We start from the raw sequence: 279,511 nt of genomic DNA on the forward strand, positions 1-279,511 counted from the left end.
ACATGATCAGTAATGTAGAATTAATGCACTGGGTTGTTATCCACTCTCGGGCCTAGCAGGGTACGATAGCACAGCTTTGATATAAATATAACTACCACATGCGGCCCCTGTATATACACGCAACCTGACTGATATCTCGTATGCATTGGCACTATATATTGGACATTACTTGCTAAAGCTGCCGAGTTGTCCACGCAGGCTGTGTTATGACTAGCTGTAATGTACGTAATACCTGTTTGATCGACGGCGTTGCTCTTTGTACAAAGGCCAAGGCTGATTATGTGCACTTGATTCCTCTTGGATTTACAGACCGTTAGAACAGCGTGGAACACCCGGCTTACGTAAATACATACACAGCCTCATTTTACATTCAAGTGCACGGCATTTTGAAAGATTCGGCGCGGTAAACAAATGCATGTTTCTAATGAAAATGTTCCAGTGGTGTTCTTATCAGAGGTTGTGTTGACGAGGTGTGGACTTGTGGCCGGAACATAATAGATGCACGCATGATATGACAAGGCGTTGCTTAAGTATCGCTGTCATTAATTACCCAGCTAGTCTTCATGCACTAGAAGGTGTCTCATCTGCCCTTTCTTATGCCTCCTGACACGGGTATCTCGGAGGTGACAGATGTAACCTCCCCAAACCCCATGCGTCAAAGATAACCTCGTGTGTGCTCCAAATCATCAGCATTCTTCCTCGGTATAGCAACAACGACAGCCGTAGTCTTCACCCAAACTCCGGATAAGATCGTGTTCTTTCATCGTTTTTTCTCTCTACAAATTGCCCTGTGGATTATTTTGGGAGTGTTTTTACCGTGGCGGCACCCGGTCGGGAGTCCCTAGCGTCTAGGCAAGCCGTCCGCTATGGGAGACGCTGGCTTTATTGCGGGCGTGGTGTTCGGTTCTGCAGCTGCGTTTGGATTCGTTGCTGCTTGTCTATACTCGGCCTACAAGGCTATCAGGCAAGTCTTATTACTTCAATTGTTATCTCCTTCCTATAAATCACAAATTATCAATATAATTTAATTATTTGTTTCAGGACAGGGTTATAGTGCTTTACAGTCATGTCTCACTCCATCCATTAGTGTATGGTACCCCTGTTTTAGATTTAAGGTATCACTTTTCTTTTTTGGTGAAAAATACAAAATATAATATTCGTTACAAATGTTTTCCCACCTTAACCTCTGGAGCGATCACCCCCATCACTCCATTGCGGTACCCCCTTAAAAATAAACTACTTGAAAAATTCAAACGAAAGGTCCCGCTCGAAAACCTGCCTCTCAGAACAGGAAGTGAAGGGCCCTGCCTTCAGACACTCAAACCATCGATGCGTGTACATTCATATACTCACACAGGCAACCTGTATGATTTCAAAGAGAAGGAAACCAGACTAAGTTCCTTGATTAATATTGATCCATGAGATTCCACGAGCTGGGGTCTAAAAGGAATGTGAAATGGTTGATTAAAGGAACACGCTGCCTTGGATCGGTCGAGTTGGTCTTTGAAAAGCGTTTGTTATAAAATGTATATGGGTAGAAAGATGTTTTAAAAGTAGAATACAATGATCCGCACAAACATGCCTCTAAATTGCACGGGTTTCCTTTTACCTCGTCGACTAACTCAGTAAAAGGAAACCACGCAGTTTCGATGCAAACTTGTGTGGATCATTGTATTCTACTTTTAAAACATCTTTCCAAGCATATGCATTTTATAACAAACGGTTACAAACGCTTTTTTATAGACCAACTCGTCCGATCCAAGGCAACGTGTTCCTTTAAAGGGGAGTTTTACAACCATAAGGTCTGGCTGGTTGTTAGTTTATCCATGCAGTGCTTGTTTGTTTGTTTGTTTGTTTGTTTGTTTGTTTGTTTGTTTGTTTGTTTGTTTGTTTGTTTGTTTGTTTGTTTGTTTGTTTGTTTGTTTGTTTGTTTGTTTGTTTGTTTGTTTGTTTGTTTGTTTGTTTGTTTGTTTGTTTGTTTGTTTGTTTGTTTGTTTGTTTGTTTGTTTGTTTGTTCAGATGATCTTCCCATCAAGGGAACTCAGCAAACTCCCACATGAGGATATAAACGCCAAACTGGCAACAGCCAATCTCTCCCTTACAAACATCGGTTTAACATCTATGATTATGAATTGCAGAAATCAATAACTTGTGATTCAGTTACTAGACGACAATACTTATTCTAGTCATTGTGAAACTGTGGTTAGACGGGGAATTGTTTAAATAGATTTTAAATTGTTTAAATAGATGTTAAATTTTGTCTGAGATAAAGAATGTTAGTTTTGGTTTCAACCACATCGGTGTATACGGTTAAAACCAGAATAAATATGCAGTATTGTGTTGGTACAATTTTTTTAATTTTTAACCAAGATGATCTCAACAGGGTAATTTATTATTGGCAATATAAACACTTTACGGCCATGTATATTGGTAACCACAATGTAATTGAATTTCATAGATGGAAATTTACATACGGGGATAACGAATATTAATTTTTGTTTTACATACACCGATATGTGTTAGCACTGTATAATCAGTACTTTCCCGAGCTCTGTGAAAACAATATAACACCTTTTTTGAAAAGATGGATTTCGTTGCTTTGAGTCATTCAAAAGAGTCTATAATTACCTATTCAAGCATGAGTTATAGGGTATAACGCAGGCAGTTTTACCAAGAGTCGTCGCGCTCATTCACAATTTCACTTCAAAGATCATCATGCCCCTTTAGTATCTTTTATATTTTAAATTCACAACAATAGCAAGATACAACCGCTGATAAAGCTACATATAGACCAAGTCAATGTCTCGCACGTCACCAATACAACTCTCATTGTGTGTAGGCATAGGCCTCCGTACCGGAGACACATGCTATATCCTTTCATTTCATTCCCGCCATAACCGACTTTCTTGTACCGAAAGGTTACGTCGGCCAATATTATCGTCTGCGAGCGAACAGTCTCCTGGGACTCCTTAAAAACACGAACGCACAAAAGCTACTCCCCAAACCCCTGCCGTTTCATTGTCGAGACGTTACGGCTATTATATGGCAAAGGCTATTGATAGTTCTCTGCTGGCTTTCAAAACGATACCAGAATATTGTCTGTTCAGTTTATTTAAGAAAATGTGTCTTCCGGTAGATACATTCCAATTTCAAGAGTCGCATTACCGACTATGACGCATTTCCTATACATTTGAGAGTAAATCAATTCAATTCAATTATACAAAAACGTTTATTTTTACACTCTTATACAAGATGAAATAATGTAACGAATCATAAAAGTCAAAGAACCAAAATTAAATTTCAAAGTAGATACAAAGAGTAGAACAGATCTGGAGAGGAGTTTGGAGGTTGGTTACGGAAATCTAAACTTGTGATACCAGCCCTAAAGGCCAAGACGGGCGGTCAAAGAGGCAAAAGATTAAGACAGACATTGGACTGGACAGACAAGCATGCTTACACGAAGAAAACTTTAATTATTTAGACATATATAACATTAAACATTGTTAAAATAAACAAACATTATTTTAAGAAAAACTAATACTAGAAATGTCATTGAAGTATAGACAATGGTAATCGATCAAAAGCAATCCACAGTCAATCGATTGGTTTATTTTGGCATCCTAAAGTTGCATGATTTTATTTCCCAATGGCGCTTCTTCTCTCCGCACAACAACATCTCGATATGATTCTTCAAACAATATTGAGTAAATTAAGCATAATAAATTACTCATGGTTATGTTAGTAATTAACTTACCATAAAGGGTCATACCACTACTCAATTCTAGCCTCGTTATTAATTTGTGTCTGAGATCATTAAGATGGCTAAAACTGTTGAGACAATGTGATATTCTCGCGGAGACGAGCAGATTATACTGTTCGAAACGCCAATACACCAAACCGAATCCTTCTTATAGGGTCAACACTTCTCCCAAAAGAAGTTGGTTATCATAAATTAAACAACGGGACTGGAGCAATGTGCATGGGATTTTATAAACGGCGCACAAAATTCAAGTCCATCACAACACAACTCCATTGACAAAAGACGGCAGCAAATCTTATACAAGCAATCGGTGTTGATGTTTAGATATCCTAACCTATACATTTTGTCTACGCGAGCGAAATCACATCTGTTACGGTTTACATTAATTTCAAGAGGAACAACGACATTGAAAACATATGAAATGGGCCACTGCGTGCCTTGCTGCTGATTGTGCCAAAATAATAAATGAAAGTTTGCATCTCGAAAAATAGGGAATTTAAATTAAAAATCAGGTTATTGTGCAAGCATTGTTCTCCTACTTAGGTTCGCCACAAATAAATTAATTGAATGGTTCCATTCTAAAGATTGCACAACAATATACAACTCCCCAATAACTTTTAATAACTGTTAATAGTGTCATTTACACAATAATTAATGAATTAATTTTTATTATTTTTTATATTATTTTTATATATATATATATATTTGATTAAACCTAGAGTGATGACGTATCGCAAGCACAGCTGGTCATTTGGAACCGTCACATTACATACAAGTATTCAATAAGACTTGGCAGAGAGGGCACAAACAAGTAACTAATTACATGAATAACAACCAGACAGATTGGACAAAACCTGAATAAATTGATGAAATAGCACACCCTACCATACAATCACCTAATTACAAAAGCGAGAGAGAAAGATAGATAAGAAAAAAACAGAAAAAAAGCTATACACGTGCACCGATCTACCACGGTATGTGTAAACCTTTTTTACAAAAAGAGCGAGCTTTGACATTTCGTGACATGAGTCAAGATACTTCATGCGTAATAATTTTTTTGACAAATTTAATTATATGTTGTATCATAGTATCATATTGAAACATCGTGGTATTCATAGAAACCACAATGAGTCAAAATGTTTTTAGAAAAATAACAACAGCTGAACTTTATTTTGAAATTTGTCCCCTTTCTTGGCCTAAAGAGTGGACACAAACCGTAAGCTGCTAATTCCACACAAAATCTAAGCTTTGATGTTTTCTTCCGTTGTTGAACCATGCACAATCGTGCCTTCAGGAAATTCAACCTCTCTGGCTCTTTTGTAAACATGGGATTGTGATGTCATGGGTTGCTCGTTCCGTTCATCAACACACTGGATATTATTATTAAGCGGTGCATTTTAAAGGCACTGGACACATTTGGTAAATGTCAAAGACCAGTCTTCTCACGTGGTGTATCTCAACACAAGCATAAAATAAACCTGTAATCTTTTTAGCTCAATTGGTCGTCAAAGTTGCGAGAGAATAATGGAAGAAAAAACACCATTGTCGCACAAATTGTGTGCTTTCAGATGCTTGAATTCGAGACCTCCAAATCAAATATTATTTTACTGAGAAATTACTTCTTTCTCAAAAATTATACGCTACTTCAAAGGAAGCCGTTTCTCACAATGTTTTATATTATCAACAGCTCTCCATTGCTCGTTACCAAGTAACAATTATTTTGAGTAATTACCAATAGTGTCATGAAATCGAATATAGTAACGACGGATCTGACAAATTGCTTCCACCATAGTCCATAATATTATTTACACAAAATGGGGGGGTCTACACATTTCCAAGGTACAGAAATCCACTTTGAAGCCAAGCATATTATTGTTTGCCGACAAGTAATGGACTTAATTTATCACGAGCAATCCAGTGATCCTGCAATAGACACACGAGCATGAGATGAGGCTAGTCCTATTGGATAATAAAGACTTGACATTCTCTCAAACAGGATTAAACGACTGCGCAAAGACACACTATAATATGCAGCCAGTCCTGTCGATAATTAATTTAGATGATATCTTTGCCAAATAGTCAGGCAATTTGCTCTCTCTCCGCAAACAGGACGTACGGGCACTGCGTATTATACTGAAAGACGGCTTAATTATCATCATTATTAAACAAGTGCTTAATCTGCGGTGGATTCCATTAATATAATGGTTAATAAGAGCATCTTGGATAAGGCATGGTCGGTCTTGAAGATAATGATAGTAGAAAGATTCCCGTAGAATATTACTTGCTGGGGTGCTGTAGTTTTTACGAAATTAGTAAAACAATCACACACAAATAACTGTCTTCTCGGTTTTAGCATGTGACACGTATTTACCAGTTATGGTGTTTTACCATGATGCTAAAATAACTTTCGTCTTACTGAGATGAACATTATTTTTGTGACTCTTTTTACTCATTTCTAAAAAACTACAGCACCCCAGCTAGCAAGTTATATTTTAAGTGATGCTTTCTACTATCATTATCTTCAAACCGTGTAAGCTTAAAGGCAGTGGACACTATTGGCTTAATTACTCAAAATAATTATTATCATAAAACCTTACTTGATTACTAGTAATGGGGAGAGGTTGATAGTATAAAACATTGTGAGAAACAGCTCCCTCTGAAGTGGAGTAGTTTTCAAAAAAGAAGTAATTTTCCACAAATTTGATTTCCAGACCTCATGTTTAGAATTTGAGTTCTCGAAATCAAGCATCTGAAAGCACACAACTTCGTGTGACCATGGTGCGACAAGGGTGATTTTTCTTTCATTAATATCCCACAACTTCAACGGCCGATTAAGCTCAAATTTTCAGAGGTTGGTTATTTTATGCATATGTTGAGATACACCAACTGTAAAGACTAGTTTTTGACAATTACCAATAGTGTACAATGTCTTTAATGTAAATCTGTGGACATTGTGCTTTGTGTCCTACAAAAAGTACCCAAATCCTTTAAGGTAAGGTCACGCCATGTGAGAATCTTAATCATGTTTGCCGCCATTTTGTCTACTCCACGTCTGTTTATATTAGCCAAACGAATGATCCAGACTATATAGTCCAGCAGCTATTTGAATCCATCGATAAAGAACATAGATCATCCATGGTCGCTCAAGTTATCCCTTAAATACACCAAATCAATAGTCAATTCCCTTGCTTAGTATTCCATCGATAAACTAAAGCGTTTATGCAGAGAAAAACCGTACAGAAAAACGTGTGCACTGTAATGGTTTAATTAAACAACACATCTAAAAATAAAGTCAACAGTATATGTGAAATCAGCTGAATTGAGCCCGATGTTGGGCATTGATACTGTGTTTCACTGTTTGGATGGAATCTTGGGAATTTTTTAATCAGTTGAAGTTTGCGGTAGCACCAATAATGTAAATCTATTTTGAGTAGTGTTGGTTCTGAAAAGAACCGTTGGTTGACAACTCCAAATAACTCTTTAGATTTTTATCGAGGGGGCGACTTCTGTATACAAGAGGAAGAGTGCACTATTTCAAATGTCCACAGATTTACAATAAACTTACAGGGTTTGAAGATAGTGATAGTGGGAAGCTTCCCTTCAAATATTACTAACTGAGGTTCTGTGGTTTTTGAGAAATGAGTAAAACAAGTCACACAATAATTTTCGTCTCAGGAAGGTTGAAAATTATTTTAGCATGTAAAATCCCATTAACCAGTTATGATATTATACCAAAACCATAGCATAACTGGTTAATACGTTTTTACACGCTAAAACTGAGACGAAAATTATTTGTTTTACCAATTTCTCAAAAACAACAGCACCTCAGTAAGTAAAATTTCAAGGGACGCTTTCTACATATCATAATCTTTGAACTGTGTTTCTAAGTTTAATATAAATCTGTGGACAATGTGTTTTGTGTTAGGAAAAAGTACATAGACCCTTTAAAGTATGGGCACATATGGGACCCTCTGCCTCATATCTGACATGGTTTGAATAATCTGCATAACTAGAAATAAACAGGACTTTATTGAAATTAAAAACTGCATTCAGGGAAGATGGTTGGGTATACAGAGCATGCGCGGACTTTTTTAGTCATGGTTATTCATGATTGTAATGTGACGTAGGAGCGAGGATGGTTGAAGTAGGAACGGATGTCTAACGTTACGTTGGGGGAGAGCGTGTAGTGTCTTCATTCATCTGTTTTCCCCGTATGATATTATTGTTTGGGTTCAGTTTAATGAAACGTGTCCAGATAATATATTTTTTATTAGGCCTAACACAGTTAATTTAGAATTTCGGGATGAAATGTTATCAGATTGATAGCGATTATTTTCATTTCTAAAGCAATGCCGCGGGGGGGGGGGGGGGGGGTGAGGGACAGCGCCTACCATTCCATGCATTAGGGCCGGATAAGTCAATGTTCTCGTGTTACTTTAATTTGCCACCTTTGGTAATTGTCAAAAATCGGTATTCTCTTTTGGTGTATCCCAGCATATGTAGAACATGGCAAACCCATGAAAATTTGGCTCAAATTGGTCATCGAATTTGCAATAGAACACCCTTGTTGCCTTATTTTGTGTGCTTTCAAATACATAATAAAAGGCTTCAGCTGAAGCCTTTTATTATTAAATTGATCGAGAAATATTCAAATTACCACTTTCTCAAAAACACTACTTCAGATGAAGCCGTTCCTCAACAATGTTTTATATCATTAACATCTCGTCATTACTCGTTCGGCTACCAAGTAAGTTTTTATGATGACATTTATTCAACAACAACTCTGTTTTGAGAATATTATGATTCTAAAAATCGTTTGGGTTCAGGATTTTTCTGTTCTCATTTTGATCTTCACTTTCAAATAATGACAACGTCCTGACTGCCTATATTCTCTCTTACCCATCAGTTTGGAGACAGTCGTTCGCGTTATCTCTTCAAACGAAATTGATGATCCAGAGATTTATTGTGTCCTTATGCTCTACAGAGAATAGCAGAGTCACATTGGTGATGAAATGATAAAATTTTGATGACTAGGAAAAGGCTTTTTATTGCAACCAATGATCGAGGTGACTTAGTACACGTTAATGATTAAAAGACACGTCTACACGTCCCAAAAGCTTATCGTCTGGGCAAGGCCCAAGTGTGTTCATACGAACCTTTTTGCATTATACCCACTGCGCAAGCGCTAACCGTTGAATGAGATGCATTCTGGTCTAGCTAGCGATCAAACTTGATCGCTATGTAGCTAGACCAGCATGCATCTCATTTCATCTCTAAATGCTCGCGTACCGATTACTTGCGATAGGGTTTTTCCAAAAATATAGTTTACAGAATGCAAGTTATTTATTAATTCAGTACTCCATTTTTACGGATGCAATTTCAAGAAATCAAAATCACATGACGATTAAATGCTATCTCTTCTTATCAATTTTATTATTGTTTACATGATGTTTTACGCTCTTGACTAAACCAAATCCCAGAGAGAAACAGACAATCATGTAAATGATGGTCACTGCGTCACTTTTTACATTTAGTAGACATTCAATGACTTTAAAGAAAGATTTCATTTTCATTTTTACATTTAAAAAAAACCCCACCTTGATACGAGGACCGTAAACTTTCTTTTTTTGGTTTTAAATTTTAATATTTGTTGATGATCTTTCAGTACAGTATGAGCATACTCGTGAATAGACGAAGCCTATGATGTAAGTAAAATCATTTTAAAATAGACATGTCCTGTTTGTTTGCTTATATGCCATTCTATTTATTAATTTTATTTATTTATTGTTATTTATTTATTGATAGGCCTAATTGTTCTTTGAATTAAGTTTGATAGAAGTTTTTTATGTATCTACTTCTACTTCGACTTTACTACTCGGCAAAGTCCCATGAAGGGATATCGCGCCAAGATTACAGTTTCCGTATTTTTATATATTATTTGGGCCTTATTATTTTTTGTATAATATATGTAAAGTTTATATTTTTTGGATGTTACATGTTAAAATATAATATCTACTTGTTCCCTTTTTCATGCACTCACCTGTAACCGATTAATTCTTGCATACTAATATTTCTAACATTTCCTCCATCTTTGTTTTGATTTATTTATAACAAAACAGGTCCACTATTTTATTCTAAAACATTTTGAAATATCCCTGAATGTCTCAACTTTTGCTTAGAACTATTTTTATTACATAGCATGTACACACAACAAATACAGATATGTCTTAATACTATCGTTGAGTGAGGTCTTGATTTTATGTTATCTTTTTTATTGTATAATAAATGAGAGTACATTAGCAGGCGGAAGCAGAATGCAATCTCGCTGCACGATCGCGCATAATAGACGCTGAGCATGACATTCAATTCTGAATCAAGTAAGAATCATTCGAAGAGAAATTGACGATCAAAGATTGCGTCCAAACCTTCCATTAGGAAGGGTCGCCTCGCCCGAGTTCCCCCAAAGAGAATCGCAGATTCGAGGAAATTGGATATTGAAGATCGACTCATGTTCCCGATGTCCAGATAACGGTGTTGATATTGTCGACTCATGGATGGGTTGGGTACAAGGTACAACTGGGCAACATAAAACATGAAGGGCTTTTGCCGATCAAAGATTGCGTCCAAACCTTCCATTAATAAGGGTTGACTCGCCCGAGTACCCGAAAAGAGAAGCACAGATTCGAGGAATTCGGATATTGATGAACGACTCATGTTGCCCATGTCTGGATCGTGGTGTTGATGTTTTTCGACACATGTGTGGGTTGGGTACAATCATAGAGCAAGGGTACAATTAGGTACAACTGGGTAACATACAACATGAAAGGCTTTAGACGATCAACGATTGCGTCCAAATCCTCCATTTGGAAAGGGCCGCCTCGCCCGAGTTCCCCAAAGAGAATCACAGATTCGAGGAAATCGGATATTGGTGAACGACTCATGTTGCCCAGGTGTTCGGATAATGGTGTTGGTATTGTTGACTCATCAATTTGCACTGTGGGTGGGTTTGGGTCCAAGGCAGCCTACAACTGTGAAACAAATAAAACATTCATGAAGGGCCTTGGAAAGCTCATTTTAAAAACATTAATAAATCATTCATAATTAAATAGCTTAACATAATGAAGGACCTTGGAAAACTCGTTTGATGCATTTCATTCATTCATTCATTCAATGGTTTATTAAAATTCTATTCAATTCGCTGCCAGCAGCAGAATTAGATGAACAGTTACATAGTTAAAAATGTTGAGTAAAACATAGTTAATGCATAGTTAATTAGCCAAACATTTATTAAGCTTAAAGTTTGGAAAACTTATTTAAATACATTAGTACAAAGTGGTAGCTAAACATTGAAGGGCTTTGGAAAGCTGATTCAATTTTTTGTTGCTGGTATAATAAATCTCAAAGGAAACTGACTGGGTAGAAATTAACGGGAAAATAAAGGTTTGAATGCAGAGTAATGTGCCGGTGTCGCATGCAATTATGTCCTCTATGCAATACTATCCGGAGGACATTATTGCGTATGCAATAATGTCCGCCGGACGGTTTTGCATATGCAATCGTGTCCGCCCGGACGCTGCTGCCTAATGCAGTTGTGTCCGCCCCCGTGCAAAAACCGTCCTTGCGGTAAGTTAATCGCCCTTGGTCGAGGGAACACTTTCGCCCTTTTTTTTCACATGCTAAGTGCATGTCATGAATGACATGGGAAATGTTCGGCCGTTGGGGTATTCACTGCAATCATAAAATACGTGAATATTCATGCTGCATATCCGCTTACGCGCCATAGAGCTATTTTATATAAAAAATACGCGCGCACATACATGTACAGTCATGATGTCCGCCGGACGGTTTTTGCATAGCCCCGGACACGATTGCATATGCAAAAGTCTCCGGAGCGGACAGTATTGCATGGCGGACACAATTACACACATGTAATTTTCGTACAGTCACAGTATATCATGGGAAAGATTTTTCCCTACAGGGCCATCCATCCCAGATATTTTTGTTCTTTGAAAATATTCTACGAAATGGCAGCCATTCTCCTTTTTTTTCCAAGTTCAAATCTGCGATGTTCATCATAGCTTAATATCTTTCCAGTGACATACCTGAATGTGTGCGAAATTCCATGCACGTATAATAATCAAAAAGCACATTCCCCCTAATATTCCCCTGTCTGCCCACTAGACAATGTTTCTGTTGACGAATGAACATTCATGTACTTATGCTACATTTTATTTGCGATATTTATGGCCACCTTTTTTTGTTTACACACTACGACACCATATTACATTTGGCAGTTTTTCGTATCAGAAAAAAACGACAACATGCTTGGCATTATAATTTACCCGTTCTAATTTCCTTTTTGTAAAGATGTTTTTTGTTTTGTTGGCTTGCACATTTGCTTTATATAAATATAAACATCATCTGTATTGAACGATAATTAGTTTCTTTTGTATGCAGTGAGTAGGTCTTGACGACTCTTCTTAAAAATGCACTGGTTCAACAGTTGAGGGCGCTATGATATGAAATCACAATCGGAGATTCAGCCATTAAAGAGAAGGCGTATAACTCAATTAATGGCAATATATAACTTTTGATTAGAAGCCTACATCAGCTTTATGTCTTCTGGTGGACATACCTAATGTCATTTGGAGTTGTAGATTTTCTTGCATGAAGGCCACGTAACCGAGATATACTAACAAACAAAATACAGTGGTGTAGGAAGATACACCGGGGGTCGATTTCACAAAGAGTTAGGACTAGTCCTAAGAGATATCAAAAACGTACAGCTAGTCCTAAGTTAGGACTAGTACTCGTCCTAACTCAAGATAAGACTAGTCCTAACTCTTTGTGAAATCCACCCCGGGGTCGATTTCACAAAGAGTTAGGACTAGTCCTAAGAGATATCAAAAACGTACAGCTAGTCCTAAGTTAGGACTAGTACTCGTCCTAACTCAAGATAAGACTAGTCCTAACTCTTTGTGAAATCCACCCCGGGGTCGATTTCACAAAGAGTTAGGACTAGTCCTAAGAGATATCAAAAACGTACAGCTAGTCCTAAGTTAGGACTAGTACTCGTCCTAACTCAAGATAAGACTAGTCCTAACTCTTTGTGAAATCCACCCCGGTCATATTGGAACACAAGTACAAGCGTTATAAAAGTAACAACTGAACAAGTTTTGAGATTCGTCCTTTTTTATAACATGATAACAACAGTTGATTAAATGTAAGCTTATGTTTTTTTTCCACTAAGGCGGTATGGAAGTCGTGCTTGCAGAAAGTCCAAGCTATGTGACTCTTCGTCTCTGTTATTAAGACTTTGTCACAGGTCACCCTTGCATAATCTCAGAACGCCAACAAAAGTATGCACCAAAAAGGGATCCGTCAGTAATACTCTCAGATATAACATTTGTTTTTTGTGTTTTGTTTTTTTAATTACCATTCACTAATTATAACACATTAAATATGTTTGATTGCAAGAACAACTCTTAATAAGTATAAGGAACACCCTCAAACGTGAGATTTCGTGAAATCTGAAGGCAACGTGTTCCTTTAGAGGAACACGTTGCCTTGGATCGGACGAGTTGGTCTTTGAAAAGTGTTTGAAACCGTTTGTTATGAAATGCATATGGTTAGAAAGATATTTTAAAAGTTGAATATAATGATCCACACAAGTATCACTCGAAATTGCGTGGTTTTCCCTTACCTCGTCGACTTACATGGTCGGTCATTTATGGGAGTCAAATTTATGGTCGACCGTGTTAGTTCGTAAAGTAAAAGGAAAACCACGCAATTTCGAGGCAAGTTTGTGTGGATCATTGTATTCTACTTTTAAAACATCTTTCTAACCATATGCATTTTATAACAAACGGTTACGAACGCTTTTTAACGACCAACTCGACCGATCCAAGGCAACGTGTTCCTTTAAGGCATCTCATGTAAACTCAAATATTTACCGCAAACATTAAGTCCATGTCTGCGTCACGCGTGGTGCTCAAAAAGTTATTATAGGAGTCATATAATGATAAATGTAGAACGATTGGACACTTATTTGCTGAAGCGTCGTTTCCAAACTGAACGTTCCCGCCCGTTCGTCCCAACGAAACAAGGTCGTGTCACGGAGGGCAAGGTTGTGTCTAAGCCTACATGGATTCGTCCATGTTGTTTCGAAGGGAGTTTTAGACTTCACAGTGCGGGGGTGGATGAGTTTTCATGTTAGAATCTAAGGTGTGAGCAATGGTTAATATAACATTTCAAAGAAGTTCGTTCGTGCATTGCCTCAAGTTTTCTATGAAATGAGAATGACAAATTTAACTGAGTGATTATATTTTGTGACACTCATTAACATTCAATATGTTTAATGTTCGCATTAATTACAATCAGCTATGAACTAACATTAAAGATGCACCGTAAGTGACTGTTCCCACATGTCTTGAGCTATTAGGATGGCCAGCATGATAGTAGGTTGGATGGAACAAAAATCCGCAGCCTTTTGTTTCTCAAGGGTGCATTGTTAAAGACACTGGACACTATTGGTAATTGTCAAAGACCAGTCTTCTCACTTGGTGTATCTCAACATATACATACAATAACAAACCTGTGAAAGTTTGAGCTCAATTGGTCGTCGAAGTTGAAAAAGAAAAAACACCATTGTCACACGAAGTTGTGTACGTTTAGATGGTTGATTTCCAGACCTCAAATTCTAAATCTGAGGTCTCGAAATCAAATTCTTGGAAAATTTACTTCACTTCGAAAACTACGTTACTTCAGAGGGAGCCGTTTCACACAATGTTTTATACTATCAACCTCTCCCCATTACTCGTTACCAAGTAAGGTTTTATGCCAATAATTATTTTGAGTAATTACCAGTAGTGTCCACTGCCTTTAAAGACATGAGGTTACTAAGTTGTTCACATACACACCCTAACTAAAACGCCACTCCAACCTATAAGTATTCAATTAATGGGAACCACAATGAGCCTGCTGGGCAAAATTCTGTTCCGACCTTCAAGAGACAGCGTGCAGTTCCCATGTTGATACAGGGGGAAGGTGTTTGAAAAAAAACCACATAGTTCTTCGTTTACCATTCACCGAGGCAGCAGAATTTCTTTAGTATTAGTGTGTGCATAAGGCAGTGATGTAGTCTTAGAAACTTAAATGTCAAACGTATACGATTAGCATATCGTACAGCACGGGTCTGTTACCCGCCGGATCGCAGTGCACTATGCAAACCATTTCCAGGGAGTCGTGAACCAGACTGTGGAAGCTGCGCTGTGGAAACAGCAATTTACAGCGTTGATAGTTTCACAATGAAACCAAAGACCAAAATTGCAAAAACAAAAACAAAACAAAACACAAAAACCAAAAACATAACCACAACCACAAACACACGACAACGGCAACGACAACCACAGCGACATCAACAATGACAGCGACAAAATACATCTATCACCACAATATACAGCAACAGCAACAACAACAGCACAACAACAACAACCACAACCACACCACTATTTTATGATTCGAATTTGACAAAGTTAAACGATACAAAACAAATATTATTTGTCGTTTTCCAACATATACTCACACACAATAATTATTTACAACTGTTGTTTGGGTATACAAGCTTGTAGGGCGAAGAAAATAAACAAATAATTGTAAAATGTTAGTAGTTGTCATTGTGTGAGCATCCTGAACCAGGAGAAATACAGTCCTTCTCTATTAAGTGAACATTGCGTGAATAACAGATTGGGTTAAAACAATTAATTCGTTCACACAAAATAGATACCATGTTGGCAATCGTGCTTTCATCATGTGTGCATATGGGTCTCTCGACCCCCCCCCCCCCCCTTTGCGCATTATGACGTGTGTGCGGCACCATAATGTAGCCCGAGCCCTAAATGTAGCCTGACATGTTTGGGGCTACATTTAGGTCCGGGCAACGTTTAGGGCTCGGGCTACATTTAGGTCCGGGCTACATTTAGGTCCGGGCAACATTTAGGGCTCGGGCTACATTTAGGTCCGGGCTACATTTAGTGCTCGGGCTACATTTAGGTCCGGGCTACATTTAGTGCTCGGGCTACATTTAGTGCTCGGGCTACATTATGGTGCCGCACAGACGTGTGTCATACGGTGTTTTATAATGTAAGTGTTAACAGACATTTTAATGGTTTATTGTATCCAGTTTATTATTAATTTTTAAGAGGTAACATTGCTTTCCAATAATGCTTATCTTTTACTTAAACGGCATAGCTGTTTCTGCGGCTTCCTTTTTTTAATGAAATTGTATCTTTTATCAAGTTTTTTCTTTTTTTAAACCACGGCTCCGGACTTCGGCTACGGTTGGCACTTTCTGCCTGTTTAAAGTCCCGTAACCGAAGTGTTTTCAAAATGACTTACGGAGCCAAAGTCGGAGCCAAGTCACAAACACCTTTACTTTCTCATTTCGAGCCACGCCTGTGACGGACCTCTATCTACGAATCAAATACGGCGAATCAACAGTAGAAGACTCACTTGCCATACCCGAGTTACTGTCCAACAATCCCAAAACGGTATTTATAAGATCTGACATCAAAATGACAATCCTTTTGTGGCATTTTTATGGTGCCAGTTAAACTCTACAAAATATTGCCAGTGTAACGAATGCGTCTGTATTATTAACATTTATTACGTGGAAATAATGACATAGAGAATTCCTTTATAAGAAAGTATTTATAATGGAAGTCTGAAAGATTAGGCTTTGGATACATGGAGTAGGCCTATACAAGTTTGGTAATTTGCATATTCAATTTTAAGATGCTGTAAATAATATTGAATTTGTCACTCTTCCCTTTCGAGCGCCCGAAATCACACCTGGATACACAGAAATTATGTCCACGTTCTGTATTTAGCTTTTTGGAAAACGCATACAAATATTTTCCTTCTTAATTTTATGTCAGGAGTTTTAATTAACACGCGTTTCCCCCTTGTACCATATACAGCAACCATCTATCCGTTAGTTCTGCTTGTCGACTATGATGCACAAAATAAAAAACATAAAAAAAATTGCTGTATAAAGGGAGAAATTGTGCTCCAGTTACAAGGTGTGAAGTTTAATTAAATATTTATGATAAAAGCACAACCCGAGGGGCGGGTTTCGCGTTGTGTCTCGCAAGAAACAAGTTGCGTACCACGAAGAGGCTAAGGCCTACTGTGTTAAAACAATGTAATATCCTTTTTTGATAAACTAAAGTTAAGAAATCTTGTTTTTCGTTCATTATATCGAAAAAAAATGTAAGCTGTTTATTGTCTTATGTATAGTTGGGACATAGCTCAATTTGTCATAGAGATTTAACAAAATTAATTTGTGAAATGGAGATTATATAAATTCTTGCTTAGTTTAAAAAGGGATGGCTTCATCCGATGAATCACGAGAGTGAACAAAAATTATAAATAATAAGTCTCACTATGCCCAGTCTTGATTCATATTGTTTCACAGATATCTTTATTTTTGTTTACACAGATTTTTGCTATTTTTTTTACACTTCACTGTTACACTTTGACCCATAACAGTTTTTATCTTCTCAAAATACACCAACAAACAAGAACACACAATTTTATTGAATTAAAGGCTGCCCTTTGTCAAACTGAGCTATTGTGATGCATATCATTTTCCAAACATACTTATACTCACGCAAGTGAAGAAAAATACAAATCCCTAACTCAATTACAGTTATGTGAAATATAATTTTATTTCGTACTCTTTCAGAGCGAAATTTGAAACATGATGTCATCGGAAATAAACAACAATGTGACTGTACATTCCAAAGGGGAATTTCTTTGCCAGTCATAAAGTCAAATTCAATGCCATTTTGATTGAAGATACATTAAAATTCAGGAGTGAACTAAAATTTCTTTGTACAGACCATTCTAATTTGAAATGCGACGACATCGGACATACACTGAAGGGTATCACACACAGTGACATTTTACAGCATTTAAAGGAACACGTTGCCTTGGATCGGGCGAGTTGGTCTATAAAAAGCATTTGTAACCGTTTGTTATAAAATGCATATGGGTAGAAAGATGTGGTAAAAGTAGAATACAATGATCTACACAAATATGCCTCGAAATTGCGTGGTTTTCTTTTTATCTCGTCGACTAACACGGTCGGCCATTTATGGGAGTCAAAATTTTGACTCCCATATATGGCCGACCGTGTTAGTTCGCAAAGTAAAAGGAAAACCACGCAATTTCGAGGCAAATTTGTGTAGATCGTTGTATTCTACTTTTAAAACATCTTTCTATCCATATTTATTTTGTAACAAACGGTTACAAATGCTTTTTATAGACCAACTCGCCCGATCCAAGGCAACGTGTTCCTTTAACGTGAGGCTAGAGACTTTTCTTTTATTCCCATTTCATGAGGACTCTATCCATTGAAACATGACGGGATCGCAAAACTAAATTTGACCCTTGGAACACCTCTTTAATACTAAAGGTCACGCCTTACAGTTGTTCATGCACCAAGCTCTTTAAACAAATGCATGCCACTGCAGCTGTGTATGTTCCTCACCGGAACTCAGTGATGTTCGCAGTCGGTTTTTGCAGAGCAGAGAAAACGCCCCCAGCGGTCACACATTATCTCTATTTATCAACTACAGTTGCAAGGAGTCCAGCCAATATCATACCTCACATTGCTCCAAGCACATTCTCGCAAAGCTGTGGCTAGAAATCGTTATTTTCTTTGACAGGTCCCCGCTAGTAAGACGAAGTGCTGACTAAAGTCTGGGCATTGAACCATTGAGATATGAAACATGGAACATTTAAATGTACAAAAATTAGGGTTTGATTTCGAATAATTGAAATAAAAAGAGCTGTAAATTGAGTGTTGGGGCGACAATGGAGTTCGGTTACTCACTTTTCTTTGGTTTTCCTCGGGTTGAACGCTAGTGGGCTGAGGCTGTTAAAGATCGAAATATGACCCAGCCAATATAAATAGAAATTGCTTGTGAGACATGTGTTGTTGGATGTATTGATTTACTTTTGTCTGGAGACGTGCAGCCACGAGTTATACAATACCACATTTATCGAACTTTTTATTCCCATCTCATTTTAAACCGTATGGATCTCAATTGTAATTGAAGCGGGGGCCCCTAATGTTTATGACCATTAAATATGTAAAGAAACTGTGAAAATGTCAGGAAATTTAAAAAGGTGTTTGTGGAGGTGCAGTTGTTCTGATGGTGGGTGTGGCTTCACGCTAGGGGTTATTGTTCATGCAATAAGTGATCGATTTAGACCATCAATCATCTACCAGTTTCCAGTGAAAGCTATACATGAATAGAATAGAGAAATAGTATCCTGAATTCTTAAAGGCGCTGGACACCTTTGGTAATTGTCAAAGACCAGTATTCTGACTGGGTGTATCCTAACATATAGGCAATGCAAAAAATATTCTGACTTGGTGTGTCCTAACATAATTATAGGCCATGCAAAAAATAACCAATTAATCTGTGCAAATTTGGACCGAACTGGTCATCCAAGTTGCAAGAGAAATGAAAGGGAAACCTTGTTGCACACATTATTATTGTGCTTCCAGTTGGCCTAACAAATATATTAAAAGACTTCAGACCTGAAGCCTTTTATTATTGCTTTAGTAAGAGGGAGCCGTTTCTCACATTGTTGTTTACTATATCAACATCTCTCAAATGCTTATTACCAAGTAAGTGTTTATGTCTACAATTAAAATACATTAAATACAAGGTATACTTTCGCTTTAAAGGAACACGTTGCCTTGGATCGGTCGAGTTGGTCTTTGAAAAGCGTTTGTAACCGTTTTTATAAAATGCGAATGGGTAGAAAGATGTTGTAAAAGTAGAATACAATGATCCACACAAACATGCCTCGAAATTGCGTGGTTTTCCTTTTACCTCGTCGACTAACACGTCGGCCATTTATGGGGGTCAAAATTTTAACTCCCATAAATGGCCGACCATGTTAGTTCGCACAGTAGAAGGAAAACCACGCAATTTCGAGGCAAACTTGTGTGGATCATTGTATTCTACTTTTAAAACATCTTTCCAACCATATGCATTTTATAAAAACGGTTACAAACGCTTTTGTTTTGACCAACTCGTCCGATCCAAGGCAACGTGTTCCTTTAAGTAATTGGTTCGAATTGAACTATTCAATTTGTATTTTAGCGGATGAACACATACTCTTGGGTTGTAATTTAGTTTTGTTCACTGTTCGATGAATGTAATTACTCGATTAACATTTAACAATTTCACACGCAGAGTTTGACGGGGCTTCGGGCCATTGAGGTAATCTCCATAAGTGACTAAGTTGAAGTGAAGATTTTAGGCTTATTAGTACCCGGTATTTAAAGGTACTGGACACTATTTTTTAACTAGCATAAAAACTTACTTGGTGACGAGCAATAGAGAGCCGTTGATAGTATAACACAGTGTGAGAAACGGCTTCCTCTGAAGTAACTTAGTTTTTGAGAAAGTCACTCAGATTAAAATACTTCAGACCTGTAACATTTTCAGGCATCTGGTGTTTTTTCTTTCATTATTTTCTTGCAATGACCAAAATGACCAAATGAGCCTAAATGTTCTCAGATTTTATTTTATGCATAATGTTGCGATAAACCAAGAGAAAACACTGGCCTTTAGAAAATTTAACAAACGCGTTCAGTGCCTTTTAAGAGTTATAGTAAGAAAACAAAACATTAAATAGTATCCGAACTGAGCGAAAACCGAGACAGGGGTATGTAGCAGCAACGTCATGGCTACCATGGCAATTTTTATTCAATTTGAAGAATTCCAATTGAATTTTCCACACTGTGATAAAAATAGAAAAAGGTACATTTTCAGTCTTTATTGGTGCCTTGAAATGACTTGTCAATTGGTCGAACGAAATTCGAGTCAAGTGAAACGCTGCGAGGCATTTTTGACAATCTTCAATTGCTTTCAAAATGAAGAAAACAAATCCAAACTTCTCCATGGTTATTTATGAGCATTGAATCATCTCTTGCCTCTGTAGTCATTAATCGGCATCAATGTTTTCGTGACTAGAGATAAGTATTACATTAAAGTGCTGTTTCTGTATTGAATGTTAGCAACAACTACCACAATAATGTAAACCCCTCTATAGCGGAAGAATAAGGAGTTGCTTATCATAACTGAAGTAATACACAGGACAGCACAAATGTAAGGTTTAAATCCAAAAGGCAAACGATGGCAAACAAAGACCCTTAATCCATAGCGGCGCCTTAACCCTGACAGCGAATGTGATGTAGTCTTATCGCTTGATTGGTGATGTCACGCAGGGGTCGATTTACGGCCCACTGCATTCATACCCTGTTCAAATTTTAAACAGTTATATATGGATGTTTATTTTTCAATTAAATCAGCGTACACAGTCGAGAATCATTTTTTTAAGGCAGTGGACACTATTGGTAATTACTCAAAATAATTATTAGCATAAAAACTTACTTGGTAACAAGTATTATGGGTAGCTGTTGATAGTATGAAACATTGTGAGAAACCGCTCCCTCTGAAGTGACGTATCTTTCAAGAAAGAAGTAATTTTCTACGAATTTGATTTCGAGACTTCAGAATTAGAATTGGAGGTATCGAATTCAAGCATATGCAAGCACACAACATCGTGTGACAAGGGCGTTTTTTTTCTCTTCATTATTCTCGCAACTTCGACGACCAGTTGAGCTCAAATTTTCTCAGGTTTGTTATTTTATGCATAATGTTGAGATACACCAAGTGAGAAGACTGGTCTTTGACAATTACCACTAATGTCCAGTGTCTTTAAAATAAAAATATAAGGCTATCTCCTGTTAAAATATACTGAAGATTATGAGTTTCGGCGTTTGTTCGTTCTATCATGAGCGTGAGTTCAATAACATGCACACTACACCAGCCAGCCTAGACATGGAAATGTATGAATTATTCACCATGAAGACCTGAAATTATTCACATTCTAACCTTTGGAAATATTCTTCTTGGAGTCAAGACGATTTGAAATAAAAAAATACCCCGCTAAACACTGATGTTGTACCTTTCATGACGTGTTGAAGTCTACGTGACATGGACATGTACTAGATGTTACTGAATGTTGTGTTAACGGAAATTCATCTGACAATACAGTTCCTTTGAAAAGTCACGGCCGTTCCAAGTGAGAGAAGCTGTTTAAGAAAACGGAATTCATGAGCATTGACTTGCAAATTTAAAAGACGAAACTGTCTCTAAAATGGGTTTGAATCGACATCGGAAAGTGCTTAACACACAAACTCAATTCAGGAGCGAGATATACTCACTGCTGGGAACTCTATGGTTAGCTTCTTACCTCGAATATTGACTGGTGAATTGGGCCCAGAAACACACGGCTGTATTGTAAATCTAACTAAAATTTACCGACTTTTAGCGTGATTGCTACCCTTTTTGTCACCTTTTTATGTGTATTAAAACTCTCTATAGAATGCACGTCAGTGAATAAATGTCACTTACAATACAAACGTTGAAGGTCAAAGACGTTAAGGCAAATTCTGAATCACAATATTTCCTGATCTTTATAATGTTAGAGGCAGTGGACACTATTGGTAGTTACTCAAAATAATTATTGGCATAAAACCTTTCTTGGTGACGAGTAATAGGGAGAGGTTGATGGTATAAAACATTGTGAGAAACGGCTCCCTTTGAAGTGCCGTAGTTTTCGAGAAAGAGGTAAATTTCCACGAATTTGATTTCGAGACCTCAGATTTAGAACTTGAGGTCTCGAAATCAACCATCTAAACGCACACAACTTCGTGTGACAAGGGTGTTTTTTCTTTCATTATTATCTCGCAAGTTTGATGACCGATTGAGCTTAAATTTTCACAGGTTTGTTATTTTATGCTTATGTTGAGATACACCAACTGTGAAGGCTAGTCTTTGACAATTACCAATAGTGTCCAGAGTCTTTAAAACTCTCTTAGAATGCACGTCACTGAATAAATGTCACTCATAATACAAACGTAGAAGGTCAAAGACGTTTAGGGCAAATTCTGAATTACAGTATTTTCTGATCTTTATAATGTTAAAGACATTTCTTGTAAAAGGGAATTCAAAATTCTCAACACATATTCATTATTGACACGGTATTGGGTGAATTGTATGTATAAATCGATCATAAATACATTGATAACAAAAATTACAAAATACAGGATTTGAAACTTTGCATGGCGGAAAAACAATATGGAAAGGTTTGCGGTAGCACCATGTAATGACTATCTTTGTGTTCTGAAAAGAACCGTTGGTTTCAACTCGACGTTCTGATCTTTATAATGTTAAAGATTGACAAATTATGGATTACCTCCAGATCTCTTTATTTGTTTTAATGTGTCAATCGAATGGATTATATTTAAAGATTTTACTTTGATTAAACCCCTAACATATTATAACCTTCTTTCCCCTAACACGCCAGAAAGAAATCCGAACTGAAAATAATCATGAGGCCCCATTAAGCCGCGCATTTACATTTCTCCGCTCTGCCGTGGGCTTACTATGCCCATCTAGATTATTCACGCATATTAACACGTCTGCTTGATTAATGCCTTCAACCAGTGCCTCTTTAATTTAGATCGCGCGGTTTCGTATTTCAAAAAATGTTTTCTGCATTTCATTTGATTATGCATGTCCATTATGTCCAAATTGGAAATAGTGGCCCCATGATCTTATTTGCTTTTTGGCGTGAATTATCATAGCCTGGGTTTACTGCTGCGTATACGGCGTTAATGTACGCTACTAGAAAAAAGTAAGAAACTACCAGGCTATGTAGTACGGGCTTTGAACCGAGCGGATTGGCAGACTCCGCGCACTAAAAAAGCAAAATTGCAGACGGAGGTAAAATGCTGAAAAGATTTGATGAATTGTGAAATGGCCGACTGAAGATAAGGCTCCAGGGCGCAGACGACATCTTCGCTCAGCCCCTTCGTCATGAAAAAAATAATGCCGGCTAGAATATTTGTTTAAAACCCCGACAATATTTGGTTTAAATATGCGGGATGTGTTAAAACGGAACTGACTTTATGAGTAATGTATTATTGCATTCATTGACAGTGAGTGTGGAGAGCGGGGGTACACAGTCTACCGCAGCGGTCGGCCTTGCCTCGTGGGTCGCGCATTCAAAATGAGCCAGCATTCAATGTAGACATTCTCGTGCATCATGTGCAGGTGTTACTAGTCTGTCTGACGTGCGCGTCGCCTCAAAACAAAAAGTGCTGTTATGATTCATTCTACTGATTGTCTTCGCTCGAGAAGGATCAGGATGTTTTATGTTGCCGTGGTGTGCTTGAAATGACTCATCCGTTTCTACTGTCTTTCTCTCTTGTTCACGACAGGGACCATAAACGCATTGCCGAGAAACAAGCGGAGAAGAGGGAGCAGCAGCTGCTGGCCATTAGCGAGCAGACAGCCACGGCACTGTCGGATACAGAGGAACCCCCGACCAGGACATCTCGCTCCCTTAGCACACCAGGTCTCCTGCTTGAACAGAGGCGACCGTCTGCCTTCGCTCCTCCTCCACAAGCTATGGAGAGGCGCTGGACACGCGCCGGGCTCGAGTACCGCCATGAAGGAGGCGTGGTACACATACATAAATCGGAGGACAATGCTCCGGACTCTGGAGACTCCGACTCCAATATTGCGTACAAGCGTCATCATGATAGCGGTGAGCCACCGGCATCACCAAGGGGCAAATCAACCCCTGGAACAAAACCAAAAAAGCTTCCATGCGTACCGCCTCCGCAGGTCCAAATTCAGGTGTCTTTGACCCCACAGAGCGACTCCAACGGTGACACGACGTCAGTGGAAGAAGTGACCGTTACACCGAAACCCGTAAATGTATGCACATCGGGTGACGGGTCCCGAACTCAGACTGTAACGGAGATATCAAGTAACGAAGGAAGTAGTAACGTCACTAAGACCACTAAGGTGGCTGCGGACTGGGTTTAATGATAGTATTGGTCACAGCAATTCTATCAGATCAGACTATGAAACTGACAAAATCTTCGATGGGTTATCTATGGAAGTTCATTCAAAGTACGCCAGCTAACAACCAAGTTGGATTATGTTAAACGTAACCTACTGTCTTCACTTCATTATGCATTATGACCATTCGGACTCAAACCAGTTTTACATAATAATGCAAAATAAACGCTTCAGACTTCAATCTGTGAATAACAAAAGTCCAAAACGAAAATGTAACAGACTGTTAAAGGTCGAATCTACTTCCCCTGACAATGAGTCAAGAAGAATCATCGGTTTTTACTTAAAGCTTCGCATGGAATTGAATGTAATTATCATCGATCCAGTATTGGGCACGTCTGGCTATTCCGCCGCAATCGAGCAATCGTCATGGACAAAGGAAAGATGCACGAACTACACTCCATGGTTACATCGTACATCACGGTCAGGGATGCGTCTGTAAGATGATGCCTCTATATTTACGAGCTGAGCATCATTATGGATGAAAGACTGCATGTTATGGAGATGAGGGTTAGACCATGGAGGAAGAAACCTCCATGGTTAGAGCTTGTCGTATTTAAATTAACTCAACCTTTATAATGATTTATACAGTGATCAGTGGGGACTGAAGTGACTTAGGGCTGTGTGCCACGTGGGTTGCGTCAGCCATTTTGAACGAATTCGTAGTCTCGTTGACTCTGCCTGGCAATGGCGACTTGATGGCTTCGGCTGTGGCTGTAGACAGAATGGGCCGTCCAAGCGCATTGTCATAGCCAAAGCCACCCAAAGTCGGCCATAATTTTACACGTTAAATTAGCGAATTGATGTGGAAAGCTATGGCTGTGATGCGATGATTTGGTTCAAAGTATCAGTAGACCAAAAGATCTTACAACTTTGCGTCCCCGCAAAAATTCATAATGATAATGTGTGTCTATTACTTTGTCCGTCTCCATCAGCGTAGCGTGTTAATATGCTAAAGGTGCATTTCCGCATACACAATTAATGAATGCAACTTCAAAACGTGCTTTAAATAATGGTATGAGTGCACTCTTTAACCCAGCCGGTTGTTTCTTCTTGTAGAATGAGATTACGTTTTGCTCTATCGACAAAACATTAAAGGCACTGGACACTATTTGTAACTACTCAAAATCATTGGGTTTTTTTGTTAGCATGAAAACTTACACGAGCAATGAGAGCTGTATAAAACATTGTGAGAAACGGCTCCCTCTGAAATAGGAAATTTTTCACTCAAATAATAAGACTTCAGGCCTGAAGAATGATTTTAAAAGGCATCTGAAAGCACACACGTTTTGTGCAACAAGGGTGTTTACCAGTTGAGTCCAATTGAGTCCACAGATTTGTTAGGCCTATGTTTTACATGTGTTGGGATACACCAAGTGAGAACACTGGTCTTTGACAATATTGTCAAACGTGTCCAGTGCCTTTAAAGATGTAGCAAGTTTATATTACAATTGAATCCATTTATCTAATCAAACAAATCTAATCAAACAGTGTAGTTTTGATTGAGTAGATGAATATTGCTTTATAATTACAGGTTCTGTTTCACAGGGTTCGCATTTCTAACCTAAACTAAACTGCAAACGACACGTCGAGAGACCAGTTTAGGCCCTTTTCACTGTTAAAGCTTTTGTTCTAATGCATGAATAACTAAAACATCATACATTTATTGCTGGCATGGTTTGTTGGCAAAAGTAAATGCTTTGAGAAATAAAGCCAAAGTTAAAACATTCACCGATATCTCCAAAATGATATCTTTTTACTTTGCTAGCAACCTTATGAGTGCTTTAATAGTATGCACATCGGTGGTATTTGATAAGATCAAAGGGCTAATTTTTCCCACTATAACTTGCTGATATCCTTATAATATAATGTGCAAATGCTATCGTTGGTATCTCAAAAATCATGATTTGAATCCTATTATAATCCTGTATTAACCCTAGGAACAAGTTCGTAGAATTCTATAGGATAATGTATAGGATTCTATGGAAAGGTTTTTTGTCACTTCCTATAATAGGATTTATCTATAATTCGATTATTTTTTGTAGATTCCTGAGTGATTTGTATTTTTTTTTTTATATAAAAGGGATCATTAACATTACTGTAAGAGTACTATCCCAGCCTTGTGTAGGCCTCGTATTTTATATTGTGTAGACAGTTTACAAAAAAATTAACATTCCATTATATAGCCAAACATAAACTACTTGGGAGCCATTTTGTTCCTTCAAAGCAAACACTTCTAGCTCTAGACAGTTACAATACAAGCTTTGTACAGTATGGCACTTTTGCTGGTTACTATTATGGCTTCCATGCTAATAAATGAAGATAGATTTGTGAGTTACACTCTGGGGAAAAAAAACCCTGGCTGATTTCGAAACACCAATTATCATGACTCCGGATTTCCAACATTGTTTTGAAAAGGTCACCAAGCGTGTGTTGAACGCACGTATTGATGTGTCCGTCGGTGTTTTGGACACTTTCTCTCTGCGGTCGCAGAAGTCAGACATGTTGATTTAGCGTTTATTTCTTCGGCTGGGTGACATAACTTACATGCACTCCGGACGTTTGACATTTCTCCATCCTCTAAGAGGTTGAAAACAACAGCACTAAATCGCCCACGCTTTCTTAAGACACAGGTACCGAGCCTCTACACATTGACAGATTTAACGGGAGTGTATTAACCGAAGGCATATTTTGTGCAAAACTGCTTCTTGAAGCTTTAGGCATACCGCTACTTCTCTTTGAAGTAAAGTCGATACCGCAAAATAGTATTTTCTGAGAGCCTGTCGGTATCGTAACAAGCAGGCATATGGATGTTTTCAAACTCCTGTATTACGTCATAAATAATATTAAGCTCCATAGTGGCGGTAGTTAATGCTAAATGTCTCTAACCCATTTCTGAAATAAAAAGGAAAACATTATTGACGATACTTCCCTTTTTGTTAAGTTATGCATGAGCACGATGAACAAATTTGTTCATTCGAAACAATGTACTGCTTTTGTTACACACATTGTTTAACAGGATCATCTGTCTTCTCAGTGTCTTAAATATTTTGTACCTTCTAATTTATCTAGTATGGTTTGATGATAACGCGTATAATAATGTCATCAAAATGGATAGATTGAAATGTTGATAACTATACAAGATTGACTCGTAAGATTCGCAGTATGTTTTTGCAGATCTGCTTTGATTAGAAATAGCAAATTTCATCATAAATTTTGCTTTATAAAAAACAACACATCAGAAAAACTTGCCGAGGTGTTTTTCTTTGACAGCGAAATAACATTGAAATTTGCCTTAATTAAATTTGTATTTGTGTTTTCTACGGGATGACCTATTTTAAATTTAGATGCCAGTCGTTTCTTAAAAAAACACCTCACAATTTCCTTTACACCAAACAATAACCTTTTTTAATCAACGCACGTGGGACTCAAATTCTATTTTATTTCGGAAGTTCAAAATGACTGATTGTTTTTCACCTGAATAACTTGATCAAGTCTTCTCGATCAAACCAAGGAATGACCAATGGCACAATCAAGTTAACCATCAAAACAAGAGCCACTCTCGCTTGAGTGGTTCCTAGGAAAATTTAATAAAAGGTGGGCTGAGCTAGTAATGGTCTTGGCGGTCAACACCTCTGGGCCGATTTGTTTATTTATATATTTTGTTCGAGCTACTATGCAGAATATTTCACTGATTGCAAGTTAAAGTTCTGATCAAATTATAAACTGGTTAAACCGGTTACGTTAAAGGTTGGTCTTTAGTAACGTTCAGTTGTTTAAATACAGGTGGACACTGTTGGTATTTGCCAAAGGCCAGTCTTCTCACTTGGTGTATCTCAACATATGCATACAACCACAAACCTGTGAAAAATTTGAAGAAAAAACACCCTTGTCACACGAAGATGTGTAATTTCAGATGCTTGATTTCGGGACCTATAATTCCGAGGTCTCGAAATAAAATTCGTGCAAAATTACTTCTTTCTCGAAAACTACGTTACTTCAGAGGAAGCCGTTTCCCACAATGTTTTATAACATCAACAGCTTTCCATTGCTCGTTACAAGTTAATTGTTATGCTAACAATTATTTTGAGTAATTACAAATAGTGTTCACTGCCTTTAATCCTGTAATATAGATACAATAAAAGTAACATGTGAATTCATTTCAAAGGGTGTAGTATTTTTGAGATGTTCTTGCTCAATTTCTGTAGCGGTTATTGTTCATGCAGGAAGAATAATTCGTGATTGGAGTACACAATCTGATAAACATTTCATGCAAAAACATTTTTTCAGATCGAAATATTTTTGGAATCCCACTCTCTAATACCACATTCTTTGTTTCTCATAATGCCATACATTATCAACAGCTGCAGTGCTTCTTATACCAGAAGTAATTTTTAATAGTCAATATTTTTGGAGTAATTACCAAAGAACAAAGATTCACATTGTGGCAAACATTGAAAGGAATCACGTGATTCTAAAACTGGCAAAATACTGTCAGCAGCTTGCTTAGCACAATGCTTAGCACCAATACTCACCCCTGGGGGAGCGTTTTCTTATTCCACTGAACCAGAGTGAAATGTGATATGAAATTGACCCTGTGTAGCTTAAGGGGATTATCTGCTGGGGGTCAATATGAGATTAAGGACTTAACCAGAGGATTATTCCTGAATGCATTTCCCCAAACGGATTAAAATTAAATCTTGAAGAAACTTGTTGGGTTACGGAAGGTAAGGGGTGCATAAATCAAAACAATCAATGGAAAATAGAAAAAACCCAAAATGCAGTTTTCGACTTCAGTAAAATCTGTATGCTTTTCAGAAAGTGTGTTCAACGATTTCTGGATTCAAAACACATCACTGGGTAATTTCCTTTCATCAACAACCTGCTCTTTAATTGTCAATACACCCTCGGTGTCGTCAAACCAATGTGTTCAATTACACCGCAAAAACACAGAGGCTTCAAGACGGTAAATTAATAATATCCCGACTACAACCGAGTTTGAGATTTGACTTGGGGCTATGAAATCATCCGTGTTATTTACAAACGAAATAGAGTACACAGCGTTTTATTACTTTTGTTAGGTGAGAACACTTTCGGTTTTTTCCCGCCCTCAGCGTGAAATCGTCCGTGAATACCGTACTCCTTGTGAAGTGTATACCTGAAACAGTTGATATGTCCTTTACGCAGACATAATAGGGCCTACAAAATTTCTAATTTTTCTGAACCTTTATTTTATTAAAACATAATGAAGCAGTCATTTTTACTAGACCTATGGTGGGACTCGAGGGTTAATGTCACACATGCAGGGATCCCTTCATATACACTATAATAACTGTGTTTAAAGTTTAAACAAATATGTTGCACCCACTTTTTAGACATGTTTAAATGATAAACATGTTTATTATTCTGAAAGTTCCGAATGTGGAAGTTGTAGCAATCAAACACACACAAGAATCTAAACATGTTTTAGAAATGTGTTGAAGATCTGACATTGTTTCTATAGAGTGTAGTTATTATTCGTTACTCGCTGAAAGTGTTGAGTTCTCTAATGTTTGATCCACCATTTCCAGAACCAACCACTTCGGTATGGATATGGCATGGTCTATTCGAAAGATGTATTAGTTGTTGCATTAATTGACATGCAATACTTATTGGAATGCAAACTGTTAAATTCTGGATATGGCTTCACTGTGGGCCCATTGGATGTATAATCACACATGATGTTATGACGTCTTATGCTTTTATGTCTGGCTCCCTGACTCCTTTTAAGGGACACGTTGCCTTGGATCGGGCGAGTTGGTCTATGAAAAGTGTTTGAAACCGTTTGTTATAAATTGCGTGGTTAGACAGACGTTTTAAAAGTATAGAATAAAATGAGAAATTGCATGTTTTTTTCTTTGCGAACTAACACGGTCGGCCATTTTGCGGTCTGAAAAGTTTGACTTGTAAATTTCGAGGCATTTTTGTGTGGATCATTATATTCTACTTTTAAAACACCTTTCTAATCATGCATTTTATAACGGTAGGCTAACAAACGCTTTTCATAGACCAACTCACCCGATCCAAGGCAACGTGCCTATACACCTTTTTCATATAGACGCTATAAATATAATATGAACAACAAAGTAATCTATAATTATTTGACGGTCTGATGCATTATTTCCTTGTGATGACAAAGGCTGTTAGATGATTTGTAGATAATGTGCAATTCGGCCTCACTTAAATGCTTATTGAAAGAATGGGCGCACAATTTCCATTTAAGCGTACCGCTAAAAACCATTATATTAAATATATATATGTACATGTTGTAAATGTAAATATTTGTTGTTAAAGTAAATTAAGTCATTCTTTTCTAAAATGGTTTTGTTACTGAATTATTGAAAAAAGGTGCAATATTGTGTAATGTGTTTATTTATAGACTTTAAAAAATGTAATGAAAGGCCTAGCCTACAGTGTAAATAATCGGAACGTGTTGGTACCTATTACAGCCCTGTTGGGAAACACAAGTTGCAACGAGCCATTTATAACAAAGCCTAACGTCCACCTTGGTACCCTGAAACTAAAAGCGGTCTAAAGCTACTGTGTAATGGTGGTTTTTATGTGTCCCCCTCAGTTTGGGGGTGGGGCGGTAGGGGGCACATGTACACACCGAAACACATGACGCATGCAATTATATCCTCTATGCAACGGACAGTATTGCATATGCAATCATGTCCGCCGGACTGTTTTACATATGCAATTGTGTCCGCCCGGACGCTGCTGCATAATGCAATTGTGTCCGCCCGGACACATTTGCATATGCAGTTGTGTCCGTCCCCGTGCAAAACCGCCATTGCAGGTAATTACACGCCCTTAGTCGACGGAACACGTTCGCAATTTTTTTTACAAGCTGAGTCGATGTCATGAATGACATGGGAAATGTTCGGCCGATGGGTATTCGCTGCAATCATAAAGTATGTGAATATTCATGATGCATATATGTAGGTTCAGTAGATGTACAGTCATGTACAAGTCCGCCGGACTTTTTTGCATAGCCCCGGACACGATTGCATATGCAACAGTGTCCGGAGCGGACACTATTGCATGGCGGACACAATTGCATCTGACACCGGCCGCATTAGGATTGGTACCTAACCATTGTCTGAAGCACATCACTGCTCAGCTCAGCTGATGTCTTAAGCAACAGGGGTCCGTGGTTTGGTTCAGGAGGGTCAGGCGAAAAACTCTGTCAAAATCGGTAAGGCCTACGTCTGACTGTTTCACTTATCAATGGTGGATAAGTACAGAAAGAAAAAATACTAAAATTATTCCATGCAATACACAGACAATGTAAATAGTACACTCGAATAAAAAAAATGTGTTTTTTGGGGGAAGTGCAAAACAACACTCTAAATAAACTATGGGCAACTTAGAAGCATTTATAGGCCTACTGGAGTTTCAACAGCGACATTGATGGGCTGGTGTCTATAGGTTAACTCGTGAAGCTCACTGCCTCAAGTTCCAGTGAAACATTTATAATTTGTTCAAAAACAGTTGCTGATTATTTTCATTATCGTAACCTGTAATTATAATGTAATGCCTTTGGTGAGAATTTAAAATTGTTGTTAATCCTGTATAAACGACCCAAGAATTAAAAACAAATTTATCCACAATTTACTAAGTGTGGTTTCGTATTTGTCACTGCTTCTCACTCTTTCTCTCCAGCTGTGTTTCTCCAAATTCCTTCGTCCCTGCTCAGTTGACTCGGTGGTAAACATGGAGCAATGGTGATCGAGATCAATACCCCAGTAGTAGTACTTATAAACCGTACTAGTTGCTGGAGTTCACAGTTTGATTTAGAAACAAAGTAACTCAAATATTCAACCTTCTCTTAATCCCATTGCTCCCTAAATCCCTACAAAATGTTAGTCTCAAAACCAAAATCGAGTTTATGACATTTTTTTAAATGGAAACTTTCTGTGCGGGATATCACTCAAAAACCCCCAAACTGAGGCCCATGTGCATTATACACTGCAACGTTTACGCTACGTTTAAAAGTGTGCCATGATTATTCAAACGAGCGTGCGCAAAATGTGAGGAAAACAAATCGAAAATGGCGGACCGTGAGAGTTTTTGCTCAAGATGTCCCACTTTGGGTGCGCCGTTTTACTGCATTATGGACACTGTTATTCATCCTAGAAAGAATGAACATCTACCACAACCACTGTGGCTCAGGTAAGTTATGATTTATGGTATGTAGAAAACTTGGAACATCTAAGAAAATCCAAAACCAAGTCAAAAGTAATTTGAAATTGTATCATCCACACACACCCGAGCCATGTTTCGCTGGTAGTTCGTATAGTGATGTTATTTTTGGGCGCCTTTTGTTGATTGGTTCACATGATTATAAACAGACGTTACGTAATGAGATGGGCTGTCAAAATCACTGCTTGAAATATTTCTGAAAAAATGAGATCCAGTTACTGGGATGCTTTACCATTTTTCTTCGGTCGTACGACCAATATAAAAAGACAAATTTCGAAAAAGGAGTAAGACCCTTACAGCGCCCCAGTAACTGGGTCCAGGGAGGGAACAATTACTGTAGCAATTTCTGCAAGTTTTTAAATTAAATTTTGAACTTAAGTTGAAAGTTGCTTTTTATATAAAGGCGCTGTATACGCGTTTGGTATAATTTCCCCCAAACCAGTGTTCTCACTAACTTGGTGTATCCCATCATAAGCATAAAATAACAAGCCCGTGAAAATTGAGGCTCAATCGGTCATCAAAGTTGCGAGAAAATGATGAAAGAAAAAACACCCTTGTCGGACGAATTTGTGTGCTTTCAGATAGGAATAAAAGACATCTAGCTAGATGTCTTTTAATATTTTAGTGAGAATTTACCTCTTTCTCAAAAACTGTTACTTCAGCGGGAGTTGTTTCCCACAATGTTTTATACTGCCAACAGCTCTCCAATGCTAGTTACCAAGTCAGTTTTTTTTTAAGTTAACATTTGTTCTGAGTAATTACCAAATGTGTGCTAATATCAGATCAAAATTTAAATAATGATGGTTAAATGAATAATAATGATATCTGGGGAAAATGGAGAATTGAAATCTGTCAACATTTTCATTCAAGGATTCAAAATCACTGGAGTCTGTTAAACATGGAACTGTATGACTAAACACAGTATAACTTGACCCAATATGACTAGATCAGAGTTCAAATTTTTAGTTGAAAGGGTTGGAGCAGACCATTCAAGTGAAAAGAAGAACAACATCATTCATCATTGAATGGGGGTAGAATCCCCCAAATTAGGGGCTTTGTGGTTGATGTGCCTTGAAAAAACATTATGACAGTTGAACAAAATGAGAATAGAAGTAGTTAAACTATACAACAATAAACAGCGGACTGACAAAACAACATATTAGAGTATGCTTTAAGTGAAATCCCAATAACAAACTGGGAAGGACTAGGCCTAAATCATGTCAGTTGAGCTACACAATAAATAAAAAACAAGAACCAAATTCCCCCACCATTCTGTATTTCTGGTCTGCACCTGCACGTTTCAACAACACATTGAATCAATTTTAGGGCAACCATAGGTCATCTGTCTGGGTGCATAGACAACGACTGTTCTATGAACAGCATTCACTACTTATTACATTTTGAATACCTTAATACAAATAGTTCCAATCCATAACACTTTTTCTCTCGAATTGAAACCATGATCTAACTGGGGTGTTTGAGTTGCTCTTTTATTAGCTCTGTCTTGTCATTTTGTTTTATTTTTAATTTTTCGCTATTCAAATTGCTGTTAATTCAGGGGGCTTAAACAGGCCTGCAGGAACAAGGGTTGATGTGGGTGCAATCATCATCAGCCCCAACATATTGGAGAGGCTGCTGCAATATAATACAGTACCCCCCCCCACCCCCCCCCCTATTTTTTGAACATTCTAGCAATTTAGGACTAGTGTTTCAATTACCCCCTCTTGAAATTTTTGAAACAAAATTATATACATTTATAAGGAAGTCTTATATAGCGTAGGTATCTACCAACAAGGTACTATATACACTTATTCAGAAAGAGAGGTTATCAAAAGTTATGAATTCTGAGACCCAAATATGTAGCACCTTATAAGGGTTTACAAGGTGCTACGGCGCATTCAGCAGCCACAGCCAGGAACATCGGGGCGAACCCCTTCTCTTTTCGATAAATCCTTCAACATCATTTAGCTTACAGTGCACCAGTGCACAAGTAGGTAAATTGGATCAGTGGATGAGACTGGACTTCATAAATCCCTGAATACCTGACCTCGAATCAACTGGAGAATCAGGGCATGATGGTTTAGGGATTTGGTTGAATTCTTTTTTTAAATAAGCTTCAATGATGGGAAAACTTATTTTTATTTGCGTGAAATATCTTGCACCAGTAATATTTTAAATACCTTAAAATTTGAAAAGACCTAAAATCCTCCAGAATCCTTCAAAATTTAACAAGGGCATTGTAATGTTGGTTTTATTTTAAGGTATAAATTGGACTTTTTAATAACCCATAATCCTAGATGCATAAATTTGTCGGTAATCTATAATGATATGATATAGACATTATGAGCGTGGGTATCATAAATAAAATTGCAATTGCTTCATGCTTATTGAGTCCTAGTGATGCATGAAATCAAATGTCAATTTCAGAAAAAATGCGAGGCTTAAAGGTTGACGTACTTTAAAGAGCAGATTTGTGTGCACTGTGCAGTATGATGTATTCACACTAACCAGCAGTGGCCCCATACTTGATTTACTTTTAACATTATTTTATTCAAATGGAGGGTATACACTCATGGAAGTTGCTCAAAAAATAATGTTAAAAGCTTTGGAATTGAGAGAAAAAGAAAACATTTTTCACAAATAAATTTGAATCTGAGAAAGGCTTCTTCAGGCATCTGGAAGCACACACTTTTATGCAACAAAAAGGGGCTTTTTTCTTTCAATAATTTCTTGCAACTTCAACAATCGGGCCCAAATTTTCACTTGATTGTTATTTCTTGCACATGTTGGGGCACATCAAGTGAAGACCCTGCCTTTAAATTGGATTTCACAAAAAAAAAAAAGGATTTGCAGAAACAATTATTAAAATAAAACTTTAATTTTTTATTAGTAATTAACATTATTTTATATAAATTAAAAAATATTTTGATTAATTATTACAACGTTGTACTACAACAAAGGTTTCATTTTAAAAACACAGCACAAGGCCGTGCATTCAATTGCAATCAATCAACAGTGTCTACAGCTTGCTGTGTTATTTATCACATGCACACTGTTTTACCAGTGTATCATCCTTTATATTATTCAGATGATGTGAGATTCTAACCTACTTAGTCTTCTGGCTGCAGCTGAGACATTTTGGTCATCTTTAAAGGGTCTGTACAACATCGGTAAGATAGAAAATTGAGATGTTTACAGATTAGCACATATGGTGTAAAACTTTCCTTAAAATAATTGTGCTTGTGTGCTATTATTTGAGGTAAGAGTAAAACAAGTTAATAAATTGATGTTCGAAAACAGAGAAATAAGAGTTTGTTTGAATCGATGGAGGGTTAACATCTACTAGGGTTGCTGTTTGATGTTGGGTCACATAATGTGCAGGAACTGGCTTGAAAAGGATAAAAAAATAAGACATTCAAATGCAACTCCTGAAACTACTTCCAAGAGGGCAAGGCCATTTTCATTTTCAAAAGAGCACTTCCATTAGAAACCAAGGCCAAGACCAGGACCAAGTGTATTTCCAGGCCCGCTGTGTCTATTTTGGAAGGTCTGTCCAAACAATCTTTAGGAGTTTAACCTTACTATGAAAATCACATTTAACAAGGACAAAAAGAGCCAGGACTTCCTGCAAGCTCCATGCACACCCTACACTGCTGGGGTTTCAGTTGAAAAAGCAGCATATCATTTTTATCAACTTTGATAGTGAAGAAAGCGGCGTGTCTAATAACCAGCTGTTATAACAATTCTTGAATTTATGTTGAAAGTACATCATTTCAAAGTTCCTATACAAACAGTGTAGTGTTTTGCCTGCAAAGTAAAGTGCCAAAATTGCAAAAAGTCTGTATTTTTTGTGTGGACAAGGTTAGATGGACTAAAGCTTTCACTGAGTGGTTTATCATAATAATACATGTATCCTGCCCTCTCTATTCTCTTACTGATTAGATCTCAGATGAACTCTAACTTAAGGAGGGCATTCTGGAGTTTTCCCCTACAATCAGCAAGCCTAGTTTGGTTGGATTTGGTGGAATGTTCCAAGTTTATTGTCATTGTGTCAAAGTGAGTAACATTAATGTCAACACAAAGCCTAAGCATATCTAAACAAGCCTTATTATCTTAAAGGCAGTGGACACTATTGGTAATTACTCAAAATAATTAATAGCATAAAACCTTACTTGGTAATGAGGAATGAGGAGAGGTTGATTGTATAAAACATTGTGAGAAACGGCTCCAGCTGAAGTGACGTAGTTTTCGAGAAAGAAGTAATTTTCCACGAATTTGATTTCAAGACATCAAGTTTAGAATTCGAAATAAAGCATCTGAAAGCACGCAAACTTTGTGTGACAAGGGTGTTTTTTTCTCTTTCATAGTTATCTCGCAACTCCGATGACCAATTGAGCTCAATTTTTCACAGGTTTGTTATTTTATGCATATGTTGAGATACACCAAGTGAGAAGACTGGTCTTTGACAATTACCAATAGTGTCCAGTGTCTTTAAGCATAGACCTTATGTGTATACCTTATACTCAGTACGCACAAGTTCGACAGGGAATGAGGTGCATGCTGGTCTAGAGTGATCAAGTTTGATAGCTGGCTAGTTGATCGCTAGCTAGACCATCATGCACCTCATTTAACAGTTAGCGCTTGCGCAATGGGTATTTGCCTAAATGTCTATAGACAAAAAGGTCTATATATAGACCTTTTCGCAAATACCATTGCGCAAGCGCAAACAGTCGAATGAGGTGCTTGCTGGTCTAGCTAGTGATCAAATTTGATAGCTAGCTAGACCAGCATGCACCTGATTCCACGTCTATTATGCGCATACCGAGTATTTGCGATAAGGTCTATGGTAAGGTAAAGAAGATGCATGGTACAAATCTGTGCGTTTCCATTGTTTAGTCACCGGTTTACCTCTAACATGGTGGCTTGATGAGATCGTTGATGACATCAATGCTTAAGGTTTATTGGTGCAGGGAGGGGAGGGGGGTCCTCAGACAAATTAAGTAAAAATTGCCATTTTCAATTATTTTTTTTGAACCTAGCACCCGTAGGTCAGAAAAAAACAAGTTACGTTGTGCTTGGAGACCTTTAAACATTAAGTAAACTGTGCACAGCTAATTTTGTCAGAGTTAGTTTATTTCACAATTTGTTCAAAATTTCATATAATTTTTTTTTTAAACTGGCTTCTTTTTCAAAATAGGAAACAAATTAAACAAAAATGTTAAGCAAGATTTACAATTCATAAAGTAATTAACAGTGCTTGAATAGTTACAGTGATCCAACTTGACACTGGACTGCTGGCTTAAGGCCAGTGATTTTTGCTTTGCGCCAGCAAACTCATGACTGTACAAGTTCGGCAGGAACATTTTTTTTCTTCAAATGTTGACTTTCAGTTTTATAATAAAATTGTTCAATTCTATTGAGCATTGATGCATAAATGCCCACAATACAAATGAGTGAGGTATTTTTCTCATTTCAATTCAGCCTTGTTTAACCAATTTAAACCAGTGGTTTTTGGAATTTCCCCAAAAGTCCAGCTGTCGATTTCACAAAGAGTTGGGACTCGTCTTATCTCGAGTTAGGATGAGTTACTCATCCTAACTTAGGGTTAATCTTAAAGTCTGCATGCTACAGTGCAGGGTTGGCACTTGTCCTAATTCATAAGATTAATCCCAAGTTAGGAAGAGTTTTGTGAAATTGACAGCTGGGTTACCAATAACTGCTCGGTTAAGTTTCCAAATAATTAATTATAATAAGAAGCGGGTAAACATAAACCCTTTTATTAATGGGGAACATAACCCAAACTAAATACCACCTCAATCTGAAAAATCAAATATTAATCCATTAAAACTTAATACATTTGTAAGGAACCAATAGATATGGTGATTTATATTCTGTAGTGTAAAATTTCAACTGCGTAGTTCAACCCAAGATGAATAAATTACAAAATTTGTATAAAGTAATAATGCTAACCAATCTCCTCTTGAACATGAGATTATTAGGCTGTGTCAGAAATGGCGACTTTGGCTACAGCTTTGGCTAGATCGCACGTGTCTGCCTATTCTACAACACTGGGAGATGCACTGATCTAGCCAGAGCTGTAGCCGAAGTCAACGTTTCGGAACTGATCTAGCCAGAGCTGTAGCCGAAGTCAACGTTTCGGACTCGGCCTAAGATTGTTGACTGTAGATCATGATGCAATTATCTTCATTTTCTTTCCTGAGTACAGCAAATTATATGAATACTTTAGTGAATAAAAAAAAAAAAATAGCCATGTTAGTCTGACAGATAAAACGTGGAAGGAAGATAGTAGCACTAACTAATTACATGATAAAAAAATGATCTTTTATGAAATTAGTTACTTAAAGTACTACCACTGCATTCCTTATATTATTTATAAGTGAGTCAGACTTTTTGACCTGTAAGCCTCATTTTGGTTATCATTGTTTTAAATAGGAGGAAGATCCAAGATGGCCGCAACTTGATATGGGTTCAACCTTTCCTTACTGTAACCCAAGTCCAAGTGAGGTGAAGACTTGTTCACTTTGAACAAAAAGACTTGAGAGGAGGACCATATCACTGTACAGTAAACAGGTTAAAGAATCCTGAGTCTTCAAAGGCAGTGGACACTATTGGTAATTACTCAAAATAATTATTAGCATAAAACCTCACTTGGTAAGAAGTAGTGGGAAGAGGTTGATAATATAAAACATTGTGAGAAACGACTCTCTCTGAAGTGACGTAGTTTTAGAGAAATAAGTTATTCTCCACGAACTTGATTTCAAGACCTCAGAGTTAAAATTTGAGGTCTCGAAACCAAGCATCTGAAAGCGCACAACTTCATGGTCCGACGACCAATCGAGCTCACATTTTCACAGGTTTGTTATTTTATGCATATATTGAGATACACCAAGTGAGACAACTGGTCTTTGACAATTACCAATAGTGTCCAGTGTCTTTAACCTGTCATAAGTAATCAATGTAAATGTTGTCATTCTAGATGAGAGGTAGTTTCTTCTTTCAACTGTTCACACACTGAGCCAAGATTGTGCTGGTCCTCCAGGTAAATGAACCTCTCATGAAAGAGTTCAGTCACAGAACCTACTTTCTATTAACTAGGACTCTGTTTACTTTTCAAGGCGTTTGCTTTGTGCCTAATATCGGAATATAATTTTGTTTACCCTCACACTAATGTTTTTGGAATCCCTCTCTCCAACTCTCTCCTTTCAAGGGAATTGTTTCTCAAAATGTTATATATTATCAATAACTGCAGTACATCTTACTAAGTTCTCATGGTCATCAATTTTTACCAAAGGTATATACTTCCTTTAAAAGTGTTTTGTTGTGTACAAAACAAGGGACATTTTAATTTGTAGTTTTATCAATTAACAAACTCATGGCTGTTTCTTTACAGAAGCTCATAATTGTTTCCTTAAATATGAAATTGCATCAAAGGAAAGCGGTTTCACTTCACACTAGGTGAGCTTTACACAAAAATGATTTATTTCATTTTAATTTCTGCCAAAACCATCAATTTCATTTCTCTACACTTCCACAAAGATCTGCCAAAAGTTAAAACAGGTCAGTCATGCCCTTAACATCTGACTCCCATATTGCATTTAACTTTAACAGTGACATGATTTTGTTTGGTTAACATAAAATGAAACTTTCCATTGTTAAATCTTGGTGGTTATATTTACATGTAATCAAGAATGATTGAAATAAAATGGTCGAAAAGAAAACATTTAATTTTAAATCAGAAAGAACATAGTATATCTCCACTTTAAGAACCATATGCACTCAATAAATGGTTTAATTGAATAATATTTAAAAAAAATAGTTAATGGCCTGACGTTTCAACCCTGCTAGACCAACTTGGGTAATAACCAAACCTATAGTGGTTCAGGGGCCAAACTTCATGGAGCATAACAAGTAACTATGCAAAAAAACAATTTTGCTTACCAGAATAAAGTTACCAGCCAAAATACTAAGCCACATGTACTTGTGTCCCGCTAATATTTGCTTAGCGGAAAATTATAGATCAATGTCATATTGTGTTACTGTCTGCTACCCTCTCCATTTTTGGAGTCAAATTGCACTTACTGTAAAAGTTAAAGTATGCGTGCCATGCCTAAAATATGAACTACACTGTACAACAAACTGGTATGTCGACTCCCAAAATGGTGCAAGCAATATTATAGTAATGGGGACACCAGGTGAATTGGGTCAAAAGAAATTTTGCTTGAACCTTGAAGGTTTGAATGCAGTAAAAAATCTCGTCATTTAAGCACCAGTGTGCACACACCTACCCGATCCTCTCTGATCGACTTTTAAGATTGCAATCCTTGATCTTTGCAAGTACAGGGTCAGTGCCACATGTCCATGATGGTGCTGAAAGAATCCAATAGTCAGCCCTTCAAAGCATAGTCTCACTTTAGTCAAGCTCATATTCATCTGGAACTATCAGCTGTTTGACCCAAGGATCCTCCATTTCTTGTAGAGAGCAGAATATACATCCTGCACCCTCCCATGATCTTCAACGACACAAGAACTCACTTTCATAGGATTGGAACTGCCTCTAGCTACCGGGCAATGGAGTCAGTCTAGCTGGTAAGACACTGCTCTAGAACTGCAAGGGTCGTGGGTTTGAATCCCACCCAAGTAAATATGCCTGTGATATTTTTTCACAGGACTCGGGGAAAGTACTGAGGGCTAACACATCTGTGTATAGGTAATAACCAAAAATTAATAACTCTAATTCTTGTAAATGGATAAGTTGTTTAAATTGGACAATTATTCCTGATTATTATTTGTCAAGTCAAAGCTAAACTCCATAGTTTGTACATTTGGTGGCAGCGTGACTGGATCATCCAGTTGATGTATTTTCCCGATTTACAATTGACAGGGTGGCATTAGCAAGTATTAAATGAACTATACAAATTTATTGACTACTTGTATAATACACAGTGGGTCTATGTACCTAGCTCTACTAATACATTGGTGAACCCATTGCGTAGCATATCTGATGTCGAACTCAAAGGCTCATGAATAAAGCTAGGTTTCACAGATTTGTCATTTTATGCATATGTTGGGATACACCAAGTGAAGATACTGGTCTATGGAGCCCTGAAACCATTTAAAGGCAGTGAACACTATTGGTAATTGTCAAACACTAGCCTTAACAATTCGTGTATCTCAACATAAGCATAAAATAAACCTGTGAAAATGTGAGCTCAATCGGTCATCGAACTTGCGAGATAATAATTAAAGAAAAATAACCATTGTCACATGAAGTTGTGTGCGTTTAGACAGTTGATTTCGAGACCTCAAGTTCTAAACTTGAGGTCTCGAAATCAAATTCGTGGAAAATTACTTCTTTCTCGAAAACTACGCAAATTCAGAGGGAACCGTTTCTCACAATGTTTTATACCATCAATCTCTCCCCATTACTCGTTACCAAGTAAGGTTTTATACTAACAACTATTTTGAGTAATTACCAATAGTGTCCACTGCCTTTAAGCCTATAACCTAAACCTAGTATATACATTGTAGTCTATGCATAGTAACAAGGAGACACTAATAGATTGGTTAAGACTACTAGTTGATCATCGGTAAACTGTTGTTTATGTTCATGCCAGTTGTCATGATGCGTCCTTCTGAAGTCGGATAGAGTCTTTCGTACAGTCATCTGTGTAAGAGAGAGCAAATATCAACAAATAATAACTGAAATATCAGGCATTTCTTTCAGGTTATTAGGTAATGTGTCATAGTTTTTAATGTCTGCAAGCATTTCAATTACCCGTGTTGGGATAAAATAAAGATTAATTGAATTAAATTGAAAGGAGCTGCCGCCTGCGTATTCCTGATTCTGCAGAAAGTTCCCTAACAATAAACCCATTTGAAAAGTTCGAAATCTCCCTTTTCCAACATGTTATATTAAATATGAATCTCAATATCTCCCTTTGTGCACAAAATCTCCCATGACTGTAAGCTGCAAAATGTTGGCACCCCGGGGTTATGCAGATTACCCTTCCAGCCCCCCTCCCCCAAGGTAATTAAAGAAGAGGGAGTTTGGGCAAGAGCAGATCATAATTGCAACATTCAGGAAGAGACAACCATGTGAATTATGAATGACTTATTAAAGACCCTCTTTTGAACAACATGTAGCAAGGTACGAGAACGATAGATGTACATGACATGTCATTTGGGGAGTTGTGGACATTATTTGGTGTGTAAGTCGTACTGTGAAAAAATAGAATTAGCTGTTGCAAACTACTTAACAACCAAAAGAACCAATGCTATGATTTATGATAGCAATAAATTGTTTAATGGCATGGCATTTCAACTCTAGCAGGGTCTTTCTGCTCAGGTCAACATTTCAGGCCATTAACTCATTTGCACAATGTAGGACAAACTCACCTCTATGGGTTGAGGGTCGTGTAAATGACCTGTAAGATCCATGAGTATTGCCGGCATCCACTCAGGTACATCATAGGGGTAGGCCTGCACACAGGCACTCAGACCAATGATACCTGCATGACGCTGAACCACTGATGCTGAAAACTCTGTTATTAAGAGATGATCAAGTCCACTTGTTATAGTAACTCGGGCATGATATTTGGCCTTAAGCCTGGTTCACACTTCCTACGAATGAGTTACCATCTTTGCAACACAAATTTGCATTAAATAATTCGCATCAGTTGGCTTATGCTCAAATCCTGCCAAACAATCACTGTGAAAACAGCCCTGTGATATCCTAATTTGTGTGACATTCGCATAAAGTATGAACCGAGCTTAACACAGGTGCAGGAACATTTTGTTGAATACATAGGCATTTATAGACTTTTTAACAGCCGTTTAGGGAGAAGCTTAAAAATTGGGCACCACATGGGCCCAAAATAATGCCACTGTGGGCACTACCCACATCCATTTGACCACCAGATTGTCCAGCTATACTGCATCATCGTGCCCAAGCACAGGAGTAGTCCTGCATTAGTACTCTGAGCATTTCACTAGAACATGCACTGGAACACTTTTCCGATCCAATTATAGCATACCACTTTAAGATGTTCCCAGAATAAGTATGTGGTGTACTAGTTTGAGTAGGTTTGGACAAGAAACCGATGGTGGACTAACAGTTGATGGCTGAACTTGCTCACTGACAATCTTGTCCCTCTGTTCAAGTCAAGATACTGGGATTGTCTGGGATTTTTTCCACAAAAGTCTAAATTATTCTCACAGTGTCTTATCAATCCTCACCACACTACCAGCAGAGCCAAAGATTTTGCCATTTTTAAATTATGACTCCTGTACATCACAGTTCCAGTATCATAGTGAAGAATAATAATAGCCTACGGTAACCTGCGAAGCAACCAAGTTTAGCAAGCTGGGTCCAAATAGCTGACTAGAAGAAGACTAACTACAGGCAACTGGACATACATGTAGTTAAGTAGACACTGGACACTATTGGCAATTGTCAAAGACCAGTCTTCTCACTTGGTGTATCTCACCATATGCATAAAATAAACCGGTGAAAATTTGAGCTCAATTGGTCGTCGAAGTTGCGAGATAATAATGAAAGAAAAAACGCCCCTGTCACACGAAGTTGTGTGCTTTCAGACGCTTGGGTCTCAAAATAAAAGTCATGCAAAATTACTTCTTTCTTGAAAACAACGTTACTTCAGAGGGAGCCGTTTCTCACAATGTTTTTATACTATCACCAGCCCTCCATTACTTGTTACCAAGTTAGTAGTTTTTATGCTAAATATTATTTTGAGTAATTACCAATAGTGTCCACTGCCTTTAAGTCAAGTTAGTACAACAAATGTAAAAAACTAACCTTCATTATTGAAGTTACTCTGAAGACGTACCCTCTTGGCTGGTAGTCTCGTCTTACACAAACTCTCAAAGTGATTTTGTAGTTTAGGCTCAATGGAGAAGACTCCACAGTGAAAGAGTCCACTTAGGGTGGTACCTGCCATTTCTCTCACCTATGAGCATTGGAAAAAAACAATGGTAAACCAGACAGAGGGAAAGGGATCATGACTGCTTTAAACGGTTGCCATGTAACCGATATTGGTATTTAGGAACCAAGAACCAATGGGAGAACACCCCCTGAGTCATTGTCGAGTGGTTCATGTATGGAGCATCAAACCCGAGTTCTGACAGCTGAGTGAGGTCTACACTTGACCGAATGGGTGCTGAAACAGTGTATTTACCCCTTTACAGTCTGTAATGATGAAGGCATGGTTAGAATCCTCTAGGAGCTGGTAGAGCATAATGCACTACCTTTTCACCTTTTTATAAAGCAAATGCGTTGCTCAAGGACACAAGTGTCATGGGTGGGTATTGAACCCTAACTCTGCTGCTGACATCACTAGAACTAGAACAAAACTCTGGCTCTGGTGAACTAGACTGCTCGGCCACGACACGCTAAGACTTTCAAAGTGGCCTAAGCCCAAATTCATGGATAACAGATTTGTGCTAACAAAACCAAGCTCTGATCAACTAGACCACTTCGCCACGACATGCCACAATTTGCAACACAGCTCAAGCAGATGTTAGAGTCCAAGCTCAAGGTCATGGATAACGGATTGCGCATTATTCACACTTGTTTTCTTACCTCTAGTCGGTCATCCTTGAGCAGGTCTAGCACTAATTGATGTATCGTTGCTACTGACTGCGACTGGTTACTCACAGTGAAGAGGTTATAGTACACCATCACTTGAAGATAACCTAGGAGTGTCACTTTGGCTCTCCAAGATGTACCAAGGGCAATCTGAAAACAACAACAAAAACAACATTCAGGGGGGTTCACGTTGGCTCAGTGGTTTCTTTCCCTGCTTTTCACCACTATGGATCCCAGTTCGAATCCCAGCTGAGACCGAAGCCTGTCTAGGTTTTCCCAGTATTTTTCCTTTTTAGTATCCTAGCGCTTTAGTAATTAATAACACTTGGTACAAGCTGCAATCACCAAACTGTGCTCCGTGTAAGAAAACTCGTTTATAAAAATGAAAATGTCATGCAAACATTGGACCCTTGTATCAAAGTTACACTCGGCTACTGAACTCAATGCTCATGTCAACAAAGATAGAGCTTATGTAGTTAAAAAAAAAAAAATCTTGGGAAGGGGTGAATCACCCCTGCCGTGGTTAATGGAAATAGTGTTGTCAAGATTTTAAAACAGATTAGCACCAAAACTCTGATTGGGCGGGATTGTAGATGAAACATGCACGTGTGAAAGGCTTTTATTGGCCGAGAGTTGTGTGTAGTCCGTACACATGTGAACTTTTCCATTGTTTATCATCAAAGATGTTGGTTATTGACACCGTGTGCAGTCTGTCTATTGCCTGTTAGGAACACTCAGTCCATTAACCCTTTATGTTGCCACTGAGAAAGGTACTTGCTGAACTGAGAAGAATGTTTCATGCCACCTGTTCGGACATATAATCTCTTGTCCCCTTGTCAATATGCACATGTCACAATTATGGGTAGACTTTTTATTACAAAGACATCAAACGAACTTTGCAGATCTTGGATTCAACAAACTCAAGCACTTTTTATTCATCATTGACACAGCGGTTGTTAATTGATTGAGAAAAAAAAACCCATTGAGATAACTACTACATCGCAGTTTTCACACTGTTGCTCATAAAATGGATAAAAGAAGAAATTGTGTACGCATTATTGTGGCTGCGCACCAATGTAACTCATTAATAACTACACCCCCTTACCTGTTGTAGTGAGCCAAGCACTATTGGGATAGTCTCAGGTTGAAGGAGAGCCTGGGCCATGTAAGCCATTAAGACTTTAGCTAGTAGACTCAACTCCTCATCACTCTCAAAACCCTCCAGAGGAGCAAGCTGAAGAAAATAAATAGACAAAGCAACGTTCTTAGTTTTCATCCAAAGAATATTATGTAAAAATTGACGTAATATGATTGTTCTTTTCTTCTTGGAGCTTGCCTGGAACTGGTTGCCTGTAAATTGCCCTGTGTGACACGACCCTACGATGCCCTATTTAAATAAGGTGTGGCAAAGTCTCTTGATTTAATTTTCAGAAAACCCATACCATAAATAGCAGGATTTACCCCTCTATCATGAAAAGTGTGCTACGTTCTTTAATGAACATCAATACACAAAACGCCTAAGAAGCCTACTATCTGGTTTGACCTGTACACTGATGTGTGTTAAGCACTGTAAACTCAGTGCACCCCCACCCAGCTCTGTCAAAACACAAAACAACTTTTAACTGTCTAAATCCTGTGTACAACAAACTAAAGCATTAGCTGACCCTACATTCAGAAGAAAACCCCAGAAAATTGAGAAAAGTTTCGACTTACTAGTGGAAGAAATTGGAATATCACAGACGGAGTAGATGGGAACATTCCTCCTAGGGTACTCACGAGCCACTTCATTACTAGAAAGAAAAAAATATATTAGTTTCAAAAACTTTGTAAGAGCAGAAAAATAGAAAGGAGACAGTCTGACACTCGAACCTTTTTACAGTGTTTTTGTGGGCCACTTCACAACAAATGATTTTCTTTTCAGAATTTTGGGGGGACAGACTTGTTTATATCCATTCAGAAGTTTTGCAGGTTCTGCGAATCACAGTGAGTGTCTACTCAATGGTCTCTCATGACAACATCAAATCCCGCTGCTAATTATGAAAACCTTTGTAAACTTTCCTTTGTTAAGTCAGGGCAACGATATTTGGAAAGTGATTACTCAAGAAGCTCCAACCAGTTAAAAATAAGTGCTGCGGGTGGACACGGAAGTTGTTCTTACAAAACTGTCATGAGGTGGTTCAGTTGTGGATGGCACAATTGAATTGCGCATTATGAATTTTCTTTATTTATGCTTTCACTTTTTTATAAATGATAAGAAACACATATAAGTGAACCACTTGGTACCCATCACATCAGCAGTTTTTCCAACGGTTGCCAAATGGTCAACAACAGGTAGGCAAACCAGGGTAAACTCACCTGTTTTACATAATCTAATCGCAGCCTCTTTTTCTGCAGACACTTTATCATTCAGCGCTGCTGTTCCATGATTCAGGCCCTCTGTTGACGGTGAAGAGTCCAGGTTCTGAATCGGAGCCAATAGGGGGATCACACGGTCCACAAAATTCTTTGCGTGAGGTGATGAAGGTTTTCCATTGGGCAAAGCGAAGTCATACAAGAATATGGTCGCTAAGGTACTGAATATACACACAAAAAACATCCGTTATCATTTAATTGAAAAAAACGCTTCTCTTTTTGTCACAACTTTTGAAAGGAAAGTTTACATTCCCTCAATGTTTCACTATTTATGAAAAAGGAATTCTTCAGAGCAGCTAAGTAAGTCCAGGCTTGAAAACATGAATTTGCCAACAGAGTAAGTAATTGTACCACATTATTTAGCCTTTGAGAAATACTCTGCTAAAGTCGAAACGTCAGGCCATAATTTTTTTTTTTTGCATTTCTACCATCGGTTCTTTTGGTTGGTAATTTGTTTGCAACAGCTAATTCTATTTTCTCAAAATTGTTTAAATCTAAATCGCAAATATTGTCAAGCTGTCTGGCTGCACCAATGCATGACCTGTGCTTAACTTTTGGTAATCTGTGATGAAATCACAACGTACTTGACGTTCCCGTTCAGAAGAACAGTGCTTTGAGCATAACCCAAAACAAAGAATTGATTCCCTCAACAACGAAGTAGCGTTGTTAATCATACCTGCCGATATGGTCTCTAACATTCTTATAGCTGTGTGCCAAGTTCTGCTCCAAGTACTCCAACAACCCTCGGAGTAGTTCAGGTATCCTCCATTCCTGCTGAGCGAAGCCACCTTGGAGTATGTACAACCAACTGATGAAGATACAAGGAAGTAATAACGGGAAGACAATATTAGGATATTATTTCAGAAATAAATACTAAACATGTTCATTGACTACAGTAAATATAGACAGGAACCTGATAAAAACATTATATCACATGACATGTTACTCATTTTCAGTTTCTGCTGTGTGTCTATGCCGAGTCAATTTGTACATCTATACAATTGTCCCAAGGAAATGTCAGGTGACTCTGCGGCAGAACAGTTAATTACAATCCTATAAGCTAAAGTAGCAGTCCAAGTCTATTTTCTATACCATCCACCCTGGTAATAGTTAAAAAGCAGGACAGTTCTTTTCAGAACTGAGAAGTCTCCCGAACCCCTGATTATCTACTCCGCCTCAATAGAATAAAGCAAGACAGTTCTCTAAGAACAAACTCTACCTGGCAAGTAGATATACACATGGTGTTACCGCAAACCAAATAAACATAAATGTCAGGTACTTTGTAAGAATTTGTGGTGATAAAACCCCATGCAAAATATTTCAGAATTAAAAAACAACTGAAATCAGATGCACGACTATTTAATGAAGTAATAAAACCATCTCTACAAAGTAGCTACATGTACATACCGTACACAACTTTCAAAAATTCTTGACAAGATTCAGATCCACTAAACTCCCATTTGGGACAAAAACTGAACCAAATTATTACCACTACACAACCTTGAAAACAGTAGGCATTGAAATCTTACCTGGCTTCAAGGAATGATCCTCCTTCCACATACGTTGGGAACTCCATCAGCGTCTCAAAGAGCCAGTGTAGCTTACGTGGATCTCTGCTTTCACTCATTGTAGAGACGGCTGTACCCCAATCAAAGAGAGTCTCCACCGTCACCTGGGAGAGGGCGCTCTTCAGAATGGGACTCAGGAACTCCCACAATTGGGATGTCTGGAGGAGGAGAAGAGAAATAAGTTCAGGAGGGTAAAACAAATTATTTGATCGGGTTTTTTTTCAGACCATCTTTTCTGATCAGGAAGGGTACGGGTAGATTTTTCCCCCATAAAATGTTAATTATCTCACTAATAGAAATATGGTATGGGTCTCTTAAGCCCGGTTCACACTTCCTTGGTATGCGATGCCAATATAGCGTGAATTTGACGTCACAACTCTGTTTTCGCTGCGATATTCCCAGAAGAGTTGAGGACAACTCAACCCCTGTGAATTATTCGTTGACGTCAACATTTGTATCGCATTCGCAGGAAGTATGAACTGGGCTTTATTTGTGTCGTGGGTAGTGCATCAGACTGAAGTTCTAGTGGTTACGTCGTCAGGGTGTTAGTTCAGGATATTATTAATATAATTAAGGATGAAGACACCTTGAACCTCCTGGGAGTTGAGGGGAGTGTCATTACAGCAAATTCATAGACTTTCCTACTTTCCTACCAAATAAGAAACAAAAACAAATCAAACAAATCTGGGAATTCCAAAGGAACCTCTCAAAAAATGAGAGAAAATCTCAGGAAAGACTGTTTGGAACGTGTAGGACATTGAAATATAAATCTTTCAAAAAAACTTTAAAACTTCAAAATTAGTAAGGCTCAATTCATAATTAAACACTGTGTGGATGTAACCCTTTAAGCATAGGTTGAATTGCAATCTGCCAGTGTTTGCTAAATTTCGCCCATTCCGTGTACTTTATTCAAATAAACTGTCAGCTTACCCTATATTATACCTTGATGAAGGACAGTACGACACATAACTATGTTTACACAACTCAAGTGTATACTCAGCACTTCTATTTGTATATATGTAATACAAATAGAAATGCTGAGTACACATATGTAAGACAAATAGATATACACCTGTGTAATATTAAAGGAAACGTTGCCTTGGATCGGTCGAGTTGGTCTATAAAAAGCGTTTGTAACCGTTTGTTATAAAATGCATGTGGGTAGAAAGATGTTGTAAAAGTAGAATACAATGATCCACGCAAACATGCCTTGAAATTGCACGATTTTCCTTTTACCTCGTCGACTAACACGGTCGTCCATTTATGGGAGTCAAATTTTAGACTCCCATAAATGGCCAACCGTGTTAGTTCGCAAAGTAAAAAGGAGAACCACACAATTTCGAGGCAAACTTGTGTGGATGATTGTATTCTACTGTTAAATTATCTTTCTAACCATATGCATTTTATAACAAACGGTTACAAATGCTTTTCAAAGACCAACTCGACCGATCCAGGGCAACGTGTTCCTTTAAGCATTGAGTGTCACCATAACAACCATCAACACTACTCTAATTCAACCACTTAAGGCTTCATCTACTCTTTGCTTTGTACAAATAAAAGATCTGGGCTCGATTTCACAAAGCAATAACATTCATTGTAAGACAAATTGTCAGTATAACCAGACTGATTTGTATTGTGACATATCACTTTACATAGTAACTACGATTGACTTGCAGTTACGATCAATCTTAGATCTTTGTGAAATCGGTCCCTGTATAATTAACCCCAAAGCTTAATGATCTCAAACTACTCCACTCGTCTGCAGAGAGCTATTGCTGGCAGTAAAAAGGAATAGGCGCTTTTAAGCAAAAACATTTGTTTACACCTTCCTGAGGTTTTTATCAGAGGTTATAGTGTCCAGTGTCTTTAAACACAAAAATGTATTGTTAACAAATTAATTAGTCTTCTCACTGGGTGTGTCCCAACACAGTGCATAAAATAACAATGAGCTCAATTGGTCATCGAAGTTGCAAGAGAATAATGAAAGAAAAAACACCGTTGTTGCATAATGCGTTCATGGATACATAATAAAAGACTTCAGGTCTGAAGGCTTTTATTATTTGATTGAGAAATGACCTCTTTCTCAAAAACTATGTTACTGCAGAGGGAGCCATGTTTTATACTATCGACAGCAGCTCTCAATTGCTCGTTACCAAGTAAGTTTTTATGCTAGCCATTATTTTGAGTAATTACCAATAGCGTCCAGTGCCTTTAGGTATGATCTAATAAGTGATTTGATGTGGTAAGCTCCAGCTGGGCTGCGTTCTTACCTTGGTGAATCCCCAGTGTTTGCTGCCTCGTACCAGACCAGTCATGATCTCAGCCAGACACCGCTGGTCACTCTCCTGGGAGCTTTGAGCTAGTCGACTCAGATGAGGCTTGAAAACTGGCAAGAACGCATCTCCAAAGTTCCGGAACAGACCCTGTGTGCCAAACGCAAAATGAACATGTCATCGTCAAGATTATCCCCAGCGCTCGCCTCTCACCAAGGTGACCCCGGTTCGATTCCCGGCCAGGGCCATAAGTGAGTTGAGTTGTGCGTTGGTTCTCTGCTGTGCCACAAGGGTTTTCCAGACTATCCGGTTTTCCTCCCTCGGGAAAAATCAAACACTTTCGATCTTGGCTGTGCTCCCAGGTCATAATGGGTTGATGTGGCCCTGGCAGCCAAAGGCGCCCCTGCATGCCTGCTTCTCAAACACGTTGCAGCCGCGTTCTTCGCAATTCAGCTCTTAGCTGCGAGTAAGGATGATTAGCCCCCAAAATTATTATTTTTTATTATTGAAAGTGTCCACTTTGAAACCTGAGCCTAATTTAATACAACTGCTTAAGCAGACAACATTGCTCAACAATTTTCTAAGCATTTTAGAATGTGCATGATAAACGTTATAAATGGTACATATGAAATGGTAGTTTGTGGGGTGACCATATTCTGCTAAGAAAATTGTCTGGCGCAAGTTAACTTTTGTGCTGAAGCAACTTCATAAAATTGGGCCCTAAAAATCTGTGACTAGACTGAAAGGTCTGAATTGAGCCTGACTTAGAGACCCCCCCCCCCAAAAAAAAAAAAATTAGACATCTACTTGGAAAACAAAGTGAAGTATTTTGATTGGACCTGTACTTCCTGCAGGACGTTGGGTGTGGGGGTAGGGGTCAGAAATTGGGCACACAGGGCTTCATAACGGCTTCAACAAATGGAACACCAAAATTAATTGTTTAAACATTTTAACTAATGCTACATTGTAAATAGATCGTTAAACTTTTCTTAAAACTGGTCAATCATTATTTCTCATTATTATCAATCTAACCACTGATTATAGAATGACTACAGTTAGTATTCTCATCTAGTTACTGAATCACAATTTTCGTGATTTGTGCAATGCTGTTGCCAGCTTGGTGTTAATATCCCCTTTTGGGAGTTTGCCGGGAGGATTATCTCAACAAACAAAACTGTTTCCAATAAATAAATAAATATGAAAAAAAACAGTGAGATTTATCATGTACCTTGAAAAGGATGAATCTCTTGGTGTTAAATTTGTCTCTGCCTTTACGATCCTCTAATGATAGAAACTCAATCAATTTCTTGACAAACTCTTCGCTGGAGAAACAATCATGTACTGCTCTCTCACTCTATAATGAAAGGGGGACAAGAAAATGAATGGATTAAATTACCACAAAATGATCAGATGTTTGTTTTGGGTTATAAACAACAAAGGAAACTGATGGGTTATCAGTTTCCCCTGTGGTTGATTACTTGATATTTATTACTAAAAAAACAAATCCTCTTTGGTGATCCTCTGGCAGGTTGTATCGTAAGCTTGAGTGTTATCGCTGGTAATGTGGTAGCTAACACTTGGCTTCTGACTGCCATGTCCGAACAAAGATATCGACTTAAAGGGAGACCGCCAACATAAGGCTGGATAGCTCAGTTGGTTCAAGTCCCACTCCAGTCGATTATTAAGGGAATCAATGTGTGGTGAAGAGGATTTCAACTAGTGGTTTAATCCCAGCGAGGCCTGGTTCTTGATAATTTTACCGAGACGAATTCGAGGTAAATTATCAAGAACCAGGCCTCGGCAGGTTTAAACCACTAGTTGAAAATCGATTCAACACACTTTGATTCACTTTCATAAATACCTTTTCGGTCAAAAAACATCAACGTTTTTTGGTCAAAACGTAAAATAAATGCAAAAATAATAATTTTAAAATGATTTCTTTCAACACAACACCCCTCCAGCTATGAACTGGTAAAGCCCTCTGCCGCCCTTTGGTAAACTACTCCTTATAAGGGAATGCTGTGCGCGTCGCGTGATGTGGCACAACTGTTTTAGCCGTTGCTCTCGACCAATAGGAATGAAGAAACTGTCTTATAAGAACAGGTGCAAGGTCGCGTGTCACGCCCATGAATTAACACTTTTTACCGGTCATAAACAAAGGTTTATACACATGACCCACATGACGCACTCTCCACCAATAGGAATAGCGAAACTGTCTGAGGTATTAATGAATCATGGTTCAAACCCAAAATGTTTGTATACGATTATAAGCAGAAATGCAAGTAAAGAATGAAAAAGAAACATAGAAAAGTGTGTTTTTTTCTAAATGGATAAAAATGGATTAAGAGAAGCACAGAAAATACCACTACTAATGGAACTGTTGTAGGACTTGGGACTAGGTGAGGTATTTTTAGAACTTTTCTTGCTATTTATTCTACTGCTAGTCAGCAGATTGAGAATTCATTTATAATAATAAATGAATATGCTGTGAAAAGCAAAAGTGCACACCAAGTACCTCAGATAACTCATCCACGGTCCTGTCTAATTTAGGTTGCTCACTTTCACCTGCATACACCTTCATGTCCCTTCAGATACAAAAAAGAAGAAAAGGAGTTATTCTCAAATTCTTAAACATCCTTTCTCAAGTTTATGATGGTCTTTTTGGATTTTGTGCATTGAGAGTTTAAAATAATGAAATTCAGTCACAGCTCAGTGGAATCATGTATACAATATAGCAACTGAATTAATTCATAAACTTAACTTGTGCCCAAACATCTTTACAAGTTTTAAACGGTTCAACAAATCCTGTTAACCCCTGTAAGTTTCATTAGGAATTGTCAGGCTGTTAAATTGGCCAAATGGTTTAGGTCTGATTAATTGTCTGATTTTCATGAGGCCAACCGATTGTGTCCACTTATTTTTACAAAATGATACGTCAACTCTTCCTCTGGAATGAAGAATGCACCCGAGGTCAGACAAAAAATGCATGCCTTTATCATACAAGTAAAATATAACGATTTCACTCATACAAACAAGGATAAGAAAGTAAATTTTGATTTGTAATCGACTATATCTGTGCTCAAATTACTCAGTCAAGCGTGAGCAGATAAAATAAATAATCTGAGATCAGTGTTATCAAGGTTTATTTGGGCCATATAAAAAGGGCTTAGAATGCGTAACATAAAGTCTGTGAGCTTTACTTACTTTGGCCAGGTATAAAAGCTCCAATGTGTCTTCTCCACAAAGACACATGCGTCCCACTCTTCCTGCGTTTTGGGTAACGTAGAGGAGTTGAAATGATGCCAGGCGTTGTCTGGTCTGACCCCTGGGGTTATCGTTGCCGGTGGGGTGCTACCAGATACCTTGTAGGGGTCTAATGGGATCATCTTGTGAGGGCGCTTTAGGACTTTTAAGATGGCACCAACTGCTGCAATAGCCATCTATGGAGAGATAAGAAAACACTGCATCAAATTTAACTAACACGGTGGCAGCCCCCCTTAAAATAGTACTTGCTGAGGTGCTCTATTTTTTGGGTAAAGTTATTTTAGCATGTTAGACAGATTTCCACGACTCTCCTAAAAACATTGCTCTGTGATTTTCACTTTTTTTCTCTCAACAACTTGATGACTGCCAGTAATCAAACTGAAACTTCTAAAGGTAAATTATATCTACATCTTCATATCTTCATTCAGTTAGTAGGGACTCATGTCATGGCCAAAAACTTGATCTACAAACGGTATCAAAACCCTTTAAGGATTCGTCTGCTTGTTTGTTGATCATACCTTGCGTACATGTAGAGTCTCATCAACCAGGAAGTTGACAAACAATCGGACTACTGGTGTAGGGGGTGGGGTGTCATGTCTCAGAAGCAGCTTCAACATGCCCGTCGCCATCTGAGAAAACTTCCAACGTCTGAAACACAAAGAACAAATATTCAATAATATATCCTTTCCCAATATGTAGCAAGTGGACACTTTCTGTAAATTGTTTGTTAAGTCTACTTCTTTACACTTTCTGTAAATTGTTTGTAAAGTCTACTTCTTTACACTTTCTGTAAATTGTTTGTAAAGTCAACTTCTTGGCCCAATTTCAAAGAGCTGCTGCAGCACAAAAACTGCCTGGGCACAACAAATTTATGCTTACCAGAATACAGCTATCAACCATAAAGTATTTCACATGTAGTGGTATCGTGCTTATTTTATTCCGCTTAGCAGACAGTTGTTAAGCACTATTTTTCTGCGAAATTGAACCCAGGCTACACCCCAAAGAATTTGGATAAACAAGACATACGTGAATTTCCAGCTTCCCAAAATGTTCTTCATCAGATTTGACACCGTTGAAATAAATAATTAAGACTATGTAAACTCTTATTCTTATAAGGTTAGGAAATGGAATATACTTACAAATTGCCGCGTTCTACCAGCTCCACTAACGTCGTGCACATGTTGGTGTAGATACTGCAATGAACCAAAAAACAACTTCCAAATGAATACACAAGAAGTACAACCCATGTTAGCAACCCACATGGGTTCGAATCCCACATGAGTGATATGCTTATGACTTATTTCCTGCAGGACTCTGGAAAGACTCTTAAAAACATCAAAGTATGCAGTACTGATCGCACTTGGGTGAAACCAACAATAATATTACAGAGAACTTGTTTTGTCAAAAAAGGGGTCTATCCAAGAGAAGTCATTGCAAATCTGACAAACCAATAAGTTAGCAATGACAGATTTGCAGTGATCCGTTATGACAATTTTTGTTGTCACTATAACATTGAAGACTAACTTGCCTTTATATCTTATACATCTCCTATATACCTTAGATTTTTCTCATTCAGCGCATTCAACCTGACGACTGCCTGTTCCATTTCTTCAGCAGTTGGTGCTGCAATATCTGTGGAGGGGCAACCAGACATCAGAAGCTGGCCAGCCACATCTACACATCCTTGTGACACCTGTTCACAAAAAGTTGAATACTCGTCAAATCAAGATATTGACCAATGGAACTAAAAATGGAAATTGTTCTTGTTTGTTAGGAATCCAGTGGTTTCCCCAAACAAAAAATATTTCTACGCATTGTTTGCTAAGTTCAATAACCAGAAAAAAGCGATTTTCTTTTCGAACAGACTTATGGCAGACATTTTTCAACACCTGAAACAATTCAGGATTTTTCTCAATTGTTTTGCTGCCAGCTTGACGGTACATGTAGGTGTTTATATCAATCTAGACTTTCCAGTGTGTAAGGAGGCACCTAACGTGATAAGCTTATAGATGCACACATACAAAGAGTGACACAGCGTCTTGAAAACACCCCCTTCTAGCCACACCCCTCTTACCTTATGAGTAATAGCCACCGTGTCATACACCCTGTGAATCTTCATGACAATCCCATCAATCACTTTCATGATTGACAGCTTCTCGGAGTGACCAGCTTGCACCAACGCAGTCCAGCATTTCTGCAATAGTTCCCAGTCGTGTACGCATGCCAAGGTCCCCATACTCTGAGCATGTAGTATATGCAGAGCACCCTACATGGATAGATGAAAACAAAGTAAGAGGAGCAGTCTTGACAATGATCTTGATGTGATGCCATCTCACTGATCAAATCTCTGGTGAGCTGTGGTCATTCTATTATTAATATTTAACAAAAATTATTTTACCAAGATTTCAAAAACCATACAATACAAGAAACTAAAATAATTTACTCTTAAAGTCTTAGGATAACTTGGAAAACTGTCAACCAAAATGCATTACTGATGTTGGAATGGAACAGTAGCACTGACAGATCAAGGCAAGAACTATTGGAATCAGATTACAATACAAGCCCATTCAAAGTTGGCCAAGATTAATCAAACCTAACCACTGTGACTCAAGCCTACTACAATTCAATCTTAAAATGGTACTCCATTGTGGATTGCAATTGATGAAGTAATCACATGCCAGTTGTCAACAGACCGTCTTAACCACTCGCATCGGATGATTTTAATCAAACTATTTGGAACAGACTTATGGCCAATGTTTTTTTAACGCCCGGAACAACTTACTGCCTGTTTTGTTTATGGATTTCCATTGTGTAGCATGCATAGGGCTGCACCTACTGTGGTACACAGAAAACAGGTTCTGAAAAACACCCCTTCCAACCGAGGAATGAGGAACTTCAAAACTTGCCCTCTTGGAGCCCCTTATTGAGTTGGAGAAATGGTAGACTTGGGACTTGTTACTACAAGCTGGAGATGACAGAGTGAAATCCAGATCATGACTTACCTTGAAGGTGTGATGTGAGATGTTTTCATCTTCCTTCAGCTGATCAAGCACTATAGGGATGATGTCATAGCGACTATACATCAAACGATCTATGCTGGAGAAAAGGACATTCTGGGCAGCCTTACGAACCTAAACAATAAAGATCATGGCATTTAGTGTCAGTACAGCAATGTTGTAAAAACAAAATGCTGCCTATTAATAACTAAAGATAATAAGATGACTGGGTTAAAATTGATCTGGTTCAACATTTAAAACAATAAAATTAAAAATATGTGACCCGCTCTGACGAAATGAGGATTGTCTAGTGAATTTCACTTTTGCATTTTTCATAATAATCCAATTAAGCAAGTCTTAATATTTTAAATGAACTAAAAATCAAGACCATACGACCTTCCTGTCTGAAATAATGTGGAATTTTCGACGACCTTGACGCTTAATGTTATGACGCGTTTTGGAAAAACACAAACTTCAGAAAAATTAATTTGAAAAAACGCGACGTCTCACACACACTCATTAAAATAATAATTTTTATTTGTTTACGATAATGAAAACATCAATTTTTAACCCCCCGTGGTCAGGCAAACAAAATTACCAAAATGAACAAACAACTCAACGAGAAGTAAGATTATGATGAGTAGACAATTTCAACAATAAGTTTGACAATGTTTACCTGAAATTTTAGAGCCATTTGCGTTGATATTTCCAACTTGAAATGCGAGTTTTGTTTGCGTCAAGTCAAAACATAGTAAAGACAGCTGTCACTCAGCGCACAGCATCAACCCCCACGGGTATACTCGGCTTGAAGACGAGGGAACATTCGCAATTTCCCCGTGCATGTTTCTCATGATTTTAGCGAAATTTCTCACCCAGCATGAAGTTTAACTGAAAGATTATTCCTTTAACATTCAGAATTATTTGGGTTTGGAACAATTCAACCTTGAAAAACCACGAAACAATGATGGAAATTAGACACTGTTTTCCCAACGTTTGATAAACATTCCACTGTCCACACGTCGTACGTGTAGCAAAGTTTGTGCATGGTACCCGCGCAGTGTCCGTGTGTACATTGCGTATTACCAGCGCTGCAACTGCATGGTACCCGCGCAGTGTCCGTGTGAACATTGTCGTATTACCAGCGCTGCAACGAGCTATGGCAACAAGACCGGGTCGGGTGACGGACTCTCACGCTGAATGGATAAACATACGCCTCGGTCTGTAAGCCATACTAATCTCGCGACGCGGATTTATGAATGAGAGATGTCATCGCTGATAAAACAGGGGTTGCCTTTGGTGACCTTTGAACCCCTTTCAGTGTTGACACGTGTTTTTGGTGGCTATATTTAGACAGCTCGGATCTTTGGCTTTCCAATGGTACTCTTGGTGGCGCTATGCAAGTTGTGTGAAAGGTTTTGCGACAGCGCCAAATTTGGTGTTTTCAATGAATGTTCGCTGTCTGTCCCGTGGGATTTGGAACATTTTTGGATAATTACGTCAAGAACATGGCTCAGAAATCGTCTGTTTTTACATCTTTAGTAATCTTTTGACGAAAAGGTAAGACCATAGTAAGTTTCATCAAGATTTAGGCAACCCAAAAGTGTAGAAATAAAAAAATTAAAAATTTCAATAATTTTCAATAATTTTTTTGTTATGATTATGTTCGGTGTCAAATTACACGAAATGAAATTTTACTAGACATTCCTCATTTCGTCAGAGCGGGTCACATATATAAAAACAAAACTTGACAATATTCATTCATAATTTCCTCAAATATCTCCTGCAACCACCTTTGCATAGTGAGACTTGCTTAACATTATCTGACATAGGATTTTGTATGGGCACTGAACTTTATCAAAAATAAAAAATGCAAGCTTCAATCTAGATCTCTACAGAACAAATGTGACTTTTAAGGTTTGAATGGACTGCTTTGAAACTATCAGGCCTGGAATTTCATCTTTGAGATGGCAAACATTTTACAAAGAGTATTTCCTTCGGAGAATCTTAAAGTAAATGGGAATCGCTTGACGGGGCACCAAGGCAAAGTCCAGGGGCAAAAGAGGCTATTGGTCTTTGTGGCCTCCATGTAATTCCAAGCCTGCACTCAGCCTACACGTCAGGTTGGCGTAGTGGTGTCTTTCCTTTTCTTACACCTCTAGGACCCAGGTTCGAATCATGCTGTGGCACTATGTGGATTGGGTTTTAAGTCCATAAATGACTAGGTGGGTTTTCCCTGGACTAATTCTTTGGTGTTTTTTCTCTCCCATATCTAAAATCTAAAACTAAAACTTCCTTCTCTCCATTTGGTTCTTGGCTAGTATAGTGAATAAGTTCGCTTTTCAGAGAGTCCTTGGCTTCACAACCAGAATAAATCAAATGAATAAGAGAAACAAACGAGGCCAACTCACCATACTATATCTACTCATTGACAAGTTTGTCAAGTCATGAGCAACGATCTGGTCCATCTCTGTGTACACCACTTGTCTTAGTTGTTGCTGGAGTCTTTGCTCATGTTGGAGATGTACCCGGTCAACTAGCAATGCTCGCATCAGGCTTTTATTGCCATGTAACTATCACAATCAAAACAACATTACGTTAATCATAACTAGAACTGTATAAAATGATATGTCAGCTCGGTCTGCTGATGACAGACAGAGCATACCGTTCCAAGACGTTTTGAGTCCACCAGTACAAACCACACATTATACCTGTAAAACTTTAACTTGCTTTCATATTTGTGTAAAGCAAAAGGGTAATAAATCAGATAGCAACAATAAAACACTACGGTAAAGTATATTCCTAAATTTAAAAAAATGCATGTTTTCCTTTGCCTAAGAAATATATTGTAAGAAAGCTGTATCACCAATAGACCTAAACGAGACATGTAATTGATAAAAGATGAGTTAGCTGAAAACATACCTAAAATATTGCAATTCGGGAATCCCAACCAAAGAGTTTACAAAGGTTTTATGAAAGGTTCTAAAAAGCCACTCTCTTAAAACAGTCTAGATTGTAGGATAGAAGCATGCACTAGGAAAGGAGTTCAGCCTATGTGGAACGAGGTGTTGGAATGGTGTACCATTTTTAGTTACCTTATCTCCCATGGCTTTCTTAATCATCTTGAAGTTCTTCCAGCGACTATCAAAGTTGTTCTTGAATGTGCCAGTGTACCACAACAATGTGTTGTGAATCTGTTTGAAGGACAAAAAGAACATAACTTAAATCACACTGACAAAAGTGAATAAATCTCTTGGCCGGTGACCAATTGACAACTTGCGACACTCAACCGCATCCATCCAGCTATTACCAGCCTCTGATCCAGAGGTGATATACAAAAAAACAAGATAAAAATAAAGGAAGTATGTTTCTATTAGAAAAATAAAGGACAAAGATGACAATATATCTATTGTGAGACAATTGCTGCAGAATGATCGGTCCCAGACCTTAGTCCCCTTGTAACACAGATTTCATAGCATGCAAGAATGGACAAGCTGCCACCGTTGTGGCATTGTATTTGGCTCAATGAGAGTTAAGTCCGAGTTTTCTGAAAATCAAGTTTACCATGTCAGATTATCAGCCAAGGCTTAAGTCTGGGGTCTTGCAATTCACGGCAAGTGCCTACTGATATTTACTCATAAGAGAACAAATCTTGGTGCTTCTTATGAGAACCTTTGTCATCTTATATAAGCATCTGAAAGCACACAACTGCGTGTGACAAGAGTATTTTTTCTTTCATTATTATCCAGCAACTTATTCTATGCAAATGTTGAGCTACACCAAGTGAGAAGACTGATCTTTGACAATTACCAATAGTGTCCACTGTCTTTAACTAACCACACCAATCCCATATCATCACCAACCCTGGAGTGTATCTTACCTTACAGATAAGCTGAAGTGCTTTAGTATCATCCTCGCCTGTTGCCAACATGTGTTCCAATAGATTGTGATTCATATGAATAACCTCTTCCCTAATGCCGGTGAAAGCCTTGCTAAACTCGGCCGTTCCCAACTGAAGCTGGGCTGACACCTTTTGCTCCATCACGCTCTCAACTCTGTATGGATCAAAATAAAATTATTATAAGGTGTCCTTTGCCCTCAGAGGGTGTGCAAAACCGATAGATTCCATCTGCAACAATTGTTTTGGTTATACTATGGTAATGGATTTTTTTTCTTTGGAGTCCATCTTCCACCATTATTGTGAGGAAATTGGCAATGTTAAAGCCATTGGACACTTTTGGTAAACAGTATTGTCCAAGGCCAACACGTTGTGTATCACAACTTCTAAATCCGTAATTCTCAATATCGAGAATTGATATTGTTTTAATGTTTTCTCAAAAAGTAAAGCATTTCATGGAATAATATTTCAAGAGAAGTCTTTCACCATTACCTTCTGTAAACCCTGTAAGTTATTTGTAAATTATTTTTGTATGTACCGAAAGTGTCCAATGGCTTTAAGAAAGCAGACCAACAGACGCTAACAAATTGAAAACCACAAAGTGGATCGATGACGGAAATACTGGTTAACCGCTCTCTGTGGCACATCGCACAGGATGGAAATCGCTTTACCTAGTACCAGCCTAATAAAAACCTCAAACCCAAGGCTATTTCTATCACTCTTGTTCCCCTGAGCTATGTACATGAACATGTAAATTTGTAGAAAATCACTTGATTGGTTCTCCACCATTACAAATTCACAATCTAACCGACAAACATTTCTCTTGCAGTTTGGATGACATGGCATGCAGTTTGGGTGCTAGCTGCATACTGCAGTAACAACTGAACAAACTTGAAATCCTTATGTGAAAATTGTTATCATAATAGAAGTTGCACTTACAAATTGGGTACAACGGGCTTGTTCCATCTGGGGATGATTGAGCCAGCTCCCGTAATAGCTTCATGTATTATGGTTAAACTTTGGAGAAGATGCTCTCTATGAAAGAAAAGAATAACATAAGAGAACATAAACAATTACTAAATGGACCTCAGTGGTGAGTTTGTAACTTTACTTTTAATTCCAGAAACACAAGAGTTTTACACACATTTCTGTTGGTGCGCAGGGCTTAAATATTTACAAGCACAAGTTTGTGATTTAATCAATGTCGAGTAATAAACTACATGTACAAGGAAAACTGACTACGTGAACAAAGAAGAGTTAAGAATGGAATTTGAACTTGCGACCTCCGCTAAGACTTCTCAAAAGTGTAAACCAAACAATGATATTGACAAAATGTGGAGACCACCATAAAAAGACTACAATATAGATAAGTTGGTAGATTGGCACATAAACCAGGAGGTTGAAAAATCAGATCCTGTTCTTGTAAATTTGTTCGTGTATAACCACAAACCTAACCATTTTAAGAATGACCAACATGTCGGTTGGAAATTAAGTGTTAATCGTTTGAAACTAACTGTGGAAACCTACAGGTTTACAACTCATCTCACGGACACAAATGGCCCGTGCTTTTAACTTCTGGTGGCAGTTGCACTGCTACCACTCATTACCTTGACATCTCAGCACCCTTGATGAAGTTTTGTATCTTTGTAATCTCTGGATAGTAGAACAGCTTCATTAGATCCTTGATTGCTGCTATACTGTACTCTGTTGGAAGGTGCCACTTAATATCCAGGTTGTCTATATCACCAGATGTACCCCAATCCTAGAAAGAATAAAAAGTTTGACATGCCGATTGTTAAACACTGCTTATGGTGGAAGAACACAAGAGATATATTAAGACACTTCAGGATAAGCATTAAGTCTGCATTCATAAATACGCCAGCCAGTTTTGCTATTCTTATTGGTGGAGAGCGCGTCACGTGGGGGTGTTTAAATGGTTGATAATGACCAACCAGAGCTGTTGAAAGGGTCTGGGTACTTTTTGTAGGACACGAAACACAATGTCCACATATTTACATTTAACTCACACAGTTAGAAGATACTTGATGACGTGCTGTAGTTTGTGACAAATTAGTAGAACAAGTCATGAAAATAATTTTCTATAACAAATGTTAAATTTGCATTGAGATAAAGAATATTAGTTTTTGGTTTTTAATAAAATGGTTTTCGTCTCATGCAGTAGACAAAAATTGTTTTAGCATGTAAGATTGTATTTTCTTGACATTGTTTTACTCATTTCTCAAAAACTACAGCACCTCAGCAGGTAATACTTGATGGCTTTGTAGGATGGTTAGAGTTGTTTCTTTGTTTCTACCTTTTTGTCAGACAAAGCGACTAGTATACACTATCAACAAATATTCCAACACTGTTTGCGACTCTAGCTAAAACCAAAAATCATACCCCGTCTTACCCTAATTGGTAGATACTCCGTAAATGGTCGGTCTAGTTTCCCAGGTACACTGCAATGTTCCAGTGGGTATGTAGTGCAACAAGCCTTCATTATGTGCCTCAGCAGTACACAGCCTAACTGGTAACCCTCCTTGCAGGTTAGATGTAGCGTTGAGCGTAGGACGTCTTCAAGAATTGACCGGTACTCTAGAAGTTCCTGACTTGGGCACCGAACAATCTGTAAGGAAATCAAGGTCAGGGTTTAGAGATTTTGGATCATGCCAAACCGATGTGAATTATTAGCATCCTGAGCGCGCATTTGGATCCTGGTGCTGCATACTCCAAAGCAGTTGGGGTGGTTTCAGAACAGGGGTACTATAGTGTAAAGACTGATTCTATTTCCTAGGAGAGTGAATGCGATACAAATTGTCGATGCCACAGGGCCGTTTTCACAGCAAATATTTTACAGGAGTTTAAATTATAGATTTTGGATCTTGCCAATGATATTGGAAAAGTTTGATAATGCAGCTTTTATCTTCAAGAAGGGAAAATGTCGAAACAAATTTTGCTCACAGTAAGGACAAAACAAACACAGAAACTTTCCAACCAACATTCTGAAAACTATAAAAACCACTTCTAAACATTGGCGATTCCAAGAAGACAGCAACTTTGTCCAGTGTGCGCTTGTCTCGTTTGGACACACAGGCTGTGACCAACTTTTACGCTGCCAAGTACTTACTAATAGTTATCCACATAGGACGCGGGTGCCTGACCAACATAAACTATTGGAGTAACTCAAGTAAATGGCAAAATAATGGATGACACATGACGCGTTTTCCACAAATAAAATAAGAATGTGGTAAATAAGAATAAGTATTTTGGTTGCTACCTCTGATAGAATTTGAAGATTGAACAGAAGCTGGCCGTCTAAATCCTCCTCTAGTTGAACGTCTTCAGATGAAGTAAGATTCAAGACAATGCCACTACAATGAGGGATAAACTTCCGTAATGCCATCTTCGCATTGGTCTGGAAATCAATCAAGTTAGGATTATTATTTAAGTATCTAAGAGATAAGTGCACTGGGATATTTGACAATAAACGGCTGTACATCTCATCTGAAAGACAAGGCAAAAAACTGAAACAAATCCTTAAAGGCAGTGGACACTATTAGTAAGTACTCAAAATAATTATTGGCATAAAACCTTACTTCGTAATGAGTAATGGGGAGCTGTCGTTGGTATAAAACATTGTGAGAGACGGCACCCTCTGAAGTAACGTAGTTTTCAAGAAAGAAGTAATTTTCCACGAGCTTGATTTCGAGACCTCAGAATTAGATTCTCGTAAGCATCTGAAAGCACACAACTCACACGTGTGAGAAGGGTGTTTTTTCTTTCATTATTATCTCACAACTTCGACGACCAATTGAGCTCAAATTTTCAAAGGTTTGTTATTTTATGCATGTTGAGATACACCACGTGAGAAGACTGGTCTTTGACAATTACCAATAGTGTGCAGTGTCTTTAAGGACACAAATGAATAGCTAAATATTTGAAGACATGACTAGGTGCAAAAAGAAGAGAGGGATACGACTTAAGAAGTATGAAAAATGTAAGTTGTTACCTTAGTTGCCGATCTACACATATGAGCAACCATCTTCCCGGCTATTTTAGTCTCAAGAACTTTGTTAGCGACAAAGGAGAACAACTTATCAAGAGCAACCTGTATCCAAAGAATACACAAGATAAAACGTTATCAAAGATGAACATTGGTAACAAGGTGGCTCTGTTACCAACTCTTTATCCTAATTCAGAATTGTTAAGAAAGAAACATAATAGATGTGGAAATAAAGAAACAAGCATTTTTAATAGTATGATATCCTGATAGCTTTACTGGTTTTTGATAACACCATGAGAAAACTTTTCACATAAAGAAACAAAATCAATCCACATTTAGCACTCAAAAATCAACCACAAATCCTAAGAATGCTCAGATTCAAATGGTTTAGGGTGAACAAGTATCCAAACCAGATGACTTCAAAGGGAACCCGTCTCCTTCTCATGGAGTACAGTTGTTATAGTCATTCATTCTTGGAGTATTTACCAATCTACGACTCTACAGAGATATGGTCTGCAGTATTGTTTTAAGCTTTGCATGGTGTAGAGAAATAAGAAGAAACCAGAAATAAATAGTAACTTTTGCTACATGGTTGTACCTGCAAGTTTACTATTTATTTATAGTTTTTGCTTATGGTCTGCAGTGTTGTAGCCGCGGTGGGCGGAACTAGACAGTTTTGCTGAGCCCTCTAAAGCAAAATACCCTGTGTGCAAACCAGATAAGCAATGATGGCCCCCTATCTTAACATGACGGACTAAATTGGATTTAGAGCCCACCACTGAAACTGGTCTAGCTACAACACTGATCGCCTGTTGTTGCAAGTTCACAAAGATTTACACAGCATCTCACACATCATCGAACAGCCCTTATTGATCAAGCTACCCCCTACAGTGATTATACAAACCTTAAACAGTTGAGGTGAACATTGTGATAGGACTGTATTGAAGGTGGATGTGAGACCGACGTCCACTAATTTCTCTTGGTTGTTGGCTCTGTTGGGGTTACTGTCTTGGGAGCGGATTTGCTCCATGCAACTATTCTCAATCAGACTGAAGCATCTGTAACAAATCAAAGGTTTATTGAGATGTTATCCAAGACAAAAAAGGAGAACAGTAATTCAGGTTTTGAACTTTGCTTTTGAATGGGCACGGCAACTTCTCCTGGTAGAGGGCACTACTGTTATGGGGAAAATGCATAGAGTTATATATCCTCTGCTTACCAGTTATCACGCTATTATGCCTTTTTCTTTGAATTGGGAAAAAAATAATGATGCAATATATCAACCGATGCCCTAATTATCTTCATTTGTTAATACGAAGTATGCAAACATATATTAAAACTTGATGGACATTGAAATGTTCACACCACACACCGATCTTGGATGACTTCAACTGGCCCCATTTGCATTGAATTTTTCCTATTTTCACGGCAAACAAGAAAGTATGGTTTCCCGGTGAAGCCATACATGGAAGAAACATCTGCAGTGACTACAAGTGTCCTTTGAGACTCTGTGTATGACTGTATAGCCAGCAGTTGCCTTCATTTTATTCAAAATATTTTTTTATTAAATTTTTAAAATTACCATGCAAAAAATTAAAAAAAAAAAAAAAAAATAAAAAGTGTGAATAATTACTGGCTTCAAAATCTGATTTCTATTTATTTTTTTTCTACTTTTTTTCTTAATATTTATAATAAAGCGTATTAATAAACAGTAATAATTGAATCAACAAGCTGATGTTTAAATTTTAATATAAATAATAGTATTGATACGAGGGTTACAAAATAAAAATCTCAAAAAATATTAGAAAATGATATAAGGCACATGGCTTCTTTAAGCCTCTGTATTTTTCTTTAAGAATGCTCAGCAAAACATTCAGTCACATGATTTTGATCATCATGAATTGTGAATTGAAATAGCGTTTGATGAAACTTTTTCGGTGGGCAAATATTTTTTTATGGCCTCAACATTATGACATATTTTTGTACCTTGTAGAAATACCTAAAATACCAAATGCAAATGACCAGTGGAGCATTACGTGTTTCTAAGTTTTGGTCAAAGAAGAGGAGACTCTTTGCTTGGCAAATAAAACCACACAATTTTTATCTAGGGACTGTTTACATCGCGCACAGAGAGGTAAAAGATTTGCCACGATATTAGGGACACCTCGAAAACAGGACCTCCTACGATATAAGAACTAGAGGGCACACTGGTGATGCTGCTTGCACAAACGCAACGGGACCGCAAGATGACAAGCGCGCCATTCTGTACGCACGTTGAAAGTGAAATACACGTTTGAGTTTTTTTTATTGAACGCTCACGCGGCGCTGCTTGTTCAACTTACAAAATGGCCGCACAAACACACGCTGTGAGATGGCTGTTTTGTCAACTTAGAAAATGGCCGCCTGCGCGCATGCCGGGGCGCGTATATAGGCCAGTGCGCCCTCTAGTTCTTATATATAACTCTATGGGAAAATGTAATATGTATAGGAACGTTGCAGAAGGCACAAAGTGCTTGGAGTTTATCCCTCAGTGAGTGTTTTATTTATTTAAACAAAATTGAGGTTTTCGTGACCCAGATGGCAGATCGATCTTAAACCTCAGTTTATGTATATGGTGGATTACCTTAAGTGCTTACACTGCCAGCAACTGTTTTCCTAGCTAAAACCAATTCTGAAATGTTCCTCTAAGTGTCTTGCTCTGGGACACAAGTGTCATGACTGGGATTCAAACCCACACCTTGATGACTTAACTTGAATTTGATGCACTAAACCGACCTTCCAGGACACACCATATTAGGAGAATGATTGTCTGATGTCAAATAATATGGTCCGTACTTTTCAAGCACCCTTTTCAGAGTACATAACCCATCTCTTACCGATCCATAAACATGAGTATAAAGTCTTCAAATCCTGCCGTTGCTGAGCACAGATCTCTCTCCTGCTCAGTGAGATCATTCCTCACTAAGGGAGCTTCAGAACAATCCACCAACGGCACCAAAGAGACAAATGTTGAGATGGTCTGAAACGTTATCTATAGTACACAGACAACAAGTTAAATAGGAATAATCAGATTGTCTTCAAGTGTTAGGCTAAAGAAAAGTGCACAAACAATATCCGAGTCATACTTCTGATTGATATGAAATGGATCTATTTAATAGGACTTGGGAAAGTGCTGAGTGTACATTGGTATATGTGTAAAACTAAATAATATTCTTTGCAAACTTCAAGGGTCCTGTAATTTTTGTAACACAAAAAACACAATGTCCACAGATTTACATTAAATTTACATATTTTGAAGACAATAGTAGTAGAAAGCTTCCCTTAAAGTATTACTGGCTGGGGTGCAGTATTTTTTAAGAAATAGAGTCAAATAAATAATTTTCGTCTCAGTTTAAAATGTATTTACCAGTTAGTTTACCATACATGTAACTCATGAGACGGAAACTATTTTTGTGACTTGTTCTACAAATTTCTCAACAACTACAACACCTCAACACAATGTCCACAGATTTACATTAAACTTACACAGTTTGAAGATAACGATAGTGGAAAGCTTTCGTGAAAATATTACTTGCTGAAGTACCGTAGCTTTTAAAAAATGAGTAAAACAATGGAATGAAAATAATTTTCGTCTCAGTGATCATGAGACGAAAATGATTTTATCAAGTAAAAACGTATTTTCATGACATTATTTTACTCATTTCTCAAAAACTACAGCACCTCAGCAACTAGTATTTAAGGTACGCTTTCTACTATCATTATCTTCAAATGGTGTAGTTTAATGTTAATCTGTGGACATTGTGTTTTGTGTTACAAAAAGTACCCAAATCCTTTCAGGGAAGCTTTCTACCATCATTTACTTCAACTTGTGTAAGTTAAAAAAAAGTACCCAAATCCTTTAACATCTTTCACAATTTCTGTGACCACCTACCCATGTTTATGGCAATTGATAATAAAGCAAAGGTCCCACAACACAAAGATAACAAAAGGTGTAACTATATATTATACAACATGTGGAGCACTTCACCAAAGAAATGAGCAACACTTACTGGGACTTCATACAATTGTCTTAAAATTGAGAAACTCAAAGCTCAAAAACTCACCATACACTTTGAGAAATCATTAGGGTCGATACCAGGTAGCATGGCACTAAGGATGGGAAGGAGATGACTGGGTCCCTCAGGGTAGAGCTTGCTACTAGTGAGTAGACTCTTGGAGACAGAGACCATACAGCTGACTGTAGCTACCAGCTGGTGAGGCTCAATTAGTGTATCAAGAGCTGTGTACGTCCTGAAAGTAGCCAATTGAGAATACATGAAAAAAAAATTGTCAAAATGGACTGACGTTTCGACCCTAGCAGAGTCATTTTTTAGTCAAGTTGACTGCTTCCATCACACTATGTGTGTTGTGTTGTCTTTTTGCCTTCAAGAAAGACTCTGCTAGGGTCGAAAGGTGAGGAAGTAAAATATGTTTGCATTTATACCATAGGTCATTTTGGTTGGTAAGTAGTTTGCAACAACTAACTTTATTTTCAAGAATACAACAATTCTCAAATGAATAAATTTGAGGGGAAAATTTCAGATTTAATTTGAAAGAACCCATTTGACATTCAATCAACATTCAATTTCATATTGGTCAAAAAAGGAGATAATACACCAATTAAGTACTTTTATTTAAGTCAAAGTCAATCAAGAACGGCTCAAGAAAATAATTAATGACCACTGGGTCAAAAGAAAACTTGTCATTCATACTAACTTCTCTAATAGCTGCGGGAGGACCAGCTCTGGTCTGACCTGTGCCATTTGTTGCAGAGCTATCGCAGCATCCATGCTTCCCATCTTGCTGTACATTGAGAGAAACACGGCCGCTTTGAGACACTCGACGAACGATGTGATGTCATCCTCGCTTAATTTATGAGAATCTGGGATGGGATGCTTCCACGATGGTTTCTTGAATCGCTCTCTATAATGTGTGAAAAAAAAAATAGACTGAATGGGCCTAATTTCTTAAAGGGTGTCAGCGGGTCACATATGCATGAAATAAAAAACCTGTGAAAATTTGAGCTTAATCGGTCGTTGAAGTTGCGAGTAGTAATAAAAGAAAAAAACACCCTTGTCACACTGAGTTGTGTGCTTTAAGATGCTTGATTTCGAACCCTCAAATTCTAAATCAGAGGTATCAAAATCAAAATCATGCAAAATTACCCCTCTCGAAAACTACGTCACTTCAGAGGGCACTGTTTCTCACAATGACTTATACTACCAACCTCTCCCTATTACTCGTAATCACGAAAGGTTTTATGATAATAATTATTTTGAGTAATTACCAATAGTGTCCACTGTCTTTAAAACACCCATAAAGTAAAGGTATTATTTGAAATTTCTACCCGTATGTCAGTAAGACATATTCTTAAGGCAATACCTTCGTAATCTTCTTGTGAATGCATTAGGAAGAGCCGACAGAAGCCGCTGTAACTTCATCTAAAAAAGAGAGTAAAAAATTGTCAAAGTTATCTCCAAATCATGCAGGACCTTTAGTTCGAAATGACAACAAAATGTATTGCTGTTACTATGGATATAGGTCTGCTACATGTGAACACACAAACACAGACATTCCAAGTGAAGAAAGTAACTCGTCCGTCTTAACTCTTTGTGAAATCCAACCAAGGAGGCATGAAGAAACACAACTAAACCAGGCCAACATGACCATGTATCCAACCCTCGACTCTGTGGATGAAGCGACATTAAACAGTGTTGCAGTAGGAAATGTATGGCTTTCTTACCGTGTACTTGCCAATATTTGATGGATGGAAATAGGACTCCACAGCATTGAAGAAGTTTGTAAGGTGCTCCTGACATAGCTTGGTGTTCCCCTGATTTAAATAGCAACGCAAAAAGGGGTTGTGTTAATGTATGTACCATCATTCCTCCTCATTAAACACAGGAGTACATTCAGGCATGATATTTGGTCCTTAGAACTATAGGGAAATTATATATAGTACAAGGGCTGACCTTTAATGTACATGTGGTGTATGATGTAATAGACTATTTAATCACAGTTTTTTTTCCAGATTTTTCCCAAGGGCAAAAAATCATAAATCATACTCAAGTAGGAACAATATAATGCCTGACTTTCCATTGGCATGCCTCATATGTATCTAGGCACTAAGACCATGTTGAACACCTTCATATTCTGCTACACCTTTTTTCAAATTCATAGATTCCAGGAAATGTTGAATGAAATTTTGTTTCCTTTGTATTCCCACTGTACAACCGCAATGTTTCATGCCAAGTCCATCAGTCACAATATTGTTAGTGTTAAGTCTGCTGCACTCATAGAAATAGAACCTTGTGAACGTTGTGTGTAGATATCTGTGTGTCTGTTTGAGGCAAATCGTGCAAGCCACTTTTTTTTTATGTTTGACAAACTGCAGACTTCACATCGGTTGATCAGGGCATTATTTCACAGAGCTGCTTAAGCACAAAAATTAGCTAAGCTAACCAAAACTATGCTTACCAGAGTAAGGTTACCAGCCAAACTACCATGTCACTTATGTACAATTTGTGACTGGTATCCTGCTCATTTTGGCTAGGCAGAAATTGTTAAGCAATATTTTTTTGCTTACGCAGCTCAATGAAAATGGGCCCTGGTCAGATGCCTAAAACATATCATTGTATAAAATGCATTGTATACACCAGGGGGCTCCATTCAAAGCAGCCACAAATCTTAAGAAATTATACCAAAATCCTTGGCCTACCATCATTGATACGATCCAACAAGAGGCAACCTGGATGTCATACCCTTTGCTTGCACTACCAACGATGCGCTTCTTGGATCCAACTGGCAAATTAAAGCCACGCATGAAACGCGTGAAAATCTGAAGATGAAAAAGTATAAACAAAAATATCAAAAACATCAAAAAATACGAAGTCACCGAGGAATCCTTATCGAGAGAGTTGATAGTTTGTTATTTTTGTTTACACATAATTTATTAAATCTTAACTTTAAAGAAAACTTAAATGTAATTTTTAATCCAAATGTTCATTTAGTATAGCTGCAGTCAATCATTTTTAAAAATAGTTTCCTATGACGGCCTGCTCTGAAAAAGTGAGTTTGAATCCGCTTATTTTAAAACCCCTTTTAAGACCAAGGCTTTTTGAAAAAAAAACATTGCTAATTGTGCTGATTTGGGAAAATTGTCTCTCAAGTGAACATGCTCGAGAATAAAAACAATTTCATTTTACAAAATATGTAATGAAATGTTCATTACGCGACCAAGGTATTGGACTAGACCTCTATGGGTGTAATGGTGTAAAGTGTAAAAACCATGTCACACAGGCCAACCTTTTTTCAGGCAACTGCTTATAAAGAGGACACTGCAGAAACACAAGAGACGCTCTGCTAGCAGTTGTTTATCCATAGTAAAAATTATGAGGAAACTTAAATATGAATACATTTTCTTATTGGAGATTGCCTGGAGCTGTTTGCCTGTTAATTGCCTCATTTGACAAGGCCTTAATGGAAACTGTAACAACTGACCAACTCCATACAGACCCTGGAGTTTCCGTGTTTTTCTTGCTCTTGCCATTTCAGGCAGTATGTTAGTCATCATTTCTCAAGCCTTTTAATCAAATTTGACAAAACTGACCGAAGACATTGGACCAGGAGTTCAACCCCCAAAGACTTTGTTGAAGAACAGAGAGTACGTACCTTTGCCATGAAGGGTCCCCAGTCAATGTATCCAATGTTGTCATTAGCAACCCTTGCGAAGAGCTCGACCAGTGTCTATTAGAAACACGATATTACATTCAAGGATAAAAACAACATTACATTTAAAGGCAGTGGACACTATTGGTAATTACTCAAAATAATTATTAGCATAAAACTTTACATGGTAATGACTAATCGGGAGCTGTTCATAGTATAAAACATTATCAGAAACGGCTCCCTCTGAAGTACTGAGTTTTCGAGAAAGAAGTAATTTTCCATGAATTTGATTTTGAGGTCTCGAAATCAAGCATCTGAAAGCACACAACTTCACGTGACAAAGGTGTTTTTTCTTTAATTACTATCCCGCACCTTCAACGACCAATTGAGCTCAGATTTTCACAGGTTTGTTATTTTGTGCATATGTTGAGATACACCAAGTGAGAAGACTGATCTTTGACAATTACCAATAGTGTCCAGGGTCTTTTATAGAGTCAAAATAGAAAGATAAAGCTTCTTTAATAAAATACTTAATTTTCTATGTTGATTATTGTCTTCTAAATCAAAGGATTCAGGTTCAGTTATAATTCTGACCTTCTGACCTTCAAGCCCTGCAGTCCTGTAAACCCCGGACCCCCAAACTCAAGTCTTTGTATACCTGCACAGAATCTCAAAACAACCGACTTTTTGGGGTAAGATTGACGTTGGTTGATTTGGGATACCTCCAGGCTGACTGCCTCATAACTATTATTATTAGTATTATTTCTTATTATTATTCGGCATAACAAAAGAACGAACAAAATAAAGGAATAACAAAACAAAACATTACGGACAATAAGCCAATAAGCATTTTTGAGGTATGGCGGCTGTGATACGCGCGCGTCACACGCCGCAACTGATGCCACGCTCAACCCGCGCTCACCATGTTGGTGGTCATTAGGTTTACGTGTAAACGCCACGTCGCCTAAAATGCTCACTTCACTGAATAACATACATTCTATTTCTATGGTCATTACGTACAAATTTACCACAACTTTACAGTGTTGTAGCATTGTGTCCGCCATACCTCAAAAAGGCTTATGGCACATGCCTGGAATATAAAAAGTTAACTAAATAACTATGACTTGGAAGCCTTCAAGTCCAATGCCACTGGCATTCAAGTATTGAATGAAATACTAGTCTATGATCAAGAATCAGACATCATTACTTACTTCTTCCCATGAAAAACAATTGTGTTGAGAATCCCATATACCAATCATCTCATCAAGCCACAACCTGGTAAAAAAAAAAGAACATTCTTACAATCAACCAACATGGAAACTGCTTTGACAAGAGAAAACATCTGATAACCAGTCAAGTGGGTTATTTATCACATGCTTTTGGAAGAGACGCATTTAAAAAAAAAATAAATGACTGCTACAAAAAAGAGAGCAAATGGCCACCACACTCAACTTAAATGTAAAATGTTTTCCCGTTTTTTGTATGCCAATATTGTTACCATTGCTTTTATATATTTTAATATTTATTTGGTGATAAGCACTGTATACTTTGTGCTTACCCCAGAGGCTTGTAGGAGAAAAAAACCCAGACATACTACTTGGTTGGGATTCAAACCAATGACCCCCCTAAAAATATATTAAACACTGAGCATGCCCAGTCTCGATTTCGCACGACACTAAGATTCATCTGAAGACGAGTTGCCATTGTTACCATAGTGATTTGCATCGCAACATCACACTTTACTTCTCGTCTAAGATGGCTCCGCACTTCCAGATCAATCTGAACGCTCTGTGAAATATAGCCAAGGATATTTAACATTTTCAGACTTACTTGAAACCAAACTGGTGATGTTCAGGGGGTAGGAGTGTAGGGAGGAACAGCTCCAAGCAACTTATTCCTTTACTCATCATCTCATCAAAGGGACAAAGAAGAGGCCTCCATTCATCCAGCATCTCTTGAGTACTTTCAACTGAGAAATATCTGATGGACCCAAAAAAAAGCCATACATTAAAAAAAAACTCTTCAAGGGAAAAACTAAAAAGAAGCAAGACACATTGACTCATGTGCGCATGGAATCAGCAAGATCTGATGTGTTACGTAGGTAACAGAACTGCGTTGTTTTGCAATGCTGGTTTCCCTGCTTTAGAAACAGGACACAAATTGTGAGAGGGCAAGGGCTTTACAGAAAACTTCCATTGGAAAATATTAAAGTCTATGGGAAAAAATGAAGAGGCTTCAAAGGACCAAAGGCTGAGCAATTGAGGCTGTGGCCACAGTGGCCTGTGTAAATCCAGGCCTGGTTAAGTGACACAAATGCAAGACCACTTTGAAAATGCAAAGGTGCCTTCCATACTTCTTGATCTTTTGGGAAAATTCACTGCTGATTTAACACTTTTTGTCATATAGTAAGCACACAAATTTGCTTTATGGTAAACAATTTTATACAAATCCACCTTCAGCAAAATGCTTTATAAGTTAAACCAACCAGATCAACATTTACACAGCAGAAATAATAACATTCCACTTTCACATCAGCATTAGAAAAACCTTCATTTATGACCAACCAGGAACTATATTTTAAATTGGCACATCCTGTATGCGAACTCATTTCAGTGATGAGGCATTAAGGAGGGCAATGTGGTAGCAAGGCAAACTCCCTCAAGTTTAGAAAACTATGTTGTGGAAAGTGACAAACTTGGAAACAATAGTTAAAAATGATAGGCTTCTGATGTATTTATTGTTGATACTTACGGTCTGGAAAGCTTGACCACACTCTTTAAGCTTCCTTCCAAGGTCCTAATATAATATATAAAAAAAATAAAAGATCTTGGTAAGATAGTTAAACATAACAATTGGAGTGGCTTTAACCAAGTTAGCCTGATCAGTAAAATATAGGGGAAAATATGATAAAATTAGTTTTAAAACCTACATTTTGATAGTACTTTTTATTCGTGGTCTATTTTAAATATACAGTATCTCAACCACAGACCTTGTAGATAGTAATGAGATTGATTTGACTAAACCATACTAAGCATGCTTGATGTCACATTTTGTTTTAAAATTTCACTAAATTTCAGTGAAAACAGAGATTGGAAGAGGGTACTTCTTTAATTCACAGCAGGGGAGTTCAATAGATATTATGCAATAATGCAAGGTTTAGATAAACTTACATTGTATTACTTTAATTACCACAAAACATATTCAAGTTACAATGAGATAGCTCCTAATAAACCCCATCTTTAGAGATGTTTTCTTTGGCTTTGAGCTACGTCAACTTTTTAATGTTTTTGCTTTTTAGCCAAGTGGTTCATCAATCATGCAACGAATTTGACAAAACTCAAGCAGTTACAGATGGTCTGCCTACAGGTACATTTTGAGGCAATGTGACAAAGTGGAGCGGTAGAAGTGTAGGAGAGCTGAGAAGAGCAGCGATTAAAAGAGAACAGGTGATGACAGCGACTCCAAGAGAGCGCCCCCATTACAATTTGAGGACGAGGCAGCCATGGACGTACATGTTAAGTGTTTGCCGAGTGATGACGAAGCATGCTGCACAAGGTATTTACACATAGCTGTACAATACAATCAATAACAAAGTGCAGATAGTTGACATTACACAACACTGTGTGGAGTCAAATGGGATCTATGTATTATCAATTCTTTATCAATAGTATACCCTTTACCTTGGGGTCCACTCCAGACCCAAAATCTCATACTGTGAACACAAGATTCGCTCCAACAATTGGTATAAAGGTTTCCATGGCAACACCAGATCATCTCTTGAAAGCAGCTTACTCTTTCTAAATTGAAATAAAGAAATGTATTTTTTGTGATAATAGGCCAGCTCATATGCTAAGTAAAAATGAGAGGGAAAATTATATCCAATAAAATCATGTTTTCCTACTCTGGTTATTGGAGGTTAATTTGTTAAGTTAATGAGTGTGTTCAGTGAGAGTCAGTGAGAGTTAGTTAGACCTTGTGAAACTGTACGTCATAACTTAAAATGTATTTTTGACAACTTTTTTAAGTCATCTAATAACATCCCAAAAAATGCACAAAAAGCTCAGAAAGTTTGTTTACTTTTTCATTGGCAGTTTCTCTATCTGTATTCTTCATAAACTCTGAAAGAAGTTTTTATTTTTTACCATTTAACAATTGTACTCTTCACAAAAGTATGAGATTATCTTTTGATTTAAAACATTGTAAATCCAATTTTTGTTTTTTAACCCAAATATGTATCGAGTTCAGCAAAACGATCCCCTACAATGGCAAAACCTTTTACATTTCCAGTTGAGTATAGACCACATGGGTTTCATTTTGTGTTCAGATTTTTTTTAAACCAAGTATCGAGTATGAACTCTGAGTACGGATTTTTAGTATGAGTACGTTACGTCCAGTACACGTACAAACACCATCAATCCAGTACTCCAGTACGAGTACTGAGTACTTCTACTTCAAAACCAATACTTCCTTTTTGTAATTGAACTTACTTCAGAAGCCAAGTCAGGGAGCGAGCGAATTTGTCGAGAAGTGCAAGCTCCAAATCTGGCATAATAATGAGCTCAAAGAGCAGCTTGATCAGTATCACATGATCTTCCTTGGAGAATTTATGTCCATACAAATTGATGTACCTGCAGAAATGTAAGTTTCAAAGAAAAAAAGTTAAACAAATAACCAATGCACCTACACAATAATCATATTTATGTACATTCAGGTCTGGCAAATTGTAATGAGGTTGATTGCTGCAGCTGATTCGCAAACAAATTCCAGTGACAGCCCCAGGTAGTAGTAGGGTAGACCCAGTATTATCTGTGGCTCTGTACGAATAAAAAAAAAATTGCCATTTGCATTTTTGAAAAAATATTATAAAAAAGGTATGGAAATGCAAATGTCAATTTGTCAATTTTTTTAAAAACAAGTTCAGAGCCCCCATTTCTGGGTGTAAGTAGTATTCTTTATTCGGTTACTAAGGCGCTGCACTGTCTGTACCCTTTTTATTAAAATTTGACATCTGTCTGTGTTTGACCGCATACTTAACTAACTACCGATGTCAAAATGTTTTTAATTTAAATCCTTAAGTTCAGTCTCACATAAGATATTACTATAATGCAGCTGAATTTTCAATTACATAACATCGTCATCGACGCCAAGGCCCCGCCCACACCCCTTCCATATGATGATAGGCGCTAACTCTTGTTCTTTTTAAGACTTCTGCTGTTCTGGTTCTGTTCTTCCCCTTGTCTAGTTGCGATAACCTAACCCTCCTGCCGACGGCGTAGCCGGAGGGTTACGAGCCGCTTCAATGGATTCAGGGCGAAATGGTCAAACACGTACAATTTTGACAGCTAGTCAGCAGATTCGCTCCATTTTTACCACTTTTAAAAATCATGACAGAAATTCTAGAAACACGAACTTGATCCTCAATGTCTAACAATATCACTCAAAACACCATTGAGGAAATAAAAGTCACAAAAACTTACCAGATTCCTGAGCGAAAGACCCAGGTTGAAAATTCGAACCTGAGGGGGGCAGAGCTTCGGCTGTTTGTGCGCGTCATGGACTCGCTGCGTGTGTGGGGTGCATTCTGTATCCCTGCAAATGTGCAGCAGTAGTCTTGTACACGCGGTGAGATGCGGAAATCAGAGAAACAGAGCGCCCGCTAACGTTCGGTTATAACAAGCGTGTACAGTTTTCGCCGTGCATAGATCGGAACGTTGGTTGTGTGTGACCGCGCAACATCAATGGTCTTGGATCAAGACTACGGCTACACAGTTACCGGGATACACAATGCACCACACGCAGCGCTGAGTCGTTGACCCCCCCGGTGACGTGCACACACGGTCGAAGCTCCGCCCCCCTCAGGTTCGAATTTTCAACCTGGGTCTTTTGTGCCTTTTCTTCAAATTAGATCCTCAATGGTGTTTTGTGTGTTATTGTAGGATTCATTAGACATTGAGGATCAAGTTTGTGTTTCTAGAATTTGTGTCATGATTTTCAAAAGTGGTAAAAATGGAGCAAATCTGCTGACTAGCTGTCGAAATTGTACGTGTTTGACCATTTCGCCCTGAATCCATTGAAGCGGCTCGTAACCCTCCGGCTCCGCCGTCGGCAGGAGGGTTACGTTATCGCAACTACCCCTTGTCATGCTTGTTTTTGGGCCGACTAGACATGCTAGACTTTAGCCCCCTTGTTGAGCTGTTAATGGCTCCGCTTTTAACATCAGTCTCATCACTGTCACCATTCCGCTTTTAACATCGGTCTCATCACTGTCACCATTCCGCTTTTAACATCGGTCTCATTAACAGCTCAACGAACAAGGTAAAGGTCAAGGTGGGCTAGCTAGACTTGATTGATCAATCAAACAAAATCTGTAAAATGTTAAAATGTGATCACATTTTTGTGCTAGCCAGGCATTAAATAACATCAAATCATCCCTTTGTTTTAGTATTAAAACTGGTGTTACGTATGATAATTGATTCCCAAGGCCAGGGTCTTACGAGTTGAGCCTTGAAGTCCAATACAGCGCACCAGGCCGGAGTTCCCTCAACCGGACAGCACGGCCCAGGTTCCCCTTGATTTCCGCCAACTGCTTAGTGGACTCCTCGTCCAAATCCTCGGCATACGGAAGAAGTTTATTATACACAATTTCTTTCTGAGGCTTGAAACCAAGCTGTCGTGTTCTGTCCTCCTCTGCATCCATCGTTCTTAATGATTAGAATTCAACCAGCACTTAAATTCCACCTTTCCAGAAAACCACTCAAAATAAAAATATCACCGTGAAGAGGCAGATTCTACTTCTCGATAGAAAGCCGCCATGTTGGACTGTTCAATGTGCTCTTCTCATGTTATTAAACAGGGTGCAAGGGAAACATCATATTTTAGTATTTAAGAAACGAGCATTTGAAGACATGCCAAAGAAGCAATTGTGAAATTTACTAAATAATATTTACTTTTCAGGTAAATCTACTTTATATAGACTATATTATTATTTATTTATTTCTACTGATCCCCCTCCCATTTGAATAGTTTAGCCCGATATATAATACACGACAGGTACCGGACTCGCGGTGTAATGCCCTCAACATTCTCACATACACATCTAGAGCCGGCCGTGTACCAGGCTTTAAAACAAAATGGCTGCTAATGTGGTGAAAGCTGCGTCGTCTGCGTTGGTTTCAGTTGAGTTTGAGGTTTTTGGTATAGTTCAAGGTAAATATTAAATGTCCAAAACGAGTAACCTTATTAAGATCATTGTGGATAACTTTCCGTATGGCGCCACCACTTTTTCACTCATTTTTACAAAAAGGGATATATCAATCAGGTAAATTAGATACTATATCGATATGAAATAATATAGTACAGTCGTTTGACCAGTTCTGGATCACTTTTTGAATTCACATTGTTTTTTGTTACAATCTCTTTGATATTTTAAACAAAAAAGTTTATCAGTTTACCTAAACATGACATAAAACTCACCAAGTATTCACTGACACAAAAAGATTAGTTCTTTTGAAGAGGCTTTAAGAAAAGTATTGTCACCTGTTTGACCAGTTCAGGATCAGTTGAATCTATTCTGAATCAGTAGAGTGCCCTTTGTTGCAAACCCATACTCCCATTCATAAAACTGTCTCTCAAGGACACGAAACTTCAGAGGTGTGTTGGCATGGACTTGGACTTCATTTGTTTAGTGAATGTCATGCAAGTGTCTTCAATAGCAGCGCAAAAAACCCAGTGACAAAACCACAAAACAACAGCAAAGGCAAATGAAAAAGTGAAGCGAACCTAAAAAGCATTATCGACCCCTCCAAGTTTAAATTTCTCAAAAAAAAAAAATCTAAAAGAATTTGTTGAAGTAATGTTTCTCAAAATCATCTGAATAAACATTCTACTGCAGTAGTATGATTTTACCATACTTAGTAAGTTAGTGCGGCACCATTTGACGCAATGAGATGTTGAGTGATCTCGAACTGGTCAAGGGTAAGTTGCCCCCCTAAAGAAGATTTTGGTAACTTCGTCTCCTCAAAAAAACAAGATGTCTGCACAGTACTTACAGGAATGTTTTTTTACACATTTTTATCATTTTACATAAATATTTTTTGCCCCGGCACTCCAATTCTAAAGGTAAGAAGTTTTAACAGTGTTTTTCAACCAACATTTTTAAACAAAAAAATGATAAATTTCGCAGACAACCTTCAGGAAAACAGCCATAATTTATTTGCTGATGATGTTTGGCACCTTATTTTGGGTTTGTTGGTTTAATGGGTGTTAATCTTCACATTTATCAACAGAAATTGGTAATAATGAGAAGTGATATAACTATTTGGTTATTGCAAAGTTGAAGTGATCCCGAACTGGTCAATGATCCCGAACTGGTCAAATGACTGTATCTAATTCTAACTAATTTACCTGATTGATATATCCCTTTTTGTAAAAATGAGTGAAAAAGTGGTGGCGCCATACGGAAAGTTATCCACAATGATCTCCCATTGACACATAAAATTATTATGCAATAAATAGTCAATACTTTTTTAGTTTTTAAAGGAACACGTTGCCTTGGATCGGTCGAGTTGGTCTCTGAAAAGCGTTTGTAACCGTTTTTTATAAAATGCATATGGGTAGAAAGATGTTGTAAAAGTAGAATACAATGATCCACACAAACATGCCTCGAAATTGCGTGGTTTTCCTTTTACCTCGTCGACTAACACGTCGGCCATTTATGGGGGTCAAAATTTTGACTCCCATAAATGGCCGACCATGTTAGTTCGCAAAGTAAAAGGAAAACCACGCAATTTCGAGGCAAACTTGTGTGGTTCATTGTATTCTACTTTTAAAACATCTTTCCAACCATATGCATTTTATAAAAAACGGTTACAAACGCTTTTGTTTTGACCAACTCGTCCGATCCAAGGCAACGTGTTCCTTTAATGAATGAGATCATGATGAGATGTATGATTATCATTATAACTGCTGTGGTGGATATCGTGCAGATAGATGATGTAGTGTTTTAAAACATTGTGTTTTGGGGCTATCAACACTCAATCAATAAATCAATCAACTAGTATTCCTCACTTATTTGTGTTTTGTGTTGTATATTTACAGGTGTGTTCTTCCGAAAGGTAAGTTTATACATTATTATTTAAATATTATTATTATTTTAATATCACTATTTTAAACATTATTTTAAACAAATGTTTTTGAAGGTTTGTTTACCTTTTTTTGTGTATATTTTGTTTACATATCGATACTAAGTAAGAGCCTCATTAATTGATATAGTTTTCTTTGGATTTAATTTTGGTTAGAGTCCCTTAAATTGTTTTAGAATAGATGTGTCAAAATCCGAGAAGAATTTTGTTTTGCTTGACCATCAAATATTGTCAATTTATGGACCTAAATTCATCCAGTTTAAAACAAGTTGCCTTCTTTTGTGTAATTAAGTACACAAACTATCCGCCCACAAACCATCAGTCACATCATTCATGACTGCCCTGACTTCAGACTACTCCTAGAACTGTGAGGTTTCATTCCCCTATCACCTCCCTGATAGTTTTAGGAGTATTTTCAGACCATCAAAAGGAGAGCAGGGACTCAGATGGACCCGGATCAGAGAGCTCGACGAGGATACAGTGATTGAGTGAATCAAGTGGCTTGAAGTCATCAAACTACCATTTTAATTTTGTTCAATGTTCACCTTTGTGCAGAGAACAATCGAAAGAAGAAGTTCAAATCAATTTTTGTTTCTTATTTTAGTATACTAAAAAGAAAGCTATCGAGCATGGCCTTGTAGGCTGGGTCAAGAACACAAAGACAAACACCGTAGTTGGACAAGCTCAAGGATCAAAAGACAAGATAAGCCTGCTGTGAGTATATTTTCTGTTGACCCTCCTAGTGTCACCACGTCAAGTTGAGAGCTGTCCTTTACTAGTTTCAAAGAGCTGCAAATGTCATAACCTTCCAACCTTCCAATTGTCGTAGGGAGGATGGAGGGTTTTGATTGTCTCAGCTCTTTTTTATAAAGCGTTTGTGTCAAACAAACGATATTTGTTAAGATGTGCCTTTCTGATTGTGAAGCTTGAATTAATTGAGAGTATAATTTTTTAATAAAACGCAAAAAAAAGAACATATAAATTTATAGTCTGAAGAGCCAAATTTTAAGAAGCCTAGTTTACTATTAAATGAATGTTGGTTTAACAAAAATGGCTATGGAAGAGTTTTTATGGTGTGGCAAGTTTTGTATTTTCTTCAATCATCTTGTAGACTAGCCAACCTTGTTGGGCTGTAATGGCTCTCTTTTAACATCAGTCTAATCACAGCCCAAGACTGATGCTAAAGACAGTGGACACTATTGGTAATTACTCAAAATGATTACTATCATAAAACCTTTCTTTATTACGAGTAATGGGGAGAGGTTGATAGTATACAACATTGTGAGAAACAGCTCCCTCTGAAGTGACAGAGTTTTCGAGAAGAAGTTGTTTTCCACGAATTTGATTTTGAGACCTTGGATTTGAGGTATCAAAATCAAGCATCTGAAAGCAAACAACTTTGTGTGACCGTGGTGCGACAAGGATGTTCTTTGTTTCCATTAAAGGAACACGTTGCCTTGAATCGGACGAGTTGGTCAAAACAAAAGCGTTTGTAACCGTTTTTTATAAAATGCATATGGTTGGAAAGATGTTTTAAAAGTAGAATACAATGATCCACACAAGTTTGCCTCGAAATTGCGTGGTTTTCCTTCTACCATGGTCGGCCATTTATGGGAGTCAAAATTTTGACCCCCATAAATGGCCGACGTGTTAGTCAACAAGGTTAAAGGAAAACCACGCAATTTCGAGGCATGTTTGTGTGGATCATTTTACTCTACTTTTACAACATCTTTCTACCCATATGCATTTTATAAAAAAACGGTTACAAACGCTTTTCAAAGACCAACTCGACCGATCCAAGGCAACGTGTTCCTTTAATATCTCTCAACTTAGACGACTAGTTGGGCTAAAATTTTCACAGGTTTGTTATTTTATGCATATGTTGAGATACACCAACTGTAAAGACTAATCTTTGACAATTACCAAGTGTCCAGGTCTTTATAAGAGAGCCATAACAGCCCAACAAGGTGAGCTACCTGTAGGCCTATGACGCCTATTTCATATCATGGAGGTACAACATTTGTACACAGCGCATTTACTAACTTTCTTTTCCAAGGGTTTAGGTTTACATCTGATGTCCTTCATTAGACCAGCGTTGTTAACCCTTCTTTCTTTCAAAACCTTTTCTAGGAAGACTTGGCTTCGCACAAAAGGCAGTCCACGCTCGGTTGTCAAACGGGCAGTGTTCAAGAATGAGAAACCAATTGATCAACTCGTCTACACACAATTTGACATCATATGATGAAAAGAGATTACTGTTTTTTCCTACATTTGTAAATGAAAGTGTAAATATTATTTTTAATATGAATATGGATGCTGGTTACTGTGTGTTGGTGTTGTGTGGCTGCAGTGAACAATTCTGTGTAAACTACATGTATGTTTTATCCCAACTACAATTTAATACTATTTATTTCATATTTTAATAATATGAGGCACACACAATGCTGTATATTGTGTCTGCAGAGGGCGCTATTGAAACTTCCTTAGAAATGCAAGAAAGTATGACTAAGGTGTTTTTCTATAAATGGTTCAGATTTTGTGTCGTAGACACCATTTATACATCAGGTCAACTGACAAGCGATCACTTTTTAGCCTCGTTGACAAATCACACTTTGAATACTTGACATCGTTGGGTTTCAATCAGTTGTGCAAATTGGCATACACCATAGATAGAACTAAATGGAAGTGCCTGTGGGATTTGTAAACAAAGGCATCTGGGTTTTGTATTCACACCGAATGAAGTATTCCAGACAAGCAACATTTTTCATTTGCGTGCGATGCTCGAAGATAGATTATAAAAAAATTATATTTGGTAAAAAAATTAAGTTTAAGTGTCAGTACTATTTGGATCAAGGTCAGTTTTAATGTCCACATTGTGTGATAAAACAAAGTTTAATTCTTATTTGTAATTCTAATTTTGTGGGGTCAACTACAGCCTTGGCTTCCGACCTGCAGTAGCTATTATAGATCTTATGCATATGATGTCATGTAAGTTAGGCAACCTTGGCTAGAGGTTAAAAGAAGGCTGCTAATGGGAGACTTTGGAATGCTAGTTGGCAGCAGATTAACCAGTAAAATTTCAACAATTATTAATTTTAACATAGTTTTGAGCTTGCACACATAACCTGAAGTCTGCTACCATCTAGTGTCCCAAAAGTCCCACATTGGCTCATCTTGTTTACCTTGCATACATAAACGTACGGTTTCCATTGTTTCATTCTACATTGTTTTACCCTATGACAGTGGCATGATTACTTCAACAAAAAGGTCTTTTGTGCTTTCATGAGAGTCATGGAAATAAACGAGCAATCCAGACAGAAGTCCATGTTGTTTTGTGTTTTATTTTCCTTGTTTACAGTCTGATACATAAATGATAACATAAATCTTCAAAAAGAAACACATTGAATGTTAACTATTACAGGCACCGTGATAGTCCATGTAGTTTAGTTTTTTTGAAACTTGCTCGGCAGAATTTTTTACTTGACAGCTTTATGAAATTGGGCCCTGTTGAACAGGGTGAATAGACTTTTCTCACTGATGCCACATATCTGTAGCAATCTGGGATGATGGCTGGAGTACTACAGGAATGATACATACATGTAGTGTCATCAACCGATGGGTTTCAAGCACATGTTCATAGATTTACATGTATACTAAAAAGAAATGTGCATGACTTGCCTGTGTAATTACTCCAGCATGACCGGAAGTCATCTGAGAAGGATCAACATAAATGTATCCTTGGCTTAAAATGATTCAGATCTACAACTAGTGGTTATTCTAGCTTAGCTACATGTACTTCACATCAATATTAACTCTCTTTAAACACTGGTTAGCTGGCCCACTGAATGTATTAAACTCGTGTACCATATGCTCCAACACTGCCCTCTATAGACCTTTATCACGCTGTCACCATTGTTGGTCATGTTCCTTGTTTCTGATAACAGTAATAAATGAATGCTGACATTCATTTTTAAAAAAGGGCCCAGACTATTTGCCCTTCAAGCCTCGGTTTGGTTACATTGATTTGAATAGGGGAAAATCAAGATGACCACACCATGACAAAGGTATATTGGTGATCTCAACACGGTGGTACTTGAACTACATGTAAAAGTTATGTTGCAGTATTAACATGTAAAAGGCCATGTACAGGCTGGCCATGTACAGGCTGGTCATGTAGGGCCACTTTAAGTTGACATCAATTACAACATGCATACAGAACATAATAAGAGGATAGGGACAAGTGAAAATGCTAAAAGTGGGGATAAAAAAAATGATAAGGCTAACTACCTCAGAAAATCTGTTGAGGCTAACTACTTCAGCCAACTTTTGTTGGGAGAGACAGAGGGTGGTTGGAATATTAAAAAAATAGATGCAAGGACATCAAAATAGTGGAGTTGTAAAAACCACAAGTTCAATGAAATTCAGACAAGATCTGAATATCACAGAGGTTCCATTACTGCTCCAGGATGTACAATAATAAACAGGTACTAATCTTTCCACTTGGAGTTAGCGATGTAGTTGTTTGGGTTCAGTTCCAACTGTACTATGTAAATGGCTAAAATCCGTGAGGTTGCCTGCAGATCATGTGTAGTTCTCATCTGCATCCTGTTCTTGGCTGGTTTCACTGGGACAATTTCATTACTGAAGCAACACCTGCAGCAAAGAAGCATAGAATACAAACACTTTTAACAGACTATTTTGTTTCCCCTCCAGTATTTTCAAAAGGTACTGAAAAATGCCCCAGAGATTAAAAACAATGAATAGTCAAATATCTGAGACTTGTAGCCATGGTGGGAGGTGCTTGGCGGGCCTGCCCAGAACTAAAAAAATTCACCCAGCACTCATATATTGTCCTGCTCAGCACAGATTTCCCCCCCATTGCACAACAGCAACGATGGCCCCTTATCTAAACATGAATAATTTTGTTGATCTGCTCACCCCTGGTAGATTTAGAGCCCACCCCTAAAATTAGTCTAGCTTCAACAATGCTGAGCAGTCCCGTTTTTTTGATTTAAGTTTGGGAGGCCAAGTTATCAGAGTATGGGATAGAATCCTTGTCATTTGCTTTATGCAACTTGTTCCACTGAGTATCATTACTACGGGTGCGTTGGATAAGCTTCCCTGGTGGACCCCGCAGTGCTCACTCGGGTGAGCCCCTGACAAGAGCTAAACGAACGATCACACTCGCCCTCTCGTGGTGACAGCATGCACCTCAGGTCAGCCCCAAGTGTCCCACTCCACAAGCAGGGCACTTGGGGCTGACCCGGGTGAGCCCCTGGAATGACACCAAAGCTATCCGAATGTACCGGGGGCAGACCGGGGTCGACCCAGGAAAGTTAAACGAACGCACCCATTGTTCATCACTTGCTTTCGTTCACCCAGACATAGGGATGGCCAGTAGTCCTACAAAAGTCAAGCCAATGTCTGCGCAGTGGTAGAATATTAGCTACACAAATTCTTACGAGAACAACTGACAGACCAAAGTAGACACAATCACATGGCTTTACTGCAAAACCAAATATTAACATGTACTTACTTTCAAAGCTAATCTTCTCTGTGATGTTCTTAGTTTTAATACTCTCTTCTTGTTGGCTGATAAAGACTCGGTTTCCATCTAACGGCTTCCAGCCATACTTGTTCATCCATTGGTTCAGCTCCTGGTCGCTCAGGTAACCTAGTAAATCTCCCAACTGCTGCCTATCAATTGTTTGGTATGTGATTCGTAAAATGTGACAAATATCTGCAAGAGGGGAAGACAAAAACCAGTAAATATTATACTACAGGGTGAGCCAAAGTTGACTGGGATTGGTGATGTTTTTCAAAACAAACATGACACTCAAAAGTTCAGTAAAGCATCAATCACTCTTTCCTGCTTATTACAAAGAAAAAAAGAAGAAAATTTATCATTCCTAAGAAAGAGAAGTTATGTCAATTTTAAAAAAAGGTACTCATTTTGCAAGCTGAACACAGTATATGTATTGGTTGCATTGCGACAACCTGCAGGCGATCAAGAATTCTGGTTGATTTGCCGGCGGGCGATAGAAAAACCAAGTTTTGGGAAACCCATGCAAAAAAAATAAAAGTGATTGGGTTAGCATAAACAAATCAAGCCTTCACTCACATTTTCTAATGGAATCTTTAAATCCTGTTATTCCTGCAAACAGTGTACTCGTTGCTCCATCACACTCGCTCTGAAAATAAATAAAAAATAAAAAAACAGTAAGTATTTCAAAACCATAAACAAACGTAAATTCACGCACAATTGATACAAAAAACCTGAAACATTGACACCATCACACAAGTCAAGATGTATTAACGATGAAGAAACAATGCAAAAACGCAACACTGTGTAAGAATCAGCCGATGAAACCTATTTTGACCTCTACTCCAAGGCACCCTACTCTAATGAGGTCAGGTGTATAAGGTTTATAGCTAACATTCTTGACTTACCCAGAAGCTCTTGAATTCACAGGTTTCCAAAAGGTTCGCAAGATACATGATGGTAACCAGAGGAGGTTCTTGTTGCTGAAGGAATTCAAGATTGTCAAGGAAAGTCATCAAATTCATTAGACGACAGAAGGAATTTTATTAGAATAAATAAATTATTTTAACTTCATGAGGTGGGTATCATATCTGACTGATCAAACCAAACAAATTGATGAGTTAGGATTAGGAATGATGTAAAAAATAACAACTGGTCTGTGAGACTCAGTGAGTCTCAGTACTTAAAGACATTAACTGACTTTTCTTGTGCGTAATGTACAATTCGAATTTAGATTTCTTGACTCGATAGTTCTTGTCTGTATTGTAGCATGCAAAGTAGCGACACAACAAAGACTACCATCACATTTATGCAGTCACACTACACACAGAGACACAGCCAAACAAAATTGGACACTTGAATCTTGAGACCAAATCAAACAGTACCAATTTAAAATTGGCTAGGTCAATGAAAAAGCGAATATCATCAAAGATTTTGCCGGCTTGAGTAAAGGATACATGAATCTCATCTATGAGACATTTGCAGAGGATGAAGTCTGTGTGGGGAAGGTTCGTCAGTGCCTTTAGGAGGACTGTGGCTGCTGTGCTGACCTTGAATGTGCCTGGATTCAACTGGTATCTGGTAAACAAAACCCACAAAATTAGTTGTGTTAGTCGCGTAACTTTTTCCTAATTCAGCTTTGATGTGAAATGTAAGCTTTAGAAATTGAACTTTAAATAGTGTCTTGCTTAAAATAACCCAGCTATACAAAACAAAGTCAAAAGGCCATTTGAGATATGGTTGACCCACTCATGTGATACCATTAGGTTTGAGGTACACTTGTTTGTATACACCCAAACCAAACAATGCACTCCTATAGTGTCCAACATAACTCAAAAGGCTAATGGATACATACAATGTTTGCATGAGAAAGGACTTTTCCCAAAATTAAAGGTGCTTATTTTTGAAAGCATGCATTATCATGTGACCCTCAGGTACGAAAGAGCACACTGAAAAAGAGTGATCTCTGATTTTGCATGAGCATCTCACTAAGGAAAACATAACTAACTTTCAAGACGCAGAAAGGTTTCTTACAATTTCAAAACAGCTAAGTTGGCTTCAAGATCGTATCTGTTCTCTGTTGCCTGAATCTCGACGTATCTTTCCAACTTTCCAAGATTTTCAGGGTTGTATCTGTTAGGAGAAGGCAAACAGAGAAAAGTGTAGAGGCACAACATATTTATTATGATCAGGCCTGACAGAGCGTAATCCTGAAATTTTGTAACCGGCAAATGCAATGTTTATATTAAAGGTTAAATAGGATTCCTCTATGGTGGAATTAAAAATTATTTAAATTGGTTTATAGAACTCCAGGTGCGCACCGTGCGTGTGAAAAAATTTCTCCTTTTCCTCTCTCAGCTATCAGACCCACATTTTTTACAACAAATGAAATTAAATGAAATAAGTTATGATGTTCATAATCGTTCTGTCTTTGGCAGAACAAAAAAGATACAAAATCTGGCCCCAAATTTTTCATTAAACAAATTGGTTAGTACTAAGACATTTTTGGTCATTCTTGATTCTTGGTCATGACTGAAATATTGATGTTTCAAAAGACCATCTTTCATGGATTCTAAAATTTTAAGTTGAACACCGTGGATAGAGTAAAACACAACTTCCAAGTAAACATGGTAAGTAAAAGTGGTGCCGCCATAAATATTAAATATGGAAATCCTTTATTGCGTTTATCACTCATGACTCAGGATGTGTACTGTACTAATAACTATATTATATAGGGCCTTGAATAACACATTACTTTATTTAACCACATTTTACTCGCTTCCAACAAACATCTTTGCTGACCGGTGCTGAAATGGGAAAAATTTTCGTATGGCGCCACCACTTTTTTATTATAATAATAATATTAATAATAATAACTTGGGGGGATAATCGTCCTTACTCGCAGCTAGAGCTGAATTGCGAAGGACGCAGCTACAACATGTACGAGAAGCAGGCATGCAAGGGTGCATTCAGCTGCCAGCCACATCAACCCATTATGCCACGGAGCACAGCCAAGATCGAAAGTGTTTGATTTTTTCCTGAGGGAGGAAAACCGGATGATCTGGAAAACCCTTGTGGCACAGCAGAGAACCATCGCACAACTCAACTCACATATGGCCCTGGCCGGGAATCGAACCGGGGTCACCTTGCCTTGGTGAGAGGCGAGCGCTTTACGCACAAGCCAACCATTCATTCAAAATGAAATAATATAGTATCTCATTAAACCTCAATGAGATATCCTTTTTTCAGGCATGTGAGTATCAAAAAAAAAGGGGAAAAGAGAGAACCGGGAAAGAAAAAGAGGAAAAGATAATATTCCTATAATATACTTTTGTACACAGAAAGTGAAGAAAAAAAGAGAACAATCAAAACCCCAAAAGAGGAAATCAGCTGAAAAGAGGAAGTCTCACATGCCTGCTTTTTATAAAAATCGGTGAAAAAGTGGTGTGCCATATGGAAAGTTATCCCTGAAATGTCCAGCGTATTCGGTAATAAATGCTGGTCACATCATGTTTATCATCTCGCCAATAAAACACAACTCCCATAAATGGCCGACTGTGTTAGTCAACGAGGTAGAAGGAAAACCGTGCAGTTTTGAGGCATGTTTGCGTGGATCATTGTATTCTACTTTTAAAACATCTTTCTACCCATATGCCTTTTATAACAAACGGTTACAAATGCTTTTCAAAGACCAACTCGACCGATCCAAGGCAACGTGTTCCTTTAAGTTTGTACCCTCAGAATTTGTGTCATGATTTTTGAAAGTGGTAAAAATGGGGCAAATCTGGTGACTAGCTGTCGAAATTGTACGTGTTGGACTAGATTAACCGTTGCCGCTCGAACCTATCTCGTAACCCTCCGGCCTGGGGGTCGTCGGGAGGATGGTAACGTTATCGCAACTAACCACCAACGCCCCGGGTTGTTGCATGGAATTTCTACCTCCATCCATGGTTGTTGCAAAGTCGCCCCAGTCTGACATTCCTATTCTTTCCTCCATGGTCACCCTAAACAATGTCGCCCCCAACCAAATGTCGCCCCAACCAAATGTCGCCCCCAACCATGCCAAATGTCGCCCCCGCTGTCTGTAGCAAAGTCGCCCCATTCGTTTACACACAACAAAACCGCCCCATTCGTTTACACACAACAAAACACCACACAGCTGGATCCAGCTCGTCGGCAAAAGCAGTTGAAATAAATGAACAGAGTTAATGAATTCAATAATCTTTAGGCACACTGGCGATTTGTAACAGTAGTGTGAAATACGCGGAATCCCACGGAAAATAAATACTTCTGCATAAACCAAAGAACAGCATGTTTACCTATCAATTCCCTTCAGCATGGAAGTCACTGTCGCACGAGCCTCGTCAAACGCCATCTTGAAATTTGAACTGGTACTACTCCCGAACACAACCTGCCAACACACAGGGATTTGGAAACCAGCTAACTTTTCCCCTGCAATGCACTACACGTGTGTGTCGCCGCGAACTCAGCAGTAGTACGACGTGTGGGGCCGGTGTCAGATGCAATTGTGTCCGCCATGCAATACGGACACAACTGCATGTGCAAATGTGTCCGGGCGGACACAATTGCATTATGCAGCAGCGTCCGGGCGGACACGATTGCATGCAAAACTGTCCGGAGGACATAATTGCATGCGACCACGGCCGTGTAAATCAACCTCATTCCTAATCCTCTCGCACTCGCTCGGCGTAAAGTGGACAACGTACATGTCCAATTTTTTGACTGAGTAGAAAAAAAGAATTTACTTTCAAGTAAAAACATTTTTTCAAAATCTTCATTTTCTGCTAGCAGAAATTTTGAATTTATTTTTTGCCAGTGACTGGCGGTCGAAAAGTAGAAAACCCAAATTTCCAAACTTGTACTGCTGTCTTACTGAGCAGAAATTTGAATTTTACTTTTTGGACCAAACCAATTTTCCAAATTTGTACTAGCAGAATTATTGATTTTACTTTTTGGACCAAACCATTATTTCAAAATTTCTGCTAGTAGAATTTTGGATTTTACTATTTGGATTTCACTTCGGTCCTCGACCTTAGCCTACACGTTTTCTCATTGTTTCTGCAAAATGTCTTGCCCAATTAAAAATTTCGCCATAAGGGGATCACACAACAATGTCACACACAAATGATGGTTGGCTGGACCTTAATTTCAAGATCACGGTTATCTTGTCCCCAAATTTGGAAATTCGGTTTGTCTACTTTTCGAACGCCAGTCACTGGCAAAAAGTAAATTCCAAATTTCTGCTAGCAGAAAATGAAGATTTTGAAAAAAAGGTTTTACTTGAAAGTAAATTCTCATTTTCTACCATCAAAAATTTGAAAATTGCGTTGTCCAGTTTCCTCCATTCTCGGCGGCACAGCAGGTCGCTATCACTACTGGTTTCTCGTGTTTTACTACTGAGGAATCAGTTGATAGGGGTTGTGGATGGGAGTGCCCTCCCTCCCCCCCCCCCAAATTTAACCCCGTGACGTGCTTGGACCCGCCCCATAGGCCCTATAGTGATTCCTTCAAAGTTGTTTGCATAAAATGTAGATGTATAGGCGCATAGGCCTATAGGCGCCTTTTGCCTTATGCGCCTTGATAGGCGATCTATTTGGGAAGCCCTATTCTTACCTGCACATCATATAACAATATTAGAGACAGTTTAACAAGGGCGCTGAATATAAAGGAGATTTGTATGAAAATACATTAATTTTGTTCGGAAGATTGGCAAGCAGTAGACCTACGTTCGGCTTTACTCAATCTGGTGCTTTCTCGCCAGGCCCCCACTCGCCTCTGGCGTTCCATTGCGAGGTTAGTGGCAGTGATTATACTGCATTGGGCGGAGTCGGTGGGGGGGGGTGGGGGTGAACAGAACAACGTCATAAAGTCATTGCCCGATACCCCCCCCCCCCCCCCCGCTGTTGAATTGAACCGCACTCTCACGATCTAACAACCATGACTTGAGTAGTGCCACATTGCTTGAGCAGGCACACGGACAAAGCATCCGAACACCTGATGTAATGTTCGTCCCTTTTGTAATTTACAGATCTTAAACTATGGGTCACGCATCCCTAAGTTTTCGCTATGTTTCGTATTGTATACTTTAGCCGTGAACCCTTTCACATCGCTAAATAGTGTCGTATATCCAACAGCGCTGTTTTGTCTAAAATATCGAATAACAATACCCATAACACAATACCAGTGAATTAACACATATTCCAGACTTCCGTTTGCAATAATATCGACTACGATCAACACCTCTTCCTACAAAATTGCGTGCTCATGAGAGTTGAACGAACTTGGATAAAAACACTAAAACAAAGGCATCTGCAAAATTTATAACAAGGTGGGAGGTTTTGCACTTCGCAAGCCCAATTGTTTCTCTTTCACGTGGAAATGTTGAAATGTTGCCCTGTCACACCCCCATGCCCCCGCCCCCTCCGTGGTAGAGTTTCTCTTTCGCATGGTTAACTTTGCTTTGAAAAAAACAACCTTGTCACACATGTGAGGTGTGTGAATCTAATTCTGAGGTCTCGAATTCAAGCTCGTGGAAAATTACTTCTTTCTCGAAAACAATATACGTTACTTCAGAGGGAGCCGTCTCTCACAATGTTTTATAATATCATCCTCTCCCCATTTTACTCGTTACCAAATAAGGTTTTATGCTATAATTATTTTGAGTAATTACCAAAAGTGTCCACTGCCTTCAAACGCCACTTAAAGCCAGACTAGCCTTCACTGTTGGTGTATCTCAACATATGCATAAAATAACAAACCTGTGAAAATTTGAGCTCAATCGGTCATCGAACTTGCGAGATAATAATGAAAGAAAAAAACCATCTTGTCACACGAAGTTGTGTGCGTTTAGATGTTGACAAAACACTATATTTTTATACGTCATGTTTCGCCGGGCACTGAGTTGCGTAGTCATAGTAAGATTGCGTACACTTTCTTGCTGGCTGCCAAAACACAAAGGTTTTGCCCGATCATGTTATGGTTTTCGTGTGACGTCAGAGGTTCGTTTCTCGTTACCAACAAAAGGCTTACGGATTCATGTGTGGTGAAGAGGTTTTAAACGTATCCGCTCGGCCACGTCACCCTACTGTATACCATTACCACCAAGAGACCCTTAAAAGGTGTGGTACTTTTGTGGCAGTCTGTGTTGTATGTTCACTGCCTCAAGCTCATCCCAACCTCAAACCAATGTATTACTTCATATAAACTGCTCACAAAAAGTAAGGACACTTTTTTCAATCCAGTATATTTGTTATTATTTAATACTCTCTTTGTATATGGTATATATCAATGCAAAGCTGAACTGTTCCTCTTTAAAATGATACCACATTTGCAATGGTTACATGTTGCTGAACTTGGCTACACGAATAACAATGAGGCAAAGTCACAAATCAAATGTGCCAAAATTACCGTTGTCTGTGAATGGTCAATAGGTAATGATCAATAATCAAACCGATGCAAGCTTTTCAGAACCATTACGCAAAGATTTGCACCAGTGGACACAATTAACCCTCATCCTGCAAAAACACCTTTTTTGATGGGTATTTGCAAGACGATATTCTTCAGCCAAATGCAGTCCCATACTTGCAGACTCTTGGACCAAATGCCATCTTTCACGATGAAAACGCTCGCCCCCATCGACCCCGACTGGTGACTGACTACCTGAAAAATGTTGGGGTGCACCGGATGGATTGGCCCGCTAACAGTCCAGACCTGAATCCCATGGAACATCTGTGGGACCAGCTTGGCCTCGCTGTCCGCGCCAGAACCACCAATACATCAACTGTGGCTGACCTAACCAGGTTCCTTAGTGAAGAATGGAACGCCATCCCTCATCATCAGCGCATCACAAGACTTGTGTGCAACATGAGGAGAAGGTGCCAGGCTGTCATCAACGCCTTCGGATCGTCCACTCGTTACTGAACTTTTGTATCAATAAAGTATATTATAAGATCAGTAAGTTGTCTTGCTCTATTACAAACTTCTTGTCTCAATAAAGTGGATTAAGATCAGTAAGTTGTCTTGCTTGTTTGAATTACGGTGTCAATTTGATTGTTCACACAGTAACACAAAATTGCTAATTTTGGCACATTTGATTTGCGACCTTGTCTCGTTCTCATTAGCGTGGTCAAGTCCAGCAACATGTAATCATTGCAATTGTGGTATCATTTTAAAGAGGAACAGTTCAGCTTTGCAATGATATATACAATATACAAAGAGAGTATTAAATAATAACAAATATACAGGATTGAAAAAAGTTTCCTTACTTTTTGTGAGCAGTTTACAACATGTTGAGAATAGGTTCACTTTGGGGTAGGCCTAATGTGCTAATGGAAACCTTTTGGAGTAAAGTGGTTATGCAAAAAGATACCATTTTTTATCCCCCCCCAAAAAAAAAAATGAATCTGAAAAGCGTTTCCGTCAGAAACGTTTTTCAGATTGTGTATTGAAATTTCGGGTTAATCTTCCATGCGTGGCGAAACTGCTCCGAATTTTCGGCTGTGTGTAAACAAAAACGCCACACCATATGAAATTAAATTTGCACAGGTAAGTGCTGTTGTATTTTATGATTGATGACACTGGACACTATTGGTAATAATTGTTAAAGAAAAGTCTTCTCACATGCATACAATAACAAGCCGGTGACGTTTGAGCTCAATTGGTCGTCGAAATTGTGAGAAAATAATGGAAGAAAAAAACACCCTTGTTGCACAAGTTGTGTGCTTTCAGATGCTTGATTTCGATACCTCAAAATCTAATTCTGAGGTATCGTAATCAAATTCAAATTAGCAAGAAATTGCTTCTTTCTCAAAAACTACGTTACTTCAGAGGGAGCCGCGCTTCTCGCAATGTTTTATGTTTTATATTGATCGTTGACAAGTAATTTTTATGCTAACAATTATTTTGAGTAATTACCAATAGTGCCAAGTGCCTTTAAAACAATCGAACGAATCAAAAAAACTACTGGTTGATGTCTATTTCATTTCAAGTTGTTTTTCTCCATTTTGCTCAGTTTGGTCGACCCAGACAGCAATGGTATTATTTTTTTCCCACGATAGAATTCAATTCACATGCGTCACACAAGTCATCAAAACAAACGAGTTGTGATCGTTATCCAAACGAGGCAATTATGAACATCTGTGTACATTCATGCAGACAAGGTTAACACCTGTGCACATACAGGTGTTCAAAATTGCATATTAATTTTAGACTTTCATGTGAACAAATTTAAATGCATTAATGAAAGAAAAACACAAATGCTGATTACATAAACACTGCCCTGTAATAGAGGCAGAGTTGATTTCCATTGTCGTCTCAAGGTGCTAACTCCGACTTTCTGTTATTCGTAAGTTGCCCCGAAAATTTGCATTAAAACCATAATTATCTCTTTCCTAGACGGGCTAATAAAACTAAAAAATGATAAGTGGCAGATAATTAAAAAACGAAGAACGGATCTCACGTCCATAAAACCAGATGGATAATTTTTACAACGCGCCCATTGCCAGCTACAACTATAGTCGTACACATTTAATTGCCCCTTCTCCTGATGATTTTCGATTAAAAACAGCATCACCTGTCAAAGCTCTTTTAAAATTGTCAAGTGCAATGGACAAAAGTGTTTTATATGTCTAACACATTTCTAAGCATAACTTTTGGACCCACTTTTTCACATGTTTAACCTAAAACATGTTTATATTTGTGTGTGTGTTTAAACCAAAATAAGCAGGTGCCAGAATGATACACATTTAAATGTTATTATGTTTCAAAGTGGCCACAACAAATATGTTTAAACTCTTAACGTGCACCGTTTTTACACTGGAGTATTTCTGATCAACAGAGTGAGAGTTCGGGTGTCAATTAGACACTCATTGCTTTAGTCCTTTGGAAAGGCGGATGTCATGTTTGGTCTGTAATACACGTAAGGAACTTTAGAAAAAATAAAATATTACACTAGTCGCGGCAAGAGAATGGGTTTGCCCCCCTTGCTTCTGGCAGTGGCTGATAGGCGGACCCCAGCACACTTTAACTCTTTGCTATTATAAATCGGTACAATAGTTCAAAGACTTGCCTTTGAAATGTTTCTCTTTCCTGTGCCTTGTCCACATTGGTAGATCCGTGAGTTATTTCATCCTTTAAACAATCTCAGCTCATGTGGAGTATACAGCCGGTGCTGCAAGTTACTGCACTCCAAGCTAATTATTCACATAAACCATCTCTGCCCTCACAGGTACCCATTTTACCCCTGTGTGAAGGGAAGCAATGGTTAAGTGTCTTGCTCAAGGACACAAAAGACACAAGTGTCAGGACCGGGATCGAACCCACATCCCGTTGACTTTACTATCAGAACTTGAGTCCGATGATATCGGCATTATTTTATTTATAAAACATAAAAATTATTTCGGTGGAAATCAGGCATTGAAACTTTACGAACCAATTGAAATAAAACAAAGGTTGTACATGCACATTTAAAAAAGAAAGGGAAAAAAAGGCCTATATGGATTGTTAAATAAGTTTAATTACAAGCCATGGGTGAAGATAATGCCGATCGACAGCTTTAAGATTCCATATTATGGCAAACACAAAACGTCAGTTTTCGGGTGCATTTCACAAGCTTCGGATCCTCGGCCTCTAATTGGCCCTTATGGGCAACTGCGCAATCAATGGGCGTGGTTTGTGTGGGTGTCATGAAGAATGAAACCTTTACTGCGACGGTTCAGCTTTTCATATCATCGGTGTGTTCTGTCAACTCAACAGGTAAGTGAACAACTCAGCTTGTAATGCTTTTATCGTCATAGAGTGATAGCAGACAATTGATACAATCGATCGGGTCTGAATTGTACATTATTCGGGGTCAGGAAAGCGGGGAGTGGGGAGGGGGAGTGGTGGTCAATTTGTCTGGCGTTCCAGAATGACTCGAAATACGAGTAGAAATTACACGACCTTGTGGATTCCTTTATCCCAGTACGCTATCTTCTGCCTGTAAAGGTTTACACATTTGGGATCTGAATCCTGGATCTGTATGTTCTGGTAATATCCCCGCGTCTCTATACCGCACGTCTGTTTCTTGTGTAATTTTACAAACAAATCAAATCTTCAAAATTTTAGTATTGGTTGAGAACATTTTGAGTTTTTTTCAGCTGAAGTATTTTTAGCACACAAATTTCTGCAAACAAGGGTGTTTTTCTCTCTCATTGTTAATTGCAACTTCGATGACCAATTGCGCCCAATTTTTAACAGGTTTGTTATTTTGTGCATATTATGTTGGGGGTAGCCCTACACCAAGTGAGAATACTGGTCTTTGGCAATTGCTAAAGGTGGTGTCCAGTGACTTCAGATTGGAAGTAAAAGGTTTCAACTGACAAGATGCTTCTTTACAATTTATTCCGGGCTTCCCTTACTTATAAACATGTATAACTGTTGTTTTAGGTTTTACTGGTAACACGGCTGGGCAAGATGATTGAACTAACGCGTATCCTGGTTGGGTCTTTGGTACTCCTAGTCATGATCAACGAATCCTATGGTAAGACAGTGTAAACTGTAATCCCCCGGTCAGAACTTCGACCCGGATCCCCGTGGGACCTGATCCGTTTCCGAGTCAGTATGACCCGGATTGTCAAAATGACACAGAAACGTGTCAAGTTGACGCAGAATCCGAACTGAAGTCCAATTTTTAAAGGCACCGGACTAGTCACACGTTTGGTAATTGGGACCGGAACCCGGATCAGGAGTTTTAGAGTGTGTTCAAAATAATTACTGTACACAAACTCTGAGTGTAATTTTGTTATTATATAGGCTAATAATAATCTCTGAAATTTAATTAAATGTCGTTTATGATGGGCCGAGTCAATTAAATGGAAAAGTGGTATATAATATGCATTGTGTCTGCATAAAACCATACATAAACCTAATTTAACAAGCTTGAATGTACAAACGCGCGGCATACACATTATTCTTTATTAAAGGAACACGTTGCCTTGGATCGGACGAGTTGGTCAAAACAAAAGCGTTTGTAACCGTTTTGTATTAAATGCATATGGTTGGAAAGATGTTGTAAAAGTTGAATACAATGATCCACACAAAGTTTGCCTCCAAATTGCGTGGTTTTCCTTCTACTGTGCGAACTAACATGGTCGGCCATTTATGTGAGTCAAAATTTTGACCCCCATAAATGGCCGACGTGTTAGTCGACGAGGTAAAAGGAAAACCACGCAATTTCGAGGCATGTCTGTGTGTATCATTGTATTCTACTTTTACAACATCTTTCTACCCATATGCATTTTATAAAAAACGGTTACAAACGCTTTTCAAAGACCAACTCGACCGATCCGAGGCAACGTGTTCCTTTAATAAAGGCAGTAGACGCTATCGGTAAATACACAAAATAATTGTGAGCATAAAATCATACTTTGTAACAAGCAATGGGCTGTTGATAGTTATATAACACATTGTTAATGTTAGAAACGGCTCCCTCCGAAGAAGTAATTTTTTACGAATTTGATTTCGAGACCTCAGAATTAGATTCAGATGTCCTTAAATCAAGCATCTGGAAGCACACACAACTTTGCATTCGCAGGAAGTACAGACCGGGCTTTTATATGCGGGCTTGGAATAAATAAAGAAACAATGCTTCATTTTCAGCCGAGTGTTATGACCGTGATGGCACCGTAAACCCCGATGGCCTCTTCTGCTTTAATAGCGACGAACCATGTTGGTCCAGTTTGGACCCATCTCGTCTGGCAACCATGGACAACCAGTTCTACCTGTTCACTCGTGAACTGACGGGTGAAAACAAGTGCTCGGGCGGCGGGAATGAGCTTTCCTGGGACGATCCCAACACTTTCGGCGATATCTCCAACTCTAGAGAAACAGTTGTGATAATCCACGGTTGGACGAGCAGCAGTGGAAACGAATACGAATCTGCGATGTGCGATGCGTTCATGGAATTGGTATGTAGCCTATATAGGGTGCGTTCGATTAGCTTCCCCGGGTCGACCCCGGTGTGTGGCGTTTTATTTTTCTAGGACGAACATGTGCAGATAATTACCCACATTCGTCCTGGAAAAAAACGCCACACACCGGGGTCGACCCAGGGAAGCTAAACGAACGCACCCTTATTATGTTGTACATAGACTTGTTCCAATAAGTCTTTTGCGTATTAGATTTGAATGTTGTTTGGTAATGGCGTGTGGATCAAAAGTCACCACCTAAGTTTGAATTCCTCAGATTATAGAGACAGTTGCTAAGTCACATGATTAGGACAAGCTTTTGCGTAGACGTATAAGAGTGGCATGGTGATACCCTGGATGTTGTCCCGCAAGGATTGTTTTATGGCTGTTAACCTATAACACAGTTCTGTCTGAAAGGATGTGTATGGCACAATATGGGTCTGCTCATCTGATGGAGGTTAACCTTGTTTGGAGCGGAATTGGATAAAAAAATAATAATGAAACAATCATCTGGTATATTTGCGAGTATAGTTTGGCGAGCACATGGCTATATGAACGTGAGATAGGTAGGCCTATCACATGAGACTACAACCTCTCTCTAAGATTGATCGTAATTAGCTGCAAATCAATCGTAGTTGCTAAGAAAAGTGTGATGTCACAATACGAATCACTATGGTGATACCTCAAAATTTGTCTTGCGCTGGATTTTATTGCTTGGTGAAATCGGCCCCTGGTCACACAGGCCCCAATAACAAGAACGAAAACGAGAAAGAAAACGAGAACGATAAAAATGCACGCCCTTTAATGGTTGAATGAGCGTGGGTTCTGCATTCAACCAATCGATGGCGTGCATTTTTATCGTTCTCGTTTTCGTTCTCGTTTTCGTTCCCGTTATTGGGGCCTGTGTGACCGGGTCTTTATGTCAAATTAATAAGTACACTGTTAAAAAAAATGTTGTTAATTTACAGTAGTTTGTTTTGTCAATTGGCATTACGGAGGCTACTTTTGTCTACAGAAGATTCAACTGTGATTTTCCACTGTGCATCAACATCAGAATCTCCTGTGATGTGTACTGTACCTTCACAGCACAATCCACTGTAATTGATGTTGGCTAAAATGTAGAAGCTCTGTGGCACAACAGTAGATTTATTTGAAGGATTTTGTTCATCAACATAGTGTTTTGTACACGAACAACTCTCTGTGACAGAACATACACTGCTTTCTGCGCGTTTACGTTGAATCTCTGTTATGTCACATAGGATGACCAATCTTCTGTGTATACACAATGCTTTGTTTTGCTACCTTGACCACCCTCTCATTAATATAATTCAAACAAGAAAATAAAAGACATATCACACACGTTTTATCTCAGTTTCACAAAACATTAACAGTTTTTTCAACTTTAATTGAAATTCACTCAAAATAATGCAACTGTCGTCATAATGTACACAAGGAATAATACTTTTAAATACTTTTTTTTTACATTATAATTTATTGTTTAAAATGACTTAAAGGAAGGGAAATGACCAATTCAATTTTGGTAGAGTCCCCGTGTGATTGGGGGAAAGTTACAAGTCTCTACTCTTGTAAAATGGTGTAAATTGCCATTGTATTCGATAACCATTGCCCCGGAAAGTTATCGAATACAAGGGCCATTTACATCATTTTAAAGTGAGGTTAGAGATATTTTTCCCCACTGATCACATAAGGACTCTATCTATTGAAAAGAAGGAGTACATCACAAAAATGAATTGCTCATTTCCCTTCCTCTTTAAATAAGTGAACAACTCTGCATGTTTTAACTATTACACATTACCGACTTCAACCAGTCTCTATTGTCCATAAATATTGCATCAATAACAAAAACACGATTCGTACTACGTTTGTGTTCAATTCATAATGGAAATTGTTTCAAGAGAAACTATTAATTAGGGGTAGGTTCATACACTGGTGATGACCTTGATAACAAATGGTGTAACATTTTCAACCTAAAGACTACTGTTACAAAGATGATCATGGTTGTAAGCATCCTGCGAAATGTTTTGGTCTGAAGTGCCCCTTTATCGAAAATCAATCAAAGTTTGCCAAAAATTTGAACCCCCAAAGGTCGGCTTGAGGCAACTTACATACAGTTTCAAATGATCGGACAATGGAAACACTGGCTCAGTATTTCCAACTTCATAAGTATAGGCCTTTTGTCTAAATTTCTGCCAGTGTGCAAATGTGTACTGTAGGTGATGTTTTTGAATAAAATTGTGTTTTTCACATTGTTTAAAATTACTTAAAAGGGAAGATTTTTTCAGTCTTTAATGATTATACAATTTCAATCTGTCTATTATAAGCATTGCAGCAATAATACTTATAAAAACATTAAATACAGTACATACTTGAACTGGTTCCAAGAGAAAATGTTCATGTTAATTTTGCATCGGTGATAAAGAATTATAATTGTGTGTTTTTATCCATACACTGATGTAGATTATAAGCACTGTATACCCAGTACTGAGTATGCAGTGCTGAACACATCAGTGCATGGAGAAAAACACAGATATTAAGCCCAACAGGGTAACAGCGAACATCTGTAAAAAAAAAATTCCCCCAGTTAATGTTTTTTTTTTACATGTTTGTCACACCAAGTAAATTTTATGAAATTTCAAAGCTTATTTTTATTTTATTTATTTATTATTATTATTTTTTTTTTTTTTTGGGGGGGGGTCATGAACTGAGACAAACCTATCCTACTTTATTGCTTGTTAATTCAAGAGTGAAACATTTAAAAACAGTTAAAGCGTTCACTCTAACAAGAAAACTAGCTAAAACACTCAGGAATTTTGTTACATACACCATGTAGTGCTGTTTAAAAAAAAAACATTCAACTTTAGTGCTATCTGAACTGTTTTACTTCTACACCACCCACATTTCTTCAAAGTCTTTCAGCTTGGTACAAAGTTGTACAACTTTGTTATTGGGCCCTCCTTTGGTGTTGGAGGACCTCTTGCTGCCTCTTTCCGGTCTAATCTTGAACAGCAGTCTGCACATAAAAAAGATACAAAACTGTACATTATACACATCAATCTAATTCTGTATGCCAGTATCCACTTTAAAGTTGATTTGTATGATTATGCTTATTTGTCATACTCGTTGATGGGCATTGTTCTAAACAGATTGTAGTCTTAAAGGAAGTTAACAGTAGTAAATACTCTTGAGGGAAAATGTTTGTTAAAAAATGTTTGTTTTCTTTTTTGACTATTGCTCTTAACCCTGCGCTGCACCATGCCAGTCAAAAGCGTCTATCCCCCCCCCCCATCGTACAGTCAGCTGCAGTACGGTGTGAAATTGCGTGTAAAACTAATTTGGCTGCTCACAAACTCTTCTACCATGGTACCATTAGACTCAAAAACGTTCACTGAATCCACAGAACAGAAAAAAAAAATGCAAACAAAATGTTCATGGGGGGTAAGCACACTCAGAAAAAAAACAACAACTAATTTTTGCAAAAATCCAACTTTTATGCTCCATTACACTATTGCACTGTTTGCTGCAGTACCGTGTAAAACAAGTATTCATTTCGGTTTACACTTGCATGTCTTAAGTCACACAAGTTTGGCAGGTAAACTAACTGGAACAAAAGCGGTTGTATCTTTGTTGGCATTTATGAACAAAATAATTGTGGTTGATTTATTCCAATAGTTTTACTGAATTTATTGGATTGTGCACTGTAGACTTAATCACACAGTTAAAGAGGGTCTTTAATGTCAAATTCAATTTTGTGATATACTTATTTTCCAAAAAATGCCTCCTTTGATGGAAAAGACTCATTAGTTGTTGATAATCCAATGACGTCATGTTTCAAATTGAAGTCACGAATGAACCAAAACAACCGGTACAAAAATGAACCCATTTTTCTCTTGAATGATGTCATGTAGGATGTTTTGAACGTTGACAAATTTTGCACTGGAGGGTATCGAATAGAATGGCAATTACACCACTTTAACATGAGGTAAGAGACTTGTAATTTTTTCACCACTCACATGAGGACTATATCTATTGGAAAATGAGTACGTCACATTAAAGCCGCTCTTTAAGTGCAGTTGAACTGCAGTTGTTTCCACTTGGCCAAAATGAAGAATAATACAAGTGCTTCAAAATAATTACCTTTGCATGAACTCAGGAGTAGCTGCAATATTAGGTGGGTATTGTAGATTGAAAACATAGAACACCACGAACCACATCTGAAGACCCTTGAGAAGATCACTGCAATGGAGTAGTGGATTCCTTTCGATGCAGACTGCACATTTTGCGCTCAGGAAGGGGTTGTCACCTGCAGCAGAAACAAGCATTTAAACAAACATCAACTTATTTGCAAATGCAAATAACAAAAGGACCAGTTTAGGTTATAAAATGAGGTATTTTTTTTTACCAAATCTTTATTTACATCTACCCACAGTTAATATTTTTAAGACACACGGGGTAAGTCTAATGAGCATAGGAAATCTGTGGGCTTAAAATGTTGAATCGGTGACATTTTTTGTTGACCACAAAATATTGCAGTATTTTTCAGATGATCCAGGGTGTGGGAGTTTAAGTTTTTAAGAAAAATGTTGGCAAGTTCACTTTACAATTTCAAATATGAGCACAAAGCTGTAGACAAAATGTCTTATTGGAAACAATAAACCATCTGATTTAAGATTGATTTTATTAAGTATGGGAAACACCATAGTTCCATCAGTAATACTATACTTATCCTTGTAAGCATATGCACAAAAATTTAAGTATGATTGATTTTCAACTCAAATGTACTTCAGGTGAGAAAATTATCATTCAATGTTCAAGTTATTATTAATGGGGAAACTAAATTGGGGAACTAAAATGTCAGTTATTTTCGAAGGTATTTTTTACCTGCATAGGCCAGTACAGGGCTATCCGTGTCACAGTCAAAGTCAGAGCTTCTTGCAGTTTCCTTTATACAGAAAGAAAAAGAAAACAAATCACAAACATGTATATTATTCAAAATATATAAATACCAGAGGCCATTTACAACATTGGTAATTACCATGACACTGCTATACTTTGTGTCCCTTTAAGCTGTTGTCAGCATTTCTCATAACAAGAGCTTATAAAACGCGATGAATTTTTCACTGGTTATTTCATGATATTGAAAAGTAAGGGTTTAATATTGATGTTGTACTTGTACCTTTTGTCTATAAACAAATGCCGAATATATCTGGTTAAGTCAGAACTGGAAGATGTTCCCACTTGAAAAGTATTTAAAGAAAACTTTCAACTGATCCATTAGTTATTAAATAATTGGCGCACTACTTGAGATCGCGGCACAGTTTTCATTAACGGAAATTGGTCCAGCGCGCGCAGCGCCCTCTAGCGGTTGTGAACAAACCTACTACTACAGAACAGTACTACACAGTACTACTACTAGCAGTAGCACTCAATCGACAAAAAGATACATACAAAATGGATCGTCACTTACTATACCATTACCAGACCAGAGGCCGATTTCACAAAGATCTCAAATTGATCGTAACTTCAAGTCAATCGTAGTTGCTCAGTAAAGTGTGATGTCACAATACAAATCTCTATGGTGATACTGAAAATTTGTCATGCGATGAATTTTATTGCTTTGTGAAATCGGCCCCTGGCAGGCCAGGCTAAAAAATGTGTTTTAATGCATCCTCATCTGCTCATATATGTTCACCATGAGTGAGTTTAGTATAAATCAGCTTGCCAACCAAGTAAAAAAACAGTAGTAAGGTTAATAGGTAGGCCTAGGCCTAGTGTAGGAATTTTTAGTAAAAAAAATTGTGACTGAAATAATCACATTCATTTTCATTTTACTGAATTAATTTGCTGATTTTTAGTTGTATTGTAATGTTACTAAGAGTAAGACATCTATGTATTGTCAGTCAGATGATCGACTAGACATGTTGTAAAATACTACTAGTAAACTAGAGCCAGAGGGTAGGCTAATTTTAATTAACTGAAATTGGAAAGCTAGTAAAGCAAAAGACAAGACATTTCCAGAACCAGAAAAACAACTTTATAATTCATGTCCATGGACCATGGCAAACAACAAATCATCCCAAATCCACATGCAGCCTGTCTGTGTGTTGTGTTGACGTTATGCATGCACACACACAAACACACACAATCTGTCATCTATCACGTCTATCATCGATCTGACGATCGTCTGTCGCTAAACATGATAAATTTTCCAATTGTCATATTTTATGTTCAAGCCTAACGAGCGTTAGGCTTATGTTAACCATGTGACTTACAATAATAGTAATAATATTCATATTAATAACACAGAATAGTGTTCTTTATCTTACCTGTAATTTTTTTGTCGTGGAAACTGATCAGCAAAGGTCAAGTACAAACTCTTCCAAAAGTTAAGTGAGCGCACAATGTGACGTGATGGTGGAGAGAGCGCACGCGCACAAACGACGGCGGAAGATCCAGCCGGTCTGAACCAGTTCCTGCTGATCACTTTTTCCCCTTTTTGCCGCGCACACGCACAGAAGACGACAAGAACTTCGTAATGGTACCCGTCTTCTCTTTGTTTAATGCAAAAATTTGAGGGCCACCAGGGAAAAATCACTGTAGTGTGATACGCTAGGGGGGACGATCTCTGTTAAATGAATTTTTTATCAATGAACCAAGGAAAGTTCAGAGCTTTCTAGTCCGACACCACAATGTTCCTATGATAGTAAATGCAATGCTTTTTTACATGAGTAGGGGCATATCCTGTAATCTTCGGACGAAAATTAGCTCTAGGCTACTAGGGCCTACGAGTCTTCATTGCAATTTTTACTTTACTGAGTAGCCTACACCACACATGCCCGCCCGCGCCACACCGATGATGAGGGCCGTAGTTTTCCCTTTCCAGCACTGATATTAAAGCCTAAATCCGCAGTTTATTATAGTGGCTAAGAATGGAAGGCAATTAGCTGCTATATCAGAGTGCAGTTAGTTCTGTTAGAGGACAACCCGGCTGTTCAGAAACAGCAGAATGTGTCAAATCCTCAAGGGTTCACTGTACCGTCACAAAATGTTCCTACAACAGCAGACTTACTTTAAATTTACAGAGAATAGGAGCACACTGTTTAGAGACTGCATATGTTTTGTATATTCACAGAGAAATAGGAAAACGGCAACTTCTGCTGTTCATTTTTGATTCTTTCCAACAAAAAAGCTACTGTGAATTCACACAAATTTTTTACAGTGTAGTCTTTACAGGCTGGTCCAGGTAAGTTTGCCATGATTGCTTCTCCGCTCACTGGAGTTGTTGTTCCCCCTAGGTTTAACACAGTATGTCATTTACAGGGCGACTATAACATCATCATGGTAAATTGGGAGTTGGCGGCCGATAATATAAACTACTTTCGGAGTAAGATGGATTCCAGACTAGTTGCAAGGGAACTTGCAGTACTACTGAAGAAGTTGCACGAGCATCCAGGATTAGACCTAGATTACGCAAACGTTCACTTGGTGGGGCACAGCCTTGGTGCCCATTTGGCGGGCTACACTGGCGATTTCTTACAAGGACAGATCGGTCATATCACAGGTAAGGATATATAGACATATAGACTTGACTTCAGTTCTGAGGTTGCATTTTTTTTATCTACATCAGCCACACCCCCTGCGTTCATGCATACGAATTTCAGGAAGATTTTCTTTTTATGCTAAAGAATGAATTTTATTTCACAGACGCAGTTTCCCAGATCCACTTGCTCCTAATAATTGTTGTACAAGTAAAAAGTATACTGAAATATGTATGATGAAGTACAGTAAAAACAAATAGAACATGTTTATTTTCGGGTGAATTCGATATTACTATACCTCATACATATTCATGACCGAGAGTCGAGTTCTCAGCATCAACATCACATGACCCGATTTATGCCAAAAGACATTTCCTAAAGATTTGTTTCTCGAACGACGAAAGTGACAATGAATGCTGATTCAAAACATTTGTACATGTCTGGTGGACGTGAGATAATGTCATAGCAATAATTCATTGTTTATAACACCGTTAACAATTGGCCACTTGTTTTGTTTTTAATGCAAAATAAACCTTAAGCGAATGCTTTCATCCAAATAATTTGAAAACAAAATAGCTTTTCAAAAATTTAAATCTCAATTTTCAGGTAAAATCGGCCACCCAATATAGTTGGACCTTGCGTATGAAATCAGAAGGAAGACTTTGTTTGTTTTTTAACTGTTCGATTGTTTAAGTCATACAATGAAGATAATATAATTTACTACATTGAAAGCTGCTGCACTTCTAACCAAGTCAGTTTTTGTTGCCGTTATTTCACGAGTGATAACCAAACAGTTGCATTTTTGACGTGAATTATAATCTTGTCTTTTTGTTGGTTAATTTAACAAATTCTCATGTACAATCTAATACTGCTGGACTATGAATTATTACAGTGGACACTCGGTAACTGTCAAAATATTAATCTTCTCACCTTGTGTATCTCAACATACGCATAAAATAACAAACCTGTGAAAATTTGAGCTCAATCGGTCGTCGAAGTTGCAAGATAATAATGAAAGAAGAAACACCATTGTCACACGAAGTTGTGTGCTTCAGATGCTTGATTTCGAGACCACAAAATATTTCAAAATCCGAGGTCTCGAAATCAATGTTGTCGAAAATTAATTTGTTTTATCGATAACTACGCTACTTCAGTGGGTAAGCCGTTTCTCGCAATGTTTTGTTATCGCCAACAGCTCCCCATTACTCGTTACCAAGTTCGGTTTTATGCTAATAATTATTTTAAGTTATTACCGATAGTGCCTTTAAATGTGTGCAGTTCTAATGTTTTTGATTTTTTTTGTGTTAGTGTGTATGTGTGCGTGTTTATTTGATATATTTATATATTTGATATTATTGTTGTTGAGAGACGACGTCGTCTTATATCCAGCTTTGGATTTAACAATGTTATATCTATCTAATCTTTCAAATCTACAGGCCTTGACCCTGCGAGACCAGATTTCAAAGATTATGTGGGAAAGCCGGAGTGCGTTTTGGATAAAACTGATGCCGACTTCGTTGACGTCATCCATTCGGATGGAAGCCTCCAAGCGTATGGACTTGAGGAACCGGTAAATCTTGTTTAAACCGCCCAACCCTTTCATAATAATAATAATAATAATAATAATAATAATAATAATATGTATTCGGGCAAACACATTTACAAGTACGTGAAGTATACTTGTAAACAAATATTTAAAACAAAGTAAAACAACAGCGGGATACCAAGAAGAGCTTTTAAAAACTAAAAAAAGTAACAACAAAATAACTATCGCCGAAAGGCGTATGTCTCCTAAATCCGAGAAATAAAACAAAAAACACATAAAAAGCACATAAAAAAATACAAAACCAATTAACAACTAGAATACGAAAGGCCCAACAAGCATAAAAAGGAAGCGCGTCTACCAGTATTGAAAAATAGCAGACGCGCGCGATCTAGCCGTAGCTGTAGCCGAAGTCGCCGTTTCGGACACGGCCTAAGTTAAAACTGTGTACAAACTTCTCCTGATAGCGCCCTCTTTTGAATCCTCCTCCTACACCTACGTTAATCCGACCCCTACGTTAATTTCCAATGAGGAGGACTGAATTTCCGGCAGACAGAATTCCCTGGTACCCGGCACTGATCTCCAGGGGGACAGATGTCCCGCCACAACCCCACTCAACGAGAACGAAACCGATAAAAATGCAAGCATTCGATTGGTTGAAATGCTCCACGCAGAATACGTCCACGCTCATTCAACCAATCGAGGGCGTGCATTTTTATCGTTCTCGTTTTCGTTCTTGTTGTCGGGGCTTGTGTGACCGAACCTCTAATCAATGTTCCTTCTTTTTACAGTTGGGTCACCAAGACTTTTATCCGAACAAAGGAACCTTTATGCAACCAAAGTGTTTGTGGAAGGTCGCTTGCAGTCACATGCGGGCATATGACTTCTACTTATCCAGCATAAAGAACTTCGACATTCAGCCCGGCCAAACCTGTTCCTTCGTCACTGAAGCGTGCAGCGGGACGACATGCAGCGGTACATGTCCCCGGATGGGCATCCATGCTGAGAAAGGAGACGGCTCTGGAAGTTTTCGCATCACGATGACATCAAGCAACTGCGGGTGTGCATACATTGTCTAGGAGACGTTTGGATGGGTTATTAACAACAACAAAAAGAGGAAGAAAAACCCAAGTATGCCTACACTTTGCCTCTGCCCTTACTACCAAATTTAATTATCCTCTAAAGTACATTGAGCTTATTTTGGTGATGGTATTTTACTGAGAATTTAATTATATTAGAGGATTGAAATAAAGTTTGTTAGGACGCACACTTATTACATTAATGTGGGTGAATTTTTTGGGGTTAAATAAAGTTCAGCAATTAAGTGAAAATTGAGAAATAGGCAATGATGGGCAAATTCATCAAAAAACAAATACATTGCCCTATTTGCTTCTGGTAAACGGTGGATGAGTCAGTTTAAATAAAGGGGGTGGGCGTGACCTATAGTGGGATTGCGTCTTTACCATCTCTCTCAATGTAAAAGTGAAAACTACTCGTTTTGTCCGCCATACCACCGTTGCAAAAAGCCATAATGACATACAAATATTTTGAGAGTGAACAACGGGTACTTTTAACACCATTTAGAGAGCAATTCATACCACTTCATCGAAGAGGAGTGGTGCAGATTTCACTCTCAAAAAAGCGAAACTGACACAACTCGGAAGAGAGTGAAATTGTTCACTCTTTTACCTACGGACATAATACTAGTTTACATTAAAACAGAAACTACAGGTGCGAATGAATCTGCATGCCATTATACACAAGTAAATGTTATCAGTAAAGGAAACGTTATCATTATTATAGATCTGTCCATGACATTTTGAAAAGATCAAGCATAGCGAAAATTATGTCAAATTTTTGACCGTGATACACTTTATAATCGACTTGGAAATCGAAAATTCAACAAGTCAACAATTTTACGATCTGTCTGTTCAACGCTAGGTGGCAGCAGACCAAAATAATTGTCATAGACCCGTCGAAATACCCATTGCGCAATGAGGTACATGCTGGTCTAGATAGGGACCAAGCTTGATAGCTAGCTAGACCAGCATGCACCTTATTTCACGGCTAAGACGCGTGTACAGAGAATTTGCGAAACGTTCTATGTTTACGTCGCTGGACATGTTCACATTTCCGCTGGTAAGTCTGCTGCCATCAAGTCCCCCCCACCCCCATTGAAATTATTCTTCTTAGAACACGACTTTTAAGAAGGATGAAATTATTTTACTACGTGGTTTTATTTGGCACTAACAGTGATTAAAAAAAGGAATGCGAAATAGTAACAACTACAATTGTACGAGTCAGTTATTGAGCAATCCTGTCTAGAATCCTAAATTGTACGCCTTTTAGCAAAAATAGGGTTTAAGCCAAAGTGCAAAGGATAAGATTTAACAAATTGTGAGTGTTGACTTATAAAAAAAAACTAACCTAAACAAACTGATTTATTTCTTTATGAGCCAACTTTCACAGTTTGCAATTTTGTTAAGGTTTATTTTATTCAAAAACCACAAATCGGGTCCAAAATGCCAAATTAAAAGACACCTTACATCAGAACACCTGATATTGCCCTACGCAAAGCAAAGCAAACGCCAACTTCGCTTGAAATTCCTTTAAAAATATATTCAGCCCGTTGTAATATACAATGACGTAGTTGTTCAGACTAATCACACTCTCGTACTTTGGTGTCCATTCGACAATTTTGTAGTTCCATTCAAAGTTTGATTATTCTATTTTACCCTGGTTTTAGCTAGTATATAGTCACTAAACTACAATTAAAGAAATACTTGTTGCCTACATGTAATTATATTTAGCTCCACTCCTAAGATCAACAAAACAAACTATTTTTTTGTTTAGTCTTGCGCATTATTTTCGGTATATGAGGTGTTGTGACGTATGGAACTATAATATGAGAACAGAGTGCGTTCCTTCTAGGCCTATTTCTGATAACAGTGCGGAGTAGTATCCATTGAGTTTGGTTGCAGTTTGCTCACAGGGGGCCTTCATTTCCCACTGGTACTTCGTGCAACTTGGTAAGGTTGTGGAGTTGGTTGTGGATCTGGTGAGTTTATTGCTTTATTAGCTAAATCATAAATGGAGTTATTTCACTTGTCATTGTCTTAAAATAAATTGGCTTGCCTTTACCATACTTTGTAATGTTAACATCCATATGTTCCAATTACAGCTTGGCGTAGTGAACATAGTAATTGCTTGCCACTTTGGTGTTAGGCAAGATAGTTGACTTTCTTAGACGCAGTTTCTCATAAACATATAATGAGCTTTCATAAAAGATTATGGGACTCTGTTTTACAACTTGGATTGTAATTGATTAAATTTGTGTAGCTTTACTTAATTTAAATGAGTATACTGTCTAAAATATGGTTGTTCTGATTTTCGTTAACAAAATTGTCTGTGTTTGCTTTTTGTTCATCATAACTCGTCCGAATGATATGAAATTGTAATAACCGAGAGTCGAACAAATTAATTAAATAAATTAAATCAACAATCAAGAATTTTTGTAAGTTTCATCGATCCCTTCTGAATGAATACTCCAACCCTTGACATGGTGAGGAACACTAGCTCGACTCACAAGCGAACCCTGCCTCTTTTCGATAAGTGTATTGGTTTTTTTTATATGCGTTACGCAACACACGGGACCAACGGCTTTACGTCCCATCCGAAGGACGAAGCAATAGTTGAGTGTCTTGCCTAAGCAAACAAGTGTCCAGACTGGGGATTCGAACCCATACTCTGCTGATCAGAAACACCAGAGTTTGAACTCGGTGCTCTTATTCGCTCGGCCACGACACTTCCACGCATGCAAAAATACTAAGAGAGGCGTATAGAAGTACCCTGTCCTTCTTCTGTCATTTTTCTTTAGAAATCCCTTGTGGGGTATTGTCCACTTTCGATTTACTTGTGGGATACCAATGTTCGCTTTGTTGAGGTACCCCACAAATAGGCATTATGTGAGTAGGGTATGGAGTGTAAATATGCCTCCAATGTCCTTCTTTTGCTAGACTTGACTCAAGTCCCAAGCCCGTGCCATCCCCAGAAAACTACTGCTTTGTGATGCTCTGCATTCCAAAACCTGTTCCGCTTGCGGGACAGGGACTTGACGATGTCGCAGTCGCCTGATATGTAAATGTATTCACTTATGAATATGTAACATTGTTACGTGTTACGTTTTGACCAATCAAACGCACCCAAAAAGAAGACTAGTTCATTTGTCACTTGTGGGTTAAGTACTTAGTTGATGATTGAATTACATTTTTTAATAACAAATTAATTATAAAAAAGAAAGCACTTAATGTTCATTTGAATTTTAAGTAATACGTTGTAACATACATTGGGGTCGGTTTTGTTTGCAAAATTTGAATTTTGGGAAGTGCAATTAAACGACTTATGACACCGACACCCCCTTGCCTGCTAATGAGTTTACCCGCCCCACGTGCGTGCCGCGTATAGACGCGTGCCTTACAACGTCTTCTACTGTGATGTCACAGAGTATAATGAATATTTTACCGGCAGGTCAGCGCTTCCACGCTCCCATTGGTTTTGTACATCTCCCCATTTGGGGAGATTTTCCAATAACAACGTGCAGAGTAAGAAACGACTTCGTCAAGTCCCATTCTCGGGACCACATTTTGACGGCGAGCGCGCACTGTAATGTACGACACGGGGTTGTTTCATAGTAAGTTGAGGTAATAGCTAGGGACCTCTCACACGAGAATGGGACTTGAATCAAGTCTATTCTTTTGCTAGTCCTAACATTTTGTTAACAGCTCCCATGGGATTTGCTCACATTTTCCAACCTGAACCCTTTAATTGTTCGGCCATTGTCCTCTTTTGTTTTATGGATTAGTTTGAACTATAACCACCGATCTGGGGACCTCTTCTTTTTCCTCTTTCGTATTTTCAGTATGGTGTTTGTTTTTGCACATGAAGAGATTTCCCCCATCATCTTCCTGAGGAAGTTACAAACAGAACTTGGCCTTGTATTTTCAAACAAACACTTCCTGTACGCGAGACTGGTACCGAGTAGTAGAAGGTTGAAGTATTACACCCCCCCTCTTTATGATGGGTTGACTCTTTGAATAACCAATATTGTAGGAAGGGATGGTGGGGAAATGCAAAAAGTACAAGTATGCAGTGGTACCAGACTTGATGGCAGGAAACAGGGTTGGATGACAACTCCAACCCTTGGCATTGTGAGGAACACTAGCTAGACTCACAAGCAGCCTTAGCCAGGAACCGGGGCGAACCCTTTCTCTTTTCGATAAGTGTACTGGTTTTTTTTTATGCGTTACGCAACACACGGGACCAACGGCTTTACGTCCCATCCGAAGGACGAAGCAATGGTTAAGTGTCTTGCTTAAGCAAACAAGTGTCACGACTGGGGATTCGAACCCATACTCTGCTGATCAGAAACACCAGAGTTTGAACTCGGTGCTCTTATTCGCTCGGCCACGACACTTCCACGCATGCAAAAATACTAAGAGAGGCGTATAGAAGTACCCTGTCCTTCTTCTGTCATTTTTCTTTAGAAATCCCTTGTGGGGTATTGTCCACTTTCAATTTACTTGTGGGATACCAATGTTCGCTTTGTTGAGGTACCCCACAAATAGGCATTATGTGAGTAGGGTATGGAGTGTAAATATGCCTCCAATGTCCTTCTTTTGCTAGTCCTAACATTTTGTTAACAGCTCCCATGGGATTTGCTCACATTTTCCAACCTGAACCCTTTAATTGTTCGGCCATTGTCCTCTTTTGTTTTATGGATTAGTTTGAACTATAACCACCGATCTGGGGACCTCTTCTTTTTCCTCTTTTGTTTTTTCAGTATGGTGTTTGTTGTTGCACATGAAGAGATTTCCCCCATCATCTTCCTGAGGAAGTTACAAACAGAACTTGGCCTTGTATTTTCAAACAAACACTTCCTGGACGCGAGACTGGTACCGAGTAGAAGGTTGAAGTATTACACCCCCCCCCCCCCTCTTTATGATGGGTTGACTCTTTGAATAACCAATTTTGTAGGAAGGGATGGTGGGGAAATGCAAAAAGTACAAGTATGCAGTACTACCAGACTTGATGACAGGAAACAGGGTTGGACTACTGATGTTTTTTAAAATATTTTTTTTTCATTCTACACAAGACATGGTCTGTGTTAACGTCATTACTTTGAAAGCCTTGAACCCTTGCTCTATATTTGAACAAATACGATACTTCATAAGCAATAACAACCCTTCCACCAAAAGACGCCGTAAAAGGACGCCCTCTTTCGGTGCTTCGACAATGCCGACATTCTCGTCAAGTTTCTGTCGTAACAAAATGGTGCCCAAAATCACAGCCATTAAACAAATGCAATAGAAAAGGACCACGAAAATATCAAGACGATCAGAAACATAGTACGAAAATTAGCACCAAGATCCGTTTTTTTCGCGGGCCGTTATAGGCATGGCAGTGGTGAGGTCTGTCTATTTGAAGACCATTAAAGATCTTTACTTGAACTTATTTGCACTGTTTTCGAACTTTTGGGGTGAGTGCAGATTTTATACCAAGATATATGTAGTGTTAATTTTGTCCAAATTTTATTTTTCTCTCTCACCCTTGGAGCACACTGATGAGCGTCTCATGCGCCTATCTCTTTTTCCTCTTTTAAACTCACAGGAGGCGCTGGTTTGGTTTATTTTTGGTTCCCCTTTTCCCCACTATTTTTGTCTGTTGTTGTCTCAGACTTTTTCCCAAATGACGAGCGTGAGTTTTGTCTGTTTCGTGTCTAGGAGCTTTGGGGTCGGGTTTGTTTGCTGCAAAACCCCGGGGTAGCATGTCGTGCGGAAAGAGGAAGACCAAAATCCAGATTGACCCTATCTAGGCCCTATGGTGTTTCCTTTACAAAAGTCTTCTTCACAAAACAGAAAGCGTATTGTTCGTATAGTGATAACACGTACTTTTTGTCCCTCCGTTGTTATTGACGTTCTGTTTCACCATGCAATCTTTCGATACCCTCGATAAATTTCCAACCAGGCAAAATGTGTATTTTTATTATTTTCCTCAAGTCAAAGAACTTTTCTGTGTAGAGTTCGCTTAAGAAGATATTTGTTAAGGAAACACCATAAGCACACAAACATGCTCGTTCCGGCCGGGGCAACATGCCAATATGGCAAGATGTATAGGACTACTTTTAATTTCTGATTGCGCCAAAACCATAACCATATAACTTCCTTCATCGAAACACTATTTATGATGTAATGTTTTCTTATTCTCCCTGAAACTTTTGAAATGTTGTGAAACAGATTTGAAGTTTTACGTGTTCTTAGACCTTATAATGAAAATGCTACTTTTTCTGGTAATGATGAGGTCATCGAAGACGTCATAACATAAAGTTTAAAGGCAGTGGACACTATTGGTATTTACTCATTATAGTTATTAATATAAAACCTTAATTGGTAACAAGTAATGGGGAGCTGTTGATAGTTTAAAACATTGTCAGAAACGGCTCCATCTGCATTAACATAGTTTCGAGAAAGAAGTAATTTTCCACGAATTTGATTTCGAGACCCCAGATTTAGAAATTGAGGTGTCTGAATTAAGCATCTGAAAGCACACAACTTCGTGTGACAAGGGTGTTTTTTCTTTCATTAATATCTCGCAACTTCGACGATCGATTGAGCTCAAACTTGTACAGGTTTGTTATTTTATGCATATGTTGAGATACACCAAGTGAGAAGACTGATCTTAGACAATTACCAAAGTGTCCAATGTCTTTAACAAATATGTATATATATTTATATCTAGAGAACAATAAACGATAGACCTACAAAGTATTTGCACCATGAAAGCTCTTGATGCATGCATAGTACAAACTTTACAATCACCTCTACTTTCGGCCGAAACCGGACGTTGAAATACATGTATGCATGGATGTATGTATAAATTGAAACACCTATACTAAATATCCGTAACCTACGCCATCTTGGATAAAAAGTGCGCATCGAAAAGTTCCCGGCCTTTAGACTTGCCATTTTTTCTATGATGTCTTAGATCAGATTGTATTTTTCCTTTGAATGTTAATACTTATCACATCCTCATGTTAAAGCCGTTTTGCATAAATCACCAAGCTAGATGCAACTCCTATGGCCGTCTGGTAATCAGTGGAGCCATCTTGCGTAAAGTGGCGCGGCTTACAGTGAATGGAAAGAAGCAGACCTTTGAAGACCCCTTACTTTCCCCCAAAAATGTTTCTATGAAGCAAAGAGCACATCACCAGTCTTCATTTGTTGTTTGTTAATGGACAGAAATACTTGGTTCTTAATGTGCACTTAGTTCTTCAGCCTGTGTAAGTAATAGTAATAATAGTAATAACTATATAGCGCATTTCATAATAATGCACTTTACTTGTGCCCTGGTCACTTGGCCAGTAACTTCCCTTTAATTCTTCTCAGCTCCCTGAAAGCCCTGAGCTGCCGTGTTGCCCCAGGGGCTTTTTCGTACACAATATCAACATCTACCTTATCAGGTACCCATTTATACCCCTGATGGGTGAAGAATAATAAATCATTTTGCTCAAGGACAAAAGTTCACGACCATCACGACCGGGATGTGAACCGTCACTCCGATGATCCTAACCACCAGAACTTTAAGGCGAAGTTCTAAATCATTCGTCCATGCCACTCTACAGTAGGGCTGAACCTTCAATATTATGCTTCGTTACTAAGCTTCAATAATCCAATTTATTGTTTAATTAATTACCTGCAATCATCGACATATCGGTATCATTACTGAGTCAGTATGACATAAATGTTGTTGTTGTTGTTGTTGTTGTTGTTGTTGTTGTTGTTGTTGTTGTTGTTGTTGTTGTTGTTGTTGTTGTTGTTGTTGTTGTTGTTGTTGTTGTTGTTGTTGTTGTTGTTGTTGTTGTTGTTGTTGTTGTTTTAGTTGTTTGTGTTGTTTTTGTTGTGGTTTTTGTTGTTTTTGTTGTTGTTTTTGTTGCTGTTGTTGTTGTTTTTGTTGTTTAGGCTAATGTGATGTCGTGATTTTGAGGCACTTCACTGCTTCAATTATGCAGGCATATCAAACTATATTGTCATGTGTTGTTCCAGGTTTTACTGGTATCAAGGCTGGACAAGATGATTGAACTAACACGTATCCTGATTGGGTCGCTGGTACTCCTGCTCATGGTCAACGAATCCTACCAGAGTAAGACAGTGAACTGTATTTCCAAATAATTACTCATATAATAACTGTGAGGAATTTTGCTAATTTGAAATTCTAATTCCACAATCCTGTAATCCGGGATAGAGCTCGCCATGTGTTCTGAGAAGGGCGTTCTTCATGTATGCAAGGATGTGGAAGATCTATACTAAATAAATCTGTAACCTACGCCATATTGGATAAGAAGCACGCCATCAAAAAGCGCTCGGACTTAGACTTATTTATTTTTATTTTTTTGTGATTCTTATTTGTTTTTCTTCGATCAGTTATACGATTTTCATTTTGCCCATTTCTCATTATGCCCCTCATAATGAAGACATTGCGTTATATCATGCCCCTCATCATACCTGACTCCTTTGATTCAATAGTGAGGTCGTTCACACGCCGTACTAAAGTTGGTCTAAGTCCACTTAGACCGGTTCGGGTTCAACTTTTGTGCGTGTGAACGCAAATAAAGTTAGACCGGATCGGGTTTAAACCCCAAAACTTAAACCGTCCAGCGAGGCGGTCTAAGTCTAAACCGGTTCGGGTTTATCTTTTAACACTGCGTGTGGACAGAATGACATCCGGTTTTAACTCACAACGGACGACCCATTGTGTGGTTCAATGCACACGCCCGGGACCCGGAGTGCTTGTATACGGTTTCTGTTGCCTCTGATGCTGAAAAGCACCGAGTATTTATATTACTTTCTTGCCGCTTACCGAGTTGGCGAAACCCTCTCGATCGGTGTATGCAGTTTAACACAGGCCCACGCCCATGATTTATTAAATTCTGAAACAAAATTATATTTTCCAAGCTTTTTTTGTTGAGTGTCCTATAATAAATTGAAACTGTTTTTCATGCGTATACTACGAGCGCAGCGAAGAAGCATATTTTTTAATGCTTCTCACATGTACAGCGCTGCCATCCCATAGTGATCACTCTTTGATATCCCATAGTTATCCATCACCGATCCCGTGGATGTGCCTTTCTATTGCCGTCACCGTTACTAGCGTGCTGTACTTTCAATCTAGGAGAATGAACTGCAGTGGGCGCGAGGCTGTGTGTAGGGGAAATTCCCTACGCCAGCAATATCACCACGTTGTTGTTGGGAAGTTGGGAAAATACTGCGAAGTACATGTATTTACGTAACTTGCACGTGTATAGTTGTGTTTATGAACGAATCGGAATAAAAATCGCGGCACCAGCTTTTGAGAGATCACAGCTTCCAATCGAACAAACTAAAAGTATTTATTAAATCGGAAACAGTAGTATAAAACAAAACGCACAAATGAAACGTGTGCTGTTTCATGGAATATGGACAATATTTTGGTGAGTTTTCTCGGCGGTTTGTATCAATATTTTGTTTGTTTAAAAAAAAAAATTCGAGTCGTGTTCATGTTTGTTTTAGGTGCCCATATCATCCCAACGGTAAAACTGTTACCGCGTTCGATTTGGCCATTTGTATCCAATAATTATGCCCTGATGATCATCCAGGGCATGGGGCACTCAGTATCTCGGCATACTTGGTGCATGAATCTGATGAATAAAACCGGATGTTAGAGCAACGGGGTCGCGTCTACTTTGACCTCTTAAAACCGAAGATAAACCGGATCGGGTTTAACTCTGTGCTGTCTGAACGCAAGGGGTTTTTATTTTTACGACCACCCCCCGCTGCTCGTAAAAGTTAGACCGGTTCGGGTCTAAGTTAGTACACTGTCTGAACATACCCTGAGTCATGTTTCATTAGAAGAAATAACATTGTGATTCGCACTACTTAATGTTCTTTCTTTATTATGATACATTTCTAGCCAGATGTTATAACAGTCGGGGCGTCCGCGATACCGATGGCCGCTTTTGCTTTGATACCAGCCTGTCTTGTTGGTCCAATAAGTTGGAGCCAGCTCACCTGTCAGACATAAACAACGAGTTCCACCTGTTCACCCGTCAGGGTAACAGTGACAGACGCTGCTATTACCGACGACACTTATACTGGGACGACCCCGACACATTCGATAGTTTCCACAGCTACAAGAAAACAATTGTTATAATCCATGGCTGGCGAACAGGGTTTGAGGACAGATACATCATGCCACTCTGTCATTCGTTCATGAAATTGGTATGTATAACTTTTGTGTCTAGATACCTTCCGCAGCGTTCTCATTGGTTGTTCGAGTGATGTATGAAGTGCGTTTTGGCGACCCCAACCAAGCCCAACCGAGAAACGAGTCGGTTACCGTTTGGTTTGAACAGCCTCTCTATCGCGGTTTAAACGCGAAAACGCTCAACCGATGACTAAACAGTTTCTGGTTTTGGGTCGCCAATACGCACTATATACAAATACCCTTTCGCACTCCATTGCTCAAGCGCTTACTGTTGATTGGGGTGCATGCTGGCCTAGCTAGCGATCAAACTTGATCATTTATAGCTTAACCACAGTGCATCTCATTCCACGTCTAACGTGCTCGTAACGAGTATTGACGATAATATGTGCGTAAATCCGGGGTGGGGATATTGAGGATTGCATCAGTCACACTTCGTATTACATACGGCAGGCCGCGTATTTTTTGCCCAGGACAGATGAGGCCACTTACCATTTAATGGGCGCATGCTAAGTGGCCTCATCTCATCTGGGGAAAAAATACGCCAGCAGGCCAAATCTTATAACACTTATAAAACAATACTGTCACATTATACAGGGCAACTACAACATCATCATGGTGAGTTGGCCATCGTACGATAATTATGAACGGAGTGTGATGGATATCGTACTGGTTGCAAAGGAACTTGCCTTACTGCTGGAGGAGTTGCACGAGCATCGAGGTTTACAGTACGAAGACGTCCACATGTTGGGGCACAGCCTTGGTGCCCATCTGGCAGGGTACACTGGCATGTTCTTAAACGGACAGATCGGGCGTATTTCAGGTATACAGCTAGACTTGAGTTAAAATCTAGCTGAGATCGCGATTGTTTTAGCTGAATCGGACAGGCAACCCCAGCCCGGCACCTCGCGCGTTTTGCGTACTAACACATTATGGATTGACGATAAAAACTATTTAAACATTCAATATATTTCGATACTTTCAAATCACACTTCCAGTGGGTTCTGGGAAAGAAAAAAACATGGCCAGGCAAGGTTATACACCGATGGGAACGAAGTTGATATAATTATCTATGGTGAGAACTATTATGTGCCTTTTTTTAAATTTATTTAAATTTCGGGTCAAATTGATCGGCCAACCCAAAATTTTACACATAGCAATTATTATTTGGCTTTTATAATTGTGAGTTTACCCTATACAGGCCTCGACCCTGCGAGACCTGAATTCAGGGAGTACCTCGGCACTTCAGATTGCCATTTGGATAGAACTGACGCTGACTTTGTTGATGTCATCCATACGGATGGACCACTCCATCTGTTCGGACTTTATGAACCGGTAAGTTTTTGTTTAGCCCGAAAATAAGCCCCAAAAGAAGATGTGTTCGGCTGAAGCTAGAGCCCCTAATTAAAAAGTAATTGGCATATTGTGCACCCAATCTTTTTGTTAAATTAATGATATGAATGAATATCTCTGACACAGGTGGGTCACCAAGACTTTTATCCTAACCATGGCGACCTCGACCAACCAGGCTGTTTTTTGAAAATCCACTGCAGTCACATGCGAGCAATTGACTACTACTTATCCAGCATGAAGAACTTCCACATTCGGCCCGGTCGAACCTGTTCCTTCGACACCCTGACTCGGATGTGGCCGCCCCGTTGCAGCGGGACATGCCCTCGGATGGGCATCCATGCAGAGAAAGGAGACGGCTCTGGAAGATTCTTCATCAGGATGAATTCCAACAACTGCGGATACCGCTTCATTATGTAGACGTTTGGATAGGTTATGTTTTGATATATTAGTTGTCTTTTTTTCTCGTATAGAGACCTACTCAGAACTCGGTTGAGTATCTTTGTTTGATCAGCAATCGTAAACGTTTCTATTATTCTGCAAGTTTGATACACAGATATTGTTTAAAGGCAGTGGACACTATTGATAACTATTCAAAATAATTATTAGCATAAAACTTGTTAACGAGTAATGGGGAGAGGTTGATGGTATCAAACATTATGAGAAACGGCTCCCTCTGAAGTGACGTAATTTTGGAGAAAGACGTAATTTTCCACGAAATGGTTTCGAGACCTCAGATTCTGAAATTGAGGTCTCGAAATTAATCAAGCATCTGAATGCACACAACTTCGTGTGACAAGTGTGTTTTTTTCTTTCATTGTTATTTTGCAACTTTGACCACCGATTGAGATCAAATTTTCACAGGTTTGTTATTTTATGCATGTGTTGAGATACAGCAAGTCAGAAGACTGGTCTTTGACAATTACCCACAGTGTCCAGTGTCTTTAAAGGTTTTGTGTACTTTTTGTACGACACAAAACATAATGTCCGCAGGTTTACATTTTGTTTACACAGTTTGAAGATAATGATGGTCAAAATATACCCGCTTAAAATAATTCTTGCTGAGGTGCTGTAGTTTCTGAGAAATGAGTAAAACAATGTCACAAAAGTAATGTTCGTCTCGGGAGACGAACATCATTCTAATTTGTACAACGTATTTACCAGTAGTGTCATAACGATAGTCTCCTGAAAACATCACTCCCTGATGTTCACCTTTTTTCTCTAAAGAACTTGACGAGACAAGAAGCTGAAACATCTACAGGTAAGTTATATTACATACATCTACCATGAGTTTAGGGATTCCTGTCATGTTCAAAAACCTACAAAAGGAACCGACACCCTTTCAAACTCTTAGCCTATATTATTTACTCTAATATAATATAACTTTGACAATATTTAGCGGCATGTTAATTGGCTTGTTACTTTACATATTTAGTCTTAAGCGCATTTGTCCTATAAAAGGGGGTGTGGGTGTCTGGTATAGTTTAAATAAATAAACGATAAGGGTGAAATAGTGTGTTTAACAACGCAAACATAATTGCATTAATATGAGTAGATGGTCTTGGGTTCAATTACATTTCGATCATCGGGGGAATATGTGTTTAAATGGAGGGCAAATTTGGTTGTAAACGGAGGACTCAAACGGCAAACTATGCACACACTTCTTCTGTAAGCGCCCTCTTTTTAATTGTCTACCTCCGTTAAGCCCGGTTCATACTTCCTGCGAATGCGATACGAATGTTGACGTCACAAATTCGCAACGAATAATTCGCAGCAGTTCAACTTTGTTCAACTCACTTGCGAATATCGCTGCGAAAGGAGGGTTGTGACGTCAAAGTTACGTAAAAGTCGCTTCGCATTCGCATTCGCATTCGCAGGAAGTATGAACCGGGCTTTAGTGTACGGTGGGGGAACTATCCCCGGCGTACAGATTTCCATAAGACACCATCACGTTACAGGCACAGGACACAATTAGTAACTACTCAAAATAATTGTTAACAACAAAACTTACTCGCGGTAACGAGCAATGGAGAGCTGTTGATTCTTTTAGAAACGGCTCCCTTCTGAAGATACAGTTTTAAGGAAAGAAGTTATTTCTCACTCAAAAATAGAGGAGTTCAGGCCTGAAGCATTTAAATAAGCATTTTAAAGCACACAAATTTTTGCAACAATGGCATTTGTTCTTTCACTATTCTCTTGCAACTTCGATGATCAATATGGAGTCAAATTTTGGCAGATTTGTTTTAATGCATGTGTTTGGATACACCAAGTGAGAATACTGGTCTTTGACAATAATTAAACGCCAGTGCCTATAAACCGGAGATTTTTGATTCAAATTACACTCTGTCAATTTGTTTTTGTTAACTTTGAAGTTATTTAAAAACAAAAGTTGTAATGCATGAATTTGTCTCCCCCTGACAGTTGTTATCATGGCACCTTCAAGAGTATGACGCAAGAAAACATTAAACAAAAGAAAAGACAATAATAGGCAGTATTGAATTGAGTTTTAAAGGTTTCTATTAAGCTTGTATTATAATGATGCAAAATGTATAATGAATTCCACAAACAAGTAGCATACGCCCTCTAACACCAACTTTCTTTAGTGCGAACGAGGCTCAAGGACGTTTTGAGAATCTCGATGATCGTAAACCAGGTAGAGGGGAATGAATGAAGAACAAGTATATCCAGGGGCTAAACCATTGAGGGCCCGAAAAGTAAAAACTAAAATTTTCAAAGAAATTCAATCTCGAATTATAGGAATCAGGTTAACAGATTTTACTAAGCAACACGTTGCCTTGCAACGGTCGAGTTGGTCTTTGAAGAGCGTTCTGTAATCGTTTGTTATAAAATGCATATTCTCCAGAAGACGATCAGAGCATACTGATCGAAACGTCGAGTTAAACCAACGGTTCTTTTCAGAACCACCCCAACTCATTAAGAGATTATTACATGGTGTTACCGCAAACTCTTCTATATCTTATCTCCACCATGCAAAGTTTCATATTGTTAGAAAGATATTGTAAAAGTAGGTTACAATGATCTACACAAATATGCCTCGAAATTGCGTGGATTTCTTTTTACCTTGTCGACTGACACGGTCGGTCATTTATGGGAGTCAACATTTTGACTCCCATAAATGGCCGACCGTGATAGTTCGCGACGTAAAAGGATCAGTGGATCAGTATAATATTTTACTTTTAAAACATCTTTCCAACCGTATGCATTTCATAACAAACGGTTTTAAACGCTTTTAATATACCAACTCGTCCGATCCAAGGCAATGTGTTCCTCTAGTTTGTCACAAGAAGTATCACATCGTTTTGTACCCAGTAACACTCGATTTTAAAAATAAATCACACATGTTTTAACAAGCTGTATACCAAGGACTGCTCTTTGAGTTCCGATTCTTGTTTAAGAGTGTTGTTTGATCATCTTATGAAGCGACGTCCTAATTTGTACACGAAAGCGCAGCAAGGACCCAATCCGTAAGATAAACCGGATCCATGTTGGTTAAATTCCCCACTCGGTTTCACTAGACAGTATAGACACTCACGGTCTAAATGCATCCCGAGGAAATGTCTTTGAACCTTCCTATTGTCCATGTACTTAACATTTTCTCATATACATGTGTGTACTTTGTACACAAATTTCCCTTTGGATCATCCAATGTAGGCTTCAGATTTGTCCACTTGGAGACCTTTTATTTTAGGTTTTCTTGTGACCTGATTGTACCGAATAGAGCACACAAACACACATGTTTTAAGACATACGAAGTGACAAGTGCGTGAAATAGCTGTGCTGTATTCAATTTATACGAGTAGTGCAGAGGTACATGCAGCTGGCCAAATTAACACAGTAGGCAATAAAGTGGTAGCTCAAAGACATTGTTGAGTTGAAAGTTGCCTGATTTTAAGCTTGATCGGCCAGGGATAGACCAAGGTACAGGCAAAAAGGAATGAATAGTTCTGCTGAGTTTTGTTTGTATCCTCATTTATAATAGAAGGTATGTGATGGGATCATGCCTCAAATTGAAGTTGGCACACGGTTAGTGTTGCGACTTTGCGTCTCGGGCGGCAGAGGGCGTGCTTCGTGTGCGCAATAAAAAAACGAATACTGCGCTTTAGGAAGCCGTTGTTTAAAAGCACGAAACAAATCTGATGTAGTCGATAACTTTCACGCTGCACAGAATTGCAGGTTTTTAGGGTTCAGAATCAATCATTATTGGCCTAAAGTCCAACTGCAGCCAGGGAGGGTCGCTCAAAGGGAGGGACTGCTATTAATATTGATACAGATTAAACATCCTGCACTTGTCATAAACCAGGCAACGAGAGAACAGATTAAAACAGAAGTACAGTAGGCCTACTACTCTGGTGTGCGACGGTGTTTTGCTTGGTGTATGTATCACTATAAATAAGTTGGGCAACTTAAGGTCTCTGATTAACAGTTCTATAGTTAGAGTGCCATGAGAAAGATATTTGAGTACAGGTCCATTGCAGATTTGTATTGAAAGAAAACATTAGGATAATAACAAGAAACAATAATTCAACTTACATCAAATGTATATCAAACATTTCCCCTTATTTGCTTCACTTTTTGAGTTTCATAATACAACTTGGTGTTGTTCCACGGCCAAACGCAGAAAAAAATACTTTAGTGATGATGGGAGTAAGTAATTTCCCATGAGTCATTTAAACGCCCCCACCCCCCCCCCCCCCATTTAAACCAACCTCTGGTAAAGGAGAAAAATGAGTTTTATACTATGATAACTTTTGTGACTTTTTTTCTGTTTTATTTCTATTTGAATTGCTCCCCGAATAGAAGCCATTAGGCCCAACAGTATATGACAAAAGGGAAGAAGAAGGTGGAAAAAAGAAAGAAAAAAAAAGACCGAAATGGTGAAACTTAAGTTAAAATCAGAAGTCTTTGTGTGAATCTGTTTGGGGGTATACCCCGTTGTAGTGCTTGTGAGTAGGTATACATTATTCAAACCGGGAGGCGTTATAGATACTAACTTGTGTGCGTGTGAAAAGAATTGTTGATTTGCCTCGCTAATTATCACAATTAGATAAAACCATGCGAGTAAACCGATGGAAACAGAATGATAAGGAGGGGGCCTGGGACTCGCTAAAAGAAGATTGTGGTTCAATGGAGAAAGTACTTCGGAATCCACAAAATGTAGCTAGTTTTACAAGCACATATTAATTTTACATAAAATTTGACGAGGGGAAACGTACTCTGTTTTAGCAAAAAGCACATAAGCCTAATGTAGATTGGAGATCTATCTATGCACCATGTTTTGATCATTCTATCAACAACAAACTTCACACAAAAGTCTCTTGAATTGTCTTTATATCAAACAAATAGCGGGCTATATATCTGGCACGACCTAAAATGGTTAGGAAACCTTCGTAGAAATAATGATGAAAGCCAGTATGTGACATAGTATAACTATTTTGTCCTGATTGTCTAGGGCATGAGTAGACCATAGATTAAAGGGACAATCGGACGAGTTGGTCTTTAAAAAGCGTTTGTAACCGTTTGTTATAAAATGCAATGTTAGGAAAACCATACAATTTCGAGGCATGTTTGTGTGAATCGTTGTATTCTATACTTTGAGAACATCTTTCTAACCATATGCATTTTATAACAAACGGTTACAAACGCTTTTCAAAGAACAACTCGACCGATCCAAGGCAACGTATTCCTATAACATGAAAGAAAACAAGCACCCTCCCCGCACCCCCCCAAAAAAAAAACATTTCAAAAGAAAATTAGATAAACCTCCCCTATATGGATGATGAAAGGGTGAATGGGTATATACAGTTCTTCAAGATGTATATTTCATCCATTGTGTTCGCTCCATATTTCAAGGTCAGTATGATTATTGTTATGGTTGATATAATTACTTTAGTATTATTATGTCAATGTCTAAGGATGCGGCCGTTGTCGGTGCTCCTTACTTGGGTGCGGACGCGTTGTGGCCCAATGTTGCTTGGCGACGCAATCCTCAGTATCATGATCAGTATTAGTATATCCCTTGGGTGTGTAATGCAAATAATCTTCCTAGTTATATTTTGTGCGCGTGCCATATCCAAAGCTTGTTTCATCAAATGCAAACCCCCATAAAAAAAATACATATAATAATATTAAATCCCATATGTGCCCGGCAACCTCTAAAACAACGACTTCATCAACAAAATCATAATAATAATATGGAACACCCGCGTCTGTTGGAGCAATATTACAATGCAGAAAACTCAAATATTCGTTGGTTCGAATTAAACTATGGAAGCCTCGGAACGTCATATTGTTTTAAACAACAAGTATTTTTAAAATATACTGATCAGGCTATATTTCGGCGTGCCTAAATGTCAAATGAAACACAGTGTGAACTCTTGTTATGAAATGATTTCGGGGAAACGAAATTATATTTCGAGGTTACGAAACAATATTTTGAAGGAACACGTTGCCTTGGATCGGTCGAGTTGGTCTTTGAAAAGCGTTTGTAACCGTTTGTAACAAAATGCATATGGGTAGAAAGATGTTGTAAAAGTAGAATACAAAGATCTACACAAACATGCCTCGAAATCGACTGTTTTCCTTCAGCCTCGTCGACAAACACGGTCGGCCATTTATGGGAGTCAAAGTTTTGACTCCCATAAATGGCCGACCGTGTTAGTTTGCACAGTAAAATGAAAACCGTGCAATTTTGAGTGATACTTGTGTGGATCATTATATTCTACTTTTAAAACATCTTCCTAACCATATATATTTCATGACAACAATCTAAACTGTACAATTCCAAATATTTTGTGTCCTCAAAGGAAGACGTTGCCTTGGATCGGACGAGTTGGTCTATGAAAATCGAACTACATAGTCAATATAAGTCATCAGAACGCTTTTCATAGACCAACTCGTCCGATCCAAGGCAACGTCTTCCTTTGTGGACACAAAATATTTTGAATTGTACAGTTTAGATTGTTGTTAATCTTTCTCAGAGGGGCTCCATAATACCTTAGCTATATTATGTAAACATCTCTGAACATATTTTCGAATTTACCTTTTAACCACAAAATTTCGATTGTGCTGCGACATCCTTTAAGTTAAATTAAAAACATATTACGGAACGTCTTTTGGCAACAATGTCATGTTAAACATAGTGGTGCGTGTCAGTTGGTGAGTATTATTGGTTCTGATCAAATAATTACAATGTGAACGTTACTCTCGTTGTTTTAAGCTTTCAATGCGATTATTCATGTGCAACCATACTATATTTCAACAGTTTGTTATAATATTATGACTATATCTAGATAATATGTTTCGAACTACATAGTCAATATAAGTCATCAGAACTTGAGTTTAAAATAGCATAATTTTCGAGAGTTTCCAAAAAAGACTCTAAGAACGTATTAGGCATACGAAGAATTGTGTCATTAGTTTTAAATCAAATTGTATGCGCATATTGTACGAAGAATGGGTTAAGTTGTACCTTTCGTCAAATTTGAAAACACCTGTGTCTGATGACTTTATAAATCGGGAGTCCTTCATTTACCCCCCCCACCCCTCTAAAAGTATGTTTTAAATACCCGTATCAAATAAGCACGGTCATTAAGAACCAATCGATCGGTATACCTGCTATAGCCAATCCACGAATGATAATCAACATTTCAATATCATTACTTCACTCAATTAAAGAGTAATTCTCACTACTGATGTACCTGTTTATCGTTAATGGCAATTAACATAAGCAAGGTGTAATCACGGAGCAATGTATAACTAGAGGTCCTGACTCTTTGAAGGTGCTTCAGCACAAACAAGCAGCTAAAGCACAACATTAGGCTCACCACAATAAAGTTACCAACCAAAGTGCCATGCCATGCCATATTTGTATTGACTGCAAACATTCATGCAAACTAAAGTTTGGAAACGTACACCAGGTATAAGTCACTCAAATTAAACGTGCCAACGACTATCGAATTACAAATTTTACACTCGGCACCATTATGAAACATTGTGTGATAAGCCCACGGTATCCAATTTTACGGTCCACAATTACCTCAAGCATTACGTAATGACGTCGAATCGGGTAGGCGTCCCTGATTTTGACCCCTCCCCACACAAACCCCACAGCCAACCATACAATATCGTTGCACGTTTTTCTATATTATTTGGTGTATTAATTTGTATATTTTGTTGTTCCTATATGTGCCAGTTTTACTTGTAATGTGTTCGTGTTGGACTGCCTGACCGCCATTGTCAGTTTATTCAAGCTTTAAAAAAAAAAATAACAAAAATCTTGCAATTAATATTAAAACAATAACATTTTTTATGTTAATTTTTTGTATTACTATATGAACTATTTTTAACTTGTAAATGTACTTTTTCGCCTTGTTACGATTGTTTAGTATGGATGATTATTGAGCCACGACTTTGGACACTTAAAAAGCTTCATTTATGTAACATTTATATATTTAAATCTTGTTTTCAGATTATTATACATGTTTTAATTCTATTAGTAAGAACTTGAGTCCGATGATATCGGCATTATTTTATTTATAAAACATAAAAATTATTTCGGTGGAAATCAGGCATTGAAACTTTACGAACCAATTGAAATAAAACAAAGGTTGTACATGCACATTTAAAAAAGAAAGGATAAAAAAGGCCTATATGGATAGTAAATAAGTTTCATTACAAGCCATGGGTGAAGATAATGCCGATCGACAGCTTTAAGATTCCATATATGGCAAACACAAAACGTCAGTTTTCGGGTGCATTTCACAAGCTTTGGATCCTCGGCCTCTAATTGGCCCTTTAATGGGCAACTGCGCAATCAATGGGCGTGGTTTGTGTGGGTGTCATGAAGAATGAAACCTTTACTGCGACGGTTCAGCTTTTCATATCATCGAAGTGTTCTGTCAACTCAACAGGTAAGTGAACAACTCAGCTTGTATTGCTTTTATCGTCATAGAGTGATAGCAGACAACTGATACAATCGATCGGGTCTCAATTGTACATTATTCGGGGTCAGGAAAGCGGGGAGTGGGGAGGGGGAGTGGTGGTCAATTTGTCTGGCGTTCCAGAATGACTCGAAATACGAGTAGAATTTACACGATCTTGTGGATTCCTTTGTCCCGGTACGCTATCTTCTGCCTGTAAAGGTTTACACATTTGGGATCTGAATCCTGGATCTATGTTCTGGTAATATCCCCGCGTCTCTATACCGTACGTCTGTTTGTTGTGTAATCTTCAAAACTTTAATATTGGTTGAGAAGATTTTGAGTTTTTTTCAGCTGAAGTATTTTTAGCACACAAATTTGTGCAACAAGGGTGTTTTTTTTCTCTCATTGTTCTCTTGCAACTTCGATGACCAATTGCGCCCAATTTTTAACAGGTTTGTTATTTTGTGCATATGTTGGGGTAGCCCTACACCAAGTGAGAATACTGGTCTTTGGCAATTGCTAAAGGTGGTGTCCAGTGACTTCAGATTGGAAGTAAAAGGTTTCAAGTGACAAGATGCTTCTTTACAATTTATTCCGGGCTTCCCTTACTTATAAACATGTATAACTGTTGTTTTAGGTTTTACTGGGAACACGGCTGGGCAAGATGATTGAACTAACGCGTATCCTGGTTGGGTCTTTGGTACTCCTAGTCATGATCAACAAATCCTATGGTAAGACAGTGTAAACTGTAATCCCCCGGTCAGAACTTCGACCCGGATCCCCGTGGGACCTGATCCGTTTCCGAGTCAGTATGACCCGGATTGTCAAAATGACACAGAAACGTGTCAAGTTGACGCAGAATCCGAGCTGAAGTCCAATTTTTAAAGGCACCGGACTAGTCACACGTTTGGTAATTGGGGGCGGAACCCGGATCAGGAGTTTTATAGTGTGTTCAAAATAATTACTGTACACAAACTCTGAGTGTAATTTTGTTATAGGCTAATAATAATCTCTGAAATTTAATTAAATGTCGTTTACGATGGGCCGAGTCAATTAAATGGAAAAGTGGTATATAATATGCATTGTGTCTGCATAAAACCATACATAAACCTAATTTAACAAGCTTGAATGTACAAACGCGCGGCATACACATTATTCTTTATTAATAAAGGCAGTAGACGCTATCGGTAATTACACAAAATAATTGTGAGCATAAAATCTTACTTTGTAACAAGCAATGAGCTGTTGATAGTTATATAACACATTGTTAGAAACGGCTCCCTCCGAAGTAACGTAGTTTTCGAAAAGAAGTAATTTTTTACGAATTTGATTTCGAGACCTCAGAATTAGATTTTGATGTCCTTAAATCAAGCATCTGGAAGCACACACAACTTAAGTGTGTTTTTTCTTCCATTATTATCTAGCAACTCCGACGACCAATTGAGTTCAAATTTTCAAATTTTTACAGGTTTGTTATTTTGTGTATAATTTATGTTGAGATACACCAAGTGAGAAGACTGGTCTCTGACAATAACCAAATGTGTCCAGTGTCTAATTTATATTCATCAATACACACAATAATTTATGCAACAACATGCAGATAACATCTATTTCGGTGGACACCTTTTTGCCTCTTAAACAAGAAGGATTACAACATTCGTATTGCATTCGCATTCGCAGGAAGTATAGACCGGGCTTTTATATGCGGGCTTGGAATAAATAAAGAAACAATGCTTCATTTTCAGCCGAGTGTTATGACCGTGATGGCACCGTAAACCCCGATGGCCTCTTCTGCTTTAATAGCGACGAACCATGTTGGTCCAGTTTGGACCCATCTCGTCTGGCAACCATGGACAACCAGTTCTACCTGTTCACTCGTGAACTGACGGGTGAAAACAAGTGCTCGGGTGGCGGGAATGAGCTTTCCTGGGACGATCCCAACACTTTCGGCGATATCTCCAACTCTAGAGAAACAGTTGTGATAATCCACGGTTGGACGAGCAGCAGTGGAAACGAATACGAATCTGCAATGTGCGATGCGTTCATGGAATTGGTATGTAGCCTATGGGTGCGTTCGTTTAGCTTCCCTGGGTCGACCCCGATGTTGCGTATTATATTTTTTTCCAGGACGAACGTGGGCACACAATTACCCCAGAACCAGACAAAAAACCCCGAGGTGCACTGACGTCACCACGGGAAGGCTCACGTGGTGACGTGCCTGGTTTTTTTTTCTGGTTCGAGGACGAACGTGGGGTAATTGTGTGCCCACGTTCGTCCTGGAAAAAAATATAATACGCAACATCGGGGTCGACCCAGGGAAGCTAAACGAACGCACCCTATATAGGGTGCGTTCGATTAGCTTCCCCGGGTCGACCCCGGTGTGTGGCGTTTTTCTTTTTCTAGGAGGAACATGTGCAGATAATTACCCACATTCGTCCTGGAAAAAAACCGCCACACACCGGGGTCGACCCAGGGAAGCTAAACGAACGCACCCATATTATGTTGTACATAGACGTATTAGATTTGAATGTTGTTTGGTAATGGCGTGTGGATCAAAAGTCACCACCTAAGTTTGAATTCCTCAGATTATAGAGACAGTTGCTAAGTCACATGATTAGGATAAGCTTTTGCGTAGAAGTATAAGAGTGGCATGGTGATACCCTGGATGTTGTCCCGCAAGAATTGTTTTATGGGTGTTAACCTATAACACAGTTCTGTCTGAAAGGATGTGTATGGCACAATATGGGTCTGCTCATCTGATGGAGGTTAACCTTGTTTGTAGCGAACTTGGATAAAACAATATTAATGAAACAATCATCTGGTATATTTGCGAGTATAGTTTGGCGAGCACATGGCTATATGAACGTGAGATAGGTAGGCCTATCACATGAGACTACAACCTCTCTCTAAGATTGATCGTAATTAGCTGCAAATCAATCGTAGTTGCTAAGAAAAGTGTGATGTCACAATACGAATCACTATGGTGATACCTCAAAATTTGTCTTGCGCTGGATTTTATTGCTTGGTGAAATCGGCCCCTGGTCACACAGGCCCCAATAACAAGAACGAAAACGAGAAAGAAAACGAGAACGATAAAAATGCACGCCCTTTAATGGTTGAATGAGCGTGGGTTCTGCATTCAACCAATCGATGGCGTGCATTTTTAACGTTCTCGTTTTCGTTCTCGTTTTCGTTCCCGTTATTGGGGCCTGTGTGACCGGGTCTTTATGTCAAATTAATAAGTAGTCTTTACAGGCTGGTCCAGGTAAGTTTACCATGATTGCTTCTCCGCTCACTGGAGTTGTTGTTCCCCCTAGGTTTAACACAGTATGTCATTTACAGGGCGACTATAACATCATCATGGTAAATTGGGCGTTGGCGGCCGATAATATAAACTACTTTCGGAGTAAGATGGATTCCAGACTAGTTGCAAGGGAACTTGCAGTACTGCTGAAGAAGTTGCACGAGCATCCAGGATTAGACCTAGATTACGCAAACGTTCACTTGGTGGGGCACAGCCTTGGTGCCCATTTGGCGGGCTACACTGGCGATTTCTTACAAGGACAGATCGGGCATATTACAGGTAAGGACATATAGACTTGACTTCAGTTCTGAGGTTGCGTTTTTTTACATCTACATCAGCCACACCCCCTGCGTTCATGCATACGAATTTCAGGAAGATTTTTTTTTATCCTATAGGATGAATTTTATTTCACAGACGCAGTTTCCCAGATCCACTTGCTCCTAATAATTGTTGTACAAGTAAAAAGTATACTGAAATATGTATGATGAAGTACAGTAAAAACAAATAGAACATGTTTATTTTCGGGTGAATTCGATATTACTATACCTCATACATATTCATGACCGAGAGTCGAGTTCTCAGTATCAACATCACATGACCCGATTTATGCCAAAAGACATTTCTTAAAGATTTGTTTCTCGAAAGACGAATGTTGAAAAATGATGCTGATTCAAAACATTTGTACATGTCTGGTGGACGTGAGATAATGTCATAGCAATAATTCATTGTTTATAACACCGTTAACAATTGGCCACTTGTTTTGTTTTTAATGCAAAATAAACCTTAAACGAATGCTTTCATCAAAATAATTTGAAAACAAAATAGCTTTTCAAAAATTTAAATCTCAATTTTCAGGTAAAATCGGCCACCCAATATAGTTGGACCTTGCGTATGAAATCAGAAGGAAGACTTTGTTTGTTTTTTAACTGTTCGATTGTTTAAGTCATACAATGAAGATAATATAATTTACTACATCGAAAGCTGCTGCACTTCTAACCAAGTCAGTTTTTGTTGCCGTTATTTCACGAGTGATAACCAAACAGTTGCATTTTTGACGTGAACTATAATCTTGTCTTTTTGTTGGTTAATTCAACAAATTCTCATGTACAATCTTATACTGCTGGACTATGAATTATTACAGTGGACACTCGGTAACTGTCAAAATATTAATCTTCTCACCTTGTGTATCTCAACATACGCATAAAATAACAAACCTGTGAAAAATTGAGCTCAATCGGTCGTCGAAGTTGCAAGATAATAATGAAAGAAGAAAACACCATTGTCACACGAAGTTGTGTGCTTCAGATGCTTGATTTCGAGACATCAAAATAATTCAAAATCCGAGGTCTCGAAATCAATTTCGTCGAAAATTACTTTTTTTATCGATAACTACTCTACTTCAGTGGGTGAGCCGTTTCTCGCAATGTTTGGTTATCGTCAACAGCTCCCCATAACTCGTTACCAAGTTCGGTTTTATGCTAATAATTATTTTAAGTTATTACCGATAGTGCCTTTAAATGTGTGCAGTTCTAATGTTTTTGAATTTTATTGTGTTAGTGTGTATGTGTGCGTGTTTATTCGATATATTTATATATTTGATATTATTGTTGTTGAGAGACGACGTCGTCTTGTATCCAGCTTTGGATTTAACAATGTTATATCTATCTAATCTATCAAATCTACAGGCCTTGACCCTGCGAGACCCCTTTACAGATAGGAAAAAACAATGCATTCTGGGATAGGAAGCGATGTTTTGGGATGTTCGTCACGCATAAAACGTGCATAGCTTACTCGTAAACTCCCCCAAAATGCATCATAAACACCACTTCCGGCCTATCTGTAAAGGGGTCTATTACTCGTTACCAAGTTCGGTTTTATGCTATTATTTTAAGTAATTACCAATAGTGCCTTTAAATGTGTGCAGTTCTAATGTTTTTGAATTTTATTGTGTTAGTGTGTATGTGTGTTTATTATATTTGATAAAAATGCTGAGAGATGACGTCGTGTTATATCCAGCTTCGGATTTAACAATGTTATACCTAGCCCTGGCGGCCTTTCGTTTTGTACTACAGTGACGTCCTGGACATCGGGGTACATTTCTGGGGCGGAAAATTTTTACAGCTTCATAACTCAAATCTTACCTGCAAGAAAGAACCAATTTCAACAGATTCACATTCCATGGCAGCATATATTTTTCTGCGGTGGGTTTTGATCGTCATATATTCTTCAAAAATCCGACATTCTCATGAAATAATGCAGCTCCCAACGTTAAGGAATTGCCATTTTTGTTCGTACTCTCACAATCTGCCGTGTGTGCGCAAGACGCACGACGCGCAAATTTAAAGAGTCCTATAAAAATAGGGCTATGTTATACCTATCTAATCTATCAAATCTACAGGTCTTGACCCTGCGAGACCAGATTTCAAAGATTATGTGGGAAAGCCGGAGTGCGTTTTGGATAAAACTGATGCCGACTTCGTTGACGTCATCCATTCGGATGGAAGCCTCCAAGCGTATGGACTTGAGGAACCGGTAAATCTTGTTTAAACCGCCCAACCCTTTCATAATAATAATATGTATTCGGGCAAACACATTTACAAGTACGTGAAGTATACTTGTAAACAAATATTTAAAACAAAGTAAAACAACAGCGGGATACCAAGAAGAGCTTTTAAAAACTAAAAAAAGTAACAACAAAATAACTATCGCCGAAAGGCGTATGTCTCCTGAATCCGAGAAATTAAAAAAAAAGCACATAAAAAAGCACATAAAAAAATACAAAACCAGTTAACAACTAGAATATGAAAGGCCCAACAAGCATAAAAAGGAACACAGATGAACATAGGAGATACTTAAAAAGCCAGAATTGACATCAAAATGAGTCTTGAGCTTTCAACTTCCCCCCCCAAACCCCCCAATCAAAAACAACAAGATGAGGAATTCGGTTGATGCCCGTGTCCCATGGGAATTCTGTCCGCCGGAGATTCGGTCCCCCATTTACATTGGAGGAGGAGGATTCAAAAGAGGGCGCTGTAGAAGAAGTTTGTACTGAGGCCGTGTCCGAAACGACGACTTCGGCTACAGCTACGTCTAGATCAGCGCGTCTACCAGTGTTGAAAAATAGCAGACGCGCGCGATCTAGCCGTAGCTGTAGCCGAAGTCGCCGTTTCGGACACGGCCTAAGTTAAAACTGTGTACAAACGTCTCCTGATAGCGCCCTCTTTTGAATCCTCCTCCTACACCTACGTTAATCCGACCCCTACGTTAATTTCCAATGAGGAGGACTGAATTTCCGGCAGACAGAATTCCCTGGTACCCGGCACTGATCTCCAGTGGGACAGAATTATGTTAATGGAATGAAATAAAGTTTGTTATAGGACGCACACTTATTACATTTGTGGGTGAATTTTTTGGGGTTAAATAAAGTTCAGAAATTAAGTGAAAATTGAGAAATAGGCAATGATGGGCAAATTTGTCAACAAACAAATACATTTCCCTATTTGCTTCTGGTGGTAAGCGGTGGATGAGTCAGTTTAAATAAAGGGGCTGGGCGTGACCTATAGTGGGATTGCGTCCTTTTACCATCTCTCTCAATGAGATAATGACATATAAATATGTTTAGAGTGAACAACGGGTACTTTTATCTCAATTTAGAGAGAAAGTTCATACCACTTTCACGAAGAGGAGTGGTGCAGATTTCACTCTCAAAAAAGCAAAACTGACACAACTCGGAAGAGAGTGAAATTGTTCACTCTTTTACCTAAAACAATACTAGTTTACATTAAAACAGAAACTACAGGTGCGGATGAATCTGCATGCCATTATACACAAGTAAATGTTATCAGTAAAGGAAACGTTATCTTTATTATAGATCTGTCCATGACATTTTGAAAAGATCAAGCATAGCGAAAATTGTGTCAAATTTTTGACCGTGATACACTTAATGATCGACTTGGAAATCAAAAACCCAACAAGTCAACACTTTTACGATCAGGAATTATATTATGTAGGCCTGACGCAATGGGAGTCTGTTCAACGCTAGGTGGCAGAAGACCACAATAATTGTCATAGACCCGTCGAAATACCCATTCCGCAATGAGGTACATGCTGGTCTAGATAGGGACCAAGCTTGCTAGCTAGCTAGACCAGCATGCACCTTATTTCACGGCTAAGACGCGTGTACAGAGAATTTGCGAAACGTTCTATGTTTACGTCGCTGGACATGTTCACATTTCCACTGGTAGGTCTGCTGCCATCTAGCCACCCCCCCCCCAACCCCCAATTGAAATTATTCTGTTAGTGCTGCATGTCATTGGGAGAGAACGACTTTTAAGAAGGGTGAAATAATTTCACTACGTGGTTTTATTTGGCAACAATCGTGAATAAAAAAAGGAATGCGAAATAGTAACAACTACAATTGTACGAGGCAGTTATTGAGTAATCCTGTCTAGAATCCTAAATTGTACACCATTTAGCAAAAGTGCAAAGGATAAGATTTAACAAATTTCTGAGTGTTGACTTATAAAAAAACCAAAACAAAACAAATTGTCTTATTTCTTTATTAGCCAACTCTCACAGTTTGCAATTTTGCTAAGTTTTATTTTATTCAAAAACCACAAATCGGGTCCAAAATCCCAAATAGAAAGACACCTTACATCAGAACACCTGATATTGCCCTACGCAAAGCAAAGCAAACGCCAACTTCGCTTGAAATTCCTTTAAAAATATATTCAGCCCGTTATAATATACAATGACGTAGTTGTTCAGACTAATCACACTCTCGTACTTTGGTGTCCATTCGACAATTTTGTAGTTCCATTCAAAGTTTGATTATTCTATTTTACCCTGGTTTTAGCTAGTATATAGTCACTAAACTACAATTAAAGAAATACTTGTTGCCTACATGTAATTATATTTAGCTCCACTCCTATGATCAACAAAACAAACTATTTTTTTGTTTAGTCTTGCGCATTATTTTCGGTATATGATGTGTTGTGACGTATGGAACTATGTATGCGAACAGAGTGTGTTTCTTCTATGCATATTTCTAAAAACAGTGCGGAGTGGTATCCATTGAGCTTGGTTGCAGTTTGCTCACAGGGGGCCTTCATTTCCCACTGGTACTTGGTAAGGTTGAAGGAGTTGGTTGTGGATCTGGTGAGTTTATTGCTTTATTATTTAAATCATAAATGGAGTTATTTCACTTGTCATTGTCTTAAAATAAATTGGCTTGCCTTTACAATACTTTGTAATGTTAACATCCATATGTTCCAATTACAGCTTGGCGTAGTGAACATAGTAATTGCTTGCCACTTTTGTGTTAGGCAAGATAGTTGACTTTCTTTGACGCAGTTTCTCATAAACATATAATGAGCTTTCATAAAAGATTATGGGACTCTGTTTTACAACCTGGATTGTAATTGATTAAATTGTTGTAGCTTTACTTAATTTAAATTGAGTATACTGTCTAAAATATGGTTGTTCTGATTTTCGTTAACAAAATTGTCTGTGTTTGCTTTTTGTTCATCATAACTCGTCCGAATGATATGACATTATAATAACCGAGAGTCGAACAAATTAATTAAATAAATTAAATCAACAATCAAGAATTTTTGTAAGTTTCATCGATCCCTTCTGAATGAATACTCCAACCCTTGGCATGGTGAGGAACACTAGCTCGACTCACAAGCGAACCCTGCCTCTTTTCGATAAGTGTATTGGGTTCTTTTATATGCGTTACGCAACACACGGGACCAACGGCTTTACGTCCCATCCGAAAGACGAAGCAATGGTTAGGTGTCTTGCTTAAGCAAACAAGTGTCACGACTGCGGATTCGAACCCATATTCTGCTGATCAGAAACACCAGAGTCTGAACTCGGTGCTCTTATTCGCTCGGCCACGACACTTCCACGCATGCAAAAATATTAAGAGAGGTGTATAGAGGTACCCTGTCCTTAAACTGTCCTTTTTCTTTAGAAATCCCTTGTGGGGTATTGTCCACTTTCAATTTACTAGGGTTTAATGCGTAACGCAGTAAACCGATTTAACACCAGGAAATATGCATAATTATAGTCAGGTTGCACAGTCGGGGCTATAAGCGATTGGGATTGTCTGGTTCCATTGTTCTTTTCAACCAACCAAAGCAATGCATTTGGGGAAAGGGTGCTTGTCTTTCTGGGAACCGTCATTGAATATTCTGCCACCGAGGAGTTAAGATAGATTGTATAGTTTCTCAAAATTCGGTACCTTCTTGGCAACTCGCTGGAAGTGGGAACCGCATTGAAGAAATCCAAGTGATACCTGATGAGGAGGACGAAGATGGGCGGCTACAGAGAGTGGTGAAGCCGATGGCTTACTAGCCGGGCCAATCGGGTGAGTCGCTACATTTTCAGACCTAATGCTGGGGCAAGTACAGCCCCAACAGTAACGCTAGTAGGTAACACGAGTACCGTGAATACGGAAAGGTTTCAAACATCTAATATGTATAAAGGGCCAATAATTGCGAACATCCCACAGATTAATAGTCAGGATATTTCACGGCCTTTACACGTAACTCGGGGTATAACGGGCCAACATTCTCAAAGCATGAGTATACAGGTACACAAGGACAAGAAAGGGCGGACAATCATAATTTTTCTGGCAGCTTGCCGTTTAATATGAAAGTTAGTCAGAGCTTGTGTCAGTCAGGCCAATCAGGAATAAGTAAGCCTAGTAGTTTAGTGTACAACTTGGCAAACTCTAGTCAATATTCAGGGTATTCCATACATAACAGGGATGGGGCATGTAGTAGGTTAGGAGGGACATCATCTTCAATAGAACTGGGTGGTGCCCAACTTTCAAATGCAGGGTGCAAAATAAGTACAGTAGGGAGCAGTAGCATGTTGGGGTCCATTGATTGCACAGCGGGCTCTTGAAGCATACCGATGGCAAATAACATGCAGCATATGAATTAACCATCAACCCCCTTTAATCCATTGATATCGGTTTGTAGCGAATTGGGCGAGGGCCTTACGCTAACCTTGAAATTTTTAAGATTATTCTTAGCGAGTTTGTGGATTTCGCTGTGATCTTATAAAGCAGAGTGACCCTATAGTAGTACAAATAGCGGTCAAGACACAATAATTCTTGCTGGCTGTAAACGAGGGGTGTTTTATAATATGGAAAGATAATAAACACAGGCATGGACCTCTGCATTTTTTGACTTATGTAGCAGTGTATTTGCGAGCTCATCTCCATAGAACACATAGAATTATTGAAATATTGTCAGATCGTACGCACAGAGAGCAGCAGCTCGTCCAATAAGGGGGGATGGCGTACTTTTAGAATGAGACAGCAATTAACACCAGTTAGATCATGGGCATAATTGACGATGAATTATGGGCATTGCACGTCACAGCACCATGTGTTAATCAACCTCTAGAACAAAGTGTACATAAAGAATAGAAGGGCAATACCAAGTTTCATTATGACCTTTCGGAATGATTGATCATTATTAGGCACTAAATGGCCAGCTTCCATAAATCAAGGGGTAGCCTATTGCATAATATTAAAATTAAAGACCTTTGCATCTCCTTCCATTGGTACATACGTATCTGATATTTCATATGTTTTATGAATAGGGTATAGATGGCCTTAGCTTTCGATCCAAACCGGACCTAGTTCAGAGGCATAAAACAAGTACAACCAAATACATATCCATTCATAGAAAAAGAGAGGGGAAATGGATTAAATGAAGAAAGAAGCGGGAAAGAAAGAAGCGGGAAAATAACAGTCAATCAAAGTTTTTTTTCAGAAACAATTGGTGGCTATGAACCAATACGAGTAAAGTGGCGAGGACAAAGGAGGTTTCATATGAAAGGATGGATTACTGGACCATAAAAGTGGTAAATGCATTGTTTGTTAACAATGCAGGGAAACATGAAAGGGTAGAATTAGAGAACAAGTTGCATCATGATGCAATTAACAATGGTCAGTTAATAGAGAAAAGCAAGATCAAAGGTACGATGGTGTTAAAAATAGGTATGAGGGACCTGTGGAAAAAAGAAAGGGGGTTACTTACATGAGATAGTTATAGTAACAAATATATAGGACAACTTTAAAAAATTAATTTATACTTGAGTTACAGAATATAACAACATTATAGTTCTCACGCAGAAGTGAAGTGGGGGTAACGGGAAGTTATTTAACACCAGTGTTTATGTTTAGTCCAAAGGGTTTGTCTGTCTTGAGTTGGTGAATCCAGTGTGATTCTCTATGCTTGCAGTTATATTTCATATGTTCATAAATTGCACAATTGGGAGGATCCCACGGGTAGTTTCATTGTTTCTAAGATGAAAGAGGATTGTAGACGCTTGGACCCTCGGCAAGATTCAAGATGTTCCATTACATGTCCAGTGCTGAGCAGTCTGGTTAGTATTTTACCGCCAGTCTGCAAAATATTGAATTATTCGGTTGGGTCCTGGGGCGAATTAGAATAAGTCTGCTTTATACTTGTTATGTATAAAGAGTTACACGGTTCAATGGTTTGGCGGGAACATTGAATAGGACTGGGTGTGGTACCCAGGGTAAGGCTTATCTGGCTATGCTATCAATATACACGTTAAAGCTTTGTTAATTTAGTCTTTTCTTAGTCGTTATATAGTTTAAACATATGAAATACCAGATACGTATGTACCAATGGAAGAAGATGCAAAGGTCTTTAATTTTAATATTATGCAATAGGCTACCCCTTGATTTATGGAAGCTGGCCATTTAGTGTCTAATAATGATCAATCATTCCGAAAGGTCATAATGAAACTTGGTATTGCCCTTCTATTCTTTATGTACACTTTGTTCTAGAGCTTGATTAACACATGGTGCTGTTACGTGCAATGCCCATAATTATTCATCGTCAATTATGCCCATGATCTAACTGGTGTTAATTGCTGCCTCATTCTAAAAGTGCGCCATCCCCCCTTATTGGACGAGCTGCTGCTCTCTGTGCGTACGATCTGACAATATTTCAATAATTATATGTGTTCTATGGAGATGAGCTCGCAAATACACTGCTACATAAGTCAAAACATGCAGAGGTCCATGTATGTTATTTACATAGTTTTTAACGATTCCTGTAAGTGGCGGCTTTCCGCTGTTGGATGTCAAAAAATAAATAAAATGTATAGAAGTAATTGGACGCCTATTATCTTTCCATATTATAAAACCCCCCTCGTTTACAGCCAGCAAGAGTTATTGTGTCTTGACCGCTATTTGTACTACTATAAGATCACAGCGAAATCCACAAACTCGCTATGAATATTCTTAAAAATTTTAAGGTTAGCGGTAGGCTATTTGTACTACTATAGGGTCACTCTTTTTTATAAGATCACAGCGAAATCCACAAACTCGCTATGAATAATCTTAAACATTTTAAGGTTAGCGGTAGGCCCTCGCCCAATTCGCTACAAACCGATATCAATGGATTAAAGGGAGTTGATGGTTAATTCATATGCTGCATGTTATTCGCCATTGGTATGCTTCAAGAGCCCGCTGTGCAATCAATGGACCCCAACATGCTACTGCTCCCTACTGTACTTATTTTGCACCCTGCATTTGAAAGTTGGGCACCACCCAGTTCTATTGAAGATGATGTCCCTCCTAACCTACTACATGCCCCAGCCCTGTTATGTATGGAATACCCTGAATATTGACTAGAGTTTGCCAAGTTGTACACTAAACTACTAGGCTTACTTATTCCTGATTGGCCTGACTGACACAAGCTCTGACTAACTTTCATATTAAACGGCAAGCTGCCAGAAAAATTATGATTGTCCGCCCTTTCTTGTCCTTGTGTACCTGTACTCATGCTTTGAGAATGTTGGCCCGTTATATCCCGAGTTACGTCTAAAGGCCGTGAAATATCCTGACTATTAATCTGTGGGATGTTCGCAATTATTGGGCCTTTATACATACTAGATGTTTGAAACCTTTCCGTATTCACGGTACTCGTGTTACCTATTAGCGTTACTGTTGGGGCTGTACTTGCCCCAGCATTAGGTCTGAAAATGTAGCGACTCACCCGATTGGCCCGGCTAGTAAGCCATCGGCTTCACCACTCTCTGTAGCCGCCCATCTTCGCCCTCCTCATCAGGTATCACTTGGATTTCTTCAATGCGGTTCCCACTTCCAGCGAGTTGCCAAGAAGGTACCGAATTTTGCGAAACTATACAATCTATCTTAACTCCTCGGTGGCAGAATATTCAATGACGGTTCCCAGAAAGACAAGCACCCTTTCCCCAAATGCATTGCTTTGGTTGGTTGAAAAGAACAATAGAACCACGTCTGAATGCGCCCTGACAACCCCAATCGCTTATAGGCCCGACTGTGCAACCTGACTATAATTATGCATATTTCCTGGTGTTAAATCGGTTTACTGCGTTGCGCATTAAACCCTATTATGAGCTAGCAACTATACGTGCAACTTTTGACATTGCAACAATGTTAGCTCACCATTTAACTGTTTACATCTGTTTTCATAAATATAAAAGTCATAAAAAAACTTATTAAAAAACTTATTGAAAACAGATGTAAACAGTATAATGGGGAGCTAACATTGTTTGTTATGTTAAAAGTTGCACTAATAGTTGCTAGCTCATAAATGACAAAAAAAACAACTTCCACACCGGTTGTTGGAACCCTTAATAATGCTCCAAACATGAATAATTCACAAATACAAACTAAAAGGTGAACATTTTAGCATGTGAACTTTTAGTGCACCCCAGTTAAAATCTAGGGACGAAGGCTTGAATCGTGTGGATCGATTGTTCAGACCCTACGTGATTGTTTGGGGTTTCCCTCTTTAATGGTTGCCTATACCACATCTAAAACTGAAATTTCTTAACCACTACACGAGTATCTTCAGGTATATGGTTCTTTCGAAAAAGAATTATAAAGAAAAACTTTACATGTAGTGGTTATATATTTACAAACACTAATTGTTCGGTGTACACATCTAATTTTTCAAATCAGAACTTAACCCCTTTAATCCTAACCCAATGTGTTTTATAAAATGGGTGGGATTCGAACCTACAAGGTTTGCACTGCTGGAGCAGATCTCTTACCGCTGCTAGAGCAGGCCCCATAGAGCTGCTTAACGGTGGATTTTGTGTTTATTGGGCGCAACTAGCAAACTTTTCATTTCATAACCTCGCTTAAGACATGTCAAAAGGTCACCAACATTTCCATTTTTATGAAGTACGTAAAGCTCTTTCATATGATGTAAAGATTGTCAAAATAGCTTATGTGGTTGAGGAAAACATGAACTTATTAAATACTGATGACTGTAGAAGAGACTAACTTATTGAAAGGGGAAAAGTATTTTGAAAACGCCTTGAACGCAGACTATACACGAAGCTGGGGCGCTTTATGGATGAGCACTGGAGTGTGGCAAGCCATATGCCCAATAATTCGATAAACACTGTTTATCGCCGAATAACATTGTTTATCTCCGATAAACTATGATTTTCGACCGATTAACATTGTTTTTCGAGATAAACATTGTTTATCTCGATAAACACTGTTTATCGAAAAACTATGGAGGAAGAAAAGAAAGAAAAAAAATAGGTTTTAGTGTTTGTAGAAACAAACACTAGGTGTTTGGCTATTGTTGGATCAGTGTTTGAATCAATAAAAAAGTGTTGTTAATAGCTCGTCAAAGTTCAAAAAAATCAAACGAAAATGTTTTCTCGATGTGTCATATGGTAAAGCATCAATGTCTGGTTTAGAAAGGTTAAAAGGGCAAGCGAAGGTCACCAACATACCCATTTTTGTGAAGTACGTAAGGCACTTTCATATGATGTACAGATTGTCAAAATTGCTTTAGTGGTTGAGGAAATGTGAACTGATGAATACTGACGACTGGAGTAGAGACTAACTAAACGGAAGGGAAATGTTTTTTGAAACGCCTTGAGAACAGACTACGTACGTAAAGCCCTTTCATATGATGTACGGTATAGATTGTCAAAATAGCTTGTGTGGTTGAGGATATAGGAGCTTATGCATAATGACGACTGGAGAAGAGACTAACTAACCGGGAGGGAAATCTTTGTTAAAATCGCCCTGAAAACAGACTAAAACGAAGCTATTAATGAAAGAAAAAAAAAACTAAATACAAAAGTAAACAATTCAAATTTTGGTCGCCAAGTGATCTCCCATCCAAATACTGACTGGATCCGATGTTGCTAAATTTCAATGACCGGACGAGAACCGGTGTTATCAATGCAGTATGGTCGTAGATAAAACTAATTAATTACTTTTGAAGAAAACTGACATGATGTTGAGAACGCCTCGAACGCAGACTAAATCGATCAACACGTGGTGCAGAGCGTGACTATGCTCCTTTATAACACCCCTTACAAGTATTCTGCCTGCTCATTGGTTTAGAGCGCGTCACATGACATGTCTTAGTTTTGCTAGACGACGGCCGTGTGATAGTGCGTCGGTTTGCCATGCGCTAGTCCGAAGACTAGCACACGGCGCCGTGCGCTAGTCCTACAGACTAGCACACGGCGTGCAGTACCCAGACGTCCGTTGCGTGCACGAGGATGATAAATTAATAGTCTGTAACCATTTCGGATTGCACGACACTACATGCAACACAGTCAGTAAAAGTGTTTGCAATCTGTATTCGCGTCGTCCGTGGATTGTAGCATTCAGGTCTGTAACTTAATGATAATAGTACAGTATTTAGAAATGTTTGGGGTGTTATAAAACAAATATTGACTGCTTACTCGTGCAATGGTTAAAAACTATGACTCCCTCAGTGATCCCCGGAGCGTTCTATTTTCCCTCGGCTTCGCCTCGGGAAAATAGAACGCTCCGGGGATCACCTCGGGAGTCATAGTTTTAATCATAGCACTCGAAGCAGTCAATATTTGTATACAATGCATCGCATACTTACACCTGGTGACCGCAATGCACCGCATGCTTACACGTGGTGACAAAGTACGTGTACATGTAATCGTAAAATCTTTACGCGCAATCATTGGGGAATTTTGTAGTTCTTTATACATGAATTTTGAAATTTTCAACCTCTCCTTTGAGCCGGAAGACAAAATCAAAATGGGGTTATGTCTGTGAGGCGTTTACGGAGATTTTAATGCCCTTTCCGATGATGTATTGATTGTAAAAATCCCTCATGTAGATCTAAAGTTATGATTTTTTAAAATAATAAACTTTGAATTAGTGTATCTCGTCAACTGATAACGTCATCGTGACTTAACAACTTTTGCATCATCTACTGGTTATTGTCTACCTGTGTGCAAAGTTTCAACTTAATGCAAGCTTCGCATCTATGCTTTTTCTTGCAGACAATCGACAGCGAGAGGAAGAAGAAAAACCAAAAAAAAGAAAAAACCGAACAATAACAAAGAGTTGTTCGGGCTGTTACCCGAACACCTAAAAAAAACGAACAAAATCAAAGAGTTGTTCGGGCTGTTGCCCGAACACCTAAAAACCGAACAAAAATAAGAGGTGTTCCGGGCTGTTGGCCCGAACACCTAAAAAAACGAACAAAAATAAGAGGTGTTCCGGGCTGTTGGCCCGAACACCTAAAAAGAAAAAAAAAAACGAACAAAAATAAGAGGTGTTTCGGGCTGTTGGCCCGAACACCTAAATATTGTTTTAGTTTTAAACAAACAGGCTTTTTCCGTTGATTTTTTCTGGGGGATGGGGTGTTCATAAAATCAGCAGCTTTAACGGTGTTATGAGTAATATATCCATTTAGCCACTGGACCGCCCAGCCACCTAATGCGATACACTGTATTATGCGGTAGGAGGAAACCTCGCTATAGCTTTTGTTTGTAGAAAATAAGAAACATCAAAATAAAACTAGGTAGTCAATAGTATGCCTACGCATTTGGTGAATCCACCTAGTTGTTTATAGATCATTATTCATTTTTCTGTTCACAGGTGACTTGACGAAGCTAATGATGATGAAATAATTTAGCACTTACCCAACCAAACGCTTATTAGTAAACACAAAGGAAACTGTATTTATCATTCATGGTGATATTGTCGAAAACTTATGCCTTCGCTAATAATCAGCATTGAGCCAGATAAAAGCCTTGAAAAGCTATTGTATCCATTTTATCATTATACAAAAATAATCGCCATAAATAATACCGTAGGGGTTTTTATTGTTCCCCAATGAGGACTTGTACAAATATTACCGAAAGGGTCAAAAATTGTGCGTTTAATTATAAATAATAAGCCTTGGCTATCTTTAAAAAATTTGAACTACGATTTCAGTAAAGTTACTGCAAGAATCTTGAAAAGAATAAACAAAACGATTTCGGCAAACTCGGGCGGTGCAGGGACTAGAGGGATAAAGCCTATGTATGTATTTGTTTGTGCAAAAACGTTGTTTCATTGCTTGTTTGATGTTCACAAATATAAAGGAAAAGCAAAGAAATACTTTCTGAAGTATTTCATTAATGTTTGTGCTAATTACTCAACTGTTGGATTAATAATTTGGTTCAGTCTAGTCTCAACAACTGAGCTTTAGTAATGGATTTGTGCCCAACAATTTACAAAAACGAACGGAAATTTACCAACAAGTGGTCATTATCATGATACACGGTTGCCCATCTATTGCATAGTCATATTCCAACTACTAAGCAGTTATTCTAAAAGGTTGACCAATATATGAGGAAACATGGTTATACAACGTTTGTGTAACTGTTACTACCCAAGAATTGGGAGACTTATTATTACAAACCCTTGGACATACTTAAAAAACCAAAGGTTGGGCAGAAGTAAATTCCCAACTTGTGTGTAGGTCGTTTGCTCAATCATTAAGCAATGACATTGACCAATGACCGTTGGGCTATAACTGCCCAATAGATGTTGAAGCTGACTATTGTACCAACGTTGGGCAATAAGTTGGGAAATTTTTTGCCCAAAGTTCTAACAGTGCACCATGTACCCAATCGCAAATACTCAGTAGGCCCCTAGGTACGTAAGCAATAGGCGAAGGATTAGAGTGCGTGCTGGTCTAGCTAGCGATCAAGTTTGATCGCTAGCTAGACCAGCATGCATCTCATCCAACAGTTAGCGCTTGCGCAATGGGTATTTGCGAATAGGTCTATGCATGTCGGATACCCTATAGTGTTGGTACGTAGGCATACGCACGTGAGTGTACACACATCATTTTTAAAGGTTTATTTGTAGTCACCCTCCATGAGCACAGAACCTCATAAAATAGTTCGTCTTTTAAAAGATGTGTTTCTAATCAAGTGCCTTCTTCGAGGACGTTCAAGATTCGTGTATCAAAAGTGTGTTACTGAAACCATGACGCAGGATTGTTGTCATGGACGATTGGAAATACTTCATTGTTTAACACGTTGCCAATGGTAACAATGCGCGATGACGCGTTTCGTCATCAAGCAATCAGGGTCAATTATTCTTTTAACCCACCAGCTTAAAGTCTCGTCCGGTTTAACACTCAACAAGAATTAAAAAGACAAACTTTGATAAATCCCCCCAAAATAAAAACTCTGTGTCATGAACCCTCGTATCTTAATTCTGGCACGGACGCCTTCGGTAATTGTCACTTGATGTACTCCGATATTGAGAATAGTGACCGAGAACACACCCTTGTTGTACAAAGTTGTGTACTTTAAGTGCATAATTCAACCTATTGCTTGCCATCATCCCTATAGGTTGTTTGAACTAAACCAATAACAATAGTGTTGTTTTTATAGCGATTGGGTATAACCCTAATGTCACGATCCATTCTGAGATATATTTTGTTTATTGATGCTCTTTTTATTATTTATTCACATGCTTTTGTATTGTCTTGTATATTCTTCCAATGAGCCTTTTTTACAACCATCATATCACTTCGAAAATGGAACAAGATCCATATGTACCCTTTAAAGGTAGGGTCTTATTCCAACCGCTCCCTAAGCCCACTCGCGAACGGACACCTGCCCTTAATTAAATTCTCTGATTCACATGGTTTTCGGGGGTGAACAATATAAAAACCATTAAACTCGACGGGAATACTTTCTCGAAATTGTTAACAAACCATTACTAGCTGCAATGATTCTAAGTACAATTTTCTTTTTTCTTTTTTGGCAGTTACAATATGTTACGCTCATAATATTCATTTTCCCAGTTGCAAAGCACACAGTGAGTCAGACTATACAATTGTTACATACAAGAGGTTGCACTCTGTGACAGCTGGAGAAATAATGATGCATGAGGGACAGGGAGATCTGGGGACAACTCAGCCGTAACATTGACCCAGGACACCACTCGAAATAGAAGTAGTTACTGGGATAGGGCATTTAGGGGTGTTCATCAGCAAAATTCTAAACGGCTCACCCGCCAAAAATTGAAAGGAAATCGTAAGTTAAATGCATTTGAAGTATTCAAGAGGCTGACTTATACTTTGTTTAATGAGTATGTGAATTTAGCCTTATTGACATTGGTCTCCATTGGAGTTTACGTACTGTCTAATAGAAATAGCGCTGGCGAGGACTTTGCAGAATAAAGGAAAGCACACACGATTAATTAAGGAAAATGGGAGTTAGCGTAGCCAAACGTCCTTGATGACCATGAATCGTGGTACAGATAATTAATGATGCCAGTTATTAGGCCTACTCAAGGGGCTAACAACAATTGACGAGTATAATTTTCCATCCTCTTCAGTTCGTTTTTGGATACCTTTTTTGGTTTATTTCATAGTGATCCCGATACACACAAAACAATTGTTTTCATAGGCTGAAAAGGTTTTTTGGTCAAATGATATTAATGGGGGTATACTTTTGTTTGTAAACAAATTGCCTGTATGTGTAAACAAATCGTGCGCGCTCTGCACTGCTCCAGAAATGTTTTAAAAGTCTTTCAGAAGAAGAAAAGAACATTAATATGGGAGAAAGGAGGGGGGTATTGGTGTTCCCAATAGACTGAGTGTACATATCTCGCGGGTATTCAAATTTCCACGCGTTAACATACAACCTCGTTCCCGGTGGTGTATGATCTCACCGCGCGATGTTTTTTCTTTATTAAAGGCACGGACTCCTTCGGGAGTCGGTAATTGTCCAGGATTAGTATCACACGATGTATTCCAATACTGAGTTTTAATATGCAAAAATTCAGAAAATCTGAGAACTTCTGGACTTAATCACTAGGTCACTCTGAGAAAAAGAAAAAAAGGGGGGGAAATCTGTATTTTACACGAACGTCAGATATATAACTTATGTTTAAGGAAATAGCGAGTAGAGTGTAACAACCGCAGCATCCTAAGCCCATTCGCGACCGGACACTAGCCCTCCCTGAGAAATCTGAAGTTCTCTGTATTCAATGGTTTTCGGAGACGATATTAAAACCATTAAACTCGAAGAGTATCCTTTGTCAAAAATGTTAACCAACCAGCCGCACTAATTCTCAGCAAAACAAAGTGTTTATTGTAATTGATTGTTTGAGTAGTTTAAATCATGGATCCTAATACGGGGCGAGCACCCCAGTTAACACGTGACCAACGAGTACAGCGCCCACTGGTTGACGGAGTCGAAGTATCGTAGCAGGTTGTATATGAAACACGCCCATTCTAAATCTCTACTATCATATTATTATTTCAGATACCAGAGTGAAGTGTAGTGCGGTGCAATGATGGCTCACTGCGAGGGAATATCGGTGGAGAAAAACCTGTTGATATTTCTCTTTGGAATCCTCGTGTGGTTTTACCCGCTATCCTGCTGGTGCCTCAATCTCACAGGTAAGTATTTAATTAACGAGGAAACTAATGTGGGAACGCAGCATAAGGCAAAGTATACCTTCGTTGTTTGGAACCGTTCAACCAAGTTTTAAAATGTACGTGAACATACACCCACCATTTTATTTAAAAAGGTCGCGTTTTTATAGATGTCGCCGAAAATCCGGAGCGATTTATGTCCTCGCAGAATTAAGGAATCAATAATATTGTAGAATACAAAGTCTTGAAAGCGTTATTCTGAGATTCAAACTTTGTGAACAAAAACTTAAATCTTGTAACTAATCACACCACTTGGAATTGAAATGTCTTTCGAAGTGCTTAAGACTGGGTTGCTGTAAAAATCAAAGATATTTTTAAAATGTTGGCAGACTTCAAAAAATGGATTTTGGCAAAACTCCATGTATGAGTAGGTATGGGTACACAATACAAAAAAAAAAAAAAAGTTATATCAGACATTGGTTGGCATGGTTACGGCCAAAATAAGATTTTCAGCAAATTTTCTAAGTTTTTACCTTTTTAAAGAGTTAAAATATAGGTAAATTGAAAGCACTGGTACGTCCAAAGAGGAAAACGTTGAAGTTTTTCTTTCACACATGTTGCACAACCATGTTTACTCTTTCAGAAAATGTTTTTAAAAATTAAGTGTGCGATCAACTTTGGATCAAACCACTATTTCAAATAGGGGTGTTTTTGTCATATTTTCTTATAGCGAAAAATAGGGGTATCGAATTGAGCCATAAGTCCGAAAGTGGCACTTTGTGGATTATGACACTTTTATAGTTGGAAGATAAGGTACCAACCTACATAAAATTCCTTTTTTTGTTTTGTTTTTTGTTTTGGTATTTTAAGTGCGCGAACACAGTTTTGCCGGAAAGTTATATCAGACAATGGTTGGCATGGTTACGGCCAAAATAAGATTTTCAGCAAATTTTCCAAGTTTTTACCCTTTTTAAGAGTTAAAATATAGGTAAATTGAAAGCACTGGTACGTCTAAATGGGAAAACGTTGAAGTTTTTCTTTCACACATATTGCACAACCATGTTTACTCTTTCAGAAAATATTTCTAAAAATTAAATGTGCGATAAACTTTGGATCAAACCACTATTTCAAAAAGGGGTGTTTTTGTCATATTTTCTTGTAGGGAAAAATAGGGGTATCGAATGGGGCCATAAGTCCGAAAGTGGCACTTTGTTGATTATGACACTTTTATAGTTGGAAGATAAGGTACCAACCTACATGAAAATGCAATAAAATTAAGTGTATTAAGTGCGACAACACAGTTTTGCCGGAAAGTTAGCACTTTGGCAGGGCAAAAACTCAACAAATGGCAAAAAATCATACATTATTATTAGGTTAAAATATCAGGATTTTACTTTTTTTTTATTAACCTAAGTGGAAGGGACTTGAGGTGCATTCAAACAAACTAAACTTTTGAAATCACTATATAGCCCGTTGCCATGGTAACAGCTCAATTGTGTTTTGGCTATTTTTTGCCAATTTTGGGGTCAAAATAACTGTATTTTAGCATATATTTGCAACTCCACCCAGCCAATGTGCATTCTTTTTTTCATAAAACCTTTCACATCAATACATTGAGTCGTCCTATGCTTAACCTGAGACAACAAATTTATTGCTTTAACTTTTACCCTAATGCTATTTTTAGAACATCATTAGCGCATGTTTTTAGAAATTTGCAAAATAAACATTTTTACCCTTATTTGGCCCTCAAAGTGACAATTTTCCAGGGGTCTCAGAATATTCTCCTTTCGGTTGTATTTCGAGCCAACATTGGTCCTTCCATTTTGAGAAAAACTTGGGCAATTGTATCCTGTTGTAACAGTACTGTCTACAAAAATGCATTTTTAACTTGTTTTCTTTAGATTGAATAAATCACTAATAAAATAATACTTATAGTCTCCCATCAATCCGGCACCTTTCATGAGCACCCTGTAGCCTTGTGGACTACCCAACATTGATCAAGAATATTTTTAATGACCTCTAAGTTTGGGATTTTATACTACCCCCCCCCCCCCTCCCGTGCATGTCCAGCCCCCAAGCATATCAAGTTTTGTTGACAATGCATTACAAAGCGCCTCCTTTGTTAAATGTCCCTGTTTAAAATGTCCATTGCACATCATTAATAGTAGGAAAGTTTGTGCTGTCTTCAGTCACCTTTAGGGAATATTTGCCATTTCGGTTGTGATTGGGCGATTATTTGTGTTTTCATGTCAGGGGAGCACAAATAGGCAACTGTATCATGTAGTGACACTGCCTCAACATGGTAAAATTTGAATTTGTTCTCTTTATTGGCGTTTCTTACATGCTGAACAATGATGTTGAATGAAAAAAATATAACTGTATACAATGCATAGTTCGAAGACTCACCCGAAGCTAATTTGGCTGGTAATAGTGTTATCCGGCCATGTTCCATTAGGGAACTTGGAAATTAATTGATTTACGTAACCATTAATCGTACACGCAGTCACTGATTATGTGATGCCTCTGTGCAGTGTTAATGACGTGTAAGACATTGTTGATGTTCAAACGAAGAACTGAACGTCCATTTTGTCAAGAAAATTGAACATTTTGTTTAAAGTCACCTGGAAATAGAATGTTTTTTCCTTCAAACATAAGAGTATATGCTTACGAACAATAAAACAATTTTTTTAGTAATTGTTTGTCACGATTTATATGTTTACAAAATATATAAAGTTGTTTGGGGGCTGACTACGCTTACCCCTTTTGTGACGTCAATCGAGGCAGACTTTGCTTGCAATGTGTATAGTAAACACACGTGCAAAGTACATGTACGTCCAAGTCGTGAGTTGGTACATTTCAAAAAGTGTTTTTCTGCATTCAGCCGCAATACACCTAGTTTTTCCTGGCATTGCCGAAAAAACAAACACGTACAAATTCACGACTTGGTCCGCACATGTACTTTGCAATTGTGTTTACTCTACGCATTACAGGCAAAGTCTGCCTGTCACGAACAGCGCACTTGCCGGGTCGGGGTCTACTCTTAAATTTGTAAATAACATAAGAACTGATTTTTTAAAACCTTAGTTAACTGTTTATTCACATTCCACTCATCAAAACACATGTATTAGTGACAAAAGCTTTGTTTTTAAAAAACTACCACTTCCAGGTGACTTTAAGATTGTATAGGCAAACGTAAATGACCACAAACATACCACAGAATCTCTTTGTGATGCATGTTTATACCATTGAGCGCTATAGTTTTATACTTGGAAGTTGCTTTGCTCTATTGTGTGCCTGGTTTTTTTTTTTTTCAATCAACATCATTGTTCAGCGTTTAAAAAGTAATAAGAGAGCATTATTTTTTCATATGATTATGAAATTTACAAAATACACCCTTTTCTTAAAGGCATGAAGTTTCTAGCAACACTGCTCAACAGTTCAAAAAATACAAAAACTTTCTTTTTTAATTATGTGATGGCTGTTTATACAATTGGGAGTTATGTTGTCATAAAATGCTGTATTATTTTTTGTCCTGGTATTTTGTCAGTCTTCATCATTGTTAAGCATGTAGAAAGTCATAAAATACATTATTTTACAACTTTAAATCTATACAATCCAATCGCCAAAAAGCATGAAGCTTCGGACAACACTGCTCCCCAGTTCAACAAATACCAAAACATTTTTTTTGAAATTCCTACAGACCAGTATCTTATCTTTCAAGCCTAGTAGCCCAACTTTCCTAAATATGCGTCTTTCGGACTTCTGACAAACTTAGCAACCCCCTCTATTTCCCAAATTGAACCTTTGTAAAAACACCCCTTTTTGAAATAATGGATTATTCCATTCACAATTGACTGTACCTGGGTCAGGTGCACTTTTGGAAAGACCAAGGGTGTATATTTACCATATTCAGTTGATAATATATTTGGTCTTTACACAGTGAAGCCTTCAACTTTGGGTAATTTTCAGAAAAGAGCTAAATTAGGTGAATTATGGCAATTTGTTTTATTTTTAACCGTTGGCATGGCAACCAAAGTGTAATGCAAAAACTATGCTTTCTTTTTACACTTTGGTTGAAGGAATTAACATGTGCAAAGAGTAAACAAAATCCATGAAAACAAAAATTCATAATTTTTTGTTATACAATTTGAAAATAAACACGTTTTTCCGAAAAAGGACGAAGTTAATGGCAGCACTGCTCCCCAGTCCAACAAATACCCCCAAATTTTTTTTGAAATTCTTACAGACCAGTATCTTATCTTTCATGCCTGGAAGCAAAACTTTCCTAAATATGCCACTTTGGGACTTCTGACAATTTTAGCAACCCCATGTATTTCCCAAATTGACTTTTCCTCAAAACACCCCTTTTTGAAATAATGGAATCTTCCATTCACAATTAACTGTACTTTTGTCAAACGCATTTTTAGAAAGATTAAGGATGCATATTTATCATACCCAGCTGAGAGGTCGGTCCACTATTTGGTTTTTACACAGTGGAGCCCTCAATTTTTGGTAATTTTTACTCATGAAAAGAGCTAAATTAGGTGAAATATGGTAATTTTCTACTTTTGACCGTTGCCATGGCAACGAAGGTATAAATGCAAAACTTATGCTTTATTTTTACATTTTGGTTGATGTCCTTCACTTGTGCAAAGTTGAAACAAAATCCATTTTTGAAAGTCTGCCACCACTTCTTTGATTTTTAGAGCAACCCAGTCTTAACACTATCGAAAGCTGCACAAATTAGGCTTCTACATACTACAACTTTGTATTTTACATTAATTTCAAGAGTGATTTCCCAACGTATTATGCATTCCCTTTTAAACATACAATTCACTAAAAACTTAGATCAAAAGGATTGCGTCTCAGATCTATAACGAATGCATTTTCAAAATTGAGTCAATGTTCATTTCAGCATTGGATCTCCGTGGGATGCATGCCAGCCAAAGCTCGCTCTATGGAGGGTATTCAGCAGATCTAGTAATTGACGGCAACTCAAACACTTACCTCAGTGGTGGGTCTTGCTCTCACACCGGTAAGTGTAAAATTTGAATAAAAAAATGTTTGCAAGATGCAAAGTACATAAAAGTGTTTAGGAGAGAGTGTAACTCGGGGCAACGAACATAAGAGCCTCGCATTGACCTTACTCACTGACGTCATCCAGCGGCCATCTTAGTGAGAAAACGGTGACGAAACAATCGAAACGCACAGATTTGTACGCGCGGCGCACAGGATTGGCCAATGAACAACCTCCTTTTGACCTCTAGGTGAGGGCGCCCTACTGAAATGACGTCATGTGCATAAGGTCTTTTGTAAATTTTTGTTTGATTTGTTGGTACCTGCCACTCATATCCAATGAGTCCCATTACAATGATATCATTGGGTAAACGTGCAATGGTTCGGAGGAGGAGGAATTAGATGAAAACGAAAGTGATGAATCAATATAATATGACAGTGATTGTGATGATTGTATTGCCGTGAAAAGATTGAACCATTGAACAAACGGATAATATGGTCCACTAAAACAATTAACGAAGGCATTGCACCACATCTCGTAATTTCATATTCTTTAAACCTACATGCCTCTGAAGAAGGTCCGGTTTGGATCGAAAGCTTAGGCCATCTACCCTACTCATAATACTTTAAACCTATTTCTGATACATTTTGATCTCTCTGAAGGAAAGTCAAAGTGTTCAATATTGTTACCCTTCTTCTGGCACAGTTTGACCTTTCATTAAGGTTTTAGCCAATTATTTGTCCGAATTTCATGTAATTCATGCCTCACCTATTATGTCCCTGTTGCAGGTAATGATGTTCATTCCTGGTGGAAGGTGGACCTGGGAGCAAACCACTGCCTGGGTAGTATCACCCTTGTCAACAGAAAAGATTGTTGTAGTAAGTCCTAAAAAGTTAATTGATCCAACTCACTAGACGTCATCAACATTAATATTGGATGCGCCATACTGGTTGGCAATGTCACTCTGTGCGCTATTCAGTGAAGTGCGCATTTTAGGCGACGCGGCGTTTACACATAAACCTTTTGACCACCAAAATTGTGAGTTTGGAACAGTCACCGCGTGTGACGTGCCTGCAAGGGGTCAATACTTGACGTTTGAAGGTAACAAGATTGACCTGATCTGGATGAATATAAAGAAGTGTCTGTAACCAGCGAGAACAATCATAACCATATTACTCGAGCTGGTTATATTTTAATGTTTTAGCAATAATTGTTGTACGGGACTTATTAATTGAACAAAGAGGGCGCTGTTCGTAAGGTCGAACAGAAAATTGTATATTGTTTGGTTGATAACTGGGTGAGCAGAACGAACAGTACTCAGATGTGGTATCTATCACTCCCTCGTTCGCAGAGTAATACCGTAATGCTACTCTCACACTAGGGAGAATATGCTAGCGAAAGTGCTTACGAACGGAAATATTTAACAATGGCTCAAACTTCGCAACATTCACCACAAATTCACTACGTTCACAAGTCATTCTCCACCTCCTTACGAAGATCGGTCACTTTATGCTGCTCTCACACAGCGAATATGCTAGCGAATATGCTATAGGAAGGACATATTTGACAATCGCTCAAACTTCGCAGCATTATTCGCCGTGTCTTCGTAAGCGTTGGTAATAAATTTGGAACGTTCACAAATTATTTCCCACCTCCTTTCGAAGATCGCTCAATTTACAAACCGGTTTGTTAATTTCAGCGAACGTTGCGAAGACGGTCATTCGGCGTGATTTTCGTTAGCATTGGTAACGTTGGTAAAGCGTGCGTAAGCGTTTGCAACGTTCGTAAAGGCATTAGCAAGCGTTGGTAAGCATTCGTAATATATTCGTAAGATATTGGTCAGGAGAGGGCCGACCGAGGACGATCAAGGGGTGAGACCGAGATGAAAATATTCACTATCCAACCGCCATTTTGGACGAATTCAACGCGAAATTCAAATATTCATGTTCGCCACTCTGTGAGAGGGGCAATACGAAGCGCTTTCGTACATTCAGCGAATGTTGTGAAGACGGTAATTCGCCATCGATTTGCGTAAGCATTTGGTAAGCCATTGGTACTGTTGGTAAAGCGTGCGTTATGCGTAAGATACTGGTAGGGAGAGGTTAAGGGCGACAGAGAACATCAAATCGCAACTTTTGGGCGAATTCATCGCGAATTTAAACATTCGTATTCGCAAGATATTCGCCCAAGTGTGAGAGTAGCATTTACGGGGGAAAAGGGGGTTTACAAAATTGATTAAACGCTGGCAAGAGCCATGCCGACGGACTAAACTTAAACTCAAGTTAGTTATTATGACAAAGAAAAGTCATGCATGGATGTATAGATTATCACAGTGTTTTTCCTGGATTTCTTGTTGACAAGAGTTGTTATCTATGGTTTGTCCGCTGACAGAATGAAGTAAAGAACATTCAGATTGGATGTGGTAGATCTTATCACAAATATAACAAGGGTTCTTCTGCAAAGAATATTGGTGTTGACCAACGAGTATGTCCGCGAGTATTTTAATGCAACAAGATTATGTAGTAAATGCCAAAACCGTTAACATGGGTTGTCCTAATATAACTGCACAAAACATCAAGCATAGTAAGACTCATTTTCAAATATTGTGCATCCTGGGTTGAATCAAGTTGAATAAAGAGTTTTACTTTCATTGACAGGCGAACGATTGATTGGCGCCGTCGTAAGGGCAGGCATGGAGAGCGACATTTTCAACAATGCCGCGTGTGGGTTACCAGTGACGTCAGACCAAGCATCGATCCCCGGGGGACACATACGAGTTGTATGTGACCCGCCCGTGATTGCGCAATACATCAGTGTGGACGACGATGTCTCTTATTTACAAGAAAATTGGCTAACACTGTGCGAAGTGATGGTTGAAGAGTACTCCATGGAGGAATGCCTTCAAACAACAAGTAAGAAAATAAGAAAATGAATTATGACAAAGACAGTTTTTTTAATAGTTGAATGGGGACAACTACAAACAAGGAATTTCTTTATTCAGTAGAGATCGTCTTGAATGGTAAACTCACTCTGTGACAGTATTTGCCAGAAATGGTTCTTGGAATGTTACATCTATTGCGTGATTGCGTATTTTGGTTTTTGTCGGCTGTTTGTCTGACTGACAGTTTTTATCAACTGCTGTCAGTTTTACTTGTTTTTCTGCGTTCTTATGGGATTAACCGCCTTTTGATTTAAAGGCAGTGGACACTTGGTATTTGTCAAAGACTAGCCTTCACAGTTGGTGTATAGATCTCAACATATACCGAAAAAAAAACCTGTGAAAATTTGAGCTCAATCGGTCATCAAACTTGCGAGATAATAATGAAAGAAAAAATACCCTTGTCACACGAAGTTGTGTGCGTTTAGATAGTCGATTTCGAGACCTCAAGTTCTAAACTTGAGGTCTCGAAAACACATTTGTGGAAAATGACTTCTTTCTCGAAAACTATGGCACTACAGAGGGAGCCGTTTCTCACAATGTTTTATACCATGAACCTCTCCCCATTACTCGTCACCAAGAAAGGTTTTACGCTAATAATTATTTTGAGTAATTGCCAATAGTGTCCACTGCCTTTAATATTTTGTTATATTTTGTTAAAGATGCAAATATCTCGGTGAAGAGATTTTCTTTTTGCGAAGACCTCGACCTGCTCTACTAGTACTACTTTATTTTCTGATTTTATTCAACAGCTACTGATATGTCGACAGCTGCAATGATCGGGGACCCGTCGTTCTCCATCTCCTGCATGTTCAAATTGATGTTTGTGGACAAACAAATCACCAACGCACGCCCTCTGTCGGTCCTTGACATGAAGTCGATGTTGCGCTGTTTCCAGCGGTGTTTGAGGATGGAGAACGAGTGTTGGTCTTTCGACTACGTCATGACTTCTGGTCAGTGCAGACTCTACGATGTAAAGGCTGGAGACTTGAAGGCAGATGATCAGCCAGGCTGCTTGGTGTATGCAGTAGTCCGTGGCTAGACAAGTATTGCAATATTATATAAAAAAGTAACTCCTTTAATTATGTAACAATACGGACGCATCTACCAATAAATGATTCGAGTTATTCGGAATTAATTCATGTTCTTGTTTGTTCGTTCGTTCGAATCAATGTCGTGCTTACAAAATCATTTCAAGTACACGAATGGGAGACTTTGAGACGCTAGGTGGCAGCAGACTTACCAGGTAAACTTCCATTGTTTACGTAGTTCTAAGCGTGCACACATGACCGAGAACAATGGGTTTTACCTGGTAAGTCTGCTGCCACCAAGCGTCCCAAAAGTCTCCCATTAAATACTTCGAATTGTCTTTGTTTCGAGTGAACGAAAGAACGCAATTAACTAGTTCTTGGCAGTCATGGATTTGTTTTTATCTTTTGTTTTCTCTTTATAGGCACTGGACACTATTGGTAAAATTATGTCAAAGACCAGTCTTCTCACTTGGTGTGTCTCAACATACGCACAAAATAACAAAATAATTTGAACTCAATTGGTCGTCGAAGTTGCGAGATAAAAATGGAAGAAAAAACACCCTTGTCACACAAAGTTGTGTGCTTTCAGATGCTTGATTTCGGGACCTCAAAATATTATTTTGAGGTCTCGAAATCAAATTCGTGGAAAATAATTTCTTTCTCGAAATCTATGTTACTTCAGAGGGAGCCGTTTCTCACAATGTTGTCACCAAGTAAGTTTTCATTTTGAGTAACTACCAACAGTGTCCACTGCCTTTAATCATTGTAAACCTAAAGACTGTATTTGAGTTCATCATATATACAGAATGGAATGTCGGGGTTTTAAAAGTTGGGAACTTGGTAAACAACATTTCCAAACGAACAGTTGAAAGGGGGCAGATGGCATCATTGAGTGCTAATTCATTATCAGATGAGCTGGATAAAGAGGCCATGGGTAAATTTCACAAAGGTGTATATAAGACTAGTAGTGTCTCGAGTTAGGACGAGTTACTCGTCTCCTAGGATCAGGTCCCAACTCTGGTTATAAAAGTGTTTGGTTTTCTTCTTTGTTTATCAATTGATGTCTGTAAGTCCAGCAAACAAGAGGATAATGCAACTTAGGGTCGAGAAAGGCACTCATGATACACACTCATCATGGAAGTAAAATAACTAGAAAGATAGTTGGTATTTTTTTGGAAGGGTTTCCGATTGGAAGAACTTTTGGGTCATTTTCAGGTCTAACTTTTGGGTAACATTATTATTATTATTGTTTACTGGATGCCACAAAACAGTGTCATGCCTAGCTAGGCGTATTAGGGTTAATGTTCTGTATAAGGAGGATATTCATCTTTGTTTTCAGTAATTAATTTATAAAAATGGGTTGTTATGTAAAATGAGAACTTACAAGAATTACTGAGCTGATTAAAGGCACTGGACACTTTTGTTGGTAATTTGTCAAAGATCATTTTTGTTCACCTGGTTTATCTCAACATTATGCATGAATTTGTGAAAATCTTTGCTCATTTGGTCTTTGATGAAACAAAAAAACCTTATTGCACAAAAAATATGTGTGCTTTCAGATGCACGAGAAAGGGTTCATATTATGTATAATGTTGGATAATAACCAAACGTGTCCAGTTTACAGTGTTATTTGGAGTGAGAAGTATGAGGATATGTATCGATGTTTTCTGTAATTTATAAAAATGGGTTGTAATGTGACATGAGAACTTACTCGAATTAGTGAGCTGTTTAAAGATAGTGGATATGTTAAGTTGTCAAAGACACGTCTTGGCACTTGGTGTTATCACAATTAGTCTGTATCCCAGACCCAAAAATCTCCGACTAGGCTCTGTCGAATTTTTAACAAGAGACGTCAAGGAATCTTTGGTCAGGGGACCAGACTATATCACAATGGGTAACTTTGGAACGCTAGGTGGCAGCAGACTAACCAGGTAAAATGTCCATTGTTTACGTAGTTCTGAGCACGCGCACACTACCTAGAACAAAGGATTTTACCTGGTAAGTCTGCTGCCACCAAGCGTCCCAAAAGTCTCCCATTACATACGCGCAAAATAACAAATCTTTGAAAGTTTGGGCTTGAGTGATCATAGATTTAGTGATAAAATGAAGAAAAAAAAAATCTTTGTAGCACACATCTGTGTGCTTTCAGATGCCTGAAAGAAAACCCTCAAGCACGATTGAAGTATTTTAGTGAGAAACAACCGCTTTTTGAAAAACCATGTTAGAGGAAGTCATTTTTTCACAATGTTTTATAATATTAATGGATCTCCGTTGCTCGTTACCGAGTAAACAATTAGATGCAAATATATTTTAGCAATAACCAAACGTGGCCAGGGCCTTTAGGGTTTCATTTTGAGCGAAAATGAAAAAACTAACTACAGAGCAACCCGAAACAAGACTCACGTCTCAAATGTCTTTTGATCCCAAATTAAATCATTGGAGCGATGTGGCATGTAAAAAGCCACTGTACCACTACGCTTCTTGCGTATAAAGGCACACATAGTATTTTCAAAATTGATTTCTCACATTGAAAATGGCAGCCAAATTTCACTCTTTCAGCATAGGAATCTCAGATCACAACGAAAATTGAATAGGTCAAGTGAATCATAAGCCTTGGTTACCTGGACCCATATGGTGTTAGGGAAACACCACCGAGCCGAATTTAGTGTCCATGTAGCCTCAGCGTACACCATGTTACTAAAAAACCAGGGTGAATTAAGAGTTGTAGAACATGCTGAACATCGCTGGTTGAAGGTAGAATGGAGAGTGGGGTAACCACCAGAGCGTGCTCTGCAGTTTATAGTTACTGCGTTCCGCACCAATATTTATGATGAATAGGATAGTCTAATATTGATGTGCACCTGGCCACATCTTTGGACCATTATTAACAAAATAAAGGGAAGAATTCGCTTCAGTATGTCAAGTGAACCGGGTCAAATGTCGTTCATGTGAAACATGTGTCTCAATCATCTTTAAAACCCCGTTTTGAACCACGTATACGTATAGACTCTGCAATTGTTACATACAAGAGGTTGCACTCTGTGACAGCTGGAGAAATAATGATGCATGAGGGATAGGGAGATCTGGGGACAACTCAGCCGTAACATTGACCCAGGACACCACTCGAAATAGAAGTAGTTACTTGGGATAGGGCATTTAGGGGTGTTCATCAGCAAAATTCTAAACGGCTCACCCGCCAAAAATTGAAAGGAAATCGTAAGTTAAATGCATTTGAAGTATTCAAGAGGCTGACTTATACTTTGTTTGATGAGTATGTGAATTTAGCCTTATTGATATTGGTCTCCATTGGAGTTTACGTACTGTCGTGCACCGTAGGCATAATTATAGCTGTTTTGTCAAAAAATATTGATAATAGAAATAGCGCTGGCGAGGACTTTGCAGAATAAAGGAAAGCACACACGATTAATTAAGGCAAATGGGAGTTAGCGTAGCCAAATGTCCTTGATGACAAAGAATCGTGGTACAGATAATTAATGATACCAGTTATTAGGCCTACTCACTTTTCCATCCTCTTCAGTTCGTTTTTGGACACCACAATTTGCCATAGCATTTTTTTTGGTTTATTTCATAGTGATCCCGATCCACACAAAACAATTTTTTCATAGGCTGAAAAGGTTTTTTGGTCAAATGATATTACTGGGGTATACTTTTGTTTGTAAACAAATTGCCTGTATGTGTAAACAAATCGTGTGCGCTCTGCACTGCTCTAGAAATGTTTTAAAAGTCTTTCAGAAAAAGAAAAGATCGTTAATATAGGATAAAGGAGGGGAGGGAGTTTACAATACATTCAACAAAATAACAATTTAATTCAGCAAATATTTCACTCCTGAAAACGAGAAAAACTAATAACTAAAAAATTATTGAGAGATTGCTCAACGTCTACAGACTACATAATATGATTGGGACAAAACTAAAGTGTATTATATTGAATTATTCTACAACAATGGAAATTAAAATGTTATTTTCGTGCCTGGCGCATGACACAAGTCTAATGGTGTTCCCAATAGACTGAGTGTACATATCTCGCGGGTATTCAAATTTCCACGCGTTAACATACAACCTCGTTCCCAGTGGTGTATGATCTCACCGCGCGATGTTTTTCCGAAATGTTCCTGCTCGATCAAGCCCTTACCATAGAGCTATATATTATTGTCAATATATATAACTCTCTGGCCCTAACCGATTATTTGTCTTTAAAAAACGTGTTTATAATCAAGTGCCTTCCTCGAGGACGTTCAAGGTTCGTGTATCAAAAGTGTGTTACCGAAACCAATCGGGGGATTGTTGTCATGGACGATTGGAAATACTTCAATGTTAGCCAAGTTGCCAAGGGTAACGATGCGCGATGATGCTTTTCGTCAGCAAGCAAACCGACTCAGGATCGATTATATTTTACCCACCAGTTGATGCTCTCGTCAGGTTTAACACTCAACGAGAAATAAAAAGACAAACTTGGATAAATCCCCCAAAAGATAAAAACTCTGTAACCCTCATATCTTTATCACAGGCACGGACACCTTCGATAATTGTCCAGGATTAGTATCACACGATGTATCCCAATATTGAGTTTTAATATGCAAAAATTCAGAAAATCTGAGAACATCTGGACTTAATCACTAGGTCACTCTGAGAAAAAGAAAAAAAAGGGGGAATCTGTATTTTACACGAACGTCATGATATAATTTTTGTATAACTTATGGTTAGGGAAATAGCGAGTAGAGTGTAACAACCGCATCCTAAGCCCATTCGCGACCGGACACTAGCCCTCCCTGAGAAATCTGAAGTTCTCTGTATTCAATGGTTTTCGGAGAACGATATTAAAACCATTAAACTCGAAGGGAATCCTTTGTCAAAAATGTTAACCAACCAGCCGCACTAATTCTCAGCAAAACAAAGTGTTTATTGTAATTGATTGTTTGAGTAGTTTAAAGGCACCTGGAAATAGGATTTTTTTTTCTTTTAAACATAAGAGTATATGTTTATTAACAATAAAACAATTTTTTGAGTAATTGTTTGTCACGATTTATATGTTAAAAAAATTAATTAAGTGACTGGGGGGTTTGACTCCGCCTACCCCTTTTGTGACGTAGAAAAAGGAAGACTTTGCCTCGATCAAACATAGACCCCCCTCGATGCGTAGATAACACACGTGCAAAAGTACATGTAATTCTAAGACGTGAGTTTGTACGCTGCGAAAAAGTTTTTTTCTGGCATTTTTCCGGCAATGCCGACCAGGGTTATTGCTGCTGGATGCAGCAAAACAACTAAAGATGGGGTCAGTCTTCATCTGTTTCCTGCAAATCCCAAGTATAGGCGGTTGTTGGCTGCGAAAGTCAGATTAACTAGAGCAAAGTGGTCCGGTCCGACGTCTTTTTCAGCGCTGCAGCGAACACTTAGAGCCGTCGTACTTCGAATCCTGGATACACAACTCATTTGACATGACGCCGTCCAAACAATTTTTCTAGCTAGTGGGAAGTCGAAGAAGGTATCTGAAAGACGTGGCGAACTCAGAGGAGCATTTGCTAAACGTGAACAAATTCGGGTAAGTTTGAACTTTGAGGGTATGTTTTTAGCTTTTGCCAAGTGACACGATTTTTGTTGGTACCGCATGCGATTCACCGTGCGTGCAGGTCCTATGTGACCGTCCGCCCATTATACAGCAGCCATAGTGCGTGCGTGCAGTCTGATCTGTGGCCATTTTCTATAATAATACATCTTACAACCCATTTGGTCACTAAAAAGTCGCATAGTTAAATAAAAATAGCAGCAATAGCTTTTGTAAAAACCACTAGGCGTTCAACATGTTCAAGTTTCAATGTACGTATGTGTGTAAAATCGTGTCTAAATTTGTTTTGATGTGCCATGTTCCCAGACGTAATGTACGGGGGCCCGACTACAAATTTTCTCTCCAAATATCGCGCCTTGAAATACGTCACGAACAGCGCCCTCTCGGGTCGGGGCCTACTCGTAAATTTGTAAATACAATCAAAACTAAGATTTTTAAACCTTAGTTAATTTTTTTTTTTAGTGACAAAAGCTTTATTTAAAAAAAATACCACTTCCAGGTGACTTTAAATCATGGATCCTAATACGGGGCGAGCACCCCAGTTAACACGTGACCAACGAGTACAGCGCCCATTGGTTGACGGAGTCGATTGTATCGTGGTTGTATATGAAACACGTCGCATTCTAAATCTCTACTTTCGTATTATTATTTCAGATACCATAGTGAAGTGTAGTGCGGTGCAATGATGGCTCACTGCGAGGGAATATCGGTGGAGAAAAAACTGTTGATATTTCTCTTTGGAATCCTCGTGTGGTTTTACCCGCTATCCTGCTGGTGCCTCAATCTCACAGGTAAGTATTTAATTAACGAGGAAACTAATGTGGGAACGCAGCACCAGGCAAAGTATACCTTCGTTTTTTGGAATCGTTCAACCGAGTTTTAAAATGTATGTGAACATACACCCACCATTTCATTTAAAAAGTCGCGTTTTTATAGATGTCGCCGAAAATCCGGAACGATTTGTGTCCTCGCAGAAGGAATCAATAATATTGTAGAATACACAGTCTTGAAAGCGTTATTCTGAGATTCAAACTTTGTGAACAAAAACTTATATCTTGTAACTAATCACACCACTTCGAATTGAAATGTCTTTCGAAGTGCTTAAGACTATCGAAAGCTGCATAAATTAGGCTTCTACTAAAACTTTGTATTTACATTAATTTCAAGAGTGATTACCCAACGTATTATGCATTCCCTTTTAAACATACAATTCACTAAAAACTTAGATCAAAAGGATTGCGTCTCAGATCTATAACGAATGCATTTTCAAAATTGAGTCAATGTCCATTTCAGCATTGGATCTCTGTGGGATGCAAGCCAGCCAGCCAGAGCTCGGACTTTAAAGGGTATTCAGCAGATCTAGCAATTGACGGCAACTCAAACACTTACTTCTTCATTGGTGGGTCTTGCTCTCACACCGGTTAGTGTAAAATTTGAATAAAAAAATGTTTGCAAGATGCAAATTACATAAAAGTGTTTAGGAGAGAGTGTAACTCGGGGCAACGAATATACGAGCCTCGCATAGACCTTACTCATTGACGTCATCCAGCGGCCATCTTAGTGGAAAAACGGTGACGAAACAATCGAAACGCACAGATTTGTACGCGCGGCGCACAGGATTGGCCAATGAACAACCTCCTTTTGACCTCTAGGTGAGGGCGCCCTACTGAAATGACGTCATGTGCATAAGGTCTTTTGTAAATTTTTGTTTGATTTGTTGGTACATGCCACTCATATCCAATGAGTCCCACCCATTGGATACAATGATATCATTGGATAAACGTGCAATGGTTCAGAGGAGGAGGAGGAGTTAGATGAAAACAAAAGTGATGAATCAACATAATATGACAGTGATTGTGATGATTGTATTGCCGTGAAAAGATTGAGCCATTGAACAAACGGATATGTCCACTAAACGATTAACGAAGCCAATGCACCACATCTCATAGTTTCATATTCTTTATCCTATATGCCTCTGAAGAAGGTCCGATTTGGATCGAAAGCTTAGGCCATCTACCCTACTCATAATACTTTAAACCTATTTCTGATACATTTTGATCTCTCTGAAGGAATGTCAAAGTGTTCAATATTGTTACTTTTCTTCTGGCACAGTTTGACCTTTCATTAAGGTTTCAGCCAATTATTTGTCCGAATTTCATGTAATTCATGCCTCACCTATTATGTCCCTGTTGCAGGTAATGATGTTCATCCGTGGTGGAAGGTGGACCTGGGAACAAACCACTGCATTGGTCGTATCACCCTTGTCAACAAAAACACATGTTGTAGTAAGTCCTAAAAAGTTAATTGACCCAATTCACTAGACGTCATTAACATTAATATTTTTGGATGCGCCATAATGGTTGGCAATGTCACTCTGTGCGCTATTCAGTGAAGTGCGCATTTTAGGCGACGCGGCGTTTACACATAAACCTTTTGACCACATAGATATAGAATAATATATTTTAATTCTATATCTATGTTCGTCCACCAAAATGGTCAGCATGGAACAGTCACCGCGTTTGACTTGCGTGCAAGGGGTCAATACTCTAAAATTTGAAGATGAGAAGATTGACCTGATCTGGATGAATGTAACGAAGAAGTATCTGGTAACCAGCGAGAATAATTATAACCATATTATTCCAGCTGGTTACATTTTAATGTTTTAGCAATAATATTTTTGTACGTATACGGGCCTTATAATTGACCAAAGAGGGCGCTGTTTACAAGGTCGAACAGAAAAGTGTATTGTTTGGTTGATGGCCTGGGTGAGCAGAACGAACAGTACTCAGTTCGCAGAGTAATACCGGAAAAGGGGGTTTACAAAAAGCTGGCAAGAGCCATGCCGACGGGCTAAACTTAAAGGCAGTGGACACTATTGGTATTTACTCTAAATAATTATTACTAGCATAAAACCTCACTTGGTAACGAGTAATGATGGTATAAAACATTGTGAGAAACGGCTCCCTCTGAAGTGCCATAGTTTTCGAGTAATGAAGTAATTTTCCACGAATTTGATTTCGAGACCTCAGATTTAGAACTTGAGATCTCGAAATCAACCATCTGAAAGCACACAACTGCGTGTGACAAGGGTGTTTTTTCTTTCATTCATATCTCCCAAGTTAGATGACCGATTGAGCTCAAATTTTCACAGGTTTGTTATTTTATGCATGATGAGATACAGCAAATGAGAAGACTGGTCTTTGACAATTACCAAAAGTGTCCACTGTCTTTAAACTCAAGTTAGTTATTATGACAAAGAAAAGTCATGCATGGATGTATAGATTATCACAGTGTTTTTCCTGGATTTCTTGTTGACAAGAGTTGTTATCAATGGTTTGTTCGCTGACAGAATCAAATAAAGATAATTCAGATTGGATGAGGTAGATCTTATCGTAAACAACGACAACATATAATCAAGGGTTCTTCTGCAAAGAATATTGGTGTTGACCAACGAGTATGTCCGCGAGTATTTTAATGCAACAAGATTAAGTAAGTATGGGTTGTCCTAATAATATAACTGCACAAAACATCAAGCATAGTAAGACTCGTTTTCAAATGTTGTGCATCCTGGGTTGAATCAAATTTAATAAAGAGTTTTACTTTCATTGACAGGCGAACGATTGATTGGCGCCGTGGTAAGGGCAGGCATAAAGAGCGACATTTTCAACAATGCCGCGTGTGGGTTACCAGTGACGTCAGACCAAGCATCGATCCTTGGGGGACACATACAACTTGTATGTGACCCGCCCGTGATTGCGCCATACATCAGTGTGGACGACGATGTCCCTAATTTACCAAAAAATGAACCCTACCTAACGCTGTGCGAAGTGATGGTTGAAGAGTACTCCATGGAGGAATGCCTTCAAACAACAAGTAAGAAAATAAGAGAATGAATTATGACAAAGACATTTTTTTTTTTTTTTTTTTTACAATTTTAATAGTTGAATGGGGACAACTACAAACAACGAATTTCTTTATTCAGTAGAGATCGTCTTGAATGGTAAACTCACTCTGTGACAGTATTTGCCAGAAATGGTTCTTGGAATGTAACATCTACTGCGTGATTGCGTATTTTGGTTTTTGTCGGCTGTCTGTCTGACTGACAGTTTTTATCAACTGCTGTCAGTTTTACTTGTTTTTCTGCGTTCTTATGGGATTAACCGCCTTTTGATTTAAAGGCAGTGGACACTATTGGTAATTGTCAAAGACTAGCCTTCACAGTTGGTGTATAGATCTCAACATATGCCAAAAGTAACAAACCTGTGAAAATTTAAACTCAATCGGTCATCGAACTTGCGAGATAATAATTAAAGAAAAATACCCTTGTCACACGAAGTTGTGTGCGTTTAGATAGTCGATTTCGAGACCTCAAGTTCTAAACTTGAGGTCTCGAAAACAAATGTTTGTGGAAAATAACTTCTTTCTCGAAACTATGGGACTACAGAGGGAGCCGTTTCTCACAATGTTTTATACCATCAACCTCTCCCCATTACTCGTCACCAAGAAAGGTTTTACGCTCATAATTATTTTGAGTAATTACCAATAGTGTCCACTGCCTTTAATATTTTGTTATATTTTGTTAAAGATGCAAACATCTCGGTGAAGAGATTTTCTTTTTGCGAAGACCTCGACCTGCTCTACTAGTACTACTTTATTTTCTGATTTTATTCAACAGCTACTGATATGTCGACAGCTGCAATGATCGGGGACCCGTCGTTCTCCATCACCTGCATGTCCACATTGATGTTTGTGGACAAACAAATCACCAGCGCACGCCCTCTGTTGGTCGCTAACAAGAAGTCACCCATGCAATGTTTCATGCGTTGCAAGATGAATTACGAGTGTTGGTCTTTCGACTACGTCATGACTTCTGGTCAGTGCAGGCTCTACGAGGTAAAGGCTGGAGACGTGAAGGCAGATGATCAGCCAGGCTGCTTGGTGTATGCAGTAGTCCGTGGCTAGACCAATATTGCAATATTATATAAAAAAGTAACTCCTTTAATTATGTAACCATACGGACGCAAATGCCAATAAAGGATTCGAGTTATTCGGAATTAATTCATGTTCTTGTTTGTACGTTCGAATCAATGTCGTGCTTACAAAATCATTTCAAGTACACGAATGGGAGACTTTGGGACGCTAGGTGGCAGCAGACTTACCAGGTAAACTTCCATTGTTTACGTAGTTCTGAGCGTGCGCACATGACCGAGAACAATGGGTTTTACCTGGTAAGTCTGCTGCCACCAAGCGTCCCAAAAGTCTCCCATTAAATACTTCGAATTGTCTTTGTTTCGAGTGAACGAAAGAACGCAATTAACTAGTTCTTGGCATGTGGATTTATTTGTTTTCTTTTGTTTTCCCTTTATAGGCACTGGACACTATTGGTAAAATTATGTCAAATACCAGTCTACTCACTTGGTGTGTCTCAACATACGCACAAATTAACAAACCTGTGAAAATTTGAACTCAATTGATCGTCAAAGTTGCGAGATAAAAATGAAAGAAAAAAACACCCTTGTCACACAAAATTGTATGCTTTCAGATGCTTGAATTCGGGACCTCAAAATATTATTCTGAGGTCTCGAAATCAAATTCGTGGAAAAAAATTCTTGCTCGGATACTATGTTACTTCAGAGGGAGCCGTTTCTCACAATGTTTTATACTATCTACAGCTCTCCTGCTTGTTGCCAAGTAAGTTTTTAAGCTACCAATTATTTTAAGTAGTTACCAATAGTGTCCACTGCCTTTAATCATTGTAGGAAACCTAAAGCCTGTTTTTGTGTTCAGCTGAATATTTTTGTTTAGAGGGCGCTCTTTTACTAGGTAGTCGCATCGCAAATTTCAAGGCTTAAGGTTTTTAAAAGGCATGACTTTGCTTAAAGCTATTGTGGTGAATCTAATGTTTGTAGGCATATGTACATGTCTCACATTGCGTTGAGAGTTTAGTTGAACGCTTTTGTTAAAGCCATTATACACTTTCGGAACAGAACACAAAATAAAAGTTCACAGATTTACAAATAACTTTACATGGTTTACAGAAGGTAATGGTAAAAGACTTCTCTTGAAATATTATTCCATGAAATGCTTTACTGTTTGAGAAAACATTAAAACAATTATCAATTATCGACAACGAGAATTACGGATTATAGTAAACACATGTCATGACACGGCGAAACGTGCGGAAACAAGGGTGGGTTTTCCCGTTATTTTCTCCCGACTCCGATGACCGATTGAGCCTAAATTTTCACAGGTTTGTTATTTTATATAAAAGTTGTGATACACCACGAAGTGTGGGACTTTGGACAATACTGTTTAGGCGCCGAATCAAAATAGGCCAACGCGTTGCAACGCGTTGCAACGGCAGAGGCGTTGGCAGGCGTTGTAAAAAATTAGTTGGGTAATTTATTTCCACAACGCGTTTTTGGCCGTTGCAACGCGTTGTATACTGAGCTCATTAACTCTGCCTGTTACTGTTAGTTTAAATGACAAAAGGAAGAGATGTGTTGATATTTAAAGTAGGCCCGTGCGGTACATCGTACGGGTGACTGACTCTGAAAGGAATCACACTCTACACACGCTGCCGTGAGGTGTAGGCTGACAACAAAAGAATAACATGCCACTCATTAACATTACCGTAGACAACAGACCAGTGATAGTGAAATAATGATTCATTCGTTGTACCTGCAATTTAAGGACCAAACTTTGGGTCTTTGAGTGACTGTATAAATACCACTTTGTCTAATCTAATTACTGATGTTACATTAAGAAGACACTGGTTCTGTACACAAACAATTCAAAACAAATACCTTCCAAACTTTTGGTTCCGGCACCACTTCGCCCACCTTACATTGTTTGTTGTTCGAAATACATTTAGCAATAAGAAACTGAAATAGTCATCACACTCTCTCTAATAATCATGATGCATATTATTTTATTAACATTGAATAATAGATACTTAAAAGACGGACCAAAACTTTGCTCTCTGTTATAATGTATTTATTGAATAAAGAGACATCCGGCTTGAGACTGGCACACACTACTGATCTCCGTCTTAGAAAACAACATGAATATATATCTCAAGAGGGCGCACTTAAGCATGGCCCCTTATAAAATAAAGAGTATTACGCATGCAAAGTGATCAATGCGTCAGGGAACACGACCTTTGGTGCAATGGTGCGCTGTTGTGTGTGAAATCTTTACGCCACAACATAATTATTTTTCATCTTTGTACAGGAGTGAAGATTTGTTTACTGAATGATTTATTCTAAAAAAGGAGGTGGGAAAAAGATGGTCTTAAATTTGTAGATGTATCAAGCCTGACATTTCCGAATCAATAAGTTTAAAAGATGCAGTTTGACACTGTACTGTTTGATTTTGAAATCAAAAACCCCAAATCAATATTTCATTTTCAAACTTCACATTAAATTAGCCGTAAGAGACTGAAATGTACTTCTGAAATTGTCAATATCAATAGATGAAATCAAACCCAAAATACGAGGATAATTGTATAAAAATTCAGCGTGAGCTCGACACAACACTAGCCGGTCAACCGTGCCTGACGGACGGCGTTGCTCAAGGCCGGATGATGCTCTGCAATGCTGGTAGTGATTACAACGGCAATCTTTTGCTAATATTGTTGGTCAACAAAAAGGAGAAATTATAAAGGGACTTAATTTGTAAATAATATTGTCCGATGAAGTTGAACGAATGTTTTGTAGTTGTAGATGTATCATGCCCGACATTTCAAATCATTCTGACATTTTAATAAAATATTGCTGTTAACCATTTAGCCACTGTACCGCCCAGCCGCCTCTATGCGGTACGAGGAAACCTCGCTAGCTTGTGTTTGTAGAAAAAACGGAACATCAAAATAAAACTCGATAGTCATTAGTAGGTCTACGCATTTGTTAATATATCTAGTTGTTATAGATCGTTATTAATTCTCCCTTTATAGTTGACTTGTCGAAGCTAATGATGATGAAATAATTTAGCTCTTACGAAAAAAAAAACGCTCATTAGTAAACAGGAAATTGTTCATCATTTATGATGATATTGTCGAAAGTTAACGCCTTCGCATTTAATCAGTATGAGCATTGAGCCAGATAAAAGCCTTGAAAAGCTATTGTGTCCATTTCATCCGTGCACAAAAATATTCGCCATAAAAATTACCGTAGCCGTTTAACGAGAGGCATTTATTGTTCCCATGAGAACTTGTACTTTTATACAAATATTACCGAAAGGGTAAAAATTTTTGCATACATATTAAGCCATGGCTATCTTTTAAAATGCGAACTACGATTCCAGTAATTTACTGCAAGAATCTTGAGAAATTGGTTTTGCAACACACTCGGGCGGTGCAGGGACTAAAGGGTTAAGGCAAATGGGAGCGTATTTCCAAATGTCCTTGATGACAAAGAATCGTGGTACAGATAAACTGATGCCAGCTAATAGGCCCTACTCAAGGGGCTAACAACAATTGACGAGTTATAGTTGTCCATCCTCTTCAGTTCAATTGGATACCAAAATTCGAAAATGCCATAGCATTTTTTTGTTTTTCATAGTGATCCCGATCCACATAAAACAAGTGTTTTTATATTTATGATGTGAACTTTAAAAAGGTTTTTTGGTCGAGTGATATTAATGGGGGTGTACTTTTGTTTGTAAACAAATTGCCTGTGGAGTGTGTGTAAACAAATCGTGTGCGCTCTGCACTGCTCCAGCAATGTTTTAAAGTCTTTTAGAAAAGGAAAGGAACATTAATATGGGAGAAAGGAGGGGGAGGGAGTTTACAATACATTCAACAAAATAACAATTTAATTCAGCAAATATTCCACACCTGAAACCGAGAAAAACTAATAACTAAACAATATTGAGAGATTGCTCAACGTCTACAGACTACATAATATGATTGGGACAAAACTAAAGTGTATTATATTGAATTATTCTACAACAATGGAAATTAAAATGCTATTTTCGTGCCTGGCGCATGACACAAGTCTAATGGTGTTCCCAATAGACTGAGTGTACATATCTCGCGGGTATTCAAATTTCCACGCGTTAACATACAACCTCGTTCCCAGTGGTGTATGATCTCACCGCGCGATGTTTTTCCGAAATGTTCCTGCTCGATCAAGCCCTTACCATAGAGCTATATATTATTGTCAATATATATAACTCTCTAGCCCTAACCGATTATTTGTCTTAATAAAAAACGTGTTTATAATCAAGTGCCTTCCTCGAGGACGTTCAAGGTTCGTGTATCAAAAGTGTGTTACCGAAACCAATCGGGGGATTGTTGTCATGGACGATTGGAAATACTTCAATGTTAGCCAAGTTGCCAAGGGTAACGATGCGCGATGATGCTTTTCGTCAGCAAGCAAACCGACTCAGGATCGATTATATTTTACCCACCAGTTGATGCTCTCGTCAGGTTTAACACTCAACGAGAAATAAAAAGACAAACTTGGATAAATCCCCCAAAAGATCAAAACTCTGTAACCCTCATATCTTTATCACAGGCACGGACACCTTCGGTAATTGTCCAGGATTAGTATCACACGATGTATCCCAATATTGAGTTTTAATATGCAAAAATTCAGAAAATCTGAGAACATCTGGACTTAATCACTAGGTCACTCTGAGAAAAAGAAAAAAAAGGGGAAATCTGTATTTTACACGAACGTCATGATATAATTTTTGTATAACTTATGGTTAGGGAAATAGCGAGTAGAGTGTAACAACCGCATCCTAAGCCCATTCGCGACCGGACACTAGCCCTCCCTGAGAAATCTGAAGTTCTCTGATTCAAAGGTTTTCGGAGAACGATATTAAAACCATTAAACTCGAAGGGAATCCTTTGTCAAAAATGTTAACCAACCAGCTGCACTAATTCTCAGCAAAACAAAGTGTTTATTGTAATTCATTGTTTTGAGTAGTTTCAATCCTGGATCCTAACACGGGGCGAGCACCCCAGTTAACACGTGACCAACGAGTACAGCGCCCATTGGTTGACGGAGTCGAAGTATCGTAGCAGGTTGTATATGAAACACGTCGCATTCTAAATCTCTACTTTCATATTATTATTATTTTTTCAGATACCATAGTGAAGTGCAGTGCGCTCTTCATTTGTACCTACATTTTATTTAAAATGTTTGATCATTAATAAACGCCTTTTCGTTTCAAATTGTTGTTGTTGTTGATAAACATGTTGTTGGCAATCAAATAAATTAAGAAATAACAAAGTGCAAAGAACATTTTTTCGCTTGTGACAGGGCCTCTTGTCTTTTGTCTGTGTGTGAATGCATTTTGTTTCTGTTTCTGTGTGAATAAAAAAATCGCCGAGTTTATGACACATTACATTTTTGAGAGTTACAGCGTTACATTTGTTGTTGGCAAATTAGTCCTGTCTGACTGTACTGTATGTGACTGTACTGTAGAGTCTGACATGTCTGAGGAGAGACGAGAGCCTAATAAAACAAACTTGTTAATTTTTCCAGAACACAATAGAATGACCATGATGACAGTAGTAGATTAACAAGTTGAGGCACACTTACCAGCTTAAATGATACATTTGTACGATGATTGTTGAAACTTAAACAAACACATAAAATCATAACACTCCGACAAAAATTACAACAAACCACTCAGAAATCAGAACAACAACGACCTCTTGCCGTACGTTACGATTCTATTTTTGATCTAGCTCAGTAGCTGTAGCAAAATAATCTTACTTTTAAACCCATTTATTACAAATGGATAACCCATTATCAGCTCACGACTCACCTTTCTGTTTTCTTCGGGAACCTGAAGAAAGGCAAATGAGGGCATTTGGCCTTACTGTTTTGGCAGTTTACGGCCGCAACCCGCCGAGTTGGCGTTGTGTAGTTGGAGTGTTGTTGCCTGCCTATCGAGAGTTTTGCACATGTGTGTAAACTTTTCTTGCCGAAATGGCGCCCGCTTTGACCCATGAAAATTTCAGCATTTGCGTTGAGTTATCTACGATCTTTGGGCTAGGTCACTATGAAATTATGCAAATGAGAATGTTTCATTCTCATGAACGTAGGGAATTACTTCGCAGTATAAAACTCAAAGTATTCACGAACAACACTTACAAATATTATGTTGAGTATGATCTTTTAACTTACATAGGTCATTTAATTTATTAAATTTACTTTTAAATCATGAAAATCATACTCTACCATAAAAACACAATTCAAGATCTCATTCGATAGTGATAGTGTTTGTTTATTATTATTTCATTTATAACATTAAAATCTTCCCCTCCACTCGTGCGACGCCATAGCTTAGTTGGTTAAAGCGACTGTTTAGTAAACAGGAGATCCCCGGTTCGACTCCGGGTGGTAACGTAACATAAATTTTAAATAATTGCATATTGGGTGCTTTTAAGTAACTTATTCTCCCCCTTTTCACTCTGATTACAGTAAAAATTAATCAGAGCATTGTACATACCTAAATAGACGTTTCAAAAATTTACTGTTGTAAGCTTTTAACAGAAATTCACAGTCTACTTATTATCTGACAACTAAAACAGCAATACAAATCAGTCTTTGAAACGTTTTATTTCAACAGAAGAATTGTGGTTATTTATTCATGCAAACTTCAACCATCAATATTCACAATTAGTACACTTGGTATGTAATATCAGATTGAGTGATTCAATTTGTATACTGTGCATCTTATGAATTGTGGAAATGTGTAGGGGATGGGAAGTCTGCGCTGCTCTGGTAAATAGCATACAGTTTGATTTATTGTGTGCTCTGTGTAGCCTGCTGTGTGTGTCACTGGATATCTATTCTGTCTCTGCTCATTTAGCTAACTAACAATCTCTATCAGCAACCACCAGTGGGCTAGCTGCTCTGCGACTTTGCATCCTGCTGCACTGACCTACTGCTCAGCTCTGACTATCTGCAACTCAGCTCATCTCACAAAAGAGTTCCATGCCCAAAATTAACCGGGCCTAATTTCATGGCTCTGCTTACCGTCAAATTCTGTGCTTACTGTGCAAGTGCTAGGTTTCTGTGCTAGGTAGCGTGGAGTAAGCATGCCCACAAGCAAAGATTTCCTGCTAACCTGTGAAATACGCTCGACATAAGAGCCGTAATTCCCTGCTTTTGTAAGCGCTGAGTCTTTTCTTATAGAATGCAGAGCCATGAAATTAGGCCAGAGCAACAATACGCCCTCGCAGCTTGCCTGTTATTGACTTTATGGACTTGCATGGGGGTACTGGTTGGCTAAATAGCACGTAACAGAGTATATTATGATCACTCACTCTCATGTACAATCTGCAATGTAAAAACTACACAATCAATAACGAAATGTGTACAGAACAGGAATAAAGAACAGTGTCTGTCCTTTCTTGTTTTATCTGACAGAACTATTCAACTGACATTACTCGTTACCAAGTTCGGTTTTATGCTAATAATTATTTTAAGTTATTACAGATAGTGCCTTTAAATGTGTGCAGTTCTAATGTTTTTGAATTTTATTGTGTTAGTGTGTATGTGTGCGTGTTTATTTGATATATTTATATATTTGATATTATTGTTGTTGAGAGACGACGTCGTCTTATATCCAGCTTTGGATTTAACAATGTTATATCTATCTAATCTATCAAATCTACAGGCCTTGACCCTGCGAGACCAGATTTCAAAGATTATGTGGGTAAGCCGGAGTGCGTTTTGGATAAAACTGATGCCGACTTCGTTGACGTCATCCATTCGGATGGAAGCCTCCAAGCGTATGGACTTGAGGAACCGGTAAATCTTGTTTAAACCGCCCAACCCTTTCATAATAATAATAATATGTATTCGAGCAAACACATTTACAAGTACGTGAAGTATACTTGTAAACAAATATTTAAAACAAAGTAAAACAACAGCGGGATACCAAGAAGAGCTTTTAAAAACTAAAAAAAGTAACAACAAAATAACTATCGCCGAAAGGCGTATGTCTCCTAAATCCGAGAAATTAAAAAAAGAACAAAAAAAAGAACATCAAAAAATACAAAACCAATTAACAACTAGACATTAGGTGTTTGTGAACAAACACAAAGCTGTTCCGTATTCTTTTGCTTAGATTATGTGGTAAAATGACCAAGGAGCCTATAACTGAAAAAAAGTTTGAAATGTTGAATAGTGTCTTGAGTTATGATGCCACTTCCGGTTGACCCGAAAGTAGAGGTCGACATGGGGTCACGGTAACCTAAGGCTAATCTCCAATGCCCAAGGGGTCTAAAACTGAAAAAAGTTTGAAAATCGGTTCAATGGCACTTGAGATATGGTCCCACTTCCAGTTGACACGGAAGAAGAGGTCAAAATGAGGTCACGGTTTTTCCCAACAAATTTTAAGACCTAAAGAGTCTATAACTGAAGATTTTTTTTTAAATCGGTTGTGTAACTCTTGAGATATGGTCCCACTTCCGGTTAACCCGGAAGTAGAGGTCAACTTGAGGTCACAGTTTTTCAAAATTAATGTCCATGCCCAAAGGAGTCTTCACTACAGACAGTGTAAAAATTGGTCCTGCACTTCTTGTGATATGGTGCTGCAAGGATTTTCACTGTCAATAGAGGGCGGTATATAAGATGAGTGGTCCCTAGTTGAATAATGTAAAAACTTGCATTTGACTCAGGATTGTTTGATTTGGTTGGTTTCTTGAGTTCATGCCAGTATCTTTAGAGTCCATTGCCATGTGACAAACTACTTAATGATACAATCCTTGTATTTGGTTGGTGGTTTGATGTTTGATCTAGTTCGAGTGGATTTTACTGAACTCGTAACCACCAAACTCTGCACCTACGATCACCATTTTCTGCTAAATGTGCATGCGCGGAATAAAATGTGCGAGCTTGGAAGCACACAAACAAAAGAAATCCCTGCTAAGCAGTGTATTTTGCTTGACGTAAGCGCAGAATTCATTGCTTCTTCTAAGCACTGAATCTTTGCTTCCAGAGCAGAGCACTACATTGGGCCCATTCGCACAAGATTTTTCAGAAAGTTTATCGCGATTCAGAACCGCAATGCATTTTGGGAAGGAATATGGGGCGGTATCTACCAGTTTCTACGACTCGCGCTCGCAACGCCTATACCTTTGTGTGGGTTCAACAGCGCCCTCTCTTGAAATTTTGCGATTTGCGATAAAACCTTAATAAGCAAGTTCCCATCATGATAGGCCTGGGTGACTAGTGAAATTTACTAACTGGACTAATCGCACCTCAAACCCAACTACGACACTTGTCGAGATAAATTACGGATTCTCAAGACTTGTGCGGCAAAGTGTTGCAAGCGCACGTTATATTATATGTTGCGAATAGTAAGAAGCAACACAACTAAGTGTTTCACCAGACAGGTAGTCGGGTCAACGTTTGAGCACGATTATAACAGAGTAGAGAAAAGTAGTAGTCGCGACTCAAATAATAATTTGTAGTCGTGACTCAAACAATAATTTGTAGTCGCGACTTTAACACTAAAGCACACTAGTTGCCCCGGCCTAGAGTTTGGTGGTTACGTAAGTAAACCACGGGTATTATCCTGCGAATGCAAATCAAATTTTTAAGTCACTGTTGTTTTCGCAGCGAAAGTTTTGCAGGAGTTGAGCACAATTAGTCAATGTAGCGTTTTTTTATTGGGAACTGTGACGCTCAAGAACGCATTCCTTGCTAAGCTGTTAAATACGCTTAGCGTTAGCACAATTCCATGATTACGTAAGCGCTGCGATTCTTTCCCTTAAAAGCCATTGGCCCAAGACCAAACTACACTAAAGCTTTTTAAACACAAAAAGCAGCTAAACACAGCAAATACAAGTACAAGTTGTGATTCAAGGTATTCTGCTCATCTGCAAATTTTTTAAAGCAAAATAATTTGCCTATTGATTATAATAAGTAGCTCTATAACATTTAGCCACTATTCTGCTCAGTTTCTGCTTTTTTATGAAGCAAAATGTTTTGCCTATTTATTATAAGCAGCTCTATACAAGTGACCCACTCAACCACAAGAGAAACGTCAGAATAATAAAATCGCTGCTTTTGTATTCCTGCCAAAGAGTTTTTGTATGTCATGGTATAATTTCCGAAAAGAAAGCGAAATACTTTAGTTAGTTTAGGGTTATGGTCCCCGATTTCACCCGTAAAAGATTCCAAATCCCAGGCGTTCTATTTTTGTCGTCCACGCTCGTCGCCTGAAACGAACCCGGTCAACTCGGTCCCAAACTAACTCGGTCCCAGTCATACGTTGACAGTTTTTTCAATCTTTTCTCAAAAACGAACCCGGTCAACTCGGTCCCAAACCAACTCGGTCCCAGTCATACGTTGACAGTTTTTTTTTCACTAATTTCTCAAAAACTACAACACCACAGCAAGTAATATTTTAAGGGAAGCTTTCAACTATCATTATCTTCAAAATGTTTAAGTTAAGTGTAATTCTGTGGACACCATGGTATGTCGTCGTCGTCAAAAACGTACTCCTATTTATATACGCACGTTCGTTAAACGAAAACCCTATGCCTCTGTGTACGTCCAGAACTCGGTTAGGAAACGAAGAAACAGACACTGCGCTGTGGTCCAGAACGTATGTAGAAAAACAAGAAAAAAGAGACTTGAGTAGACTCCTCTCAAGAAGTCACAACTCATGATAGGTACATACTGAATTGCATTTACCATGGAGAATGGTTAACAATAACATGGAAGTGACTGCATCCAGTTATGTTCAAACGCGTAGACTCATCTCAAGAAGTCACAACTCATGATAGGTACATACTGTACGGCATTTACCAAAGAGAATATTTCGCAATAACATGAAAGTGACTGCATCAAGTTTACAAATTAAAAATTCAAATGAAGACCACGTGGTTAATTAATGAAGAATTTTTACACTTTTGTATTAGAATAAAGCTTAGGTTCTAAGCTTCAATTTGATATATGATTTAACTATTTTATCCTAATACTTTAGGAGTAGGGGCCTAAACAAAAACGCTGTACAAACGCTATGGGGTTTGAGGCGGAAACAAAGAATAATAATAATAATAATAAAAACTAGACATTAGGTGTTTGTGAACAAACACAAAGCTGTTCCGTGTTCTTTTGCTTAGATTATGTGGTAAAATGACCAAGGAGCCTATAACTGAAAAAAAGTTTGAAATGTTGAATAGTGTCTTGAGTTATGATGCCACTTCCGGTTGACCCGAAAGTAGAGGTCGACATGGGGTCACGGTAACCTAACCTAATCTCCAATGCCCAAGGGGTCTAAACTGAAAAAAAGTTGAAAATCGGTTCAATGGCACTTGAGATATGGTCCCACTTCCAGTTGACACGGAAGAAGAGGTCAAAATGAGGTCACGGTTTTTCCCAACAAATTTTAAGACCTAAGGAGTCTATAACTGAAGAATTTTTTTTAAATCGGTTGTGTAACTCTTGAGATATGGTCCCACTTCCGGTTAACCCGGAAGTAGAGGTCAACTTGAGGTCACAGTTTTTCAAAATTAATGTCCATGCCCCAAGGAGTCTTCACTACAGACAGTGTAAAAATTGGTCCTGCACTTCTTGAGATATGGTGCTGCAAGGATTTTCACTGTCAATAGAGGGCGGTATATAAGATGAGTGGTCCCTAGTTGAATAATGTAAAAACTTGCATTTGACTCAGTATTGTTTGATTTGGTTGGTTTCTTGAGTTCATGCCAGTATCTTTAGAGTCCATTGCCATGTGACAAACTACTTAATGATAAAATCCTTGTATTTGGTTGGTGGTTTGATGTTTGATCTAGTTCAAGTGGATTTTACTGAACTCGTAACCACCAAACTCTGCACCTACGATCACCATTTTCTGCTAAATGTGCATGCGCGGAATAAAATGTGCGAGCTTGGAAGCACACAAACAAAAGAAATCCCTGCTAAGCAGTGTATTTTGCTTGACGTAAGCGCAGAATTCACTGCTGCTTCTAAGCACTGAATCTTTGCTTCCAGAGCAGAGCACTACATTGGGGCCATTCGCACAAGATTTTTCATAAGGTTTATCGCGATTCAGAACCGCAATGCATTTTGGGAAGGAATATGGGGCGGTATCTACCAGTTTCTACGACTCGCGCTCGCAACGCCTATACCTTTGTGTGGGTTCAACAGCGCCCTCTCTTGAAATTTTGCGATTTGCGATAAAACCTTAATAAGCAAGTTTCCATCATGATAGGCCTGGGTGACTAGTGAAATTTACTAACTGGACTAATCGCACCTCAAACCCAACTACGACACTTGTCGAGATAAATTACGGATTCTCAAGACTTGTGCGGCAAAGTGTTGCAAGCGCACGTTATATTATATGTTGCGAATAGTAAGAAGCAACACAACTAAGTGTTTCACCAGACAGGTAGTCGGGTCAACGTTTGAGCACGATTATAACAGAGTAGAAAAAAATAGTATTCGCGACTCAAATAATAATTTGTAGTCGTGACTCAAACAATAATTTGTAGTCGCGACTTTAACACTAAAGCACACTAGTCGCCCCGGCCTACTTTTGCACATAAGTAAACCACGGGTATTATCCTGCGAATGCAAATCTAATTTTTAAGTCACTGTTGTTTTCGCAGCGAAAGTTTTGCAGGTCAACTGTAGTCAACTGTAGCATTTTTTTATTGGGAACTGTGACGCTCAAGAACGCATTCCTTGCTAAGCTGTTAAATACACTTAGCGCTGCGATTCATTCCCTTAAAAGCCATCGGCCCAGGACCAAACTACACTGAAGCTTTTTAAACACAAAAAGCAGCTAAACACAGCAAATACAAGTACAAGTTGTGATTCAAGGTATTCTGCTCATCTGCAAATTTTTTAAAGCAAAATAATTTGCCTATTGATTATAATAAGTAGCTCTATAACATTTAGCCACTATTCTGCTCAGTTTCTGCTTTTTTATAAAGCAAAATGTTTTGCCTATTTATTATAAGCAGCTCTATACAAGTGACCCACTCAACCACAAGAGAAACGTCAGAATAATAAAATCGCTGCTTTTGTATTCCTGCCAAAGAGTTTTTGTATGTCATGGTATAATTTCCGAAAAGAAAGCGAAATACTTGAGTTAGTTTAGGGTTAGGTCCCCGATTTCACCCGTAAAAGATTCCAAATCCCAGGCGTTCTATTTTTGTCGTCCACGCTTGTCGCCTGAAACGAACCCGGTCAACTCGGTCCCAAACTAACTCGGTCCCAGTCATACGTTGACAGTTTTTTCACTCATTTCTCAAAAACGAACCCGGTCAACTCGGTCCCAAACCAACTCGGTCCCAGTCATACGTTGACAGGGTTTTTTTCACTAATTTCTCAAAAACTACAACACCACAGCAAGTAATATTTTAAGGGAAGCTTTCAACTATCATTATCTTCAAAATGTTTAAGTTTAGTGTAATTCTGTGGACACCATGGTATGTCGTCGTCGTCAAAACGTACCCCTATTTATATACGCACGTTCGTTAAACGAAAACCCTATGCCTCTGTGTACGTCCAGAACTCGGTTAGGAAACGAAGAAACAGACACTGCGCTGTGGTCCAGAACGTATGTAGAAAAACAAGAAAAAGAGACTTGAGTAGACTCCTCTCAAGAAGTCACAACTCATGATAGGTACATACTGAATTGTATTTACCATGGAGAATGGTTAACAATAACATGGAAGTGACTGCATCCAGTTATGTTCAAACGCGTAGACTCATCTCAAGAAGTCACAACTCATGATAGGTACATACTGTACGGCATTTACCAAAGAGAATATTTCGCAATAACATGAAAGTGACTGCATCAAGTTTACAAATTAAAAATTCAAATGAAGACCACGTGGTTAATTAATGAAGAATTTTTACACTTTTGTGTTAGAATAAAGCTTAGGTTCTAAGCTTCAATTTGATATATGATTTAACTATTTTATCCTAATACTTTAGGAGTAGGGGCCTAAACAAAAACGCTGTACAAACGCTATGGGGTTTGAGGCGGAAACAAAGAATAATAATAATAACTAGACATTAGGTGTTTGTGAACAAACACAAAGCTGTTCCGTGTTCTTTTGCTTGGATTATGTGCTAAAATGACCAAGGAGCCTATAACTGAAAAAAAAGTTTGAAATTGTTGAATAGTGTCTTGAGTTATGGTGCCACTTCCGGTTGACCCCAAAGTAGAGGTCGACATGGGGTCACGGTAACCTAAGGCTAATCTCCAATGCCCAAGGGGTCTAAAACTGAAAAAAAGTTTTAAAATCGGTTGAATAGTACTTGAGATATGGTCCCACTTCCAGTTGACACGGAAGAAGTGGTCAAAATGAGGTCACGGTTTTTTCCCAACAAATTTTAAGTCCTAAGGAGTCTATAACTGAAGAATTTTTTTTAATCGGTTGTGTAACTCTTGAGATATGGTCCCACTTCCGGTTGACCCGGAAGTAGAGGTCAACTTGATGTCACAGTTTTTCGAAATTAATGTCCATGCCCCACGGAGTCATCACTACAGTGTAAAAATTGGTCCTGCACTCCTTGTGATATGGTGTTGCAAGGATTTTCAGTCACTCGTCAATAGAGGGCGGTATATAAGATAAGTGGTCCCTAGTTGAATAATGTAAAAACTTGCATTTGACTCAGGATTGTTTAATTTGGTTGGTTTCTTGAGTTCATGCTAGTATCTTTAGAGTCCATTGCCATGTGACAAACTACTTAAGGATAAAATCCTTGTATTTGGTTGGTGGTTTGATGTTTGATCTTGTTCAAGTGGATTTTACTGAACTCGTAACCACCAAACTCTGCACCTACGATCACCATTTTCGGCTTAATGTGCATGCGCGGAATAAAATGTGCGAGCTTGGAAGCACACAAACAAAAGAAATCCCTGCTAAGCAGTGTATTTTGCTTGACGTAAGCGCAGAATTCACTGCTTTTGCTAAGCACTGAATCTTTGCTTCCAGAGCAGAGCACGACATTGGGCCCATTTGCACAAGATTTTTCATAAGGTTTATTGCGATTCAGAACCGCAATGCATTTTGGGAAGGAATATGGGGCGGTTACTATGCAGTTTGTACGACTCGCGCTCGCAACGCCCTCTCTTGAAATTTTGCAATTCGCGATAAAACCTTAATAGGCAAGTTCCCATCATGATAGGCCTGGGTGACTAGTGAAATTTACAAACTCGACTAATCGCCCCTCAAACCCAACTTGGACGCTTGTCGCGATAAATTACGGATTCTCAAGACTTGTACCGCAAAGTGTTGCAAGCGCACGTTATATTATATGTTGCGAATAGTAAGAAGCAACACAACCAGTGTTTCACTGGACAGGTAGTCGGGATTTGTAGTCAACGTTTGAGCACGATTATAACAGAGTAGAGAAAAATAGTAGTCGCGACTCAAATAATAATTTGTAGTCGTAACTCAAATAATAATTTGTAGTCGCGACTTTAACACTAAAGCACACTAGTCGCCCCGGCCTACTTTTGCACGTAAGTAAACCCTGGGTATTATCCTGAGATTGCAAATCAAATTTTTAAGTCACCGTTGTTTTCAGTTTTACAGGACTTGAGCACAATTAGTCAACTGTAGCTTTTTTTAGTGCGAATTGTGACGCTCAAGAACACATTCCCTGCTAAGCTGTTAAATACGCTTAGCGTAAGCACAATTCCATGATTACGCAAGCGCTGCGATTCTTTCCTTTAAAAGCCATTGGCCCTGGACCAAACTAAACTAAAGATTTTTAAAAACAAAAAGCAGCTAAACACAGCAAATACAAGTACAAGTTGTGAATCAAGGTATTCTGCTGATCTGCAATTTATTTTAAAGCAAAATGTTTTGCCTATTGATTATATAAGCAGCTCTATAACATTAAGCCACTATTCTGCTCAATTTATGCATTTTTATAAAGCAAAATGTTTTGCCTATTTATTATAAGCAGCTTTATACAAATGACCCACTCAACCACAAGAGAAACGTCAGCATAATAAAATCGCTGCTTTTGTATTCCTGCCAAAGAGTTTTTGTATGTCATGGTATAATTTCCGAAAAGAAAGCGAAATACTTGAACTAGTTTACGGTTATGGTCCCCCACTTCACCCGTAAAAGATTCCAAATCCCAGGCGTTCTATTTTTGTCGTCCACGCTCGTCACCTGGAATGAACCCGGTCAACTCGGTCCCAAACTAACTCGGTCCCAGTCATACGTTGACAGTTTTTTCACTCATTTCTCAAAAACGAACCCGGTCAACTCGGTCCCAAACCAACTCGGTCCCAGTCATACGTTTTGACAGTTTGTTTTCACTAATTTCTCAAAAACTACAACACCACAGCAAGTAATATTTTAAGGGAAGCTTTCAACTATCATTATCTTCAAACTGTTTAAGTTTAGTGTAATTCTGTGAACACCATGGTATGTCGTCGTCGTCAAAAACGTACCCCTATCTATATACGCGCGTTCGCTAAACGAAAACCCTATGCCTTTGTGTACGTCCAGAACTCGGTTAGGAAGTCAAGAAACAGACACTGCGCTGTGGTCCAGAACGTATGTAGAAAAACAAGAAAAAGAGACTTGAGTAGACTCCTCTCAAGAAGCCACAACTCATGATAGGTACATACGGAATCGCATTTACCACAGAGATCGTTTAACAATAACATGGAAGCGACTGCATCCAGTTATGTTCAAACGCGTAGACTCATCTCAAGAAGTCACAACTCATGATAGGTACATACTGTACGGCATTTACCAAAGAGAATATTTCGCAATAACATGAAAGTGACTGCATCAAGTTTACAAATTAAAAATTCAAATGAAGACCACGTGGTTAATTAATGAAGAATTTTTACACTTTTGTATTAGAATAAAGCTTAGGTTCTAAGCTTCAATTTGATATATGATTTAACTATTTTATCCTAATACCTTAGGAGTAGTGGCCTAAACAAAAACGCCGTACAAACGCTATGGAGTTTTAGGCGGAAACAAAGAATAATAATAATAATAATAATAATAATAATAAAAATAATAAAAATCTCGACGAAAACAATAGCTGTTCCGACTGGATCGGAACAGCTAATAATAACTAGACATTAGGTGTTTGTGAACAAACACAAAGCTGTTCCGTGTTCTTTTGCTTAGATTATGTGGTAAAATGACCAAGGAGCCTATAACTGAAAAAAAGTTTGAAATGTTGAATAGTGTCTTGAGTTATGATGCCACTTCCGGTTGACCCGAAAGTAGAGGTCGACATGGGGTCACGGTAACCTAAGGCTAATCTCCAATGCCCAAGGGGTCTAAAACTGAAAAAAGTTTGAAAATCGGTTCAATGGCACTTGAGATATGGTCCCACTTCCAGTTGACACGGAAGAAGAGGTCAAAATGAGGTCACGGTTTTTCCCAACAATTTTTAAGACCTAAGGAGTCTATAACTGAAGAATTTTTTTTAAATCGGTTGTGTAACTCTTGAGATATGGTCCCACTTCCGGTTAACCCGGAAGTAGAGGTCAACTTGAGGTCACAGTTTTTCAAAATTAATGTCCATGCCCCAAGGAGTCTTCACTACAGACAGTGTAAAAATTGGTCCTGCACTTCTTGAGATATGGTGCTGCAAGGATTTTCACTGTCAATAGAGGGCGGTATATAAGATGAGTGGTCCCTAGTTAAATAATGTAAAAACTTGCATTTGACTCAGGATTGTTTGATTTGGTTGGTTTCTTGAGTTCATGCCAGTATCTTTAGAGTCCATTGCCATGTGACAAACTACTTAATGATAAAATCCTTGTATTTGGTTGGTGGTTTGATGTTTGATCTAATTCGAGTGGATTTTACTGAACTCGTAACCACCAAACTCTGCACCTACGATCACCATTTTCTGCTAAATGTGCATGCGCAGAATAAAATGTGCGAGCTTGGAAGCACACAAACAAAAGAAATCCCTGCTAAGCAGTGTATTTTGCTTGACGTAAGCGCAGAATTCACTGCTTCTTCTAGGCACTGAATCTTTGCTTCCAGAGCAGAGCACTACATTGGGCCCATTCGCACAAGATTTTTCATAAGGTTTATCGCGATTCAGAACCGCAATGCATTTTGGGAAGGAATATGGGGCGGTATCTACCAGTTTCTACAACTCGCGCTCGCAACGCCTATACCTTTGTGTGGGTTCAACAGCGCCCTCTCTTGAAATTTTGCGATTTGCGATAAAACCTTAATAAGCAAGTTCCCATCATGATAGGCCTGGGTGACTAGTGAAATTTACTAACTGGACTAATCGCACCTCAAACCCAACTACGACACTTGTCGAGATAAATTACGGATTCTCAAGACTTGTGCGGCAAAGTGTTGCAAGCGCACGTTATATTATATGTTGCGAATAGTAAGAAGCAACACAACTAAGTGTTTCACCAAACAGGTAGTCGGGTCAACGTTTGAGCACGATTATAACAGTGTAGAGAAAAATAGTAGTCGCGACTCAAATAATAATTTGTAGTCGTGACTCAAACAATAATTTGTAGTCGCGACTTTAACACTAAAGCACACTAGTCGCCCCGGCCTACTTTTGCACGTAAGTAAACCACGGGTATAATCCTGCGAATGCAAATCTAATTTTCAAGTCACTGTTGTTTTCGCAGCGAAAGTTTTGCAGGAGTTGAGCACAATTAGTCAACTGTAGCATTTTTTTATTGGGAACTGTGACGCTCAAGAACGCATTCCTTGCTAACCTGTTAAATACGCTTAGCGTAAGCACAATTCCATGATTACGTAAGCGCTGCGATTCTTTCCCTTAAAAGCCATTGGCCCAGGACCAAACTACACTAAAGCTTTTTAAACACAAAAAGCAGCTAAACACGGCAAATACAAGTACAAGTTGTGATTCAAGGTATTCTGCTCATCTGCAATTTTTTTAAAGCAAAATAATTTGCCTATTGATTATAATAAGTAGCTCTATAACATTTAGCCACTATTCTGCTCAATTTCTGCATTTTTATAAAGCAAAATGTTTTGCCTATTTATTATAAGCATCTCTATACAAGTGACCCACTCAACCACACGAGAAACGTCAGAATAATAAAATCGCTGCTTTTGTATTCCTGCCAAAGAGTTTTTGTATTGCGTGGTATAATTTCCGAAAAGAAAGCGAAATACTTGAATTAGTTTAGGGTTATGGTCCCCGACTTCACCCGTAAAAGATTCCAAATCCCAGGCGTTCTATTTTTGTCGTCCACGCTCGTCGCCTGAAACGAAGCCGGTCAACTCGGTCCCAAACTAACTCGGTCCCAGTCATACGTTGACAGTTTTTTCACTCATTTCTCAAAAACGAACCCGGTCAACTCGGTCCCAAACCAACTCGGTCCCAGTCATACGTTGACAGTTTTTTTTTCACTAATTTCTCAAAAACTACAACACCACACCAAGTAATATTTTAAGGGAAGCTTTCAACTATCATTATCTTCAAACTGTTTAAGTTTAGTGTAATTCTGTGGACACCATGGTATGTCGTCGTCGTCAAAAACGTACCCCTATTTATATACGCACGTTCGCTAAACGAAAACCCTATGCCTTTGTGTACGTCCAGAACTCGGTTAGGAAACGAAGAAACAGACACTGCGCTGTGGTCCAGAACGTATGTAGAAAAACAAGAAAAAGAAACTTGGGTAGACTTCTCTCAAGAAGTCACAACTCATGATAGGTACATACTGAATTGCATTCACCATAGAGAATGTTTAACAATAACATGGAAGTGACTGCATCCAGTTATGTTCAAACGCGTAGACTCATCTCAAGAAGTCACAACTCATGATAAGTACATACTGTATGGCATTTATCAAAGAGAATATTTCACAATAACATGAAAGTGACTGCATCAAGTTTACAAATTAAAAATTCAAATGAAGACCACGTGGTTAATTAATGAAGAATTTTTACACTTTTTTATTAGAGTAAACCTTAGGCTCTAAGCTTCAATTTGATATATGATTTAACTATTTTATCCTAATACTTTAGGAGTAGGGGCCTAAACAAAAACGCTGTACAAACACAATGGGGTTTTAGGCGGAAACAAAGAATAATAATAATAATAATAATAAAAATAATAAAAATCTCGACGAAAACAATAGCTGTTCCGACTGGATCGGAACAGCTAATAATAATAACTAGACATTAGGTGTTTGTGAACAAACACAAAGCTGTTCCGTATTCTTTTGCTTAGATTATGTGGTAAAATGACCAAGGAGCCTATAACTGAAAAAAAGTTTGAAATGTTGAATAGTGTCTTGAGTTATGATGCCACTTCCGGTTGACCCGAAAGTAGAGGTCGACATGGGGTCACGGTAACCTAAGGCTAATCTCCAATGCCCAAGGGGTCTAAAACTGAAAAAAGTTTGAAAATCGGTTCAATGGCACTTGAGATATGGTCCCACTTCCAGTTGACACGGAAGAAGAGGTCAAAATGAGGTCACGGTTTTTCCCAACAAATTTTAAGACCTAAGGAGTCTATAACTGAAGATTTTTTTTAAATCGGTTGTGTAACTCTTGAGATATGGTGCCACTTCCGGTTAACCCGGAAGTAGAGGTCAACTTGAGGTCACAGTTTTTCAAAATTAATGTCCATGCCCAAAGGAGTCTTCACTACAGACAGTGTAAAAATTGGTCCTGCACTTCTTGTGATATGGTGCTGCAAGGATTTTCACTGTCAATAGAGGGCGGTATATAAGATGAGTGGTCCCTAGTTGAATAATGTAAAAACTTGCATTTGACTCAGGATTGTTTGATTTGGTTGGTTTCTTGAGTTCATGCCAGTATCTTTAGAGTCCATTGCCATGTGACAAACTACTTAATGATACAATCCTTGTATTTGGTTGGTGGTTTGATGTTTGATCTAGTTCGAGTGGATTTTACTGAACTCGTAACCACCAAACTCTGCACCTACGATCACCATTTTCTGCTAAATGTGCATGCGCGGAATAAAATGTGCGAGCTTGGAAGCACACAAACAAAAGAAATCCCTGCTAAGCAGTGTATTTTGCTTGACGTAAGCGCAGAATTCATTGCTTCTTCTAAGCACTGAATCTTTGCTTCCAGAGCAGAGCACTACATTGGGCCCATTCGCACAAGATTTTTCAGAAAGTTTATCGCGATTCAGAACCGCAATGCATTTTGGGAAGGAATATGGGGCGGTATCTACCAGTTTCTACGACTCGCGCTCGCAACGCCTATACCTTTGTGTGGGTTCAACAGCGCCCTCTCTTGAAATTTTGCGATTTGCGATAAAACCTTAATAAGCAAGTTCCCATCATGATAGGCCTGGGTGACTAGTGAAATTTACTAACTGGACTAATCGCACCTCAAACCCAACTACGACACTTGTCGAGATAAATTACGGATTCTCAAGACTTGTGCGGCAAAGTGTTGCAAGCGCACGTTATATTATATGTTGCGAATAGTAAGAAGCAACACAACTAAGTGTTTCACCAGACAGGTAGTCGGGTCAACGTTTGAGCACGATTATAACAGAGTAGAGAAAAGTAGTAGTCGCGACTCAAATAATAATTTGTAGTCGTGACTCAAACAATAATTTGTAGTCGCGACTTTAACACTAAAGCACACTAGTTGCCCCGGCCTAGAGTTTGGTGGTTACGTAAGTAAACCACGGGTATTATCCTGCGAATGCAAATCAAATTTTTAAGTCACTGTTGTTTTCGCAGCGAAAGTTTTGCAGGAGTTGAGCACAATTAGTCAATGTAGCGTTTTTTTATTGGGAACTGTGACGCTCAAGAACGCATTCCTTGCTAAGCTGTTAAATACGCTTAGCGTTAGCACAATTCCATGATTACGTAAGCGCTGCGATTCTTTCCCTTAAAAGCCATTGGCCCAAGACCAAACTACACTAAAGCTTTTTAAACACAAAAAGCAGCTAAACACAGCAAATACAAGTACAAGTTGTGATTCAAGGTATTCTGCTCATCTGCAAATTTTTTAAAGCAAAATAATTTGCCTATTGATTATAATAAGTAGCTCTATAACATTTAGCCACTATTCTGCTCAGTTTCTGCTTTTTTATGAAGCAAAATGTTTTGCCTATTTATTATAAGCAGCTCTATACAAGTGACCCACTCAACCACAAGAGAAACGTCAGAATAATAAAATCGCTGCTTTTGTATTCCTGCCAAAGAGTTTTTGTATGTCATGGTATAATTTCCGAAAAGAAAGCGAAATACTTTAGTTAGTTTAGGGTTATGGTCCCCGATTTCACCCGTAAAAGATTCCAAATCCCAGGCGTTCTATTTTTGTCGTCCACGCTCGTCGCCTGAAACGAACCCGGTCAACTCGGTCCCAAACTAACTCGGTCCCAGTCATACGTTGACAGTTTTTTCAATCTTTTCTCAAAAACGAACCCGGTCAACTCGGTCCCAAACCAACTCGGTCCCAGTCGTACGTTGACAGTTTTTTTTTCACTAATTTCTCAAAAACTACAACACCACAGCAAGTAATATTTTAAGGGAAGCTTTCAACTATCATTATCTTCAAAATGTTTAAGTTAAGTGTAATTCTGTGGACACCATGGTATGTCGTCGTCGTCAAAAACGTACTCCTATTTATATACGCACGTTCGTTAAACGAAAACCCTATGCCTCTGTGTACGTCCAGAACTCGGTTAGGAAACGAAGAAACAGACACTGCGCTGTGGTCCAGAACGTATGTAGAAAAACAAGAAAAAGGAGACTTGAGTAGACTCCTCTCAAGAAGTCACAACTCATGATAGGTACATACTGAATTGCATTTACCATGGAGAATGGTTAACAATAACATGGAAGTGACTGCATCCAGTTATGTTCAAACGCGTAGACTCATCTCAAGAAGTCACAACTCATGATAGGTACATACTGTACGGCATTTACCAAAGAGAATATTTCGCAATAACATGAAAGTGACTGCATCAAGTTTACAAATTAAAAATTCAAATGAAGACCACGTGGTTAATTAATGAAGAATTTTTACACTTTTGTATTAGAATAAAGCTTAGGTTCTAAGCTTCAATTTGATATATGATTTAACTATTTTATCCTAATACTTTAGGAGTAGGGGCCTAAACAAAAACGCTGTACAAACGCTATGGGGTTTGAGGCGGAAACAAAGAATAATAATAATAATAATAATAATAATAATAATAATAATAATAATAACTAGACATTAGGTGTTTGTGAACAAACACAAAGCTGTTCCGTGTTCTTTTGCTTATATTATGTGGTAAAATGACCAAGGAGCCTATAACTGAAAAAAAGTTTGAAATGTTGAATAGTGTCTTGAGTTATGATGCCACTTCCGGTTGACCCGAAAGTAGAGGTCGACATGGGGTCACGGTAACCTAAGGCTAATCTCCAATGCCCAAGGGGTCTAAAACTGAAGAATTTTTTTTAAATCGGTTGTGTAACTCTTGAGATATGGTCCCACTTCCGGTTAACCCGGAAGTAGAGGTCAACTTGAGGTCACAGTTTTTCAAAATTAATGTCCATGCCCCAAGGAGTCTTCACTACAGACAGTGTAAAAATTGGTCCTGCACTTCTTGAGAAATGGTGCTGCAAGGATTTTCACTGTCAATAGAGGGCGGTATATAAGATGAGTGGTCCCTAGTTGAATAATGTAAAAACTTTGCATTTGACTTGTTTGATTTGGTTGGTTTTTTGAGTTCATGCCAGTATCTTTAGAGTCCATTGCCATGTGAGAAACTACTTAATGATAAAATCCTTGTATTTGGTTGGTGGTTTGATGTTTGATCTAGTTCGAGTGGATTTTACTGAACTCGTAACCACCAAACTCTGCACCTACGATCACCATTTTCTGCTAAATGTGCATGCGCGGAATAAAATGTGCGAGCTTGGAAGCACACAAACAAAAGAAATCCCTGCTAAGCAGTGTATTTTGCTTGACGTAAGCGCAGAATTCACTGCTTCTTCTAAGCACTGAATCTTTGCTTCCAGAGCAGAGCACTACATTGGGCCCATTCGCACAAGATTTTTCGTAAGGTTTATCGTGATTCAGAACCGCAATGCATTTTGGGAATGAATATGGGGCGGTATCTACCAGTTTCTACGACTCGCGCTCGCAACGCCTATACCTTTGTATGGGTTCAACAGCGCCCTCTCTTGAAATTTTGCGATTTGCGATAAAACCTTAATAAGCAAGTTCCCATCATGATAGGCCTGGGTGACTAGTGAAATTTACTAACTGGACTAATCGCACCTCAAACCCAACTATGACACTTGTCGAGATAAATTACGGATTCTCAAGACTTGTGCGGCAAAGTGTTGCACGTTATAATATATGTTGAGAATAGTAAGAAGCAACACAACTAAGTGTTTCACCAGACAGGTAGTCGGGTCAACGTTTGAGCACGATTATAACAGAGTAGAAAAAAATAGTATTCGCGACTCAAATAATAATTTGTAGTCGTGACTCAAACAATAATTTGTAGTCGCAACTTTAACACTAAAGCACACTAGTCGCCCCGGCCTACTTTTGCACGTAAGTAAACCACGGGTATTATCCTGCGAATGCAAATCAAATTTTTAAGTCACTGTTGTTTTCGCAGCGAAAGTTTTGCAGGAGTTGAGCACAATTAGTCAATGTAGCGTTTTTTTATTGGGAACTGTGACGCTCAAGAACGCATTCCTTGCTAAGCTGTTAAATACGCTTAGCGTTAGCACAATTCCATGATTACGTAAGCGCTGAGATTCTTTCCCTTAAAAGCCATTGGCCCAAGACCAAACTACACTAAAGCTTTTTAAACACAAAAAGCAGCTAAACACAGCAAATACAAGTACAAGTTGTGATTCAAGGTATTCGGCTCATCTGCAATTTTTTAAAGCAAAATAATTTGCCTATTGATTATAATAAGTAGCTCTATAACATTTAGCCACTATTCTGCTCAATTTCTGCATTTTTATAAAGCAAAATGTTTTGCCTAATTATTATAAGCAGCTCTATACAAGTGACCCACTCAACCACAAGAGAAACGTCAGAATAATAAAATCGCTGTTTTTGTATTCCTGGCAAAGAGTTTTTGTATATGTCATGGTATAATTTCCGAAAAGAAAGCGAAATACTTGAACTAGTTTACGGTTATGGTCCCCGACTTCACCCGTAAAAGATTCCAAATCCCAGGCGTTCTATTTTTGTCGTCCACGCTCGTCGCCTGGAATGAACCCGGTCAACTCGGTCCCAAACTAACTCGGTCCCAGTCATACGTTGACAGTTTTTTCACTCATTTCTCAAAAACGAACCCGGTCAACTCGGTCCCAAACCAACTCGGTCCCAGTCATACGTTTTGACATTTTTTTTTTCACTAATTTCTCAAAAACTACAACACCACAGCAAGTAATATTTTAAGGGAAGCTTTCAACTATCATTATCTTCAAACTGTTTAAGTTTAGTGTAATTCTGTGGACACCATGGTATGTCGTCGTCGTCAAAAACGTACCCCTATCTATATACGCACGTTCGCTAAACGAAAACCCTATGCCTTTGTGTACGTCCAGAACTCGGTTATGAAGTCAAGAAACAGACACTGCGCTGTGGTCCAGAACGTATGTAGAAAAACAAGAAAAAGAGACTTGAGTAGACTCCTCTCAAGAAGCCACAACTCATGATAGGTACATACGGAATCGCATTTACCACAGAGATCGTTTAACAATAACATGGAAGCGACTGCATCCAGTTACGTTCAAACGCGTAGACTCATCTCAAGAAGTCACAACTCATGATAGGTACATACTGTACGGCATTTACCAAAGAGAATATTTCGCAATAACATGAAAGTGACTGCATCAAGTTTACAAATTAAAAATTCAAATGAAGACCACGTGGTTAATTAATGAAGAATTGTTACACTTTTGTATTAGAATAAAGCTTAGGCTCTAAGCTTCAATTTGATATATGATTTAACTATTTTATCCTAATACTTTAGGAGTAGGGGCCTAAACAAAAACGCTGTACAAACGCTATGGGGTTTGAGGCGGAAACAAAGAATAATAATAATAATAATAATAACTAGACATTAGGTGTTTGTGAACAAACACAAAGCTGTTCCGTGTTCTTTTGCTTGGATTATGTGCTAAAATGACCAAGAAGCCTATAACTGAAAAAAAAGTTTGAAATTGTTGAATAGTGTCTTGAGTTATGGTGCCACTTCCGGTTGACCCCAAAGTAGAGGTCGACATGGGGTCACGGTAACCTAAGGCTAATCTCCAATGCCCAAGGGGTCTAAAACTGAAAAAAAGTTTTAAAATCGGTTGAATAGTACTTGAGATATGGTCCCACTTCCAGTTGACACGGAAGAAGTGGTCAAAATGAGGTCACGGTTTTTTCCCAACAAATTTTAAGTCCTAAGGAGTCTATAACTGAAGAATTTTTTTTAATCGGTTGTGTAACTCTTGAGATATGGTCCCACTTCCGGTTGACCCGGAAGTAGAGGTCAACTTGATGTCACAGTTTTTCGAAATTAATGTCCATGCCCCACGGAGTCATCACTACAGTGTAAAAATTGGTCCTGCACTCCTTGTGATATGGTGTTGCAAGGATTTTCAGTCACTCGTCAATAGAGGGCGGTATATAAGATAAGTGGTCCCTAGTTGAATAATGTAAAAACTTGCATTTGACTCAGGATTGTTTAATTTGGTTGGTTTCTTGAGTTCATGCTAGTATCTTTAGAGTCCATTGCCATGTGACAAACTACTTAAGGATAAAATCCTTGTATTTGGTTGGTGGTTTGATGTTTGATCTTGTTCAAGTGGATTTTACTGAACTCGTAACCACCAAACTCTGCACCTACGATCACCATTTTCGGCTTAATGTGCATGCGCGGAATAAAATGTGCGAGCTTGGAAGCACACAAACAAAAGAAATCCCTGCTAAGCAGTGTATTTTGCTTGACGTAAGCGCAGAATTCACTGCTTCTGCTAAGCACTGAATCTTTGCTTCCAGAGCAGAGCACGACATTGGGCCCATTTGCACAAGATTTTTCATAAGGTTTATTGCGATTCAGAACCGCAATGCATTTTGGGAAGGAATATGGGGCGGTTTCTACCAGTTTCTACGACTCGTGCTCGCAACGCCTATACCTTTGTGTGGGTTCAACAGCGCCCTCTCTTAAAATTTTGCGATTCGCGATAAAACCTTAATAAGCAAGTTCCCATCATGATAGGCCTGGGTGACTAGTGAAATTTACTAACTGGACTAGTCGCACCTCAAACCCAACTACGACACTTGTCGAGATAAATTACGGATTCTCAAGACTTGTGCCACAAAGTGTTGCAAGCGCATGTTATATTATATGTTGCGAATAGTAAGAAGCAACACAACTAAGTGTTTCACCAGACAGGTAGTCGGGTCAACGTTTGAGCACGATTATAACAGAGTAGATAAAAATAGTAGTCGCGACTCAAATAATAATTTGTAGTCGTGACTCAAACAATAATTTGTAGTCGCGACTATATTACTAAAGCACACTAGTCGCCCCGGCCTACTTTTGCACGTAAGTAAACCACGGGTATTATCCTGCGAATGCAAAATCTAATTTTCAAGTCACTGTTGTTTTCGCAGCGAAAGTTTTGCAGGAGTTGAGCACAATTAGTCAACTGTAGCATTTTTTTATTGGGAACTGTGACGCTCAAGAACGCATTCCTTGCTAAGCTGTTAAATACGCTTAGCGTAAGCACAATTCCATGATTACGTAAGCGCTGCGATTCTTTCCCTTAAAAGCCATTGGCCCAGGACCAAACTACACTAAAGCTTTTTAAACACAAAAAGCAGCTAAACACGGCAAATACAAGTACAAGTTGTGATTCAAGGTATTCTGCTCATCTGCAATTTTTTTAAAGCAAAATAATTTGCCTATTGATTATAATAAGTAGCTCTATAACATTTAGCCACTATTCTGCTCAATTTCTGCATTTTTATAAAGCAAAATGTTTTGCCTATTTATTATAAGCAGCTCTATACAAGTGACCCACTCAACCACAAGAGAAACGTCAGAATAATAAAATCGCTGCTTTTGTATTCCTGCCAAAGAGTTTTTGTATGTCGTGGTATAATTTCCGAAAAGAAAGCGAAATACTTGAATTAGTTTAGGGTTATGGTCCCCGACTTCACCCGTAAAAGATTCCAAATCCCAGGCGTTCTATTTTTGTCGTCCACGCTCGTCGCCTGAAACGAACCCGGTCAACTCGGTCCCAAACTAACTCGGTCCCAGTCATACGTTGACAGTTTTTTCACTCATTTCTCAAAAACGAACCCGGTCAACTCGGTCCCAAACCAACTCGGTCCCAGTCATACGTTGACATGTTTTTTTCCACTAATTTCTCAAAAACTACAACACCACACCAAGTAATATTTTAAGGGAAGCTTTCAACTATCATTATCTTCAAACTGTTTAAGTTTAGTGTAATTCTGTGGACACCATGGTATGTCGTCGTCGTCAAAAACGTACCCCTATTTATATACGCACGTTCGCTAAACGAAAACCCTATGCCTTTGTGTACGTCCAGAACTCGGTTAGGAAACGAAGAAGCAGACACTGCGCTGTGGTCCAGAACGTATGTAGAAAAACAAGAAAAAGAAACTTGAGTAGACTCCTCTCAAGAAGTCACAACTCATGATAGGTACATACTGAATTGCATTTACCATAGAGAATGTTTAACAATAACATGGAAGTGACTGCATCCAGTTATGTTCAAACGCGTAGACTCATCTCAAGAAGTCACAACTCATGATAGGTACATACTGTATGGCATTTACCAAAGAGAATATTTCACAATAACATGAAAGTGACTGCATCAAGTTTACAAATTAAAAATTCAAATGAAGACCACGTGGTTAATTAATGAAGAATTTTTACACTTTTTTATTAGAGTAAACCTTAGGCTCTAAGCTTCAATTTGATATATGATTTAACTATTTTATCCTAATACTTTAGGAGTAGGGGCCTAAACAAAAACGCTGTACAAACACAATGGGGTTTTAGGCGGAAACAAAGAATAATAAGAATAACTAGACATTAGGTGTTTGTGAACAAACACAAAGCTGTTCCGTGTTCTTTTGCTTAGATTATGTGGTAAAATGACCAAGGAGCCTATAACTGAAAAAAAGTTTGAAATGTTGAATAGTGTCTTGAGTTATGATGCCACTTCCGGTTGACCCGAAAGTAGAGGTCGACATGGGGTCACGGTAACCTAAGGCTAATCTCCAATGCCCAAGGGGTCTAAAACTGAAAAAAGTTTGAAAATCGGTTCAATGGCACTTGCGATATGGTCCCACTGCCAGTTGACACGGAAGAAGAGGTCAAAATGAGGTCACGGTTTTTCCCAACAAATTTTAAGACCTAAGAAGTCTATAACTGAAGAATTTTTTTAAATCGGTTGTGTAACTCTTGAGATATGGTCCCACTTCCGGTTAACCCGGAAGTAGAGGTCAACTTGAGGTCACAGTTTTTCAAAATTAATGTCCATGCCCCAAGGAGTCTTCACTACAGACAGTGTAAAAATTGGTCCTGCACTTCTTGAGATATGGTGCTGCAAGGATTTTCACTGTCAATAGAGGGCGGTATATAAGATGAGTGGTCCCTAGTTAAATAATGTAAAAACTTGCATTTGACTCAGGATTGTTTGATTTGGTTGGTTTCTTGAGTTCATGCCAGTATCTTTAGAGTCCATTGCCATGTGACAAACTACTTAATGATAAAATCCTTGTATTTGGTTGGTGGTTTGATGTTTGATCTAGTTCGAGTGGATTTTACTGAACTCGTAACCACCAAACTCTGCACCTACGATCACCATTTTCTGCTAAATGTGCATGCGCGGAATAAAATGTGCGAGCTTGGAAGCACACAAACAAAAGAAATCCCTGCTAAGCAGTGTATTTCGCTTGACGTAAGCGCAGAATTCACTGCTTCTTCTAAGCACTAAATCTTTGCTTCCAGAGCACAGCACTACATTGGGCCCATTCGCACAAGATTTTTCATAAGGTTTATCGCGATTCAGAACCGCAATGCATTTTGGGAAGGAAAATGGGGCGGTATCTACCAGTTTCTACGACTCGCGCTCGCAACTCCTATACCTTTGTGTGGGTTCAACAGTGCCCTCTCTTGAAATTTTGCGATTCGCGATAAAACCTTAATAAGCAAGTTCCCATCATGATAGGCCTGGGTGACTAGTGAAATTTACTAACTGGACTAGTCGCACCTTAAACCCAACTACGACACTTGTCGTGATAAATTACGGATTCTCAAGACTTGTGCCGCAAAGTGTTGCAAGCGCACGTTATATTATATGTTGCGAATAGTAAGAAGCAACACAACTAAGTGTTTCACCAGACAGGTAGTCGGGTCAACGTTTGAGCACGATTATAACAGAGTAGAGAAAAATAGTAGTCGCGACTCAAATAATAATTTGTAGTCGTGACTCAAACAATAATTTGTAGTCGCGACTTTAACACTAAAGCACACTAGTCGCCCCGGCCTACTTTTGCACGTAAGTAAACCACGGGTATTATCCTGCGAATGCAAATCAAATTTTTAAGTCACTGTTGTTTTCGCAGCGAAAGTTTTGCAGGAGTTGAGCACAATTAGTCAATGTAGCGTTTTTTTATTGGGAACTGTGACGCTCAAGAATGCATTCCTTGCTAAGCTGTTAAATACGCTTAGCGTAAGCACAATTCCATGATTACATAAGCGCTGCGATTCTTAGCCATTGCAATGGCCCAAGACCAAACTACACTAAAGCTTTTTAAACACAAAAAGCAGCTAAACACAGCAAATACAAGTACAAGTTGTGATTCAAGGTATTCTGCTCATCTGCAATTTTTTAAAGCAAAATAATTTGCCTATTGATTATAATAAGTAGCTCTATTTAGCCACTATTCTGCTCAATTTCTGCATTTTTATAAAGCAAAATGTTTTGCCTAATTATTATAAGCAGCTCTATACAAGTGACCCACTCAACCACAAGAGAAACGTCAGAATAATAAAATCGCTGCTTTTGTATTCCTGCCAAAGAGTTTTTGTATGTCATGGTATAATTTCCGAAAAGAAAGCGAAATACTTGAACTAGTTTACGGTTATGGTCCCCGACTTCACCCGTAAAAGATTCCAAATCCCAGGCGTTCTATTTTTGTCGTCCACGCTCGTCGCCTGAAACGAACCCGGTCAACTCGGTCCCAAACTAACTCGGTCCCAGTCATACGTTGACAGTTTTTTCACTCATTTCTCAAAAACGAACCCGGTCAACTCGGTCCCAAACCAACTCGGTCCCAGTCATACGTTTTGACAGTTTTTTTTCACTAATTTCTCAAAAACTACAACACCACAGCAAGTAATATTTTAAGGGAAGCTTTCAACTATCATTATCTTCAAACTGTTTTAAGTTTAGTGTAATTCTGTGGACACCATGGTATGTCGTCGTCGTCAAAAACGTACCCCTATCTATATACGCACGTTCGCTAAACGAAAACCCTATGCCTTTGTGTACGTCCAGAACTCGGTTAGGAAGTCAAGAAACAGACACTGCGCTGTGGTCCAGAACGTATGTAGAAAAACAAGAAAAAGAGACTTGAGTAGACTCCTCTCAAGAAGCCACAACTCATGATAGGTACATACGGAATCGCATTTACCACAGAGATCGTTTAACAATAACATGGAAGCGACTGCATCCAGTTATGTTCAAACGCGTAGACTCATCTCAAGAAGTCACAACTCATGATAGGTACATACTGTACGGCATTTACCAAAGAGAATACTTTGCAATAACATGAAAGTGACTGCATCAAGTTTACAAATTAAAAATTCAAATGAAGACCACGTGGTTAATTAATGAAGAATTTTTACACTTTTGTATTAGAATAAAGCTTAGGCTCTAAGCTTCAATTTGATATATGATTTAACTATTTTATCCTAATACTTTAGGAGTAGGGGCCTAAACAAAAACGCTGTACAAACGCTATGGGGTTTGAGGCGGAAACAAAGAATAATAATAATAATAATAATAATAATAAAAACTAGACATTAGGTGTTTGTGAACAAACACAAAGCTGTTCCGTGTTCTTTTGCTTAGATTATGTGCTAAAATGACCAAGGAGCTTATAACTGAAAAAAAGTTTGCAATGTTGAATAGTGTCTTGAGTTATGGTGCCACTTCCGGTTGACCCGAAAGTAGAGGTCGACATGGGGTCACGGTAACTTAAGGCTAATCTCCAATGCCAAAGGGGTCTAAAACTGAAAAAAGTTTGAAAATCGGTTCAATGGCACTTGAGATATGGTCCCACTTCCAGTTGACACGGAAGAAGAGGTCAAAATGAGGTCACGGTTTTTCCCAACAAATTTTAAGACCTAAGGAGTCTATAACTGAAGAATTTTTTTTAAATCGGTTGTGTAACTCTTGAGATATGGTCCCACTTCCGGTTAACCCGGAAGTAGAGGTCAACTTGAGGTCACAGTTTTTCAAAATTAATGTCCATGCCCCAAGGAGTCTTCACTACAGACAGTGTAAAAATTGGTCCTGCACTTCTTGAGATATGGTGCTGCAAGGATTTTCACTGTCAATAGAGGGCGGTATATAAGATGAGTGGTCCCTAGTTGAATAATGTAAAAACTTGCATTTGACTCAGGATTGTTTGATTTGGTTGGTTTCTTGAGTTCATGCCAGTATCTTTAGAGTCCATTGCCATGTGACAAACTACTTAATGATAAAATCCTTGTATTTGGTTGGTGGTTTGATGTTTGATCTAGTTCGAGTGGATTTTACTGAACTCGTAACCACCAAACTCTGCACCTACGATCACCATTTTCTGCTAAATGTGCATGCGCGGAATAAAATGTGCGCGCTTGGAAGCACACAAACAAAAGAAATCCCTGCTAAGCAGTGTATTTTGCTTGACGTAAGCGCAGAATTCACTGCTTCTTCTAAGCACTGAATCTTTGCTTCCAGAGCAGAGCACTACATTGGGCCCATTCGCACAAGATTTTTCATAAGGTTTATCGCGATTCAGAACCGCAATGCATTTTGGGAAGGAATATGGGGTGGTATCTACCAGTTTCTACGACTCGCGCTCGCAACGCCTATACCTTTGTGTGGGTTCAACAGCGCCCTCTCTTGAAATTTTGCGATTTGCGATAAAACCTTAATAAGCAAGTTCCCATCATGATAGGCCTGGGTGACTAGTGAAATTTACTAACTGGACTAATCGCACCTCAAACCCAACTACGACACTTGTCGAGATAAATTACGGATTCTCAAGACTTGTGCGGCAAAGTGTTGCAAGCGCACGTTATATTATATGTTGCGAATAGTAAGAAGCAACACAACTAAGTGTTTCACCAGACAGGTAGTCGGGTCAACGTTTGAGCACGATTATAACAGAGTAGAAAAAAATAGTATTCGCGACTCAAATAATAATTTGTAGTCGTGACTCAAACAATAATTTGTAGTCGCGACTTTAACACTAAAGCACACTAGTCGCCCCGGCCTACTTTTGCACGTAAGTAAACCACGGGTATTATCCTGCGAATGCAAATCAAATTTTAAAGTCACTGTTGTTTTCGCAGCGAAAGTTTTGCAGGAGTTGAGCACAATTAGTCAATGTAGCGTTTTTTTATTGGGAACTGTGACGCTCAAGAACGCATTCCTTGCTAAGCTGTTAAATTCGCTTAGCGTTAGCACAATTCCATGATTACGTAAGCGCTGCGATTCTTTCCCTTAAAAGCCATTGGCCCAAGACCAAACTACACTAAAGCTTTTTAAACACAAAAAGCAGCTAAACAAAGCAAATACAAGTACAAGTTGTGATTCAAGGTATTCTGCTCATCTGGAATTTTTTAAAGCAAAATAATTTGCCTATTGATTATAATAAGTAGCTCTATAACATTTAGCCACTATTCTGCTCAATTTCTGCATTTTTATAAAGCAAAATGTTTTGCCTAATTATTATAAGCAGCTCTATACAAGTGACCCACTCAACCACAAGAGAAACGTCAGAATAATAAAATCGCTGCTTTTGTATTCCTGCCAAAGAGTTTTTGTATGTCATGGTATAATTTCCGAAAAGAAAGCGAAATACTTGAACTAGTTTACGGTTATGATCCCCGACTTCACCCGTAAAAGATTCCAAATCCCAGGCGTTCTATTTTTGTCGTCCACGCTCGTCGCCTGGAATGAACCCGGTCAACTCGGTCCCAAACTAACTCGGTCCCAGTCATACGTTGACAGTTTTTTCACTCATTTCTCAAAAACGAACCCGGTCAACTCGGTCCCAAACCAACTCGGTCCCAGTCATACGTTTTGACATTTTTTTTTCACTAATTTCTCAAAAACTACAACACCACAGCAAGTAATATTTTAAGGGAAGCTTTCAACTATCATTATCTTCAAACTGTTTAAGTTTAGTGTAATTCTGTGGACACCATGGTATGTCGTCGTCGTCAAAAACGTACCCCTATCTATATACGCACGTTCGCTAAACGAAAACCCTATGCCTTTGTGTACGTCCAGAACTCGGTTAGGAAGTCAAGAAACAGACACTGCGCTGTGGTCCAGAACGTATGTAGAAAAACAAGAAAAAGAGACTTGAGTAGACTCCTCTCAAGAAGCCACAACTCATGATAGGTACATACGGAATCGCATTTACCACAGAGATCGTTTAACAATAACATGGAAGCGACTGCATCCAGTTATGTTCAAACGCGTAGACTCATCTCAAGAAGTCACAACTCATGATAGGTACATACTGTACGGCATTTACCAAAGAGAATACTTCGCAATAACATGAAAGTGACTGCATCAAGTTTACAAATTAAAAATTCAAATGAAGACCACGTGGTTAATTAATGAAGAATTTTTACACTTTTGTATTAGAATAAAGCTTAGGCTCTAAGCTTCAATTTGATATATGATTTAACTATTTTATCCTAATACTTTAGGAGTAGGGGCCTAAACAAAAACGCTGTACAAACGCTATGGGGTTTGAGGCGGAAACAAAGAATAATAATAATAATAATAATAATAATAATAATAATAATAATAAAAACTAGACATTAGGTGTTTGTGAACAAACACAAAGCTGTTCCGTGTTCTTTTGCTTAGATTATGTGCTAAAATGACCAAGGAGCCTATAACTGAAAAAGAGTTTGAAATGTTGAATAGTGTCTTGAGTTATGATGCCACTTCCGGTTGACCCGAAAGTAGAGGTCGACATGGGGTCACGGTAACCTAAGGCTAATCTCCAATGCCCAAGGGGTCTAAACTGAAAAAAAGTTTGAAAATCGGTTCAATGGCACTTGAGATATGGTCCCACTTCCAGTTGACACGGAAGAAGAGGTCAAAATGAGGTCACGGTTTTTCCCAACAAATTTTAAGACCTAAGGAGTCTATAACTGAAGAATTTTTTTTAAATCGGTTGTGTAACTCTTGAGATATGGTCCCACTTCCGGTTAACCCGGAAGTAGAGGTCAACTTGAGGTCACAGTTTTTCAAAATTAATGTCCATGCCCCAAGGAGTCTTCACTACAGACAGTGTAAAAATTGGTCCTGCACTTCTTGAGATATGGTGCTGCAAGGATTTTCACTGTCAATAGAGGGCGGTATATAAGATGAGTGGTCCCTAGTTGAATAATGTAAAAACTTGCATTTGACTCAGTATTGTTTGATTTGGTTGGTTTCTTGAGTTCATGCCAGTATCTTTAGAGTCCATTGCCATGTGACAAACTACTTAATGATAAAATCCTTGTATTTGGTTGGTGGTTTGATGTTTGATCTAGTTCGAGTGGATTTTACTGAACTCGTAACCACCAAACTCTGCACCTACGATCACCATTTTCTGCTAAATGTGCATGCGCGGAATAAAATGTGCGAGCTTGGAAGCACACAAACAAAAGAAATCCCTGCTAAGCAGTGTATTTCGCTTGACGTAAGCGCAGAATTCACTGCTTCTTCTAAGCACTGAATCTTTGCTTCCAGAGCAGAGCACTACATTGGGCCCATTCGCACAAGATTTTTCATAAGGTTTATCGCGATTCAGAACCGCAATGCATTTTGGGAAGGAATATGGGGCGGTATCTACCAGTTTCTACGACTCGCGCTCGCAACGCCTATACCTTTGTGTGGGTTCAACAGCGCCCTCTCTTGAAATTTTGCGATTTGCGATAAAACCTTAATAAGCAAGTTCCCATCATGATAGGCCTGGGTGACTAGTGAAATTTACTAACTGGACTAGTCGCACCTCAAACCCAACTACGACACTTGTCAAGATAAATTACGGATTCTCAAGACTTGTGCGGCAAAGTGTTGCAAGCGCACGTTATATTATATGTTGCGAATAGAAAGAAGCAACACAACTAAGTGTTTCACCAGATAGGTAGTCGGGTCAACGTTTGAGCACGATTATAACAGAGTAGAGAAAAATAGTAGTTGCGACTCAAATAATAATTTGTAGTCGTGACTCAAACAATAATTTGTAGTCGCGACTTTAACACTAAAGCACACTAGTCGCCCCGGCCTACTTTTGCACATAAGTAAACCACGGGTATTATCCTGCGAATGCAAATCTAATTTTTAAGTCACTGTTGTTTTCGCAGCGAAAGTTTTGCAGGTCAACTGTAGTCAACTGTAGCATTTTTTTATTGGGAACTGTGACGCTCAAGAACGCATTCCTTGCTAAGCTGTTAAATACGCTTAGCGTAAGCACAATTTCATGATTACGTAAGCGCTGCGATTCATTCCCTTAAAAGCCATCGGCCCAGGACCAAACTACACTGAAGCTTTTTAAACACAAAAAGCAGCTAAATACAGCAAATACAAGTACAAGTTGTGATTCAAGGTATTCTGCTCATCTGCAAATTTTTTAAAGCAAAATAATTTGCCTATTGATTATAATAAGTAGCTCTATAACATTTAGCCACTATTCTGCTCAGTTTCTGCTTTTTTACAAAGCAAAATGTTTTGCCTATTTATTATAAGCAGCTCTATACAAGTGACCCACTCAACCACAAGAGAAACGTCAGAATAATAAAATCGCTGCTTTTGTATTCCTGCCAAAGAGTTTTTGTATGTCATGGTATAATTTCCGAAAAGAAAGCGAAATACTTGAGTTAGTTTAGGGTTATGGTCCCCGATTTCACCCGTAAAAGATTCCAAATCCCAGGCGTTCTATTTTTGTCGTCCACGCTTGTCGCCTGAAACGAACCCGGTCAACTCGGTCCCAAACTAACTCGGTCCCAGTCATACGTTGACAGTTTTTTCACTCATTTCTCAAAAACGAACCCGGTCAACTCGGTCCCAAACCAACTCGGTCCCAGTCATACGTTGACAGGTTTTTTTTCACTAATTTCTCAAAAACTACAACACCACAGCAAGTAATATTTTAAGGGAAGCTTTCAACTATCATCATCTTCAAAATGTTTAAGTTTAGTGTAATTCTGTGGACACCATGGTACATGTATGTCGTCGTCGTCAAAAACGTACCCCTATTTATATACGCACGTTCGTTAAACGAAAACCCTATGCCTCTGTGTACGTCCAGAACTCGGTTAGGAAACGAAGAAACAGACACTGCGCTGTGGTCCAGAACGTATGTAGAAAAACAAGAAAAAGAGACTTGAGTAGACTCCTTTCAAGAAGTCACAACTCATGATAGTTACATACTGAATTGTATTTACCATGGAGAATGGTTAACAATAACATGGAAGTGACTGCATCCAGTTATGTTCAAACGCGTAGACTCATCTCAAGAAGTCACAACTCATGATAGGTACATACTGTACGGCATTTACCAAAGAGAATATTTCGCAATAACATGAAAGTGACTGCATCAAGTTTACAAATTAAAAATTAAAATGAAGACCACGTGGTTAATTAATGACGAATTTTTACACTTTTGTATTAGAATAAAGCTTAGGTTCTAAGCTTCAATTTGATATATGATTTAACTATTTTATCCTAATACTTTAGGAGTAGGGGCCTAAACAAAAACGCTGTACAAACGCTATGGGGTTTGAGGCGGAAACAAAGAATAATAATAATAATAATAATAATAATAATAATAATAATAAAAATAATAAAAATCTCGACGAAAACAATAGCTGTTCCGACTGGATCGGAACAGCTAATAATAAAAATCTCGACGAAAACAATAGCTGTTCCGACTGGATCGGAACAGCTAATAATAAAAATCTCGACGAAAACAATAGCTGTTCCGACTGGATCGGAACAGCTAATAATAATAAAAATAATAAAAATCTCGACGAAAACAATAGCTGTTCCGACTGGATCGGAACAGCTAATAATAATAATAATAATAATAATAATAAAAACTAGACATTAGGTGTTTGTGAACAAACACAAAGCTGTTCCGTGTTCTTTTGCTTAGATTATGTGCTAAAATGACCAAGGAGCCTATAACTGAAAAAAAGTTTGAAATGTTGATAGTGTCTTGAGTTATGATGCCACTTCCGGTTGACCCGAAAGTAGAGGTCGACATGGGGTCACGGTAACCTAAGGCTAATCTCCAATGCCCAAGGGGTCTAAACTGAAAAAAAGTTTGAAAATCGGTTCAATGGCACTTGAGATATGGTCCCACTTCCAGTTGACACGGAAGAAGAGGTCAAAATGAGGTCACGGTTTTTCCCAACAAATTTTAAGACCTAAGGAGTCTATAACTGAAGAATTTTTTTTAAATCGGTTGTGTAACTCTTGAGATATGGTCCCACTTCCGGTTAACCCGGAAGTAGAGGTCAACTTGAGGTCACAGTTTTTCAAAATTAATGTCCATGCCCCAAGGAGTCTTCACTACAGACAGTGTAAAAATTGGTCCTGCACTTCTTGAGATATGGTGCTGCAAGGATTTTCACTGTCAATAGAGGGCGGTATATAAGATGAGTGGTCCCTAGTTGAATAATGTAAAAACTTGCATTTGACTCAGTATTGTTTGATTTGGTTGGTTTCTCGAGTTCATGCCAGTATCTTTAGAGTCCATTGCCATGTGACAAACTACTTAATGATAAAATCCTTGTATTTGGTTGGTGGTTTGATGTTTGATCTAGTTCGAGTGGATTTTACTGAACTCGTAACCACCAAACTCTGCACCTACGATCACCATTTTCTGCTAAATGTGCATGCGCGGAATAAAATGTGCGAGCTTGGAAGCACACAAACAAAAGAAATCCCTGCTAAGCAGTGTATTTCGCTTGACGTAAGCGCAGAATTCACTGCTTCTTCTAAGCACTAAATCTTTGCTTCCAGAGCACAGCACTACATTGGGCCCATTCGCACAAGATTTTTCATAAGGTTTATTGCGATTCAGAACCGCAATGCATTTTGGGAAGGAATATGGGGCGGTATCTACCAGTTTCTACGACTCGTGCTCGCAACGCCTATACCTTTGTGTGGGTTCAACAGCGCCCTCTCTTGAAATTTTGCGATTTGCGATAAAACCTTAATAAGCAAGTTCCCATCATGATAGGCCTGGGTGACTAGTGAAATTTACTAACTGGACTAGTCGCACCTCAAACCCAACTACGACACTTGTCAAGATAAATTACGGATTCTCAAGACTTGTGCGGCAAAGTGTTGCAAGCGCACGTTATATTATATGTTGCGAATAGTAAGAAGCAACACAACTAAGTGTTTCACCAGATAGGTAGTCGGGTCAACGTTTGAGCACGATTATAACAGAGTTAGAGAAAAATAGTAGTCGCGACTCAAATAATAATTTGTAGTCGTGACTCAAACAATAATTTGTAGTCGCGACTTTAACACTAAAGCACACTAGTCGCCCCGGCCTACTTTTGCACATAAGTAAACCACGGGTATTATCCTGCGAATGCAAATCAAATTTTTAAGTCACTGTTGTTTTCGCAGCGAAAGGTTTGCAGGTCAACTGTAGTCAACTGTAGCATTTTTTTATTGGGAACTGTGACGCTCAAGAACGCATTCCTTGCTAAGCTGTTAAATACACTTAGCGTAAGCACAATTTCATGATTACGTAAGCGCTGCGATTCATTCCCTTAAAAGCCATCGGCCCAGGACCAAACTACACTGAAGCTTTTTAAACACAAAAAGCAGCTAAACACAGCAAATACAAGTACAAGTTGTGATTCAAGGTATTCTGCTCATCTGCAAATTTTTTAAAGCAAAATAATTTGCCTATTGATTATAATAAGTAGCTCTATAACATTTAGCCACTATTCTGCTCAGTTTCTGCTTTTTTATAAAGCAAAATGTTTTGCCTATTTATTATATATAAGCAGCTCTATACAAGTGACCCACTCAACCACAAGAGAAACGTCAGAATAATAAAATCGCTGCTTTTGTATTCCTGCCAAAGAGTTTTTGTATGTCATGGTATAATTTCCGAAAAGAAAGCGAAATACTTGAGTTAGTTTAGGGTTATGGTCCCCGATTTCACCCGTAAAAGATTCCAAATCCCAGGCGTTCTATTTTTGTCGTCCACGCTTGTCGCCTGAAACGAACCCGGTCAACTCGGTCCCAAACTAACTCGGTCCCAGTCATACGTTGACAGTTTTTTCACTCATTTCTCAAAAACGAACCCGGTCAACTCGGTCCCAAACCAACTCGGTCCCAGTCATACGTTGACAGGTTTTTTTTCACTAATTTCTCAAAAACTACAACACCACAGCAAGTAATATTTTAAGGGAAGCTTTCAACTATCATTATCTTCAAAATGTTTAAGTTTAGTGTAATTCTGTGGACACCATGGTATGTCGTCGTCGTCAAAAACGTACCCCTATTTATATACGCACGTTCGTTAAACGAAAACCCTATGCCTCTGTGTACGTCCAGAACTCGGTTAGGAAACGAAGAAACAGACACTGCGCTGTGGTCCAGAACGTATGTAGAAAAACAAGAAAAAGAGACTTGAGTAGACTCCTCTCAAGAAGTCACAACTCATGATAGGTACATACTGAATTGTATTTACCATGGAGAATGGTTAACAATAACATGGAAGTGACTGCATCCAGTTATGTTCAAACGCGTAGACTCATCTCAAGAAGTCACAACTCATGATAGGTACATACTGTACGGCATTTACCAAAGAGAATATTTCGCAATAACATGAAAGTGACTGCATCAAGTTTACAAATTAAAAATTCAAATGAAGACCACGTGGTTAATTAATGAAGAATTTTTACACTTTTGTATTAGAATAAAGCTTAGGTTCTAAGCTTCAATTTGATATATGATTTAACTATTTTATCCTAATACTTTAGGAGTAGGGGCCTAAACAAAAACGCTGTACAAACGCTATGGGGTTTGAGGCGGAAACAAAGAATAATAATAATAATAATAATAATAATAATAATAATAATAATAATAAAAATAATAAAAATCTCGACGAAAACAATAGCTGTTCCGACTGGATCGGAACAGCTAATAATAAAAATCTCGACGAAAACAATAGCTGTTCCGACTGGATCGGAACAGCTAATAATAATAATAATAAAAATAATAAAAATCTCGACGAAAACAATAGCTGTTCCGACTGGATCGGAACAGCTAATAATAATAATAATAATAATAATAAAAATAATAAAAATCTCGACGAAAACAATAGCTGTTCCGACTGGATCGGAACAGCTAATAATAAAAATCTCGACGAAAACAATAGCTGTTCCGACTGGATCGGAACAGCTAATAATAATAATAATAATAATAATAAAAATAATAAAAATCTCGACGAAAACAATAGCTGTTCCGACTGGATCGGAACAGCTAATAATAAAAATCTCGACGAAAACAATAGCTGTTCCGACTGGATCGGAACAGCTAACTAGAATATGAAAGGCCCAACAAGCATAAAAAGGAACGCGTCTACCAGTGTTGAAAAATAGCAGACGCGCGCGAACTAGCCGTAGCTGTAGCCGAAGTCGCCGTTTCGGACACGGCCTAAGTTAAAACTGTGTACAAACTTCTCCTGATAGCGCCCTCTTTTGAATCCTCCTCCTACACCTACGTTAATCCGACCCCTGCGTTAATTTCCAATGAGGAGGACTGAATTTCCGGCAGACAGAATTCCCTGGTACCCGGCACTGATCTCCAGTGGGACAGAATTCCCGCCACAACCCCACTCAACGAGAACGAAAACGAGCACGACCAAAATGCACGCCCTCTCGATTGGTTGAAATGCTCCACGCAGAATACGTCCACGCCCATTCAACCAATCGAGGGCGTGCATTTTTATCGTTCTCGTTTTCGTTCTCGTTATCGGGGCCTGTGTGACCGGACCTCTAATCAATGTTCCTTCTTTTTACAGTTGGGTCACCAAGATTTGTATCCGAACAAAGGAACCTTTATGCAACCAAAGTGTTTGTGGAAGGTCGCTTGCAGTCACATGCGGGCATATGACTTCTACTTATCCAGCATAAAGAACTTCGACATTCAGCCCGGCCAAACCTGTTCCTTCGTCACTGAAGCGTGCAGCGGGACGACGTGCAGCGGTACATGTCCCCGGATGGGCATCCATGCTGAGAAAGGAGACGGCTCTGGAAGTTTTCGCATCACGATGACATCAAGCAACTGCGGATGTGCACACATTGTCTAGGAGACGTTTGGATGGGTTATTAACAACAACAACAAGAGGAAGAAATACCAAAGTATGCCTACAAGCCTCTGCCCTTACTACCAAATTTAATTCTCCTCCAAAGTACATTGAGCTTATTTTGGTGATGGTATTTTACTGAGAATTTAATTAACAGGATCAACAAGGTTATTACACACATTCTAATGTAAAAACCTTAAAACTATTATTTTACAATGCTTTGTGTCTATCAAAGTGTACCACACTGTTTGAGGGTTCAAATTAACTTGGTTTAAGACATTTTAAGTAGATACTACTGGTACTGACAAGCCAAACGTGACAGAAAGCTCATTAAAGACCCTTTTTACACACATTTTGGTCAAAACGTCTTGAATGGCAGTTTCCTCTACATCGCTCAGTTATTCAGTGTCTGTAACATCAAAATGTCCGCAGCACACTCTAAATGCAAACACACATGACATGCCAGCTTTTATGCTGCTACATTTCATGGTTTGGTACTGCATCTCCCCTTCCTTGCAGTTGCATCAAATTGTTGTTAAAAGATTTCTGGGGTGATACTCCGATTAAAGCATCTTGAGTCCCAATTTATTGTTAGTATCAAACTCCCAGCCTCTTCCAAGGGGCTCAAAGAGAGGTTTTGAGATGCTTCAACATCACAACTTGGAGGTGTTCACGGAGGGAGTGTTGTGCTGTTGCATTTGGTGTTGGTGGTACACGATCAGGATCTATTTTTTCCTTGGCTGCTTGCTTTTGGCAACCTTGCCAGCTTGCTTTTGGCAACCTTGCCAGGACGTAATGTGGTCAGTGCATGTCAATGCATTGTTACATAGCTAACTTCGAAGAACGTCCCAGTAGTATCATGAAGGCACCTCCATGGTAGTATGCGGTAGTTAACAGCCGGAGGCAGTGAGGGAAGCTGGAGAGAGAGTTTTAAGTGGATGAAGAAATTTTTTGCATGGTTTTTCTAAGAAAATAAATCCTTTTCAGGATCTTCAGAGTGTTGCTGGCCAGATCGGTTCCCTGAGGGAAGGACCACAGCATGTATGCCGGCAGTTGGAGTGGACCAGACAACCCCTACCCAAGAAAGCACTCCCCTCGTAACCCGACATCTCAACATCGATAGGCCAGAGGAAACTGAAGATAAAAGTCAGAACGATTTAAAGATCTTGACAGCTTTCTCAAAAGCATGTGACACCAGGGACGTCAGTCAAAAATCCCTTACACTGTAAAAAAAGAAGCTAGGGTGCCTGTTAAATCACCGTAAACTTTACTGTGGAGGTTTTGTAAATTTTGCCTTGAAGGGGTAGTTTACAAAATCTCCACAGTAAAATTTACGGTGCTTACCTGGCAGCATAGGGCGCAAGGTTAAAGAACCGTGAATTTTATGGGGTTTTTTGTACAGTGTCAGAAGCAAGCTCACAACAGCGACCCAAGATGCCCCAAAGATGCCCCAACAGACACACTAGCAGCTCAAGGGCCACCATGCCGGTAAATCAAATGGCCGGTTTACTGAAGGAGTCTCGCATTATCAGCCAGTTCGGTGAATCGGGTCACGATGAAACCTTGTTCCAGCATCTCAAAATTGCTGAGGGTAGAGAGATACATGTTGTTCGTTTAGCCACGCAGAAAAAAACAAGCAAGCTGTAAGAGTGCAGGAGGTGAGTGCCGTCAAGACCAACCTGATGAAGCAGCTCCAACAGATTCAAGCTGACTTGGCTGCTCTCAAAGCTTCCACCTTAACCAAAACAGCAGAGAGACCCAAATGCTCCAAAAACACTGCCCTCTCATGAATGGGGCTGTAACGACAAGCCAGTAAATGACCTGAATATGACCACTGCTTCACCTGTGGTAGCTCTAAGCACTTCAGGAGAGGCTGCAAACAGCGACAACGACCCCAGCAGGCAGAAGACGGCAACGTGGCGAACGGAGGGGATGAGTAGCCGTCCTGACATCCAATTAATCTCAAGAAATTCAATGTCTTCAAAACCAACCCAATTAACCAAAACCTCTATACACTCAAGTGATGTCTCATAGAGTGTTGCCCTCATGGTAATGTCAGCTCAGCAACTACCACAAGGTTCGAAACTGACCAACTTAGTTGGCCCGAAGTGCACCAACCGGTGTAATCTAGGAAGAACGCCAACCTAAGTCCTAGGCTTTGTGTGATACTGGTGCCCAGGTTTCCCTAGTGTCTACATCATGGCTTATAACCAGAACATGTTCAACCAGTGACTGACTTGCTATAGAACAGTACTCTGCTGATAACGGCAGCAAATAATTCAACTCTTCCTTATGATGGCTTTGTTGAGATGGAATTTCAGCTACCAACAGGTTGCCATCGTCCCTGCTGGTTCCAGTGTTGGTAACAACTGACCCCATTCTTACCCGAATCACGGCTCCTACGTTCTGGAAGAGTTGTTACAAGATTCCGAGTAAACGGTTTTTGAAGCTTTGCACGATGTGAAGAATAAGGATGATAGTAAACTTGCAGGTTTAACAACACTTGTTTAGTTTCAAGTTAAATTTCTGTTTATTTGAAACCAAACACAACATACTATCAAAGGTTCCAAAAGCAAGCAGCCAAGGGAAAAATGGATCCTCATCGCCTACCAGCAACACCAACAACACTCCCTTCGTGTTCTCCACCAAGTTAGGGTATGGCAGTATCTCAAATCCTCCATACTTGGGCCCCTTGAATAAGGGGGATGTGGAGTGTGCTGTGGACATTGCTCCATTGGAGCAGATATTACAGACACCGAAAAATGAGCAATGAAGAGGAACTTTGCTATTCAAGCCGTGGTGGCCCATTCATGTGTTTAGGGTCTTTAATGAGCTTTCTGTCACGTTTGGCTTGTCAGTACCAGTAGTATCCACTTAAAATGTCTTGAACCAAGTTCATTTGAACCCTCAAACAGTGTGGTACACTTTGGTAGATACAAAGTAATGTAAAATAATAGTTTTAAGGTTTTTACATTAGAATGTGTGTAATGACCTTGTTGATCCTGTGTTAGCAAGCGCCACATCTGAAATCAAGTGTAACCTTTTACAGGATAATAAAATGACAAAATAAACATCACTTGGTTTAAAATTAAATTTCCTTTCATTTGATACCAAACACAACATACTTTGGGTAAATTATGGGTAATTAACCCCCGGGTTTTAATTACCCCCCGGGGAAAAGATTTCCCCAACCCCAATTGGTCCTTACATTTTTTGGTGGTAAGTGACACCCATACCTACCATTATCAGTTGAAATCAGCTTCTTTCCAATTTTTTCCCAGATGAATCCTAATATAGGGATACTATCTGGAAGTTTTCGCATCACGATGACATCAAGCAACTGCGGATGTGCACACATTGTCTAGGAGACGTTTGGATGGGTTATTAACAACAACAACAAGAGGAAGAAATACCAAAGTATGCCTACAAGCCTCTGCCCTTACTACCAAATTTAATTCTCCTCCAAAGATCATTGAGCTTATTTTGGTGATGGTATTTTACTGAGAATTTAATTATGTTAAAAGAATGAAATAAAGTTTGTTATTAGGACGCACACTTATTACATTAATGTGGGTGAATTTTTTGGGGTTAAATAAAGTCCAGCAATTAAGTGAAAATTGAGAAATAGGCAATGATGGGCAAATTCATCAAAAATCAAATACATTGCCCTATTTGCTTCTGGTAAACGGTGGATGAGTCAGTTTAAATAAAGGGGATGGGCGTGACCTATAGTGGGATTGCGTCCTTACCATCTCTCTCAATGTAAAAGTGAAAACTACTCGTTTTGTCCGCCATACCACCGTTGCAAAAAGCCATAATGACATACAAATATTTTGAGAGTGAACAACGGGTACTTTTAACTCAATTTAGAGAGAAAGTTCATACCACTTTCACGTAGAGGAGTGGTGCAGATTTCACTCTCAAAAAAGCGAAACTGACACAACTCGGAAGAGAGTGAAATTGTTCACTCTTTTACCTACGGACATAATACTAGTTTACATTAAAACAGAAACTACAGGTGCGAATGAATCTGCATGTCACAAGTAAATGTTATCAGTAAAGGAAACGTTATCATTATTATAGACATGTCCATGACATTTTGAAAAGATCAAGCATAGAGAAATTGTGTCAAATTTTTTGACCGTGATACACTTAATGATCGACTTGGAAATCGAAAAACCAACGAGTCAACACTTTTACGATCAGGAATTATATTATGTTGGCCTGACGCAATGGGAGTCTGTTCAACGCTAGGTGGCAGAAGACCAAAATAATTGTCATAGACCCGTCGAAATACCCATTGCGCAATGAGGTACATGCTGGTCTAGATAGGGACCAAGCTTGATAGCTAGCTAGACCAGCATGCACCTTATTTCACGGCTAAGACGCGTGTACAGAGAATTTGCGAAACGTTCTATGTTTACGTCGCTGGACATGTTCACATTTCCGCTGGTAAGTCTGCTGCCATCAAGTCCCCCCACCCATTGAAATTATTCTGTTATTGCTGCATGTCATTGGGAGAACACGACTTTTAAGAAGGATGAAATTATTTCACTACGTGGTTTTATTTGGCACTAACAGTGAATAAAAAAAGGAATGCGAAAAAGTAACAACTACAATTGTACGTGTCAGTTATTGAGCAATCCTGTCTAGAATCCTAAATTGTACGCCTTTTAGCAAAAGTGCAAAGGATAAGATTTAACAAATTTCTGAGTGTTGACTTATAAAAAACCAAAACCAAAACAAACTGTTTTATTTCTTTATTAGCCAACTTTCACAGTTTGCAAATTTTGTTAAGTTTTATTTTATTCAAAAACCACAAATCGGGTCAAAAATGCCAAATTGCAAGACACCTTACATCAGAAAACCTGATATTGCCCTACGCAAAGCAAAGCAAACGCCAACTTCGCTTGAAATTCCTTTAAAAATATATTCAGCCCGTTGTAATATACAATGACGTAGTTGTTCAGACTAATCACACTCTCGTACTTTGGTGTCCATTCGACAATTTTGTAGTTCCATTAAAAGTTTGATTATTCTATTTTACCCTGGTTTTAGCTAGTATATAGTCACTAAACTACAATTAAAGAAATACTTGTTGCCTACATGTAATTATATTTAGCTCCACTCCTATGATCAACAAAACAAACTATTTTTTTGTTTAGTCTTGCGCATTATTTTCGGTATATGATGTGTTGTGACGTATGGAACTATGTATGCGAACAGAGTGTGTTTCTTCTATGCATATTTCTAAAAACAGTGCGGAGTGGTATCCATTGAGTTTGGTTGCAGTTTGCTCACAGGGGGCCTTCATTTCCCACTGGTACTTCGTGCAACTTGGTAAGGTTGAAGGAGTTGGTTGTGGATCTGGTGAGTTTATTGCTTTATTATCTAAATCATAAATGGAGTTATTTCACTTGTCATTGTCTTAAAATAAATTGGCTTGCCTTTACAAGATTTTGTAATGTTAACATCCATATGTTCCAATTACAGCTTGGCGTAGTGAACATAGTAATTGCTTGCCACTTTTGTGTTAGGCAAGATAGTTGACTTTCTTTGACGCAGTTTCTCATAAACATATAATGAGCTTTCATAAAAGATTATGGGACTCTGTTTTACAACTTGGATTGTAATTGATTAAATTTGTGTAGCTTTACTTAATTTAAATTGAGTATACTGTCTAAAATATGGTTGTTCTGATTTTCGTTTACAAAATTGTCTGTGTTTGCTTTTTGTTCATCATAACTCGTCCGAACGTATGAAATTGTAATAACCGAGAGTCGAACAAATTAATTAAATCAATTAAATCAACAATCAAGGAGTTTTGTAAGTTTCATCGATCCCTTCTGAATGAATACTCCAACCCTTGGCATGGTGAGGAACACTAGCTAGACTCACAAGCAGCCTTAGCCAGGAACCGGGGCGAACCCTTTCTCTTTTCGCTAAGTGTACTGGGTCTTTTATATGCGTTACGCAACACACGGGACCAACGGCTTTACGTCCCATCCGAAAGACGAAGCAATGGTTAAGTGTCTTGCTTAAGCAAACAAGTGTCACGACTGCGGATTCGAACCCATACTCTGCTGATCAGAAACACCAGAGTTTGAACTTATTCGCTCGGCCACGACACTTCCACGCATGCAAAAATATTAAGAGAGGTGTATAGAGGTACCCTGTCCTTAAACTGTCCTTTTTCTTTAGAAATCCCTTGTGGGGTATTGTCCACTTTCAATTTACTTGTGGGATACCAATGTTCGCTTTGTTGAGGTACCCCACAAATAGGCATTATGTGAGTAGGGTATGGAGTGTAAATATGCCTCCAATGTCCTTCTTTTGCTAGTCCTAACATTTTGTTAACAGCTCCCACGGGATTTGCTCACATTTTCCAACCTGAACCCTTTAATCGTTCGGCCATTGTCCCCTTTTGTTTTATGGATTAGTTTGAACTATAACCAGCGATCTGGGGACCTCTTCTTTTTCCTCTGTCGTTTTTTCAGTATGGTGTTGTTGCACATGAAGAGATTTCCCCCATCATCTTCCTGAGGAAGTTACAATCAGAACTTGGCCTTGTATTTTCATACAAACACTTCCTGGACGCGAGACTGGTACCGAGTTGAAGATTGAAGTATTACAACCCCCCCCCCTCTTTATGAAGGGTTGACTCTTTGAATAACCAATATTGTAGGAAAGGATGGTTTGGAAATGCAAAAAGTACAAGTATGCAGTACTGCCAGATTTGAAGGCAGGAACCAGGGTTGGACTACTGATGTTTTTTAAATAAATTGTTAATTCTACACAAGACTTGGTCTGCTTGTTCCATGTGTTAACGTCATTACTTTGAAAGCCTTGAACCCTTGCTCTATGCTTAAACAAATACTTCACAATGCTAGGAGTCCACTGGACCAGCGCCAGTTGGTGCCAGTTCGCGCCAAAGATTATGTGATTGGCGCTTAGTGGCTCGCTGTGGCGCCGAATTAATGTCCGCTCGGCATGTGTCGCCAAGTGAAATAAACTGGGTTGCAAATGGCGTGCGCCAATTGCCACCCGGCTTGCTCCAAAATGTTGCGACAGTGTGCGCCAGTTCGCGTAATTACACGGCCATTTGATTCCAAAATTCACCCTGTTGACGCCATTCGCGCCAATAGACGGCTACTTTGCGCCACTTAGTGATTAGTTTGTGCCAAAGGTCGCCAAATTGGTTTGAACTTGCCGCCGCTTGGCGCTACTTGCCGACTATAATACCGCCCATCGGCTACCTGGTTCAGACCCTCCTCAGCTGCTGTATGAACAACATCTCTACTAAATATTTACAATTTTGATATGTCATTGGCGCAACTTGGCGCGCGCCATTACATTCCAGTGGATTCCAATAGGCGGATTGTTTGCGCCAAAGGGCGATATGTTCGCGCCATTTGGTGCCACTTGACGCTGATTGCTCGATGCAAGTGGCGCGACGAAAATTTCAAACATTTTAAAATTTTCTTGCCGCCACATTCAAACTTGGTGCCGCAACGGGCCGCCACGAGCCAGTTGGGAGGCATTTTGAGCCACTACCCGCCACTATGCACCTTATTGGCGACACTAGGCGCCACAGTAAATTGCATTGGCGCCAACTGGCGCTGGCCCAGTGGACTCTTAGCATAAGCAACAACAACACTTCCACCAAAAGACGCCGTAAAAGGACGCACTCTTTCGGTGCTCCGACAATGCCGACATTCTCGTCAAGTTTCTGTCGTAACAAAATGGTGCCCAAAATCACAGCCATTAAATAAATGCAATAGAAAAGGACCACGAAAATATCAAGACGATCAGAAACATTGTACGAAAATTAGCACCAAGATCCGTTTTTTCGCGGGCCGTTATTGGCATGGCAGTGGTGAGGTCTGTCTATTTGAAGACCATTAATGATCTTTACTTGAACTTATTTACATTGTTTTCGAACTTTTGGGGTGAGTGCAGATTTTATACCAAGATATATGTAGTGTTAATTTTGTCCAAATTTTATTTTTCTCTCTCACCCCTGGAGCACACTGATGAGCGTCTCATGCGCCTATCTCTTTTTCCTCTTTTAAACTCACAGGAGGCGCTGGTTTGGTTTATTTTTGGTTCCCCTATTCTCCACTATTTTTGTTTGTTGTTGTCTCAGACTTTTTCAAAAATGACGAGCGTGAATTTTGTCTGTTTCGTGTCTGGGAGCTTTGGGGTCGGGTTTGTTTGCTGCAAAACCCCGGGGTAGCATGTCGTGCGCAAAGAGGAAGACCGAAAGCCAGATTGACCTACAACATTCGTGCACTGAAAATAAGTTTGCATGAGCTAAAGACAGCTGCTCTAGACAGATGTCTTAGAGAGAGTTCGTTTCTCAGACCACCACGGTATGGCGGACGGCTTACTGGACTTATTCAGAGAGAGCATTTTTGTGTGCTTTGTATCTAGGCCGTATGGTGTTTCCTTTACAAAAGTCTTCTTCGCAAAACAGAAAGCGTATTGTTCGTATAGTGATAACACGTACTTTTTGTCCCTCCGTTGTTATTGACGTTCTGTTTCACCATGCAATCTCTCGATACCCTCGATAAATTTCCAACCAGGCAAAATGTATATTTTCATTTCCTCAAGTCAAAGAACTTTTCTGTGTAGACTTCGCTCAATAAGATATTTGTTAAGGAAACACCATGTAAAGCACACAAACATGCTCGTTCCGGCTCGGGGCAACATGCCAATATGGCAAGATGTATAGGACTACTTTTAATTTCTGATCGCACCAAAACCATAACCATATAACTTCCTTCATCGAAACACTTTTTATGATGTAATGTTTTCTTATTCTCCCTGAAACTTTTGAAATGTTGTGAAACAGACTTTAAGTTTTACGTGTTCTTAGACCTTATAATGAAAATGCTACTTTTTCTGGTAATGATGAGGTCATCGAAGACGTCATAACATAAAGTTTAAAGGCAGTGGACACAATTGGTATTTACTCATTATAGTTATTAATATAAAACCTTAATTGGTAACAAGTAATGGGGAGCTGTTGATAGTTTAAAACATTGTCAGAAACGGCTCCATCTGCATTAACATAGTTTCGAGAAAGAAGTAATTTTCCACGAATTTGATTTCGAGACCCCAGATTTAGAACTTGAGGTGTCTGAATTAAGCATCTGAAAGCACACAACTTCGTGTGACAAGGGTGTTTTTTCTTTCATTAATATCTCGCAACTTCGACGATCGATTGAGCTCAAACTTGTACAGGTTTGTTATTTTATGCATATGTTGAGATACACCAAGTGAGAAGACTGATCTTAGACAATTACCAAAGTGTCCAATGTCTTCTTATTCTCCCGGAAACTTTTGAAATGTTGTGAAACAGACTTTAAGTTTTACGTGTTCTTAGACCTTATACTGATCTTAGACAATTACCAAAGTGTCCAATGTTTTCTTATTCTCCCTGAAACTTTTGAAATGTTGTGAAACAGACTTTAAGTTTTACGTGTTCTTAGACCTTATAATGAAAATGCTACTTTTTCTGGTAATGATGAGGTCATCGAAGACGTCATAACATAAAGTTTAAAGGCAGTGGACACTATTGGTATTTACTCATTATAGTTATTAATATAAAACCTTAATTGGTAACAAGTAATGGGGAGCTGTTGATAGTTTAAAACATTGTCAGAAACGGCTCCATCTCCATCGATTGAGCTCAAACTTGTACAGGTTTGTTATTTTATGCATATGTTGAGATACACCAAGTGAGAAGACTGATCTTAGACAATTACCAAAGTGTCCAATGTCTTTAACAAATATGTATATATATTTATATATAGAGAACAATAAACGATAGACCTACAAAATATTTGCACCATGAAAGCTCTTGATGCATGCATAATACAAACTTTACAATCACCTCTACTTTCGGCCGAAACCGGACGTTGAAATACATGTATGCAAGGATGTATGTATAAATTGAACTACGCCATCTTGGATAAAAAGCGCGCCATCGAAAAGCTCCCGGACTTATAGACATGCAATTTTGTCTATGATGTCTTAGATCAGATTGTATTTTTCCTTTGAATGTTAATACTTATCACATCCTCATGTTAAAGCCGTTTTTGCATAAATCAAGCTAGATGTAATTCCTATGGCCGTCTTGTAATCAGTGGAGCCATCTTGCGTAAAGTGGCGCGGCTTACAGTGAATGGAAAGAAGCAGACCTTTGAAGATCCCTTACTTTCCTCAAAAATGTTTCTATGAAGCAAAGAGCACATCACCAGTCTTCATTTGTCGTTTGTTAATGGACAGAAATACTTGGTTTTTAATGTGCACTTAGTTCTTCAGCCTGTGTAAGTAATAGTAATAATAGTAATAACTATATAGCGCATTTCATAATAATGCACTTTACTTGTGCCCTGGTCACTTGGCCAGTAACTTCCCTTTAATTCTTCTCAGCTTCCTGAAAGCCCTGAGCTGCCGTGTTGCTCCAGGTGCTTTTTCGTACACAATATCAACCTCTACCTTATCAGGTACCCATTTATACCCCTGATGGGTGAAGAATAATAAATCATTTTGCTCAAGGACAAAAGTTCACGACCATCAGGACCGGGATGTGAACCGTCACTCCGATGATCCTAACCACCAGAACTTTAAGGCGAAGTTCTATAAACCGTTCGTCCATGACACTCTACAATAGGGCTGAACCTTCAATATGCTTCGTTACTAAGCTTCAATAATCCAACTTATTGTTTAATTAATTACCTGTAATCATCGACATATCTGTATCATTACTGAGTCAGTATGAAATAAATGTTGCTGCTGCTGCTGCTGCTGCTGCTGCTGCTGCTGCTGCTGCTGCTGTTTTTTGTTGTTTTTGTTGTTTTTGTTGCTGTTGTTGTTGTTGTTTTTGTTGTTTAGGCTAATGTGATGTCGTGATTTTGAGGCACTTCACTGCTTCAATTATGCAGACATATTAAACTATTTTGTCATGTTTTGTTCCAGGTTTTACTGGTAGCAAGGCTGGACAAGATGATTGAACTAACACGTATCCTGATTGGGTCGCTGGTACTCCTACTCATGGTCAACGAATCCTACCAGAGTAAGACAGTGAAATGTATTTCCAAATAATTACTCATATAATAACTGTGAGGAATTTTGCTAATTTTAAATTCTAACTCCACAATCTTGTAATCCGGGATAGAGCTCGCCATGTGTTCTATACTAAATAAATCTGTAACCTACGCCATATTGGATAAGAAGCACGCCATCAAAAAGCTCTCGGACTTAGACTTATTTATTTTTTATTTTTTTGCGATTCTTATTTGTTTTTCTTCGATCAGTTATACGAATTTCATTTTGCCCATTTCTCATTATGCCCCTCATCATGAAGACATTGCGTGATATCACGCCCCTCATCACACCTGACTCCTTTGATTCAATTGAGTCATGTTTCATTACAAGAAATAACATTGTGATTCGCACTACTTAATGTTCTTTCTTTATTATGATACATTTCTAGCCACATGTTATAACAGTCAGGGCGTCCGCGATACCGATGGCCGCTTCTGCTTTGATACCAGCCTGTCTTGTTGGTCCAATAAGTTGAAGCCAGCTCACCTGTCAGACATAAACAACGAGTTCTACCTGTTCACCCGTCAGGATAATAGTGACAAACGCTGCTATTACCGACGACAATTATACTGGGACGACCCCGACACATTCGATGGTTTCCACAGCTACAAGAAAACAATTGTTATAATCCATGGCTGGCGAACAAGCGTTTGGAACGGATACTTCATGTCACTCTGTCATTCGTTCATGAAATTGGTATGTATAACTTTTGTGTCTAGATACCCTCCGCAGCGTTCTCATTGGTTGTTCGAGTGATGTATGAAGTGCGTTTTGGCGACCCCAACCAAGCCCAACCGAGAAACGAGTCGGTTTACCGTTTTGTTTGAACAGCCTCTCTATCGCGGTTTAAACGCGAAAACGCTCAACCGATGACTAAACAGTTTCTGGTTTCGGGTCGCCAATACGCACTATATACAAATACCCTTTCGCACTCCATTGCTCAAGCGCTTACTGTTGATTGGGGTGCATGCTGGCCTAGCTAGCGATCAACCTTGATAATTTATAGCTTAACCACAGTGCATCTCATTCCACGTCTAACGTGCTCGTAACGAGTATTGACGATAATATGTGCGTAAATCCGGGGTGGGGATATTGAGGATTGCATCAGTCACACTTCGTATTACATACGGCAGGCCGCGTATTTTTTTGCCCAGGACAGATGAGGCCACTTACCATTCAATGGGCGCATGCTAAGTGGCCTCATCTCATCTGGGGCAAAAATACGCCAGCAGGCCAAATCTTATAACACTAATAAAACAATACTGTCACATTATACAGGGCAACTACAACATCATCATGGTGAGTTGGCCATCGTTCCGATGGGACTTACTTACTTATCAAAAGAGTGTGATGGATATCGTACTGGTTGCAAAGGAACTTGCCTTACTGCTGGAGGAGTTGCACGAGCATCGAGGTTTACAGTACGAAGACGTCCACATGTTGGGGCACAGCCTTGGTGCCCATCTGGCAGGGTACACTGGCATGTTCTTAAACGGACAGATCGGGCGTATTTCAGGTATACAGCTAGACTTGAGTTAAAATCTAGCTGAGATCGCGATTGTTTTAGCTGAATCGGACAGGCAACCCCAGCCCGGCACCTCGCGCGTTTTGCGTACTAACACATTATGGATTGATGATAAAAACTATTAAAACATTCAATATATTTCGATACTTTCAAATCACACTTCCAGTGGGTTACGATCGGGCAAAGCAATCTGGGAAAGAAAAAAACATGGCTAGGCAAGGTTATACACCGATGGGAACGAAGTTGATATGATTATCTATGGTGAGAACTATTATGTGCCTTTTTCTTTCTTTTCTATTTTAATTTCGGGTCAAATTGATCGGCCAACCAAAAATTTTACACATAGCAATTATTATTTGGCTCTTTATAATTGTGAGTTTACCCTATACAGGCCTCGACCCTGCGAGACCTGGTTTCAGGGAGTACCTCGGCACTTCAGATTGCCATTTGGATAGAACTGACGCTGACTTTGTTGATGTCATCCATACGGATGGACCACTCCATCTGTTCGGACTTTATGAACCGGTAAGTTTTTGTTTAGCCCGAAAAAATAGCCTCAAAAGAAGATGTGTTCGGCTGAAGCTGGAACCCCTAATTAAAAAGTAAATTGGCATATTGTGCACCCAATCTTTGTGTTAAATTAATGATATGAATGAATACCTCTGACACAGGTGGGTCACCAAGACTTTTATCCTAACCATGGCGCCCTAGCGCAACCAGGCTGTCCTTGGATCCCCCACTGCAGTCACATGCGAGCAATTGACTACTACTTATCCAGCATGAAGAACTTCCACATTCGGCCCGGTCGAACCTGTTCCTTCGACACCCTGACTCGGATGTGGCCGCCCCGTTGCAGCGGGACATGCCCCCGGATGGGCATCCATGCAGAGAAAGGAGACGGCTCTGGAAGATTCTTCATCAGGATGAATTCCAACAACTGCGGATACCGCTTCCTTATGTAGACGTTTGGATAGGTTACGTTTTGATATATTAGTTGTCTATTTTCTCGTATAGAGACCTACTCAGAACTCGGTTGAGTATCTTTGTTTGATCAGCCATCGTAAACGTTTCTATTATTCTGCAAGTTTGATACACATTGTTTAAAGGAACACGTTGCCTTGGATCGGTCGAGTTGGTCTTTGAAAAGCGTTCTATAACCGTTTGTTATAAAATCGGTATGGTTAGAAAGATGTTGTAAAAGTAGAATACAATGACCTACACAAATATGCCTCGAAATTGCGTGGTTTTCGTGTTACCTCGTCGACAAACACGGTCGGCCATTTATGGGGGTCAAAAACTTGACTCCCATAAATGGCCGACCGTGTTAGTCCGCGACGTAAAATGAAAACCGTACAATGTTGAGTGCTACTTGTGTGGATCATTGTATTCTACTTTTACAACATCTTTCTAACCATATGCATTTCATAACAAACGGTTTCAAACGCTTTTCAAAGACCAACTCGTCCGATCCAAGGCAACGTGTTCCTTTAAAGGCAGTGGACATAACTATTCAAAATAATTATTAGCATAAAACTTGTTAACGAGTAATGGGGAGAGGTTGATGGTATAAAACATTATGAGAAACGGCTCCCTCTGAAGTGACGTAGTTTTGGAGAAAGACGTAATTTTCCACGAAATGATTTCGAGACCTCAGATTCTGAAATTGAGGTCTCGAAATTAATCAAGCATCTGAAAGCACACAACTTCGTGTGACAAGTGTGTTTTTTTCGTTCATTGTTATTTTGCAACTTTGACCACCGATTGAGATCAAATTTTCACAGGTTTGTTATTTTATGCATGTGTTGAGATACAGCAAGTCAGAAGACTGGGCTTTGACAATTACCCACAGTGTCCAGTGTCTTTAAAGGTTTTGTGTACTTTTTGTACGACACAAAACATAATGTCCGCAGGTTTACATTTTGTTTACACAGATAATGATGGTCAAAATATACCCGCTTAAAATAATTTTTGCTGAGGTGCTGTAGTTTCTGAGAAATGAGTAAAACAATGTCACAAAAGTAATGTTCGTCTCGGGAGACGAACGTCATTCTAATTTGTTCAACGTACTTACCAGTAGTGTCATAACGATAGTCTCCTGAAAACATCACTCCCTGATTTTCACCTTTTTTCTCTAAAGAACTTGACGAGACAGGAAGCTGAAACATCTACAGGTAAGTTATATTACATACATCTACCATGAGTTTAGGGATTCCTGTCATGTTCAAAAACCTACAAAAGGAACCGACACCCTTTCAAACTCTTAGCCTATATTATTTACTCTAATATAATATAACTTTGACAATATTTAGCGGCATGTTAATTGGCTTGTTACTTTACATATTTAGTCTTAAGCGCATTTGTCAAAAGGGGGTGGGAGTGTCTGGTATACTTTAAATAAATAAATGATAAGGGTGAAATAGTGTGTTTAACAACGCAAACATAATTGCATTAATATGAGTAGATGGTCTTGGATTAAATTACATCTCGATCATCGGGGGAATATGTGTTTAAATGGTGGGCAAATTTGGTAGTAAACAGAGGACTCATACGGCAAACTATGCACACACTTCTTCTGTAAGCGCCCTCTTTTTAATTGTCTACCTCCGTTAAGCCCGGTTCATACTTCCTGCGAATGCGATACGAATGTTGACGTCACAAATTCGCAACGAATAGTTCGCAGCAGTTAAACTTTTTTCAACTCACTTGCGAATATCGCTGCGAAAGAAGGGTTGTGACGTCAAAGTTACGTAAAAGTCGCTTCGCATTCGCATTCGCAGGAAGTATGAACCGGGCTTTAGTGTACGGTGGGGGAACTATCCCCGGCGTACAGATTTCCATAAGACACCATCACGTTAAAGGCACAGGACACAATTAGTAACTACTCAAAATAATTGTTAACAACAAAACTTACTCGCGGTAACGAGCAATGGAGAGCTGTTGATTCTTTTAGAAACGGCTCCCTTCTGAAGATACAGTTTTTGGGAAAGAAGTTATTTCTCACTCAAAAATAGAGGAGTTCAGGCCTGAAGCATTTAAATAAGCATTTTAAAGCACACAAATTTTTGCAACAATGGCATTTGTTCTTTCACTATTCTCTTGCAACTTCGATGATCAATATGGAGTCAAATTTTGGCAGATTTGTTTTAATGCATGTGTTTGGATACACCAAGTGAGAATACTGGTCTTTGACAATAACTAAACGCCAGTGCCTATAAACCGCAGATTTTTGATTCAAATTACACTCTGTCAATTTGTTTTTGTTAACTTCTAAGTTATTTAAAAACAAAACTTGTAATGCATGAATTTGTCTCCTCCTGACAGTTGTTATCATGGCACCTTCAAGAGTATGACGCAAGAAAACATTAAACAAAAGAGAAGACAATAATAGGCAGTATTGAATTGAGTTTTAAAGGTTTCTTTTAAGCTTGTATTATAATGATGCAAAATGTATAATGAATTCCACAAACAAGTAGCATACGCCCTCTAACACCAACTTTCTTTAGTGGGAACGAGACTCAAGGACGTTTTGAGAATCTCGATGATCGTAAACCAGGTAGAGGGGAATGAATGAAGAACAAGTATATCCAGGGGCTAAACCATTGAGGGCCCGAAAAGTAAAAACTAAATTTTTCAAAGAAATTCAATCTCGAATTATAGAATCAGGTTAACAGATTTTACTAAGCAACACGTTGCCTTGCAACGGTCGAGTTGGTCTTTGAAGAGCGTTCTGTAATCGTTTGTTATAAAATGCATATTCTCCAGAAGACGATCAGAGCACACTGATCGAAACGTCGAGTTAAACCAACGGTTCTTTTCAGAACCACCCCAACTCATTAAGAGATTATTACATGGTGTTACCTCAAACTCTTCTATATCTTATCTCCACCATGCAAAGTTTCATATTGTTAGAAAGATATTGTAAAAGTAGGTTACAATGATCTACACAAATATGCCTCGAAATTGCGTGGATTTCTTTTTACCTTGTCGACTGACACGGTCGGTCATTTATGGGAGTCAACATTTTGACTCCCATAAATGGCCGACCGTGATAGTTCGCGACGTAAAAGGAAAACCGTGCAACTTTGGGTGATACTTGTGTGGATCAGTATAATATTCTACTTTTAAAACATCTTTCCAACCGTATGCATTTCATAACAAACGGTTTTAAACGCTTTTAATATACCAACTCGTCCGATCCAAGGCAACGTGTTCCTCTAATTTGTCACAAGAAGTATCACATCGTTTTGTACCCAGTAACACTCGATTTTAAAAATAAATCACACATGTTTTAACAAGCTGTATACCAAGGACTGCTCTTTGAGTTCCGATTCTTGTTTAAGAGTGTTGTTTGATCATCTTATGAAGCGACGTCCTAATTTGTACACGAAAGCGCAGCAAGGACCCAATCCGTAAGATAAACCGGATCCATGTTGGTTAAATTTCCCACTCGGTTTCACTAGACAGTATAGACACTCACGGTCTAAATGCATCCCGAGGAAATGTCTTTGAACCTTCCTATTGTCCATGTACTTAACATTTTTCCCATATACATGTGTGTACTTTGTACACAAATTTCCCTTTGGAGCATCCAATGTAGGCTTCAGATTTGTCCACTTGGAGACCTTTTATTTTAGGTTTTCTTGTGACCTGATTGTACCGAATAGAGCACACAAACACACATGTTTTAAGACATACGAAGTGACAAGTGCGTGAAATAGCTGTGCTGTATTCAATTTATACGAGTAGTGCAGAGGTACATGCAGCTGGCCAAATTAACACAGTAGGCAATAAAGCGGTAGCTCAAAGACATTGTTGAGTTGAAAGTTGCCTGATTTTAAGCTTGATCGGCCAGGGATAGACCAAGGTACAGGCAAAAAGGAATGAATAGTTCTGCTGAGTTTTGTTTGTATCCACATTTATAATAGAAGGTATGTGATGGGATCATGCCTCAAATTGAAGTTGGCACACGGTTAGTGTTGCGACTTTGCGTCTCGGGCGGCAGAGGGCGTGCTTCGTGTGCGCAATAAAAAAAACGAATACTGCGCTTTAGGTAGCCGTTGTTTAAAAGCACGTAACAAATCTGATGTAGTCGATAACTTTCACGCTGCACAGAATTGCAGGTTTTTAGGGTTCAGAATCAATCATTATTGGCCTAAAGTCCAACTGCAGCCAGGGAGGGTCGCTTAAACATCCTGCACTTGTCATAAACCAGGCAACGAGAGAACAGATTAAAACAGAAGTACAGTAGGCCTACTACTCTGGTGTGCGACGGTGTTTTGCTTGGTGTATGTATCACTATAAATAAGTTTGGCAACTTAAGGTCTCTGATTAACAGTTCTATAGTTAGAGTGCCATGAGAAAGATATTTGAGTACAGGTCCATTGCAGATTTGTCTTGAAAGAAAACATTAGGATAATAACAAGAAACAATAATTCAACTTACATCAAATGTATATCAAACATTTTCCCTTATTTGCCTCACTTTTTGAGTTTCATAATACAACTTGGTGTTGTTCCACGGCCGAACGCAGAAAAAAATACTTAAGTGATGATGGGAGTAAGTAATTTCCCATGAGTCATTTAAACGCCCCCCTCCCCCCATTTAAACCAACCTCTGGTAAAGGAGAAAAATCAGTTTTATACTATGATAACTTTTGTGACTTTTTTCTGTTTTATTTCTATTTGAATTGCTCCCCGAATAGAAGCCATTAGGCCCAACAGTATATGACAAAAGGGAAGAAGAAGGTGGAAAAAAGAAAGAAAAAAAAAGACCGAAATGGTGAAACTTAAGTTAAAATCAGAAGTCTTTGTGTGAATCTGTTTGGGGTATACCCCGTTGTAGTGCTTGTGAGTAGGTATACATTATTCAAACCGGGAGGCGTTATACATACTAACTTGTGTGGGTGTGAAAAGAATTGTTGATTTGCCTCGCTAATTATCACAATTAGATAAAACCATGCGAGTAAACCGATGGAAACAGAATGACAAGGAGGGGGCCTGGGACTCGCTAAAAGAAGATTGTGGTTCAATGGAGAAAGTACTTCGGAATCCACAAAATGTAGCTAGTTTTACAAGCACATATTAATTTTACATAAAATTTGACGAGGGGAAACGTACTCTGTTTTAGCAAAAAGCACATAAGCCTAATGTAGATTGGAGATCTATCTATGCACCATGTTTTGATCATTCTATCAACAACAAACTTCACACAAAAGTCTCTTGAATTGTCTTTATATCAAACAAATAGCGGGCTATATATCTGGCACGGCCTAAAATGGTTAGGAAACCTTCGCAGAAATAATGATGAAAGCCAGTATGTGACATAGTATAACTATTTTGTCCTGATTGTCTAGGGTATGAGTAGACCATAGATTAAAGGGACAATCGGACGAGTTGGTCTTTAAAAAGCGTTTGTAACCGTTTGTTATAAAATGCAATGTTAGGAGAACCATACAATTTCGAGGCATGTTTGTGTGAATCGTTGTATTCTATACTTTGAGAACATCTTTCTAACCATATGCATTTTATAACAAACGGTTACAAACGTTTTTCAAAGAACAACTCGACCGATCCAAGGCAACGTATTCCTTTAATATTAAAGAAAACAAGCACCCTCCCCGCAACCCCCCCCCCCAAAAAAAAAACAAAAAAAAAAAACCACATTTCAAAAGAAAATTAAATAAACCTCCCCTATACGGATGATGAAAGGGTGAATGGGTATATACAGTTCTTCAAGATGTATATTTCATCCATTGTGTTCACTCCATATTTCAAGGTCAGTATGATTATTGTTATGGTTGATATAATTACTTTAGTATTATTATGTCAATGTCTAAGGATGCGGCCGTTGTCGGTGCTCCTTACTTGGGTGCGGACGCGTTGTGGCCCAATGTTGCTTGGCAACGCAATCCTCGGTATCATGATCAATATTAGTATTTTCCCTTGGATGTGTAATGCACATAATCTTCCTAGTTATATTTTCTGCGCGTGCCCTATTCAAAGCTTGTTTCATCAAATGCAAACCCCCATAAAAGAATACATATAATAATATTAAATCCCATATGTGCCCGGCAACCTCTAAAACAACGACTTCATCAACAAAATCATAATAATAATATGGAATACCCGCGTCTGTTGGAGCAATATGACAATGCAGAAAACTAAAATATTCGTTGGTTCGAATTAAACTATGGAAGCCTCAGAACGTCATATTGATTAAAACAACAAGTATTTTTAAAATATACAGATCAGGCTATATTTCGGCGTGTCTAAATGTCAAATGAAACACATTGTGAACTCTTGTTATGAAATGATTTCGGGGAAACGCAATTATATTTCGAGGTTACGAAACAATATTTTGAGGACACAAAATATTTTGAATTGTACAGTTTAGATTGTTGTTAACCTTTCTCAGAGGGGCTCCATAATACCTTAGCTATATTATGTAAACATCTCTGAACATATTTTCGAACTTACCTTTTGACCACAAAATTTCGATTGCGTTGCGACATCCTTTAAGTTAAATTAAAAACATATTACGAAACGTCTTTTGGCAACAATGTCATGTTAAACATAGTGGTGCGTGTCAGTTGGTAAGTATTATTGGTTCTGATCAAATAATTACAATGTGAACGTTACTCTCGTTGTTTTAAGCTTTCAATGCGATTATTCATGTGTAACCATACTATATTTCAACAGTTTGTTATAATATTATGACTATATCTAGATAATATGTTTCGAACTACATAGTCAATATAAGTCATCAGAACTTGAGTTCAAAATAGTATAATTTTCGAGAGTTTCCGAAAAAGACTCTAAGAACGTATTAGGCATACGAAGAATTGTGTCATTAGTTTTAAATCAAATTGTATGCGCATATTGTACGAAGAATGGGTTAAGTTGTACCTTTCGTCAAATTTGAAGACACGTGTCTGATGACTTTAGAAATCGGGAGTCCGTCATTTTACCCCCCCCCCCCCCCACCCCTCTAAAAGTATGTTTTAAATACCCTTATCAAATAAGCACGGTCATTAAGAACCAATCGATCGGTATACCTGCTATAGCCAATCCACGAATGATAATCAACATTTCAATATCATTACTTCACTCAATTAAAGAGTAATTCTCACTACTGCTGTAACTGTTTATCGTTAATGGCAATTAACATAAGCAAGGTGTAATCACGGAGCAAGGTGTAACTAGAGGTCCTGACTCTTTGACGGTGCTTCAGCACAAACAAGCAGCTAAAGCACAACATTAGGCTCACCACAATAAAGTTACCAACCAAAGTGCCATGCCATGCCATATTTGTATTGACTTCAAACATTCATTCAAACTTAAGTTTGGAAACGTACACCAGGTATAAGTCACTCAAATTAAATCGAATTACAAATTTTACACTCGGCACCATTATGAAACATTGTGTGATAAGCCCACGGTATCCGATTTTACGGTCCACAATTACCTCAAGCATTATGTAATGACGTCGAATCGGGTAGGCGTCCCTGATTTTGACCCCTCCCCACACAAACCCCACAGCCAACCATACAATATCGTTGCACGTTTTTCTATATTATTTGGTGTATTAATTTGTATTATTATGATGTTCCTATATGTGCCAGTTTTACTTGTAATGTGTTCTTGTTGGACTGCCTGACCGCCATTGTCAGTGTATTCAAGCTTTAAAAAAAAAATCAAAAAAAAATCTTGCAATTAATATTAAAACAATAACATTTTTTATGTTAATTTTGTATTACTATATGAACTATTTTTAACTTGTAAATGTACTTTTTCGCCCTGCTTGGCCGCCAGTGCAGTGAATAAATAAAACAACAACTTTGAGTTTGATTCAAAGCAAATAGAAGAATACAAACCATGGAGAACAGACCTAGGCCTATACATAGAACAATGTGAAACTACTCTTAAAGTCACCTGGAAGTGGTATTTTTTCAAATGTGCTTTTGTCACTAATATATGTGTTTTGATGAGTGGAATGTGAATAAACAGTTAACTAAGGTTTAAAAACAATCAGTTCTTATGTTTAATACAAATTTAAGAGTAGACCCCGACCCGAGAGGGCGCTGTTCGTGACGTCAATCGAGGCAGTCGTGAGTTTGTAAGTTTAAAAACAAAATGTTTTTTTTTTCCGGCAATGCAGACCAGGTGTATTGCTGCTGAATGCAGAAAAACACTTTTTGAAATGTACCAACTCACGACTTGGACGTACATGAACTTTGCACGTGTGTTTACTATACGAATTGCAGGCAAAGTCTGCCTCGAATGACGTCACAAAAGGGGTAGGCGGAGTCAGCCCCCAAACAACTTTATATATTTTTTAAATATATAAATCGTGACAAACAATTACTAAAAAAATTGTTTTATTGTTCGTAATCATATACTCTTATGTTTAAAAGGACAAAAATTCTTTTTCCAGGTGACTTTAATGGTTATGATGTTTACTCACGGAGTCCCGCTGCTTGTGAAATCAGTTTGCTAAATTCAATTTTGAAAATTAAGTTTGGCTAAAAAATGATTGCATTCTTGGCAAAATGTTTACACATCACTGAGTCCTGCTGATTGTGAAACCGGTCTGTTTATAGGAGTTGCTTCCAATTTTGAAAATTAAGTTTGGCTAGATGGTTCTATACGTGGGAAAGATGTTTACCCACGGCGTCATTCTTTTGTTGTCCGTTGCTCATATCGGGGTGTATTGTCTTGTATTTTGTTTTGTACTGTTATGGCAAATAAAATCATAGTAATAATAATTTTGCAGTTTTTAGTTTCCCCTCGTTTTTTAGGTTTTTGTTTTTGTTGTTGCTGGTAATGAGATTTGATAAAATCCATCCATTGTGTTTTTCCTTATGTTTTGACAAGAACATTACAAAAGAACACATCAATTTAACTGAAAGCCCCAGAAGGTCATATTTAAAAGAAAATAATTTCAAAACATGTTGATCTTCTTATTTCTGTTCGAGAGAAGGTAAGCATTCCGGAGGCAATAAACCAGCGCAATTTCCTCTTACACAATTCAGATAAATATTGTTTAAAAAAAGAATTTTCAGAAAGGGCCATTGCTTGTCAATCACATCAGCCTTTATTTTGTTCAAAGGACAATCTATGATTGTATTGTATATTTCTCTTAATATTTTCTTTATGGAGCTGGTCTGCTATTGTAATTGCCTGCAAAGGATGGTTAAAGTTTTTTGAATTGAATTGAATTGAATTGAATATTTGTGCTCACGAAACCAATTCGGGCAATAGACTGTTTCGGGCGCACTGTGATTTCGAGCGCTATATAAATATTATGACCTTTCGGTATACGTGAAAACTACTTTAAAAAGATGTCCATGTTTATGGGATCCGTAGTTCGGCGCTCCGTTTTCAGCTGATATTTTGTTCAAAATTTACAGGTTTGAAAAGATGTTTAAAGAAGGTTGTTGTTCATGTTGGTAAAGCAAGAACAATTCTTCAAATATTTACTTGGGCTACACTGTGCTTAGTTGTTTGAAAAAGTTTACAGAAAATGTCATTTTGTAATTTTAAATTTGTTTGACAAAACTACTGAAAGCATCAACGAACACACAAACCCTCTGTTTTACAGTGATTGTGATGATTTCTTTATTCTTGATTTCATATTTGGCATGTCAACAAAACCTAAAAAACAAAAAACCTCCCTCCCTCCCCCATCTGCAAAAAAGGACAATCAACAATTTTTTTTTTTATGTGGCCTTATGATGATATGTTGCTGAGTAATTACCAAACGTGTCCAATGCCTTATAATGTCATGGTTATTAGTTATAGTTATATGAACCACTGCAAATAACATAATGGTATGGATATGGGGCCACACCCTTGCAAATCTTCCCAAGTTTGATTCTTATTGCGTCTGGGAAAAAAAAAACACTAATGCAAGAACCAAGACGGTTTGCTGGTGATAGAATATTTTGTTCAAGGACGATCAAAACTTTAAAAAGAATTAAAAAATATCATGAGAAAATTTGTCATATTTTTCTTTTCAAAATCGATGGAAACATAAACTTATAGTCCCACTTATCTACCACGAATAGTATGGTTATAAGCAAATCTCCAGTCACCCAGCAATACAAGCAGATGCAGTTTTATACACAAAGGCAAAATTTGACATAATTTAGTTTTCAACTTAATAACTGGTTAATCCCCTATTGTCAGGAGAGTGACAATACCGTACTTTTGAGTCATTCAAAGTTGGTGAGAAAAACAAGTACAATTTGAGCGAATAGTTATTACCGCGACAATTTGAAATGCTTGTAATAGTAAAGGTTGTATTGCAGTTAGAGTCTGATTAAACCATGGTCTCTCTACAGAGAAAGGTCCACGTGGCCCTATCTGTACTATTAAAAGCGTAACCCGCGCCATCTTGGATTAAAAATTAGAAGGTCCAGTGGCATGGCATCCTTGTGGAATCCAACACGGTTGTGTCGTTACAGACGTCGGATTGCAAGTCTACAAAACCCTGAACCGAACTCCCTCTTACGAGGAGTTGTCTGATTGGCTGGAGTCACGAGCGATATCTCCTTACATGTGTGGTTGTCTGGTTTTGATATGGGCCACCTGTTGATCGAAGGGGAAGCCGTAGGCTGCACACAGAGCCACCTCTTTAAGTTTGAAGTAGATGGCGACCTCGGACTTCCATTAACATTCCAGAGTGACTCATTGATGTTGCGCAGAGGGGTAAATGGTATGGTTTATATACCATTTTGTAAAGGGGGTTAATTTCGTGTGTTAAATACAAATAATTAAGGCTTTATGAGAAACAAAAATACATGCGTCTGTTACATGTGTGGGTAACTCACTCAAGTCACTCATGTAGGCCTATACCCAACTTTCCACCATTTTTTAAACGCACCAAACAGCAACCCACTGTTGCTAATAAGTTTATTTGTTCCATTTACCCCTGTACCATTGGTGGTACAGTCCATATGTCATCCCCACACACAGAACGTATACACGCAGAAATTTGCAATATTTTCGAAAAGAAAGTGATTACAATACTATGGTGGCCCTGACGGGACACAGCCAGTCGTGAATATTTTTGCGACGTCTTGAATATTTTTGCGACGTCGTGAATTTATTCACGACAAGTCGCGAATTTTTTCACGACTAGTCGCGAATTTTTTCACGACAAGTCGCGAATTTTTTTACGACTAGTCGCGAATTTTTTCACGACTAGTCGCGAACATTTTCATGACGTCGTGAATATTTCTGCGACTAGTCGCGAATATTTTTTCAGTAGCTTGAGTGTGTAATTACTGTATTCACGTTGACGGCTTAGTAAGACTAAGCTGAAAGCTGTCCCGTACGATGATGGATCCGGAGGAGAATTCCGACTCTTGCAAATCGATGGTGGGTTATTTAAACAAAACTAACGTTGACGTATGGCCCTTACGGTAGGCCTACGAGGCCTGACGTTATAGTTTTACTAGTACTTTAGTAGGAGTAGGCTATCCTATGCTAGGCAATAAACGTTGGCACTTTCACTCTTCAGATAAAACATAACGTTATATGTCACCCGAGGTAAATTTTACAAACAACCCAATGATAAGTTTAATTATAATGTGTTGACAATTTCAGCAAATAAATTTGACAATTTTTACCTGAAATGTTAGAGCAATTTGCGTTGTTATTTCCAACTTGAAACGCGAGTTCGTTCCGTCACGGCAGGGTGCAACGCATCACGTAATCCCCCACCAAGTTTAACTGAAAGATTAATCCTTTGGCATTCAGAATTATTTGGGTTTGGAGTAATTCAACCTTGAAAACCCCCGAAATATTGATGAAAGTCAGACACTGTTTTTCCGAACTTCGATAACAGTTCTACTGGATAAAACATGGGCCCCATACACATAGCTGAGTGGCTACAATCTTCATAGCTTGGCTCTCTACGCGTGCCGTGTAAGAATTACACACTCAAGCTACTGAAAAAATATTTACGACTAGTCGCGAATTTATTCACGACTAGTCGCAGAATTATTCACGACGTCGTAAAAAATATTTGCAACTAGTCGTGAAAATATTCGCGACTAGTCGTGAAAATATTCGCGACGTCGCGAAAATATTCGCGACTTGTCGTGAATAAATATACGACGTCGCGAAAATATTCGCGACTAGTCGTGAAAATAATTATTCGCGACGTCGCGAAAATATTCGCGACTTGTCGTGAATAAATATACGACGTCGCGAAAATATTCACGACTGGCTGTGTCCCGTCAGGGCCACCATATCCATTTCAGTCAGCCACTTCTGTTGAAGTTCTACCGAGCGGTGATTGAGAGTGATCGTTTGGTGGGGCAATGCAACAGCCGATGACCGGAAGCGTATCAGCCGGATCGTTCGCACCGCTAGTAAAATCATAGGTTGCCAACTTCCAGTCACTTGATGAACTGTATCTCTCTCGAGTTAAAAAACGAGCCCTCTCTATAGTAGATGACCAGTTTCACCCAGCACATTCCCTCTTTCAGCCCATGCGGTCTAAGAATCGTTTCCGTTCAATTAAAGATGGACTATAACGGTACTCCTACATTAAAATCACTATCAGAACTTGTTTATGTTATGTTCAACTATCAATTCATTGTTGTGGTCATGTTTTTCTCCAAATAATTTTGCTACAATTTGACCGAAAAAATTTGACCTCGATTCTTCGATTTTGAAATTTCCCGCCCTGTACTGGTTCCCGGCTATTAAACCAACACTGAAATCCAAGCGGATTTGTAAACCAGCGGACGTCATGAACGCGGTCAAAAAATGGTGATGTCATACCCATGAAGCAACGAGAGTAAACAAAGATTACGCCATGTTACTCCGTGTGTTGTGTATGCGTTTTCATCCACACTATAGGCGTGCGTGTGTGCTACGAAGCTTTTTGTTTCTAATGTATCAGCTATAAATACTGCCGACTATTTGGTTGTTTGTGGATGCACTAGAAGTTTCAAAGTTTGTGTAAGAAGCCTGGATCGATTCCGAAATTTAAACCTCTAAGCATCGAGAGAATTCAGGGGGATCTTCTACCACCAGGCCCCAGCCAGTGCTGCTTGTGCATGCTACGACGTCGGCGGGGTCCCTCTGCCGTGGCCCTGGTCGCAAGTGGCCGTGGAACAGCAAAAGAATCAAGTGGCATTACAGAAAAGAGAGGGAGAAAAGCCTGGTAAGTACTTGTTAATAATTTTTAAAAATCTACTACTGAGAAACTATCTCCATTATTAATTCAGGCCCAATACATGTACATGTAATTGTAATAAGAAAAATCTTGTTGTCAAATGACACGATGTGCATGCTCTGAATCTGACCAGACTACCATAAAATAGCTACATAGTGTATTGACTCTGTTGAGTGATGAATCCATGTAGCCACCCAAGTGCTTTAGGCATGTTTATGCCCTGGTTTACACTTTCTGGCATGTTCATGCTCAACCATGTGTGAACACTATATTAATCCATTTAAAAAGTTGATTGTTACAGTTAACAGTTTATTGGCCTCGCTGACATGTATTTATATTGGTCTATACTGGATTGCTGGACATTGTTTTTGCCAAAGCTGCCTAATAATTGTTCGCTTTTTTTTTTAAGGCACAGCTCAAAATATGTTCAAACTCCCATCCATATAATTGCCCATCCATGGTCATTCAGAATTTTTCTCTCCTAATTCAGGAATTACCAATTCCAGAGAAGTTTAGTCTGAAGTTTTCCTATAGCTGTGTTTATTGGCTTGGCACGGTTAATTATGGAGTGTTTACTATATTTGCATTTGTAAAATAAGGCCAGTTCTTTTTCAGCACTAGTTTTTTTATTTATTTATTTATTTTTTGTTTTTATATTTTTTTGTACAGAAAAAACTCGCAGCTCTACACTACAATGAGAATGCAGGACGAAGACAATGCAGTACGGAGACATGCTAGCCAGAACTAGAAATGGAGACCTAAGATTCTCAATAGCACTTTAGGTAAGTAGTAGGCCTATGCATGCAAATTTTCAGAGGATCAGATGATTTCTTCATTTTTAGTTTTTCAGCTGCCCCTTTGAAAACTGTTCACGGTGATGGGGGGGGGGGGGGGTGGAGGGGGATGGGGTGTTGAATCGCAAGAACCCCCCCCCCCCTACCCCGATCTGTACCTGAACAGTTTTGTACTAGGTGTAGATCTGGGGGAGGGGGGTGGTTGGAGGTCATGTTTTCTATCAGACATAAAGAAAACCTGCCCCCTTGGTTTTGTTGCATGTGGACTCCTTTTGTACTGGTTTTGCGTTAACTCCTGTAAGGTTATTTTCAAAACTACGCCAACTCAAAGAGAGATTGTCAGTACATGGTGTTACGTCAAACCTTCCGAGATTGTATTTCTGCCTTGTAAATTTTCAAGAAATCCCACATAACGATTATTTTTTTTTTTTTTTTATTTTTCATTAAACAGATACGCATAGAATGCATGCACAATGCACTTGTTCATTGTCAGCAGGGTGACAAGACATGAAAACAACTCCATCCGCAGCTGATGTGTAACCCCCGTGTCATTGACATCAACCTTCACCAGCCGGAAAAGGATTGCAACAGCTTTTTTTTTTTTTGGGGGGGGTGGGGATTCAAAGGTAGTGGGTTCAACTTTGAAGAAAGAATGACCTGTGTCCAGTTTCATGGATCTGTTCATCACCAAATTCTGCGCTTATGGTCACCGTTCTCTGCTTACGTCCAAACGCTAAATTTCTGAGCTTACTTTGTAAGCGTAGAATGCCTGGTATAAACCAACTATGCACCCATGACGGGCAAAAGCCAAAATTTGCTGGTAACCTGTGAAACACGTTTGACGTAAGCACAGAATTTCCTGCTTCCGCAAGTGTCGATTCTTTGTTTACAGTATGCAGATCCATGAAACTGGGCCCTAGCTAGCCTGTACACATTGATTTTTTTGTGCTTTTTTTTTGGTAGGGGGGGGGGGGGTCCATGGTAGTAGAATCAACTTTGTTTAAAGAAAGAATGACCTGTGCCCAATTTCATGGATCTGTTCACCACCAAAATGTGCGCTATGGTCACGGTTCTCTGCTTACGTCCAAAGGCTAAATTTCTGCACTTAATACTTTGTAAGCGTAGAATGCCTGGTATAAACCAAGTATGCACCCATGACCCGCAAAAGCCAAAATTTGCTGGTAACCTGTGAAACACGCTTGACGTAAGCACAGAATTTCCTGCTTCCGCAAGTGTCGATTCTTTGTTTACAGTAAGCAGATCCATGAAATTGGGCCCTAGCTTGTACACATTGATGTGGGTTTTTATTTTATTTTTTATATATATATATATTTTTTTGGGGGGGGGGGGTAACCAGGGTAGTACAATCAACTTTGTTTAAAAACAGAATGACATGGTCTGTACACAATGATTTCATTATATTCTTTTAATGTACAACTTAATTTACAATTTACAAAGAGAACCACAGCTAACTAGGTACATAACATGGCTTAGGTTTTTTTTTTTGGGGGGGAGGGGCGTTGACAGGGTTGTATAGTTAACTTTTTTTGATGACGGACTGTTCAGATGATTTCGCTATCACTAGGCAACCTTTTTTCAATTTTGATATTTTAAACTCAAAAATAAACTATTGTCGTTTGCAAATACATACAGTTTTAGTGTTGTCGTTATTATGGAGGTGTACATGGCTTCTGTTTTTTGTTTTGTTTTTATATTTCTGCTAACCAAGTTGAATGTTGTTACCATGTTAATCATAGTGTATTGTTGACAACAGGGGACAAGTTTATTGCACATAAGTGCTAAATTAATCAATTTGAACCACACACCTAATTTTATAAGCCATAGTAATTTACATTTTGTGTCTTTCAGAGGGGTGGGTGGTTCAAATTAAATTAATCAATTTGAACCACCCACCCATCTGAAAGAAACAAAATGAAATAATATACATGTACATTTATACGTAAATTATTATGGCTTATCAAATTATTTCTCACTCCCTCCGGATCATTATAACTTGGAAAATTGTTACGACTAAACCAAAGCAAAGCTGCCTAATCCGTTGGTGGATACGAAAATCCTTCCACTGTACTGTACACGAGGGTTTGGAAACGTCCTTCGTGTTGCTGCCATCAAACATGATGTCGGTGGCAGCGGTTGAACGGACAAGATAGTCCTAAGCTCACCACTTGCTGATAATCATCATTGCAGTGTTTTCTGTAAAACAAAACAAAAGAATTCATACAAAATTATTAACAAAAGAATTCATACAAAATTATTAACAACAGATTTGTGGTTTGCATGGTGAAGTGTTAATATTGCATGTGTGTACCTGAATTGCTTTAAAACTATACCCATGCCAGAAGGCAATCATAATCCAAAGTAGCAGTTACATACATGTACATGAGATATTTGTGTAGATGCACATGTGTCAACCACCACGCAGTTACTTGGTGGAGAAAAACAACAACATAGGTTATCTACAATATCAGTTTAAATTGATAATGTATGAATTTTGCCAACAAAGTATAAAACGCAAGACAAAAATTACCCCTCCTCTCACATTTCTACTGCCCGCTAAGTCAGTGCATGTGTTGTTCACATACATGTATTATAACGTGAATGGAGGTAAACAATAAACCTTGTCCATCATGTTCGTTCATGTTTTAATTTAGTCAAGGATAGCCTTCAACTATTTTTTGGAGCAGAAATAAACTGATCAAACGAAGCATCATTCAGTATAATTCATGAAACGTTTTGTGGCCTTACCAGTCTGTCTTTAGCCGTCGATCATCAGAGTTTGGCTCATCGTCTTCGGCCTGACGATCATCGTCCCCGGGCTGGTTAACTACATGTACTCATAACACGTCTTCGGCTTCTCTCTCGTCCGGTGAGCTCCCCTTATCGCTAGAGCCCTCACTTTCCTCTGAAGTGCCTCCCTGAAATGCCTTTTCCTCATCTATACTGTGGTTTTCCCAAGACCCGCTGCCATCGGACAGTTTCGCTGTTTTTTTGTGTCAAAAAAATGCAGCCTATAGTGTCCGATGTTATTCCACATTCAGTGTACATTACATGTAAAATGCACGCACACGATCGACCTGACACACTGTGTACAGAGCTTCGGTACGTGGTGTGACGTCACACACTGTGTATGAATGGTTCGTGGGTCACCGGCTTTTGCCGAAACTGAGTTTTCTGGGTCGGAGTACGCCGCGCGAGTTTGTGTTTTTTTTGCATGAAGGTAAAGGTTTTATTGAATACTACTAAAATATCAGTCCTTATTTTACATTTCTTGTACAAAAATAGTAATATTGGCTATATCAATAATCTGTTATAGTCCATCTGTAAATCTGGATCCAACCGTACTTTGCAGAGTTTTTATCCAACAGCTGTTCGTGTTCTAAATGACAGGTTTATCATGAACGTCTATTTCTGATTTTAATTATATCGTACTATTTTTATTTTTCGTATTTCGCCTGTATATTGTAATACTTTTCAGAGTTGTTTATATTATATTTCCATGTATTTTTGTAAATGGTTAATTTTTAGTGTAATTTGTATATAACATAATATGTTTAGACACGCAAAACCTTGTCTTTACTTGAACGCTTTCTTCGTTGTATTTTATTATACATGTCTTGTATTTACTTGAACGCTTTCTTCGTTGTATTTTATTGTAAATAATTCGTAAGAACATTTTAGCACTTTCACAATTCGTACTTTTTAAACCTGCACTGTTTTCATGATAAGATACTAATCTTGACATACTTTTGAGTGTTCTGTTCGTCTATTTTTTGGGGCTTGTATTTACTTTTAATATAAATCAGCACTGTGCAGCACGGCGCCCGGACACTTTTTGTTGGGCGGACACTATTTGTCACGTAATACATGCCAAATAGTGTCCAGGGTCTACTGCGCATGCTCAGCGGACACTTATTGCAAAGATTATTTTTCTTGAGACGGCTGAGAAGCTTCCATGTCAGTCAGCCACTTCTGTTGAAGTTCTACCGAGCGGTGATTGAGAGTGTCTTGACACAATCAATGATAGTTTGGTGGGGCAATGCAACAGCCGATGACCGGAAGCGTATCAGCCGGATCGTTCGCACCGCTAGTAAAATCATAGGTTGCCAACTTCCATGACTTGATGAACTGTATCTCTCTCGAGTTAAAAAACGAGCCCTCTCTATAGTAGATGACCAGTTTCACCCAGCACATTCCCTCTTTCAGCCAATGCGGTCTAAGAATCGTGTCCGTTCAATTAAACCTGGATCCAACCGTACTTTGCAGAGTTTTTACCCCACAGCTGTTCGTGTTCTAAATGACAGGTTTTAATCATGAATGTCTATTTCTGATTTTAATTATATCGTACTATATTTATCTTTCGTATTTCGCCTGTATATTGTAATACTTTTCAGAGTTGTTTATATTATATTTCCATGTATTTTTGTAAATGGTTAATTTTTAGTGTAATTTGTATATAACATAATATTTTTAGACACGCAAAACCTAGCTTGTCTTTACTTGAACGCTTTCTTCGTTGTATTTTATTGTAAATAATTCGTAAGAACATTTTAGCACTTTCACAATTCGTACTTTTTAAACCTGCACTGTTTTCTTGATAAGATACTAATCTTGACATACTTTTGAGTGTTCTGTTCGTCTATTTTTTGGGGGCTTGTATTTACTTTTAATATAAATCAGCACTGTGCAGCACGGCGCCCGGACACTTTCTGTTGGGCGGACACTATTTTGTCACGTAATACATGCCAAATAGTGTCCAGGGTCTACTGCGCATGCTCAGCGGACACTTATTGCCAGCGGACAGTTTTTGTCATAACACCGGTCAACTCGGTCCCAAACCAACTCGGTCCCAGTCATACGTTGACAGTTTTTTCACTAATTTCTCAAAAACTACAACACCACAGCAAGTAATATTTTAAGGGAAGCTTTCAACTATCATTATCTGCAAACTGTTTAAGTTTAGTGTAAATCTGTGGACATGATGGTGTGTCGTCGTCGTCAAAAACCCCTATTCAATTACGCACGTTCGTTTGAACGAAATCCCTAAACCTTCGTACTTTGTCGCGTGTAAAGTATATGGGCCCGGAACTCGGTTAGATTGTTATGGGTCCTGAACGATGGTAGGAAAACAGAATGAGTAGACTTCCTCTCAAGAAGTCACAACTCATGATAGTTACATACTGTATGACATTTACCATAGAGAATGTTTAACAATAACATGGAAGTGACTGCATCCAGTTATATTCAAACGCGTAGACTCATCTCAAGAAGTCACAACTCATGATAGGTACATACTGCATGGCATTTACCAAAGATAATATTTAACAATAACATGGAAGCGACTGCATCCAGTTATATTCAAATGAAGATTAACGTGGTTAATTAATTAAGATTCTTAAAAAAATTTTACATTTAAAGTAAAGCTTATGTTCTAAGCTACAATTTGGTATAATAAACTCACTCTTTCGTATTATGGTTTGGGAGATTAGGCTTAAAGAAAAAAAAAGTGTACAAATGGTATGGGTTTTAGGCAAAAACAAAGAATAAGAAAAAAAAAAAAAAATCACGACAGAAACAAAACCTGTTCCGACGGTAGGTCGGAACAGCTAATAATATAACAAATGAACGAAATAGAAATAAACAGAGACTAAGAAAAATTATGTTTTTAAGTGCTTTCTTGAAAAAAGGCAGTGAATTTGAGGTGCGTATGGTGATGGAAAGATGGTTCCACAGTCCTGGAGCGGCCAGGGAAAATGAATTATATGCAGCGGATTGAAGAGATTTGCTGCTTGGTTTATTTTCAGCAAGACGGGTTTTGTCTGATGATGAGCTAAGCCCAGCCCTAGTTTGAATGTGAAAAGAAAAACAAGAAGCAAGATATGCTGGTGCAAGTCTCTTGGGGTTTCGTGTGTTGTTCTGTTTGTATATTCTTACTACATGTGTTTGTTTTAATGTCCGATGTGTGTTTGTGTACTTGTTGGTGTTCCCTGGTCTGTTTGATGTGGGTTTCGGTGTACTATTTTTGTCTACTTATAATAATGTTTTTATCAATGTTGTGTAATTTTTAGTGTTATATATTGGTATAAATTATTTATATTTATATTATATTTATACATAGTTTTTAATGATTCCTGTAAGTGGCGGCTATCCGCTGTTGGAAATCAACAAATAAATAAAAACATAAATAAAAATAAACATTTATACACATACACCAATATTTTTAATTGAATGCACTCTTTCACCGGGAGCCAATGTGGCTCTTGGAGAAAAGGAGTTGCATGATCATGTTTAGATGCACCGTAAATATTAGTTTGGCCGCCCAATTCTGAAGACGTAAAAGACTCGTCTAGGCCTATAGACGATGTGACCTATGTTTACATTCAAACCACCCTCTGCTGACAAAACACTATATACGTCATGTTTCGCCGGGCACTGAGTTGCGTAGTCATAGTAAGATTGCGTACACTTTCTAGCTGGCTGCCAAAACACAAAGGTTTTGCCCGGCGGTATGCACGCGAATCATGTTATGGTTTTCGTGTGACGTCAGAGGTCAAATCGTCTATACCAACAGCTCTTCGTTTCTCGTTACCGACAAAAGTTTTCTTACGGATTCATGTGTGGTGAAGAGGTTTTAAACGTATCCGCTCGGCCTCGTCACCCTACTGTATACCATTACCACCAAGAGACCCTTAAAAGGCGTGGTACTTTTGTGGCAGTCTGTGTTGTATGTTCACTGTCTCATCAAGCTCATCCCAACCTCAAACCAATGTATTACTTCATGTACAACATGTTGAGAATAGGTTCACTTTGGGGTAGGCCTAATGTGCTAATGGAAACCTTTTGGAGTAAAGTGGTTATGCAAAAAGATACCATTTTTTATCCCCCCCCCAAAAAAAATGAATCTGAAAAGCGTTTCCGTCAGAAACGTTTTTCAGATTGTGTATTGAAATTTCGGGTTATTCTTCCATGCGTGGCGAAACTGCTCGGAATTTTCGGCTTTGTGTAAACAAAAAACGCCGCACCGTATGAAATTAGTTTTGCACATGTAAGTGCTGTTGTATTTTATGATTGATGACACTGGACACTATTGGTAATAATTGTTAAAGAAAAGTCTTCTCACATGCATACAATAACAAGCCTGTGACGTTTGAGCTCAATTGGTCGTCGAAATTGTGAGAAAATAATGGAAGAAAAAACACCCTTGTTGCACAAGTTGTGTGCTTTCAGATGCTTGATTTCGATACCTCAAAATCTAATTCTGAGGTATCGTAATCAAATTCAAATTAGCAAGAAATTGCTTCTTTCTCAAAAACTACGTTACTTCAGAGGGAGCCGCGCTTCTCGCAATGTTTTATGTTTTATATTGATCATTGACAAGTAATTTTTATTCTAACAATTATTTTGGGTAATTACCAATAGTGCCAATGCCTTTAAAACAATCGAACGAATCCCAAAAACTACAGGTTGATGTCTATCTCATTTCAAGTTGTTTTTCTCCATTTTGCTCAGTTTGGTCGACCCAGACAGCAATGGTATTATTTTTTTCCCACGATAGAATTCAATTCACATGCGTCACACAAGTCATCAAAACAAACGAGTTGTGATCGTTATCCAAACGAGGCAATTATGAACATCTGTGTACATTCATGCAGACAAGGTTAACACCTGTGCACATACAGGTGTTCAAAATTGCATACTAATTTTAGACTTTCATGTGAACAAATTTAAATGCATTAATGACAGAAAAACACAAATGCTGAATACATAAACACTGCCATGTAATAGAGGCAGAGTTGATTTCCATTGTCGTCTCAAGGTGCTAACTCCGACTTTCTGTTATTCGTAAGTTGCCCCGAAAATTTGCATTAAAACCATAATTATCTCTTTCCTAGACGGGCTAATAAAACTAAAAAATGATAAGTGGCAGATAATTAAAAAACGAAGAACGGATCTCACGTCCATAAAACCAGATGGATAATTTTTACAACGCGCCCATTGCCAGCTACAACTATAGTCGTACACATTTAATTGCCCCTTCTCCTGATGATTTTCGATTAAAAACAGCATCACCTGTCAAAGCTCTTTTAAAATTGTCAAGTGCAATGGACAAAAGTGTTTTATATGTCTAACACATTTCTAAGCATAACTTTTGGACCCACTTTTTCACATGTTTAACCTAAAACATGTTTATATTTGTGTGTGTGTTTAAACCAAAATAAGCAGGTGCCAGAATGATACACATTTAAATATTATTATGTTTCAAAGTGGCCACAACAAATATGTTTAAACTCTTAACGTGCACCGTTTTTACACTGGAGTATTTCTGATCAACAGAGTGAGAGTTCGGGTGTCAATTAGACACTCATTGCTTTAGTCCTTTGGAAAGGCGGATGTCATGTTTGGTCTGTAATACACGTAAGGAACTTTTAAAAAAAATAAAATATTACACTAGTCGCGGCAAGAGAATGGGTTTGCCCCCTTGCTTCTGGCAGTGGCTGATAGGCGGACCCCAGCACACTTTAACTCTTTGCTATTATAAATCGGTACAATAGTTCAAAGACTTGCCTTTGAAATGTTTCTCTTTCCTGTGCCTTGTCCACATTAGTAGATCCGTGAGTTATTTCATCCTTTAAACAATCTCAGCTCATGTGGAGTATACAGCCGGTGCTGCAAGTTACTGCACTCCAAGCTAATTATTCACATAAACCATCTCTGCCCTCACAGGTACCCATTTTACCCCTGTGTGAAGGGAAGCAATGGTTAAGTGTCTTGCTCAAGGACACTAAAGACACAAGTGTCAGGACCGGGATCGAACCCACATCCCGTTGACTTTACTATCAGAACTTGAGTCCGATGATATCGGCATTATTTTATTTATCAAACATAAAAATTATTTCGGTGGAAATCAGGCATTGAAACCTTACGAACCAATTGAAATAAAACAAAGGTTGTACATGCACATTTAAAAAAGAAAGGAAAAAAAAGGCCTATATGGATTGTTAAATAAGTTTAATTACAAGCCATGGGTGAAGATAATGCCGATCGACAGCTTTAAGATTCCATATATGGCAAACACAAAACGTCATTTTTCGGGTGCATTTCACAAGCTTTGGATCCTCGGCCTCTAATTGGCCCTTAAATGGGCAACTGCGCAATCAATGGGCGTGGTTTGTGTGGGTGTCATGAAGAATGAAACCTTTACTGCGACGGTTCAGCTTTTCATATCATCGGAGTGTTCTGTCAACTCAACCGGTAAGTGAACAACTCAGCTTGTAATGCTTTTATCGTCATAGAGTGATAGCAGACAATTGATACAATCGATCGGGTCTGAATTGTACATTATTCGGGGTCAGGAAGGCGGGGAGTGGGGAGGGGGAGTGGTGGTCAATTTGTCTGGCGTTCAAGAATGACTCGAAATACGAGTAGAAATTACACGACCTTGTGGATTCCTTTGTCCCGGTACGCTATCTTCTGCCTGTAAAGGTTTACACATTTGGGATCTGAATCCTGGATCTGTATGTTCTGGTAATATCCCCGCGTCTCTATACCGCACGTCTGTTTCTTGTGTAATTTTACAAACAAATCAAATCTTCAAAATTTTAGTATTGGTTGAGAACATTTTGAGTTTTTTCAGCTGAAGTATTTTTAGCACACAAATTTCTGCAAACAAGGGTGTTTTTCTCTCTCATTGTTCTATTGCAACTTCGATGACCAATTGCGCCCAATTTTTAACAGGTTTGTTATTTTGTGCATATGTTGGGGTAGCCCTACACCAAGTGAGAATACTGGTCTTTGGCAATTGCTAAAGGTGGTGTCCAGTGACTTCAGATTGGAAGTAAAAGGTTTCAACTGACAAGATGCTTCTTTACAATTTTTTTCCGGGCTTCCCTTACTTTTAAACATGTATAACTGTTGTTTTAGGTTTTACTGGGAACACGGCTGGGCAAGATGATTGAACTAACGCGTATCCTGGTTGGGTCTTTGGTACTCCTAGTCATGATCAACGAATCCTATGGTAAGACAGTGTAAACTGTAATCCCCCGGTCAGAACTTCGACCCGGATCCCCGTGGGACCTGATCCGTTTCCGAGTCAGTATGACCCGGATTGTCAAAATGACACAGAAACGTGTCAAGTTGACGCAGAATCCGAGCTGAAGTCCAATTTTTAAAGGCACCGGACTAGTCACACGTTTGGTAATTGAGACCGGAATCCGGATCAGGAGTTTTAGAGTGTGTTCAAAATAATTACTGTACACAAACTCTGAGTGTAATTTTGTTATAGGCTAATAATAATCTCTGAAATTTACGATGGGCCGAGTCAATTAAATGGAAAAGTGGTATATAATATGCATTGTGTCTGCATAAAACCATACATAAACCTAATTTAACAAGCTTGAATGTACAAACGCGCGGCATACACATTATTCTTTATTAATAAAGGCAGTAGACGCTATCGGTAAATACACAAAATAATTGTGAGCATAAAATCTTACTTTGTAACAAGCAATGAGCTGTTGATAGTTATATAACACATTGTTAATGTTAGAAACGGCTCCCTCCAAACTAACGTAGTTTTCGAGAAAGAAGTAATTTTTTACGAATTTGATTTCGAGACCTCAGAATTAGATTCAGATGTCCTTAAATCAAGCATCTGGAAGCACACACAACTTAAGGGTGTTTTTTCTTCCATTATTATCTTGCAACTCCGACGACCAATTGAGTTCAAATTTTCAAATTTTTACAGGTTTGTTATTTTGTGTATAATTTATGTTGAGATACACCAAGTGAGAAGACTGGTCTCTGACAATAACCAAATGTGTCCAGTGTCTAATTTATATTCATCAATACACACAATAATTTATGCAACAACATGCAGATACCATCTATTTCGGTGGACACCTTTTTGCCTCTTAAACAGGAAGGATTACAACATTCGTATTGCATTTGCATTCGCAGGAAGTACAGACCGGGCTTTTATATGCGGGCTTGGAATAAATAAAGAAACAATGCTTCATTTTCAGCCGAGTGTTATGACCGTGATGGCACCGTAAACCCCGATGGCCTCTTCTGCTTTAATAGCGACGAACCATGTTGGTCCAGTTTGGACCCATCTCGTCTGGCAACCATGGACAACCAGTTCTACCTGTTCACTCGTGAACTGACGGGTGAAAACAAGTGCTCGTGCGGCGGGAATGAGCTTTCCTGGGACGATCCCAACACTTTCGGCGATATCTCCAACTCTAGAGAAACAGTTGTGATAATCCACGGTTGGACGAGCAGCAGTGGAAACGAATACGAATCTGCGATGTGCGATGCGTTCATGGAATTGGTATGTAGCCTATATAGGGTGCGTTCGATTAGCTTCCCCGGGTCGACCCCGGTGTGTGGCGTTTTCTTTTTCTAGGACGAACATGTGCAGATAATTACCCACATTCGTCCTGGAAAAAAAAACGCCACACACCGGGGTCGACCCAGGGAAGCTAAACGAACGCACCCTTATTATGCTGTACATAGACTTGTTCCAATAAGTCTTTTGCGTATTAGATTTGAATGTTGTTTGGTAATGGCGTGTGGATCAAAAGTCACCACCTAAGTTTGAATTCCTCAGATTATAGAGACAGTTGCTAAGTCACATGATTAGGATAAGCTTTTGCGTAGAAGTATAAGAGTGGCATGGTGATACCCTGGATGTTGTCCCGCAAGGATTGTTTTATGGGTGTTAACCTATAACACAGTTCTGTCTGAAAGGATGTGTATGGCACAATATGGGTCTGCTCATCTGATGGAGGTTAACCTTGTTTGGAGCGAACTTGGATAAAAAAATAATAATGAAACAATCATCTGGTATATTTGCGAGTATAGTTTGGCGAGCACATGGCTATATGAACGTGAGATAGGTAGGCCTATCACATGAGACTACAACCTCTCTCTAAGATTGATCGTAATTAGCTGATGCAAATCAATCGTAGTTGCTAAGAAAAGTGTGATGTCACAATACAAATCACTAAGGTGATACCTCAAAATTTGTCTTGCGCTGGATTTTATTGCTTGGTGAAATCGGCCCCTGGTCACACAGGCCTCAATAACAAGAACGAAAACGAGAAAGAAAACGAGAACGATAAAAATGCACGCCCTTTAATGGTTGAATGAGCGTGGGTTCTGCATTCAACCAATCGATGGCGTGCATTTTTATCGTTCTCGTTTTCGTTCTCGTTTTCGTTCCCGTTATTGGGGCCTGTGTGACCGGGTCTTTATGTCAAATTAATAAGTAGTCTTTACAGGCTGGTCCAGGTAAGTTTGCCATGATTGCTTCTCCGCTCACTGGAGTTGTTGTTCCCCCTAGGTTTAACACAGTATGTCATTTACAGGGCGACTATAACATCATCATGGTAAATTGGGAGTTGGCGGCCGATAATATAAACTACATTCGGAGTAAGATGGATTCCAGACTAGTCGCAAGGGAACTTGCAGTACTACTGAAGAAGTTGCACGAGCATCCAGGATTAGACCTAGATTACGCAAACGTTCACTTGGTGGGGCACAGCCTTGGTGCCCATTTGGCGGGCTACACTGGCGATTTCTTACAAGGACAGATCGGGCATATCACAGGTAAGGATATATAGACATATAGACTTGACTTCAGTTCTGAGGTTGCATTTTTTTTATCTACATCAGCCACACCCCCTGCGTTCATGCATACGAATTTCAGGAAGATTTTTTTTATGCTAAAGAATGAATTTCATTTCACAGACGCAGTTTCCCAGATCCACTTGCTCCTAATAATTGTTGTACAAGTAAAAAGTATACTGAAATATGTATGATGAAGTACAGTAAAAACAAATAGAACATGTTTATTTTCGGGTGAATTCGATATTACTATACCTCATACATATTCATGACCGAGAGTCGAGTTCTCAGCATCAACATCACATGACCCGATTTATGCCAAAAGACATTTCTGAAAGAATTGTTTCTCGAAAGACGAATGTTGACAAATGATGCTGATTCAAAACATTTGTACATGTCTGGTGGACGTGAGATAGTGTCATAGCAATAATTGTTTATAACACCGTTAACAATTGGCCACTTGTTTTGTTTTTAATGCAAAATAAACCTTAAACGAATGCTTTCATCCAAATAATTTGAAAACAAAATAGCTATTCAAAAATTTAAATCTCAATTTTCAGGTAAAATCGGCCACCCAATATAGTTCAATCAATCAATCAAACGTAATTTGTATAGCGCCTAAATCAAAAGTTTGCTCAAAGTTGGACCTTGCGTATGAAATCAGAAGGAATACTTTGTTTGCTTTTAACTGTTCGATTGTTTAAGTCATATAATGAAGATAATATAATTTACTACATCGAAAGCTGCTGCACTTCTAACCAAGTCAGTTTTTGTTGCCGTTATTTCACGAGTGATAACCAAACAGTTGCATTTTTGACGTGAATTTTAATCTTGTCTTTTTGTTGGTTAATTTAACAAATTCTCATGTACAATCTAATACTGCTGGACTTTGAATTATTTCTATTTATTTTTTTATTTTAAAGATAGTGGACACTCGGTAATTGTCAAATTATTAATCTTCTCACCTTGTATATCTCAACATACGCATAAAATAACAAACCTGTGAAAATTTGAGCTCAATCGGTCGTCGAAGTTGCAAGATAATAATGAAAGAAGAAACACCATTGTCACACGAAGTTGTGTGCTTCAGATGCTTGATTTCGAGACCTCAAAATATTTCAAAATCCGAGATCTCGAAATCAAATTCGTCGAAAATTACGTCTTTATCGAAAACTACGCTACTTCAGTGGGTGAGCCGTTTCTCGCAATGTTTTATTATCATCAACAGCTCCCCGTTACTCGTTACCAAGTTACAGGTTTTATGCTAATAATTATTTTAAGTTATTACCGATAGTGCCTTTAATTGTGTGCAGTTGTAATGTTTTTGAATTTTATTGTGTTAGTGTGTATGTGTGTTTATTATATTTGATATAAATGTTGAGAGACGACGCGTGTTATATACAGCTTCGGATTTAACAATGTTATATCTATCTAATCTATCAAATCTACAGGCCTTGACCCTGCGAGACCAGATTTCAAAGATTATGTGGGAAAGCCGGAGTGCGTTTTGGATAAAACTGATGCCGACTTCGTTGACGTCATCCATTCGGATGGAAGCCTCCACGCGTATGGACTTGAGGAACCGGTAAACCTTGTTTCAACCGCCCCAACCCTTTCATAATATTAATATTTATTCGGGCAAACACATTATTTTACAAGTGCGTGAAGTATACTTATAAACAAATATTTAAAACAAACAAAGTAAAACAACAGCGGGATACCAAGTAGAGCTTTTAAAAACTTAAAAAAAGTAAAAACAAAATTAACTTCGTCGAAAGGCGTATGTCTTCTAAACCCGAGAAATAAAAAAAAAAAACATATAAAAAGGAACATAAGAAAATACAAACCAATTAACAACTAGACTATGAAAGGCCCAACAAGCATAAAAAGGAAAACAGATGAACATAAAGGAGATACTTAAAAAGCCAGACTTAACATCAAAATGAGTTTTGAGCTTTCGACCCCCCCCCCCCCCCCGAAACCCCCAATCAATAACACCAAAATGAGGAATTCGGTTGATGCCCGTGTCCAAGGGAATTCTGTCCGCCGGAGATTCGGTCCCCCGTTAACATTGGAGGAGGAGGATTCAAAAGAGGGCGCTGTAGAAGAAGTTTGTACTAAGTTAAAACTTTGTACAAACTTCTCCTGATAGCGCCCTCTTTTGAATCCTCCTCCTACACCTACGTTAATCCGACCCCTACGTTAGTTTCCAATGAGAAGGACTGAATTTCCGGCAGACAGAATTCCCCGGTACCCGGCACTGATCTCCAGGGGGACAGAATTCCCGCCACAACCACACTCAACGAGAACGACAACGAAACCGATAAAAATGCAAGCACTCGATTGGTTGAAATGCTCCACGCAGAATACGTCCACGCTCATTCAACCAATCGAGGGCGTGCATTTTTATCGTTCTCGTTTTCGTTCTCGTTATCGGGGCCTGTGTGACCGGACCTCTAATCAATGTTCCTTCTTTTTACAGTTGGGTCACCAAGACTTTTATCCGAACGAAGGAACCTTTATGCAACCAAAGTGTTGGTGGAAGGTCGCTTGCAGTCACATGCGGGCATATGACTTCTACTTATCCAGCATAAAGAACTTCGACATTCAGCCCGGCCAAACCTGTTCCTTCGTCACTGAAGCGTGCAGCGGGACGACGTGCAGCGGTACATGTCCCCGGATGGGCATCCATGCTGAGAAAGGAGACGGCTGTGGAAGTTTTCGCATCACGATGACATCAAGCAACTGCGGGTGTGCATACATTGTCTAGGAGACGTTTGGATGGGTTATTAACAACAACAAAAAGAGGAAGAAAAACCCAAGTATGCCTACACTTTGCCTCTGCCCTTACTACCAAATTTAATTATCCTCTAAAGTACATTGAGCTTATTTTGGTGATGGTATTTTACTGAGAATTTAATTATATTAGAGGATTGAAATAAAGTTTGTTAGGACGCACACTTATTACATTAATGTGGGTGAATTTTTTGGGGTTAAATAAAGTTCAGCAATTAAGTGAAAATTCAGAAATAGGCAATGATGGGCAAATTCATCAAAAAACAAATACATTGCCCTATTTGCTTCTGGTAAACGGTGGATGAGTCAGTTTAAATAAAGGGGTGGGCGTGACCTATAGTGGGATTGCGTCCTTACCATCTCTCTCAATGTAAAAGTGAAAACTACTCGTTTTGTCCGCCATACCACCGTTGCAAAAAGCCATAATGACATACAAATATTTTGAGAGTGAACAACGGGTACTTTTAACTCAATTTAGAGAGAAAGTTCATACCACTTTCACGAAGAGGAGTGGTGCCGATTTCACTCTCAAAAAAGCGAAACTGACACAACTCGGAAGAGAGTGAAATTGTTCACTCTTTTACCTACGGACATAATACTAGTTTACATTAAAACAGAAACTACAGGTGCGAATGAATCTGCATGCCATTATACACAAGTAAATGTTTTCAGTAAAGGAAACGTTATCATTATTATAGATCTGTCCATGACATTTTGAAAAGATCAAGCATAGCGAAAATTATGTCAAATTTTTGACCGTGATACACTTTATAATCGACTTGGAAATCGAAAATTCAACAAGTCAACAATTTTACGATCTGTCTGTTCAACGCTAGGTGGCAGCAGACCAAAATAATTGTCATAGACCCGTCGAAATACCCATTGCGCAATGAGGTACATGCTGGTCTAGATAGGGACCAAGCTTGATAGCTAGCTAGACCAGCATGCACCTTATTTCACGGCTAAGACGCGTGTACAGAGAATTTGCGAAACGTTCTATGTTTACGTCGCTGGACATGTTCACATTTCCGCTGGTAAGTCTGCTGCCATCAAGTCCCCCCCCCCCACCCCCCATTGAAATTGTTCTTCTTAGAACACGACTTTTAAGAAGGATGAAATTATTTTACTACGTGGTTTTATTTGGCACTAACAGTGATTAAAAAAAGGAATGCGAAATAGTAACAACTACAATTGTACGAGTCAGTTATTGAGCAATCCTGTCTAGAATCCTAAATTGTACGCCTTTTAGCAAAAATAGGTTTTAAGCCAAAGTGCAAAGGATAAGATTTAACAAATTGTGTTGACTTATAAAAAAAAACTAACCTAAACAAACTGATTTATTTCTTTATTAGCCAACTTTCACAGTTTGCAATTTTGTTAAGGTTTATTTTATTCAAAAACCACAAATCGGGTCCAAAATGCCAAATTAAAAGACACCTTACATCAGAACACCTGATATTGCCCTACGCAAAGCATAGCAAACGCCAACTTCGCTTGAAATTCCTTTAAAAATATATTCAGCCCGTTGTAATATACAATGACGTAGTTGTTCAGACTAACCACACTCTCGTACTTTGGTGTCCATTCGACAATTTTGTAGTTCCATTCAAAGTTTGGTTATTCTATTTTACCCTGGTTTTAGCTAGTATATAGTCACTAAACTACAATTAAAGAAATACTTGTTGCCTACATGTAATTATATTTAGCTCCACTCCTAAGATCAACAAAACAAACTATTTTTTTGTTTAGTCTTGCGCATTATTTTCGGTATATGAGGTGTTGTGACGTATGGAACTATAATATGAGAACAGAGTGCGTTCCTTCTAGGCCTATTTCTGATAACAGTGCGGAGTGGTATCCATTGAGTTTGGTTGCAGTTTGCTCACAGGGGGCCTTCATTTCCCACTGGTACTTCGTGCAACTTGGTAAGGTTGAAGGAGTTGTTGGGGATCTGGTGAGTTTATTATCTAAATCATAAATGGATGTTATTTTACTTGTCATTGTCTTAAAATAAATTGGCTTGCCTTTACAATACTTTGTAATGTTAACATCCATATGTTCCAATTACAGCTTGGCGTAGTGAACATAGTAATTGCTTGCCACTTTTGTGTTAGGCAAGATAGTTGACTTTCTTTGACGCAGTTTCTCATAAACATATAATGAGCTTTCATAAAAGATTATGGGACTCTGTTTTACAACTTGGATTGTAATTGATTAAATTTGTGTAGCTTTACTTAATTTAAATGAGTATACTGTCTAAAATATGGTTGTTCTGATTTTCGTTAACAAAATTGTCTGTGTTTGCTTTTTGTTCATCATAACTCGTCCGAATGATATGAAATTGTAATAACCGAGAGTCGAACAAATTAATTAAATAAATTAAATCAACAATCAAGAATTTTTGTAAGTTTCATCGATCCCTTCTGAATGAATACTCCAACCCTTGACATGGTGAAACACACTAGCTCGACTCACAAGCGAACCCTGCCTCTTTTCGATAAGTGTATTGGGTTCTTTTATATGCGTTACGCAACACACGGGACCAACGGCTTTACGTCCCATCCGAAGGACGAAGCAATAGTTGAGTGTCTTGCCTAAGCAAACAAGTGTCCAGACTGGGGATTCGAACCCATACTCTGCTGATCAGAAACACCAGAGTTTGAACTCGGTGCTCTTATTCGCTCGGCCACGACACTTCCACGCATGCAAAAATACTAAGAGAGGCGTATAGAAGTACCCTGTCCTTCTTCTGTCATTTTTCTTTAGAAATCCCTTGTGGGGTATTGTCCACTTTCGATTTACTTGTGGGATACCAATGTTCGCTTTGTTGAGGTACCCCACAAATAGGCATTATGTGAGTAGGGTATGGAGTGTAAATATGCCTCCAATGTCCTTCTTTTGCTAGACTTGACTCAAGTCCCAATCCCGTGCCATCCCCAGAAAACTACTGCTTTGTGATGCTCTGCATTCCAAAACCTGTTCCGCTTGCGGGACAGGGACTTGACGATGTCGCAGTCGCCTGATATGTAAATGTAATCACTTATGAATATGTAACATTGTTACGTGTTACGTTTTGACCAATCAAACGCACCCAAAAAGAAGACTAGTTCATTTGTCACTTGTGGGTTAAGTACTTAGTTGATGATTGAATTACATTTTTTAATAACAAATTAATTATAAAAAAGAAAGCACTTAATGTTCATTTGAATTTTAAGTAATACGTTGTAACATACATTGGGGTCGGTTTTGTTTGCAAAATTTGAATTTTGGGAAGTGCAATTAAACGACTTATGACACCGACACCCCCTTGCCTGCTAATGAGTTTACCCGCCCCACGTGCGTGTCACGACTGGGGATTCGAACCCATACTCTGCTGATCAGAAACACCAGAGTTTGAACTCGGTGCTCTTATTCGCTCGGCCACGACACTTCCACGCATGCAAAAATACTAAGAGAGGCGTATAGAAGTACCCTGTCCTTCTTCTGTCATTTTTCTTTAGAAATCCCTTGTGGGGTATTGTCCACTTTCATTTTACTTGTGGGATACCAATGTTCGCTTTGTTGAGGTACCCCACAAATAGGCATTATGTGAGTAGGGTATGGAGTGTAAATATGCCTCCAATGTCCTTCTTTTGCTAGTCCTAACATTTTGTTAACAGCTCCCATGGGATTTGCTCACATTTTCCAACCTGAACCCTTTAATTGTTCGGTCATTGTCCTCTTTTGTTTTATGGATTAGTTTGAACTATAACCACCGATCTGGGGACCTCTTCTTTTTCCTCTTTTGTTTTTTCAGTATGGTGTTTGTTTTTGCACATGAAGAGATTTCCCCCATCATCTTCCTGAGGAAGTTACAAACAGAACTTGGCCTTGTATTTTCAAACAAACACTTCCTGGACGCGAGACTGGTACCGAGTAGAAGGTTGAAGTATTACACCCCCCCCCCCCCCTCTTTATGATGGGTTGACTGTTTGAATAACCAATATTGTAGGAAGGGATGGTGGGGAAATGCAAAAAGTACAAGTATGCAGTACTACCAGACTTGATGACAGGAAACAGGGTTGGACTACTGATGTTTTTTAAAATATTTTTTTTCATTCTACACAAGACATGGTCTGTATTAACGTCATTACTTTGAAAGCCTTGAACCCTTGCTCTATATTTGAACAAATACGATACTTCATAAGCAACAACAACCCTTCCACCAAAAGACGCCGTAAAAGGACGCCCTCTTTCGGTGCTCCGACAATGCCGACATTCTCGTCAAGTTTCTGTCGTAACAAAATGGTGCCCAAAATCACAGCCATTAAACAAATGCAATAGAAAAGGACCACGAAAATATCAAGACGATCAGAAACATAGTACGAAAATTAGCACCAAGATCCGTTTTTTTCGCGGGCCGTTATAGGCATGGCAGTGGTGAGGTCTGTCTATTTGAAGGCCATTAAAGATCCTTACTTGAACTTATTTGCACTGTTTTCGAACTTTTGGGGTGAGTGCAGATTTTATACCAAGATATATGTAGTGTTAATTTTGTCCATATTTTATTTTTCTCTCTCACCCTTGGAGCACACTGATGAGCGTCTCATGCGCCTATCTCTTTTTCCTCTTTTAAACTCACAGGAGGCGCTGGTTTGGTTTATTTTTGGTTCCCCTTTTCTCCACTATTTTTGTCTGTTGTTGTCTCAGACTTTTTCCCAAATGACGAGCGTGAGTTTTGTCTGTTTCGTGTCTAGGAGCTTTGGGGTCGGGTTTGTTTGCTGCAAAACCCCGGGGTAGCATGTCGTGCGGAAAGAGGAAGACCAAAATCCAGATTGACCCTATCTAGGCCCTATGGTGTTTCCTTTACAAAAGTCTTCTTCACAAAACAGAAAGCGTATTGTTCGTATAGTGATAACACGTACTTTTTGTCCCTCCGTTGTTATTGACGTTCTGTTTCACCATGCAATCTTTCGATACCCTCGATAAATTTCCAACCAGGCAAAATGTGTATTTTTATTATTTTCCTCAAGTCAAAGAACTTTTCTGTGTAGAGTTCGCTTAAGAAGATATTTGTTAAGGAAACACCATAAGCACACAAACATGCTCGTTCCGGCCGGGGCAACATGCCAATATGGCAAGATGTATAGGACTACTTTTAATTTCTGATTGCGCCAAAACCATAACCATATAACTTCCTTCATCGAAACACTATTTATGATGTAATGTTTTCTTATTCTCCCTGAAACTTTTGAAATGTTGTGAAACAGATTTGAAGTTTTACGTGTTCTTAGACCTTATAATGAAAATGCTACTTTTTCTGGTAATGATGAGGTCATCGAAGACGTCATAACATAAAGTTTAAAGGCACTGGACACTATTGGTATTTACTCATTATAATTATTAATATAAAACCTTAATTGGTAACAAGTAATGGGGAGCTGTTGATAGTTTAAAACATTGTCAGAAACGGCTCCATCTGCATTAACATAGTTTCGAGAAAGAAGTAATTTTCCACGAATTTGATTTCGAGACCCCAGATTTAGAAATTGAGGTGTCTGAATTAAGCATCTGAAAGCACACAACTTCGTGTGACAAGGGTGTTTTTTCTTTCATTAATATCTCGCAACTTCGACGATCGATTGAGCTCAAACTTGTACAGGTTTGTTATTTTATGCATATGTTGAGATACACCAAGTGAGAAGACTGATCTTAGACAATTACCAAAGTGTCCAATGTCTTTAACAAATATGTATATATATTTATATCTAGAGAACAATAAACGATAGACCTACAAAATATTTGCACCATGAAAGCTCTTGATGCATGCATAGTACAAACTTTACAATCACCTCTACTTTCGGCCGAAACCGGACGTTGAAATACATGTATGCATGGATGTATGTATAAATTGAAACACCTATACTAAATATCCGTAACCTACGCCATCTTGGATAAAAAGTGCGCATCGAAAAGTTCCCGGCCTTTAGACTTGCCATTTTTTCTATGATGTCTTAGATCAGATTGTATTACTCCTTTGAATGCTAATACTTATCACATCCTCATGTTAAAGCCGTTTTTGCATAAATCACCAAGCTAGATGCAACTCCTATGGCCGTCTGGTAATCAGTGGAGCCATCTTGCGTAAAGTGGCGCGGCTTACAGTGAATGGAAAGAAGCAGACCTTTGAAGATCCCTTACTTTCCTCAAAAATGTTTCTATGAAGCAAAGAGCACATCACCAGTCTTCATTTGTTGTTTGTTAATGGACAGAAATACTTGGTTCTTAATGTGCACTTAGTTCTTCAGCCTGTGTAAGTAATAGTAATAATAGTAATAACTATATAGCGCATTTCATAATAATGCACTTTACTTGTGCCCTGGTCATTTTGGCCAGTAACTTCCCTTTAATTCTTCTCAGCTCCCTGAAAGCCCTGAGCTGCCGGGTTGCTCCAGGGGCTTTTTCGTACACAATATCAACCTCTACCTTATCAGGTGCCCATTTATACCCCTGGGTGAAGAATAGTAAATCATTTTGCTCAAGGACAAAAGTTCACGACCATCACGACCGGGATGTGAACCGTCACTCCGATGATCCTAACCACCAGAACTTTAAGGCGAAGTTCTAAACCACTCGTCCATGACACTTTACAGTAGGGCTGAACCTTCAATATGCTTCGTTACTAAGCTTCAATAATCCAATTCATTGTTTAATTAATTACCTGTAATCATCGACATATCTGTATCATTACTGAGTCAGTATGAAATAAATGTTGTTGTTGTTGTAGTTGTAGTTGTTGTTGTTGTTGCTGTTGCTTTTGCTGTTGCTGTTGCTGCTGCAGTATGAAATAAATGTTGTGGTTGTTGTTGTTGTTGTTGTTGTTGTTGTTGTTGTTGCTGTTGCTGCTGCTGCCGCTGCCGCTGCCGCTGCCGCTGCCGTTGCCGTTTGCCGTTGTTGTTGTTGTTGTTGTTGTTGTTGTTGTTGTTGTTGTTGTTGCTGCTGCTGCTGCTGCTGCTGCTGCTGTTGTTGTTGTTGTTGTTTTTAGGCTAATGTGACGTCGTGATTTTGAGGCACTTCACTGCTTCAATTATGCAGGCATATCAAACTATATTGTCATGTGTTGTTCCAGGTTTTACTGGTATCAAGGCTGGACAAGATGATTGAACTAACACGTATCCTGATTGGGTCGCTGGTACTCCTACTCATGGTCAACGAATCCTACCAGAGTAAGACAGTGAACTGTATTTCCAAATAATTACTCATATAATAACTGTGAGGAATTTTGCTAATTTGAAATTCTAATTCCACAATCCTGTAATCCGGGATACAGCTCGCCATGTGTTCTGAGAAGGGCGTTCTTCATGTATGCAAGGATGTGGAATATCTATACTAAATAAATCTGTAACCTACGCCATATTGGATAAGAGGCACGCCATCAAAAAGCTCTCGGACTTAGACTTATTTATTTTTATTTTTTTGTGATTCTTATTTGTTTTTCTTCGATCAGTTATACGATTTTCATTTTGCCCATTTCTCATTATGCCCCTCATAATGAAGACATTGCGTTATATCATGCCCCTCATCCTACCTGACTCCTTTGATTCAATTGAGTCATGTTTCATTAGAAGAAATAACATTGTGATTCGCACTACTTAATGTTCTTTCTTTATTATGATACATTTCTAGCCACATGTTATAACAGTCGGGGCGTCCGCGATACCGATGGCCGCTTTTGCTTTGATACCAGCCTGTCTTGTTGGTCCAGGCCTGGGTCCAAGTTGAAGCCAGCTCACCTGTCAGACATAAACAACGAGTTCCAGCTGTTCACCCGTCAGGATAATAGTGACAAACGCTGCACACATTACCAACAGTTAACCTGGGACAACCCCAACACATTCGATGGTTTCCACAGCTACAAGAAAACAATTGTTATAATCCCTGGCTGGCGAACGCGCGTTCGGGACGACTACATCCTGCCACTCTGTCGTTCGTTCATGAAATTGGTATGTATAACTTTTGTGTCTAGATACCCTCCGCAGCGTTCTCATTGGTTGTTCGAGTGATGTATGAAGTGCGTTTTGGCGACCCCAACCAAGCCCAACCGAGAAACGAGTCGGTTACCGTTTGGTTTGAACAACCTCGCCATCGCGGTTTAAACGCGAAAACGCTCAACCGATGACTAAACAGTTTCTGGTTTCGGGTCGCCAATACGCACTATATACAAATACCCTTTCGCACTCCATTGCTCAAGCGCTTACTGTTGATTGGGGTGCATGCTGGCCTAGCTAGCGATCAAACTTGATCATTTATAGCTTAACCACAGTGCATCTCATTCCACGTCTAACGTGCTCGTAACGAGTATTGACGATAATATGTGCGTAAATCCGGGGTGGGGATATTGAGGATTGCATCAGTCACACTTCGTATTACATACGGCAGGCCGCGTATTTTTTGCCCAGGACAGATGAGGCCACTTACCATTTAATGGGCGCATGCTAAGTGGCCTCATCTCATCTGGGGAAAAAATACGCCAGCAGGCCAAATCTTATAACACTAATAAAACAATACTGTCACATTATACAGGGCAATTACAACATCATCATGGTGAGTTGGCCATCGTCCCGATGGGAATTTATTCAGTTACACGAGAGTGTGATGGATATCGTACTGGTTGCAAAGGAACTTGCCTTACTGCTGGAGGAGTTGCACGAGCATCGAGGTTTACAGTACGAAGACGTCCACATGTTGGGGCACAGCCTTGGTGCCCATCTGGCAGGGTACACTGGCATGTTCTTAAACGGACAGATCGGGCGTATTTCAGGTATACAGCTAGACTTGAGTTAAAATCTAGCTGAGATCGCGATGGTTTTAGCTGAATCGGACAGGCAACCCCAGCCCGGCACCTCGCGCGATTTGCGTACTAACACATTATGGATTGACGATAAAAACTATTAAAACATTCAATATATTTCGATACTTTCAAATCACACTTCCAGTGGGTTACGATCAGGCAAAGCAATCTGGGAAAGAAAAACACATGGCTAGGCAAGGTTATACACCGATGGGAACGAGGTTGATATGATTATCTATGGTGAGAACTATTATGTGCCTTTTTTTTTCTTTTCTTTTTTAATTTCGGGTCAAATTGATCGGCCAACCAAAAATTTTACACATAGCAATTATTATTTGGCTCTTTATAATTGTGTGTTTACCCTATACAGGCCTCGACCCTGCGAGACCTTTTTTCCGGGAGTACCTCGGCACTTCAGATTGCCATTTGGATAGAACTGACGCTGACTTTGTTGATGTCATCCATACGGATGGACCCATCCATGCGTTAGGACTTTATGAACCGGTAAGTTTTTGTTTAGCCCGAAAATTAGCCTCAAAAGAAGATGTGTTCGGCTGAAGCTAGAGCCCCTAATTAAAAAGCAATTGGCATATTGTGCACCCAATCTTTGTGTTAAATTAATGATATGAATGAATATCTCTGACGACACAGGTGGGTCACCAAGACTTTTATCCTAACCATGGCGACCTCGACCAACCAGGCTGTTTTTTGAAAATCGAATGCAGTCACCTGCGAGCAATTGACTACTACTTATCCAGCATGAAGAACTTCCACATTCGGCCCGGTCGAACCTGTTCCTTCGACACCCTGACTCGGATGTGGCCGCCCCGTTGCAGCGGGACATGCCCCCGGATGGGCATCCATGCAGAGAAAGGAGACGGCTCTGGAAGATTCTTCATCAGGATGAATTCCAACAACTGCGGACGCCCCTTCATCAAGTGGCCGGTTGGATAGGTTACGTTTTGATATATAAGTTGTCTTTTTTTCTCGTATAGAGACCTACTCAGAACTCGGTTGAGTATCTTTGTTTGATCAGCAATCGTAAACGTTTCTATTATTCTGCAAGTTTGATACACAGATATTGTTTAAAGGCAGTGGACACTATTGATAACTATTCAAAATAATTGTTAGCATAAAACTTGTTAACGAGTAATGGGGAGAGGTTGATGGTATAAAACATTATGAGAAACGGCTCCCTCTGAAGTGACGTAATTTTGGAGAAAGACGTAATTGTCCACGAAATGATTTCGAGACCTCAGATTCTGAAATTGAGGTCTCGAAATTAATCAAGCATCTGAATGCACACAACTTCGTGTGACAAGTGTGTTTTTTTTCTTTCATTGTTATTTTGCAACTTTGACCACCGATTGAGATCAAATTTTCACAGGTTTGTTATTTTATGCATGTGTTGAGATACAGCAAGTCAGAAGACTGGTCTTTGACAATTACCCACAGTGTCCAGTGTCTTTAAAGGTTTTGTGTACTTTTTGCACGACACAAAACATAATGTCCGCAGGTTTACATTTTGTTTACACAGTTTGAAGATAATGATGGTCAAAATATACCCGCTTAAAATAATTCTTGCTGAGGTGCTGTAGTTTCTGAGAAATGAGTAAAACAATGTCACAAAAGTAATGTTCGTCTCGGGAGACGAACATCATTCTAATTTGTACAACGTATTTACCAGTAGTGTCATAACGATAGTCTCCTGAAAACATCACTCCCTGATTTTCACCTTTTTTCTCTAAAGAACTTGACGAGACAAGAAGCTGAAACATCTACAGGTAAGTTATATTACATACATCTACCATGAGTTTAGGGATTCCTGTCATGTTCAAAAACCTACAAAAGGAACCGACACCCTTTCAAACTCTTAGCCTATATTATTTACTCTAATATAATATAACTTTGACAATATTTAGCGGCATGTTAATTGGCTTGTTACTTTACATATTTAGTCTTAAGCGCATTTGTCCTATAGAAGGGGGTGGGAGTGTCTGGTATAGTTTAAATAAATAAACGATAGGGTGAAATAGTGTGTTTAACAACGCAAACATAATTGCATTAATATGAGTAGATGGTCTTGGATTAAATTACATTTCGATCATCGGGGGAATATGTGTTTAAATGGAGGGCAAATTTGGTAGTAAACGGAGGACTCATACGGCAAACTATGCACACACTTCTTCTGTAAGCGCCCTCTTTTTAATTGTCTACCTCCGTTAAGCCCGGTTCATACTTCAATTCAATTTTCAATTCAATTCAACGAACATTTATTTCCACAAAGGGTAATCACTTAATAAGAAAACAAAACAATAGATACAATAAAACTAATACGTGGAGGCATAACCCAGGAAGCCGAAGCTTATAAACGGAATGCCTTAAACAAACAAAAACAGACTTAAGTAAACAATAAAGAACAAGCAAAAAAAATAAATACAAAAGACAAAACAAAACAAAACAATGAAACAAAACCAGACAAACAAACGGAGTGGACATAAACTGTAGTAGAAATCAGACTGACCTATGCAAAATTACGACACGGTTAATAAAAGACGTACCAAGCAAAATAAAGCACATTTAAACCAAGACAAAAAACAAATGTACTTGTAAACTATGCTATATACTGGGAGATAAGATGGTTTTTGAAAGCGGTTTTAAATCGGCCAACAGAGGACTTTGATCTTTCTATAGACGAGGTCCATAGAAACGAAGTGTGTTAATTAATTACCTCCTGCGAATGCGATACGAATGTTGACGTCACAAATTCGCAACGAATAATTCGCAGCAGTTCAACTTTGTTCAACTCAGGGTTGTGACGTCAAATACGTCAGATTTCCATAAGACACCAGCACGTTAAAGGCACTGGACACTATTAGTAACTACTCAAAATAATTGTTAACAACAAAACTTGCGGTAACGAGCAATGGAGAGCTGTTGATTCTTTTAGAAACGGCTCCCTTCTGAAGATACAGTTTTTGAGAAAGAAGTTATTTCTCACTCAAAAATAGAGAAGTTCAGGCCTGAAGCATTTAAATAAGCATTTTAAAGCACACAAATTTTTGCAACAATGGCGTTTGTTCTTTCACTATTCTCTTGCAACTTCGATGATCAATATTGAGTCAAATTTTGGCAGATTTGTTTTAATGCATGTGTTTGGATACACCAAGTGAGAATACTGGTCTTTGACAATAACTAAACGCCAGTGCCTATAAACCGGAGATTTTTGGTTCAAATTACACTCTGTCAATTTGTTTTTGTTAACTTCGAAGTTATTTAAAAACAAAACTTGTAATGCATGAATTTGTCTCCCCCTGACAGTTGTTATCATGGCACCTTCAAGAGTATGACGCAAGAAAACATTAAACAAAAGAAAAGACAATAATAGGCAGTATTGAATTGAGTTTTAAAGGTTTCTTTTAAGCTTGTATTATAATGATGCAAAATGTATAATGAATTCCACAAACAAGTAGCATACGCCCTCTAACACCAACTTTCTTTAGTGGGAACGAGGCTCAAGGACGTTTTGAGAATCTCGATGATCGTAAACCAGGCAGAGGGGAATGAATGAAGAACAAATGTATCCAGGGGCTAAACCATTGAGGGCCCGAAAAGTAAAAACTAATTTTTTCAAAGAAATTCAATCTCGAATTATAGGAATCAGGTTAACAGATTTTACTAAACAACACAATGCCTTGCAACGGTCGAGTTGGTCTTTGAAAAGCGTTCTGTAACCGTTTGTTATAAAATGCATATTCTCCAGAAGACGATCAGAGCATACTGATCGAAACGTCGAGTTAAACCAACGGTTCTTTTCAGAACCACCCCAACTCATTTAGAGATTATTACATGGTGTTACCGCAAACTCCTCTATATCTTATCTCCACCATGCAAAGTTTCAAATCCTACTTAAAATGCATATTGTTAGAAAGATATTGTAAAAGTAGGTTACAATGATCTACACAAATATGCCCCGAAATTGCGTGGATTTCTATTTACCTTGTCGACTAACACGGTCGGTCATTTATGGGAGTCAACATTTTGACTCCCATAAATGGTCGACCGTGATAGTTCGCGACGTAAAAGGAAAACCGTGCAATTTTGAGTGATACTTGTGTGGATCAGTATATTCTACTTTTACAACTGTTACATCTTTCCAACCATATGCATTTTATAACAAACGGTTTTAAACGCTTTTAATAGACCAACTCGTCCGATCCAAGGCAACGTGTTCCTCTAATTTGTCACAAGAAGTATCACATCGTTTTGTACCCAGTAACACTCGATTTTAAAAATAAATCACACATGTTTTAACAAGCTGTATACCAAGGACTGCTCTTTGAGTTCCGATTCTTGTTTAAGAGTGTTGTTTGATCATCTTATGAAGCGACGTCCTAATTTGTACACGAAAGCGCAGCAAGGACCCAATCCGTAAGATAAACCGGATCCATGTTGGTTAAATTCCCCACTCGGTTTCACTAGACAGTATAGAAACTCACGGTCTAAATGCATCTCGAGGAAATGTCTCTGAACCTTCCTATTGTCCATGTACTTAACATTTTTCCCATATACATGTGTGTACTTTGTACACAAATTTCCCTTTGGAGCATCCAATGTAGGCTTCAGATTTGTCCACTTGGAGACCTTTTATTTTAGGTTTTCTTGTGACCTGATTGTACCGAATAGAGCACACAAACACACATGTTTTAAGACATACGAAGTGACAAGTGCGTGAAATAGCTGTGCTGTATTCAATTTATACGAGTAGTGCAGAGGTACATGCAGCTGGCCAAATTAACACAGTAGGCAATAAAGCGGTAGCTCAAAGACATTGTTGAGTTGAAAGTTGCCTTATTTTAAGCTTGATCGGCCAGGGATAGACCAAGGTACAGGCAAAAAGGAATGAATAGTTCTGCTGAGTTTTGTTTGTATCCTCATTTATAATAGAAGGTATGTGATGGGATCATGCCTCAAATTGAAGTTGGCACACGGTTAGTGTTGCGACTTTGCGTCTCGGGCGGCAGAGGGCGTGCTTCGTGTGCGCGAAAAAAAACGAATACTGCGCTTTAGGAAGCCGTTGTTTAAAAGCACGTGACAAATCTGATGTAGTCGATAACTTTCACGCTGCACAGAATTACAGGTTTTTAGGGTTCAGAATCAATCATTATTGGCCTAAAGTCCAAGGGAGGGTTGCTCAAAGGGAGGGACTGCTATTTATATTGATACAGATTGAACATCCTGCACTTGTCATAAACCAGGCAACGAGAGAACAGATTAAAACTGAACAGAAGTACAGTAGACCTACTACTCTGGTGTGCGACGGTGTTTTGCTTGGTGTATGTATCACTATAAATAAGTTGGGCAACTTAAGGTCTCTGATTAACAGTTCTACAGTTAGATTGCCATGAGAAAGATGTTTGGGTACAGGTCCATTGCAGATTTGTCTAGAAAGAAAACATTAGGATAATAACAAGAAACAATAATTCAACTTACATCAAATGTATATCAAACATTTTCCCTTATTTGCCTCACTTTTTGAGTTTCATAATACAACTTGGTGTTGTTCCACGGCCGAACGCAGAAAAAAATACTTAAGTGATGATGGGAGTAAGTAATTTCCCATGAGTCATTTAAACGCCCCCACCCCCCCCCCCCCCCCATTTAAACCAACCTCTGGTAAAGGAGAAAAATGAGTTTTGTACTATGATAACTTTTGTGACTTTTTTCTGTTTTATTTCTATTTGAATTGCTCCCCGAATAGAAGCCATTAGGCCCAACAGTATATGACAAAAGGGAAGAAGAAGGTGGAAAAAAGAAAGAAAAAAAAAAGACCGAAATGGTGAAACTTAAGTTAAAATCAGAAGTCTTTGTGTGAATCTGTTTGGGGGTATACCCCGTTGTAGTGCTTGTGAGTAGGTATACATTATTCAACTTGGTGTTGTTCCACGGCCAGTATGTGACATAGTATAACTATTTTGTCCTGATTGTCTAGGGCATGAGTAGACCATAGATTAAAGGGACAATCGGACGAGTTGGTCTTTAAAAAGCGTTTGTAACCGTTTGTTATAAAATGCAATGTTAGGAAAACCATACAATTTCGAGGCATGTTTGTGTGAATCGTTGTATTCTATACTTTGAGAACATCTTTCTAACCATATGCATTTTATAACAAACGGTTACAAACGCTTTTCGAAGAACAACTCGACCGATCCAAGGCAACGTATTCCTTTAACATGAAAGAAAACAAGCACCCTCCCCGCACCCCCCCCAAAAAAAAAAACATTTCAAAAGAAAATTAGATAAACCTCCCCTATACGGATGATGAAAGGGTGAATGGGTATATACAGTTCTTCAAGATGTATATTTCATCCATTGTGTTCGCTCCATATTTCAAGGTCAGTATGATTATTGTTATGGTTGATATAATTACTTTAGTATTATTATGTCAATGTCTAAGGATGCGGCCGTTGTCGGTGCTCCTTACTTGGGTGCGGACGCGTTGTGGCCCAATGTTGCCTGGCGACGCAATCCTCAGTATCATGATCAATATTAGTATTTTCCCTTGGGTGTGTAATGCAAATAATCTTCCTAGTTATATTTTCTGCGCGTGCCATAACCAAAGCTTGTTTCATCAAATGCAAACCCCCATAAAAAAAATACATATAATAATATTAAATCCCATATGTGCCCGGCAACCTCTAAAACAACGACTTCATCAACAAAATCATAATGATAATATGGAACACCCGCGTCTGTTGGAGCAATATGACAATGCAGAAAACTCAAATATTATTCGTTGGTTCGAATTAAACTATGGAAGCCTCGGAACGTCATATTGTTTTAAACAACAAGTATTTTTAAAATATACAGATCAGGCTATATTTCGGCGTGTCTAAATGTCAAATGAAACACATTGTGAACTCTTGTTATGAAATGGTTTCGGGGAAACGAAATTATATTTCGAGGTTACGAAACAATATTTTGAAGGAACACGTTGCCTTGGATCGGTCGAGTTGGTCTTTGAAAAGCGTTTGTAACCGTTTGTAACAAAATATGCGCATATTGTACGAAGAATGGGTTAAGTTGTACCTTTCGTCAAATTTGAAAACACCTGTGTCTGATGACTTTATAAATCAGGAGTCCGTCATTTACCCCCCCCCCCCCCAACCCCTCTAAAAGTATGTTTTAAATACTCGTATCAAATAAGCACGGTCCTTAAGAACCAATCGATCGGTATACCTGCTATAGCCAATCCACGAATGATACTCAACATTTCAATATCATTACTTCACTCAATTAAAGAGTAATTCTCACTAGCGATGAACCTGTTAATGGCAATTAACATAAGCAAGGTGTAATCACGGAGCAAGGTGTAACTAGAGGTCCTGACTCTTTGAAGGTGCTTCAGCACAAACAAGCAGCTAAAGCACAACATTAGGCTCACCACAAAAAAGTTACCAACCAAAGTGCCATGCCATGCCATATTTGTATTGACTGCAAACATTCATTCAAACTAAAGTTTGGAAACGTACACCAGGTATAAGTCACTCAAATTAAACGTGCCAACGACTATCGAATTACAAATTTTACACTCGGCACCATTATGAAAAATTGTGTGATAAGCCCACGGTATCCGATTTTACGGTCCACAATTACCTCAAGCATTACGTAATGACGTCGAATCGGGTAGGCGTCCCTGATTTTGACCCCTCCCCACACAAACCCCACAGCCAACCATACAATATCGTTGCACGTTTTTCTATATTATTTGGTGTATTAATTTGTATATTTTGTTGTTCCTATATGTGCCAGTTTTACTTGTTATGTGTTCGTGTTGGACTGCCTGACCGCCATTGTCAGTTTATTCAAGCTTTAAAAAAAAAAATAACAAAAATCTTGCAATTAATATTAAAACAATAACATTTTTTATGTTAATTTTTTGTATTACTATATGAACTATTTTTAACTTGTAAATGTACTTTTTCGCCTTGTTACGATTGTTTAGTATGGATGATTATTGAGCCACGACTTTGGACACTTAAAAAGCTTCATTTATGTAACATTTATATATTTAAATCTTGTTTTCAGATTATTATACATGTTTTAATTCTATTAGTAAGAACTTGAGTCCGATGATATCGGCATTATTTTATTTATAAAACATAAAAATTATTTCGGTGGAAATCAGGCATTGAAACTTTACGAACCAATTGAAATAAAACAAAGGTTGTACATGCACATTTAAAGCCATTATACACTTTCGGTAAACAGTATTGTCCAAGTCCCACACTTCGTGTATCACAACTTATATATAAAATAACAATCCTGTGGAAATTTAGGCTCAATCGGACATCGGAGTCGGGAGAAAATAACGGGAAAACCCACTCCTGTTTTCGCGCGTTTCGCCGTGTCATGACATGTGTTTATAACAACTCCGTAATTCTCGTTAACGAGAATTTATTTTGTTTTACCGTTTTCTCAAAAAGTAAAGCATTTCATGGACTAATATTTCAAGAGAAGTCTTTCACCATTACCTTCTGTAAACCCTGTAAATTATTTGTAAATCTGTGAACTTTTTTTTTTTTTTCTGTACCGAAAGGGTCCAATGGCTTTAAAAAAGAAAGGATAAAAAAGGCCTATATGGATAGTAAATAAGTTTCATTACAAGCCATGGGTGAAGATAATGCCGATCGACAGCTTTAAGATTCCATATATGGCAAACACAAAACGTCAGTTTTCGGGTGCATTTCACAAGCTTTGGATCCTCGGCCTCTAATTGGCCCTTTAATGGGCAACTGCGCAATCAATGGGCGTGGTTTGTGTGGGTGTCATGAAGAATGAAACCTTTACTGCGACGGTTCAGCTTTTCATATCATCGAAGTGTTCTGTCAACTCAACAGGTAAGTGAACAACTCAGCTTGTATTGCTTTTATCGTCATAGAGTGATAGCAGACAACTGATACAATCGATCGGGTCTAAATTGTACATTATTCGGGGTCAGGAAAGCGGGGAGTGGGGAGGGGGAGTGGTGGTCAATTTGTCTGGCGTTCCAGAATGACTCGAAATACGAGTAGAATTTACACGACCTTGTGGATTCCTTTGTCCCGGTACGCTATCTTCTGCCTGTAAAGGTTTACACAATTGGGATCTGAATCCTGGATCTATGTTCTGGTAATATCCCCGCGTCTCTATACCGTACGTCTGTTTGTTGTGTAATCTTCAAAACTTTAATATTGGTTGAGAAGATTTTGAGTTTTTTTCAGCTGAAGTATTTTTAGCACACAAATTTGTGCAACAAGGGTGTTTTTTTCTCTCATTGTTCTCTTGCAACTTCGATGACCAATTGCGCCCAATTTTTAACAGGTTTGTTATTTTGTGCATATGTTGGGGTAGCCCTACACCAAGTGAGAATACTGGTCTTTGGCAATTGCTAAAGGTGGTGTCCAGTGACTTCAGATTGGAAGTAAAAGGTTTCAAGTGACAAGATGCTTCTTTACAATTTATTCCGGGCTTCCCTTACTTATAAACATGTATAACTGTTGTTTTAGGTTTTACTGGGAACACGGCTGGGCAAGATGATTGAACTAACGCGTATCCTGGTTGGGTCTTTGGTACTCCTAGTCATGATCAACGAATCCTATGGTAAGACAGTGTAAACTGTAATCCCCCGGTCAGAACTTCGACCCGGATCCCCGTGGGACCTGATCCGTTTCCGAGTCAGTATGACCCGGATTGTCAAAATGACACAGAAACGTGTCAAGTTGACGCAGAATCCGAGCTGAAGTCCAATTTTTAAAGGCACCGGACTAGTCACACGTTTGGTAATTGGGACCGGAATCCGGATCAGGAGTTTTAGAGTGTGTTCAAAATAATTACTGTACACAAACTCTGAGTGTAATTTTGTTATAGGCTAATAATAATCTCTGAAATTTAATTAAATGTCGTTTACGATGGGCCGAGTCAATTAAATAGAAAAGTGGTATATAATATGCGCGGCATACACATTATTCTTTATTAATAAAGGCAGTAGACGCTATCGGTAAATACACAAAATAATTGTGAGCATAAAATCTTACTTTGTAACAAGCAATGAGCTGTTGATAGTTATATAACACATTGTTAGAAACGGCACCCTCCGAAGTAACGTAGTTTTCGAAAAGAAGTAATTTTTTACATCAGCCACACCCCCTGCGTTCATGCATACGAATTTCAGGAAGATTTTTTTATCCTAAAGGATGAATTTTATTTCACAGACGCAGTTTCCCAGATCCACTTGCTCCTAATAATTGTTGTACAAGTAAAAAGTATACTGAAATATGTATGATGAAGTACAGTAAAAACAAATAGAACATGTTTATTTTCGGGTGAATTCGATATTACTATACCTCATACATATTCATCACCGAGAGTCGAGTTCTCAGCATCAACATCACATGACCCGATTTATGCCAAAAGACATTTCTTAAAGATTTGTTTCTCGAAAGACGAATGTTGACAAAGGATGCCGATTCAAAACATTTGTATATTATGTCTGGTGGACGTGAGATAATGTCATAGCCATAATACATTGTTTATAACACCGTTAACAATTGGCCACTTGTTTTGTTTTTAATGCAAAATAAACCTTAAACGAATGCTTTCATCAAAATAATTTGAAAACAAAATAGCTTTTCAAAAATTTAAATCTCAATTTTCAGGTAAAATCGGCCACCCAATATAGTTGGACCTTGCGTATGAAATCAGAAGGAAGACTTTGTTTGTTTTTTAACTGTTCGATTGTTTAAGTCATATAATGAAGATAATATAATTGACTACATCGAAAGCTGCTGCACTTCTAACCAAGTCAGTTTTTGTTGCCGTTATTTCACGAGTGATTACCAAACAGTTGCATTTTTGACGTGAATTTTAATCTTGTCTTTTTGTTGGTTAATTCAACAAATTCTCATGTACAATCTAATACTGCTGGACTTTGAATTATTACAGTGGACACTCGGTAACTGTCAAAATATTAATCTTCTCACCTTGTGTATCTCAACATACGCATAAAATAACAAACCTGTGAAAATTTGAGCTCAATCGGTCGTCGAAGTTGCAAGATAATAATGAAAGAAGAAACACCATTGTCACACGAAGTTGTGTGCTTCAGATGCTTGATTTCGAGACCACAAAATATTTCAAAATCCGAGGTCTCGAAATCAATGTTGTCGAAAATTAATTTGTTTTATCGATAACTACGCTACTTCAGTGGGTAAGCCGTTTCTCGCAATGTTTTGTTATCGCCAACAGCTCCCCATTACTCGTTACCAAGTTCGGTTTTATGCTAATAATTATTTTAAGTTATTACCGATAGTGCCTTTAAATGTGTGCAGTTCTAATGTTTTTGAATTTTATTGTGTTAGTGTGTATGTGTGCGTGTTTATTTGATATATTTATATATTTGATATTATTGTTGTTGAGAGACGACGTCGTCTTATATCCAGCTTTGGATTTAACAATGTTATATCTATCTAATCTATCAAATCTACAGGCCTTGACCCTGCGAGACCAGATTTCAAAGATTATGTGGGAAAGCCGGAGTGCGTTTTGGATAAAACTGATGCCGACTTCGTTGACGTCATCCATTCGGATGGAAGCCTCCAAGCGTATGGACTTGAGGAACCATTAAATCTTGTTTAAACCGCCCAACCCTTTCATAATAATAATAATAATAATAATAATAATAATAATAATAATAATAATAATAATAATAATAATAATAATAATAATAATAATAATAATAATAATAATAATAATAATAATAATAATAATAATAATAATAATAATAATAATAATAATAATAATAATAATAATAATAATAATAATAATAATAATAATAATAATAATAATAATAATAATAATAATAATAATAATAATAATAATAATAATAATAATAATAATAATATGTATTCGGGCAAACACATTTACAAGTACGTGAAGTATACTTGTAAACAAATATTTAAAACAAAGTAAAACAACAGCGGGATACCAAGAAGAGCTTTTAAAAACTAAAAAAAGTAACAACAAAATAACTATCGCCGAAAGGCGTATGTCTCCTAAATCCGAGAAATAAAAAAAAAAAAACATAAAAAGCACATAAAAAAATACAAAACCAATTAACAACTAGAATACGAAAGGCCCAACAAGCATAAAAAGGAAGCGCGTCTACCAGTGTTGAAAAATAGCAGACGCGCGCGATCTAGCCGTAGCTGTAGCCGAAGTCGCCGTTTCGGACACGGCCTAAGTTAAAACTGTGTACAAACTTCTCCTGATAGCGCCCTCTTTTGAATCCTCCTCCTACACCTACGTTAATCCGA

At 38.5% G+C, this 279,511-nt stretch overlaps 10 protein-coding genes, 4 long non-coding RNA genes, 1 other non-coding gene and 1 pseudogene across 19 annotated transcripts; 12 read left to right on the forward strand and 4 right to left on the reverse strand.

Moving 5' to 3' along the window:
• Positions 1-270: 270 nt before the first annotated feature.
• On the forward strand, positions 271-24,751 carry LOC139933763 (uncharacterized). The gene is made up of 2 exons (XM_071927967.1): positions 271-964; positions 24,135-24,751. The coding sequence occupies exons 1-2, from the start codon at positions 867-869 to the stop codon at positions 24,745-24,747; spliced, it is 711 nt and encodes a 236-aa protein (XP_071784068.1). The 5' UTR covers positions 271-866; the 3' UTR covers positions 24,748-24,751.
• An 8,109-nt stretch (positions 24,752-32,860) lies between these two features.
• Positions 32,861-39,600, forward strand: LOC139933781 (uncharacterized). The gene is made up of 4 exons (XR_011785620.1): positions 32,861-32,994; positions 36,113-36,194; positions 36,967-37,080; positions 39,478-39,600. It is a non-coding gene; the product is annotated as an uncharacterized lncRNA (long non-coding RNA).
• LOC139933771 (proteasome activator complex subunit 4-like) lies at positions 38,148-80,571 on the reverse strand. Its single transcript, XM_071927977.1, has 40 exons — positions 80,262-80,571; positions 78,255-78,395; positions 77,448-77,564; positions 76,519-76,563; positions 75,598-75,747; positions 74,979-75,042; positions 73,771-73,845; positions 72,818-72,937; positions 71,843-71,932; positions 71,482-71,540; positions 70,816-71,022; positions 70,164-70,350; positions 68,937-69,091; positions 66,965-67,118; positions 66,067-66,165; positions 65,335-65,472; positions 64,468-64,683; positions 63,665-63,819; positions 62,997-63,092; positions 62,040-62,214; positions 61,255-61,353; positions 60,571-60,732; positions 58,169-58,297; positions 57,241-57,432; positions 56,723-56,859; positions 56,306-56,359; positions 55,685-55,814; positions 55,107-55,342; positions 54,418-54,487; positions 53,131-53,256; positions 51,900-52,052; positions 49,591-49,787; positions 48,738-48,869; positions 48,005-48,222; positions 47,363-47,439; positions 46,755-46,883; positions 45,644-45,799; positions 44,861-45,011; positions 43,441-43,586; positions 38,148-42,709 (listed from the first exon to the last, which is right to left on the reverse strand). Exons 1-40 carry the CDS (start codon positions 80,462-80,464, stop codon positions 42,575-42,577), a joined length of 5,475 nt encoding a protein of 1,824 aa, XP_071784078.1. The 5' UTR covers positions 80,465-80,571; the 3' UTR covers positions 38,148-42,574.
• Positions 80,572-80,849: 278 nt separating this feature from the next.
• LOC139933794 (acylphosphatase-1-like) lies at positions 80,850-86,227 on the forward strand. The gene is made up of 4 exons (XM_071928009.1): positions 80,850-80,973; positions 82,864-82,880; positions 83,512-83,621; positions 85,038-86,227. The coding sequence occupies exons 1-4, from the start codon at positions 80,898-80,900 to the stop codon at positions 85,147-85,149; spliced, it is 315 nt and encodes a 104-aa protein (XP_071784110.1). The 5' UTR covers positions 80,850-80,897; the 3' UTR covers positions 85,150-86,227.
• A 1-nt stretch (position 86,228) lies between these two features.
• LOC139933786 (eukaryotic translation initiation factor 3 subunit K-like) lies at positions 86,229-92,885 on the reverse strand. The gene is made up of 7 exons (XM_071927997.1): positions 92,769-92,885; positions 90,484-90,582; positions 89,907-90,027; positions 89,358-89,432; positions 89,029-89,098; positions 88,444-88,647; positions 86,229-87,560 (listed from the first exon to the last, which is right to left on the reverse strand). Exons 1-7 carry the CDS (start codon positions 92,822-92,824, stop codon positions 87,529-87,531), a joined length of 657 nt encoding a protein of 218 aa, XP_071784098.1. The 5' UTR covers positions 92,825-92,885; the 3' UTR covers positions 86,229-87,528.
• Positions 92,886-99,209: 6,324 nt separating this feature from the next.
• On the forward strand, positions 99,210-111,604 carry LOC139933823 (pancreatic triacylglycerol lipase-like). Of its 2 annotated transcripts, none has more exons than XM_071928041.1 (6): positions 99,210-99,222; positions 99,895-99,988; positions 101,107-101,414; positions 108,753-108,993; positions 110,407-110,540; positions 111,305-111,604. In XM_071928041.1, the coding sequence occupies exons 2-6, from the start codon at positions 99,922-99,924 to the stop codon at positions 111,590-111,592; spliced, it is 1,038 nt and encodes a 345-aa protein (XP_071784142.1). In that variant the 5' UTR covers positions 99,210-99,222; positions 99,895-99,921; the 3' UTR covers positions 111,593-111,604. The 2 variants fall into 2 exon arrangements, with proteins under 2 accessions (XP_071784142.1, XP_071784151.1); XM_071928050.1 differs by lacking the exon at positions 99,210-99,222 and adding an exon at positions 99,475-99,495.
• Positions 102,708-107,857, reverse strand: LOC139933803 (uncharacterized). Its single transcript, XR_011785622.1, has 4 exons — positions 107,759-107,857; positions 106,314-106,374; positions 105,570-105,735; positions 102,708-104,445 (listed from the first exon to the last, which is right to left on the reverse strand). It is a non-coding gene; the product is annotated as an uncharacterized lncRNA (long non-coding RNA).
• Positions 111,605-113,440: 1,836 nt separating the features above from the next.
• Positions 113,441-126,541, forward strand: LOC139933838 (pancreatic lipase-related protein 2-like). Of its 4 annotated transcripts, XM_071928070.1 has the most exons (7): positions 113,473-113,571; positions 116,353-116,478; positions 119,612-119,708; positions 121,515-121,822; positions 122,403-122,628; positions 123,007-123,140; positions 123,285-126,541. In XM_071928070.1, exons 3-7 carry the CDS (start codon positions 119,639-119,641, stop codon positions 123,573-123,575), a joined length of 1,029 nt encoding a protein of 342 aa, XP_071784171.1. In that variant the 5' UTR covers positions 113,473-113,571; positions 116,353-116,478; positions 119,612-119,638; the 3' UTR covers positions 123,576-126,541. The 4 variants fall into 4 exon arrangements, with proteins under 4 accessions (XP_071784162.1, XP_071784171.1, XP_071784179.1 ...); XM_071928061.1 differs by lacking the exon at positions 116,353-116,478 and having other exon boundaries at positions 113,441-113,571; XM_071928078.1 differs by lacking the exons at positions 113,473-113,571; positions 116,353-116,478 and adding an exon at positions 114,956-115,203.
• Positions 126,542-132,761: 6,220 nt separating this feature from the next.
• LOC139939221 (pancreatic triacylglycerol lipase-like) lies at positions 132,762-215,266 on the forward strand. The gene is made up of 5 exons (XM_071935026.1): positions 132,762-132,828; positions 133,843-134,150; positions 135,440-135,680; positions 137,800-137,933; positions 214,979-215,266. The coding sequence occupies exons 1-5, from the start codon at positions 132,762-132,764 to the stop codon at positions 215,264-215,266; spliced, it is 1,038 nt and encodes a 345-aa protein (XP_071791127.1).
• LOC139940237 (uncharacterized) lies at positions 153,055-162,262 on the forward strand. Its single transcript, XM_071936466.1, has 5 exons — positions 153,055-153,160; positions 158,052-158,171; positions 158,942-159,031; positions 160,811-161,065; positions 161,844-162,262. Exons 1-5 carry the CDS (start codon positions 153,055-153,057, stop codon positions 162,131-162,133), a joined length of 861 nt encoding a protein of 286 aa, XP_071792567.1. The 3' UTR covers positions 162,134-162,262.
• On the forward strand, positions 168,395-172,671 carry LOC139944236 (uncharacterized; annotated as a pseudogene).
• Trnat-agu (transfer RNA threonine (anticodon AGU)) lies at positions 179,002-179,075 on the forward strand. Its single transcript has one exon. It is a non-coding gene; the product is annotated as a tRNA-Thr (tRNA).
• Positions 215,267-220,518: 5,252 nt separating the features above from the next.
• On the forward strand, positions 220,519-229,072 carry LOC139933866 (pancreatic triacylglycerol lipase-like). Its single transcript, XM_071928110.1, has 6 exons — positions 220,519-220,633; positions 226,250-226,346; positions 226,767-227,074; positions 227,657-227,894; positions 228,295-228,428; positions 228,575-229,072. The coding sequence occupies exons 2-6, from the start codon at positions 226,277-226,279 to the stop codon at positions 228,863-228,865; spliced, it is 1,041 nt and encodes a 346-aa protein (XP_071784211.1). The 5' UTR covers positions 220,519-220,633; positions 226,250-226,276; the 3' UTR covers positions 228,866-229,072.
• A 12,409-nt stretch (positions 229,073-241,481) lies between these two features.
• On the forward strand, positions 241,482-243,862 carry LOC139933809 (uncharacterized). The gene is made up of 3 exons (XR_011785624.1): positions 241,482-242,081; positions 242,763-242,875; positions 243,339-243,862. It is a non-coding gene; the product is annotated as an uncharacterized lncRNA (long non-coding RNA).
• A 145-nt stretch (positions 243,863-244,007) lies between these two features.
• On the reverse strand, positions 244,008-246,181 carry LOC139933816 (uncharacterized). The gene is made up of 2 exons (XR_011785625.1): positions 245,654-246,181; positions 244,008-245,101 (listed from the first exon to the last, which is right to left on the reverse strand). It is a non-coding gene; the product is annotated as an uncharacterized lncRNA (long non-coding RNA).
• A 5,946-nt stretch (positions 246,182-252,127) lies between these two features.
• LOC139940446 (uncharacterized) lies at positions 252,128-271,481 on the forward strand. Its single transcript, XM_071936741.1, has 12 exons — positions 252,128-252,157; positions 252,827-252,920; positions 253,927-254,234; positions 255,274-255,514; positions 256,984-257,117; positions 258,015-258,296; positions 260,028-260,282; positions 265,437-265,533; positions 265,994-266,310; positions 266,891-267,128; positions 267,529-267,662; positions 267,810-271,481. Exons 2-12 carry the CDS (start codon positions 252,854-252,856, stop codon positions 268,110-268,112), a joined length of 2,376 nt encoding a protein of 791 aa, XP_071792842.1. The 5' UTR covers positions 252,128-252,157; positions 252,827-252,853; the 3' UTR covers positions 268,113-271,481.
• Positions 271,482-279,511: the final 8,030 nt, after the last annotated feature.

The sequence above is a fragment of the Asterias amurensis genome, chromosome 1 (assembly GCF_032118995.1).
Source record: "Asterias amurensis chromosome 1, ASM3211899v1".
NCBI lineage: Eukaryota > Metazoa > Echinodermata > Asteroidea > Forcipulatida > Asteriidae > Asterias > Asterias amurensis.

Excerpts from the sequence above, each read along its gene's own strand:
- LOC139933763 (XM_071927967.1), top strand. The coding sequence starts at position 867 with ATGGGAGACGCTGGCTTTATTGCGGGCGTGGTGTTCGGTTCTGCAGCT. Across the intron at positions 965-24,134 it reads TCGGCCTACAAGGCTATCAG|GGACCATAAACGCATTGCCG; the intron begins GCAAGTCTTATT and ends TGTTCACGACAG.
- LOC139933771 (XM_071927977.1), bottom strand. The coding sequence starts at position 80,464 with ATGGATGCAGAGGAGGACAGAACACGACAGCTTGGTTTCAAGCCTCAG. Across the intron at positions 76,564-77,447 it reads GGTCTGGAGTGGACCCCAAG|GACCTTGGAAGGAAGCTTAA; the intron begins GTAAAGGGTATA and ends ATATTATATTAG. Across the intron at positions 42,710-43,440 it reads ACGACCCTCAACCCATAGAG|ATGACTGTACGAAAGACTCT; the intron begins GTGAGTTTGTCC and ends TCTCTTACACAG.
- LOC139933794 (XM_071928009.1), top strand. The coding sequence starts at position 80,898 with ATGGCTGCTAATGTGGTGAAAGCTGCGTCGTCTGCGTTGGTTTCAGTT. Across the intron at positions 83,622-85,037 it reads AAAGACAAGATAAGCCTGCT|GAAGACTTGGCTTCGCACAA; the intron begins GTGAGTATATTT and ends AACCTTTTCTAG.
- LOC139933786 (XM_071927997.1), bottom strand. The coding sequence starts at position 92,824 with ATGGCGTTTGACGAGGCTCGTGCGACAGTGACTTCCATGCTGAAGGGA. Across the intron at positions 90,583-92,768 it reads ATGCTGAAGGGAATTGATAG|ATACAACCCTGAAAATCTTG; the intron begins GTAAACATGCTG and ends TTCTCCTAACAG. Across the intron at positions 90,028-90,483 it reads AACTTAGCTGTTTTGAAATT|ATACCAGTTGAATCCAGGCA; the intron begins GTAAGAAACCTT and ends TTTGTTTACCAG.
- LOC139933823 (XM_071928041.1), top strand. The coding sequence starts at position 99,922 with ATGATTGAACTAACGCGTATCCTGGTTGGGTCTTTGGTACTCCTAGTC. Across the intron at positions 99,989-101,106 it reads CATGATCAACGAATCCTATG|CCGAGTGTTATGACCGTGAT; the intron begins GTAAGACAGTGT and ends CTTCATTTTCAG. Across the intron at positions 108,994-110,406 it reads ACAGATCGGTCATATCACAG|GCCTTGACCCTGCGAGACCA; the intron begins GTAAGGATATAT and ends TCAAATCTACAG.
- LOC139933838 (XM_071928061.1), top strand. The coding sequence starts at position 119,639 with ATGATTGAACTAACACGTATCCTGATTGGGTCGCTGGTACTCCTGCTC. Across the intron at positions 119,709-121,514 it reads GGTCAACGAATCCTACCAGA|CCAGATGTTATAACAGTCGG; the intron begins GTAAGACAGTGA and ends ATACATTTCTAG. Across the intron at positions 122,629-123,006 it reads ACAGATCGGGCGTATTTCAG|GCCTCGACCCTGCGAGACCT; the intron begins GTATACAGCTAG and ends TACCCTATACAG.
- LOC139939221 (XM_071935026.1), top strand. The coding sequence starts at position 132,762 with ATGATTGAACTAACGCGTATCCTGGTTGGGTCTTTGGTACTCCTAGTC. Across the intron at positions 132,829-133,842 it reads CATGATCAACAAATCCTATG|CCGAGTGTTATGACCGTGAT; the intron begins GTAAGACAGTGT and ends CTTCATTTTCAG. Across the intron at positions 134,151-135,439 it reads GCGATGCGTTCATGGAATTG|GGCGACTATAACATCATCAT; the intron begins GTATGTAGCCTA and ends TGTCATTTACAG.
- LOC139940237 (XM_071936466.1), top strand. The coding sequence starts at position 153,055 with ATGGCTCACTGCGAGGGAATATCGGTGGAGAAAAACCTGTTGATATTT. Across the intron at positions 158,172-158,941 it reads TGGGTCTTGCTCTCACACCG|GTAATGATGTTCATTCCTGG; the intron begins GTAAGTGTAAAA and ends TCCCTGTTGCAG. Across the intron at positions 159,032-160,810 it reads CAACAGAAAAGATTGTTGTA|GCGAACGATTGATTGGCGCC; the intron begins GTAAGTCCTAAA and ends TTTCATTGACAG.
- LOC139933866 (XM_071928110.1), top strand. The coding sequence starts at position 226,277 with ATGATTGAACTAACACGTATCCTGATTGGGTCGCTGGTACTCCTACTC. Across the intron at positions 227,075-227,656 it reads GTCATTCGTTCATGAAATTG|GGCAACTACAACATCATCAT; the intron begins GTATGTATAACT and ends CACATTATACAG. Across the intron at positions 227,895-228,294 it reads ACAGATCGGGCGTATTTCAG|GCCTCGACCCTGCGAGACCT; the intron begins GTATACAGCTAG and ends TACCCTATACAG.
- LOC139940446 (XM_071936741.1), top strand. The coding sequence starts at position 252,854 with ATGATTGAACTAACGCGTATCCTGGTTGGGTCTTTGGTACTCCTAGTC. Across the intron at positions 252,921-253,926 it reads CATGATCAACGAATCCTATG|CCGAGTGTTATGACCGTGAT; the intron begins GTAAGACAGTGT and ends CTTCATTTTCAG. Across the intron at positions 266,311-266,890 it reads GTCGTTCGTTCATGAAATTG|GGCAATTACAACATCATCAT; the intron begins GTATGTATAACT and ends CACATTATACAG.